The sequence below is a fragment of the Sinohyriopsis cumingii genome, chromosome 6 (genome assembly GCF_028554795.1).
Source record: "Sinohyriopsis cumingii isolate HCF-2022 chromosome 6, ASM2855479v2, whole genome shotgun sequence".
NCBI lineage: Eukaryota > Metazoa > Mollusca > Bivalvia > Unionida > Unionidae > Sinohyriopsis > Sinohyriopsis cumingii.
The window spans coordinates 137,465,536-137,753,893 of NC_142966.1; the positions used below are offsets into that span (position 1 = coordinate 137,465,536).

Genomic DNA, 288,358 nt, shown 5'->3' on the forward strand with positions numbered 1-288,358 from the left:
CTAACGACAAATCAGATATGGAAGAAAAAATAAATTGGATCAGTTTGTAAGACCGAAAGGTGTTATTTATCGAACAGATCTTCTCCACGAAAAAATGAAAAATCTTGCGCTTCAATACACTAATGACACTGACGAACTATTGAGCAACTGTTTTACTGTTCTGTCAGTTGCGGCTCATTTTGCTAGAAAGAAAAATTCGTAGAAACCAACTCGGTCCGATTTTCTTGATGTTATAATACTGAGTTGTGTCGAATACGGACACGGTGGATTGTGGAATACCAAGTATAATTATAAAGATGTTATTTCAGTTGATATGGTTGCATGTTATCCTGGAAGTTTTCTTGGATACGGAGATTGTTCTGTGTACTTTGAGCGATTCGGTCATCCGACGCACGAGATAACACGAGTATCGATAAATGGACCATTACCGGATTTTGACTTAACTGGATTTGCTTGTATCGAGTCATTTGAAATGTCTAAAGATCTCCATGCGATTTGTTATACTTGGTTTGGGAAACATTTTTCAGAAAAAATGTGGGCACCAATAGTACTTTTACGGTATATGCTTGATTGTGCGATGTTAACACTGTTGATTGTAAGTGAAGCAATTATATCATATCGGAAACAAACCGAAGTTTGGTTACCACAACAAAAGAAATATTCAGATGATGAAAACCCCGATATAACCGATTACGAGAATAAAATTACAAAAGATCTCGGTAGAAAAATAATCGGCAAGTTCACCCAAGGAGAAGCATATGATCACAGACGACATTGTACAAGATTGATTATAGATGATGCTGAGTTAGATTTTATAATCGCTGATACAACGAACAGAAATACGTTTAGAAATCGAGAAATAGCTTTCTTGTCAAATGGAACTAAATTAGGTACAATTGTAAGTTATATGGACGGTGAGTCATTGCAGTATACTAATTTAAGATCTTCTGTGCTCGCGTACGTTTCGATAAATTTATTATCGATGATAAATAAAGTTTCTACACTCGCTGTCAGAGTCGCTACAGATTCGTTTTATATCAATAAAAAATATTCAGGATTACTAGAACAACTACATATCGGTACTCGTGCATCATGGGGTTCGTGGAGAATAAAAAAGGAAAATATACTCGATTATTCCGAATCAGCTGATGTTGCGGTTAAAGATATTTATTGTAAAAAAACATCAAAAACTACAATTATCATCTGCACCATCGGTCTACGATCCAATAACTAGAAATAAAACGGTTTATCTAAACGGACCGGGAGATTCTGGTAACACCACTCGAGAGACCGAACTGTTTCAGAACTCAGATATGATCGTGCTAACACCCACACACAGACTCGCGCGAGAGATGAAACAACGAGGAGTACAATCATGTACTTATCATAGCTTCTTCCGATGGAAGGGTGATGCATGGACTTCTTCGAGGATGGGTGAGAAATACATTCCAAGGATCATCATTTGGGATGAAATATGCACTGTGCCGTTAGAAACATTAAAAACATTTCTTGATTGGTTGTTAACAAGAAATAATGCTGTAATAATGTTCGGCGATCATGGTCAACCACCACCGTTTGTTGGACCATCTCCACATGGATGGCTAAAGAACTTTGTCGATTATTGCGAAGAAATAAATGATGATCATAGAGCAATTGATGAAGAATTAAAACAGTTTAAAAAATTAATCAGACTACAGCCGAATAAAATTCAATGTGAAGTAATGCGTGGAATAATTTCAGAAACACCCACGAACAACTTTCTGCAGACGTGGAAACCAAATGATTTGATAGTGGCAAGTAGAAAAATAGTTCGTGATACACTTCAGCGGGAATTGTTTCAGTTACATAAAGAAAAATTTCCAACATTGCCAGCTCCGTTATGTTATCGACCAGCTGATACACGGCGGCAAAATATTGACGTTGATATACCGGGACAGACCGAGAAACAGAATTTAGTATTAAATGATATTATCACAGTTGATATCAACGCTGTTGAAGATGCATTATCGTTGAGCAAATCTCCGTGGACACTAGGATATGCCCTGACGATTCACTCATCTCAGGGATTCACTATTTCTGATACAGTTGTTTGGATTATAGATGATCGTATCGAGTGGTCAAACTTAGCTTATCTCGCAGTGTCTCGAGTCAGAAGAATATCTCAGTTGCGGAGAATTGTCTTGGACGAGTCAGTGACTAGTGATGATATTGACAATGATATAATAAGAAAAAATTAGCTGGTTATAAACAATCTGATAAAAAAATAAACGCGATTTTGATCTCGACGTTGAATTTATTAACGCGCTGAAACAACAACAGAATAATCATTGTACAAGTTGTAATTGTGTGATGTTGTTGAGATATTCGAGTAATAATCCAAGACAATTTACCGTAGAAAATGCCATGTTGACCTGTCTTGAGTGTAATCGACGTAGGGGTGCCAGTTAAGTGATCGCGGTGGTAATTGTGTATACTCAGAAATCACCTGTAATTGTTCACGTGTAAATCCACGTTGAGGAGCAGTTGAATCCAGTCTCTAGATTGCAGGTCTACCTGAGGATCTTGTCACGGTGGATATCTTATGGGTGGTAACACTCCAAATAGGATCAGTCACTCTTTTTTTACCACCTTCGAGTTCACCGGGTTCATATAAATACCTTACAGTGGTATTACCTAATACTGGCTGCGCTGAAAAATCACGTTGTTGTATTGGTATATTTTTTTTTTGTAATTGCATTAATAGATTTCATGTTGGTCGTTCAAGTAATCTCATTATTTAACGCGGCTATCACACTTGGTAATCTTGCAACCCATTCACGAGATCTCTTGTCTTCCTTCGGGTATTGATATCCAAATAACCGCTCAGCAAGTGTTCGATTAAATCGTTCAACAATTGCCTGATCACGATGAATTGCAGTATGTCCTCGTCGTATTCTGATATTATGTTGCTTCATCAGTGATGATACTGGACCAAGAAATTCCTTGCCAGGATCAACCTGTAGCAGATGTGGCCATTGTAAACCACGTTGTGGTCCGGGTCCACGTTGATAAATTCGTTTAAACGCAGAAGCTACTTCAGCAGCTGTCTTTGTCAATAATGGTTCTGCTTCTTTATATCTACTTGCAACATCAACGACAGTTAGCGCGTATTTACACGTTTTTCTGTGTACAGTATCATGTGGTAAAAACAGAATATCAGCTTGATGAACTTCATTAGGGACGCTGACATCAAAATACGCGTACTGAATTTGTTTCGGTGGTGGTAGATACATTTGATATATTGCCCGTTTAGATAACCATTTATTGGCGGTAACGCGTGTAACTTTTGCTGCCTCGGCGAGTTTACTAATCGCTGCGTTACTTTTCCAGTATCCTCTTGGGGAATAATAAATCGTTTCCATTTATAATTAATTACCAGAACCTAGCGCTAATTTACCTTTCATTGCGGATCTTATTAACCAATTAGCTAATGATTCTCTTATATTTTTATTTTTTATTGAATTTAACGCATGAATTAATTTCACATCTGCAATATGTCTGTCTTGTAGATTTTTGCTTTTATATGATACATCATGAACATGACACGCTTTATCAATAGCGTTTATTGGTTCCTCGCCTGGTTTTGGTTGATCCTGATTGTCAAGTCTGATATCAAGTCGAGTACCAGGACCACAATAATTATATCCTGGTAGATGTTTATCTCCTTGGTTTTTAGCCCACGGAGTTTCAGGGAAATTTAACATTAATGTAGCAATATCACCACCATCTTTTATAGGTAAAAAAGAAAACTTTTTTCTGTTACATACTGCACATCTTCCACCATATGCTATTCTCGCATTTTTTGTTGTAACCGTGGATAGATCATTAGTTGGGGTTTTAGTTCTACTGCGTAAACGATATAGATTCATGTATTTATATAATATGGATATAATTGATTTCTCGGCGACTCGAAAACAAGAGCCAGTTAAACACCATCCTGCGTTGCCAAATTCGATCAGAATGATAATAATAGGACCATCTGGATTGGGTAAGATGCAATTTTTACTTAATCTGATAATGAGATGGTTGAAATGGGATAAATTATATATAGTAGCACCATCAGTTGATGATCAACGATGTTATGATGTGCTTAAAGATTTTAATGAATACACGCGATTACTGGATGACGATGTCATTAAATTTATAACCGATATTGATGAAGCACCATCTGTTGATGGTCTAGATGGATTTATTAATAATTTAGTTGTATACGATGATGTGATGCTAGACAAACAATCAAATCCAGCTAGAATATTTTCTTGAGGAAGACATAAAAACACTGATGTGATATATGTTACTCAGCGATACGTACAGATTCCGAAAGTGATCAGGGATAACTGTAATGTTTTAGTTGTGTTTAATGGCGTAGACACACATACGTTGCGCAATATTCATCAAACTTGATGTAGCGGAGATATGGATATAATTAAATTTAGAAATTTCTTTTCACGAGCGCAAGCTACTCCGCATGGATTTATAACAATAAGTTTATATGATCCTAGATCCCGATATCGTGTAGGTCTTGATAAGATATTTGGATAAATTAATAGCAGCGGGGGGGGGGGGGGGCGCGACCTCAAGTTGGTTCGTGTTTTTGTAATATACTCGCCATCGACAAGTTTTCAGTTGGAGAAATAACGTGGACTAACCCCAAGAGGGACTCCTCGAGGAGAACTTTTTGAGAGTCCTCTGTAGTTAGTTGTTTTGATTTTTAAGGTTATTAATCCTTTTTTTAAGAAGGCTTATTTCGGTTTTTGGACGCTTCTACAAAAAGGTAGGTTCGCCCCCCCCCCCCCCCCCCCCCGCTGCTCAACACCTATAATATAAAAAACATATATAATGATATGATTACAAAAAAAAAAACACCGTGAAATTATAACACAATAACGTAGACGAAGACAGGCAACAAGCATATATACCAAGCCGGTATTGCGATTGCGGCCATCTTGACATCCAAATACACATACAATAGGAGACAAAATTGAATGAAAAAGAATGACATTTAGGGTAAAAATGATTTGAAATTTGAAAAATAGATGCTCTGCCCGAAAGATTTTTTTTATACAGTAGTAGAAACTGAATCTCTTTTTTGGAGCAGTTTCCGAATCTCCTGGAATATGGAGATTCGATAGGTGGCAACCTGATTATTCTTGGAGATTTCAACTTTCACTTTGACTGTACCGGAAATCAAACACATAAAAACCCATAGATTCCATTAATGTTTTCAACCTCAAACAGTCAGTTAACCAACCCACCCATAAACATGGTCACATAGACCTGATGATAACATTCTACGGTCCTCCCTGTTATCCCATGAACTTGCATCAGACAACCTCTGCATTATATGCGGAAAGGTTACAATACTCACCCTCTTTGATTTGTCTGCAGCATCTGACACAATAGACCATGATATATTACGTCACCGTCTCCAGCATGTATTTGGCATTCATGATACAGCCTTACTGTGGTTCAAGTCCTACTTGATCAACAGGACACGAATTGTGTCCGCAAATGGAATACACACGTGGACCTGTTCTTTTCATTCTATACACTCAGCCACTCCCAAGTGTCATAGATCATCATCCAGTGTCTCACCAATTGTACGCTGATGACACCCAAATCTACAAATCTAGCCACCCAACTGAAGTTGATGCTACCATCCAAAGTGTAGAGAGATGCATTTTTGATGTGAAATCATGGATGGCATGTAACAAGCTGCAGATGAATGATGATAAAACTGAGGCCACTCTGATCACAACACAAAGACTTTCTCATTCACATCCTTTACCTCAAACAATAAATATCAGCAACACGAACATTAAATTCACACAATCAGCACTAAACCTTAGTGTTACTCTGGACAGTACTCTCACATTACACCAACATGTTATGAACATATGCAAGGCTGCATATCTTGAGCTGAGACGCATCAACTCCATTCATAAATATCTTTCAGTTGATGCCACTAAAACACTTGTGTGTTCATTAGTACTTTCAAGACTGGACTACTGTAACTCAATTCTGTCTGGTTCATCTCAATATCTACTCCAGAAACTTCAAAAAGTTCAAAACACAGTTGCTCGGATCATACTTAGAGTACCACGATCAAAGCACACCTCCCCGATGCTCTGTATCCTACACTGGCTTTCCATTCGATCCAAAATCAAACACAAAATTTGTTCTCTGTGCTACGTTTCACTGACGGACACCAGTCCAACATACCTATCCGACCTCACCCATGTGCACACACCAGCAAGATACTTACCTTCCTCTTCTGACAATCGTATACTCATTATTCCCACTATGAAAACAAAGTCATATGGACAGCGTTCTTTTGCATACCAGGGCCCAGCAACATGGAATGAATTGCCCACTGAACTTAGACACAAAGACACAGTGATCCCATTCAAGGGTGCTCTTAAAACTCACTTGTTTCGACTGCAAGAACAAACTTAAAGACCTAATAATGTTTTCTACCTTACATTTTTTCAGCATGTTTTTTATGTTTTCTAATTTTATGGTGTTTGTTTTTATAATTATATCATTTTATGTTTTCTTTATGTTATAGGTGTTGTCTAATGTTTTAAAGCGCTTAGAGCTTCTTAAGATTAGGCTCTATACAAAGTCCTCATTATTATAATTATTATTATCTTCTCTGATTATAACTTGATCTATATAAAAAGTAACCGTGTTTAAAATTATAACAAGTCTGGGAAAGAAAATATTTAAATTGAATGGATTCCGTTAGTGGAAATGGCTGATTGCTGAGTGGAGTTGACATGCATCGTAATTTATTTATAACTGTTATTACGATCATATGGTCTTAAAATAAGTAATAGAAAGAGCAAAAGGCAACAAGCTTTGTAAAATTGAACAAATATTTTTACCTAGAGTTCAAAGTGAAAATGTAAAAAGAACATACGGTATTATAAATTAAATCCAGATAATCCAGGAATTACTAGCACAAGTCCTCATGAATCAAATTCGGAATAAGCAGCTTTAGTCGTATTCCAAATAATTTCCAGCGCTGAAGCTGTTGATGTGTCTGTAATGGCCAATAGTCTCTACTGTACTTATATATCAATGACCTGAATTGTAATGAGGTGTCAACAGTCTTTTGTTGAATTACAGTAACATAATCTAAGGTGTACTTGTCTGAATTCACTGTAATTTCCAGTATACGTCTCCTTCCAAAAAAAGAAATATTATTGAGCGTTTTGTATTTCCAGAGATTAATAATTTGAATTAAATAATTTTAGCCCGAATCAAACACTGTACACAACAAATAATTCTGCCTCAAGATCATCTAGCAGGAATAAATAACTTTCCCAGTAAACAAGATTATAAAGACCTCTACTTGACCTAGGTCATAATTTAGCATTTTCTATTTTTTTTTAAAAAAAACTATTACTTAATGGAAAATTTCATTCTAGAAGATTCTGTTACTAAAATTTTAATAAAGAACATGGTGAACAACATAATGTCCTTGACTCAGACCAACATAATTATTTTAATATTTAGCCCACACTCATCGAGAAAATATTAGCTACGTATTATTTGTTCACAGAAGAAGAAAAAAAACAATGATTTTCGTCACGTAGACAATGAACTTGATTTTGGACAAGGTCACTACAAAATACAATTTGACATACCCCACAATATCTAATAAATTTAAAAACAAAACAACCAAACAAATGCAAATTAAATATACATAACGTTGTCCCACTGTTTATAACGGTGAAATAAGTAGCAAATAGGTAGGAAGTTTCTAAAGCAGAGACCCTAAAAAAACATTCAAACAAATATAAAAGTCAAATGTATGGTCACCCCTGTAGGACATAGTCTCAGAATATACTTAAGGTTAACGTAAACGTAAGATATCCTGATGATTAAAATTTGTGATCGTGTATACGACAAGTATTCCTTTGGACGCTTTTAGGGTCTCTGATCTAGAAATAATCCTGTATATTTACTACTGATCAAATATTTATAAAGTTTAATCAGATTTGTTTATAAAAGTTTTTAAAAATTAAGCAAATGCTCTGCTTCCTTTAAATTTTGTAGCAACTTCTTCACCTATCGTTAAATTCTCTACGGTAGCTATCAAAAATAACTCATCATTATGACAATAAAGACAAAACTTTATTGTTCCACTTACTCGTCAACGACTCTCAAATATATCTTTCGTCGTGATTCTATTAAGCCGATATCTATTGCCAACTGAAAACACTTTTGACCGATCAAGATCAATGGTAATTTTATTATATTTTGGTTAAGTGATCGGATCATGGAAGTTATTCTATTTTCTTGATCATTCATACCGCATTTGATCAAGATAATCAAATTATTCAGAGTTACATGATCTGATAAGTGAAAGTTTTATGTTGTCAAATTTACTGAAACATTATCCGGAAATTTCGTTGTTAATTTCAATTGCCAATTGTTTGCCATCAATTTTTAGATTTTTAATCTTGCTGCTATTGTCATTTGCCACTGTTAAATGTTCGAATATTATTTCCTATTTTTAGACAAAATTTATTTAGACAAACCTAGTTGGAATCAAGGATTATATCAAATATATCCAAATTCGATTGTGCGGCTCTTTTAGCGCTGCGATAATGACCAAAAGCAAGTGTATCTACTCCGTTTTCGCAATACGGTTTGTCATGAAAGATACTCATCCCGCGTTTAACAATAACGTCAGTTTCTTTTTTCTTTTTTTTTTGGAGGGTTCTCTCTCCTTTTGATCGTCACAGACCATTTAGGGAGGCCCTCCTGCCCTACCTGTTTGTATTGGTATTCTGTATGTTTAGCTATCATGTTATTGCTTTTTTGAAATGTAAAATTTCATTAATTTTTTTTAATTTTATTTATTTTTTTATTATATTTTTTTAAAATTATATTTATTTATTTTTTTTATTTTTTTCAATATCTTTTATTCTTCTATTTTTTCAATATATTCATCTGTGCTGAACCAAATTTCTTCTTCTATCCTTTTTTCCTCCTCCTCTTATTGTCGTCTTCTCCTTTCTTGTCTTTTTGCTTTCGTCATTTCCCTAAGTGCTTTCCTTACTTCTGGGCTTGTTTCCCGTTTCTCTTCTTTAGTCGAATTGGTTTTTTTTGGGTGCTTCTTCCTGCCCTTGTTTTCTATTCTCTGTTTGTAGCGATTCTGAATTTTCGTTTGGACTGATGTTTTCTTGCTGCGGTGTCTTGTTGATTTGGGTTATTTCTAATAGCCTGGGTGCTTGTGTTTTCTGGATCTGTTGTAATTTGAATACTGTAATCCCCTGTAATGAGTCATTTTCTTGCTGTAGTGGTTTGGTCCCATGAAGCAGTTGTGATTGTATTGGTAACACTTCTTTTTCTTGTAAGCTTCGTTTTGTTTGTTGTTGTTGTAGGTTGTTTTCTAGTTGTTGCTGTGGTTTTATCTTCTTTTGTTGTTGTTGTTGCCCGGTTTCAATATCTTGTTGGATTAACATGTTATTTTGTTGTTGACTTTTCTCTTTACTTCGTGCTTGTGTCTGTATTTGTAGTTGTTGTTGTTGTTGTTTACATCCCTGTAGTCCATTTTCTACTGGAAGCTGGGCTTGATTCTGTTGTTGTTGTTGATGATTTTTATTCTCCTGTTTAGTATTGGTAGTTTCATGCTGGTCTATATTTCCTAGTTGTTGCTGTGATTTTATTGTCTTTTGTTGTTGTTCTTGTCTAGTTTCAATCACCCGTTGTTGTTGCCCTGATTGTATCTGTATTTGTTGTTGTTGCTGTTGCCTTTTATGTCTTTGTTGTTCATTTCCTACTGAAGACTGGGTTCGCGTCTGTTGTTGTTGTTGTAGTTGAATATTTTGACCTTGCTTTTTGTCCGTAATTTCTTTCTGTAGTGAAATTTCTCTTCCTTGTTGTTGTTGTGGTTGTATTTGTTCAATTCTTTGTTTTTGTGCTGCTTGTTTCGGTATTTCCTGTTCTTGTATTTGTTGTCCCTGTACTTGTAGCTGTTGTTGTTGTTGTTGCTGTAGTCCATCTTGTGATATTGGTTGTTTTTGTTGCTGCATATTTCCTATTACCATTTGCCTGCTGGATATGTTTGTTGTTGTTGTCATTGTTGGTCTATCTTTTCCGAATTCTGAGGACATTTGAATGGTGTGTGACCTGTTTTCCCACATCTATTGCATGTTCTGTCATATATGCATCCTTTATACCAAGACTTGGCTAAGAACCCGAATATGTAAAAGGCTCTCTTCACTTTCTTCATATTGCTTCTTTCTATTTCTAGTATCCGTGTTCCGTCTAATATTGATGTTGTTTCTATCGTTCTATTCCGTGCTGAGCTAACTGGAATATCAAAATTTTCATCAAAACGCTTCACTATTTCTTCTATTGGAATTTCAAGCGGGATGTCTGTTACATGTAATTCTCCTGTTCGTTTTTTTTTTATCTTCCTTAGCGGTGGTTCTGGTTCCTTTATTGTCACCTTTTCTTTCCCAATACACATCTCTCCATATGGTAAAATCGGTTTCTTCCCTTTCGGTCTTACTATGTAGCCTTTGTATCCATTAGGGTTTATGGAGTATACTCTGTTTATACATTCTGGGTTGGCTATTTTCATGGCTGTCATTACCGTAGTAAGGTTAGGTATATTTTCCCTTTGTATGTGCCTCATATCTATTTCTTGTGTTCCTTCTCGATATGTACATTGTAGGTAGCTTCTTTCATGCGTCTCTACCCTTTTCAGCTTGAAGAATTTCTAAAGGTAATTGACTTCTCTTCTAGTCGCCATATTGCCTCGTGTTGCACGTGCTCCGGTTTCGGTTTCTTGTATTTCCATGTTGAATCCCTGTATTTGTAGATTTGTTAATTGATATAAGTTGATTCTTACCCTTTATAAGATTTGGAGTCCGTAATGGACAGTAAAGATATTCCTGTTGGGGGTCCCAGGACCTCTAAACCGTTTGCTTTGTCCTTGCCATTTTCAGACGATAAAACAACAGACTGTACTTCTCAAGAAGGAGTGTAAGAATCATGTATATATGTACGTACCTTCCTACCGACCTACCTACTCGGCTAGAACACAGCAGATAATGCCTGTACGAGCTTTAAACGTCAGTTTCAAGCTTATTGAATCGGGTCACAATTAATACTTCCAGTTCAGTACCAACGAATGTAGTTTTAGTCTATTTGTATAAAATTTTTCCTCTCTCATTTTGGTGGTGATAGAAGATTTTTTATGCATTTTTAGTAGGGATTTAAAGGTAACTGTTTATTCTTGATAATATGAGCTCAGGATGTTGTTGTTTGTATGTATTTCGGCGACAGTACACAGTGAGTAATAAGACCTTGGTGATGATCCGGAAGTGAAATCTGTTCTGTTTACATGCTGCTATGTTGACAGTCCAGCATCTCAAAAAAGAGCATGTCAACCTTTGACGAGAACTTCACCGTGAAGTCATATTTTAAGGTACTTTATATTAACGTACGATTTGTATTGATTGTCACACAGTGGAAAGGTAAGTACTGAGAAACAAATGTAGAGAACATATATTAAAATTAATTGTGTTCTATGCCCTTATGATGATTTGTTCTGATCGCCATCGTTCTAACAAAACTAACACCGCCATCTAACGCGTACCTGTAATCGGTAAAATTTATTTTAAAAAAATACAAATCCTTTCGAGATACCTTTAGCTTTTCTTGTTACTTTGTTATTGTCTAATCGTACCGCATACAGTTTTGATCGCAATCCAATAAACTCAGCAATAATAGCAACATTCATTTCGTCTTTGAATTTGCTAATTACTTTTTTATTTGTGTTATCGTGAAACCCACTATCGCGCGGATAATCCGACGGATCAAATAATTGTTTATTATAATTAAAAAAATTCCTGATAAATGTCATCGGTAAAAAAAATAATTCATAAACTAATGAATCAGTATCGGCAAACAATAATTTACTTCTTGGCCACTACTTCTTAACAAAATTTTAGCAAAAATCGTACATTAACCATTTGGAAAAATCAAGTAAGGCAGCCCCAACGTAAATAGGCGTATTGAACTTCAAATTTGTTTTTGTTTGCTGTACCGCAACAAGGTTTTCATTAAATATTTTCATACTGACAAAATCATCATCTAAAATAACTTTGTTTCTGCGGTTGATATCATTAACAATTTCAATACTAACCCGTTTTCTAATATTCTCCATTGTCTTGCAAATACAGAATTGTTCATTAACTTAAAGAAATTGTTATCAAATTCCGTTGTTGCCGCTGCTCTGCAGTGTTAGATTCAACAAAGCCTTTCATCCAAGGCGACTAATTAAATTTAACGTTGGGTGAACCTTCCTTAAAATCATTAAATTGTTATAATGCAAAACATAATTTCGTTTGTACAACAAACTTAGTACGAGCTTACTTACCATTGAATTTTGTCTGTCTCCATCAATACTTTGTTGTTCCGGCAATAACAAACTATAATCGATAATTATAGACTTCGCACAAAACGGATAATCATTTTGAAGATCGTGTAGCGAAGCTGGATAATCAAGATAAACTTCAACAAAATAACTAGCATCATTAGTTATCGTTCTTTCCGGTTTCCACAAGAAATTGTTATGGCGAAATCCATTTGAAACCACCATATGGCATTGGCTCAAACATTGCGTATCCATATAAATTGTTATTATTAAGGTAAATAATAAACCTTGACTTAAATCTTCATTAGAATCAACCATATATTTGTTGTTTGCATGAGAATACCTTTTGTTATCACCGATATTCGGCTGCATATCCCTCGCTCATTAAAATTAAACATGTCGACGTCGGTCATTAATTCTAATTTTATTCCGCTAAACTTAAGCAAAGCGTCCCATGATAAAGCAGGTTGAAGAATAATACCAGCAGGGATCTAATTAATAACTGTTATAACCGACTCGACGAAAACTTTAAAAAACATCTGCAAGTAACAAAACATCGGTTTTTAAGTACAAATCATGATATTCACCAAAAGTTTTACCGCCAAATTTATTCCAAATATCTTGCACGTATTAATATTCGTCATCAAATATATTTTAATTTTTTAGTTGCGAATAAAACTTACCTTTGTCGGGTACAGAAGTTTCATCAAATTTTTACCAATCATCAAGATATTCATATGGATTCCTTTCTTTGTTAGGAACGTTGCTTTAACACCGAAACAGTTTTGTAGATTATTAAATTCACCACAATCGCGAACAAGCTCGCATAATGATGCTGCCATAAACTGCATGCTGTCAATAAATCTAAGTTTACCTAATGTGAGCGACATATTTTTCAATGTTATTCGGAATAGACTTAATTACGCTGTCGAGTTTCAAACGCTCCTTAATTTCTGGATCACCAAAAGCTTCTACGATAATGTGACTGTAATATCCTCGGAAATTACGTAAAATCACAGCAACAAACTTTGGGGCATGAAAATCCAAATTACATTTGTCATGTGCTGGACCATGATACTGTCCTGTCAAATGACAATAGTCATGCACTTGATCATCATCTAATGTTTGTTAACATTTTCATTAAAACAGTTTTTCTTAACATATTAAAAATATCATTTTCACTGATCAAATTTTTTTAATAACCAAACAAAATAATACACAAGTTATTCGCAATTAAAAACAATTGATGATAACACGCTATCACTGACCAGCGGCACAACTGCCGATAACTTAGACATGTCTGGGAAGAAAATAATAAATTTGGAAACCGTATATTCACCACCAAATTTGAATCTGACTCAAGCTGCAAGTTACTTACAGTTGAAATACGTCAACGATAATAAGCTTGACAAAACAGGCAGAATAATTACCGGCAATATTAACATGTCATGGAAAAATATTATTAGGCTGGAAACAAATTTTAATCTGCCAGATTTAAACACAAGTCCTTAGCAGCAATTTATAATCATGTTATTTCTGTCTCTGATTCTATGGTAAAGAAAACTGGAGACAAAATGACCAGCAATCTTGTGATGAGCAACAATGCAAAAGTAACTAGTCTATCAAGAAATTTACCACCAGAAAATGACACTGATGCCATTATTCACATTTGAGAGGCGCATTAACACTGCATTTACATTTGTCTGCTGGAAGATGACCGGCTCGATTGATATGGGTTGTAAGGTTGTTTACAATACCCAACTTGACAATATGCTTTTGACCAATGATGATTGGTCAACTAATACAAAATATGTCAAAAATAATTTTTTTTAAAAGTGGTGATAAAATGTCTGGCGCCTTGGACATGGGTGGCAACAACGTAGCGTCACATTATATTCTGGTTGTTGATGAAGATTTAACAAATAAAAATTATGCTGATAATTCTATTTCTACATCGGAATGAACAGCAGATACATATTATCTGAATCTGAGAAACTCTGGTGGAACAATGACAGGTCAAATTAATATGGGCGATAACAAAATAACAACAATGTATGCCTCAGCTGCACCAGCTGTTTTAACAAATAAAACTTACATCGACAGTCTTATTAGTGTGTGATAAATAAAAAATAGTGTCAGGTTTATTCTGCATTTTGCTGATGCAATAGAGTTGGTTTTGTTGCAAGCGCATCAACACAATATCCAGAAAATAATCCAAATCATGCTTTTCTTCTTCATTCTGTCATTGTTAACAGGCAAGAATGGACAACCAATGGAGAAACAACAAATTTCTGGATTAAGATTAAATATCCTGTCGCGATTTGTATTTGGCAATTTTATATGCGTGGTCAATTAAATTCTGGCATTGGCCGTATTTACAGCTGGTGGTTGGAAGGTTCTGTTGACAAATTTAATCAGGCAGTCTAAAATAGAGTGACAGAACATGCAATTATAACTGCTGCAAAAGAATTTTATGATAATACATTTAATCTGCTGATAGTTGGCCCAAATGATTAAGTTTTTAAAGGTTACATCAACAATGCAAAAAAATTAGAATTTGACTTAATAAACAATCTTTATGACCCAAACTGTTGCGGGACCTCGAGTGGCCGAGTGGTTTAAAGTGCTCGCCGTTACAGATCATTGCCATCTCACCTCTGTCTGCGTCGGTTCGAGACTTGGATTCAGCCAATGTGAGTATGTGAGAAAGCTTGCCAGTAGCTTATCATGGGTCAGTGATTCTTTCTGGGGATTTTCCCAGGTTCTTCCTCCACCATTAATACTGGCCACCATGCATAGCCTATCGTGTGCTGAAAAATGGCATTAAACCCTACAACAACAACAACCAAACTGGTTGAAATAAAAAGATAATTTTGTTCGTGTTATGTATATGCACGGCCCACAGTTAAGGGAAGCAATAGAAAATTTTGATTTAATACCAATTTGTACATATTGTCATCCCGATGATTGTAAGGAAGAACAAGATTGGGTTGAAAGTTTGCTAAAAGAAAAAATACTCGAGTTTAACAAGGAAAATGTTGATTATATTGTCAAATCCGATTTAATAGAAATGAAAACGCATGGTGGAACAAAACAGGAAGAAACCAGGATAGAAAATTTTCACAATTGGCTCAAATTGTTGAAATAAAGAAAAGAAAAAAAGAAAGATCTATAATATAATTTCTTAAAACAAGAAATTTGGGATGTACTATCAGGATAAACAAACACTACTTAAAATTGTCAGAGATGCATTAGCTGATGCTGCTCTTTTACTAAAGACGTACATAAACTCGGCTTGTCTATTATTATCTGCACACTTGTATACTTTTGACCCAGTTCTGTTAACAAATTGTTAAAAAAAATAAAAACTTTTAAAATAGGAAATTGACTATTTTGACAAAACCAAGCAAGAATTGTTTTTTAACAAGGTCGAACTTTTAAATCTACCCAATGTTCAAGATGTGCCCTATGATATTAGTGAAGCTGAGGATGTTGAACTACCTTTGCTACAAGAATCTCGTCAATTATCCTTGCTAAAGTATGGAATACAACTTAATAAATTATACACAATATACAAAAAAAAAATATTGGAAAAGCTTGAATCATATGATTTTAATGATATCAAAGACAAATGAGCATTTAAGTGAGTGGTAGTAACAAAATGTATAATTGCGTATGCGATTATCAGGCAATATCTTGTTCTGAACAATTTTAATATGCATGATATTTCACTTGTTCTTGGTGTTATCGATGAAAACGAAGATGTCTGCAACAGTTTAGTAAACAAAACACAGTTGTACATGATTAGTGGTTCTATATGTGATAGATTTAATTCATACTGTTGGTTAATAAAAAATGAGGTACTGACAGATTAGAAATATAAAAATACAGCTTCGCCTGTGTATGAAAAATACAGAAATTTTCTTGTTGACCCTGGTAATATTAGAGTTAGTCAATTTCTTGCCATATTTGTTGGCAATACAACTTTTACTGTTGTGTAAATTTTATTGTGACAATAAAAGATATAATGACAAAATCAATGACACAGTCGTCAATGACAACAAAAAAGCCAATAATCAATTTCAATCATGTTTCTAGGGATATTCCAAAATTTCAGCTTGATGCACTAATGCAGTACTACAAGTCTTATCATAAAAAATTTTGGTGCACAAAAACTATTACAAGTATTACAGTAGGATACTTCACTTAATTTCTTATTTACCATTGATACTGACAGGCTCCGGTATAATTTCTAGTGGAGGAACATTAAATCTGTTTTTTTAATAATTATTTCAGGATTTGGTGTAAGTTTAGCAACTGTGTGTGAAAAATTGAGTCTCGATTTACAGCACACAAAAAAATGCTGAAGAGCAAGCATAACATACAGAAAATTACTTGTTCAAATACGAACTTGCAAGGAGTCAAATATGACATGGACGATTTAATAGGTGAATTTTTTATAATTGACAATATACTAGCAGATATTTTGCCAATGAGAATTGGTAAATATGAAATTTTTTATCAGAAAATATATCATGTAGAATGTATTAGTGATTCTCATGAAGATCCTGACATGATTATGTAACATAATTTGCATCAATTTTATCTGATGGTAAAGATAACAGTCAAGATCCATTAAGTAATATAATCATTGTTTCTTTTTATCAAGTAGAATTTTGATAGCATGATCAAAGACATCTGTATCAGGCATCCAATCTTCTAGTTTTTCATTATTTATATTTATAGCTGTCCTAAGTAAAACCCAAAATGATTCATCAAAGGTTTGGATAAAATCATGATGTAAGGCTTATATCAAGCTTACAAGTAGCTGTTTTCATTGACTCAAATTCAACAATTTCCTTCTTAGTTAAATTTAATCCTATCATTTTGATTCAATGATCGTAAGCTGGTGCTCCCATATATGTTTGCTGAAATTCCATTCCCTGTAGTAAATTCTATTCTCTAATATAAAATTTTGCCTAAACGTTTAAAATAATCTGATTAAACTTTATAAATATTTGATCAGTAGTAAATAGACAGGATGGTTTCTAGATCAGAGACCCTAAAAGTGTCAAAACAAGTACATGTCGCATACACGGTCACAAATTTTAGTCATCAGGGTATCTTAAGTTTACATTAACTTTAAGTATATCCTAAGACTATGTCCTACAGGGGTGACCAAAAATTTGACTTTTGTATTTGTTTGGATGTTTATTAGGGTCTCTGGTGTAGAAACCTCCTACCTATTTACCACTAAATCCAGCCATGAAGCTTGTTATTACATTCTTGATTGAAGCTTGTTATTACATTCTTGATTCTTGATTGAAGCTTGTTATTACATTTTTGATTGAAGCTTATTACATTCTTGATTGAAGCTTGTTATTACATTCTTGATTCTACTTAAATTTTGAGCTCTTGTACTGATGTATCTTTTCCAGGAAGCCAAGACCCCAATCCAAGCTAAATGATTCTTTCCTCCGATAAGTAACTGGAGGCCCAGATTTGAAGTCTTTTAGTGAAAACAATAATGTTCATTTCACCAGCCATCTAGAATAAGCAATACAATTTTCTACACGGCTATTGTTGTGGCCATACTGGAAGTCAGATCAACACCATTTTCATTTATAACCAATTCATTATGCTTATTCATTATAACAATCTGTACTCTTTATGTATACCGGTAGGTGCCATCTGCGTGAAATGTTGTTATTCATTAAAACAATCTATTCTGTCTATAGAAGCACTATCTGTGGTCAAACATGATAATTTATTCTCTTTGTATATATGTGTTAATGCCTGAGTGTCTAGTGTGGGTGTTTGTTATATCAAGTAATTCTTAATAGCAGGATTCCATATAGCAAGGCCTTACTGAGACAAAAGTAGACAACTGTAGAGTTATCAATGTCAGCTGAGAGCTTTAACCCTTATTACATTCAAACTGAGACAAATATATGTCGTATGTGAGGTGAACAAAATAAAACTATATAGGCAATCAAGATACATATGTAACTATATTCAACCTTCCTTCATAACAAGAGGCAAAAGTGGACCTCAGTTTACTCATCTAGCTAACTGCTTAATGCAAGTTCAGTTGATTGAACAAATAGGGGTCAGAAGGCTGTTTTCTATCAAAATTTCTTCCAATGCCAAATGTTAAAAGGTTTATCTATTATTGTGTATTTTTTTCCATTTTTGATGGTACATCAGCTTCACTGGCCCAATACTTCAATGACCTAGATCTGCCATTCCATAATGTGCTGGCAAATGTTGGTCTGTGCAGTTTGTAGGAGTAATCAGAGGAACAAACAATACAGACTCTGATCTACAGGCACATAATGAGGATCTATGTTGGTTTGTAGTTGAAACCAACTTAAAACAAGTATGTATGGTATATACAATAGATTTTCAAACATAATTACTTATTTAAACAACAACAGATTGCACTGGCAAATATCAAAGTCAAATCTTAAAAGTTAAAAGAATTACTGGTATTACACTTAGAAATCTTTTAAACTGATCGGGTACTATGTGTGAATTTATCACTAAACAAAAGTGTTAGCCCAGTTGAATGAAAGACAAAACATAATTAATATCAAAGATTCTTTTCTTGGTCACAATATATACAATAAATTTCTAATGTGTTCATTTTCAATTATATTTGTCACACAAATATTCCTTTATCAAATACAGTGTGATGTGTGTAGCAAACTTTGATAAACAAAGAAAAGCTGTAATAATGATATCATTCATTAACCCAATTCATTTTTTATTGCATTCTGTCTTGGTACAAGTAACCAATACAATAAATATATTATAAAGAATATACATCCACTGTTATGTCAGAACTGATTACAAGCTCATATCAAGAAAAGAAAAGAAAAAGTGAATAATTTATTTACCTTAATATAGCTAGACCCTGATATTGTGAACTCGCATCTTAGGAAATGTTTTCATTGTATGTAATCACTGTTGTTGACCAAAAGCTGACAAAATCTACATAAAAATAATTTAAAGCTATGATATATTCCAGATGTTTCATCAAATAATAGCAAAAAATTTAATTTATGAAAGACTTGTAAAAAAAGCTATGTACAAAATGCTAGCTGTCTCAGGCAATCTTCTTTTTTTCATTATAATGTTTTATTTCATAATCTTCAATATTCTGGACCAAATCCAGCTTTGGAGATTTATTCTTTTTCAGAGAAGTTCAGAGATACACAATCTGAGAAACAACAATTTGATTAAATTTCTCAGGACTTTGTACAATGCAAGCTATACAGTCAAACTTTTCAAACCCTATTTATGACTGCAAAATAGCTTAACTAATTCTCTGCAAAACAATCACCTGCAACATTCAAGTTATTAAAGTGAGAAGTGTGTGTGTGTGATTTGGATTTTTAACGTAGCTTTTAACAATTTTTCAGTCATATCGCTACGATGTCTGCATTGTGACAATTTATAGTGATGTCTTGCACTGGGGCATCATGCTGCAGACATGTAACATGATGTCCCACCCAGTCACATTATCCTGACACCAGGCTGACCAGTCCTAACACTAACCTCTTAATGCTGAGCACCAAGCGAGGCAGCTGTTAGTACCATTTGTGTAAGTCTTTGGTAAGACTCCGCCGGGAATCGAACTTTTACCTCCCGCATCCAAGGCGGATGCTCTAACCACTAGGCCACTGGAGCAGTATTAAAGTGAGACAATAATTTACATTAGATTTACTACCTTTTCTGAGTACCGTTCCTCAGCAACAAGGCATTCCTGTTGTATACAAAACATTATCCTTTAGGATTTTAAGGACCAAATAGCAAAGAAGGAATATTCCAGTAGATTAAATGAGCATAAATTAAAAGGAAGAGTTAGAAACATAAAAATGACAGGCTTCCCATCTTTTGTACTTAATAATGTGACTAACAGATGTAAACATTCCTCACACCACTCCCTCTCTGGCCAAGATAGATTCCTTTCCCAACCTTCCTCTGGCCAAGATAGATTACTCTCCTGACCTCCCTCTTTGGCCAAGATATATTCCTCCCCCTACATCCCTCTGGCTAAGACAGCTTTCTCTGCCCAACTTCCTCCCCCACCACACCCCCATGGATAAGATAGATTCCTCTCCCTATCCCCCTTTGGTAAAGATAAATTCCTCCTACCACCCCTGTTTGGCCAAGATACATTCCTCTCCAGCACCCCCCCCCCCTTGGCCTAGATACACTGTCCCCCACCAACCAATATACATTCCTATACCCATCCCCTTAGGCCAAGATAGATTCCCCCCATACACACACTATAGCCAAGACAGATTTCACTCCCCATACCATTAGACTATGAAAGGTTCCTCTCTCCATGCCCAACACCAAGAAAGAGGAAGAAAGTACTGAGGTAAATCATAAATGGCATACATTTGTACACTAAGGTAGCATTTACATGATATCTACTGGATTTTAATTGATCTTTATGTTTCTGTGCATGCCTAGCTTTTAAATAATAACAAATGTCTGTGTTCCTTATTAAAGGCTTCAAATTTTATTATGCTGTATAAACATGATAAAAGACAAAATCATCTGCAATACAGTACATTATATAAATATTTCACACCACTGATTTAAAAAAATAATTAAACTGACACATTATTACCTGCCCCAAAAAACTGCGTTACACTACCAAAGATTTTAATGAGTGCGCAGTTTGGAGGTAAACATTATGATGTACCATACCATATATACTTGCTTATAAGATGAGTCTAACTACAAAATTCACAGACCCAGATCATCCATCACATAATGTGCCAGCAGATCTGATTCTGTGCAGTTTGTCAGAAGTAACAGTACAACAACAATTTGCAATTTGACTCGACTTAAAATCAATTATATACAGTATATACTTGCTGACAAGTCAGTCCAACTGCAGCAACAGAGACCCTGGTCTGCTGCTGCATAACATGCTAGCAGATCAGGGTCTATTTTTTTTATTCAACTTATTACTTCTAACAAACTGCATGGATCCAAAACTGCCTGCATATTATGTAATGGCAGAACTGGAAACTAGGCAATTGGACCAGACGTGTAAGCAATTATACACTGAATATTAAGCATTGCTGAATTGTCTATTGCATTAAACAGAAAGCGTCAATCTTTTTTTGTGATATAATCCACACTATGAATATACATGCAAAATTGTTATGCATTTATCTTTTTTACACTTGACTGTTGTATGATTCCATATTCCCTCGTGTCACTTAAATCAGCTGGAAATGTCTTGTAAAACAAGGAAAGCTCTGTTGGCATTTCCATCTACAAAACACCTGGCATAAGTAAAGCATGCTCACTTCTTGTCTTGACATAAGTTGTTGTTGTTGTTGTTGTGGGGTTTAACGCCATTTTTCAGCACAATAGGCTATACATGGCGGCCAGTATTAAAGGTGGAGGAAGAACCTGGAAAACCCCGGAAAGAACCACCGACCCACGAGAAGCTACTGACAAGCTTTCTCACATGCCCACATTGGCTGAATCTTAGACTCGAACCGCCGCAGACAGAGGTGAGATGGCAGTGATCCGTAACGAAGAGCGCTTTAGACCACTCGGCCACTCGGGGCCCCTTGACATAAGTAAAGCATGTTCACTTCTTGTCTTTACAAGAGTAAAGCATGTTCACTTCTTGTCTTGACATAAATAAAGCATGCTCACTTCTTGTCTTTAATTAAGTAAAGCATGCTCACTTCTTGTCTTGACATAAATAAAGCATGTTAACTTCTTGTCTTGGCATAAGTAAAGCATGTTAACTTCTTGTCTTGGCATAAGAAAAGCATGCTCACCTCTTGTCTTGACATAAATAAAGCATGTTCACTTCTTGTCTTGACATAAATAAAGCATGTTAACTTCTTGTCTTGACATAAGTAAAGCATGTTAACTTCTTAACTTGGCATAAGTAAAGCATGTTCACTACCTGTCTTGACATAAGTAAAGCATGTTAACTTCTTGTCTTGGCATAAGTAAAGCATGTTCACTACTTGTCTTGACATAAGTAAAGCATGTTAACTTCTTGTCTTGGCATAAATAAAGCATGCTCACTTATTTTCTTGACATAAGTAAAGAAGTAAAGAATGTTAACTTCTTGTCTTGACATCAGTCAAGCATGTTCATTTCTTGCCTTGGCATACATAAAGCATGTTAACTTCTGGTCTTGACATAAGTAAACTATGTTAAATTCTTGTCTCTATTCACATGAAGTATGTCACAAAATTAGATGTTAAAAGAAATATTAATGTCAATGCGCTGTATAGATCCCTGGGGCAGTCATATTTTCATAAGAATTCCATCCTATTTTGCACAATGTAATAAAAAATGAAATGTTCACTTGGAAAAAAGGCTAAGCTGAATAAGTGGAATAACCTCAAGTGTTGTAAGATCAGCAAGTACTGCCTGAAAAAGATAATAAAAAAAAGTCTGTGAACAAGAAAGATTAACATACTGTACATACTCACATAACATGCCATATATATTCACATATGATATACTGTATGTACTCACATATAACATATTCACATATGACATACCATATATACTCGTATATGACATACCATTGTTATTCACATGACAAACCATATATACAAACATATGACATAACATATACATTCACATATGACATGTCATATATACTCACATATGACATACCATATATATTCACATGACATACTGTATATACTCACATGCCATACCATATATTCACATATGACATACCATATATACTCACATATGACATACCATATCCACATATATTCACACGGCATACAGTATTTACTCACATGACATACCATATATACTCATATATAACATACTGTATATACTCACATATGACAACATATCCACATATATTCACATGGCATACAGTATTTACTCACATATAAGATACCATATATACTCACATACAACATACCATATATACTCACATATAAGTAAAATCCAATTACAAACTGCAGAGACCCAGGTTGCCCATCACATTATCTACCAGCAGATCTAGGTCTGTGTAGTTTATTAGTTGCAATAAGTAGATTGAACAATGCAGATCCCAATGTGTTGTCACATAATATGATGGCAGATCAGGGTCTATGTTGTTTGTATTTGGGCTAGACTGATATGCTGCAAGCATGGCAAATCAGGGTCTATGTTGTTTGCATTTGGGCTAGACTGATGTGCTGCAAGCATGTATAGTATGAATAGTTTAATAGACTTTTCTTCAATACTAAATTTACCTTCTTTATAGTCTCAGCTCTTTGACAGAGTCAGAGATCACAGGTTTGAATTCTGCCATTACAAGTTCCTGGACTTGCTACTATTGTATATCCCTGGGCCATGTACTTTACTTCCACCACCTTAACACTAAATAGTCTTGTGTGCACTGACATAGTGTTAAACACAATTGACCAATACGGGTCACATTAGTTTTCTCTGTAACCCTCTACAGCTTGTAGCCCAATCAACATCAGACTAAGACGTCGTTCTTTAGAATTTTTATGCCAACCTTCTGCTTATCCATGTAAACACTATTGTATCCATTTCCATTCCATGTGCTATGTATATCTTTATTGTCTGCTTAATGTTTGTCCATGAATGTAGATTTTACTTTGAGTTTATGTTCATTTGTGGATAAAATGTTTACACAGATAAATTTTGTCTATCATTTTAAATTGTAATTATATTGATATTGATTTTTGAGTTCAGAATATTCTAGAAACAATTTGATGGGATTTTGCAATTAGAAATGACTTGGAAATTCCATAACATTCTATTTCATTCATATAAATCGAGCCTTTATAAATAAGTATTGATTCCTGTTTCATCCTTGTTTTATGATCAGTCTCTGGAATTAATTTGTAGCTGTATTCAGTTAATTTGAGAAGAATCATTTAAATCATTTATTTTAATTACTGAAGTGCTTGTGAGAGGAATTATTTAAATATTCATTGAAATTACTTAAGTGCTCATGAGATGAACTATTTAAATATTCATTGGAATTACTAAAGTGCTCATGAGAGGAATTATTTAAATATTCATTAGAATTACTAAAGTGCTCGTGAGAGGAATTATTTAAATATTCATTGGAATTACTAAAGTGCTCGTGAGAGGAACTATTTAAATATTCATTGGAATTACTAAAGTGCTCAAGAAAGGAACTATTGAAATATTCATTGGAATTACTAAAGTGATCAGGAGAGGAATTATTTAAATATTCATTGGAATTACTAAAGTGCTCGTGACAGGAACTATTTAAATATTCATTGGAATTACTAAAGTGCTCATGAGAGGAATTATTTAAATATTCATCGGAATTAGTAAAGTGCTAATGAGAGGAATTATTTAAATATTCATTGGAATTAGTAAAGTGCTAATGAATGGAATTATTTAAATATTCATTGGAATTACTAAAGTGCTCATGAGAGAAATTATTTAAATATTCATCGGAATTACTAAAGTGCTAATGAGAGGAATTATTTAAATATTCATCGGATTTACTAAAGTGCTAAGGAGAGGAATTATTTAAATATTCATTGGAAATACTCATATGCTCATTCATTATTGGATTTATGCAAACTACTAAATTGTACTATTGAGGACTCATTCAAAGACACTAAAGATTACATCACTGTGGCATATCAGGACAATCAAAACTATTGGAATTTATTTGGAACATTCTATACTTTTGGCCTTCGATAGGACACTGGACAGTTAGGATTATTCAGGATTTAATTAACAATACAGTAAAAAGTTTCACTTTGCAAATTAGACAAATAAATTGCTCTCAATTTTACTTAAATTGTTGGTTTCGCTTTTCTCTGTTACTTTTTTTTAAGACCTAGAATCGTAATACATGTGAACAGTTTGGTTAATGTTAACCTTGCAATATCTGAGTCCAGGTCACTTGGATGCTTGTTGATTACAGTGAGCTCTGAAGTGCTTTTATTTTTAGGCTAATTATCAGTTTGTGCTTGAAGAATAGAGCTGTTTCATAACAGTCTGTCAGTTTCTGACATTTCTTGAAGCAACTGATTAGTAAAATCAGTCATTCCAATGGTATTCACCTCTTTTATAAAACAGTCTCATCTAGTATCCAAGCATGCATTTGGATGATGCTAGTCAAGATTGCCATGATGTGTTTTGGGTTCCAAATTCATGGCATGGAATTACTGTTAGCCATGCCATTCACTTGAGGTGGAAATGGATATGATTGTGTTTGAATGGATATACTGAAGGTTGCTTTAAAAATTCAAAATATTTGAAAGAATTTACTCCTTTTTATTCAATTTAAGAAAAATACTGTGCTTTAATTTAGTTCAATGCAGATAGTGTTACCTGCCAGAGAGCATCCAAGAGAAAATTATAATATACAACAATGTCAAATGTCAAAAAGTGTTCTTCATGTTGCACTGTATCAATGTTACCAGTCTCAAAATTAAGCATGGTCAACATTACAGCTGTATACAAGTGGTAATAAAGCTGACTACACTTTCCGCCAGGGTAATTCCAAAAGTGATCACCAACATGCCATTCTGAAGTAACCCCAATTTATCTGGCATAATAGATGGACATTATGTTCTCACTGGTAAGTTAAATCAAACTGCACAGACCCAGATCTGCCATAGTATAATGCACCAGCAGATGTGGGTCTATGCAGTCTATTAGGATTACTTAGCAGAACAAACAGCACAGACCCTATGCTGTTGCCAATGGTGTACATGAGTATAAATGGCAAGTACTTTTTAGTATCTTACAAGAAAGCCTGCCCTTTCAATACATGCTTCTTTTATCAGAATGTTGGCTCCAGATTTTGCATGGCATGTGCTTGACAAATTGTATGTGACATTCTAGATGTATTAGGCTACTGTTTTTGCTGTAACACTTCAATTTAAATTAAATTCTAATTTTTATTTTATTTTATTTTAGAAACAAGTCTTACTGATGGCACTAGCTTTAAATCTTTTTGGCCTTTCTTGGTGTACAATATTGTGGCCTTTCTTAGTGTGTACAATATTGTGGCCTTTCTTAGAGTACAATATAATGGCCTTTCTTAGTGTACAATATTGTGGCCTTTCTTAGTGTACAATATAATGGCCTTTCTTAGTGTACAATATTGTGGCCTTTCTTAGTGTACAATATTGTGGTCTTTCTTAGAGTGTACAATATTGTGGCCTTTCTTAGAGTGTACAATTATTGAGGCCTTTCTTAGAGTGTACAATATTGCGGCCTTTCTTAGTGTACAATATTGTGACCTTTCTTGGTGTAAAATATAATGGCATTTCTTGGTGTGCAATATTGTGGCCTTTCTTACTGTACAATATTGTGGCCTTTCTTAGTGTACAATATTGTGGCCTTTCTTAGAGTGTACAATATTACGGCCTTTCTTATTGTACAATTATTGAGGCCTTTCTTAGAGTGTACAATATTGCGGCCTTTCTTAGTGTACAATATTGGGGCCTTTCTTAGAGTGTACAATATTGTGGCCTTTCTTGGTGTGCAATATTGTGGCCTTTCTTAGTGTACAATATTGTGGCCTTTCTTAGTGTACAATTATTGAGGCCTTTCTTAGAGTGTACAATATTGCGGCCTTTCTTAGTGTACAATATTGGGGCCTTTCTTAGAGTGTACAATATTGTGGCCTTTCGTGGTGTGCAATATTGTGGCCTTTCTTAGTGTACAATATTGTGGCCTTTCTTAATGTACAATATTGTGGCCTTTCTTAGTGTACAATTATTGAGGCCTTTCTTAGAGTGTACAATATTGCAGCCTTTCTTAGTATACAATATTGGGGCCTTTGTTAGTGTACAATATTGGGGCCTTTCTTAGTGTACAATACTGTGATCTTTCTTAGAGTGTACAATATTGTGGTCTTTCTTAGAGTGTACAATATTGTGGCTTTTCTTGGTGTGCAATATTGTGGCCTTCTTAGTGTACAATATTGTGGCCTTTCTTGGCGTGCAATACTGTGGCCTTTCTTAGTGTACAATATTGTGGCCTTTCTTAGAGTGTACTATATTGTGGCCTTTCTTAGTGTACAATATTGTGGTCTTTCTTAGAGTGTACAATATTGTGGTCTTTCTTGGTGTGCAATATTGTGGCCTTTCTTAGTGTACAATATTGTGGCCTTTCTTGGTGTGCAATATTGTGGCCTTTCTTAGTGTACAATATTGTGGCCTTTCTTAGAGTGTACTATATTGTGGCCTTTCTTGGTGTAAAATATTGTGGCCTTTCTTAGTGTACAATATTGTGGCCTTTCTTAGAGTGTACAATATTGTGGCCTTTCTTAGTGTACAATATTGTGGCCTTTCTTAGAGTGTACAATATTGTGGCCTTTCTTAGTGTACAATATTGTGGTCTTTCTTAGAGTGTACACTATTGTGACCTTTCTTAGTGTACAATATTATGGCCTTTCTTAGTGTACAATATTGTGGCCTTTCTTAGAGTGTACAATATGGTGGCCTTTCTTAGTGTACAATATTATGGCCTTTCTTTGAGTGTATTGGAGCTTTTGAAATTTTTAATAAACCCCAGTACTCATACTGAAATATTTGAGATTGTTAAAAAACCTTAGTTCTCATACTGGAATATTTGAAATTGTTAATAAACCCTAGTACACATATTGGAATATTTGAAATTGTTAATAAACCCTAGTACTCATATTGGAATATTTGAAATTGTTAATAAACCCTAGTACTCATATTGGAATATTTGAAATTGTTAATAAACCCTAGTTCTGGTAAATTGGAGCACTTTAAATTGTTAATATACCCTAGTTTTGGTATTGGTGCATTTCAAAGAATATTGTGACCTCGTAGTCTGCAAAAAGGCAAACAATTAGACTCGTTGAGCATCAACAAAATAAAATTGATTTTGAAATGTGCTTTTTATGTCTTTAATATTTAAAAAAATATTTTAAAAAATCACATTAAGATGAATATGTTTGATTAAAATTTTCTCAAAATGTCAAAGCGTGGATTTTAATTCACATGCTTTTTAATTGACTGGATACAGAAGACATAAAAACAGTGTAATAAAGCTACTTGACATTTTAATGAACCAAGCATAAAACTAATTCAGTTTGTTTTCGCCGACTCCTATTCAGTTTAACACAATAAACTTTTACTGTCAAGGTGTCCATTAATAGTGTTAATATTAACAATAATAACACGTGATAAAAATTGGTTTATCAATGAACTGTCTGCAAAAACACAATAAGATCTTTCTTGGAAAGGATAGGCAATTAAGTTAAGAGATATAAAATCCAGAATAATGTGAAACTAAACTGATCTTCAATACAGTGTACTATACCTTCTTGTATATAACATGTAACCATTGTGATCAACGTGGAAGACTTGCTGGCACATTATACACTTTTGTTTAAAGTATGATTTCAAAATGAACAGACTAAGCCATTATCCGTCTGCACATTCTGTGCGAGAAGAACTAAAGTAGTGTCATAGTGGGGATTTGAGAATTTTATTACTGATTTGGGTTTGAGCCTTCCATCAACCCTCTGACTCTGACCCCATGACCTAACACGTTTTGAATAGCATGATTTCCAAGTCCAAACCTGATGAACCCTACACACACATACACACAACAAAAACATGTATAAGTGTTTTACCCCAAAACTGGGCCAACAGTAAACTGTGAGGGATCTGAGGCCCTATACATGCACTCAAGTCCACTTTACTAGCCCTCCCCTCAAGAGTCTTAATGTTGTTCTTATAAACTCTGTTTGTAGCATTTATTTAGAACAGTCAAACAAGCATGATAGTAGCATGTCTTTGCTCAATGAGATACCAATCTGAGTGGAGATTTGCTCATTTTGTGTCAGAATATTATGTTAAATACCGGTAGTGACACTGAGTAAAGAAAACACTGTTTAACATTCACCTGTTGTTGTTGAGCAACATGGATGGTTCCAAAGGTCTGGCACAATTATATGTGGATAAAAAGTCTTTCGTTAATGGCTTTAAGTACAGCAAGCATATGACAAATAAATTGACATGTCATGCTGCATGTATTTTTCACCCAACAAGTGCTTGATGACCATGAATTTTACTAAGGGGGAATCAGTGTAAAGCCTCAGTGTATGATTATGCCTGAATGCAGCAAATATGTTTTGGAATTCACTACAGTGCAATGGAAGATGAAAGTTTTTAAAGTGACTTATGCGGACTTTGAATGTTCCTGTGAAAAGTTCCACTTTTCCAACCAAATATTCCAGTGACCACAGGTCATTATCTGAGGTTGAATCAAATACAACACAAGTTGCCAAACAAGTTTCATGCAACTTTTTGCTTAACTATAGTCAAATGTGACAATGCAACTGAGCTGCTATTGTTATACAATGGCTGGGGATCAGTTGAAGAATTTACCAAATTGTCTGAGGTTACAGTGGAATGGATTTGTGAACAGCTTTCCTTAAATGCCAAGAAGATTATGATCGGTGATGACATTTACAAGTTTTCCACTGGATCTGCAATGAAGCTCCACTGATGAAAAAGTGTGTGATCACTGCCACATCACTGGCATGTACAGATGATCTACACACAGTGCATACGTGGTAATGAGTGTCATTCCAAAAACATGAAAAAATACATGATATTTCTGCTGCCATTTCTCAATTCCAGCCTGTACAAGCTTGTGGCATTACAATCACTTGTTGAAATGGCAGCACTGATGACAAAACATTTGGTTTGCTCTCTTGCAATGGAATCTACCCATATGAGTACAAGTGCAAATGGAAAAAGTTTTTTTTAACTTACTGATTGAGGTCCCATGAAGGCATTGCTGCTGGCCACTACATGCATGTAAACAATGTCTGGTACACACTTGGTTGTCAAAACCTTGCTGACTACCACAATCTGTACCACCGATTGTTTTTGTACCTGCACATCCATGGCTTTTCCCAACAAAACCAGCATGACACAAGTTGCAATGTGATTCAATGCGATTCAATGACAGCATCAAAAGCACTGCTGCAGATCAGATCCCAAATCTTGGATCACAGGTGTTTCAATTCATTTGAGATCGACTATGTTGATTAGTGACTCAGCAGCTCCAGTTGCCCTCCCATCCACAACAGCAATGCTTGTGCCAGTCTTTAAACAATTTGCTCAACACCATTATCACAAGCCAATACTGATTAATTATTGCAAATCTCGCAATGGGAATCAGATTCTGGTTAGTACAAGGTATTAGATGAAACCTGAATGGATCAATGATGGCTAAATTGGAAGATGCAACCAATCCCATATTTGACAGTGACACTCCTGTGTTGGTACCTAAGATTTTCAGTTTTATTCATACTTGGCAAAGAACCTAATTAATCAGGACTAGCAGAATTACAAGTGCAGGAATATGTCTTTTTATTTTCTCTTGTATGATGCAAATGAACATGCAGATTGTATCCAGTATTTTTCACATCAACTTATCATGGCTGCTTTCATGGACCTGTAACCCACTGGCATGCCTGCCCGACTCTGCACAAACAACATCACTATACGAATTTCAAACATGAATTTGAACTTTGGATTTGCACGGCCTTGTGGTCAACTTCACATGGCCTCATTTCACTTTTCTCAGTCACACATTCAGAATTTGCAGAGATATTTGCAAGGCTATTTAACCAGAAAGGACAACCACAATGATACAATTTGGCATGGCACTGGTGTTGATGAGAGCAAGCTGTGTCATCAAAAAGAGATTGTGGATACCTGTGATAACCTCCTCGTTGATCACATAATCATGTCCATTGTTGTTTATGGGGTCTGTGGTCACATCAACGCTGTTGCTGTTTGCACTCACCACAGACTTAATACAAAGCAACATTTAACAGTTTTCAGGGCAAATAAGTACCCAACATGTGTTTATGGTGTTGCAAGAAATGGGCCAGGTGACCAGTTGACAGGAGACATGATGTTTAGAAGTGACTAACATTTCTCTGAGGTTAAATGATCAGGAACCCTCCAAGGAAATTTCGCTTTGATTTTGCTAACAATTATGTCACATGTGCATATCACACACTATGGTCATACATGCCCCGGCAAGAAAATGTTGACGTGGATCTGCAGATTTTCCCAAAAGACTTTGCAACTTTGTATCTGATTTATTACTTTTATTGATACAAACTGACCAAGTGAAGCAGTCTGGTCAACATGTGCTTCAAACCACAAATTATTGATCATGCTTGTTACAGATGTATTGATGTACTTTTGGACAAGACTGTTGCTGGAAGGCACAGATGGCCAAATGCGAGTCTTTGACATGGCTGTGGAAAGCTTGTAATTAAACAGCACAATTAAAAAAAATGTCATATCATAAAGTTAAATTTGGTCTAAGTAAAACTCAGTTTGTGAAAGTAAAAAGCACAATAAGAAATGAATGTGTGGTCACATCAAAACTTTCTCCAACAAACCTGACCAGAAATCTCCCCATGTGGTTATCCCAAACATAACTTATCAGCTCAATGCAGCCAAACAAAAAAAAGTCTCTGGAACATTAAAGGTGCTGAAGTCAGAGTTGATGCAAATGCAAATGAGCAGTGGAATATTTCCATTACTCATGACCATTCCAGTGCTGTTGGCAGCTGTGTTCCTGTGGTTGCAAAAGTAGCTACATTAAGCATCAGTAGCAATTGTAACCACATCTAGGATGGCTAAAAAAAGGCAGTGGGAGTAGTAGCAGTCAGAACCACACCTAGGATGGCTACAAAAAAGGCATTGGGAGTATTAGCAGTTGGAACCACATCTAGGATGGCTACTAAAAAGGCAGTGGGAGTATTAGCAGTTGGAACCACATCTAGGATGGCTAAAAAAATGCAGTGGGAGTAGTAGCAGTCAGAACCACACCTAGGATGGCTACAAAAAAGGCATTGGGAGTATTAGCAGTTGGAACCACATCTAGGATGGCTACTAAAAAGGCAGGGAGTAGTAGCAGTTGGAACCACATCTAGGATGGCTACAAAAAAGGCATTGGGAGTAGTAGCAGTTGGAACCACATCTAGGATGGCTACTTAAAAGGCACTGGGAGTTATAGCAGTCAGAACCACATCTAGAATACCTTTTGAAAAATGCAGTTGGAGGCTGCATTGCATCAGAAAAAAGAAAAAGGCCTCTGGCTACCTAGGACATTTTGGCAAGGAAAGGGTTTTCAGCTACCTTGGACCACTCAAAGTTGAAAAGGTCTTCAACTGTGTCATAACTGTTGACACATTAACCAATTTTAATTTGCCCACAGTAAAAAAATAAATCAAGTGCTTCTACGATGTCTTCATGATGAACTTACATCAACGTTTCCCCACATGCAAGAAAATATATTTTGAACTTGGATTCATCATGTGGACCTGGAATTCACTGGGTCATATACAAGGTAATGTGTCAACATCTTTTGTATTTTTGACTTTCAGGGGCTTGTACCACCATGTGAAGTTGTTGATTATTGACATGGTGGTTTTGCCTGGTGAACAAAGCTGCAAAACTTGGATTAGCAGCCTGATATGTGGACATTTTGCCAATGAAACACTGCATGCACTCAAACATTCACCTACACTACAAGAGCTAGATGATTTTGTGTTGTTCAAGAAAAAGTCACTCAGAAACCAAGTCTGAATGATACCAAATGCCTGCTGACTTTTATGGATGCTCAATAGCAGCAAACCAGTGCAGCACCAATAAGGATCTGATATGGTTTGCCACCAAAGTGGATCAGGTCATCCTCAGTGTTGACCCTGGCAAGCTTCAAAATCATAAAGGGTTTGAAGCGCTGAAACCAGATCTGAAACCCCCACTATGTCACTACTGCCAGGTTTACTGTTTGCCCTTTGGAATTATTGATTAATTAAAGAAAAATGAAACGACCAATACATGACATCGTACTATCATCTGGCATCAAATGTCCCTGTTACATGACAATATACTGTCATCTAACATAAAATTTCATCTGATACATGACAACATGTCACCTGATACATGACAACATGTCACTTGATATATGAGAGTATGTCACCTGATACATGACAATATACTGTAATCTGGTATACAATGTCCCTGATGCATGAGAATATACAGTCATCTAACATAAAATTTCACCTGATACATGACAACATGTCACCTGAAACATCAAATGGTGTATCAAAGTATCTATACATTAGTGTTGTAATGTAATAAAACAATTTGTCTCCTGAAGAGTCAGTCTTTTATCTTAAACCTGAAAGAATTATGTCAACATGTGTATCAGATGGGTTCCACTGCAAACAACACTAACCCTTATCTAACAACACTTACCCTTATCTAACAACACTAACCCTTATCTAACAACACTAACCCTTATCTAACAACACTAACCCTTATCTAACAACACCAACCCTTATCTAACAAAACTAACCCTTATCTAACAACACTAACCCTTATCTAACAACACTAACCCTTATCTAACAAAACTAACCCTTATCTAACAACACTAACCCTTATCTAACAACACTAACCCTTATCTGTGATGGCTCATAAGGAAAAATATTTTGTTCAAATAATTAGGCTAAAAATAAATATACATGGTTCTGGTAACAGTGTCAACAAAAAATGTGTCAGGAAGATTGGTACAAATTTTTTGTTCTTGTTTATTATTCATCTTGTTCTTTATCCATCTTGTTTTTTTTATTCATCTTATTTTATTATCCATCTTGTGTTAGTTCACATCAAAGCTTCCAATCTGTAGTTACCACAGACATAAATAAAAAGCTACATGGTTTGAATGTCATGAAAATTATATAGGTCAGGTTAGCAGAACCAATTATGATTTTTTTTGGCCTGGCCTTAGTTACAATGAACAGCATAGACCTAGTTTTGCCAGCAATTTGCAGCTGGATCCAGCTTGTGTGTGTGCGTGTGTGCATGTGTGTGTGTGTGTGTGTGTGTGTGTGTGTGTGTGTGTATGGATGCATGCATACATTAATGTATGTACTATATGGTTTAATGACAATACTGGCTATATAATGCTGATTAAAATGTACATTCTAAAAATGTAAAGATAAAGAACTGCCCAAACAAGCCTTCAGGAAGATAAACCCTTTCAAATAAAATCCTAAACATGTAGTATGTCAAGATAAAATAAAAAAAAGTAAAAGATGTTAAATCTAAAAAAGGAATTTAAACTAAAACATATGTAAAAAGTATAAATTCTAAAATAAAAGGTCAACATTTTTTATAACAAACTGCATTCCTTCAAAAATTCTTAGATTTTCTCTGGGGGTACATCATCATGAAGATGTTCACATCAAAACATTTTTCCATTTCATATCATTGTGGAAGTCAATACACTAAACAAAACTGTCTTACACTATCAGTGGACAATGCTATGGTATGCACTCTGGCCGACATATATGTCCTACACAATGATAGACTCAATATTACCTCATGTGTACAATTTATTCTATACTAGGGATGAGATTCTCTAAGGATTGGTAGATGTTTTGAAACTTTGAGAACATAAATTTATGGCATTAGTAACAGAACTAGTAGAATCACAATAACGTTGGTCATATGGTACCTTTTTATTATTAGTTTCCAGTGTCATATACTTTGAAACACTGGGTTTCATCTTTTGAATTGCATGTTAAAACAGCTAGAAAGGAACTGAGGTTTTCAAATCTACCTAGTATACTTGAAAATTTGAATTTTAAAGCCAATTATTTCCTATTTAGTCTTCTTTGATGGAAATGTAATTAAAATGATGTTTTTAAAATTAAAATACTTTTAAGATTCAAAGTAATTATATCTAAATTTCCACATTTTAAAAACATATTCTAGTATCAACAGAATATACTTTAGTCTCCAACTCTGTAATCTGAGTGATTGATGGTGTATCATATTAATGGATGACTGAAATTGACAGATCTCAACTTTAATTGACAACCTGATCTAAAATGAAATCGTTGATGAAAAGCAAATAATAAGCAAGTGATAAAAAAGTAAATTAATCAACATGATGCAACTTAAAAACTGTCAATTCAAAATCTGCTAGATAAAGGTTTAAATTTTCATATAATTTTTTAAAATGAAAATGTGAAATTCTCCTTCCATAAAAAAATAACTGTTTACTGTTTCCTTTTGCATCAACGAATTTGGCTGAATAATGGATATTGCACTACTGCCTGTACAGTTTTGCCAGAAAGCAGGAAGTAAATTATTAGGTGAAAGCAAAATTAATGAAACATTGGCCAAGAAATGGACAAAAATTAACAATATACCAGCATCAGTATCAAATGAATTTGATTGACATACATATGCACAAACTATCAATTTCCAAAAAAATGATAAAAAGAAATTAATTTGCTTTTATTTAAGTGCTTATCCTATCTTAGGGCCAAGCCAATCTTACATTTCAGTCATTTGCTATACATTAATTCCAAGGGCACAAAAACAATGGAATGTATTAATGAATTATGTTTAGTTTGGTGTTGTATGAAATGAAAATAGGTTATTTAGTACCTAGGTAATTGACTTACATGCTATGCCCAAGCACACTCTAAACCGGACCCAGACTGGTTTGATGGGAGGATTTGAACCTGCACCAATTCTGTTACAATCTGACATACTAGCCACTATGCCACTGCAGCTCTTAATGAATTAAATGTTGAATATACTAACACAAGATTTTGTGATGTCTGGATAAAAACGAAATAAGATACTACATTTAATTGCTTATAAGTTTGGTCCATCTGGAAACAAAATAAACCATGATTTGCTATGGCATAAATATCAGGGTCTATGATGTTTGTTCTAATGATTACTCATAACAAAATGCATAGACCCAGATCTGCTGGTGCATTATGCAATAACAGATCAAGGTCCATGTTGTTTGTAGTTGGATCTGACTTATAAGCAAGTATAGATGGTACAAATATTTTCATCGTTTTTCCTTAAAATTGTTTGGATGAAATGTAGAATTGTAAACTAATTATAGATAATTATACGATGATCTGCGGTCTGCTTAGTCAGGACTAATGTAAAAATGTCTACATCTAATGTAAAAATGTCAGGACTGACAACATTTAATGTACAAATGTCAGGACTAAATTAATGTTGTTGTTGTTGTTGGGTTAAACGCCAATTTTCAGCACATGATAGGCTATACATGGTGGCCAGTATTAATGGTGGAGAAAGAACCCAGGAAAACCCCGGGAAGAACCACTAACCCACGAGAAGCTACTGGCAAGCTTTCTCACATACCCACATTGACAGAATCCGAGACTCGAACCCACACAGACACAGGTGAGATGGCAATGATCCATAACGGAGAGTGCTTTAGACCACTCAGCCACTTGGGGTCCCCAGTACTAATGTACAAATATCAGTATTTAATGTACAAATGTCAGGACTGAAAGCATTTAATGTACAAATGTCAGTATTTAATGTACAAATGTCAGGATTGACAGCATTTAATGTACAAATGTCAGGATGTGATGTTTTACCCCAACCCCTTGTATTATACATGTATTTATAAGTCTGTAAGTGGAGCCAGGTAAGCTTTGTTTTTCCAAGTACCTAAGTTGGCTAATCCTCTTACGTAACCCAGTCTTTGTTTGAGCTCTTGAGTGGAAATCTGGCGGGAATCTTTGTACATGGGAACACGTGACGTAGACAACTTCAAAGAGCCAGAAGCCGACAATGGTAGGCTGGACAGTACATGGGGACACACAGACTGACATTTTTATGATTGACAGTTCGATCAAATGACCAGAGTCCGTCGCCATCCAATCGGGATGCGTTGTAGGTGGGACTTGATTCGAGAAACTGGCATAAGACTTGTACAAGCCTGAAATTCGTCAGTTGGTGTTTCAGAGTCGCAGTGACACACACTCCGTTAGCCATTCGTAAAAATTGGCGGAATTTAGGAAATTCATGAAATAGCTTCGATCAGGTAAGTTTGATGTTACGTTGATTCTGCTTGATACGACTGCTGTTAATTGAAGAGAATTTGTCGTATGTATACATTTTACTTGTATTGAAGTATGAATAGTTAATTATGACCTTAATATTTTGCATTTTTTTCATGACTTTAGCTAGTACTTTTGTTTACGATTGATTACGATGTTGATTCGTTGCATCATTATTCATAATGTTACTATGTACACCTTATTGGTGAGGCGAAAATGTTCTCTTCTTTCGCTAGTAATATGTGTGCATATTATTTCATGGATTATTACGTTTACGCCCTTTTGAAAGGACGATTTGTATTTGTGAAGAATTGTATTGCTCGCTAGCCGCTATAAGAATTAATATTGTAATTCTTTGCGTAGTTATATTTTGGTAGACAGGAAATTTGTTTACGTAATGATAGATTTTGCCATTGAGTAACGGATTGCCGTTTATCACCATTTGAATGTGAATATTGTGGATTTGGTACGCTTGTGTAGGAAATATATATAAATATATAAATATATAGATAGTCATATTACTAATCGTAGTAATATTTTAGTACAATCATATTTGAAATATTTTGTATGTATATACTGATAGGGCTCAGTATGTAGATATTTGAATCCTTTGTGTGATTGTGTTATGGCGCCATTTTTGTAAGTGGCGGAAGTGTATGGGAATTTCGATGTGTGCGCATGCGCGACCCAAATGTCCCGCCTTAAACTGATGGTTCAGTTCAGTGACGTAGTGTGAGGGAAGATTTTTATAACCCTATGCTAATGCATTATACCTTTCAACAGGAAGCTTTCGGGGGACGAAAGAATTTCAGAGAATTTCGGGGGACGAGAGAAGTTCAGAGAATTTCGGGTGACGGTGAGAGATACCGAGTGAATTTCGGGTGACCTCAAGGGATACCGTCAAGGGTTCCGGATACTAGAAGAGGAACTGGAAGTCAAGATAACGGCAAGGAACAAGGATTATAGAAGAGGAAGCGGAAGTGGAGATCACGAAAGGAGAGAAAGACAAGGGAACGAAGAGATTTAGATGAGTAGCACTCAAGAAGGGAAAATCTCCTCACACTGTGAACTCAAATGATGATCAAAGGGATCATTGGGGGAAAGAGAAACATTGATTACTTTAAATTCTTTTAAATTTCATTTATCAAATTGTTATTGTTTAGATTTCATCTTTGTATTTCTTTTAATTTAACTGTCGGCATTGCTGACTGGGGGCTCGTAGCCATAAATATATTTAGTCAATAAATAATATAGTGTCCAGAATTAACTTTCTGAATAAGGACCAGGGGAACTTCTCATAATTCGTTAAAGTCTATAAGAAGAACCCCACCCCTAGACAACCACTACACCCCCACACAGTATTTAATGTACAAATGTCAGGCCTGACAGCATTTAATGTAGAAATGTCAGTATTTAATGTACAAATGTCAGGACTAATGTGCAAATGTCAGCATTTAGTGACCAAATGTCAAGACTGATGTACAAAAATCAGCATTTAATGAAAAATGTCAGCACTGATGTACAAATGTCAGCATTTAACCAAGACTATCAGCACTAATGTACAAATGTCAGCATTTAATGATGACTGTCAGCACTAATGTACAAATGTCAGCATTTAATGTATTAATATCAGGAGTGATGCTTGTGTGTGTGCGATTTGGATTTTTAAGCTAGCTGTAACAATTTTCCAGTCATATCGCTATGATATCTGCAGTGTGGCAGTTTATACTAATGTCTAGCACTGGGGCATCATGCCACAGACATGTAGCATGATGTACCACCCAATCACATTATTCTGACACCAGGCCAAACAGTTGTAACACTAGCCTCTTAATGCTGAGCACCAAGTGAGGGAGCTGCTAATACCATTTTATAAGTCTTTGGTATCACTCGGCTGGGGTTTGAACCCACAACCTCACACATCTCAGCACAATGCTCTAACCACTTAGACCACCAGAGCAGTGATCAGGAGTGATGTAAAATATCAGTATCTAATATTGTTAAACATAAAAAAAGACATTTACACTGTTATAGAAAACAGATGTATTTCAAAATGTAGGTTTAAAATGGCAAGGGAAAATCCCACTGTTTTGATAATGAAATCAGAATGATGATCATCAAACATTCTGTGATTGTTCATTGAATAGGTTTTTAAACAGTGAACTGGATGAACTCATTCTTACTCTTTTTAAATACATTTTGTTTCACTAGTAGCGGCCTCTTTTGTCAAAATTGTAATTTTCAACTAACTGAAAAATTTGAAATGATCGCATTTTTTGCCAGATTGGGAATCACCTCAAATAAGTTCATTTCATTATTAATAAAATGGATTTTCCACATAAACATACTGGCTACTAGAATTCATAATGTCCTCTTAAAATGAACAAGGGATATAACTGTTAAATTAAATGTACATAACATTTCTGGCAACTGCATTTCATAATGTCTTTTTTAAGTGAACAAGGGCTACAACTCTGCTAAATCAAATATACAAAACAGTTCCAGCTTCTGAACTCACAATATCCTCTTTAAATGTATTTTCCACATAAATATACTGGCTACTGGAATTCATACTGTCCTTTTCAAATGAACAAGGGCTATAACTCCATTAAATTAAATGGATTTTCCACATAAACATACTGGCTACTGGAATTCATACTGTCCTCTTCAAATGAACAAGGGCTATAACTCCATTAAATTAAATGGATTTTCCACATAAACATACTGGCTACTGGAATTCATACTGTCCTCTTCAAATGAACAAGGGCTATAACTCCATTAAATTAAATGGATTTTCCACATAAACATACTGGCTACTGGAATTCATACTGTCCTCTTCAAATGAACAAGGGCTATAACTCCATTAAATTAAATGGATTTTCCACATAAACCTACTGGCTACTGAAGCTTATATATATTATTCTCTCTAAATGAACAATTTTTTCCAAGTCTCTGTTAAGTCCATATCAAACATTATTATTATGATAACATAAGCATAAAGTCTGATGAACTTCCAGTAATAGACAAATGGAAACAATCAAAATATCACAATATTCACTGATAATGTAAGGAATACACAAAAAAAGGTAAATATACAACCTCTTTGAGAATATTTTCCTACCTTAATTCGTACTGATTGGTTTACAATATGGTTGATCCAATATTACAACCCTACATTTTTTTTGCTGTTGAAACTTGTAAACAGTTATATCAATCAAATTTCCCTAAAAATAATGTGTGCATCTTAATCTGTTAATTAAGACTCAATTTTTAAGTTAAGTCAAAATTAGCCTGACCATCTTAATTTGTAAGACTCAATTTTCATGTTAAGTCAAGATTATCCTATCTTAATTTGTAAGACTCAATTAAGTCAAATTAGCCTGACCATATTAATTTGTAAGACTCAATTAAGTCAAGATTACCCTAACCATCTTAATTTGTAAGACTCAATTAAGTCAAATTAGCCTGACCATCTTAATTTGAAAGACTCAATTAAATCAAGATTACCCTAACCATCTTAATTTGTAAGACTTAATTAAGTCAAATTAGCCTGACCATCTTAATTTGTAAGACTCAATTAAGTCAAGATTACCCTAACCATCTTAATTTGTACGACTCAATTAAGTCAAATTAGCCTGACTATCTTAATTTGTATTTTCATGTTCTAAGTCCTGAATTGTAATGGTAAGGTAAGTAGAGTGGAATCTGATCAGCTTGAACCTGTTTGGATCAAACAACTGCAATTATTATAAGTTCCTTTTGTGTCCTCGCAGAATAAGGTTTATTTTATATAAAAATAAACTCTGGATGGCTCAAACAGTTCTCCTTCAAACTCAAACACAATACAGTCCCCAAATGCAATATTCACAAGGATATACTCTTCCCACCATGAATCATCCAGTCAACTAAACCACAGAGTCTACTAGCCATACAGCCTTGAATCATTCAGTCAACTAACCACAAAGTCTACCAGCCATACAGTATTGAATCGTCCAGTCAACTAACCACAAAGTCTACTAACCGTAAAGCCCTGAATCATCCAGTCAACCAACCCAAAAGTCTACTAGTCATACAGCCTTCAATCATCCAGTCAACTAACCACAAAAGTCATACAACCATAGAGCCTTGAATCACCCAGTCAACCAATCACAAAAGTCAAACAGTAATACAGCCCTGAATCAACCAGTCAACTAATCAAAGAAGTCATACAGCCATACAGCTTTGAATCAACCAGTCAACTAAAAACGAAAGTCATAAAACCTACATACAGTCTTGAATCATTCAGTCAACTAACCACAAAAGTCTTATAGCCATGAATGACATGTCACTCCCATTCATTACACACCCTGAGGTGATGTTTTGAAAACAAAGTTTAATAAAAGAGGTGAACCCACTTATAAGGTCACAAAGAAATCCCGACCTTGTTCTCTCAAACAACAGATTTCCTGAACTGATTTAAGGTCTCCCAGAGCTTTGACCCATCAAGATTTCACTATATATACATTTATGAAGTTAAATAAATTATCTACATTTCATAGTCATACTGGTGATTAAAGGCAGACATATTAGTGATTAAAGGCAGTCATATTGGTGATTCAAGGCAGTCATACTGGTGATTCAAGGCAGTCATGCTGATGATTAAAGGCAGTAGAGGCCAACCGAAATTCAGTTTTGGTTTAGGTTTCGGCACCAAAAGTTGGCAAATGGCCTCTTTCGGCATAGTTTCTGTTTCGGCCGAAGCCAAAAAGTTAGCTTTCGGTTTGCTTTCGGTTTCAGCCGAAACTGATACTGACTTTCGGTCATCAGCCAAAGATCTATTTTAATTTTCAGAATGCAACACTAGTGCTGCATCTATTACTCTGCTTGTCAGCCGGTCAGATGGCGCTAGGCAATTCTAGGCACTGTTCCATTTCAGTCTACTCGCGTGTTGAATACAGAGATTTCAAAGTCTGACAATATTGATAATTTCAGTTAGTTAAACTGCAGCGAACTAATCTGTGTGAAGTAGAAAATTGAAGTTAATAATAAACAGATTAGTTAATCACCGCAAAGAATGTCGAAAAATGCAGTGTGGGATTACTTCACAAAAATCGATTCTGATGCAAGCAAGGCGCAGTGCAAAGAATGCAACAAACTGTTATCACTTGGCAGCCATAAACCAAGACTTCAGACAGTTTCAGGCTTGAAAGGTCATCTGGCCAGCTGCCACAAGGAGCTCCATGGTACGTATCTCAAGAGGTCCATGAATGATGGAGCAGAGCGTGCCTCGAAAAAGATGATGATGGAAGAGAAAGCAACTAAACATGCATTACCGAATTTCATGCAGACTTCCTTGACATCAATGGTCGAGAGCAGAATGGTCTGACCTGATGACCACTTCAGTTGTTGAAGTGTAACAATGCATCATGACCCAGGCCTATTTAATAAATCTTGTGTTCTGCAACTTCGGTTTATTGTTCGGTTTTTGTTTTGGCAGAAGGTGTAGTTAAACTTTCGGTTTAAGGGTTCGGTTTTGGCCAAAAGTCAATTTATAACTTTCGGTCTGGTTTCGTTTTTGGCCGAAACCAGAAATTTAGTTTTGGTTGGCCTCTAAAAGGCAGTCATACTGGTGATTCAAGGCAGTCATACTGCTGATTCAAGGCAGTCATATTGGTGATTCAAGACAGTCATACCAGTGATTCAAGACAGTCATATTGGTGATCAAAGGCAGTCATACTGATGATTAAAGGCAGTCACAGTGGTGATTAAAGGAAGCCATACTGGTTGTTGTTGTTGTTATTGTTTTTAGGATTTAACGCCATTTTTCAGCACATGATAGGCTATCCATGGTGGCCAGTATTAATGGTGGAGGAAGAACCCGGGAAAACCCTGGAAAGAACCACCGACCCACGAGAAGCTATTGGCAAACTTTCTCACATACCCACATTGGCCGAATCCGAGACTCAAACCTACGCAGACAGAGGTGAGATGGCAGTGATCCATAATGGAGAGCGCTTTATACCACTCGGCCACTCGGGGCCCCTAAGTCATACTGGTGATTGAAGGCAGTCATACTGGTGATTCAAGGCAGTCATATTGGTGATTCAATGCAGTCATACTGGTGATTCAAGGCAGTCATACTGATGATTAAAGGCAGTCATACCAGTGATTCAAGACAGTCATATTGGTGATCAAAGGCAGTCATACTGGTGATTCAAGGCAGTCATACTGGTGATTAAAGGCAGTCATAGTGGTGAGTACTGGCAAAATAAAATAAAATGTAAAGAGATATGAATCAAATTAGGTATACTACTTTAAAATGATGAGAACTTGGGCTCAATAGTCAGCACTCAGCTTCATCAAATAAAGTTACAGCTCATAAATGTCAGACCCACTGACCTTTGTTTCCACACAATAAATCTCTTGGTTATCATACCCTCTGACCTTTGTTTCCACACAATAAATCTCTTGGTTATCATACCCTCTGACCTTTGTTTCCACACAATACATCTCTTGATTATCAGACCCTCTGACCTTTGTTTCCACAAAATACATCTCTTTATTATCAGACCCACTGACCTTTGTTTCCTCACAATAAATCTCTTGGTTATCAGACCCTCTGACCTTTGTTTCCACACAATACATCTCTTGATTATCAGACCCTCTGACCTTTGTTTCCACAAAATACATCTCTTGATTATCAGACCCACTGACCTTTGTTTCCACACAATAAATCCCTTGGTTATCAGACCCTCTGACATTTGTTTCCACACAATAAATCTTGTGATTATCAGACCCATTAATTTTTGTTTCCACACAATACATTGCTTGATTATTATTGGACTTCAGCCAAATTTGGTATGCAACTTGACTTACATGAGGCCCTGCCAGAGATAAATTGTCAATGTTCTGCATCATTTAACAGAGACATAGCCCTTGATTCTCTGGCCATCACACAGAACTTTCCACACAATAATTCCCTTAATTATTACTGGATTATAACCAAATTGTGTAGGCATCTTTAATATTGCTTGTTCTCTTCTAATGGCTAGCCCTGTAGTAGAAGTGAACAATAATGCAGGACTAAAGAGTAACTTATAATAATTTGAAGTGAGAGCGATGGAAAGACAGGAAGTGAGAGGGATGGAACAACAGGGGAAGTGAGAGGGATGGAAAGACAAGGGTAGTGAGAGAGATGGAAACACTGTGGAACCTTAGATAAAATTAAAGAGTACTATCTAATCCATATTCATTTTCATTACTCAAAAACCAAAAGAAAACCCAAAACTTATGATTGATGGGTTAAAATTAAAATTGATAACTGATGCAGAAACTGAAACTGTTGATGAAGATCAAATAACAGGGCAAGTGATAAAAGACATATTCATCATCATGATATGCCAATCCAGATGCTAAACATGGTGATCAATTTTTGAATTTACTTGTCAGTTTTCTTTGCAATACCTGAAATTTCCTGATTAACTGATATTTGAAACTTTAACTTTAGAAGCCTATTTCAAGGGCAAAGCAGATTTTATGCAAATAATTTTGTGATGTGGATGATTTATGAGTAAATGTCTACATCTTCTACCCATAATAAAAGTGTTACAGGTCATGTAGGCATTCAGAACTATGTCAGCAATGAGTGTCATTTTTTATAAACTGATTACACATATCTTTAAATGGCAATTATTCATTTTATTTGGATTCTCATGCATCCATATTCATTTTGAAGGTCATTATTTATATGTCCCCCCCCCACATACATACAGCAAATTCAATATTAAATTTTGTGGACATTTTAGGATGAAGTCAACCCAAAGGTGTGATCCAGTACCAACTGGACTGAATGTCATGTGCTGTTATGTCACCATGAAAGCAGTACATGCTGAAAACAAAGCCACACTACCTTGTTACTTGCTATCATGATAGACCCAACATCCTCTTTTTGTGACCCAGTTTAGGACCTGGCTACCAACGTTAAAGTCCATAATAATCAATAATTTTCATCTGGAAGATTTTTTATGACATCTCAAGTGCAGAGCATTCAATAATCAGGATTGAATAGACTTAAAAGCCTTTAGTATTAATTTTTTAACAACAATCAATATTTAACTGGAATAAATGCACCTACATGACCATAATGACATACACTTTAAACACTGTATATACTGGCTTTTGTGTCAAATCCAAATGCAAACTACACAGACCCTGATCTTCTATCCCCTAATGCACTGGAAGATCTATGTCCATGTTGTTTGATAGGAGTAATCAGTAGAACAACAAAGACCCTGATTTGCCAATGCATTATGTGATAGCCAATCAGGGTCTATGTTGTTTGAAGTTGGACCTTTTTTGGGCATAAGTTTGGAAAAATTATCCAGTGCAACCAAAATTGTACAAAAAATGAATGGATACAAAAATAAGGGTTTACAAATGTTAGTCTTACCCAGGTTAGAAAGATTTAAATTAATTTAATATTTCTATTTTCAATTTTTGTATCAAACTATACAAACTGCCCAACAAATAAACACACATATAAATTTTGGCTTTGTACTGCATCAAATAGCAGGTCTAATCAAAATCTCCTGAAGGCTCTCACTTACACCCACAATTAACACCAAAAACTGAGTTGATGCACAATAATTAATCTAAAACTGAAAACCTGAATCAACATCCTGTAAATAATCCAATTTGCTATGTGTGGATTAAAACTGACATGAAATATCCATATCTTCACTCTTTAATTAGAAAATTGTTCCATTTATCAATGTAACTGACAAATCATGATAGATGATAACTGAAGCATCTCTACCATGACTGTATTGATGTGATGATGTACATAAACAACCTTAAAAGAGCATATTAATATATCATTTGTAAAAACTGACAAGAACATGTAAACATTAAATTTAAAATGTGTTCATAAACACTTATGCCCTCCTCACACCCCAACATGAACATATGCAAATACACACACATGCATTTGCACAAACATGCACACATATGCAAACACACAAACACACACACATTGGAATAGATAGGTGTTAAACTCACCAAGTATTTCTGCAGTCTCTTTCAAAATACCTTTAATATGCATTTGTTTGTACAATATTTCTCCCAAAGGTTCTGCCTTGTAAATATTTTAAATGTGGCAATTGTGTTTATCAACAGAGAAAATTCTCACATACAAAGTTTAACAACATTTATGAACTAATAATGAGAGCACAGAATTAGAAAATAACCATACAGTATAATTCAACCATCATTGCCCACGTATACCATACACCTGACTGAGCAACACAAACCCAGAAGTTCATCACATGATGAACCATCAGGATCTGTGTTCTTCTTTGAATTTCAAGCAAACAGCTAGAAACTGTTAGCATGTTCACTTTTCAACTCCACAGTAATTAGTTTCAAATCAGGCCATAGCATGTGATTGCCCACCTAAGGTCAATGGTCCCAGCCAGTTTCTAAGGTTTCCTCCATCATATAAGACCACATTACAACAACATCTGAGTTACTGAGAGCTCATTTGAAAAGTTGGAAAAAATCCAAGATCATAAATAAAGTGGTTTCCTTGACTCCAGACTGTACTTAAAAATATTCTGACCAATCAAAACACAGCATTTGTGCATTCTATGATACTAAATCTGGAGTAACATTTCTCATTTAAAATCTTGAGTTCTTAAGCAGTAAATGTCACTCCAAACTTCTAAATCTTACTCAAAATGGACAAATGCAGCATTTTGATTTATCAAAATATTAGATTTCAAGTCAAGTACAATTTAATGACAGGGGTCAGGTCTACTGACATAGGGTCCAGATACTGTCATACAGGACTGGGTCTACTGACATATATGGGTCAGTCAACTAACAAAATAGGCCAGGACTACTGACAAATAGGGGCTAGGTCTACTGACATAAAGGGACTGGACACACTGACATATTGGGGCCAGGTCTACTGACATAAACGGGCCAGGTCTACTGACTTATAGGGCTGGGTCCAATGACATATGGGGGCCATGTCTACTGACATAGGGGTCAGATCTACCAACATATAGGGACTAGGTCTACTGACAAATAGAGGTCAGGTCTACTGACATATAGGGGCTAGGTCTACTGACAAACAGGGGCAAGGTCTACTGACATATATGGGCTGGGTCTACTGACACATAGGGCCAGGTCTACTGATATATACTGGCCAGGTTTACTGACAAACAGGGACTGGGCCTACTGACATATTGGGGTTACATCTACTGGCATATAGGGCTAGGTCTACTGACATATAGGGGTCAGGTCTAGTGCCATATAGGGACTGGGCCTACTGACATATAGAGGTTAGGTCTCCTGACATAAAGGGGTTGGGTCTACTGAATCTAGGGGCTGGATCTACTGATTTACGGGTCAAATATACTGACATATTTGGGCTAGGTCTCCTGACATATAGGGGCTGGTTCTACTGATATATAGGGGCTGGGTCTACTGAATCTATGGGCTGGGTCTACTGACATAGGGGTCACATATACGGACAAATAGGACTTGGTCTACAGACATATATGGGCCTGGTCTACTGACATATAGGGGCAAGGTCTGCTGACATAAAGAGGCTGGGTCTACTGACATAGGGGTGGGTCTACTGACATATACTGGCCAGGTTTACTGACATTTAGGGACTAGGTCTACTGACCTACAGGGGCTGGGCCTACTGACATATTGGGGCTGGATCTGCTGACATATAGGGGCCAGGTCTAGTGTCATATAGGGGCTGGGTCTACTGACATATAGGGGCTAGGTCTACTGACATATATGGGCTGGGTATACTGAAATACAGGGGCCAGGTCTACTGATTTATAATGCTGGTTACTGAAATATGGGGGCCAGGTCTACTGACATAGGGGCTAGATCTAATTACATATAGGGACTAGGTCTACTGTCATACTGAGGCCAGGTCTACTGACACTTAGGGGTTAGGTTTACTGCCATACAGTAACTGGGTCTACTGACATATAGGGCTGGGTCTACTGACATATATGGCCAGGTCTACTGACATATATGGCCAGGTCTACTGACATATATGGGCCAGGTCTAGTGACATACATGGGCTGGGCCTACTCATATATAGGGGCTAGGTCTACTGACAAATAGGGGCTAGGTCTACTGACATATAGGGGCTGGGTCTAGTGACATATAGGGCAGGGTCTACTGACATATAGGGCTAGGTCTACTGACAAGGGCTTGGTCTACCTATATTATTCTGACACAAAGATAGGTTTTAGCTTTTTAGCTAAAAACATTTCAGCTGGGAAGACTTGATTTGCAATGCAGTAGTAGTTCTCCTAAAGAATTAAAATTAGGGTAACGTATTTGAAGAAACCAAAGTCAATGCCATCATTTATTCAAGAATAGTGACAATAAGAGTTTTGTGATGGTCACCATGTTTGCCATATTGAAAATCAAATCAGCCTCATTTTCATTCAGGACCAGCAATATATTGCTATAATGTTCAAGTGATACTCCATGTCAATACAACCATCCATTCCAAAGCCTACATAAACAGATTTTCAATACATCCATCAAGGTAGTCATTTTGGAGTGGCATCATTTTAATACTAAACCATCTGCATGCTACAGAAGTTTTGTTACATTACTGAAAATGGCATTTTAATACAACCAACCATTTTTCTAGAAAAGCAGTCATATCAAAATGTTCATGATGGCTGCTGTTGGTCATGTTGGGTGGTAATATTGGCACCATTTTCATTAAGGGTCATGTGTTTATCACAAGAAGAGTGCAAATCCCATTTCAACATGACTATCTGTTCTGGTGGAGAGGAGTTAATAAAATTTTAAAGATAGCACAGTTGCAGCCATTTTGAGCAGTCTGATCAACACCATTTACATTTTGGACAAACTATATACTGGAAATTTGGGAACCCAATGTCAATATAATCATCATTTCAGTACAGAAGCAAAAACAGAATTTGAAGATGGCCTTTGATGTGGCCATCGGATGAGGTCAGACTGGCATTGTTTTCAGCTAGGTCCAGGAACATAATTATAGTAAGAAGTGTTTTAGTAAAACCATCATGGAAGCAGCCATAAACAAATTCATCATATCCAGAATAGCAACTATGTTGAAATACAATTAATTAAATACATCCAGTTCACTTAATAATCTGAATGTACCTGTTGTCTTACTTAGGCAGAGCTCTACAGTTTTTTATTTTGCATAGGGTTAGTTTCCTCACTGGTTATACTGGCTATTTAAAAATAAACTTGGTCATTTTCACTTCCTGAACTTCAGAGGTAAATTGTAAAAACAAAGAGCCAAGAACTTTTTTTACATTTTATATATGTAGTAGTTCATCCATTGCACTTTCAGAAGCTGGTATTGTCTAGTTGGGCAAAATTCATTTTCCCTATTTTAGTAAGTGCTAAAGATAGTGTACTTTAGACTAATTCAGGCTGATTTTTTTTAGCATAAGAGTGCAGTCATTTTAGTTAGCAGTGTGCTTAGATCATGTACAATTTCCATAAGTATAATATCCAAAGAAATGTCAGCCACATTACTTCAAAGTAGCATAGACTTATGTCAACATTCTCTCCACTGTGCATGTTTCAAATGAAAACAATTTCACCTTACATACATCACTCTCTCAAAAGTACATAATAACTGGTGAGCACCCCCTTAACTACACATGAATTACTGGTTTAAAGTAGGACAATCCTGCTAGAACTTAAAAGAAACTACCTGTTTAATGTGGGAAACATAAATTATAATTCAAGCCATAAAAGAAACAAATACAGGTAAAACCCATTATAATGGAATTCATTATAATGTGATTTCACTTATAATGCAATGGCAGCTTGGCTCCCATTTTTTAATGTAAGGTGACCTCTCTTTTTAACATCCTAAATACATGCTCTCAGAATGGCTGATTATTCAAATCCCTAGCAGATTTTTAATCCAAGCAATGTGTTTAATGTTGCCTTAACTTCACCTTGCACCATTTCCGCCATAATGGCATGTATACAATTCAAACTGAAGCATAATTGATATCTGATGAAACCCGGCAAACAAAACAAATGATATATGATCAAAAGGTTAATTAAACTGATGACATTGAAATTTCAATGCACATTTTCTATGGGGAAGTAGTATAAAGCACACCAATGACACAGTTCAGCATAGCTAATTTTCCATTGACACATGGAATTCCAATGTTTAACACACCAATGACACAGTCCAGCATAGCTAATTTTCCATTGACACATGGAATTCCAATGTTTAACACACCAATGACACAGTCCAGCATAGCTAATTTTCCATTGGCACATGGAATTCCAATGTTTAACACACCAATGACACAGTCCAGCATAGCTAATCTTCCACTGGCACATGGAATTCCAATGTTTAACACACCAATGACACAGTCCAGCATAGCTAATCTTCCATTGGCACATGGAATTCCAATGTTTAACACACCAGCATATTACAGTTTACTACATCAAAACAGTCCATTATATAAGATGTCATAAAACACTTTACATACCTCTGCTGCATTATATGACTGGACCTTCATTAGGTTTGTCTTTCGAAAGGTGAAGATTGCAACTGCTAGAACTGAAAAAGAGATATTATTTCTCTGCATGATGAAGTTTACAACAAAATATATGCTCTGAAGCAATGAAACCCAAACGTCATGTCCCTTCTAACACAATCAGATTCAAAATCTACTGCAAGTTAGAAAAAACTTTCTGATTTTACTCAAAAAGACAAATTAAAAAGCTAGCAAATAATATTTAATATTTTCTAATAAATTTCATATTTCCTGGCATTTAAACTGTCCCAATATTTTAAGTTCCTGATAATCTAACATATGGTGGTAAGTAAGTGTACATTATCTGTTCACATATATCATAATAAAGCTTGGTAAAAAAAATTTATACGACATCATTACTTCAATATCAAATACTGATACAATTTTAAAATGATAATTACATTTTTTATATAGTCTATTTCATTTCTTTTCATAATATACTTCTTTTTACCCAAAGGATGGTCTCCTAATGAACTGTCTAACAGACAAAAGTCTTGCCAAGATGTGCTATATGTCAGGACAAAGACTGCCAATTTCCAAGCGACCATTAATTACCCGAAGTGAATATCATGTGGATTCCATATAGATTGTGAAAATTAATCTTTATTTACCCTGATTCAGTAATGGTAAATCAACTGATTTGCATTTCTAGGATAAAATATTAAACCTTCATAATTCCAATTAGTGTGGATAAATGGTTATCCATCCAGGTCTAAAGGTAAATCCTGGGTTTTTCACTTTCCATACCAAACACTTTACCCTAACCATCATACATAAACCATCAAAAGTATTTTAAATAAATTGTAAGAACATATCCTCCATTAACTGTTAAATAAATGATTTTGATGTTTATTTGTTCCCTTAAAATATTCAACAATATCCTTCCATATATTACCATCTACACTCACTTATAAGTTGACTCCAACTGCAAACAAAAAAGATCCTGATCTGCTGTATCATAATGCATCTGCAGATCAGGGTCTATGTTGTTTGTTCACTGATTACTGATAATAAAAAGCACAGACCCAGATCTGCTGGCACATTATGTGATAACAAATCTGGGTCTGTGCAGTCTGCAGTTGCACTTGTCTTAAAAGGGAGTACATAAGGTATATCTAATAATTCTGCCTAATCTATTTTCCTACCTGACAGGACCTCGAGTGAGTTGGAGGCTAGAATTCTGTCCCATAGCAACAGCACCTGGTCAGCTGACAGATAGCCTGAGAATGCTCGGACAAGCCACTTGAAGGCAATCTTCAGCCTATGGACAATAACAAGCAGAAAATTTTTCACCAAATTTAGCATTATACTGCATCATAATTTAATGATATGCTACATAACAATTTAGTATTATATTACATTACAATCTAGTATAATATTACATTAGAATTTAGTATAATATTACATTAGAACTTAGTATAATATTACATTACAAGTTAGTGTAATATTATGTTTCAATTTAGTATTATATTACAATTTAGTATAATATTACATTAGAATTAAGTATTATTTCATTGCATTACAATTTAGTATAATACTGCATTACAATGTCATTATATTGCATTACAGTTAGTATTACAAGTTAGTATAGTATTACATTACAATTTAGTATTATATTATGTTACAATTTAGTATAATATTGCATTACAATGTATATTGCATTACAATTAGTATTAGTATTTTATAATTTAGTATTATATTTCATTACAATCTGGTATGATATTACATAACAACAATTTTAGTATTATATTCCATTACAATTTAGCATTATATTACATGTTGAATTTAGTAAATATGATGACTATATCTGATGATAATTAAACTATGATAATACTGATAATTATAGTTTGAAATTTAAGTCTATCAAGAAAATGCTAATCATGTCATGAGCATGTGACATTTTATCCCAAAATAAAACCTGTATAAGACTCCACGACAAAATTATCATAATAATTTCTTTCACAAACATATGTTCTGACACTTGCAGAAGTAAATACTTACGGCTGACATCCAACAGACTTAAGGTAGAAGAAAAGTTCTGCTTCATGTGTTTGTAGAAGTGTCTCAAACAAAAGACTGAGTCCTACAATTCCCTGTCAAGAAAATTCAAGAAATTTTTGTTTACTTTTTCAGAAGCTAGGGATTAAGCGATCATCAAAAGCATGCCCTGATTCTTTGCAATGTCCACCACCTACTGTCAGAGATTCTCTGTTGCAAAGAATCAGGGCATACTTTTTCTTGGGATAACATCACAGTACTTGGTAGAGAAAATAATAAAATATTGGAAGCTATTTAAATCATGTAGGGGAAGCCAGTGTTGAACAATGATTCTGGATAGGAACTTCTACCCACATATATAAGGATTCTGTCATATGATCAATATTTAGTTGATCATGTGACTTCAGGCCAGAAGTCATTCCTCTGATAAAGACCTTGTCAAAAGGTTGAAAGCTAAGGAGTCAAAAACTATTTTGTTACGGAAAGGTATCATTGTTTAGTCTCATTAACTGCCAATGGCTGTAGCAGGTAACAATATTCATTCTAAAAACCTACATGTATATTCTGAGAATCCCTTACAGTTACATTTGGGATCTGGTTCAATTCTCAGTGGCTGGTGGTGCGGTAAGGATGTATTTAAATCATGTAAAGAAGTGAATCTGGGTGACATTGGAGGATGAAAAGTACAGTTATTAGTGATGGATTCATTGCAAGGGGCCCTGCTTAATACAATTGCTTGGCATGGTATTAAACAGAGAAACCTGTATTGAAACAAATTTAGAGGAATAGGCATTGGGACCATTAAATCCAGAAATCACTGATACAGTAATGCTACAAAAACCAAAGTCAGAAAGGGGCATAACTATTGTACAAGTTTGGAATATTGGAAATCAAACTCACTCAGTGTCTGAGGAATATAAAGCCACATTCCAAACTTAGTTGAAATCCAATAATATTTGGCAAGGTTATGCTACATAACCCAAAGTCAGAAAGGGGCATAACTTTTGGCAAAGTTATATGGTACATAATGCAGTCAGAAAGGGGCACATTGTTTGGCAAAGTTATGGTACATAACCCAAAGTCAGAAGGGGTCAAAACTCTTGGCAAAGTTATCCTACATAACCCAAAGTCAGAATGATAACAATCAGTAAATAGAAGTCTGCAAATAATTTCAATGAATGGTGGAAATTACTCATGTAAGGTCTCATCAATAGAAACTTACATCTGGATTTGGATGAAATCTACAAACCTTGGTAAAGTTAAACTGTGCAAACCAAAGTCAGGAGGTTGGGTAATCAGGGGGCATAACTCATGTGCTAACCTATGATGGGGTCACAATAGTTTCTGTTTTTATAAAAATGAAATCTGACAATCCTTGGTAAAGTTATAACACTGAAACCAAAGTCAGTGTGGTTGGGCAATCAAGGGCCATAACTCCTGCAAAAGATGACACTAAATGCAAAAATCAATCTCATTCAATATAAAGCTGCATAAAAAATTTAACTGATATCTGACAATCCTTGATAAAATTAAGACACAAAAATCAAAATTAGGAGGATGGGCAATCTGGAGTCATAACATCTATAAATGTAGATAATGGCTAGATATCAAACTTTTCCAAGGTCTTGTCAGTATTAAGCTGTTTAACAAATTTGCTTCAAATACAATAATTCCCAGCAAAGTCAGAAACCTGACTGTTGGTAGATAGACAAGGATGGAAGGACAACATGAATACTACAGGCCCTACCAGTTTCATTGAGCAAGCCCTAACTAAACCTTCAACCTAAAGACTACCTGTAACAAAAATGTTAATTAAATTTACCTGTGGATGTGAGGAAATACTGTGCAGCCTAAAGAAGTAGCGCACATACATTTCTCGGAAGACATAATACAATTTGATGGGATCCTGATACAGGAAACACAGAGGAACCACTAAAACAAAAATTAAATATATGTTCAAGAGAATTTGATGGCAGGATTAATATTAATACATACCTATATCTTTGATAGAAGCATAATCCATTGATATACAGCTTTATAGAAACATAATCCATGGATATACATCTTTATAGAATCATGATCCATGGATATACAGCTTATTAGAAACATGATCCATGGATATACAGCTTTATAGAATCATGATCCATGGATATATAGCTTTATAGAATCATGATCCATGAATGTACAGCTTAATAGAAACATGATTCATTGATATACAGCTTTACAGAAACATGATCCATGGATATACAGCATTATAGAAACATGATCCATGGATATACAGCTTTATAGAATCATGATCCATGGATATAAAGCTTAATAGAAACATGATTCATTGATATACAGCTTAATAGAAACATAATTCATTGATACACAGCTTTACAGAAACATGATCCATGAATATACAGCTTTATGGAAACATGGTCCAGGGATTTTGGCTATATATTCTCATCAATCATAACATTTTGTTGCCATACGATTTAGAATAGAATATATACTGCTGTCTACTAATTATTGTGATTGTCTGCACATGTCCACATCCATCTAAAAATTTTCACATAAGCATCCACCACAAGAAGACTGTCAGTGGATGTGTGTAGAAGATGGGTATCAATTAACTACTATAACAGAAAATCTCACAAACTCACCTTCACAAAAATAAAACACCTAAATCATACCCAGGGCTTAAAACACCTGTGAAAATTTAGCATTTCTGCCTTTAAAGTCACGCTCTACAAGATCTAAATCCTTATACTGAAATGGATGTAATGTAATTTTTAACCTTGATATGAAATTCCAATCAAGGAAACCAAATACAAACAGTAGACTCACTATTAAGCAATACAGTATTGTCTCCCTTGCATCATGCAACATGCCCATTGTGTGCAATGAACATGTGATTGAAACATCCTGTTGAATACTGAATCACAATAACTGATACATTAACTTCATTTCCAGTAATAAAATGCAGTTTAATTTTGCTTATAATATATTGCTGAACTTAGTGGTGTGTCCTTGGTTAAGGCACTTTACTCCAATTGCCTTGGCACTAAATAACAATTTACTCCAATTGCCTTGGCACTAAATAACAATTTACTCCAATTGCCTTGGCACTAAATAACAATTTACTAAAATTGCCTTGGCACTAAATAACAATTTACTAAAATTGCCTTGGCACTAAATAACAATTTACTAAAATTGCCTTGGCACTAAATAACCTACTTGCATTGCCGTGCCATCAAGAATCCAACCAAACCAAAACCAAACTAAGTGAAGGAAAGAAACTAAGCAAAAACTCAACAAATAGTGTCTATATCAAGTTATTCTCCAGGCGATAAAGACAACTCTTTCCATAAATACATATTGAGTGATAAAGACAACACTTCCATAATACATATTGAGTGATAAAGACCACTACTTCAATAATACATATTGAGTGATAAAAACAACACCTTCCTTAATACATACAAAGTGATAAAGACAACACATTCCTTAATACACACAAGGTGATGAAGAAAACTCATTCCATAATACATGCAAAGTGATAAAGACAACTCATTCCATAATACATATTGTGTAATTAAAGCAATACATTCCATAATACATATTGAGTGATGAAGACAACTCATTCCATAATACATATTGTGTGATGAAAATAACACATTCCATAATACATATTGAGTGAAGAAGACAACTCATTCCATAATACATATAAACTGATAAAGACAAGTCATTCCATAATACATAGTGAGTGAGGAAGACAACTCATTCCATAATACATATTGAGTGATGATGACAACACATTCCATATTACATGCAAACTGATAAAGACAAGTCATTCCATAATACATATTGAGTGATGAAGACAACTCATTCCATAATACATATTGAGTGATGAGAGTGTGTGTGTATGTGATTTGGATTTTTAACATAGCTTTAAAACAATTTCAGTATATCATGTCTGCAGTGTGACAGTTTATAGTGATGTCTAGCACTGGGGCATCATGCCACAGACATGTAGCATGATGTCCCACCTAGCAGTCACATTATCCTGACACCAGGCCAACCAGTCACAACACTAACCTCTTAATGCTGAGTGCCAAGCAAGGCAGCTGTTAGTACCATTTTTGTAAGTCTTTGGTATGACTTGGCTGGGGATTGAACCCATGACCTCCCGCATCCTAGACGGATGCTCTAACCACTACCCACCGGAGCAGTCCATTGAGTGCTGAAGACAACTCATTCCATAATACACACTGAGTGATGAAGACAATTCATTCCAAAACACATACCGAGTGCTGAAGACAACTCATTCCATAATACATATTGTGTGATGAAGACAACTCATTCCAAAACACATACTGAGTGCTGAAAACAACACATTCCTTAATACATATTGAGTGATGAAGACAACTCATTCCAAAACACATAATGAGTGATGAAGACAACACATTCCATAATAGATACAAAGTGATGAAGACAACACATTCCATAATACATGCTGAGTGATGAAGACAACACATTCCATAATACATGCAAAGTAATAAAGACAATGATGAAGAAAACACATTCCATAATACATATTGAGTGATAAAGACAACTCATTCCATAATACATACTGAGTGATGAAGACAACTCATTCCATAATATATGCAAAGTGATGAAGACAACACATTCCATAATACATATTGAGTGATAAAGACAACTCATTCCATAATACATATTGAGTGATGAAGACAACTCATTCCATAATATATACAAAGTGATGAAGACAACTCATTCCATAATATATGCAAAGTGATGAAGACAACACATTCCATACTACATATTGAGTGATAAAGACAACTCATTCCATAATACATATTGAGTGATAAAGACAACTCATTCCATAATACATATTGAGTGATGAAGACAACACATTCCATAATACATATTGAGTGATAAAGACAACTCATTCCATAATACATGCAAAGTGATGAAGACAACACATTCCATAATACATGCAAAGGGATAAACACAACACATTCCATAATACATATTGAGTGATGAAAACAACTCATTCCATAATACATACAAAATGATAAAGAAAAACTCATTCCATATATATGGTGATTTATGGTTTATCTTTTAGAATATCACAATAACAGACAGCCAGAGTGTTGCTTTAACAATATGCATGCAATTTTGAAGGTCTTCAAATGTTACTGGTAATATGTTTAAAGTTACTCAATTACTGTAAGAGAAATCACATCAAAATCTGATTACCATATAACTAAATGTACCCGTGTAATATTCTATCCTCATATGCTTTGATTCTGACAGATGCTAAATATTACATTCTGTATATTAACATTTTGAGCTTAAAATTCCTCTCTGCTTACCATACATGGCAAATCCATGGAATGGAATAACACCATTTGGTGGATAGATCACAGAGAATTCTTCCACACCCAGTTTTCCACGAATGTAAGATTTTGGTGGTGAGGCACTATTTTGAGCAAAATGTTCCAGAACCATTGTATCACGTGAAAATGGAAGTAGAATCTGAAAGACAAACCAATCAAAGATAGTTAAATTCAATTTTCAAGTCTCAAAAAATACCCTTCAAATCTGATTGGACCAGCATGGATAATGTCATGCACCACTGTTTGGGTCCCTTTTCACAGTACATTTTTCTGATGTACACGAGTTTTGGCATATAACAAGATTAGACCATAAATATATAATGTATTATTGGTTCAATGTTGGTTACATACCTATCATGCTATCTTAAGATATACCAACAAATGAATATGCTTATCATGAATAATTACATCAAAATTTCAGAATCTAAAGCAGGCAGTCCAGAACGGTTAACAGTCCAGAACGGTTAACAGATTTGTCAGAAGTAGTACATTGCATTTTTCATATGAGCTCATATATACCTGTAAACAATGAGTAATAATCAGGGATGGATCAGAATAAATGGTGGATTAATTCCTTGAAATCCAGAACCTTGAATAACTTTGACATATTTTAAAAACATAATGAGTGCTATTAGTTGTCGTCATGAATTATCTCCCTTTCTCTCCCTCTCTGCCTTCATTTCTTATAGTCTACAGTCTAACTGACTAGTTTCTTGTTATCTACATTCTGTTTGTTTTTTAAGTTTAGAAGCTATATGACATCTACCTATCTATCACACAGGTGCTTAAGTTTGTCCTCCATAAATATGCCTATGCTTAAAACCCCTTTTCAAAAGCTTATCCTGAGAAATTTAATTTTCTGGGATTTCATCAAGATATTTCAGAATGTGGAATTCTCACAAAACTTTTGTAATAATTCTCTGAACTCCTGAATCAATGTCATCTCTATATTTTACTGCACTCTCTGCAGGTTTAATAATTTTAAAGAACACATTTGTCTTGTGCACTTTTTTAATGAAAGTAGTACCCTAATGAACGTTTGATAAAGGTCATGGCATACCATACATACTTGCTTAGGAGATGAGCCCAATATAGATATAAAAGACCCTAATCTGCTAGTGGTTAATGTGCCAGCAGATCACGGTGTATTTTTATTTGTTGTTCTGATCAGTCCTAACAAACTGAATAAATCTAGATCTGCTGGCACATTCTTTGACATCACATCCAGTATGTTATGTGATGGCAGTTTGCAGCTGGACTTGATTTATAAGTGAGTATATACAGTAATATACAAGAATCTGTATCACATAATGGTTGCCTTTACTTGTGGAATGACATATTGTAAAATCCATTTGCCACACTAAGGCATAATATTTAGCAACATGACAGAGTAACATAATTGAGTAATGCAGTAAACATAATTGAGTAATGCAATAACATCATTGAGTAATACAGTAACATCATTGAGTAATGCAGTAACATCACTGAGTAAGCCAGTAATATCACTGAGTAATGCAGTAACATCACTGAGTAAGCCAGTAACAGCACTGAGTAATGCAGTAACATCATTGAGTAAGGCACATCATGGAGTCATGCAATAACATCACTGAGTTATGCAGTAACATCATTGAGTAAGGCAGTAACATCATTGAGTAAGGCAGTAACATCATTGAGCAATGCAGTAACATCTTTGAGTAAGGCTGTAACATCTTTGAGTAAGGCAGTAACATCATTGAGCAATGCAGTAACATCATTAAGGAAGGCAGTAACATCATTGAGTAAGGCAGTAACATCACTGAGTAAGGTAGTAACATCACTGACTAATGCAGTAACATCACTGAGTAATGCATTCAAAAACATACAATGAATTGATCTTAAAAGCCCGGTTCATTTTACAAGAAATTTCTGACACTCATTAAATACAACAATTTGTCTTTTGCAGCAGCTATCATGATATAATGATATCCAGGTATTTTAAGTCCAAGTATCATAATTTAATGATATCCAGGTATTTAAGCCCAAGTATCAGAATTTAATGATATCCAGGTATTTAAGCCCACATATAAAAATTTATGGATATCCAAGTATTTAAGTCAAAGTGTCACAATTTAAGGATATCCAGGTAATAAAACAGATGAATGAGAACCAACTTTTTAAAAGTGGATGGGTTTCCAAAGTCCAGTTTGCTGGATTTTCCATGCCATAGCATGTACTGTGAGCCAATCTATTCCTTTCCAGTAAACTTTCAATATTTCCAGACACTGGTGAGCATGAATGAGGATGCTGGAAACATTTGTTGTCATGGATCCATATCCATTGTCATCCCTGTTTAGGCAATGTCTAAATCCAGATTAAATGACCATGAAAATTAAAATATTTCATAGTAAATGAATATGAACTATTCCACAAACAATGAAGTAAACTGTATTCATCTGACTGTGAGGCACAGGATAGGTGGACTGGAAGAACCATTGAAGCACAAAACATAAACAAGTACGTATGTCACACAATAACTAATAGTATATGACCCCCATCCGAGAAAATAAAGAAACCCCACATTTCTATATTTAAGTATAGGCCTATGACATCATACGGTGACTACGAAAAATGAGCTGGATTGAGAATTATCAGAGTATAAATATATAGCAGTGTGTATCAAGTAAACAGTGTCAAAACCATCTGACTTTTACTAAAACCCTTTCTGTACATGATAGGCACACAGCAAATCTCAAAAAAAAGGTATTACACCGATAAAAAGGTTCAAAATGTTTAAGTACTTAGATTGTTCCATCTGTATAAACTGTTACTTGTTACACATGCTGAGAATTTGAAAATAAAAGGATAGTAGTTAACTGACAGCTGTTAATAAGACATAGTAAGTGAACACGAGACACTGTAATTAAATTTAAACAATATCATAAAACTGAAAAAATTGGTGTCAAATTAAGAAAAATCAGTATATTTAATCAAAGATGTTTCCATCCTAATATTGCTCTGTAAGTTACTTGTTCTGACAAACCTACCTGATACAAGTAACCTACAAACCTGCCTGATATAGGTAATGTACACACCTACCTGGTACAGGTAATAATCAAATCTACCTGATACAGGCGATCTACGAACCTGGCTGATACAGGTAATCTTCAAACATACCTGATACAAGTAATCTACAAACCTACCTGATACAAGTAATCTACAAACCTACCTGATACAGGTAATCTTCAAACCTACCTGATACAGGTAATCTTCAAACACAAAATACTGGTCATCATTGGTGGCAGTCAGCTTCACATCCTAGAAAAGATGTCACAAATTTGTAACTGCCTTATTTTGCTATTCAAGATGTCACAAAGTTGTAACTACCATTGCAATTCAAGAATCTACTTTCATAGCTATTATGGCATTCATAACCCCCACCCCTATGTAACCAGTCACTTTTGTCTTTTACCTTTTGACAATAAAATGACTGAAGTTCTAAAGATCTTAAATGGCCCCTAAGGAAACCTGCATATAACAACTACTTGAAGGACAAACTGCATGCTCTCTTTAAAGACGGGTGGTCTTTAAATACAGGTAAGAGTCATGCAGATAGTTCAAAAGATGGAGTATAGAATTGAGAGAAAAATATACAACTGCTAGATGAATACATAAGTAGGTAGGTAGGCTAAAGTGAGAGTGATTTGTCTTTAAAACAGCTAAACTAAACAACAACAAACATTTATGACTGCAAGTCACCATACACAATACATTATGGACCAATGAAGTGAAAAATAACAGTTGTTGGTCATGTTGGACAAGTGGTTGCTATATACAGCTAAAATATATTTGAAAATTGGAGTGGACAAAAACTGGTTGCTCTGATTAACAGGTGGTTGCTATGTGGGTAAGGTATGTAAAGTCCATGATGTAAACCTCCTAAACATCCATTAAGTTAAACCAAACAATGATAATGACTAACTCATATACAGATGGAAGGGAACAATAACTGATAAATGAAATGGCATGATTTTTTCAACATGAAATCTTCTTTTGTAACAGACATAATTACAGGTGAAACAAAATGACATAAAAGTGACAAAACTGCAGCTAAACAAAATGCTAACTTTTTTCTCTATAGGTTATAATTTTTACATTTCTTAATGGTATACTGCAACAGTTGGTAGCATATCTTTGTTTTAAGGTCACCAAGTTGGGTTTAAAACCATATCACACTTATATTCATATAAACAGTAATCTAATGAGAATGAATTAAGATTTATATATTACCCATATGTCTATGTATTGCTTAATATTTTATTCTAATGATATTCAACCATAATGTGTACAAAAAGGAAATTCAAAATATCTCCGTAAATGCACCTAAAATTGAAGTGAACAGTGTAATATAGCATAACTCTTACACATGTAGTAAGTTTCAAAGTTGCATCAAAAAAGTTTTTGACAGCATAAAATGTATCCAATTCGCAATAACCTGCTAAAAATTCATTTCTAAAACAAGATTTAAAAATTTCTAAACATTGTAAAACTCTCATAGTTTCAACAGAAAAGCTCAAATTTCTGTCTACATGAGGCAATTTTAGTCAGCACAGAAGTGGTGTCTACTTAAACAGAGATTTGAAATCATTTTTAACTAATAAAATGAAGCATACTTACAAGCCAGACACACACAGACATGCATCTACATGCTTATAAGTCAGGTCTACTGCAAATGGCAACTGACCCAGATCTGTTGCTGCATAATACACAGACAGATCAAGGTCTCATAAGGCAGTCTGTTAGGAGTAACCAGTAGAAAAAATACAACATAAACCCTGATCTGCAAGTGCATTATGCAATGGCAGATCAGAATCAATATTGTTTGCAGTTGTACTCAAAATTTAAGTGAGGAAATATTGATTTTTACAAGAATTTGGACAATTTAAAAAAAAACCAATAAATTAATCTTTCAATTGCATACAAGAAAAACTTCAGGCTACATGTAAACCCAATTCCATCTGCTGATATTTGCTGCCTATTATCCAGCTCAACACATTTAGTGGCTTACTGTATGCCAATAAATACCATATCCCAAAAATAAAATTAATAGTGATCAGAAACCATATCTTCACATATATATTATTCACTTTATAACATTATAGTCATGAATAATGACACCGATATCAAGCAAATGTATTATGCCCAAGGCTTGCCAAAGTTCTTCAAAGTTGCCTTACAACATTTTACAAGTTATGATTTGCTGTTACTGATGCATGTAAACAGAATTTATACTATGTGTAAAGTTTTAATTCAATTAGTGATATTTTTAAAAATAATGTCAACCTTTTGCTTGTCAAAGCTTATCTAATATTGAGATTATTCAACTACAGTGCTGACAAGATGATTTATACCAACATTTGTTTCCTATTTTTATTGAAAACCATGATTCCAGTTTGGAAACAAATTCTGTAAACCTTCAGTTTTAGTATTTCCGATACAATGACCACTGTAGGATATCATATCCATAATTAGAATTAGGTCCAATGATTAGGAGGTTTGACAATTTTCCATGGATTATGGTACATAAAAGCAGACAGTTCAGATTGTAATATCCAAATGTAGGAACTGTCCAATCAGATGGAAAGATGAAGAACATGTCATAATGAGCATGGTGCAAACAGAACACCCACTCCACTCCAAAAAAGATGTGAATTGTCTTCACTGTTTTTCTTTATGACTAAGAGAACCCTCATGTAATCTGAGAAAGGCTTTCACAAATTTTTCATTCGTGAATACATTCAACAGCTGGTTGATGTCATTAAGTTAAGTGTGTTTATTACTCAAACAATCACTGATGTTATCAAGATATGTTGTGTTTATTACTCAAACAATCACTGATGTTATCAAGATATGTTGTGTTTATTGCTCAAAATATAGCTAACGTACATATTTATCATGTAAAAATCCCAGTAAACCACTCCCTCAATAATTCGCAAACCTGTTTATAACATCGGGTCAGGCATGGATCCCATTTTTGTAAAACTAGAAATTACCCACAAAAACTGACCCCTATTTGTTTAACTTGAAGAAAATCATGATCACAATCGATAACTGAAATTTTGATATATCACTCGTTTTATCATCTAAAATGGTAGATAGGACCTGGAAATTTTAATCATCATTAAGAAATTGTCAACTTATAAAAAGAAGTCATAAATTATTTTTGCATTTTCTTTCCAAATGACATTCTTAGTATAGCATGAATAATGATATTCAAATGAAATTTCAATTAATGAAAATATCACTTACACCTACTAAAGACGGTATTTTAATAAATAAAAACCACTTAAATAAGTTTTTTTTAACAAGTGAAATGTCTATTTTAATTCTACCATTTAGTTAGGTTTAATTGTAATGATCGTAAATGCAATGTACCCTCTTGTATTAAACGTAAAATGCGGCAATCTACAGCTGTGTCTGTGAGCGTTTCTCTGAAAACCATCTTAAGTACTGACCGGTTCTGATACCTGACTTGCTGGAGTATTTGCTGTATTGTTGCCCTGAATTTAAAGTAGAGTTCCTCTGTATTATAACATCAATTGTGTCTTTTGGATCAAGTGGATGTGGAATAAGAGGAAAGTTAAAAGGCATGCAAATCCCAATGTGTAAGTTCTAGCAGCCCAAGTTGTATGCTGGGTGAACTCATTTAAACTGATCAGTCAAACACTGTTATAAATTTTATTGTGTACTTAATATAATTAGACTACAATTGAGTCATAAATGCAATCAAAGATAGCAGGCAACCAAGCGAAATGAATACTTCATGAAATGAAGAGTTTTGTTTCACAGATGTGGATCATTGTGGAGAAGTGAGTTTTAGAAAAATCCTGAATTGGTACTTAGAGATATCCTCAAGGATGAGAAGAAGTTTCAAAATTACTTGCAATGAAATTAAGGCATCAATATTTTACTAACTGAAAAATATTAAAATTGAGTTTTTACATAGATGATTGTTCCGTGAAATAAATGTTGCAAGCTTTTGAAGAAAAAAAAATCTTGTTTCATGGTATGTCAACAAATTGTCTGCTTCCCTGCTTTCTTGTCTTCTACCTTCTAACTTTGCTATAACAAAATAAGCAGGGAACCACACTAATCAACAACAAAACAATCCAGTGACATAATATACAAATGTTTTCGCAAACACATGAAGGTTGTTGAAACCAGCAGGAATAATGTCACTGATCTTTGAGATGTTGGGCATCTTGAAAATAAATGTAAATAACACAGAATAACAAAGAACTTAATTATGAAAAGTGCCCTGTTGACAATTATTTTCAAAGCAATTATAAAATGAGTATTCAGCCAATAAATTGCCCAGTGTCTTGCACCCCACTCACACAACTTTGTCCAGTTGGGATGGCATAACTTTTAATTTTTCAGAGGTCCCTCTGTAATTCACACACTTGCTTATAGTGTGGTCAATTTGCATAATTTATCAAGAGAGAGTCATACTAAATTATTTAACTCCAATTTTAATTAATGCCCTGTTTCACAAGTGTCATCAAAAATGAGCACACATGTAATATCCTCCATGACAGCCATAATAGTTAAATCCGTACCTTATAAAGTAAACTGTCCACCAAAAGATCATGCTGCGAAACGTTAAATTTAAGCTGTTCATAGTACATCACATCCTGAAAAAAAAATGCACAGTTATAGCGACTAAGAAGTCTGTAGGCCTCATAGCCATATTCTTCAAACTTATAATTGGAATTTATCAGGCAATGGGTCAGAGGGAAACAAGGAAATATACAATGGGTCAGAGGGAAACAAGAAAATATACAATGGGTCAGAGGGAAACAAGAAAATATACAATGGATCAGAGGGAAACAAGAAAATATACAATGGATCAGAGGGAAACAAGAAAATATACAATGGATCAGAGGGAAACAAGAAAATATACAATGGATCAGAGGGAAACAAGAAAATATACAATGGATCAGAGGGAAACAAGAAAATATACAATGGATCAGAGGGAAACAAGAAAATATACAATGGGTCAGAGGGAAACAAGAAAATATACAATGGGTCAGAGGGAAACAAGAAAATATACAATGGGTCAGAGGGAAACAAGAAAATATACAATGGGTCAGAGGGAAACAAGGAAATATACAATGGGTCAGAGGGAAACAAGGAAATATACAATGGGTCAGAGGGAAACAAGGAAATATACAATGGGTCAGAGGGAAACAAGAAAATATACAATGGGTCAGAGGGAAACAAGAAAACATATAGCAATACTGATGTGGCAATACCATAATTTTAGTCTTGAACAAAGTAATCAGCCATTATTAATGACAATGCACTGAAATATTAAACTTATTGCATTTACTATCATATAGGTATAGTCCAACAGAAAGCAACCAGTGACAACAGATTAAGGTCATCTGTTGTTTCTAAATGATTGGTCCTGACTGACTGTACAGTGCCAGATCTTCCAGTGCATAATGCAATGGCAGATCTGGCTATATGCAGTTTGCGGCTGATCCTGATTTATAAGCAAATATATATGGCATATATATATCATCAGAAACTCTGAAATACACATCTACTGAATACATGTAATATGGCATATGATATATGTATCATCAGAAACTCTGAAACACATATGTACTGAATACATGCAATATGGCATATGATATATATATCATCAGAAACTCTGAAACACACATGTACTGAATGCATGCAATATGGCATATGATTAATTTGAATCTTCTTGTGAAAACAAAGACTGAAAAGAAAATACTTCTTCCAGAAAAAATATAGGGATATTAGAGCAAATTAACTTTTGGAGATTTCATAGGGAACAAATATAGGTCTTAACAAAAAAATAGGAATTAAAAATTATAGGGATTAACCAAAATAGGGGAATAAGCAAACATAGGTATTAAAAGAAATAGAGAAATTAACAAACATAGGTGGATTTTATATAGATCTGCATAAAATATAGTGTTGGCTTGGAGACCCGAGTTTAATTATTACCTTTAAAAGCACAGAGAAAACTCAGTGATCCATACCGTAATCATCCAAAATGAACTGAATCATAAAAAAAACATGTCCCCTAAACAAACATGTAAACATTTAATAATATGATCATTAAAACTTGCTATCATCCAAAATATTCTCATGTCTCCCACCACTACCATGAAAAAGAATGGACAATCAACTTTCCACAGCAGTGAGAACATAATAGTGGGACTACTAATATAATGATATGTAACCCTGAAAGAAATATTTCAACAATTTTAAACATTAAAAATGTTTTACTTGCAGTTCTTCTGTGAATATCTGTGACTTCCACACATGCACGGCATATGTCATTACCTTTGTCTTCATGACATGTTCCACAGCAGTGATGTTAATTTTACAACTTTCCTTACATGAGATTCTATACATTTGCAAGTAGTCTTGTGTTATTTTATATCATTGGTATGAAAATCCCTGATTTGCCATTCTCTTTGTTTTTGGAATAATGCAATATAAAATTAATTGAAATCAAATAGCATCTCCAAATCTGATCAAAGATTCATTGCCATAAATAATCTTCAAAAGTCAACATGTCTGTTTATACTATAAACACTTCAAAAGGTATGGAGTCCCTATGGTGCACTATATACTATGCATAGGTATGGAGTCCCTATGGTAAGCTACATACTAAGTATAGGTATGGAATACCCATGGTGAGCTACATACTAAGTATAGGTATGGAATACCCATGGTGAGCTACATACTAAGTATAGGTATGGAATACCCATGGTGAGCTACATACTAGGTATACGTATGGAATACCCATGGTGAGCTACATACTAAGTATAGGTATGGAATATTCATGGTGAGCTACGTACTAAGTATAGGGATGGAATACCCATGGTGAGCTAGTACTAAGTATAGGTATGGAATACCCATGGTGAGCTAGTACTAAGTATAGGTATGGAATACCCATGGTGAGCTATGTACTAAGTATAGGTATGGAATACTCATGGTGAGCTACATACTAAGTATAGGTATGGAATACCCATGGTGAGCTACATACTAAATATAGGTATGGAATACCCATGGTGAGCTACGTACTAAGTATAGGTATGGAATACCCATGGTGAGCTACGTACTAAGTACAGGTATGAAATAACCATGGTGAGCTACATACTAAGTATAGGTATGGAATACCGGTGGTAAGCTACATACTAAGTATAGGTATGGAATACCCATGGTGAGCTACATACTAAGTATAGGCATGGAATACCCATGGTAAGCTACATACTAAGCATAGGGATGGAATACCCATGCTGAGCTAGTACTAAGTATAGGTATGGAATACCCATGGTGAGCTAGTACTAAGTATAGGTATGGAATACCCATGGTGAGCTATGTACTAAGTATAGGTATGGAATACCCATGGTGAGCTACATACTAAGTATAGGTATGGAATACCCATGGTGAGCTACATACTAAATATAGGTATGGAATACCCATGGTGAGCTACGTACTAAGTACAGGTATGAAATAACCATGGTGAGCTACATACTAAGTATAGGTATGGAATACTAGTGGTAAGCTACATACTAAGTATAGGTATGGAATACCCATGGTGAGCTACATACTAAGTATAGGTATGGAATACCCATGGTAAGCTACATACTAAGCATAGGGATGGAATACCCATTGTGAGCTAGTAATAAGTATAGGTATGGAATACCCATGGTGAGCTAGTACTAAGTATAGGTATGGAATACCCATGGTGAGCTATGTACTAAGTATAGGTATGGAATACCCATGGTGAGCTACATACTAAGTATAGGTATGGAATACCCATGGTGAGCTACATACTAAATATAGGTATGGAATACCCATGGTGAGCTACGTACTAAGTATAGGTATGGAATACCCATGGTGAGCTACGTACTAAGTACAGGTATGAAATAACCATGGTGAGCTACATACTAAGTATAGGTATGGAATACCGGTGGTAAGCTACATACTAAGTATAGGTATGGAATACCCATGGTGAGCTACATACTAAGTATAGGTATGGAATACCCATGGTAAGCTACATACTAAGTATAGGGATGGAATACCCATGGTGAGCTAGTACTAAGTATAGGTATGGAATACCCATGGTGAGCTAGTACTAAGTATAGGTATGGAATACCCATGGTGAGCTATGTACTAAGTATAGGTATGGAATACCCATGGTGAGCTACATACTAAGTACAGGTATGGAATACCCATGGTGAGCTACATACTAAATATAGGTATCGAATACCCATGGTGAGCTACGTACTAAGTATAGGTATGGAATACCCATGGTGAGCTACGTACTAAGTACAGGTATGAAATAACCATGGTGAGCTACATACTAAGTATAGGTATGGAATACCGGTGGTAAGCTACATACTAAGTATAGGTATGGAATAACCATGGTGAGCTACATACTAAATATAGGTATGGATGTTGTTGTTGTTGTTGTGGGGTTTAACGCCATTTTTCAGCACACGTTAGGCTATGCATGGCAGCCAGTTATAATTGTGGAGGAAGAAACCGGGAAACCCCAGGAAGAACCACTGACCCACGAGAAGCTACTGGCAAGCTTTCTCACATACCCACGTTGGCCGAATTCTAGACTCAAATGCATGCAGACAGAGGTGAGATGGCAGTGATCCGTAACAGAGAACACTTTAGACCACTCGGCCACAAATATAGGTATGGAATACCCATGGTGAGCTACATAGTAAGTATAGGTATGGAATACCCATGGTGAGCTACATACTAAGTATAGGTATGGAATATCCATGGTGAGCTACATACTAAGTATAGGTTATGGAATACCCATGGTGAGCTACATACTAAGTATAGGTTATGGAATATCCATGGTGAGCTACATAATAAGTTGTTGTTGTTGTTGTTCTAGGGTTTAATGCCATTTCTCAGCACAAGATAGGCTATACATGGTGGCCAGTATAACTGGTGGAGGAAGAACCCTGGAAAACCCAGGGAAGAACCACCGACCCACGAGAAGCTACTGGCAGGCTTTCCCATGTACCTACGCTAGCCGAGTACATACTAAGTATAGTTATGGAATACCCATGGTGAGCTACATACTAAGTATAGGTATGGAATATCCATGGTGAGCTACATACTAAGTATACGTATGGAATACCCATGGTGAGCTACATACTAAGTATAGGGATGGAATACCCATGGTGAGCTAGTACTAAGTATAGGTATGGAATACCCATGGTGAGCTAGTACTAAGTATAGGTATGGAATACCCATGGTGAGCTACGTACTAAGTACAGGTATGAAATAACCATGGTGAGCTACATACTAAGTATAGGTATGGAATACCGGTGGTAAGCTACATACTAAGTATAGGTATGGAATACCCATGGTGAGCTACATACTAAGTATAGGCATGGAATACCCATGGTAAGCTACATACTAAGCATAGGGATGGAATACCCATGGTGAGCTAGTACTAAGTATAGGTATGGAATACCCATGGTGAGCTAGTACTAAGTATAGGTATGGAATACCCATGGTGAGCTATGTACTAAGTATAGGTATGGAATACCCATGGTGAGCTACATACTAAGTATAGGTATGGAATACCCATGGTGAGCTACATACTAAATATAGGTATGGAATACCCATGGTGAGCTACGTACTAAGTATAGGTATGGAATACCCATGGTGAGCTACGTACTAAGTACAGGTATGAAATAACCATGGTGAGCTACATACTAAGTATAGGTATGGAATACCGGTGGTAAGCTACATACTAAGTATAGGTATGGAATACCCATGGTGAGCTACATACTAAGTATAGGTATGGAATACCCATGGTAAGCTACATACTAAGTATAGGGATGGAATACCCATGGTGAGCTAGTACTAAGTATAGGTATGGAATACCCATGGTGAGCTCGTACTAAGTATAGGTATGGAATACCCATGGTGAGCTATGTACTAAGTATAGGTATGGAATACCCATGGTGAGCTACATACTAAGTACAGGTATGGAATACCCATGGTGAGCTACATACTAAATATAGGTATCGAATACCCATGGTGAGCTACGTACTAAGTATAGGTATGGAATACCCATGGTGAGCTACATACTAAGTACAGGTATGAAATAACCATGGTGAGCTACATACTAAGTATAGGTATGGAATACCGGTGGTAAGCTACATACTAAGTATAGGTATGGAATAACCATGGTGAGCTACATACTAAATATAGGTATGGATGTTGTTGTTGTTGTTGTGGGGTTTAACGCCATTTTTCAGCACACGTTAGGCTATGCATGGCAGCCAGTTATAATTGTGGAGGAAGAAACCGGGAAACCCCAGGAAGAACCACTGACCCACGAGAAGCTACTGGCAAGCTTTCTCACATACCCACATTGGCCGAATTCTAGACTCAAATGCATGCAGACAGAGGTGAGATGGCAGTCATCCGTAACAGAGAGCACTTTAGACCACTCGGCCACAAATATAGGTATGGAATACCCATGGTGAGCTACATAGTAAGTATAGGTATGGAATACCCATGGTGAGCTACATACTAAGTATAGGTATGGAATATCCATGGTGAGCTACATACTAAGTATAGGTATGGAATATCCATGGTGAGCTACATACTAAGTTGTTGTTGTTGTTGTTCTAGGGTTTAATGTCATTTCTCAGCACAAGATAGGCTATACATGGTGGCCAGTATAACTGGTGGAGGAAGAACCCTGGAAAACCCAGGGAAGAACCACCGACCCACGAGAAGCTACTGGCAGGCTTTCCCATGTACCTACGCTAGCCGAGTACATACTAAGTATAGTTATGGAATACCCATGGTGAGCTACATACTAAGTATAGGTATGGAATATCCATGGTGAGCTACATACTAAGTATAGGTATGGAATACCCATGGTGAGCTACGTACTAAGTATAGGGATGGAATACCCATGGTGAGCTAGTACTAAGTATAGGTATGGAATACCCATGGTGAGCTAGTACTAAGTATAGGTATGGAATACCCATGGTGAGCTACGTACTAAGTACAGGTATGAAATAACCATGGTGAGCTACATACTAAGTATAGGTATGGAATACCGGTGGTAAGCTACATACTAAGTATAGGTATGGAATACCCATGGTGAGCTACATACTAAGTATAGGCATGGAATACCCATGGTAAGCTACATACTAAGTATAGGGATGGAATACCCATGGTGAGCTAGTACTAAGTATAGGTATGGAATACCCATGGTGAGCTAGTACTAAGTATAGGTATGGAATACCCATGGTGAGCTATGTACTAAGTATAGGTATGGAATACCCATGGTGAGCTACATACTAAGTATAGGTATGGAATACCCATGGTGAGCTACATACTAAATATAGGTATGGAATACCCATGGTGAGCTACATACTAAGTATAGGTATGGAATACCCATGGTGAGCTACGTACTAAGTACAGGTATGAAATAACCATGGTGAGCTACATACTAAGTATAGGTATGGAATACCGGTGGTAAGCTACATACTAAGTATAGGTATGGAATACCAATGGTGAGCTACATACTAAGTATAGGTATGGAATACCCATGGTAAGCTACATACTAAGTATAGGGATGGAATACCCATGGTGAGCTAGTACTAAGTATAGGTATGGAATACCCATGGTGAGCTAGTACTAAGTATAGGTATGGAATACCCATGGTGAGCTATGTACTAAGTATAGGTATGGAATACCCATGGTGAGCTACATACTAAGTACAGGTATGGAATACCCATGGTGAGCTACATACTAAATATAGGTATGGAATACCCATGGTGAGCTACGTACTAAGTATAGGTATGGAATACCCATGGTGAGCTACGTACTAAGTACAGGTATGAAATAACCATGGTGAGCTACATACTAAGTATAGGTATGGAATACCGGTGGTAAGCTACATACTAAGTATAGGTATGGAATACCCATGGTGAGCTACATACTAAGTATAGGCATGGAATACCCATGGTAAGCTACATACTAAGTATAGGGATGGAATACCCATGGTGAGCTAGTACTAAGTATAGGTATGGAATACCCATGGTGAGCTAGTACTAAGTATAGGTATGGAATACCCATGGTGAGCTATGTACTAAGTATAGGCATGGAATACCCATGGTGAGCTACATACTAAGTATAGGTATGGAATACCCATGGTGAGCTACATACTAAATATAGGTATGGAATACCCATGGTGAGCTACGTACTAAGTATAGGTATGGAATACCCATGGTGAGCTACGTACTAAGTACAGGTATGAAATAACCATGGTGAGCTACATACTAAGTATAGGTATGGAATACCGGTGGTAAGCTACATACTAAGTATAGGTATGGAATACCCATGGTGAGCTACATACTAAGTATAGGTATGGAATACCCATGGTAAGCTACATACTAAGTATAGGGATGGAATACCCATGGTGAGCTAGTACTAAGTATAGGTATGGAATACCCATGGTGAGCTAGTACTAAGTATAGGTATGGAATACCCATGGTGAGCTATGTACTAAGTATAGGTATGGAATACCCATGGTGAGCTACATACTAAGTATAGGTATGGAATACCCATGGTGAGCTACATACTAAATATAGGTATGGAATACCCATGGTGAGCTACGTACTAAGTATAGGTATGGAATACCCATGGTGAGCTACGTACTAAGTACAGGTATGAAATAACCATGGTGAGCTACATACTAAGTATAGGTATGGAATACCGGTGGTAAGCTACATACTAAGTATAGGTATGGAATACCCATGGTGAGCTACATACTAAGTATAGGTATGGAATACCCATGGTAAGCTACATACTAAGTATAGGGATGGAATACCCATGGTGAGCTAGTACTAAGTATAGGTATGGAATACCCATGGTGAGCTAGTACTAAGTATAGGTATGGAATACCCATGGTGAGCTATGTACTAAGTATAGGTATGGAATACCCATGGTGAGCTACATACTAAGTACAGGTATGGAATACCCATGGTGAGCTACATACTAAATATAGGTATGGAATACCCATGGTGAGCTACGTACTAAGTATAGGTATGGAATACCCATGGTGAGCTACGTACTAAGTACAGGTATGAAATAACCATGGTGAGCTACATACTAAGTATAGGTATGGAATACCGGTGGTAAGCTACATACTAAGTATAGGTATGGAATAACCATGGTGAGCTACATACTAAATATAGGTATGGATGTTGTTGTTGTTGTTGTGGGGTTTAACGCCATTTTTCAGCACACGTTAGGCTATGCATGGCAGCCAGTTATAATTGTGGAGGAAGAAACCGGGAAACCCCAGGAAGAACCACTGACCCACGAGAAGCTACTGGCAAGCTTTCTCACATACCCACGTTGGCCGAATTCTAGACTCAAATGCATGCAGACAGAGGTGAGATGGCAGTGATCCGTAACAGAGAACACTTTAGACCACTCGGCCACAAATATAGGTATGGAATACCCATGGTGAGCTACATAGTAAGTATAGGTATGGAATACCCATGGTGAGCTACATACTAAGTATAGGTATGGAATATCCATGGTGAGCTACATACTAAGTATAGGTTATGGAATACCCATGGTGAGCTACATACTAAGTATAGGTTATGGAATATCCATGGTGAGCTACATAATAAGTTGTTGTTGTTGTTGTTCTAGGGTTTAATGCCATTTCTCAGCACAAGATAGGCTATACATGGTGGCCAGTATAACTGGTGGAGGAAGAACCCTGGAAAACCCAGGGAAGAACCACCGACCCACGAGAAGCTACTGGCAGGCTTTCCCATGTACCTACGCTAGCCGAGTACATACTAAGTATAGTTATGGAATACCCATGGTGAGCTACATACTAAGTATAGGTATGGAATATCCATGGTGAGCTACATACTAAGTATACGTATGGAATACCCATGGTGAGCTACATACTAAGTATAGGGATGGAATACCCATGGTGAGCTAGTACTAAGTATAGGTATGGAATACCCATGGTGAGCTAGTACTAAGTATAGGTATGGAATACCCATGGTGAGCTACGTACTAAGTACAGGTATGAAATAACCATGGTGAGCTACATACTAAGTATAGGTATGGAATACCGGTGGTAAGCTACATACTAAGTATAGGTATGGAATACCCATGGTGAGCTACATACTAAGTATAGGCATGGAATACCCATGGTAAGCTACATACTAAGCATAGGGATGGAATACCCATGGTGAGCTAGTACTAAGTATAGGTATGGAATACCCATGGTGAGCTAGTACTAAGTATAGGTATGGAATACCCATGGTGAGCTATGTACTAAGTATAGGTATGGAATACCCATGGTGAGCTACATACTAAGTATAGGTATGGAATACCCATGGTGAGCTACATACTAAATATAGGTATGGAATACCCATGGTGAGCTACGTACTAAGTATAGGTATGGAATACCCATGGTGAGCTACGTACTAAGTACAGGTATGAAATAACCATGGTGAGCTACATACTAAGTATAGGTATGGAATACCAGTGGTAAGCTACATACTAAGTATAGGTATGGAATACCCATGGTGAGCTACATACTAAGTATAGGTATGGAATACCCATGGTAAGCTACATACTAAGTATAGGGATGGAATACCCATGGTGAGCTAGTACTAAGTATAGGTATGGAATACCCATGGTGAGCTAGTACTAAGTATAGGTATGGAATACCCATGGTGAGCTATGTACTAAGTATAGGTATGGAATACCCATGGTGAGCTACATACTAAGTACAGGTATGGAATACCCATGGTGAGCTACATACTAAATATAGGTATGGAATACCCATGGTGAGCTACGTACTAAGTATAGGTATGGAATACCCATGGTGAGCTACATACTAAGTACAGGTATGAAATAACCATGGTGAGCTACATACTAAGTATAGGTATGGAATACCGGTGGTAAGCTACATACTAAGTATAGGTATGGAATAACCATGGTGAGCTACATACTAAATATAGGTATGGATGTTGTTGTTGTTGTTGTGGGGTTTAACGCCATTTTTCAGCACACGTTAGGCTATGCATGGCAGCCAGTTATAATTGTGGAGGAAGAAACCGGGAAACCCCAGGAAGAACCACTGACCCACGAGAAGCTACTGGCAAGCTTTCTCACATACCCACATTGGCCGAATTCTAGACTCAAATGCATGCAGACAGAGGTGAGATGGCAGTGATCCGTAACAGAGAGCACTTTAGACCACTCGGCCACAAATATAGGTATGGAATACCCATGGTGAGCTACATAGTAAGTATAGGTATGGAATACCCATGGTGAGCTACATACTAAGTATAGGTATGGAATATCCATGGTGAGCTACATACTAAGTATAGGTATGGAATACCCATGGTGAGCTACATACTAAGTATAGGTTATGGAATACCCATGGTGAGCTACATACTAAGTATAGGTTATGGAATATCCATGGTGAGCTACATACTAAGTTGTTGTTGTTGTTGTTCTAGGGTTTAATGCCATTTCTCAGCACAAGATAGGCTATACATGGTGGCCAGTATAACTGGTGGAGGAAGAACCCTGGAAAACCCAGGGAAGAACCACCGACCCACGAGAAGCTACTGGCAGGCTTTCCCATGTACCTACGCTAGCCGAGTACATACTAAGTATAGTTATGGAATACCCATGGTGAGCTACATACTAAGTATAGGTATGGAATATCCATGGTGAGCTACATACTAAGTATAGGTATGGAATACCCATGGTGAGCTACGTACTAAGTATAGGGATGGAATACCCATGGTGAGCTAGTACTAAGTATAGGTATGGAATACCCATGGTGAGCTAGTACTAAGTATAGGTATGGAATACCCATGGTGAGCTACGTACTAAGTACAGGTATGAAATAACCATGGTGAGCTACATACTAAGTATAGGTATGGAATACCGGTGGTAAGCTACATACTAAGTATAGGTATGGAATACCCATGGTGAGCTACATACTAAGTATAGGCATGGAATACCCATGGCAAGCTACATACTAAGTATAGGGATGGAATACCCATGGTGAGCTAGTACTAAGTATAGGTATGGAATACCCATGGTGAGCTAGTACTAAGTATAGGTATGGAATACCCATGGTGAGCTATGTACTAAGTATAGGTATGGAATACCCATGGTGAGCTACATACTAAGTACAGGTATGGAATACCCATGGTGAGCTACATACTAAATATAGGTATGGAATACCCATGGTGAGCTACGTACTAAGTATAGGTATGGAATACCCATGGTGAGCTACGTACTAAGTACAGGTATGAAATAACCATGGTGAGCTACATACTAAGTATAGGTATGGAATACCGGTGGTAAGCTACATACTAAGTATAGGTATGGAATACCCATGGTGAGCTACATACTAAGTATAGGTATGGAATACCCATGGTAAGCTACATACTAAGTATAGGGATGGAATACCCATGGTGAGCTAGTACTAAGTATAGGTATGGAATACCCATGGTGAGCTAGTACTAAGTATAGGTATGGAATACCCATGGTGAGCTATGTACTAAGTATAGGTATGGAATACCCATGGTGAGCTACATACTAAGTACAGGTATGGAATACCCATGGTGAGCTACATACTAAATATAGGTATGGAATACCCATGGTGAGCTACGTACTAAGTATAGGTATGGAATACCCATGGTGAGCTACGTACTAAGTACAGGTATGAAATAACCATGGTGAGCTACATACTAAGTATAGGTATGGAATACCGGTGGTAAGCTACATACTAAGTATAGGTATGGAATACCCATGGTGAGCTACATACTAAGTATAGGCATGGAATACCCATGGTAAGCTACATACTAAGTATAGGGATGGAATACCCATGGTGAGCTAGTACTAAGTATAGGTATGGAATACCCATGGTGAGCTAGTACTAAGTATAGGTATGGAATACCCATGGTGAGCTATGTACTAAGTATAGGTATGGAATACCCATGGTGAGCTACATACTAAGTATAGGTATGGAATACCCATGGTGAGCTACATACTAAATATAGGTATGGAATACCCATGGTGAGCTACGTACTAAGTATAGGTATGGAATACCCATGGTGAGCTACGTACTAAGTACAGGTATGAAATAACCATGGTGAGCTACATACTAAGTATAGGTATGGAATACCGGTGGTAAGCTACATACTAAGTATAGGTATGGAATACCCATGGTGAGCTACATACTAAGTATAGGTATGGAATACCCATGGTAAGCTACATACTAAGTATAGGGATGGAATACCCATGGTGAGCTAGTACTAAGTATAGGTATGGAATACCCATGGTGAGCTAGTACTAAGTATAGGTATGGAATACCCATGGTGAGCTATGTACTAAGTATAGGTATGGAATACCCATGGTGAGCTACATACTAAGTACAGGTATGGAATACCCATGGTGAGCTACATACTAAATATAGGTATGGAATACCCATGGTGAGCTACGTACTAAGTATAGGTATGGAATACCCATGGTGAGCTACGTACTAAGTACAGGTATGAAATAACCATGGTGAGCTACATACTAAGTATAGGTATGGAATACCGGTGGTAAGCTACATACTAAGTATAGGTATGGAATACCCATGGTGAGCTACATACTAAGTATAGGTATGGAATACCCATGGTAAGCTACATACTAAGTATAGGGATGGAATACCCATGGTGAGCTAGTACTAAGTATAGGTATGGAATACCCATGGTGAGCTAGTACTAAGTATAGGTATGGAATACCCATGGTGAGCTATGTACTAAGTATAGGTATGGAATACCCATGGTGAGCTACATACTAAGTACAGGTATGGAATACCCATGGTGAGCTACATACTAAATATAGGTATGGAATACCCATGGTGAGCTACGTACTAAGTATAGGTATGGAATACCCATGGTGAGCTACGTACTAAGTACAGGTATGAAATAACCATGGTGAGCTACATACTAAGTATAGGTATGGAATACCGGTGGTAAGCTACATACTAAGTATAGGTATGGAATACCCATGGTGAGCTACATACTAAGTATAGGCATGGAATACCCATGGTAAGCTACATACTAAGTATAGGGATGGAATACCCATGGTGAGCTAGTACTAAGTATAGGTATGGAATACCCATGGTGAGCTAGTACTAAGTATAGGTATGGAATACCCATGGTGAGCTATGTACTAAGTATAGGTATGGAATACCCATGGTGAGCTACATACTAAGTATAGGTATGGAATACCCATGGTGAGCTACATACTAAATATAGGTATGGAATACCCATGGTGAGCTACGTACTAAGTATAGGTATGGAATACCCATGGTGAGCTACGTACTAAGTACAGGTATGAAATAACCATGGTGAGCTACATACTAAGTATAGGTATGGAATACCGGTGGTAAGCTACATACTAAGTATAGGTATGGAATACCCATGGTGAGCTACATACTAAGTATAGGCATGGAATACCCATGGTAAGCTACATACTAAGTATAGGGATGGAATACCCATGGTGAGCTAGTACTAAGTATAGGTATGGAATACCCATGGTGAGCTAGTACTAAGTATAGGTATGGAATACCCATGGTGAGCTATGTACTAAGTATAGGTATGGAATACCCATGGTGAGCTACATACTAAGTATAGGTATGGAATACCCATGGTGAGCTACATACTAAATATAGGTATGGAATACCCATGGTGAGCTACGTACTAAGTATAGGTATGGAATACCCATGGTGAGCTACGTACTAAGTACAGGTATGAAATAACCATGGTGAGCTACATACTAAGTATAGGTATGGAATGCCGGTGGTAAGCTACATACTAAGTATAGGTATGGAATACCCATGGTGAGCTACATACTAAGTATAGGTATGGAATACCCATGGTAAGCTACATACTAAGTATAGGGATGGAATACCCATGGTGAGCTAGTACTAAGTATAGGTATGGAATACCCATGGTGAGCTAGTACTAAGTATAGGTATGGAATACCCATGGTGAGCTATGTACTAAGTATAGGTATGGAATACCCATGGTGAGCTACATACTAAGTACAGGTATGGAATACCCATGGTGAGCTACATACTAAATATAGGTATCGAATACCCATGGTGAGCTACGTACTAAGTATAGGTATGGAATACCCATGGTGAGCTACGTACTAAGTACAGGTATGAAATAACCATGGTGAGCTACATACTAAGTATAGGTATGGAATACCGGTGGTAAGCTACATACTAAGTATAGGTATGGAATAACCATGGTGAGCTACATACTAAATATAGGTATGGATGTTGTTGTTGTTGTTGTGGGGTTTAACGCCATTTTTCAGCACACGTTAGGCTATGCATGGCAGCCAGTTATAATTGTGGAGGAAGAAACCGGGAAACCCCAGGAAGAACCACTGACCCACGAGAAGCTACTGGCAAGCTTTCTCACATACCCATGTTGGCCGAATTCTAGACTCAAATGCATGCAGACAGAGGTGAGATGGCAGTGATCCGTAACAGAGAGCACTTTAGACCACTCGGCCACAAATATAGGTATGGAATACCCATGGTGAGCTACATAGTAAGTATAGGTATGGAATACCCATGGTGAGCTACATACTAAGTATAGGTATGGAATATCCATGGTGAGCTACATACTAAGTATAGGTATGGAATACCCATGGTGAGCTACATACTAAGTATAGGTTATGGAATACCCATGGTGAGCTACATACTAAGTATAGGTTATGGAATATCCATGGTGAGCTACATACTAAGTTGTTGTTGTTGTTGTTCTAGGGTTTAATGCCATTTCTCAGCACAAGATAGGCTATACATGGTGGCCAGTATAACTGGTGGAGGAAGAACCCTTGAAAACCCAGGGATGAACCACCGACCCACGAGAAGCTACTGGCAGGCTTTCCCATGTACCTACGCTAGCCGAGTACATACTAAGTATAGTTATGGAATACCCATGGTGAGCTACATACTAAGTATAGGTATGGAATATCCATGGTGAACTACATACTAAGTATAGGTATGGAATACCCATGGTGAGCTACATACTAAATATAGGTATGGAATACCCATGGTGAGCTACATACTAAGTATAAGTATGTAATACCCATGGTGAGCTACATACTAAGTATAGGTATGGAATACCCATGGTGAGCTACATACTAAGTATAGGTATGGAATACCCATGGTGAGCTACATACTAAGTATAGGTATGAAATACACATGGTGAGCTTCATATGAGGCACAGATATGAGGTCCACATTGTGATCTATTTACAGTGCATTGTTATGATGTCCCCATTGTTTGATACATACTGTGCATATGTATGGGGTTCCAATGGTGATCTTCATACCAGACATAGATATGGGGTTGCAATGGTGATCTTCATACCTGGCATAGGCATGGGGTTCCAATGGTGATCTTCATACCAGGCATAGGAATGGGGTTCCAATGGTGATCTTCATACCAGGCATAGGCATGGGGTTCCAATGGTGATCTTCACACCAGGCATAGGCATGGAGGACCAATGGTGATCTTCATACCAGGCATAGGCATGGGGGTCCAATGGTGATCTTCATACCAGGCATAGGCATGGGGGTTCCAATGGTGATCTTCATGCCAGGCATAGGCATGGGGGGTCCAATGGTGATCTTCATACCAGACACATGCCTGGGGTTCCAATGGTGATCTTCACACCAAACACATGCCTGGGGTTCCAATGGTGATCTTCACACCAGGCATATGCATGGGGTTCCCATGATGACCTACATCAAAGACTGGTATGAGGTTTGTATACTGAGATACATGCCATGAACATGTATGAGGTCCAAATGTTGAGGTACATATTATTCATAGGTATGGGGCCCCTATGGTGATCAACATACTATGTATAAGTACTAGGTCCCCAAAGTGGGCTACATGTTTTACAATATGATGTTCCCATGGTGAATCACATACCAGGCATAGATATAAGGTCCTGAAAGTGATTTACATACCATGAATAGGTATGTGGTCCCCATGGTGAGATATATACTATACTATGGTATTAGGTCCTCATGGTGACCTACATAGTTACCAAGAATAGGTAAGAGGTCCCCATTATGAGGTACATACTATGCATAGGTAGCAGATCCAATGCTTATGCCAGACTTAAGCAAGAAAGTGGAAAATGTCATGCACATCTTTCATTCCACCATAAAAAATAAGTGTAAATGTCAATTTTAGACTTCCACTTATATCAAGTATTAACTTGTCATCATTTGGGGCAAAATGGCCATTGTCAAAATGAATCTAACAAAAGAAGATTCAACTAGGACTTTATCAAAATGGATCAATACATAGAGGATATAGTCTTTTCCTAAGTTAATACCAAATATATTTCATCATGTGATACCAAAAACATTATATCGTAAGGAGCGGTAAATCCACGAGTTAAAATATCATCTTTTTGATACCACAGGATGAAATATATCTGGTTTTAACATAAGAAAAGCAAATTTCCTTTTTATTATGTACCAAACTTGCACAGATTCAAAATTTAGAAGATTACACTCACTCTTTGGCACAACACTGTGATGAACTTGACAACAACCTCACCCCACCCATTTTGTAAATTCCCCTCACTTTCATACACTGATCATATAAATATGAATGACTCAAGACAGAGGTAAGATTGGTTTGACCTAATCTGACACAGTAAATTACTCTTTTGATATTTTGTAAACTATTTGACCCTATCTGTTTATCACTGTTGTCAAGGAAGTAGGGAAAAATAACTGCAGAGAGACATGAGTGGCATCTAGTCAAATTTCTTCAGCAAAAATAAATTTCCATGTCTGACATTTTAATGCCGTTTCTATTTATTTGTGATAGCTCAAAATTAAATGTTGCAAGGCATGATGGGAAATTTTTATATATTTTGCACATGTGAAAAAATAGGAATAAAAAAAAATATGAAAAATATTTTGCCAATAAGTTTCTGTATTTCATGTTGTAGAATATATTAAAAGAAACATTTAGGCAGGCCCTTGTTAAAATGGATCAAGTCAAGAAAGATCAAAAAAGACTATTATAATATGTCATCAACTTTTCATCAAATCAATATCAAATGAAAATGAACTGTCCACAAACTGACCAGGTCATCTGTATTTATGCCCAGTATCTGTGTCCAGATTTCAGCTCGCAGACTGAAAGGACAGCCCTTCTTTGCATATTCCTGTGACAGTGGACCATGGTTGGCAGCTATCACTGAAAGAGTGAAAAATTAGTGTTGATTGAAAGGAGCATGAATACTGATGTACAGTCATACAGGTATACCAAAATGTAAATATAAGCACTTCTGAGAGATATCAAGGTACTATATATACTCACTTATAGGTCAGACCTAAACTCCAAACTGCATAGACCCAGATTTGCCAGCAGATCTGGGTCTATGCAATTTGTTAAGACTAATCAGTAGAACAATAGCATAGACCCTGATCTGCCATTGCAAACTGTGCTGGTAGATCAGGTTTAATGTTGTTTGTAGTTGGACCTGACTTGTGTGTGAGTATATATGGTAATTATATGACTGACTGAGATTGCATTATCATTGTCTAATTATTATAAAATATGAAGAAGAACCCAGCAGTAACACCATTCATTATTTTTCTTGGATAATAGTAATGATGCCATAATTAGTAATTAAGAAACTTTTTTCAAGTACTCTGAATTCGTTTAATGTTTATGAATTTTAAGACTCAAGTAACAATCTAAGTTCTATGGAAACAATAGAAGCTTTCCAAAATCCATGAATTTAAGGAGTCAAGAGACTATGATAGTTTTGTAAAAACAGTAAAACCCTTCCAAAATCCATGAATTTAAAGACTATTGGAACAGTCATTGTTCTATGGAAACAATAGAAACCTTCCAAAATCCATGAATTTAAAGACTATAGGAACAGTCATTGTTCTATGGAAACAATAGAAACCTTCCAAAATCTATGAACTTAAGTACTAATGCCAATGTCGTTGTTTGCAAAACCAAGAAAATTGATTCCCACAGTATATGACACAAGTTGATACAGTAGATGATACAAGCTGATACCCACAGTATATGATACAATGGTGTCCACATTATAAGATATAGGTTGTCACCAACAGTATAAAATACAAGTTGATACCCACAGTATATGATACAAGTTGATATCAGTATATGATACAAGTTGATACCAACAGTTTATGATACAAGTTGATACTCATAGTATATAATACAAGTTGATAACCACTGTATATGATGCAAGCTGATACCAACAGTATATCATACAAGTTAATACCTACAATATATGATACAAGTTGATACAGTATATGATTCAAGTTGATACCCACAGTTGATGATGCAAGTTGATACTAACACAATATGGTACAAGTTGATACCCACAGTAGATGATACAATGATACCCAGTGTATATGATACAAGTTGATACTCACAGTATATGATACAAGTTGACACCCATAGATTATGATGCAAGTTTCAAATTTGGCCTTGATTTTGCCAAGACTTCTAAAAATTATGTATTAAATTGATCAAAGTCAAGTCAAAACTTTAATTTAATCAGACTGACAAATACCAGACTTAAGTTAAGATTAAAGTTTTATTAATTAACTCCTCCAAATGGAATCAAACAGTGGCATATCTACTGGTGAAGCACTAAATTCAGGAAAAAATTTCGATATTTCATCTAAATGGCAGTAGGAACTGCCTTATAGTGTTTTGAATGTGAAATGTGACTAATGGTTTGTAATGTTTCTGCTGCACCTTGCTGGGCCTGAATTAGACATTGTTTTTACTACACCTCAAAAAAAACAGTATTTATAGGTTACTGCATTTGTATGGGAAAATATGAACAAGTTTTTTGGATGGAATACTGCATGATTTTGAGAATGTAGTATATCCATCTGACAAAATGAGTTCATATTTTCCCATATAAATGCAGTAACCTTTTTATTATATGCTCATTTCCTTATTCTACCTAAGGCTTAATTATATAAACAAAACACACTACAAGAAATAATGTAAATGAATGTATGCCGTATTCCAAACTAAACATACAAGCGCAGATTTATCATTACACAACAACATTATTAATGCACACATAACTACGCCCAGAGAAATTTGAACTTCGTCGCGTGCTCGACATAACTTCTGAAAGAAAATGGCGTGTCTAGGTAAAATTGAAATTTGGAGTCATATTGTGAATGAATGTGCATTGCAACAACTTTTCCATTGATCGAGAATGAATAGATTTTGGTATTTTGTTTCGATTCAACAAAAGTTTGTGATTTTGGACTGGATTCATCTGTGCAAATTGTACATGAAATACATCAGATTGAAGCGGTGCGGGAGAAGCGTGTTTACATCTGCAAATGTGTTTGTTCTGTCATTGACTATTTAAAATCACAATGTGGGAAAAATATGCAGTGTTTCAATTGCAATTATCAAAGAGACGCTATTGAATTTAATGTTTATTTCATTTTGAGTACAATAAGGAAGATGTAATTGCACTTGGAATATAGTCGAAATTGCAGTACAGTTTCGAAATGTGTAATCAAGCTTGAGAACTCACGACATGGCTCATGTAATTCAGATTTGCAGAACTAAGAAAGTACATTTTGAGGAAATTCTGGATGTAAAACTGTAAGTATTTTTTTTTGCCATTCTTATTACCAGCTAAAGGAAACAGTTTATGCCTTTATAGCTTGCATGTTATTTGTAGGTACCAAGCAATTTTTTTAAATCTGGTGTCTATCGCAAAATCTGAAACAATGTATCAAAAAGTTAATGTGGAATGTAGCGAAACAGTTGGTATGTTGTAGTCCATGAAACATCTGCTTTAGTTCATTCAGAAACAAATTTAATCAACCAAAACATATTGTGCCTACTATGTGAATGTACATGATTTGTTTACAAAGTAGTTCCTAATACACTAATGGGCACACATGTCCTGTGCGTGGGTGCAATATGAAGGTGTGCAATATCATAAAATATTGAACGATTCTGATAATGTGAAGTTAACGGAGAAAAAAATGAGCATATAATAATTATAGGTTACTGCATTTGTATGGGAAAATATGAACAAGTTTTTTGAATGGAATACTGCACGACCTTGAGAGTGCAGTATATCCATCCAACAAAATGAGTTCATATTTTCCCATACAAATGCAGTAACCTTTTTATTATATGCTCATTTTTTTAATTCTACATAAGGCTTAATTATATAAACAAAATACACTACAATAAACAACGTAAATGAATGTATGCCGCATTCAAAACTAAATACACAAGCGCATATTCATCATTACACAACAACAACATTATTACAGCACACATAACTCCACCCAGATAAATTTGAACTTAGTCACGTGCTCGACTTTTGAAAGAAAATGGCATGTCTAGTTAAAATTGAAATTTGGAGTCATATTGCGAATGAATGTGCATTGCAACAATTTTTCCATTTAATCTGGAATGAATAGATTTTGGTATTTTTGTCAATTCTATGAAATTTCGTGATTATCGACTGGATTTGTATGTGACAACTCCACATGAAATACATCAGATTGAAGAAGCTAGGGAGAAGCGTGTTTACATCTGCAAATGTGTTTCTGTTTCTGTCACTGAATGTCTGAAATCATTATGTGGGAAAAATATGAAGTCTTTGAACCGCAATTATCAAAAAGACGCTATGGAATTTAATGCTTTTTCATTTTGTGTGCAGTAAGGATGATGTAATTGCACTTGTCATCGAAATTACAGTACAATTTCAAAATGTGTAATCAAGATTGAGAATCTTTGACATGGCTCATGTAATTTGGATTTGCAGAACTAAGAAAGTACATTTTGAGGAAATCCAGGATGTAAAACTGTAAGTATATTTTTTGCCATTCTTATCACCAGCTAAAGAAGACAGTATATGACTTGTCACTTGTATGTTATTTGTAAGGACATTTTCTTGCATCTGTTGTATACTGTAGCTAGCCTAAATCCGAAACAGTGTATCAACACAGAATGTGCCAAAGCAGCTGGTATGTGGCAGTCCATGAAACATCTGTTTTAGTTCATTAAGAAACAAATTTAAACAACCACAACATAAAGCGCCTCTTATGCGAGTGTACATGATTTGTTTACATATCAAAAGTGCTGGAGTCTGTGTCCAGTGTTTGTTTACAATAGAAAGTAGTACCTTTATGCATGTGAATGCTATATGTGTATTGGCGCATGGGTTCAGTATCGGGTAATACTGCACAATTCTGACAATGTAAAATTAATGGGGGAAAAAATGAACATGTAACAGTGATTTATGTCTCCATTAACTTTACATTGTCAGAATCGTGCAATATTTTACAATATTGCACACGTTCATATTGCACTCATGAGCATGACATGTGTGCCCAGTAGTAACATAAGGTATAAGGAGCTACTTTGTAAACAAATCATGTACACTCATGTAGTGGATGCTTTATGTTTTGGTTCATTAAATTTGTTTCTGAATGAACTAAAGCAGCTGTTTCGTAGACTGCTATATACCAGCTTCTTTGCAATATTCCGTGTTAATTTTTTTGACACAATGTTTCAGATATAGGCTAACGATAGATGCCAGACAGGTAATAAAATTGCTGTGGTCCTAACAAATAGCATGTAAGTGACAAGGCATGAAAGTGTCTTCTTTAGCTGGTAATAAGAACGGCCAAAAATATACTTAGTTTACATCCTGAATATCTTCAAAATGTACTTAGTTCTACAAAACCGAATTACATGAGCTATGTGTCATGGGTTCCAAAGCCTGATTAGGGCCTACACATTTTAAAATTGCACAGTAATTTCAACTACATTCCAAGTGCAATAACATCCTCCTTACTGAACTCAAAATGAAATGAACATTATATTCTACAGCATCTTCTTGATAACTACAATTGAAAGAGTTCATATTTTTCCCACATTACGATTCCAAATATACAATGACAGAACAGAAACACACATGCAGATAAGTCAACATGCTACTACCTTGCTGCACAAATCATAAGTTACTTCATGTAGAATTTACACAGATAAATCTAGTCCATAATTGCGAAATTTAGCAGAATCGACAAAAATTCCAAATCTATTCATTCCAGACCAAAATGGAAAAGTTGTTGCAATGTGCATTCATTCACAGTATGTCTCTAAATTTCAATTTTAAGCAGACCAAAATGACAAAATGACAATTTGTTTCAAAAGTGATGTTGACCATGTGACTAAGTTCAAATTTAGCTGGGCGGAGTTGTGTGTGCATTAATATTGTTGAATGAATCTGTACCTGTGCATTTTGTTTAAAAAAACAGCATAAATTCAGTTACTTTGTTTCTTGTAGTGTATTTTTGTTTATATAAAAAAGCCTTAGGTAGAATAAGAAAATGAACATATACTAAAAAGTTTACTGCACTTGTATGGAAAAATATGAACTCGTTTTGTTGGATGAATATACTGCACTCCCAAGGTCTTGCAATATATCTATTTGATAAAATCCATTCGTATTTTCCCATGCAAATGCAGTAACCTATAGTTGGTGCATATAATGTCACATATCCAGGAACAAATCACCATGTCTCCCTCACATGATTGTGTCTATTATGCAATCATGCCTCATGCAATTGTGTCTCACTCACATGATTTTGTCTACCATGCTATCATGCCTCAGGCAATTGTGTCTCACTCATATGATTGTGTCTACCATACAATCATGCCTCAGGCAATTGTGTCTCATATGATTGTGTTTCCCTGCCTTGCATAATTTGTTATAATAAACAATCTATTTCCTTGTTTTGCAGAGACATGAACATTTGTTCACCTGCAACAAGTCCTATTCACCTTTATTGGAACCTGACTTGTCTTGGGTGGATAAATCTTCACATCTCCATCTAACAACTGCAATAAATGGTCCTATTCACTGCAACATTAATCATTTAAGAGCTGCTTTCCTGTTTCTTTTCTAAGTAAACTAAGCAATGAAATATTATCAAGGTTTCAAATTATCTCCACTCCACAAAATAATGCCCATCTGCAATGCTGTCTTTACAAATCTGTCAGTAATTTCCATGCAAAAGTAATGCAACCAAGTAATTTGTTTTTATGTGCATGAAGCTGACAACATAAATGAACAACTCATCATAACTAAAATGTTCTAAATACCATGTCATAAATAGGATTACATTTCTGGCCACCATCTAATGGTCACATTTGTGTAATACTAAATATTGGTCAGACATGTGTAACACTAAATATTGGTCACACACATGTAACACAACATATTGGTTGCACTTTTGTAACACTAAATATTGGGCACACTTGTGTAACATGAAATATTAGTTGCACTTGCATAACACTAAATACTAAATACTGGGCAACCTTGTGTAACACTAAATATTGGTCACACACGTGTAACACAAAATATTGGTTGCACTTTTGTAACACTAAATATTGGGACATTTGTGTAACACAAAATACTAGTTGCACTTGCATAACACTAAATACTAAATATTGGGCACACTTGTGTGACACTAAATATTGGGCACATTTGTGTAACATCATGTAAAAACTACTGAAGTTACCAGTAAGCTAAGATGTCATACAGTAAGACATGGCACAAAATATTAAAAAGTGTACCATCTAAAAATTACATAGTAAATGAAAGAATTCTCTGTTTTCTCTGAAGAAGACAAGTCTGAAATTCTTTTCACCACACAAATGTATGGATTTTGCATTGTTCCATGACTGTGCTGGGTTATGAAGCATGGTGATATATTACAAAGTAGAAAAATAAAATTCATGACATGGCAACATATAAAATTCATGACATGGCATTATGCAAACGTGCAACATATAAAATTCATGACATGGCATTATGCAAAAGTGCAACATATAAAATTCATGACATGGCATTATGCAAAAGTGCAACATATAAAATTCATGGCATGGTATTATGCTAGGATTTTGCCCTCTTAGGTTCATACGACACTAAATATCATCTAAGACTGACATGTTCCAGTCTTTACAGTTTACATTCAGCTTTATTAAACTGTCTTTTGAAATCCACAAATTTTATTAATCTATTCTATTTTTTTTAAAGTTATGAATCCAATAAAATACATCATATACTAACTTATAAGTTGTGTCCAACTGAAACCATCATGGACCCTGATCTGCCATCGCAAATTGAGCTGATAGATTGGGGGTCTTTGCTGTTTGTTCTACAGAATACTCCTAACAAACTGCATAGACCCAGATCTGCAAGTGCATCATTAATCAAGACTTGTGAAACTCAATTCTCTCATTTTGAACTGCCAATATTCAACAAATGATCTGAACCTTATTTTCATTTCACCTATCTACCAGCGGCACCAATGAATCTAATTTTTTTAGTGATTTCCCAAAATATGAAACAGCATGGCTGCAGCAAGTGTTCCCGTATTATGTGAAAATAATTCTTTGCAGTGACAAAAAAAACTTGTCCAACTATTTTGACAAATTCTTCTTTGTTTTAACACGTCTTTTGTTCCAAAATATTTAAAGGCAAGCAGAAGGCCTTAATTAAAAGCTTTTACACTTCGTTTTTCCAGATTGTTTGATTCTTTCATAAAGTTGGCTTGGGATTAGTTGCTGACTGTATCATGAGAAGAACGAACAGAGGAGGCAAATGAAAGGAAGGCGGAAAAGTACCAGGAACTGGTATAGAGCTGTACAGTGAAAGAGTGGAAGGCCTGACTCTTCTGGTGAAAGTAGGATGCAGGGGTTTCCTGGAGAGTCGACCTAAAGGATGCTCAGTGCACTAGGAATAAGAGGAAGAGCATGGATACATCAGTACAGACACTAAGCAAGGTTGCAAAAAAGTGTCTCCAGTTGTATCTAGCTGATACATTTAGAAAAGAACTGGCAACCAACAGAGACAGGCAGTGTCTGATCAACACTGTTGACCCACCATCTGTATTGAGATAAGGGGTAAAACACTTGGGGAAGAACTAGGAAATCAACTGATGACATCTGTGTAATTGCAATCCGACTGACTAGATCAACACTGAAAATGGATCTACATTTAGACGAAGATAAGTAAAATAAATTTTCCATATTTGACAACTATTGATACATTTTCATACAGAGGCATAGTAAAATCAATATAATAAATAATCTAGAAATTTAATCAACAATAAAACACACAAACAGAATAAAGAATGGAAGGTTGGGCTTGGGTATTTGCACCTTCATGCCTGCAACATGTAATCATCCCTTCCTGAAAGCAATTAGCAGACAAAAATTGTTTCAAATATCATCAATAAGACACTTGAGAGATTTTTTTCTTCATCTGGTATACAACTAAATATCAGCAAAATGCATAGAAAGTGTAAATATAACTACTGACAGCAATATGCATACAAGTACAAAGGCAAAATATCACTACTGACAGCAATATGCATACAAGTACAAAGGCAAAATGTCCCTAATGACAGCAATTGCATGCAAGGACAAAAGATAATTATCCTTATTCACAGCTATATACATAAAAAGGCAATGGAAAAAACATCCCTATTGACAGCAAAAAGGATGAATATCACTACTGACAGAAAAATGCATACAGGGAAAAAGGATAACTATCACTACTGACATAAATATGCATACAAGGACAATGGATACATTATACTACTGACAGAAATATGCATACAGGGAAACAGGATAATTATTGCTACTGACAGAAATATGCATACAGGGACAATGGATACATATTACTACTGACAGGAATATGCATACAGCGACAATGGATATATATTACTAATGACAGAAATATGCATACAGGGTCAATGGATACATATTACTACTGACAGGAATATGCATACAGCGACAATGGATATATATTACTAATGACAGAAATATGCATACAGGGTCAATGGATACATATTACTACTGACAGAAATATGCATACAGCGACAATGGATTCATATTATTGTTGACAACTAGATTTGGGGAAGCATGACATGAAGTATATCTTGTTCACCTTTTCTTCCAAGTTTCATCCTATCATTGTCAAACAGTTCTGTTGGGATGTCTGAGTGATCATCTATTCCTGTCTGACACTGATTGATGGACATCTCACTAAACAACAACCTCTGTGGAAAGAGAAATTTATATCATATTTTTTATTCCAAACTGATCTGCGATCACTTAATGTGCCAGCAGACAAGATGATTGTTCTACTGAATACTTTTAACTGCCTAAACCCAGATCTGCTGGTGCATAATGCGATAGCAGATCTGTGCCTGTGCAATCTGTAGTTGGAACTGACTTTTACACAAGTATATATGATAATCTGTACTTTACTGAAATCCCAAAGATTTAACAGTTTTGGTGAAAGTTAACTATCTATCTATCTATCTATCTATCTATCTATCTATCTATCTATCTATCTATCTATCTATCTATCTATCTATCTATCTATCTATCTATCTATCTATCTATCTATCTATCTATCTATCTATCTATCTATCTATCTATCTATCTATCTATATATATATATATATATATATATATATATATATATATATAAGACAAACTAACCTTTTGGATCTATTAAAGGTATAATCAATCCAACTGTTATTTCATGCATTAATTAAAAATGGAATCAAGTGGAATAACTGACTGTTAAATGTTTTCTGTTATGTGCATTTTTAGTTCACTGACAACTGTATTTAGATCTGTGTTAAATTCAGTGTAATAGGCACAAATGAGAGATACTATATATACTTGCTTATAAGTCCAGTCCAACTGCTAACAACACAGACCCTGATCTGCAATCATACAATGTGCCAGCAGATCAGGGTCTATGTTTTTTATTTTACTGATTTCTCCTAACAAACTGCATAGACCCAGATCTAAGACTATGCAGTTTGCAGTTGGACTTGACTTATAAACGAGTACATACATTACGTTGTAACTAAATAATGCAACTAACGACTTGGGAAATATTTTAAGGGTCTTTAAAGAAAAATCCCAGTCGCTAATTGTAATTTTCCTGTAAGCTCTATATTTAAGTTGCATGCAAATAGTTCTCTGTAAAAAGCAGTGAAATAAGAGTAAGTCAAACTAGTATACAATAACTGGAAAAGAGATGATCTGAGAAAGTATTAAGTTGATAAACCAAATGTAAACCTAGGTACATGTGTTTTGTACAGAACTCTTTTCCATCATATAAAGTCAATATTTCTCTTTTGCTAAAATAACAATTGTGATAATAACAGTTATTAAAATATACAAATTTCAAAATTATTTTCTTTGTGCTGATTTTGTACTTCAAGAAACATGCATATAAAATACAATTATGATAATAATTATTATAACAATTAAAAATCTACAACTGGAATGTTTTCCCAAACCCTGGTATAGATAGATAATGACTAGGTGATACAAATAAAATAACTGTTATTTCATTGGCAATCCAGAGAAACGTCAGAGCAAAATATTGTAATCAACTGTCATTTGCGGTTGAGTACTGAGTTATCTCCCTTTGCTTACATACACACAATGTACTGTTTTCTGCTATGAAGCAGAAATGTAAAAGTAGCATAATATCCAACTGATGAAGTTTACACTCAAACTGGTATGAAACATTCAATGAAAATTATATTTATTGAAGAAATCGGCAGTGAAGGCAAATTTGGTTCATTTTGCCAATGGTATTCACAGTCAATTCTCATTACAATCACCAACTTGGTTTCAAGCCATTTCATCATTATATCCTGTTTTTTATATCAATTCAGCATTTTTGGGCATGAGTTATCTTTCTTGCTAGGGTGTACACAACATTGGTCAGTCTTATTACTCTGTATTGCATGTATTATTTGAGAAAGATTTTATTACTAAAATAGAACTTAACACATAAAAGTCCACAACTGAGATCACCACAACATTCTATGATTTTTTTCCCTTCCATTCTGACAGACTGAAATGAATTTTTTCTTTTATATTTAATTTACACAGCAGTATGCCACAAGAAATGTATTTTTGCCTTTAATGTAATTTGTATAAATATGTAAGTTTTTATTTTTTACAAATGATTTCACATATTTTTTATTATTATTATTATTATTATTATTATTATTATTATTATTATTATTATTATTATTTGTATTTGTACAAAGTGTGGCATTACATACCTTTCTCACAAGCATTGTGTATTGGAAATAAAAGTTCTCAAAGACTCAATGATAACATAAAAGGTAATATATATATATATATGGTTCAGATATCAATAAAATGGCACTGATCATTTTCTAATCTCTGTCTCTGTCTGTTTGTCTCTCTCTCTCTCTCTTTCTTTCTTTCTCTCTTTCTCTCAGCAACATTAAGTATCTTTTCTTTGTTGAACTTAATTCAAATACAAGATTACAGCTAATGCAAACTGAAAAATAGAAAAATAAGGATTATGGCAGTGGTATAATACTGACAGGAAAGCACTATGATGATGATATAATACTGACAGGAAAGCACTGTGACAATGGTATAATACTGACAGGAAAGCACTATGATGATGATATAATACTGACAGGAAACATTATGGCAATGATATAATACTGACAGGAAAGCACTGTGACAATGGTATAATACTGAAAGGAAAGCACTGTGACAATGGTATAATACTGACAGGAAAGCACTATGATGACAATATAATACTCACAGGAAACATTATGGCAATGATATAATACTGACAGGAAAGCACTGTGGCAATGGTATAATACTGACAGGAAAGCACTGTGACAGTGGTATAATATTAACAGGAAAGCACTATGATGACGATATAATACTCACAGGAAACATTATGGCAATGATATAATACTGACAGGAAAGCACTGTGACAATGGTATAATACTGACAGGAAAGCACTGTGATAATGGTATAATACTGACAGGAAAGCACTGTGACAATGGTATAATACTGACAGGAAAGCACTGTGACGATGGCATAATACTGACAGGAAACATTATGGCAAGGATATAATACTGGCAGGAAACATTATAATGTAGCAATGATCTAATACTTACACAAAATCATAATGTAAATATGGTATTTAGAAGAATTTTGATACAAAGTAAATTAATCTTGTATTGTTTTCAGGCTTTTGAAATGAGCTGATGAATTAGAAAATGAATAAGAACAAAGATGGAATGTGAAAATTACATGGAAATACTGAAAGGGGGAATTTGCAAACAGGAGCAATGATACTGTTTTATGTGATCTGTGAAATAAAATGGAACTCTCCTTGTCATCCAGACTTCCTGCTGTACTCAAAATCTGACTCAACTTATGATCCTGATATCTGACTGGTCAATCCTTGGAGATCAGCCAATCAGATGACAGAATTTTGCTTTAAGTCTAAGTCTGAGAATGTTTTGATATCCTCCAGGCAAGAATCCTTTCCAAAACTCTAATTCCCATACCAGTCCATCAGCTCTCAAATTAGCTTAACAGTATTCCTCTGTTCATTACACAAATTGCTGAGTAAGTTGCAAGTGTTATTCTGTTTACCACAATATTCATTTTTTCCCATTCCATTCATTACCAATAAATTTTTCTCTTGTACGAAATAATGTAGTGCGCCTAACTGTCTATAGCTAAATAAGTCCATGACAGGTACTTTATGATGTTATGATGTAGAAATGACATAATAACATGCATATGGAAATGCATAAACAACAAAAGAAGTGTGATTTTCTTTAAAATATGCCCAACCATTCTGTATTTTTCTATAAATACAATTAAAAATATACCCAACGATTCTATACTTTTCTATGAATACAATTAAAAATATGCCCCCATTCAGGATTTTTCCAATAATATATTTCAAACTTGTGACCACCCATTCAGTATTATTCTATGAATACAATTAAAAAAATGCCCACCCATCAGTATTTGTCCATGCATACAATTAAAACTCTGACCACCCATTCTGTATTTTTCTATGAAAACAATTAACATTATGCCCACCCATTCTGTATTTTTCCATGAATACAATTAAAACTATGCCCACCCATTCAGTATTTTTCCATGAATACAATTAAAACTATGCCCACCCATTCAGTATTTTTCCATGAATACAATTAAAATTATGCCCACCCATTCTGTATTTTTCCATGAATACAATTAGATAATTGTACTGATTGCCCCTATCCCATAAGAGGCTAATTATGTATTATTTCTTACCAGCTTGTTGACATCTTTCACTTTCAAGGGAACTTGAATGATGCCCCACATGTTGTAGAACCTGAATTGCAACCAAACAAAAATTTTTTTAAAAAATGCACATATCCAAAGTTAGATAAATATCTGATCAAAAAACCTGAAACTGGCAAATTTTCAGGAATTATCTTATTAAGATATTCTATGTTGTACATTTAGGCATGAGTTATTTTGGTTTGAAGAATAAGGTGTCTACTGGCCTATTGACCATAAGACACAAGAGGCCCAAGCTGGCCAGATATTGCTCACTTGTGTGGTTAACAGCTTGTGAATGAAAATTCACACATATATTGAAACTGTAAAGAAACATTTGGATGACACATTTGCTACACTGTCTATTCATATTGGTATCAGCTGTCTTATTTCCAAAACCATGTACTATATACATGTATAAGATCACTTTATCTGCATGAAATGGACAAGTCTCCTAGATGTCGCCCCAACCTGGGGACTAGGCCATAATTCATAACTTAGAGAATATTTAAAGCCTACCCCCCCCCCCCCCCCCCCCGGGTTTAAAACTTACTCAGCATTGCAAGCCAGGTCAATATGTGCAGTACACATGGATTCCAAGGTCTACCTTACTCCTTGGATCCTACCCCTGGAGTCATAACTTGAAAACCAATGAGATCCCTACCCAAGGGTGCTGTGGTGGCTCAGTGGTTAAGGTGTTGGACTCATGACCAGAAGGTTTTGAGTTCAATTCCCACCATCTGATTAGTCCAGAGCATCACTAATATGTATGGCTCTCACTCTTAATCAAACTCATCTGAGATCTTGATGAAACAAGCTACAAGTCTGATTTAAAGCTTTTCAGAAATATGGTCACTACAGCATTCACAAACATAGCCATAGCAATACAATCTCCTCGTTAATATGTGTCAATGTTGCTCAGAATGGAACTTATCTAAGGTCTTGATGATATAAGCTTACATACCAGAAATAAGCTTACATACCAGATATAAGCTTACATACCAGATATAAACTTATATACTAGATATGAGCTTACAAACCAGATATAAGCTTACATACCAGATATAAGCTTACATACAAGATATAAGCTTATATACTAGATATAAGTTTACATACTAGATATAAGCTTACATATCATATAAAAACTGGTAAGAAATGAAGCCTCTTGACTGTTATGACATAATTAAGTTTTGATAGACGAGTCATGATGGACATGGAGAGATATAATAAATTCACTTGGTGTATGGCCCCTATATTGTTTATTCAATTTCTTACTCCTAAAAAACTGCATAGACCCAGATCTGCCATTGCTGCAAAGCAGATCTGGGTCTATACAGTTTGCAGTTGGACTCTGCATATAAGTGAGTGTGTATGGTATGTTCCAAGAACATCATAACATTCAAGGAGATTTAGCAGCTGCTTCCCTGTCACAAAACATTTTGTGTACAAGACACATGTGCCTAAAAGGGATAATTATTTGTTAGACTAATGAAAAGAAGTAGGTGAGTTTGTTAGGGCATATGCAAATATTGTCTCCTTACAGTTAAAAGTATGCATTACACAGAACAGCTCATCACAAAATTTGGAACATTAATGGACACAAGGTACACATGGAATAACTGTATAATAATGTTAAATGAATCAGAGTTGCTGACTGGGATTATAGTACACTAAAATGAATCAGAGTTGCTGACTGGGATTATAGTACACTAAAATGAATCAGAGTTGCTGACTGGGATTATAGTACACTAAAATTAATCAAAGTTGCTGACTGGGATTCCAAACAAGAATACTCAATCTGACCTTTTCATTGTGACCTATTTTGGATACTCCATATTCGGAATTATTAGTTGTGGAGCAACAATGGATAAATAGGGACACTGTGGTTCATTGCATAAATATTGTCTGTAGCCAGGAATAGTGAGGTCCAATGCATAAATAGTGTCCGTAGTCAGGGATATTGCAGTCCATTAAATAAAAATCATCTATACCAAAGGAAACTGTGGTCCAATGCATATTGTCTACATCCTGGGATACTGCAGTCCATTCTGTAAATATTGTTGACAGCCAAGGATACTGAGGTCCACTGCATAAATATTGTCTATAGACAAGGATGCTGAGGCCCATTGCATAAATACTGTCTATAGACAAGGATGCTGAGGCCCATTGCATAAATATTGTCTATAGACAAGGATGCTGAGGCCCATTGCATAAATATTGTCTATAGTCAAGGATGCTGAGGTCCACTGCATAAATATTGTCTAGAGTCAAGGATACTGTAGTCCAGTGAACTTTTTTTTTTTAAAGTATCCATGATATCAGTTAATGAATTTGACTAATTATCATGATGCCATTTAATTTATTCATCATTTATGAACTAGTGCGCAGCATAGACAGATTTATCATTAATTTAGATTTTATGTCTAGGCATTGTTAAGTTTCATACCACATATGCCGAGAACACATAATGCAATAGATTTCTCATGAAAGAAATTGAAGATCTGTTCTGTCCTATTTTTTTTCTTCAAAGTCTCACAAAATGATATAAAATCTGTCTGAATTTATATCTGCAAATACTACATCTAAATAGGATTTATTTTTTGCAATCAGAGTCCAGGACCATTAAATTAGAAAAATCTCTTCACCACTAAAACAGCTTGCTTATATAGTATCTGAGAACCTGCTCTGTTGTTTTTTTTCCCAGATCTTGATGCAGGTTTCTATATATATGTATAGTGAAGCCAAAAAGTTTGGAGCAGGCCAGAAATGAATGTATCTTGGGTGTGCTGCCAATATTTGACCACTAATAAGTACAAAAATCATGGTGGCACATTGCACATAATGATTTTAGACATAAAATATGTGATACAGCTTTAGAAATTCTGCTTTGAAGCAGAAATAAAACCAAATATGCTTTAGACCAATTGATAAATTATGTTTTCCCCTGGAGATGGATTTATATTTATATTGCTGTGTAGCAAACATATTTGTGTATATATGGAAACCATATGCAGGGAATGTAGAACAGGATCTGTCAGTGCATAATAAGCTGGCCTGGAATTAATAACATGATCTGTCAGTCCATAATAAGCTGGCCTGGAAATAACAAGATCTGTCAGTGCATAATAAGCTGGCCTGGAAATAATAACAAGATCTGTCAGTGCATAATAAGCTGTCCTGGAAATAATAACAAGCTATATCAGTACATAATAAGCTGTCATGGAAATAATAAGATCTGTCAGTGCATAATAAGCTGTCATGGAAATAATAACAAGATCTGTCGGTGCATAATAAGCTGGCCTGGAATTAATAACAAGATCTGTCAGTGCATAATAAGCTGGCCTGGAAATAATAACATGATCTGTCAGTGCATAATAAGCTGGCCTGGAAATAACAAGATCTGTCAGTGCATAATAAGCTATCATGGAAATAATAACAAGATCTGTCAGTGCATAATAAGCTGGCCTGGAAATAACAAGCTCTATCAGTGCATAATAAGCTGGCCTGGAGCTTGAGATTTTGTTTTGACCAATCACAAATGTTACTCTGAAGGGATGTTTCTGATTGGCTGGTATTGGAAACTCTATCTCATACGCTAGCACCTGGTTTTATAATCTACAGGCTAGGTCCAATATTGTTCATTCTACTTACAACATCAAACAAACAGCACTGACCCATGATCTACTGATGCATTATGCACTGGCAGAACATGGTCTATGCTGCTTGCAGATGGATCACATTTTAATATAAAGATATATTATAGAGTAATGCATTAAACCTGATAAAGGGATATTACAGATTAAGGCATTAAACCTGATAAAGGGATACTATAGTGTAAGGCATTAAACCTGATAAAAAGATATATAGAGTAAGGCATCACACCTGATAAAAAGATGTTATAGAGTAAGACATTAAACCTAATAAATGGAAAGAAGGCATTTATATGCAGAAAATTTAATTATAATCACTGATGAGCTGCATTTTCAAAGCATTGCATTGTTTGTTAAATAAAATCAGAAATAGCTGCAGAAAAAGTAAAAGCCTGGTTTCATCTGTAAGTGACCAATAAATGGGTAGCATTACATATACCTGCATATAAGCTGGGTCCAACTGCAAACAATGAACACTGCATAATGCACCAACAGATTAGGGTATATATCATTTAATTTACTGATTATTTCTAACAAACTGCACAGACCCAGATCTGCTGTCATAAATGTGCTGGCAGACCTGGATCTATGTCATTTGCAGTAAGAAATGACTTACAAATGAGCATGAATGGTACGCTGCTCAAACAAACAAAAAATTTGCACATGTCCTAATAAGTACATATCCTTCCTTTTATCCAAACTCATGTAAAATGCCATTGTGTAAGCTGTATGACTCAAAGGAGGAAAACAACTTAAGCCTGAGTAAAACATAAATATTTTCACAGAATTTACTGCCATAAATTGATGGTAAAAATAGATCATACACATGCTTTATTCAGAATAATCATAATGGTAGAAAGAGAATACACTTCCAAAGATGACAGCTTTAAACATAGTGAAAGGGAGCTAACTCTTATAATATATAAATGCACATGAATGTGACATTATTTAGGATATTGATATTATGATAAGATTAACATCACAAAATTAATTTACCCGAAAAATAATTTCTAAAACATACAGTGCAGATAATACACAAAGTACATAATAGGTTTTGTTGTTAATTAAATTTAAAGCTTAAAATATTTGTTTTCTTTCTTTATTTTCCTGAATAAATTGTGCAAGAATACAATATACCTGACCTAGTGTGATGGAAATTTAGCTGAAAATAAACACTGTCAGCATTCACAATTGCATGAATGCCAATCAAGAATGGAAATTAATAAATTTGTCATCAATCACTGTGTCTACAGTTCTGTAACTTTTTCATTAAAATACATTATGTAAAAAAATAAATCTGTATTTAAAAAATTATAAGCTTGATTCTTTTTTTAATTTTAATTTTACAAGAGTTTAAAGGTCAAATATTGATAAATTCTTATTCTTGAACAAGACAATGTATATTAAGAATCCATTTTTCTGGTTCAATTTACTCCCATCGAATTCCCAGTCTTAGATTTCCCAAAAATTACTGACTGCATTGTCTCCCTTTGTTGAGTATATTTATAGATGGTATAAATTTAAAGTTTCACTGTCAAAAATTTCATAAGATACCCGTTCATTTCATATTCTGATGCAAATCCCTAATGCTGTAATCTCTATTTAGTCAAGATGTACATTACCAGATGCTTTACCTTCTCACACATATCAGGGGTAGGTAATGTCCACTTTAAGTTTATTTAAAGTAGTGCTTCTAAACACAACTGTTCATGAACTATGTATCAGATTTTTAAAATAATAACGAAATTGTGATTTTTCAGATATGGAGGATTAAAATAAATAAATGTAACAAAACTCTCCATATTGCATCTTTGACTGGCAATTTGTTTTTCTTGAGAATCAATACAACACATCTTTCCTGCCTTATCCATGAAGAGATGAGTTTGTTTTAATTTTAGACCTTATGAGAAAAAAAGCAATACATTATTACAATTCATGGAAGACTGCCTGAATCCTTTACATTTCTTTGATATCAAGATTGAAATGGTTAAACACTATCATTCGAAACATATAGGAGACTCTATAAAATTTATTTTTAAAAAAATATAAGTACGTATGATATTCATTTGGCATCAAGGTATCTTTTTAATTTATCTACCAAAAGCAATAATGAAGAAAAAGAAATAATATAAATTAAGGTAAATTTAAATAATTATTAGTTTTACATGCTAAAATAAAGTGTGTGTGTGGTTGTGTGTACAGGGTTCAAAATTAATGGTAGTCTATTTGCCTGAGGCTGGTAAATTCCCAGCTGGACTTAGTAGTTTTCATAATTTCAACAGTTTGATGGCTTTTAAAGTTTCAGTTGTCACCAGTCAGCTAGTCAGGAAAGACTATTGAAAATTCAGCATGACCAGTTAATTTTTCAGTCTAATAGTCCTTCTAGCTACAAAGAAATGTCTTTGGATTTAATGGCATGTCCACGCAATAATGTCTTTGGATTTAATGGCATGTCCATGCAATAAAGTCTTTGGGTTTAATGGCATGTCCACACAATAATGTCTTTGGGTTTAATGGCATGTCCACGCAATAATGTCTTTGGGTTTAATGGCATGTCCATGCAATAAAGTCGTTGGGTTTAATAGCATGTCCACACAATAATGTATACATAGTACTTTTGTTAAAGTTCCAAAAACTGTTAATACACTGTGCATATATAATGAAAATTGCACACAAAAATACTCAGGAAGATAAAACCTTTTTAGTCAGATGCAGTCACGTAAAAGAAGTACAAGAAATTACCTACAAAACTAATTTTAGATAGTGTATCCACAAATTCAAAGCCACAAGATTTAAATCACCAATTTTCACAAGACTAAAACAACATTAAATTTTGCAAGGACACTGTCTACTGTATTCACAGTAATGACTATTTTGAACTATAGCATTTAATCAATCCACCTTTAAGCTTTACGTCTTGAAATGAGCTTGAATTCATTTTTAAAAAATTTAAACTAAAGCACTATTATAACAGAATGAACCTAGCTTACTAGTCTTACCCTGGAGTCTCTCCATTATTGTAGTTAGGGTTCTGCAGACTCATTATCACCTCCAGAAAGTCCTTGGGAGCATACACAGGGCGGATCTGGCTCAGATCTAAAAAGGGATGAAAGAAAACAAAATACACAGAATTTAGTAAGATATTAATCAATTGTTTACTCTACATTCTATAAGTGTAATATTAAACTTTTCAAGTAGATCATTATTTATAACAGATGAATTCAAGCCTAAAGCAATTCAACATAATGCTGCTGACATTGTTCCCAATTAATCAACTGCTATAATGTATCATCCAATTAATCACTCCTATACTGTTTCATCCAATTAATCCAATGCTGTATCATCCAATTAATTACTACCATACTGTACCATTCAATTACTGACTGCTATATTGAATCATCCGATTTAAGGCTGCTATACTGCATCATCCAATTACCCACTGATATAGTGTATCATCCAACATTATACTGTATCATCCAATTAATCAACTGCTAGACTGTATCATCCAATTAATACAATGGTTAACTCTATCATACAATTAATCACTACTATAAAGTCTCATTCAATTAATCGAATGTTACAATGTATCATCCAATTAATCACTCCTATACTGTATCATGCAATTAAACACTGCTATACAGTATCATCCAACTAAATGATGCTATACTCCATCATCCAATTGATCACTGCTATACTATATTACCCAATTAATCTAATGTTATAATGCATCACCCAATTAATCACTGTCATAATGTATCATCAAATTAATCACTGACATAATGTATCATCCAATTAACCACTGCTGCACTGTATCATCTAATTAATCACCACTATACTGTATCATCCAAATTTATGACTGCTATAATGTATTATCCAATTAATCCACTACTATAATGCATCATCCAATTAATCACTGCTATACTGTATCATCCAATCATATTTTTAGCTATACTGTATGATCCATAATCACTGTTATACTGTATGATCCATTTAATCACTGCTATACTGTATCATCCAATTAATCTAATGTTATAATGTATCATCCAATTAACCACTGCTGTACTGTATCATCTAATTAATCACCACTATACTGTATCATCCAAATTTATGACTGCTATAATGTATTATCCAATTAATCCACTACTATAATGCATCATCCAATTAATCACTGCTATACTGTATCATCCAATCATATTTTTAGCTATACTGTATGATCCATAATCACTGTTATACTGTATGATCCATTTAATCACTGCTATACTGTATCATCCAATTAATCTAATGTTATAATGTATCATCCAATTAACCGCTGCTGTACTGTATCATCTAATTAATCACCACTATACTGTATCATCCAAATGTATGACTGCTATAATGTATTATCCAATTAATTCACTACTATAATGCATCATCCAATTAATCACTGCTATACTGTATCATCCAAATATATTTTCTGCTATAATGTATCATCCATAATCACTGTTATACTGTAACATCCATTTAATCACAGCTATACTGTATCATCCATTTAATCACTGCTATGTTATCCAATTAATCTTTGCTATGCTGTATCATCCAATTAATTACAGATATAATGTATCACCCAATTATTCTTTGCTATACTGTATCATCCATTTAGTCACACTGCTATACTGTATCTTCCATTTAATCACTGTTATACTGTATCATCCAATTAATCACTACTATACTGTATCATCCATTTAATCACTGCTATATTACATCATCCAGCTAATCACTACTATACTGTATATCTCTACCATACTGATCATCCAATTAATCATTACCATACTGTATCATCCAAATTTATGACTGCTAAACTCCATCATCCAATTCATTACTGCTAAACTGTATCATCCAATTTCTCACTGCTATAATGTATCTTCCAAGCTTATTAGATTAATAAAGAAAAAAGGATCAGCTATTTTGTAAGTCATGAAAGAAACTGTCTCAAATTTTAAAGTACAAGAGTGAATGAACAAGTCCACTGTAACTTTGCATTAATTGAGAACCTAAAAGCTAAACTGACTCATTGACATGTCAGCAAATCTCCTGACATGGGGATTTTTTGTATCAACAACATATTTCCTTGAAATGGGGATTTTTTGGTTTGAATAACTTAGTACCCTGACATGATGATTTTTCATGTGAATAACACAGTACCCTGAAATGGGGATTTTTGTGTGAATAATTTAGTACTCTGATATTGAGATGTTTGTGTGTTAATAACTTATTACCCTGACATGGGGATTTTTGTGTGTGAGTAAATTAGTACCTTGATATGGGGATTTTTGAGTGAATACATGTACCTTAGTACCCTGAAATGGGGATTTTTCATGTGAATAACACAGTACCGTGAAATGGGGATTTTTCGTGTGAATAACTTAGGACCCTGATATTGACATTTTTGTGTGTGAATAACTTAATATCCTGACATTGATTTCTTGTGAATAATTTAACCTTGACATTGGTGATTTTTTTGTGAATAATTTAACCATGACATTGGGATTTTTGGTGTGAAGAACTTAGTATGTACCTTGATATGGAGATTTTTTGTGAGTGGATAACTTAGCATCTACTTCTTGATCATTTTAAATGAAAAGAATACTGGGAATTCTCTTAAATATTCAATTGTATGTAATCAGTACCTCATAAAATTCTGTATGGCTGTCAGTACAGTAATATCAATGTCCTTAAAATCATTTAAACATTTTACACCAAGTCCCATAAACAAACAACATTTGCTTGAAAAAGCTAAGATGGCGTGATTAAGTGCCAAATGGGGCAACTAACTGCAAATTGTAGATTTAAGTGCCAATGGGAGAGCTAAATCTACCAAAATGATGACCTGGATTGATTGGATGACTGCAGTCCTCTTAGCCTTTCTGGCATATCTGTCACTGAGAAACACAATTTTTGAAAGGATTTATATTTCATTGATTTTCTCTCAAACCATCATTTATAATGCTATTTATATTCCAGTTTATACCTAAATATGCTACATGCTTTTTATAATTTGATCATTCAATAACTTACAAATTCTAAAAGATGAGTGAGCCTTCCTTCACAATTCCTGTAAACTTATGAAATATACTCACTCGTAAGTCAAGTCCTACTGCAAACAACATAGTCCCCAATCTGCTATCGCATTATGTGATGGCAGATTTGGGTCTATGTTACTTGTTCTATTAATTACTCCTAACAAATTTTATAGACCCAGATCTGCTGGTGCATTACAGATCTAGGTTACAGATCTAGGTCTGTGCAGTTTGCAGATGAACTCCACTTAGCAAATACATATTGAGCTAACTTTTTATGTAATTGCTCAAGAACATTACTGATATATAATGTTATAACATTTCTCCTTGTATTATTAAACTGTAGAATGTTGGGGTGGGTTTATCATTGGATAACAATTACTAAGGTAAAAACTAGCACAATTTTGTAAAAGTTGGTATGGAAGCTTATCAAGCATTGGTTGATCAAGGGAGAAATGTATTATATTTGTGCAAAAAGATCCAAATGTGCTGATATGCTCCATAATGCATTTTGTTAAATCCTTCTGTTTGGTATAAGAATAGAATGCAAAATTCTTAAATTACCAAAAAAATAATTTTGTGTTCTTAAAGTTTTCCTTATATTTTTTCATAATCTTCATTTTGGAACAGATTTTGTCGCAAAAGCAAATAATCCAAATGGGGAAAAGTATGTTTGTATTAGCATAAAAATGTTTACTTAAGATTTTAAAAAAATTAGATTTAGTGTATAATTGTTTACCAATACTCAGTTGGTATTATTAATGTACAGAACCTCAATCTCCAAAGGTATTTTTTTAAACTTTAAAACTGGTTTCCATCCTTAACAACTTATGTCTCTAAATAAGTGCGAATAATCAGACAGAAGACATAATGTTACAAGAGATGGTTTTATTTTTATTTATTGTAATTCTTACCATTATCAAAATAATATACAAATAATAAATTGGTCAAAATACCGGCAAGTTAAATACCAAGGGTCTCTAAAAGGCTGATTGAAAAAGTACGATTAAAGTTAAATTTCTTATATATCACATATAAAATAATACTTATTTAAATAAGAAATAATATACAGTATGCTGATTTCGTTATTAAATATATCACAAAATTTTTATTCATGCAAATTTCCACAAATTATTATAACAAAAGAAGCACCTCAGAATATTACTAATGACAGATCCATAAAAACTTTATAATGATGTACAACGTTCTAAACAGTGTTCCTGATGCAATTATCAGCTTCAAGAAATGTGGCTAACACATGGTCAGTAGCATGATTGATGCTTATTATGGAAGGAAGTTGATTTGCCCCTTCAGAATAGCTGATAAGGATTTTTTTACATGGACCTACAGGTTGGAAAAAAGAATTAGTGAAATGCAGTTTTTTTCTATTGTTGTATATTTATTTCATTTCAATAATGAGAATAATAAATTTTTGACATGCTTCTGTCTGTGTGATTCGATGTTGATCAGTGTATACAAATATTTCACTTGTGACATCAATAATATATACATTCTTTCTAGAACTGAGTTTATGACACTGTGTCAAATATGGGAAGTGTTTAATTAGGGTGTAAGACAAAAAATATATAAATTGTAAGACAATAAATATATAAATTGTATGAAGTCCACTTATTTATATATATTACTGATGCTTACCACCACGTGTACATTTTAGCACTGAATTTTTCATGCAAGGTGCCGATTGTATGTTTCGTAATTTGAAGATATTTATCTATTCCTGATATTCATTTAATGCTTTGTATCCTTGTAACATGAAGTACATGTATTAATTTTAAACTAAGAGTTTTTTGTTGGCAAAATAAGGTTTCTTTTTTTAACTTTCTGATACCTTCCCCCCCTCCCAGTGACTGGTTCAAACAGGATAATAATAAAAGAAAACAACCTTTAAAGAAAGTTCAAATGGAAAAAAAAGAAATACAGTCTAAAATACCAACTTCTATTGCCTTCCAATCTTGAGGAAAAACAACTGATTCAGGAAAAGTATAACTGTCCTAATTAAAACTGTATCATTCAATATATACTTTTCTCACCATTATGCAAATTGCTAATAACGAATAGAAAACTTAATTTATAGAGATTTATTAACTATTATGTTGCAACAATGCAAACAAAACAAAATAAACACAATGACAACAAAGTATTAAATACAGAGTAATGTCAAAGCATGCCAAAATAAAGATACTTTAAGTCAGAACAAACAATAAAGATTTTGAATAAAGATCCTTCAAAATAATATCTATGGTTTTAACAGTTCATTGGGTGTTAAGGAATAATGAAATCCCCATTCCACATGCCACCAATAATAAAACTGAAGAGGGCCTCAGGTGGCGCTCTACAGTTTCGTATTTTGCATAGGGTTATATTTTTAAAGAAAAAGAATTTCCCTGGCTTTCCTCACTGGTTATACTGGCTATTTAAAAAAGACCTTGTCTATCTTTGCTATGTTTCAAAGAACCTTTAATTCCTTTTATTTTGGTGTATGATTGATGGGTGTAATATGAATTATAGAGTATACAGCTTGGCCTTACTCCAGATGTACACCTTTCAAAAAAGTGCTAGCTCCACTTGGTCATTTTCAATTCCTGAACTTCAGAGGTAAATTGTATAAAAAAAGAGCTGATAACTTTATTTTACATTTTATATATTTGGTAATTCATTCACTGCACTTTCAAAAGCTGGTATTGTCTAGTCTGGCAAAATTCATTTTCCCTATTTTAATAGCTGCTATGGATAGTGTACATTAGACTATTTCAGGCTGATTTTTTTAGCACACGGAAGTAGTCATTTTAGTTAGCAGTGTGCTTAGATCATGTACAATTTCCAAAAGTACAATATCCAAAGAAATGTCAGCCATGTTACATTAAAGTAGCATAGAAGCAAGCCAACATTCTCTCCACTGTGCATGTTTTAAATGCAAACAACTTCACCTTGCATATGTCACTCTCTCAAAAGAATATAATAACTGGTGAGCGCCCCCTCAGGTGTCTAAGTGGTCTAAGGTGCTTGCCTTTTCAGATCACTCACATCTCACATGTGTGTGGGTTCAAGTCTCAGCTCAACCTGTGTGGGTATGTGAGAAAGGCTGCTAGTAGCTTCCTATGAGTCTGTGGTTCTTCCCAGGCTCTTCCTCCACTACTTATATGTCAGCCATGCCTAGCATATCATGTGCTAAAAATGGCATTAAAAAAAATAAAAATAAACACCAAACAAACAGAAGAGATAGGAAAAGACTACAAGATAAAGGTCCTTAGGGATCTACAATTACAATCAATAAAACTGAATGCAACTAAGATCTAAATTACTGGTTAACTGAATGGCCTATAAACATATGCCAAATAAATAATTGGTTAACAAATGGTCTATAAACATATGCCAAACAAATAACTGATTAAGTGAATGGCTTATAAAAATATGCCAAATAAATAACTGGTTAACTGAATGGCCTATAAACATATGTCAAACAAATAACTGGTTAACTGAATAGCATATAAACACATGACACCTAAATAACTGATACATTAATTGGCTCATAAACACATGGCACTATAGTCTTTAAGACTGCTGCCATGTCATATTTCCCCCATGCATGTTTAACATGTACCATATAAACTCACTTATAAATGAGATCCAACAGCAAAAGTGCACAGACCAAAACTTGCCATCTCAAAATGCGCAGGCAGATCTGGGTTGATACAGAGTGTTAGGAGTAATCAAAAAAACAAAGAATGTAATCCTGATCTGTAAGTGTGTTATGCAATGGCACACCACTGTCTATGCTGCTAAGACGTTGAAGTCAACCTATACTTGGGAAAATTTAGCTTTATAAACTTCATGCATGCATAACAGACTACTTCCAGTCCTCAACAGCTGCTCTTTTAATTTGCAGCAACACATAAAATTATTCATAGCTGAGGCAACAGGAGTAATCTGCCTTGCCAAGGGACACAACCACAGTAACCGATACAGGCTGATTCAATGGTAGGATAGTAAATCCTTTCAATGATGCAGTAAAACACTGGAAATTAAACTTATCTAAGGGCCTTATCAATATAAAGCTATATGCCAATCTTTGGTGAAATCCGACAGTCTTCCTAAAGTCAAGCTGTAACACTAAAAGTCTGAAGAATGGGCAGTCAGAGGGCATAACTCAAGTAAATGATTCTGCAAATCAAACTCTTTCAAGCAACAAGTACATATGATCAGGAAAACAAAAGTAATTTTACATAAAATCACTTTCCGACATTTTAAAAGCTAATAAGTTCAAGTGAGAATACAATGTAAATGAGCACACTCTCAATTAAACCTTAATACATTAAACAGTTTTTTTAAAAGTACCTCTTTCAACTGGTATTCCAAATTTGCTAAGCCTACATATGAATGCAGATGGGGTTAATTTTACCTTGCAATATCTCTTTTATTTTAAATACTTCTCCTGCAAAATATCTGGATGTAAATATCCAACAATTTAAAGAAACCCAAAAAAGAAAAATGTCCAAAACTTTACATTTGAAACTTGTTACCATTCTCATCCATTGCTGCTGCTGTTGTACAATTCTCTTTATCTCCTTAAAAATATAAATTTGAGTCATGTCCATAAATAACCTACTAAATACATGAGGTTTGTTTCTTGATGCAAAGCAGAACACAAATGATGTATTTAGATAATGTTAGATTAACAGCTAAGTTTGTATCACATATAAAATGATTCAAGATTTCAAAATTGTTACAATTTTCTTCTTCATGTCTAATGCAAGATGATTCTGCTACTTTAAAACTAAAATATATTTTTGCCTACCACCGACATTCAAAGTTTGTTTCATGCATTTAACTATAATCATACCATATATGGTGTTTCTTATTTTGACTGTCACTCCTTAACAATCGGCATAATTCATACCGACTTTAGTAGTTTTGAATACGTGTCTTTAAAGGAAGAAACTAACACCATATTGCTCATTATAAATAGAAAACTTAATGTATAGAGATTTATTAACTATTATGTTGCAACAATGCAAACAAAACAAAATAAACACAATGACAACAAAGTATCCAATACAGAGTAATGTCAAAGCATGCCATAATAAAGATACTAAAGATCAGAACAAACAATAAAGATTTTGAACCAAGATCCTTCAAAATAATATATATTTATGGGTTTGAATAGTTCATTGGGTGTAAAGGAATAATGAAATCCCCATACCATATACTACCAATAATAAAACTGAAGGGGGTCCATGGGTGGCAGGATGGTCTAAGGTGCTTACCTTTTCAGATCACTCACATCTCACATGTGTGTGGGTTCAAGTCTTGGCTCAGCATGGGTATGTGAGAAACCTTGCCAGTAGTTGCTCTGGGAAGGTGGCTCTTTCTGGGGTTTTCCCAGGTTTATCTTCCACATATATACTGTCAACCATGCATTGAATATCATATGCTGAGAAGTACCATTAAAACCACAAAAGCGAAACACAATCATACAAAAGAAACAAGACAAGATAAAATGTTAAAGATCCTTAGAGATCTACAATTACAACAACAGTAGAGACATACTAGAAATCCGTTAACTCAAAGAACTGTTTATTTGGAGAAATCATTTTATGATACGGGACAGATACATTTTGTGCCAAGTGTCTTGAATAAAAAGTTTGTAAAATTAAATGTGACAAAGACCTAAATTACTGATTAACTGAATGGCCTATAAACATACGACACCTAAATAACTGCTAAATTAAATGGCCTATAAACATACGACACCTAAATAACTGCTAAATTAAATGGCCTATAAACATACGATGCCTAAATAACTGCTAAATTAAATGGCCTATAAACATACGACACCTAAATAACTGCTAAATTAAATGACCTATAAACATACGACACCTAAATAACTGCTAAATTAAATGACCTATAAACATACGACACCTAAATAACTGCTAAATTAAATGACCTATAAACATACGGCACCTAAATAACTGCTAAATTAAATGACCTATAAACACATTCCAACTACATAACTGATAAACTGGATGGTCTACAACTATCACACCTAAATAACAAATAAACTGAATAGCTTGTAATCACATTCTACCTAAACAACAGATAAATTAACTGGTCTAAAAACACATCCCACCAAAATAAGAGATAAATGGCTTACAAAAACATCCTACCTAAACAATAGATAAATTGAATGGCTTATAAACACATCCCACCTAAATAACTGATAAACTAATTGGATTTAAAAACACCAGCCATATAAATAATAGATAAATTAAAAGGTCTCTAACAACATGGCACCTAAATAATAGATGAATTAAATGGCCTGTTAAAACATGCCACTTATGGTCTTTTAGAATACCTATGTCTATTTTGCGAAGAAGTTGGAGTCAACTTATACCTGGGAAGAGTCAGCCTTATAAACTAAAAAAATGTAATAATGACTTTTTCCAGTTTTCATTCAACCAAACAAAATATAACACACAGCTTTGACTGCTTCCAGTATAAGTATTTACTAAACAAAAGACATTAGATTGGGATATTTATGTATGGAAAAATGTTGATGCCGATCTCTCACTCCAATTTCAGGCAATGTAATCATAAAGCCATGTAGTTTGGTTTGGTTGGTCTTTTAATTTACAGCAACACATAAAATTATTTAGGGTTGAGGCAGCAGAAGTAATCTGCCTTGCTAAGGGACACAACTATGGTAACCAATCCAAACTGATCCAATGGTAGGATAATAAATCCTTTAAATGATGCTGTAGAACACTGGAAATTAAACTGATTTAAGGCCTTATCAATATAAAGCTACATGCCAATCTTTGGTGAAATCCAAAAGACTTCCTATAGTCAGGCTGTAAAAACCAAAGGTTTGGAGGAAGGGCAGTCAGAGGAAATAACTCCGATAAATGCTGTGGAAGGCTACAAATAAAACTCACTGAAGCTCTCATCATTGAAAAAAGCTACAAGCAAAGTCTGACTGCAATCTAGCTATACCTGGAAAAGTGATGAATGGTGATAGGCAATTAAAGGGCATAACACATGTAAATGATGTTGTGGAATGGTAGAATTAAAACTCATTCACATTCTCATCAATAATCAAGCTTCATGACAAATCTGGTTGAAATAAAAAAAATGACAAAGTGTCACTACAGAAACAAGGTGAGGAGGATGGGCAACCAGGGCTCAAAACTCCTATAAATGATGTCATGTAATGCTGGAAATAAAACTCATTCTCAGTCTCAGTATAAAACTGAATCCAAACTTCATCCAAATCCACACAACCTGGTAAAATTATACCATGGAAACCAATGTTAGGAGGATATGCAATCAGGAGCCATAACTCTTCTAATTTATTAAAAAGAAAATCAAAATCTTTTGCAGTCTCACCAATATAAACCCACATCTTGATTAAAATCCAAAACAGACCAATAAAGTGATGCTGTGAAAACAGATCCTAATAATTTCAGTGTTTAAAATAACACCAGTTGCCCACAGACATTACAAAAGATCTGTTCTAACTGGGAGTTTTATCACTTTCAGATCTTAGAAATATAACAATTTGCCATACATTATTGCTTTCCTGAGAGGAAAAGGTATGCCAGTAATATATAAATATATATAATCTTTATCAACATATCTCTACTAAATGCTCAATATTAATTTACATTCTATAGAAATAACAACTGCAACAAGCACATGTGATCATAAAAACAAAAGTAATTTTGCACGATGAAAACTTTCTGACATTTTAAAAGCTAATTAGTTTTAGTGAGAAAACCAAATGAATCTTTTGTCCTGGGCATAGCCAATTTTCTGCAGTTTTACCTTTCTACATTAAACACAGTTTTTAAACAAAAATTAAAAATGACTGTCTACCAGCATCCTAATTTTGCAAAGCTGACATATAGATGTGCTTGAATTACCTTCCAATATCTCTCTTATTTTAAATACCTCTCATACATACTAAATGTATGTGTATAGCCAACAACCTAAAAAAAAATAATAGAAAAATTTGCAAAACTTCAAATTTAAAACTTGTTACCATTCTCAGCTGTTGCTTTACTATTCTCTTTTTCTCCTTGAAAATATAAAACATAAATAACCTACTGAATACAGGAAGTTTTTCTCTTGATATAAAGCAGAACACAAAAGGAAAGAAAAACCAGATTAACCTAATATTTATAAACCCGAGTTTCGCTTTAATAAGAAACACTGAAAGAGTATGAATTAATAAATGCAGTTCAATTAATGTGGAATTTCTTTAGCAATCTGCCACATTTTCCCAAGTTTTTCATGGGAACAATTTACACTGAATTACCAAGCACTGACTATATAATTTTTTAGGTAGTCCTTGAGAGTCTTCTGGTAAAATAAACAGGCAAATGCACATTTGGATGCAAGTAGTCAGTTGTTCATGCAATTTATTACTTTATACAGTATTCACTAATGAAAGTAATCAGAGTACCCTGATTTTGTTTTTTTTTAATTTCATCTCTGAGTGCCAGGTATCTTTAAACTGAATGGCCTTAACAATTTATATCATAGCATGTACTTTAAAAAAAACATGATATCAAATTAAACAAATTTCATTACATAATAAAGTACATATGTAATTGTAAATGATTATTCAAATTACAGTAGGCTACATTTATAGTCAACATAAAATTGGGGAATACATTTGGAGGGGTTTGTAGATGAGTAGAAGTGGAAGTAAAATTCAATTACACCCACCCCCTTCATGTAAAAGTATTATAAATTTAGTCTTCAAAATAGAGAATTGATGCGGCAATTTTAAGCAAAATCTAAAATCACTTTTTAATCTTAAATCCCTCACCTTAAAAAACCTTCCGGATCTACATATGATTACTATTTAATTGAACTTCACTGTGTACTAGAAATTTGTTAACAGTAAATTCCCATGTACTCTAACTAAACACAGATGATTTGTAATAAAATGCTTATAAGTATAATACTTCAGCATGGTGTTTACGCTCATAAATAAAATGTTAGGGTGACATGCTGATGTAAGCCGCCAAGTCAGTCTCCAAGATATTCTCCTATATGTATCAGCTTGCAGCTGCATTAAATATCTCATATTTTCTTCCTCAATATGAGTTGATTTTTTTATTATATAACTATCTTGCTTTTTTTGGTTGCTGCTGAAATTTTTTTACTCTACATTTAACAGACATGAAGAACTACAATATAGCTATGACATCTTGAATTTTTCTGAGGATATGTTTTATCTTTAAGGTCTTAAAAAAAATTGCTTTTCTTCAATCCTAGCTTTTGCCTGCTGACACCGGAAGTTTTACCCAATAATAAAAAATGAATTCTGGATTTTCTTCTTAACAGCCTGATTAATTCAGGAAGACCTGAGGTTTCACTATTACTGAGAAATTCCTCCAATTGCATTATCTAAAATAAAATTCTGTGTACATTCTTTTTTTTTAAAAATTAACATTTTTCATTGTTCTACAATCTCTACCTCTGAAACTACACTTGGCAGCATCAGACATATCACAAGATATGTGATGGAAAACCTGATCTGAGAGTGAGGGTGTAATTTTTAAGAATTGTCATGAAACCAGGCCCGTAATAGTTTTATATAATATAGTGTACGGTAAATTCAGTAATTTACATAGAGACAATTTTTGTGGTTTTTAGGAGATTGTATCTTTGTTGGTCCTTAAATTCAAAGATTTGGATACAGGTGTCCTGCCAGATTTTGTCAAGAATACAAACATTTCATTTTCAAAATTACTCTTCAAAATATTTTCATTATTTAATGAAAAAAGTTAGTTTAATCAGAACAAACTACCACATAATGCTTTAATTGGAGTGTATGTTATCCCCTGTGGTAACAGTTCTTGTCATCTGTGGTTAAGGTGCTGGAATATATTTGTCTCAGTGACTGGTTTTTATTTCGCTCAGTGCATTTCCTTTTAATGTTTTATACATAATTATCTTATGAAGTGATAAATATATCATGATACAATAAATTAATCGGTTGATCTCAAAATTCACATTGTTCATGAAATAAATACATTTGCTACACATAATTTATTGCTAATCCTTAATTGCAGTTATTATCAAGCCATCTAAATCATGTACATGCAGTATAATAAACGTCCTTTATTACTTACTCTTACCTGACTTTTTTTGTGCAAGTGCAAATTCAGCATGTGCCTTCCGCTATATAAACAAGATTAATTCACCACAATTCATAAGTATTTGTAAATATTTTAAAAGCACTAAAGGTTAAGGAAGCTCATAAGAAATGTAAATTTCAATATCTGTGATTTTTTAGAAATGGCAAAACGCATGCACACTTCAAGCTTTGTTACTCTAAAACCAAAAATGAGAGACTATGTGCAAATTTCAGTAGTCTATATCTGAGGGGATACCATCTGACAAGTGTGCATGAAAAAGAAAGGTTTATGTACATGTGATGATAAAAGATAAACTGCTCTTTAATTCACCTGAATTCTCATGTACACCATGAAAACTCAGCAAATTATCTCCCCTAATGTACAGAAAGTACATGATATATACGAAGTATAAGGAAGAAGAACTGTCATTATGTAGTCAGCTACTAAGTATATATTCAAAGCTCGTGGTAAAAAGACAATACTGAAGCTGTGTAATTAATTGGATTGGTGTTATATTATTTAAATTACAATACTGAAGCATGTAATTAAATAAATTAAGCATTCATGTTATTTAAAATAATAGAAACATGCTTGTCTTACTATACTTGGTGTCTACATTTAAAAATACAATAAAGTATAGACATCACTACATCCTGCTTACATGAAATAAAATTGCTGAAGAAAAAAAAACAAGCTTAGTGCAAATGGCACAAGGGACATGTGTATTATGATCTTTTCTGTACTAATGACCTTCACCTTTTTGAGATCGGGACTTAACTACAGTATGCGTGTGGATTTGGGTAAAATTTCATAATCTCTATAGGCAGAAAAAATAACAGCATGACAAAGAAACTGGACACTGACAATTTATATTTTATTGTCACCATTGCTATGAAGCTGGCAGTATGACTGTAAACTTAGAACAATGAAATCATGGTCTAAAACATACTAAAGTTTCATTAAAATATACATAGAAAGAGTTCACTGACTTAGATTTTCCCTTACCATGACTTTGACCTTGAAGTAGGGAGTGTAGCTATGCTATTTGACACTGTCTGGTCATGATATATACATAAATATTTGTTAAAGTTTCATTAATATATCATCAGTGGATCAAAAGTTATAATCTGGACAAGGATACAAGTCAGAGTTAAATTTTCCATTGTTATGACTTTCATCAAATCAGGAGACATGGCCATAGTATGTGACACCCAGTCTAGACAAGAATACATGTTGGAGTTAAGACTTTCCTTTACTATGATTTTAACCACAGCATGAGACATGGCTATGGTATGTGACACCCAGTCTAGAAAGGAATACAAGTCAGAGTTAATACTTTCCTTTGCTATAATTTAACCCCAACAGGAGATGATGATGGCTATGGTATGTGACAACCTGTCTAGACAAGGATACAAGTCAGAGTTACACTTTCCCTTGCTATAATTTTAACCACAACATGGGGTATGGTTATGATATGTGACACACTGTCTACTCACGATACATAGTTGATTTAGAGAGCAAGGATATGGTATGTGACACACTGTCTACAAATGACACATAGTTGATTTAATGAGCATGGATATGGTATGTGACACACTGCCTACACATGATATATAATTGATCTAGAGAGCATGGATATAGTATGTTACACTGTCTACACATGATATATAATTGATTTAGAGGGCATGGATATGGTATGTTACACTGTCTACATGATACTGTTATGTACATTGTATTTAATTTATATTTTATTTAATTTAATTGTTTGTTTGTTTGTTAGTTTTAAATTTTTTTTACATCATTACATGCTATTGTAATGTAACTTTATTTACTGGATTTGACATTTTCCACAAATTTAGTTCAGTTCTATTTGACCCGACTATTTTTCAGAAACAACTAATAATAGAAACTTTGTATCTAATGCTGACCTAGTCCTGACCTTGATTCAGAATAAGTAAGAGTTGAAGTAAACAACTTTTTTTAATTTTCTTTTTATTCTTTCTCTGAACAAGATTCAAAAAGTGAAGTCGAGGCCATACTTGGAGTATGTGACAAATAACATGTATCAGTTATGTTTTCACTGAGGATTGACTCACATCTGGGCATCTGTTTTGCATCATAGCTAGATTTATTATTGATGTTTCAAGAAAGAATATTCATTACTTGCCTTAACACTGGAGACATACAGGTGATTAAGGTTGTGACCAGTTTTTGGGACTAATTATTTAGTTTTCTTCAAATTGTTTGGATTCAAGGAGATTATTTTTCCCTGGAAATACTCATGCTCTAAATTAATTCTTGGATGAGGACAGTTATCAAAATTTACACAGAATTCAAACACTGGAATACTATTTTCTGTGACTCAACAAAGAACTGTTGACACATCAGTATGATGCTGACCACAGCATACGTCATGGCCTTCCATTTTGGATTTCAGGAACTGAACTCAGTTTCATTAGGACTTTTTATTACATGGACTTCTATATTTTAATTCTTGGATTACTTTTGGATTTGATTCATAATACCATAAGTTCTTTTTCTCATTTTTAGCTCCTTTTTCTATGGAAATAAATTATTTGTTAAATTTTACAAAGCTTGTTATCTTCACTCTTTTCTTGTTACTGTTTGAAAGAGCCTAAACATGTAACAAAGAAAATTGGGTTGCTTGTCCTTGGGATATATGAATTTTGGATAAAATATTTCAGGAAAGTTTTGTTTTTTTAAATTTGTATCCATCTACTTTTTGAAAATGTTTAAATCCCAAGTATTATTTCACATTTTGAAATTTTTTGTGAAATCAACAGGCTTTTCTTTACAATGTCATCAAAAGTGGAAATCTTTATCTCAGATCCTACACAGGAACAGTTAGACCTTTTAAAAAAATGAATTGATTCAACTTGCCAGAAAATATGATCTTTCTCAGGCAAAAGCTTCCTTAACAAAGCAAGAAATAACAAATATTTTGGTCCAGTATTTGTGTTTTGGTTTCGATCAAGAAGTCTGTATCTGACTCTGACATAAAAGTAAAGGAATTACAATTAAAATACAAGATGGAATTAGAGTTAAGAAATCTTGAACTTCAGAAAGAAGAAAAACAAATGTCATTGCAGTTACAGAAAGATGAAGAAGAAAAACAAATGTTATTGGAGATAGAGGAGAGAGAGAAACAGAAACAAATGCAGTTAAAAGTGGAGAAAGAGGAGAGAGAAAGACAAATGCAGTTACAAAAACAACAAAAGCAGTTACAGAAAGAGGTGAAACAAATGCAATTAGATAAGGAAGAAAGAGAGACAGACAGACAGACAGATACAAATGCAAAGAGAAAAGGAAGAGAAGGAATATAAGTTTAAAATAAAAGAAACAGAGCTGGCAAGAGAAAAGCACATTCCCACTTTGGATACAAATTCAAGTTTTGATGTTACTAAGAATATTAGGTTAGTGCCCCTTTTCAGAGAAAAAGAAGTAGATGATTATTTACCTCGTTTTTAAAAAATAGCAGAAAATTTGAAATGGCCAATTGAGCATTGGACTCTGTAATTACAATATGTACTTACTGGTAAAACTAGTGATATTTACTATTCACTGTCTCTACAGCAAAGTGGTGACTCTGATCAGGTTAAGGAATGCATCTTAAAGGGTTATAAGTTAGTCCCTGAGGCTTATCAGCAAAAATTCAGAAGCTATAAAATAGAAGCTGGACAAATTCAATGTCAAATTTGCAAGAGATAAAGAGCAGTTTTTTGATAGATGGTGCTTAGCCAAGAAAGTTGATCAAGATTATGAAAATTTCAAACAACTTGAATTACTTGAAGAGTTTAAGAACTGTATCATGGTTAAGGTAGATAATAAACTGTATACATAACATATAATTAGTTACAGTTTCAAAAAACTTTCTTCAGTGGTTCCAAAGTTTCACTATGAACAAGGATACAAGACATAGAATTGTATTTATCCTTGCAAAGACCTTAATCTTGAGACATAGAACATTGCTCTAACACTAAATAACTTATTTGTGCTGCTGTGACATAAAACAGCAACCAAATCAAACCAACTACACCTCTGGGGGCCCTGAGTGGCCGAGTGGTCTAGGATTCGGTGAATGTGGGTATGTGAGAAAGCTTGCCAGTAGCTTCTCGTGGGTCGGTGGTTCTTCCTGGGGTTTTCCCAGATTCTTCCTCCACCATTAATACTGGCCGCCATACATAGCCTATCATGTGCTGAAAAATGGCGTTAAACCCAACAACAACAACAACAACAACCAACTACACCTTCAACAAGGATACCATGACCTTGACCTTGAGGCAAGGTAATGGTATGTAACACACTGTGTAGTCATGATATATACTAGAGCAAAGTTTTATTAAAATGTCTCCAACCATTTAAAAGTTATGAAGCAGACAAGAAAATGCCAAGGACAGACTGACAGTGCCATAACATAATATGCATTACTTAAGAAGGGCTTATAAAAATTGTGAGTTGATTTATACATTACAGGATAAATAAAATATTATGAAGGTATAAATAGAATTAAGGTTATACAGATCCCAAAAATATATAACAACTGTAGAAGTTTAAAAGGGATATTAAAAATTATAATCACAGATAAAATCCTATAAAGCACAATTGTTTTGGATAAATCTGAATCCAAGATGAAAATCAAATCAGTAACGCTCATGTCTTTATCTCAGTTAAAATTTATGATAACAACACGTTGCAGGAATTAAGAATGATATTCAGAAATTTGAGAATAAACTTATAATCCGATGCACTAAAATGAGAAACAAAAATGTGAACAAGTCAAAAAATGTTGGAGGATGATCCAGGAAAATGAGAAATATTTTATTGAAGATGACTTGTCAAATCAATCATCCAGGAAAATGAGAAATATTCACTTCGTGTCAACTTGTCAAATCGATCATCCAGGAAAATGAGAAATATTCACTTTGAGTCAACTTGTCAAATCAATCATCCAGGAAAATGAGAAATATTCACTTCAAAATGACTTGTCAAATCAATCATCCAGGAAAATGAGAAATATTCACTTCAAAATGACTTGTCAAATCAAACATCCAGGAAAATGAGAAATATTCACTTCAAGATGACTTGTTAAATCAAACATCCCAGAAAATGAGAAATATTCTCTTCAAGATTACTTGTCAAGACAGTTATCTAAGATAAGGACAGCTTGTTATATCTGTCCAGCCAATACTCAATATGTAAATGAATCTTCATTGAAAGGAATTTTGAAAGTATGTATGCAATGTAACAACCAGGAAATAATACTATCACAGATAAGGCATATTCAGATGCACATATGAGTAACTTAGGGAGCCTCTCCTAATTACACCAGACACACACAAAAACAGACACTTTCACTACAGTGAATCAGTGGTAATTTAAAAGTCCCAGTGACATGCTAAGAAGAAAATAATAATTTATGTTTTTTAATGGCCTGTTTCTTGCACGTGAAAATAAAATGCTTTTCAGACATCACCCTATAAATACAAATACACATATTCTGATATTGTTATATATGCCTATGCAATGAATAGTATGGGACATTATCACTGCTTTGGAAATTGGTGGCTGACTAAGAAAACCCCAATCCATTTCACTGTTTTCATACTAATGAGTTATTTCTAATACCGGTATTAGTAAATGTTCATTCTTTTAAGTGCTACCAACATTTATTATTACATGAGTTGTAAGAATGTCAAATCATCTATTTTGGAAGTGTTTATCTACATTTCAATGTAACTTCCTTTTCACACTTTTAACTCACCTGGACCATCAACACTCAATTCTGTCCACCTGGAAAGTAGATCTTTCTGTTCTTTCTCTGGCCTCTGCAATGAATAAGTCACACTTGTAGTAAATGATGATTAGAATATGAACTAAATATATTTTCTATTTTAGAAAATCCATTAAATCAATGTTCTACAGCAGAACCTATAAAAAAATTACAGCTATGGGATGGAACCACTTTCCTTTTTAAAAAAACACCAGCTGCTGATGGTGTTAAAACATAAATGAGGAACCAGACTGAAAATGAAACAAGAGTTCCACAGACTGCAGTGTCCTACCCATGATGCTTTCTGCTTACACAGCTCTAGTACCGTCCTACCAGATCTTTTGCACTGCTTAATGAAATCTCTGCCATATGACACTGCTCCAGTGGTTAGAGCATCTACCTCAGATGTGGGAGGTCATGGGTTCAAACCCTGGCCAAGTCATACCAAAGACTCATAAAATTGGTACTAACAACTGCATTGCTAGGAACTCAGCATTAGGATTTTAGTGTTAGGACTGGTCGACCTGGTGTCAGGATGATGTGACTGGGTGGGACATCATGCTACATGTATGCGGCATGATGCCCCAGTACTTGAAATTACTATAAACTGCCACGCTGCTGATATTGTAGTGATATAACTGAATTTTTTTAAAATCTACATTCAAAATCCAAAACATACACACTCTCTGCTATATGAGGACCTCATTTAAGTTTTTTTCACAGTGGCACAATAGGCTTTCTTAAAGCTGGATAATTGATTATATTTGCTGATAAATAAAACATTGGCTGATTGAGACACGATCCTGCATAGGTCTCTATAAAGTAGTGTTAACACATATTCTTTAAAAGCTTTCAATACAATCTTAGTTAAGGTTAAGAAAAATAATGAGATAGAAAGAAATATCATTGTAATGTTGATGTCCACAAAGTTTAGCAGTCTGTCTGTAACAGAAATCATTGACACATTTTACCAGCCCCTTGCAGGTCTGAGATTTCATGGAGTCACATGTGAGTCTTGCTAAAGGAGACAAAAGCAAGGGAAAACTGGGTGTTAACTTTAGACACAAAGTAACATTACTCCAAATTTTCAGCTGAATTCAGCAAATGCTGCAAAACATATATGAGTTTCAAAAATAATTCATCACCTTTGTAGTGTGCATGCCAGACAGTAGATATCACATACAACAGCAATATACAGGAACTGATGTTACAGTAGAAGACTTTCAAGGACACACACAGCACCTGAATGTTATTGAAAATAACAATTCAATTGTTACCTCACCAACAAGAATTTGTGGGTATCCACTACATGTCTTATTATTCCCTTCATTTAATTCTTTTTTAACTTTTGGAAACTGAGACCATCTGAGAAACTCCAACATCCCAAATTTAGTGTGTAAATACAACTTATCATTTATTGGCCAAAAACTTTACAGTGATTTTTATAAATACTGTAGATCTTTTCACACTTATCAAATGGTAGGAAATCCCAATCAGAAGATACGTAAGGCTCATCTGCAACCTATTCCTGCATTTGATGAACCATTTAGCAGAATAATGGTAGATTTTGCTGGTCCCTCACCTAAGACTATAATGTGTGAGTGCATGTGTGTTTAGATATGTTTGAATTAACACATGACAATTCAACACCCTAAGTCCAGAAGAAAAAACATGGTCTTCGACTTTGAACCTGATGTCAAGGATAAAACAATACTGATCTCATCTCTGATATTATTAAGAAGTGCAAATAAGATAAGTTTGGTTAAAATCCATAACTAAAACTTTGTTTAAGTGCTTGATTCACAAGTCAATATAGTTTTAAAAAACAACAAGTTATGACCACTGAGCAGGAAATCACTGACTGCATTTTAAGATATATCCACAAACCAAATTTGATATAAAAAAGATCATTCATGGTTTTATGTGTTTTCATAATTTCAAGCCATTACACAACTACTGACCTTAAAATCTGAGTTATAGTGTTAACTATCAACATATTTACTTCAGACAGTAAGTAAAACTAGAGCTGTATAAATATTGAATATCACCCAAACCCTTTAGCTCAACATTGCAACCAAGTAAATATTTGATATTTGGTGATTTGTGGCAGGGTAAGTAGTAAATATTTAATATTTGGTGATTTGTGGCAGGGTAAGTAGTAAATATTTGATATTTGGTGATTTGTGGCAGGGTAAGTAGTAAATATTTGATATTTGGTGATTTGTGGCAGGGTAAGTAGTAAATATTTGATATTTGGTGATTTGTGGCAGGGTAAGTAGTAAATATTTGATATTTGGTGATTTGCGGCAGGGTAAGTAGTAAATATTTAATATTTGGTGATTTGCGGCAGGGTAAGTAGTAAATATTTGATATTTGGTGATTTGCGGCAGGGTAAGTAGTAAATCTCTGATATTTGGTGATTTGCGGCAGGGTAAGTAGTAAATCTTTGATATTTGGTGATTTGCGGCAGGGTAAGTAGTAAATATTTTTTTGATATTTGGTGATTTGCGGCAGGGTAAGTAGTAAATATTTGATATTTGGTGATTTGTGGCAGGGTAAATAGTAAATATTTGATATTTGGTGATTTGTGGCAGGGTAAGTAGCAAATATTTGATATTTGGTGATTTGCGGCAGGGTAAGTAGTAAATATTTAATATTTGGTGATTTGTGGCAGGGTAAGTAGTAAATATTTGATATTTGGTGATTTGTGGCAGGGTAAGTAGAAAATATTTGATATTTGGTGATTTGTGGCAGGGTAAGTAGTAAATATTTAATATTTAGTGATTTGTGGCAGGGTAAGTAGTAAATATTTGATATTTGGTGATTTGTGGCAGGGTAAGTAGTAAATATTTGATATTTGGTGATTTGTGGCAGGGTAAGTAGTAAATATTTGATATTTGGTGATTTGTGGCAGGGTAAGTAGTAAATATTTAATATTTGGTGATTTGTGGCAGGGTCCTGACTCTTATGCATATAAAACTGAAGTCCTTTTCATCATGTCATTACTGCATGTAGTCGCAAATTTTCATTACCATCAAGTACTCATCAAGTGAAAGTAGATATACATATGTGAATACAGAGTACTGATATAAGCTTTCTCTTGAACCATTAAGATTGAGACAAATGGTTTTTTTTTACCTCTGGCTTCTACCTCTACTTGCAGTGTTCAAATCCTAGATCAACCTACCCTCCTTGCTGTTGGAACATTCAGAGTTCAAACCCTAGATCAACTTTACCTTCATTGCTAATAGAATATTTAGTGTTCAAACCTTAGATCAAATGATCTTTATTGCTAATGGAACATTCAGTGTTCAAACCCTAGATCAAATTTACCTTCCTTGCTAATGGGACATTCAGTGGTCAAACCACAGATCAAATTTACCTTCCTTGCTAATGGAATGTTCATTGTTTAAACCCTAGATCAAATCACCTTTCTTGCTAATAGAATATTCAGTGCTCAAACCCCCAGATCAAATTACCTTCCTTGCTAATACAACATTCAGTGTTCTAACCCTAGATTAAATTACCTTCCCTCCCTTGCTAATGGAACATTCAGTGTTCAAACCCTAGATCAACTTACCTTCCTTACTAATGGAACGTTCAGTGTTCAAACTCTACATCAAATTACCTTCCTTGCTAATGGAACATTCAGTGTTCAAACCCTTGATTAAATTACCTTCCCTCCCTTGCTAATGGAACATTCAGTGTTCAAACACTACATTAAATTACCTTCCCTGCTAATGAAACATTCATTGTTCAAACCCAAGATAAACATACCTTCCTTGCTAATAAATTATTCAGTGTTCAATCCCTAGATCAACTTACCTTCCTTGCTAATGGAACATTCAGTGTTCAAACCCTAGATCAACTTACCTTCCTTACTAATGGAACATTCAGTGTTCAAACACTACATTAAATTACCTTCCCTGCTAATGAAACATTCAGTGTTCAAACCCAAGATAAACATACCTTCCTTGCTAATAAATTATTCAGTGTTCAATCCCTAGATCAACTTACCTTCCTTGCTAATGGAATATTCAGTTCAGTACACATGCTATTCAAGCTCTTTAATATTCTCTTCTCCCATGCTTGCTGAAAAGAATGTAATGAAACTTTTCAATTTAGATAATATAATATGTATTTATTAATAGACAGTATAACAGCATATCAGCACAATATAGAGTGCTGATTCACTCAAAGACTGTCAACCAATGGATCTCAATGACTGGACTTTTGGTCATGGTATGCAATCTGGAATTAAAGTTCTTGAACTAAAGTTGCTGTGCTCATGATTTTCTTAGCAGACTTATATGACCATGACCTCTGACATCTAATTACCAGAATCAAATGGTCTAAGATTGAGATCTCAAGTTATTGTGCAGACACTATTTTGCTTCTGTTAGTCAATGACCATGACCTTCCAACCCCACCCAATCAACACATTTCTTTCCAAACCAACATACAAATTCATACACAAACTTTTGTGATGGTTTATGGCTGTGACCTGAAATTTGTGTGCAGATTTTTAAAAATCTTCTTTAAAGCAATCTGACCTTGACCTTTCAGTCTCAAATCAATAGATGTTTTCCTTACCTTAAGTTCAAGCTATCAACAAAGTTGTTCAAGGTATGTGATGCAGAACTAATGTTATTCAGCAGAAACCATTTTCCTTCCTTAAGTCACAATGACTTAGACCTTTGACCTTTTGATCCAAAAATGTGTGGGCTTCTTTCATAACTAAGGTGCAAGGTATTCACAAAGTTTAGTACTGGTACATGGCACAAAACTAATGATATTGTTCTTTTTTTAGTCACAGTGATCTTGATCTTTGAATGGTTGACCTAAATTGTTAAGCTTTAACTAAGCTTACCCCGGTCGTAAGCAATCCACAAAGGGTGATACAGGTCTATTATCTAGAACTAATGTTATTTTGTGGAATACCTTTTCTTTTTTCAGTCAATGATCTTAACACTTGACCTTTTGGCATCAAAATTGATAGGGATATTTTTCTTATATTCAAGAAAATGTAGCCATGGATGAGATGTAGAACTGTTAATGATACTGTGTGTAAACCCTTTCTTCTTTCAGTCACAGTGACCCGATCTTTGTCACCAAATTAGATTGAATTCTTTCTTACCCCAAGCTATTCCCCAAATTTGGTCCTGGTTTGTGATGTAGAACTAATGTTATTGTGCAGAAACCATTTGTTTTCTTTCTGTCACAGTAACCCTAATCCTTGCACTTATGACCCCAATATATTGATAGGCTTCTTCCTTAACACAAGCACAAGCCATCCACAAAGTCTGGTGAAAGTAAGTGACATAGAACTGAAGTCATCATGGAGAAGATTAAAGCTAATGCATGTACAGACAGTAATAGGATAAAATGTTTGACCAACAAGGCAGACAGATACAAAAATAGAACCAAATCTTCAGGAAGATAAAACATTCCAAATTAACATAAAGTAAGATGAAAAATCTGTATCAAACATAGCATCAATTTTCTGAAGCTATCAATATTGATGAAATGGAAAGTAATTTATCACTTAAACACTAATGGATTAGCTATACTTAAAAAACCAGTCCCAAAAACAATCATCAATAAAAAATATAACATTGTGTAATTGGAAAACTATGCATTGAACTAGGCAATATCAACACTAATGCCAACATAGATAACTGTGTTCTGCAATTGCCAAACAGAGATAACTGTGTTCTGCTATTGCCAAACAGAGATGACTGTGTCTTGATATTGCCAACAGAGATGAATGTGTCTTCATATTGCCAAACAGAGATTAATGTGTCCTGATTTTGCCAACTTAGATGACTGTCTTGATTTTGCCAAACAGAGATGACTGTATCTAAAGATAAACTAATACTGTTATCTCTTTCTGAAATAAAAAGATGACATATATGTAGTACAGTTTCCTGTTACTTTCCATACATGCAAGTACTAGCTAAAAGTGTATGTGTCACATGGTAAGGAGGGAGATTCCTGGACGAGTATTACCATACATGCATGTACTAGCTAAAAGGGTATGTGTCACATGGTATGGAAGGTGATTCATGAACAAGTACCTCTCATCTATGCATGTACTAGATAAAAGTGTGTGTCTCTTGGTATGGAGGGTGATTCCTGGATGAGTACTTCCCATACATGCATGTACTAACTTAAAGTGTCACATGGTATGTAGGGAGATTCCTGGACAAGTACTTCCCATACATGCATGTACTAGCTAAAAGTGTGTGTCACATGGTATGTAGGGAGATTCCTGGACAAGTACTTCCCATACATGCATGTACTAGCTAAAAGTGTATGTGCCACATGGTATGGAGGGTGATTCGTGAACAAGTACCTCCCATCCATGCACATACTATTTAAAAGTGTGGGTGTGGCATGGCATGGATGGTGATTCCTGGGATGAGTACTTCCCCTCCATGCATGTACTAGCTAAAGGTGTATGTGTCACATAGTATGGATGTTGATTCCTGGACAAGTTCTCAGTTCACCCAATTAGTGTAGGTACTGCTTTAAAAGATCAATACCTGTGCCTTCCTAAGATAGAGCAAAGGTTCCTTCAGATGATCACTGGGAGCAGCATTAGGAGTCAACCTGGAATGGGTCTGTAGGTAGGTGTAGATTGCATTTTTTAATTTCCTGTCCCATCCTGCACACCAACAAAAACAAATGATCAATAGACCAATTAAATTCATCTCGAGTATCATTTTATGTTTTTAATCCTGCCTAGAGACTTGAATAGACTTCTAGCTACCTTCCTCCACGTAATTACTGCAAGATTCATTCATAAACATAGCCTAATCTATGTGTATGGCAATGATTTAGTAGATTATCACCCTATATCAGAGAAAAAGTCACTACTAATGAAAAGTCAATTTATTATCTGTAAACATCTGTTTAAAACACTATATACACCAAACACTATAAATATAATGAATACTATATATACTGAACACTCTATATATATATATATATATATATATATATATATATATATATTGAACACTATATACACTGAGCACTATATATATATATATATATACACACACACACTGAACACTATATACACTGACTCTCTTTTATGATATTGTTCACAGAAACTATTAAGTGTATAACAAAAGCAACTTCGACATTAATACATATAAAGGTATAATCTGTAGCCATCAAAACCAAACATTTTCATAATACTAGATAAAACAAAAAGGAAAAAACTGCAACAACAATGAAAAATCTGTAGACAACATGAACAATACAAACATACGGTGCAGAAGATTCACCATCATTTTAGTTTGCATAACTAAAGATATAAACATTGGTAGACCACTTGTAAATTATTCAATATATACATGGAGCAACATATTAAAACAAAAATGCTTCACTTGAATGGCATTTTTTTATATTAGCTCTCAATAACATGTCTGAGTTAAGAAAAATGAAGATGTTTACATACCCAAATGTAAACCAAAACTCTCAAAGAATATGTTTGGGATTCCAGCACTTAACGTTATCATAGTTTTCAGTGTCTGTAAGAAATTTAGTTATGAACAAACTCTAATAGAGTGACAAATGTAGAAGATTTTTTTTTATATAAAAAAATCTTACCTGATGAATTTAGACCATTCTGGACTCCTTTTTTCAGTTCTGATAACCTGATAGATGGTTTTGAGACTTCATGCTGGAAATAGATACCATTTTCATCATCTGACAAATTTATCAGCAATTTAAAGACTGTTGTTGATCTTTATAATTAACAGCTGTTCATATCTACATGATACTGATGATACTCTGTTTATATCTACATGCTATTGATGATACTCTGTTTATATCTACAAGTTATTGATGATACTCTGTTAATATCTACTTGCTATCGATGATACTCTGTTCATATCTACATGCTATTGATGACACTCTGTTCATATCTACATGCTATCAATGATACTCTGTTAATATATACATGCTATTAATGATACTTTGTTCATATCTACATGCTATCAATGATACTCTGTTAATATATACATGCTATCAATGATACTTTGTTAATATATACATTCTATCGATGATACTCTGTTCATATCTACATGCTATTGATGATACTCTGTTCATATCTACATGCTATCAATGATACTCTGTTAATATATACATGCTATCGATGATACTCTGTTCATATCTACATGCTACTGATGATACTCTGTTAATATCTACTTGCTATCGATGATACTCTGTTCATATCTACATGCTATTGATGACACTCTGTTCATATCTACATGCTATCAATGATACTCTGTTAATATATACATGCTATCAATGATACTTTGTTCATATCTACATGCTATCAATGATACTCTGTTAATATATACATGCTATCGATGATACTTTGTTCATATCTACATGCTATTGATGATACTCTGTTCATATATACATGCTACTGATGATACTCTATTCATATATATGTGCTACTGATGATACTCTATTCATATCTACATGCTATTTATGATACTCTATTCATATCTATGTGCTACTGATGATACTCTGTTCATATCTACATGCTATTGATGATACTCTGTTAATATCTACATCATACTGATGATACTTTGTTCATATCTACATGCTACTGATGATACTCTATTCATATCTACATGCTATTGATGATACTCTATTCATATCTATGTGCTACTGATGATACACTATTCATATCTACATGTTTATTGATACTCTATTCATATCTACATGTTATTGATGATACTCATTTCATATCTACATGCTATTGATGATACTCTGTTCATATCTGCATGCTATCAATGATACTTTGTTCATATCTACATGCTATTGATGATACTCTATTCATATATACATGCTACTGATGATACTCTATTCATATCTACATGCTATTTATGATACTCTATTCATATCTATGTGCTACTGATGATACTCTGTTCATATCTACATGCTATTGACGATACTCTGTTAATATCCACATACTACTGATGATACTTTGTTCATATCTACATGCTACTGATGATACTCTATTCATATATACATGCTATTGATGATACTCTATTCATATTTATGTGTTATTGATGATACACTATTCATAACTACATGTTTATTGATACTCTATTTATATATACGTGTTATTGATGATACTCATTTCATATCTACATGCTATTGATGATACTCTGTTCATATCTGCATGCTACTGATGATACTCTATTCATATATACATGCTATTGATGATACTCTAGTCATATCTACATGCTATTGATGATACTCTAGTCATATCTACATGCTATTGATGATACTCTATTCATATCTAAGTGTTATTGATGATACTCTAATCCTATCTAAATGCTATTGATGATACTCCATTCATATCTACATGCTACTGATGATACTCTAATCCTATATATATGCTATTGATGATACTCTATTCATATCTACATGCTACTGACAATACTCAATTCATATATACATGCTATTGATGATACTCTAGTCATATCTACATGCTATTGACGATACTCTATTCATATATACATGCTATTGATGATACTCTAGTCATATCTACATGCTACTGATGATACTCTAGTCATATCTACATGCTATTGATGATACTCTATTCATATATACATGCTATTGATGATACTCTATTCATATCTACATGCTACTGATGATACTCTATTCATATATACATGCTATTGATGATACTCGAGTCATATCTACATGCTATTGATGATACTCTATTCATATCTACATGCTACTGATGATACTCTATTCATATCTAAGTGTTATTGATGATACTCTAATCCTATCTATATGCTATTGATGATACTCCATTCATATCTACATGCTACTGATGATACTCTAATCCTATCTATATGCTATTGATCATACTCTAATCCTATCTATATGCTACTGATCATACTGTAATCCTATATATATGCTATTGATTATACTCTATTCATATCTACATGCTACTGATGATACTCTATTCATATCCTACATGTTATTGATTATACTCTATTCATATCTATATGCTATTGTTGATACACTATTCATATCTAAGTGTTATTGATGATACTCTAATCCTATCTATATGCTATTGATGATACTCTATTCATATCTACATGCTACTGATGATACTCTATTAATATATACATGTTATTGATTATACTCTATTCATGTCTACATGCTATTGATGATACACTATTCATATAATAATAATAATAATAATAATATTAGTAATAACAATAATGAGGACTTTGTATAGCGCCTAATCTTTCGAAGCTCTAAGCGCTTTACAACATTAGACAACACCTATAAGATAAGAAACATAATCATATTATTACAAAAACAAACAACATGAAATTAGAAAAACATTAAAAAATAAAAAACATGCTGAGAATATTTCAGGTAGGAAACATTATTAGGTCTTTAAGTTTGTTCTTGCAGTCGAAATAAGTGAGTTTTGAGAGCCCTCTTGAATGTGATCACTGTGTCTTTGTGTCTAAGTTCAGTGGGCAATTCATTCCACGTTGCTGGGCCCTGGTATGCAAAAGAATGCTGTCCATATGACTTTGTTTTCATAGTGGGAATAATGAGTATATGATTGTCAGAAGAGGAACTTAAGTATCTTGCTGGTGTGAACACATGGGTGAGGTCAGATAGGTATGTTGGACTGGAGTCCAACAGTGAAATGTAGCACAGAGAACAAATTTTGTGTTTGATTCTGGATCGAATGGATAGCCAGTGTAGGGTACAGAGCAGCGGGAAGGTGTGCTCTGATCGTGGTACTCTAAGTATGATTCAAGCAGCTGTGTTTGAACTTTTTGAAGTTTCTGGAGTAGATATTGAGATGAACCAGACAGAACTGAGTTACAATAGTCCAGTCTTGAAAGTACTAATGAACACACAAGTGTTTTAGTGGCATCAACTAAAAGATATTTGCGAATTGAGCTGATGTGTCTCAGCTCAAGATATGCAGCCTTGCATATGTTCATGACATGTTGGTGCAATGTGAGAGTACTGTCCAGAGTAACACCTAGGTTTCATACTGATTGTGTGAATTTAATGTTGATGTTGCTGATATTTACTGTTTGAGGTAAAGGATGTGAATGAGAAAGTCTTTGTGTTGTGATCAGAATGGCCTCAGTTTTATCATCATTCATCTGCAACTTGTTACATATCATCCATGACTTCACATCAGAAATGCACCTCTCTACACCTTGGATGGTAGCATCAACTTCAGCTGGGTGGCTAGATTTGTATATTTAGGTGTCATCAGCGTACAATTGGTGAGACACTGGATGATGATCTATGACACTTGAGAGTGACTGAGTGTACAGAATGAAGAGAGCAGGTCCAAGAACAGACCCCTCTGGAACACCACAACATAGATCAACTGGGCTGGAGTGTATTCCATTTGCAGATACAATTTGTGTCCTGTTGACCAAGTAGGACTTGAACCACAGTAAGGCTGTATCATGAATGCCAAATACACACTGGAGACAGTGAAGTAATATATCATAGTCTATTGTGTCAAATGCTGCAGACAAATCAAGGAGGGTGAGGACTGTAACGTTACCACTATCCAACGCAGAGAGAATGTCATTAACTATTTTTAGAAGAGTTGTTTCAGTACTGTGGCAAGGCAATATGCAGATTGTACATTGCTAAAAAGACTATGAGAATTTAGATGAGATACAAGCTGGGATATATATGTGTTATTGATGATACTCTATACATATATACATGCTAATGATGATACTCTATATTACCATTATAATTGTTTAAAGGTTAACCTCTGTTCTTTCAACTTACTAAATAAAACTGTATATAAAAAGCGCATCAAGTGCAATCAGCCTAGACACAGATCAGCCATTACCTAATGGGAGAGAAATCAGGTTTATACTGTTACAAGCAGTGTAGACAGTGGGATTTCTCTCCTGAAGTAGACAGTGCCTCTGTCATAATGTATACAATGGCCTCTGTCATATAGTAGACAATGGCCTCTCTGTCATAAAGTAGATGGCCTCTCTGTTGTAAAGTAGACAATGGCCTCTCTGTCGTAAAGTAGACAATGACCTCTGTGTCATAAAGTAGACAATGGCCTCTCTGTTGTAAAGTAAACAATGGCCTCTCTGTCATAAATTAGACAATGGCCTCTCTGTCATAAGGTAGACAATGGCATCTCTGTCGTGAAGTAGACAATGACCTCTCTATCATAAAGTAGACAATGACCTATCTGTTGTAAAGTAGACAATGACCTCTCCATCATAAAGTAGACAATGACCTCTCTGTCCTGAAGTAGACAATGGCCTCTGTTGTAAAGCAGACAATGGCCTCTGTGTCGTAAAGTAGACAGTGGCCTCTGTCATAAAGTAGACAATGACCTCTCTGTTGTAAAGTAGACAACGGCCTATCTGTCATAAAGTAGACAATGACCTCTCTGTCCTAAAGTAGACAATGGCATCTCTGTCCTAAAGTAAAGTGGCCTCTCTGTTGTAAAGTAGACAATGACCTCTTTCTCCTAAAGTAGACAATGGCATCTCTGTCCTAAAGTAAAGTGGCCTCTCTGTCGTAAAGTAGACAATGACCTCTTTCTCCTAAAGTAGACAATGGCCTCTGTTGTAAAGTAGATAGTGGCCTATGTCATAAAGTAGACAATGACCTCTCTTTTGTAAAGTAGACAATGGCCTCTCTGTCGTAAAGTAGATAATGGCCTCTCTGTCCTAAAGTAGACAATGGCCTCTATGTTGTAAAGTAGACAATGGCCTCACTGTCATAAAGTATATAGTGGCCTCTCTTTAGTCAAGTAGACAATGGCCTCTCTGTCATCAAGTAGACAATGGCCTCTCTGTCGCGAAGCATACAGTGATCTCTGTGTTGCAAAGTAGACAATGGCCTCTCTGTCATAAAGACAATGGCCTCTCTGTCATAAAGACAATGGCCTCTCTGCCATGAAGTATATAGTAGCCTCTTTATCATAAAACATTACTCAAAATCTCCAGTAATAAGCGTTTCTCCAGATTCAGAAATCTTACTTGAAATGCAAGAATGCAGTCTTTTGATTGGTTAGAATATTTTTCAGACTGATTTGGAGTCAAACAGTGTCATGATAGAGAGGCAATCTATCTATCAATGCATCATACAACAGCAGATCAAGGCCTATGTTTTTCACATTTAGGTGTAGTATCACACAATAGCAAATCAAGGCCTATACTGTTCACATTTAGGTGTGGCATCTTACAATAGCCAATCAAGGTCTTATAATGTTCACATTTAGGTGTGGCATCATACGAAAGCATATCAAGGCCAATGCTGTTCACATTTGAGTGTGACATCATACAATAGCAAATCAAGGCCTATGCTGTTCACATTTGGGTGTGGCATTATAAAATAGCAAATCAAGGCTTATAATGTTCACATTTGGATGTGGTACCATACAATACCATAACAAGGCCTATACTGCTTACATTTTGGTGTGGCATTATGCAATAGCAAATCAAGATGTAAGGCCTATGCTGTTCACATTTGAGTGTGGCATCATACAATAGCAAATCAAGCCCTATGCCATTCACATTTGGGTGTGGTATCATACAATAGCATATCAAGGCCTATAATATTCACATTTGGGTGTGGTATCATAAAATACCATATCAAGGCCTATACTGTTTACACTTTGGTGTGGCATTATACAATAGCAAATCAAGATGTAAGGCCTATGCTGTTCACATCTGGGTGTGGCATCATACAATAGTGAATCAAGGCCTATATCATACAATAGCAAATCAAGGCCTATGATGTTCACATTTGGGTGTGGTATCATACAATAGCATATCAAAGCCTATACTGTTCACATTTGGGTGTGGCATCATACAATAGCATATCAAGGCCTATACTGTTTACATTTAGGGGGTGTTATGCGTAAGTAAATAAGGTAATATAATTTCACTCAATCAACAATTTAAAGAACCAATGTTTCAATTCACATTAGTGTTTGTCATGCTATAAGAATTAGCCTGGTCATTGCCAATAATATAAAATATGGTGGTCCTAGGTCACTTTAAAAAAATCTTTAAATTAACTTTCCTTAAGAGAGATATACAACCTATTCTCTAATTTGTATATATGCATGATACAGTCTGCATATGTCAGAATGACATGGGAATATGCTTATAATGCATGAGTGCACTCAATGACATTGTAGATGACATCATTATACTTATGATGTCATGAACTTTTGCAATATTTCTTGTGTTCTCAAAAACAATCTGGATCATCTACAAAAATTAATTCTTGTGAACAACAAATTCTTTGTTGTAAATTAAAACATTTTATGATCTTTCTAATGTTGTAAAATCTTTCACAAAATGCTCTATTTTTTAAGCAATAATCAATACCACTGATATACCATGCTATTTTTCTAACATTATTTCCCTGTGAGAAATAAGAGAAAACTAATCCATCATGTGTGTCAGTATGTGAAAGATAAATTCCACTTTCGGGACCATTGCTGCTGTCTACAAATTGTGACCTTCATGTGAGATTTGTGTATCCTGCAGCAATCCACATGATAGATTTTAGTATTTCCTTCCAATTCATTGAAGCAAAAAGCAAACATAGGGCAAATTAGCAATGTCTAGTACTGCAATATGAATGATGAAAATAATACAACTAACATCTAAAATTTCCCTACTTCCTGAGCTCAGTAGTTTAGTTTTAACATAATATATATACATGTCATTAATTTTAGTCTCACCTGGTTCCTTTATGCTGCATTTGTGTTTTGGTCTTGTAATAAAGATATGTTCAATTCATTTTTATATCCTTGCTTTTATCACTTTGTTATGCAATCTGTAATTATCTTGTGACAAGTAAAATCACTAAAAACTAATAAAACTGAGACAGAAAAAAAGGGAAATATGTTGTCATGTATCATAAAAGATTCCAAAACATCAAATTTTGCTGGTCAAGTCTGACTGACAAGCTGAAATGGCCAGTTGCTAACTCAACATGTCAGACATATGTCATATGGTGCTCATAATTATTCCATATAATTATTCAGTAATTACTCCATATAATTATTCAGTAATTAGAATAATTCGGCAATTATATCTTCCTAATTATTTAAAAACCTTATGACACAATCTACAGGTATTAAAGTCTATCCTCAAATCTTTAGAATTTTTAAAATGATTGCCTCTAGCTCTTTCTGCTTGTGATGTTAATCCTAACATCATCAGCCTTCAAATCATCAGTGCATTCAGGGCCTTAAAACAACATACAATATTGTCAGTCGATACCCTAATTAGAATCAATGGAAAAAATTAGATGCGACAAAACCATTATAATCACCCATAAAATACTATTATGATGGCTCAATGCCAGCTTCAACTAAATATGTCTGCTAAGCTGGTGCCATGTATATTCAAAACCTACAATATGCTAAATAATAAAAAAAAATTACACAATTTTTTACACCAAAAAAAGCTAAAACATTTAAAGGACAACATTCTATACAGACTTTTTTTAAGAAAGAATCTGTTTTAAGAGAAATATGAAAAGGAAAAATTGTGATTTGGAGGGATAATAAAAGACAGAAGCAACACATCAAATGGAGAATGGGAAATTATACATTTTCTTGTATATCAGTTAATACAAAAGATTTTCTTGCTTTTTACGATAAACATCTTTTAATGTTAAAATATCTACAATTTTCCAATGGCCATATTAAACTGCTAAAAATAATTTCTGGCAATAGCTGAAAACTTTTAAAACCCCGATATATGATATCAGTGCTGCACCCCAAGTTTCCTGTAATTTTTGTCTTTGGTTCTCATTACACCCCTGTGTGCACTTTTGTCAGAGTAAGTTTGAAACATCAACCTATTATTTTTACATATTGCATGCCTGTGCTTGCTTTAGAAATGACTAAAGTCACTAAGGGCCATAAATATTTTAAGATAGCAGTTCATTTCCATTTTTTAAATCATTTTTGGCAATCAAAACATTTAACATTTATAACAGCCTGCTAATTTATAATACAGATTCAATGATGGCTACTAGTGTATTATATTTCAATGTTTGAAATAATGGCAAATGGAACTGAATTTAATTTGGAAAGAAAATAATTCAGAAAGCATGGAATTATTACAGTAAATACTGACATATCAAAGATTTAAAAATAAATTTGTCCAACTCGAGGGACCAGATCAAATTAGGCTCAGACAAGCTCAAATTTCCAATGTATTTTTTGCATATGGGCAAGCAAACAAACTGAAAGAGAGATAAGGAGAAACTGAAAGAGAGATAAGGAGAATGGGGTTAAGTTCCATTTGTAACGCTTTATGTTCTGCAAGTTTTATACATTGTGATCTTGCCACAGTACACATATCAGCTATTTTCGTGCTTACATGTACCACATTATTTGCTTGCATAACTGGCCACATCATATGTCATTTCCATCTTGTAGTTAATATCAATGTCAGTTTCAAATTTTCTCACTCAGATGTGATAATATGAATATTTACTATCTAAAGCAAGTCTGGACAAATGAGGAATCAATATTTATGTTTTAGCTTATCAAGATTGAAGCAAAGAGATAAAAACACATGAAATGAATAACTGACAATCTCAACATTAAATGTCATAATTTCAGCAAGTCTGTCATATGCAAATTCAGGCACTTATAAATGCAAATATAAAACGTTTTTGTACATCATTTGCTTGTTTAGATTACCAACAAATTTCCATACAAATTTTATTACATCTGAATCACAAAAAACAGCATCAGCAGAGTAAACTCAGTAAGCGGGAGACTGCCCATTGAACAATGTCTGGAGCCTATTTCTGTCATTTTCTATGTATTTCATATCTTTAGTTTCATTTACCTGTGCTGCATGCTGCAGGTCTGTGTAGATCTGGGAAGACTTCAGAAACTGAATCAAATTCTGAACGTACCACTGGGAAACGAGTAACTCGCCCATGATTATCGTACTAAGTAAACTGACTTTTCCACATCAGAATACTGCTGGCATGTAAACTTAAATCGGTGTTTTTGCGCAATAATCAATCAATCACACCGTGAAATAATACTCCAACCTGAACCATTAGCATCAGAGTAACCTAAATTCGAGGCAAGTGTACCATAGCAACAGGTCCCGCGTACAGTTAACAGTAATCTTACACTTCATGTGGTGCGAAAAACAGCAAAGAAAATTTACATTTTATGCGTCTTATATTATAATGTTTTGAGGATGAACAAATATTCTTTTAAATCTAGTCTAATGTTGAAAACGCTGTTTCCAGAAGAGCTAGACCGGAAGTGCGCTAATTGGGTCATGAAATTAAACGGCTATACCATGTAAAGAAACGGACAATGATGCCATCGGAAGAATATAACAGAAACTGAAACCCAGAAAATCTAACAGCATTTCTATAAATAATAAAAATGTAAATATATATTTATAAAGTATCCATTTCCACGTGCTTTGGAAAGTTCTCTGTTTAGATCGATTAGGTAAAATAATAACGAAACATGATTTAAAGACCTTGAAGTATAAACTAATCAGGCTGATCAAAAGACAATCCCTCGTTGTCGAACATGAAAATGATACTGAGATATCCTGTCTGTATTAGAGGACTACTTGTGAAACGAATACCAAACAAGTCCCATGTTTTTACTTTGTGGAAAATGGGGTCCTCATTGCTGGTGATGAGGGGTGAGTGAGCTATCTAGTTGTCGTTGCAAATTCATATCGAGAGGACGTTCTTATTCAAGCCAATGAACTCCCTTCATGGGTTAGTTACGATTAAATACAACTTATCACTTATTGGCCAAAAACTTTAAAGCGATTTTTATAAATACTGTAAATCTTTTCACATGGTAGGAAAATCCCAAGCAGAAGATACCTAGGGATATTAGCAACCTATTCCTGCATTTGACGAACCATTTAGCAGAATAATGGTAGATTTTGTCGGTCTCTTACCTAAGACTATAATGTGTGTGTGTGTGCGTGTGTGTGTGCGTGTGCGTGCGTGCGTGCGTACGTGCGTGCGTGTGTGTGTGTGTGTGTCCACAAGATTTCCACAGGAGACTCAATTGAGAAATGGTAAAACTAAAACTATTGTAAAGGCTTTGGTATATTTTTTCCGTTCCGAAATATGTCCAGTCTAATCAATGGTCAAATTTTATGTCTGGAACTTTCAATTAAGTTATGCATTTATTAGGCATCCAACAGTTTAAATCTTCTGCCAATCACTCAGAAAGTCAAGGCGATTTCGAAAGATTTCATCAAACCTTGAAGAATCAAATTCGATCATGTTGCTTGATACAGGAAGGACTGGGTTGAGGGGGATCATTTGATGTTGCTTGCTGCTATGGAATCAGTTCAAGACTCATTGGGTTTTAGTCCTTTTGAACTGGTTTTAGAGACACTGTCTGTGGACCGTTTTGAGTTATGAAAAGAAAGAGAAAAAAACCTCTTTCAAATGAAGATTCAAATATTAATATTCTTGATATGTCTCAGATTTCAAATATAAGTTCTCAAAGGTGTGTGAAGTTGCAAGAAATAATCTACTTTCGGCTCAGTCACAAATGAAATTAAGGTATGAGAGAAATACTCCGGAAAGGAGTTTTCAGCCAGGTGACAATGTTCTGGCTCTCTTGCCCATACCTCAAAATCCTCTTTGGGCTAAATTTTATGTTGGCGGAAACAGAAACAACATTGTCATATAAATATAACAAAGAAATAATTTGATAGATAGAGCCCCGTTAATTATTCAATCAATTTTGTTGTACCTGACACACACAGAGAATATATAAACGATGAAATGGAATCTGATTGTAGTGACTCTGGTTTGAATATCAAACAATCTTGACCAGAAATCTTCATATCTGCAACACGACGAACGAAGTGAACTAAAACAGCTATTATACGAATATGATCACTTATTTTCCAGATGTTCCAACAGGAACAAACTAAATCTACCATGACGTAGATATCGTAGTTTCAACACCTGTGAAACAATACCTTTATATGATGAATCCTCTCAGACAGGAATATTTGAAGAAAGAAATCCAATATTTGTTGGAGAATGTTTTTACAGAACCAAGTAAAAGTAATTGGAGTTCACCATGTATTCTTGTGATTAAACCAGAAAATACATTCCTCGTGTATAATGACTATAGAAAAGTCAAGTGTCATCATAATGGGTTCATTTGTCACGAATAGACAAAAATATAAATGCAAAGTATGTCACATGTCAAAAATTTTGGTCTTTTAAAAGGACTCTGGGAAATTCCCCTATAGGAAAGAGCAAAGAAAATGTCAGCATTTACTACTCCAGATGCGCTTTATCAGTAAATAGCGACGCCCTCAGAAATAAAAAGTATCTGGCAACATTCCAGTGTTTAATGAACCTATTAACATCTGTAATGAACCTATTAACATCTGTAATGAACCTTTTAACATCTGTAATGGACCTATTAACATCTGTAATGGACCTATTAGCATCTGGTCCTGATATCTGTAACCCATACATCCATTATTTCGACATCTTCAATCATCTACGACACCTGAGGAGATGACTTGGAAACATTTCGGAAATTCCTCGATCGACTCAGTGATACGCTGACGGTTAAATTAGGTAAAAGTGAGCTTGTGTCGAATTTATATGACATACTGTGGGACAAGGTCCAAGTAAACCTGTAAAAGTAAAGGTGAAGACTGTCTCCGAACATATCATATTAGTCACGAGAGGTAACAGGAGATCTCGTACCATAACAGTTTCAGCCCAGAACAGAATCGGTCCATTACAGATTCAACCCATACAAATTTAATATAGAAATTTCCCCATAACATACTCGGCCCATTACGGAATCGACCTACAACAAAATCTGCCTTACCCTTGACTTGCATGGCTTCGTAAAATAATGACGGTTTCTGACACAATTTTGTTTTGTTTGTGATCTTGTATGGCTTAGTAAAACAATGTCATTTTCGGACCCAACTATTTATTGTTTGTGATCTTGTATGGCTTTGTACCGTTACTGAACAAGAAATGTTTCAACAAAACATAAAAGTGTGCCTCGCCTTTGATCTTACATGACCTCGTAGCATTTGTTGCTATTGAACAATAAATAGATAACAATGCCCGTTTCGGACCGAAGTTTGTATTTTTGGTGATCTTGTACCGGTTTTTCGCACTTGTTGTTATTGAACAAGAAATATTTAATCCAAACTTGTTATTTACTAACTAGCTAATCAGCAATGAGTAGGTAAACTTTGTGGGTTTTATTAATCGTGAAGTGAAAGCAATACAGAGTTTGTAATACAGGTATGTTACAATCATTTTATATACCCATATTTCGTTCACAATGACAGTTACAATATCTTTTGCTCAATGATATTCTTATTTTTCGTTAAGAAAACTGTAGAAAAAAAAAACTATTTGAAAGCTTATTTCAAGTTCAGCATTTGGTCAAATCGAATTCGTACCTTTTGTTTTTATCAACTGAATGATAACTAGTATCAGTGAAATCTGTACGTCTAAATACTATACGTCAGTACAATTTATATAATCCATTCATTAAATTTTTCATTGTTTATGTTCGGTACTTAACATTTTTTAACGTTTTATCGGTTTTGATAAGATCATCACCTGGTGAAAGATTAATAAATCGAACCAAATCAACACAGTAATACATACAATTTTCCTTTTTACAAATCGAAAGAGTAATATAAGTCACACTTTTCCTTCTTAATGTTAAAAGTATAACGTCTTTGCTACAAATTCTCCTGGTTATTCAGTGCATTGAAGAATTTAATTAACATCTTCTCTTTATTTCATCATAATGCTTTGTGTCCTTCACTGTTTATTCTTACTGCGCTAAGGAATCCTAGGGTTCCCAAATTTCATTTGCATTATATTTTATGGAGTTCTCAACAAAAAAAAATGTACCGTCAAATGATAAAACATTTAATTACGTTTTGTATTGAGAGAAGGAATAAGACAGATCAAAGATACAAAATTAAATACTAAACATAAATACACAGTAATGTGAAATGTTTGCTTTGTCAATGTGCTCATCTTTTACAAGAACAATAATTTCAATTTATGGCGATTAAAATAACGAACTTACAAGGATAGGAAGTTTTAAACTTAGAATGATGGACAATATTTTCTGTTGATACAAAATTGAAGGTATATAGTTGGGAACCGCAACTGTTATCAGATTCACGCGTGTCAACACATGTTTACAATTACAAATAGTAGAGCAGACATGTGATGTGCTATCATAAAACTCAATTAATATTTAACAGAGCGTTGACAATGGTGGTTTAAAAATGTTTATAATGTGGTATACATTTAATTAGTCTGGGATTATGACTTTTCCACTATATTTCTATTGCAGGATAAATGACCATTGAAAGAAACGTACAAAGAATTTAAGAAATTTTTTAAACAAATGGCCGTTTAACGAAAAGAACATTATATCCACATTACTATTAAATAAATCGTGGACAGTAAGGCTGACCAAACATATAAAGGTCCGTACATAATGGTCCGAGTTCGTTATTTGGACCGAGTACGTTATGTGCCGCTTTGGATAGGCCGAGTGTGTTATGGGCCGAGTTCGTTAATGGGCCGGTTTGGAGTATTGATTCAAGGAGATAAAAATGGCCTGGATCATCCAGTTTACTATTATTCTAAAGAAATAAACAAGCACCATAAAATTTATTTCACAATTGAGAAGGAATGATTAGCTTTGATAATGCTTTGCAACATTTTGAAGTGTATATTATTAGTTGGCTCCTTATCCGATTTTTGAAATCAGTGATCACAACCCCCTTACTTTCGTTACCAAACTGAAAATAAAACACGAGATATTGTAAACGTAGAATTTAATATTGCAGGAATATAATACTGACATCAGGCACATCAAGGGAAAAAAGGTTACCTTATGGCAGATGCACACTGAAGTGTATCGAAGTATTTATTGTGCTTCATTTATATTTGTACCATTCATAAGACAACATATTATGTAATTTTATTTGTATGTACATTTGTCTCAAATGTAAAATTTGCTTTATTATATAAATATTTCTTTAAAAGGGTGATGATATGTACATTTCATTTGTGTAGTTTATTGGCTTTTCTCGATGATTATATGTTCTGTATATCTATATTGTGTGAATGACCTTGGTCAGTAATTGAATTAAGGGTCTACATAGCTAGTGACATTTATTTAGTAAACAACATGATACATAGCTAATATTTCTCTATTCTTATAGACTGGAATGTGTGATGTGATTTTGATTTTTAACGTAGCTTTAACAGTTTTTCAGTCATATCGCTACGATGTCTGCAATGTGGCAGTTTATAGTGATGTTTAGCACTGGGTCATCATGCCGTACACATGTAGCATAATGTCCCACCCAGTCACATTATCCTGACACCAGGCCGACCAGCCCTAACACTAACCTCTTAATGCTGAACGCCAAGCGAGACCGCTGTTAGTACCATTTTTGTAAGTCGCTGGTACGACTCGGCCGGGAATCGAACCCACGACCTACAGCATCCGAGGCGGACGCTCTAACCACTAGGCCACCGGAGCGGTTTTCTTATAGATTGAATAGTAAAAATCATTACTGGAGGTAAACATGTTTATTTGAATTTGAAAGTAGGACTCTGGTATTTATTTTGGTTCCTTTTCTGAACTCCAGTGTATATTAGGTGAGTTCTTTCTTCGGTTGTTGATTTCTTTAATCACTTACTTTCAATAAAAATATGAAAAATAAAAATCAGATTATTGAGGTGATATTTTATGCTGCTATAAAAATCATTAACATTACATACCTCAAAGGAAAATATAAAGGGACAGTAGAAACGTCAAAAAGGAAAAGATAAATTGATTGCAGATGCACCCTCGGGTGTAAATAATTACTCTATTGAATTATTTTGTGTATATGTTGTGTAATTAAGGTGAGTGACATTTATATGACATCTTCCTATGTAATTTTAATGATTATAACATCATATGCTTATCGGACAAATATGTAAAGAAAGCTTGATTGGATACACCTTTCGTTTTATTTATATGGGGAAATTAATTTAAATTTAACATATTGTGCGCTTAATTCCCTGATTGTAAGTTGCACTTGACATGTTTGCATTGTTAACTTTTGTCTATGACTGTAAGTTACACTCGATATGTTAGCATTACTAACTTTTGCCCATGATTGTAAGTTGTAAACAAGAATGTTTACATAGCATTTCAGTTCTGAACAATCTAGCCCAGTTTTGTTTACCATTAGACTTATATTTTCCAATGGAATGATTCACATCTACATCAGGTGGAAATGTGTATCAATAGTGATTCGATAACCAAATAATTCATTCATGTTCTACACCAGTCTGTGGTAATCCATAGTTAGAGTTTGCCGTTGTGTTGTTGACATCAGGTATACTTCGAGAGGAATGATTTATTTTAAATATTCATTATAGTTACTAAAGTGCGCATTGAACATTCCTTTGAATTTTTGTGAACTCATTCAAAGCTGTTCCGGATTGCATCACTGTGTTATATCAGGACATTGAAGACGAATGGAATACATTCGGAACATTCTATATTTTTGGATTTGTGAATGGATCATTTGGAACCCATTTCACGAAAACTGTGTGTATATCTTGAATTTTCAATTTGTATTGTAGAAAAATAAGCAACTTTTTGATTTTATTTAAATTGTTGGTTTCATTGTTTCACTTCTTTCTTTTACATATATTAAGACCTAGATTCGTAACAACAGTTTAAGAAAATATGCAGACATTCACATGGCCGGATCAAGACTGTTTGGAGCAAAAAGGGGGCTCCTTCATGTCTAGCATTCTCAGCGCATGATTTTAATCATCGAACTGTAAAGAAAACGTCCAATGGGAAAAGTTCCCATTGTTTCCCGTTGAACTTTTAGGGTGGAGGTTGGGGTTTGTCGCGTGTTGGCTCCGCCACCCACTTCCCCGTCTGGTCATGATGCATGCCTATGTTGAACATGGGAATGGGCAAACTCGTCTTGTGCTGGATATTAGACTGGATCGTGTACAAGTGAACCTAACAATTTAAAAAACTATCCTAAAGAGGCAACTAAATTGATGCCATGATGTGTTATTATTTACGATTTTGACGCTCTACCTGGTCATGTGTATCCAAATTAAGTGAAGACTTAGAACATGAACTTCAATTGTTCATGATAAACATACACCTGGCACTGCTTTTAAAAAGAAAAGAAGAGAAAAAAAAACGAATAATGAAAGGCTTGTTGGAAACGACACCACAAAATTTAGGTGCTATTTACGGAATTAACATCAAGTTTTCCAGAATAAACGTTTCACACAGTATGTGATTTTCAGCATTATGCCATGGAATAAAAAAATCGACCCATACATAATTTTTTCACACCAGTTCAATGCCGTTTAAACAAAATTAAAAGCAAAACAACCGTTCGTAATTACTTGCTTATAGAAGAGAACGAACATTTCAGCATCTGGATTGAAACTCAAAGAATATGATGCTCTGAATATAAAATAAAAACTGTCAAAAAAAACCTTATACGTCTTAAGTACAATGACACTTCGTTCTAGGCATTGTATAATATTATTCAAAAGCAACAAAATAAATAATAAAAATGGTGCAGAAGGAGTACTCGCAAGTTCAATAAAAGCTGAGACACAAATCTACTTGAATGAAAGAACAAGGTTTGGTGACAATATTAAAGCACACTGGATCTGTTTAGATCTACTCATCTAGAAGTATATATTTATCCCTTTACTCATCCAGTAAATAATATCAGACTTTAAAAACTATGGCTACATAGACTTGATCACCCTTCTAACGATCTAGTGAAAGACCAATAAATATTCATTGCACATGTGATGGGTATTAGTGTGCCTGTCTTCTACAAATATGTGCAAGTCATTCACTTATATTTTCAAAATCACGATAAAAGACATTTTTGATTGTTCTTGATAGATTTTAATTTTACAAGTGAACTACATTCTTTTGTGTTCTAATATTTTTTCTTGTATATAAAAAACTCAAGCTTATTTTACAAATGTGTTTCTGCTCGTGGTAACGACTTTTCTGTCACACCAATGTTGAACACATTATTTAAATATAATTGTATATTCTTAGTCAATAATGTCTAATATAGTTTCTTTCTGCAACACATTTTCTTTTCTCCTAAAATTTAATACGATTGACGAATATATTAAATTAATTTTCAGTTTTCTTAATATGCTGTATTCTTATTGGATATTTATAAAAACAATAAAACAGTATGCATCTAAATTGTATATTTGTAAGGTCCATTTAGATGATTACTTTGTGTGTAACACATATTCCAGAACATGGAATAAACATCTGCCATCTTTATATTTCACAGATACAATCTCTTTTGTTCTTCAAATATTCTGGCAAATCCATGTATGAGTTTCGTGTAAATTCAAATATCAGTCTTGTTCTTTCATTTATTTCCTTTCCAAATGGATATGCAACATGTCAAGGAACTTGTAGCAATTTTAGCCTTATTAATGCTATATAATATTTAATATTTTCAGAGGAGTTAGTAAAATTACCAATTAATATACCCAACTTGCTCTGCCACCTGAGATAGATTTAATTGCAAGGTCTAAATTTACTTTAACAGAATTTAATTGCCGCATTTTTTATATACTACTGGCCTTTTTAAAATATTGCTCAATGTCATTGAAAACTTTAAGGAAATCTTGACCTTGACTGTTACAAATATAAGGTCAGTACTCATTTAAATTTCTATTAAAAGAATTTTTTCCAAATCTTCTAAGTGATAATTCTATTGAAATTCTATTTATTCATATGCCTGTTATTATTTTCTAGCTTGAAAACTGCTTCAAAAGTGTCATATCTGGTATCAAAATGTTAATTTTTATTTATTTAACTAGACTTCTGTTAATATTTATTTAGAGTTATTTAACTATGATTATTTAAATATATCTTTAATTACTTTGCATGTATACATGTTTCACTGTTTAACACCATCCTTTACTATGCAGGTATACATAATCATTTAATGTGTACAATCATTAATGATCCTACACTTCAAGATACATCTTGACATCATACAGTTCAGACTTATTTATATATTTCGGTTGTACCTCATGTTAATGATTGCAATTTAATGAAGCATTTCCTGTTTGGTACATCTTAATGATTTAAACATAATGAAGCAATTCCTGTTTGGCACATCTTAAGGTTGCGCTCTACAGTTTCATATTTTGCATAGGGTTAGATTTTGAAAGCAAATAATTTCCCTAGTTTTCCTCACTGGTTATACTGGTATATAAAAAAACTTGTATATCTTAGGTATTGTTAAAAGAGCTCAAATGCCCATTATCTTTGTGTATAATTTTTTTTTTCATAGTTTGGGTTATAGAGTATGCAACTTGGTGATATTCAGATGTGTACATATAAAAAAAACTAGCTCTTCTTGGTCATTTTCACTTATGGAACTCAGAAGTAAATTGTGGAAATAGATCCAATAATTTTTATTACATTTCATATATTTGGTAATTCATTGATTGCACTTCCAGAAGCTAGGTATTATCCAAAATTGATGTTCCCTATTTTAACAACTGCTAAAGATACTGTACTTGGGATTTTTCGAGCACATGGGAGCATTCATTTTGGTTGACTGTGTGCTTAGATCATTTACAATTTAGACAAGTACGTTATCCATAAACATTTCAGCCATAGTACACAAAAGTAACAGAGGTATGCCAACATTCTGTCCATTGTGTATGTTGCAAATGCAAATTTCACCTTAAGTTACACGTATTACTCTCTCAGAAGTTCATAATATCTGTGGAGCATCCATATATTGATTCAGATGTAATGAAGCATTACCTGGTTTGTGCAACTAACCATTCAGACTTAATTACTTATTTCTGCATTTACCTGTAAAATCCTAGTGGCTAATCAGCTGTACTCCAATCTAACTAATCCAGTAATGTTTTATTTTGAACTTTAGTATTGTTGTATCCCTACAGGCAATGGTAACACTCAGAACAGAAACCTAGTCTATACATTTTTTATTCTGATTGTCAAAACATTTCCAAGTGTTGTTAATAATAATTTTCAAATTTTTACTTTTAATATTATCATATCACTTTTCGAGATAATGATATCCCCCAAAATGTGTTCTCTCTGTGTACTACTTCTCATCTTAGAAGTCCTCTTCCCTCTGTATACTACTACTTGTCTCGGAAGTCCTCTTCTTTCTGTATACTAGTACCTGTCTTAGAAGTCCTCTTCTCTGTATACTACTTCTTGTCTTAGAAGTCCTCTTCTCTCTGTATACTACTACTTGTCTCAGAAGTCCTCTTCTGTCTGTATACAACTACTTGGCCTAGAAGTCCTCTTCTCTCTGTATACTACTTCTTGTCTTAGAAGTCCTCTTCTCTCTGTATACTACTACTTGTCTCAGAAGTCCTCTTCTGTCTGTATACAACTACTTGGCCTAGAAGTCCTCTTCTCTCTGTATACTACTTCTTGTCTTAGAAGTCCTCTTCTCCTCTTCTCTCTGTATGCTACTATTTGCTTTAGAAGTCCATTTTCCCTCTGAATACTACTATTTATTTTTGATGTCCTAAATTTGCTTACATTATTTCAAAGATGCTTATGAATACTAAATCCTATTTTCTACTTAAATCTTATTATAATTTTCTTCCAACAAGAAAAGTAAGGATCATAACGACATAAATCGAGACTGTTTTTGTGTCAAGACGGTGTTTTCCAAGATCCATATTTTAACCTATCATAACTGCAAATATTACAATTTGCCATTTGTGCAGATAACTATTTTTGTACAGCTTATCCTAATCATCATGTTTTTTAAAATACCTTCAGAGAATAATTGTTCATTTCTTGTTGCATCATCATCAACTTTTCAATGGACTCTGCAGATGTCAGAACATAATCAATTTAAAAAAAACATTCACTAATTTAAAACCACAACTGCACTAATAACTAATTTAAGATGTATTTTCTTAATTTAGTTTTGCAACCTAAATGTTTTCTTTTGTTTGGTTGGTTTTAATGGGATTGCTGGCTACATCATGATGAGGAAATCTGAGCTTTCTCTAGGACACACCAAGGCAGCTGACCTCGGATGGTCTGGTTGTCACTAAAGCACACAAAAACAAATATGTGTGTTTCTGGTCAGCCGACCATCCCTATTTTTTGTTGTCTACCCTTTCACCACTCCAGGGTGTAAAAAAATCCCAAAAATTAAAAAAAAATCCTGAAATCAATTTGTGCACCTAGTTTAGCCCAGTACTCAAAGCATTTAGTACATTATATATATTAATCATTCTCTGTCTGCGTAGGTTCGAGTCCAATGCTCGGCTAGCATGGGTACATGGGAAAGCCTGCCAGTAGCTTCTTGTGGGTCGGGGGTTCTTCCCTGGGTTTTGTAGGGTTCTTCCTCCACTAGTTATAATGGCCACCATGTATAGCCTATCTTGTGCTGAAAAATGGCGTTAAACCCTAGAACAACATGTATTATTCATTATCAGATATGTAATGTTAAAGAAGAAAGAAATATTTTAAAAAATCCCAACCAACCTACACTAATTTTAAACCAAGTGCAATAGGAAACATATATTTACTCTTTTTAGCCTAATAGCAAGAAGTTACTTTTCAGGTAGACAAATTCCATTTATTTTTCTTAGTTTTTCCGAGTCTCTTCAAAATTTCATTTCTTGTTAAAAGAATAAGCGCAATGATCATTGTAGCATTCTTTAGTTATGCATGTAGACCAGAGACTGAGTAAAACTTTTTTGTAAGAAAATGAGAAAATTATTTACATTACTTTGCAAAATTCAAATAAAAAATTAGCAAAAAAGCTGAAACAGATGCTATTCCAAATGACTCCAATTTACTTTCAGTCAAAACCTGCAGGCACATGCATATAGATAATGTTTTGACTAAAGTGAATTAGTTGCAGGTATATGAACATGCACACAGATAGTCTTTTCACTAGAGTGAATTAATTGCAGATACATGTACATGCATACAGATAGTGTTTTCACCAAAGTGAATTAATTGCAGATACATGTACATGTGCACAGATAGTCTTTTCACTAAAGTGAATTAATTGCAGGTACATGTACATGCACACAGTCTTTTCACCAAAGTGAATTAATTGCAGATACATGTACATGCACACAGATAGTCTTTTCACCAAAGTGAATTAATTGCAGATGCATGTACATGCACACAGATAGTCTTTTCACCAAAGTGAATTAATTGCAGATACATGTACATGCATACAGATAGTCTTTTCACCAAAGTGAATTAATTGCAGATACATATACATGCACACAGATAGTCATTTCACTAAAGTGAATTAATTGCAGATACATGTACATGCACACAGATAGTCTTTGAACTAAAGTGAATTAATTGCAGATACATGTACATGCACACAGATAGTCTTTTCACCAAAGTGAATTAATTGCAGGTAGACGTACATGCACACAGATAGTCCTTTCACCAAAGTGAATTAATTGCAGATACATGTACATGCACACAGATAGTCTTTTCACTAAAGTGAATTAATTGCAGATACATGTACATGCACACAGATAGTCTTTTCACCAAAGTGAATTAATTGCAGATACATGTACATGCACACAGATAGTCTTTTCGCTAAGGTGAATTAATTGCAGATACATGTACATGCACACAGATAGTCTTTTCGCTAAAGTGAATTAATTGCAGATACATGTACATGCACACAGATAGTCTTTTCGCCAAAGTGAATTAATTGCAGGTACATGTACATGCACACAGATAGTCTTTTCACCAAAGTGAATTAATTGCAGGTACATGTACATGCACACAGATAGTCTTTTCACCAAAGTGAATTAATTGCAGATACATGTACATGCACACAGATAGTCTTTTCACCAAAGTGAATTAATTGCAGGTACATGTACATGCACACAGATAGTCTTTTCACCAAAGTGAATTAATTGCACATACATGTACATGCACACAGATAGTCTTTTCACCAAAGTGAATTAATTGCAGGTACATGTACATGCACACAGATAGTCTTTTCACCAAAGTGAATTAATTGCAGGTACATGTACATGCACACAGATAGTCTTTTCCCTAAAGTGAATTAATTGCAGGTACATGTACATGCACACAGATAGTCTTTTCGCTAAAGTGAATTAATTGCAGGTACATGTACATGCACACAGATAGACTTTTCGCTAAAGTGAATTAATTGCAGGTACATGTACATGCACACAGATAGTCTTTTCGCTAAAGTGAATTAATTGCAGATACATGTACATGCACACAGATAGTCTTTTCGCTAAAGTGAATTAATTGCAGATACATGTACATGCACACAGATAGTCTTTTCACTAAAGTGAATTAATTGCAGGTAGACATACATGCACACAGATAGTCTTTTCACTAAGGTGAATTAATTGCAGGTAGACGTACATGCACACAGATAATCTTTTCACTAAAGTGAATTAATTGCAGATACAGGTACATGCACACAGATAGTCTTTTCACTAAAGTGAATTAATTGCAGATACATGTACATGCACACAGATAGTCTTTTCACCAAAGTGAATTAATTGCAGGTACATGTATATGCTCACAGATAGTCTTTTCACCAAAGTGAATTAATTGCAGGTACATGTACATGCATACAGATAGTGTTTTCATCAAAGTGAATTAATTGCAGGCACATGTACATGCACACAGATAGTCTTTTCACCAAAGTGAATTAATTGCAGGTACATGTACATGCATACAGATAGTCTTTTCACCAAATTGAATTAATTGCAGGTACATGTACATGCATACAGATAGTCTTTTCATCAAAGTGAATTAATTGCAGGTACATGTACATGCACACAGATAGTCTTTTCACTAAAGTGAATTAATTGCAGGTACATGTACATGCATACAGATAGTGTTTTCACCAAAGTGAATTAATTGCAGGTACATGTACATGCATACAGATAGTGTTTTCATCAAAGTGAATTAATTGCAGGTAGACATACATGCACATAGATAGTCTTTTCACTAAAGTGAATTAATTGCAGGTACATGTACATGCATACAGATAGTGTTTTCACTAAAGTGAATTAATTGCAGGTACATGTACATGCACACAGATAGTCTTTTCACTAAAGTGAATTAATTGCAGGTACATGTACATGCACATAGATAGTCTTTTCACCAAAGTGAATTAATTGCAGGTACATGTACATGCATACAGATACTGTTTTCACCAAAGTGAATTAATCGCAGATACATATACATGCACACAGATAGTCTTTTCACCAAAGTGAATTAATTGCAGGTACATGTACATGCACACAGATAGTCTTTTCACCAAAGTGAATTAATTGCAGATACATGTACATGCATACAAATAGTGTTTTCACCAAAGTGAATTAATTGCAGATACATGTACATGCACACAGATAGTCTTTTTACCAAAGTGAATTAATTGCAGATACATGTACATGCATACAAATAGTGTTTTCACCAAAGTGAATTAATTGTAGATACATGTACATGCACACAGATAGTCTTTTCACCAAAGTGAATTAATTGCAGATACATGTACATGCATACAAATAGTGTTTTCACCAAAGTGAATTAATTGCAGATACATGTACATGCACACAGATACTGTTTTCACTAAAGTGAATTAATTGCAGGTACATGTACATGCATACAGATAGTGTTTTCACCAAAGTGAATTAATTGCAGATACATGTACATGCATATAGATAATGTTTTGACTAAGGTGAATTAATGGCAGGTACATGTACATGCATACAGATAGTGTTTTCACCAAAGTGAATTAATTGCAGATACATGTACATGCATATAGATAATGTTTTGACTAAGGTGAATTAATGGCAGGTACATGTACATGCATACAGATAGTGTTTTCACCAAAGTGAATTAATTGCAGATACATGTACATGCATATAGATAATGTTTTGACTATGGTGAATTAATGGCAGGTACATGTACATGCATATAGATAATGTTTTGACTAAGGTGAATTAATGGCAGGTACATGTACATGCATATAGATAATGTTTTGACTAAGGTGAATTAATGGCAGGTACATGTACATGCATATAGATAATGTTTTGACTAAGGTGAATTAATGGCAGGTACATGTACATGCATACAGATAGTGTTTTCACCAAAGTGAATTAATTGCAGATACATGTACATGCATATAGATAATGTTTTGACTATGGTGAATTAATGGCAGGTACATGTACATGCATATAGATAATGTTTTGACTAAGGTGAATTAATGGCAGGTACATGTACATGCACACAGATAGTCATTTCACCAAAGTGAATTAATTGCAGATACATGTACATGCACACAGATAGTCTTTTCACCAAAGTGAATTAATTGCAGATACATGTACATGCATACAAATAGTGTTTTCACCAAAGTGAATTAATTGCAGATACATGTACATGCACACAGTCTTTTCACTAAAGTGAATTAATTGCAGATACATGTACATGCATACAGATAGTCTTTTCACCAAAGTGAATTAGTTGCAGATACATGTACATGCATACAGATAGTCTTTTCACTAAGGTGAATTAATTGCAGATACATGTACATGCATACAGATAGTCTTTTTACCAAAGTGAATTAATTGCAGATACATGTACATGCACAGAGTCTTTTCACCAAAGTGAATTAATTGCAGATACATGTACATGCGCACAGATAGTCTTTTCACCAAAGTGAATTAATTGCAGATACATGTACATGCACACAAATAGTGTTTTCACCAAAATGAATTAATTGCAGATACATGTACATGCACACAGATAGTCTTTTCACCAAAGTGAATTAATTGCAGATACATGTACATGCACACAGATAGTCATTTCACCAAAGTGAATGAATTGCAGATACATGTACATGCACACAGATAGTCTTTTCACCAAAGTGAATTAATTGCAGATACATGTACATGCATACAAATAGTGTTTTCACCAAAGTGAATTAATTGCAGATACATGTACATGCACACAGTCTTTTCACTAAAGTGAATTAATTGCAGATACATGTACATGCACACAGATAGTCTTTTCACCAAAGTGAATTAATTGCAGGTACATGTACATGCACACAGATAGTCTTTTCACTAAGGTGAATTAATTGCAGGTACATGTACATGCACACAGATAGTCTTTTCACTAAGGTGAATTAATTGCAGATACATGTACATGCATACAGATAGTCTTTTCACCAAAGTGAATTAATTGCAGATACATGTACATGCACACAGTCTTTTCACTAAAGTGAATTAATTGCAGGTACATGTACATGCACACAGATAGTCTTTTCACCAAAGTGAATTAATTGCAGATACATGTACATGCATACAAATAGTGTTTTCACCAAAGTGAATTAATTGCAGATACATGTACATGCACACAGTCTTTTCACTAAAGTGAATTAATTGCAGATACATGTACATGCACACAGATAGTCTTTTCACCAAAGTGAATTAATTGCAGGTACATGTACATGCATACAGATAGTCTTTTCACTAAGGTGAATTAATTGCAGGTACATGTACATGCACACAGATAGTCTTTTCACTAAGGTGAATTAATTGCAGATACATGTACATGCATACAGATAGTCTTTTCACCAAAGTGAATTAATTGCAGATACATGTACATGCACACAGTCTTTTCACTAAAGTGAATTAATTGCAGGTACATGTACATGCACACAGATAGTCTTTTCACCAAAGTGAATTAATTGCAGATACATTTACATGCACACAGATAGTCTTTTCACCAAAGTGAATTAATTGCAGATACATGTACATGCATACAAATAGTGTTTTCACCAAAGTGAATTAATTGCAGATACATGTACATGCACACAGATACTGTTTTCACCGAAGTGAATTAATTGCAGGTACATGTACATGCATACAGATAGTGTTTTCACCAAAGTGAATTAATTGCAGGTACATGTACATGCATACAGATAGTGTTTTCACCAAAGTGAATTAATTGCAGATACATGTACATGCATATAGATAATGTTTTGACTAAGGTGAATTAATGGCAGGTACATGTACATGCATACAGATAGTGTTTTCACCAAAGTGAATTAATTGCAGATACATGTACATGCATATAGATAATGTTTTGACTAAGGTGAATTAATGGCAGGTACATGTACATGCATATAGATAATGTTTTGACTATGGTGAATTAATGGCAGGTACATGTACATGCATATAGATAATGTTTTGACTAAGGTGAATTAATGGCAGGTACATGTACATGCATACAGATAGTGTTTTCACCAAAGTGAATTAATTGCAGATACATGCACATGCACACAGATAGTCTTTTCACTAAAGTGAATTAATTGCAGATACATGTACATACATACAGATAGTCTTTTCACTAAAGTGAATTAGTTGCAGATACATGTACATGCATACAGATAGTCTTTTCACTAAAGTGAATTAGTTGCAGATACATGTACATACATACAGATAGTCATTTCACTAAAGTGAATTAGTTGCAGATACATGTACATGCATACAGATAGTCTTTTCACCAAAGTGAATTAATTGCAGATACATGTACATACATACAGATAGTCTTTTCACTAAAGTGAATTAGTTGCAGATACATGTACATGCATACAGATAGTCTTTTCACTAAAGTGAATTAGTTGCAGATACATGTACATACATACAGATAGTCTTTTCACTAAAGTGAATTAGTTGCAGATACATGTACATGCACACAGATAGTCTTTTCACTAAAGTGAATTAATTGCAGATACATGTACATACATACAGATAGTCTTTTCACTAAAGTGAATTAGTTGCAGATACATGTACATGCATACAGATAGTCTTTTCACCAAAGTGAATTAATTGCAGATACATGTACATGCACACAGTCTTTTCACCAAAGTGAATTAATTGCAGGTACATGTACATGCACACAGATAGTCTTTTCACTAAGGTGAATTAATTGCAGATACATGTACATGCATACAGATAGTCTTTTCACCAAAGTGAATTAATTGCAGATACATGTACATGCACACAGATAGTCTTTTCACCAAAGTGAATTAATTGCAGATACATGTACATGCATACAAATAGTGTTTTCACTAAGGTGAATTAATTGCAGATACATGTACATGCATACAAATAGTGTTTTCACCAAAGTGAATTAATTGCAGATACATATACATGCACACAGATAGTCTTTTCACCAAAGTGAATTAATTGCAGATACATGTACATGCACACAGATAGTCTTTTCACTAAAGTGAATTAATTGCAGGTACATGTAAATGCATACAGATAGTGTTTTCATCAAAGTGAATTAATTGCAGATACATGTACATGCACACAGATAGTCTTTTCACTAAAGTGAATTAATTGCAGATACATGTACATGCATACAGATACTGTTTTCACCAAAGTGAATTAATTGCAGATACATGTACATGCACACAGATAGTCTTTGAACTAAAGTGAATTAATTGCAGGTAATGCTTAAAGTGATTTCTCAATATAGTGAAGTAATTGATTAAAATTTTTACATTATGATATTTTGCTGTTTAAGTTGTTTTTTTAATTAACATAAGTTTAATGTGGTTTCATAGATGATATAGATTTATGTTGAAAACTTCAGAGATTAATATCTCAATATTTCACATCATTAACCTGACCTGTAGACTGTTTCTTCAACTACCAGCTCTATTAAATGGATCATCGAGTTTTGAATCATAAATCTGTCTCTATAATCATATTTTTATTCAGATATCTATGTTGTTGTTGTTGAAGTAGGGTTTAACGCCATTTTTCAGCACAAGATAGGTATACATGGCAGCCAGTATAAATGGTGGAGGAAGAACCCAGGAAAATCCCAGAAAGATACACTGACCCACAAAAAGCTACCCACAAGCTTTCTCAAATGAGTGATTTGGATTTTTAATGTCACTTTAACAATTTTTCGGTCATATCACTACGATGTCTACAGTATGGCAGTTTATAGTGATGTCTAGCAAAGGGGCATTGTGCGGCAGACATGCATCAGGATGTCCTGCCCAGTCACATTATCCTGACACCAGTCCGACCAGTCCTAACACTAACCTCTTAATACTGATAACCAAGCGAGGCAGCTGTTAGTACCATTTTTATGTCTTTGGTATAGCTCTGCTGAGGATTGAACCCACAAACTCCCACATCCATGGCAGACGCTCTAAGCACTAGGCCACCAGAGCAGTCTGCTTTCTCACATACCCACATTATTCAGATATCAATAATAGATTCTACTGATATACACTGAATTGTAAACACCTCACAATTTTTGTCATTCAAAATCAACACTAATTGCATGTAGTCGTCCCACTTAAATGCATGTCGCTTAATTGCATTGATCGACTAAGTGCATAGTGAAAGTATGGTTCAGTTTTACGTTCTAAATATACATGAATTCCGCTTAAATGAATCTCCGTTTATATGCATAGCTTGGGTCTGGTCCTGAGGCTATGCATATAAGCGGAGTTGACTGTACTTAAATTCGCATTAAATGTATTTGCCTCTTTCTTTAAAATCTATTCTTTCAAACATTTTCTATTGTACATTTGTTTTTGTAAGCAGCTCTAATATTCTCCCATGTTGCCATAGTTACATTACAAACACTGCATTGGTGTTTATCTGTATTTATGTTTTTCTCATTCAATTCAATTAGTCTATAAGCTGGTTCTACATGTATATGCTGCATTTATACTTTGTAATTTTATGCTATGTCATCTTCAAGATTATAAATTATCCAGAACTTGAAATACCTGATGCAATGTCTGTTTAAGAGGAAAGTCAGTCTGTCAGTACACACAAACATATATGCATACATAAATATGTACGTGCATAAATGCATAAATTCATACATACATATATACAATTTAAGCATATATATCAAAACATCAGTAGAACTTGTGATTTTTATTATTATCATTGTTGTTAAACAAATTTTTGATCATGCATGTAAACTGCTAACAATTCATCTCAACATATTTAAAATGGTCATGTACTAAAACTTAATAACTTGAAGATTTACCAGGAGGAATGGTGATCAATTTGTTCATGTTAATATCTCTACCTGAACCTGCACCACACCCATACCCAATGATCTAGAAGAACTGACATCTCTTTTTCTGAACATGGTGCAAGTACAATGATTTGTTAACAGGCATGGTTTCTGATGATCATATTTTGTGCTACATTTCACAGCAATCCACTAAAACCAGCAAGAGTATTTGTACTGACAAAACTATGTCATACACAGCAACCAGATTCAAGCCAAAAAGGGCAATAACTCTTATGAAACACAAGGTAGTACAATGATTTGTCAATAGGTGAATCTTTAGATGATGAGCATAATATTCAGTAAGTTTGAAAGCAAAACAGTGGAAGTCAAATCATGCTAATGAGCTTGCCCTATGACTGAGTGAGGCTACCAGAAAAAAGGGGCAATAACTCTAACAAAAAATGCACAAGCAAAGTGATTTGTTCATATGTGCATCTTAGTTGATGACATAATATTTACCAACTTTCAATGCAACCTATAAAAAGCTTTGGGATAACTTGCACTAACAAGTTGGTGTCACAACTCGTTAAGCTACGTGATATAAAACGGCAACAACTTCAACAAAAATTTGTAGACAAAAGTGACCCATTGATATGAACAACTTCTGCTGATGATGATAATATTTAGCAATGGATGATTGGTTATGATAATTAACTTAATGTTTCAACCAAATCCTAGCACTAGTGATAAATGTTACTGACTTTAGAATTTTATGCAAAACAAATTTTGGCTTCAATATTATAAAAGTGCTTTTCTGATCATGATGACAATTCATCTAAATGATAATACTTTGAAACACTACAAGAATATGACTCATTATAACAGGACTCCCTATAACATGACTCATTATAACATGATTCATTATAACATAACTCATTATAACATGAATTTATATATAACACAGTCAACAGATAAACAAGGTGACAAGCAATGGAACATTTTGCATCATACTTGTATTATAAATAAAAATGAAATGAGTATAAACAAAACAAATAGGGACAAAATTATACCAGAGTTTTAGGATGTTCATATCGTACTAATACTTAAGTTCTAATCCACCATATCTGGCCTGAAGCACAACTCTTGAGGTTCATGTTTTATTTCAAATCACAAATGACATTACTTTTGAAAGGTTGGTTTTGACTGGCTAATTGAAGAAACTGAATCTCAAACTGAAGCTTGCAGCTTTATGATCTACTACTCAAGGACCATTGATCCACTTCATTCCATATGAACCCTTGGAGTGTATCTACTACTATATCTGATTGGATGCAGCTAATGAAATAAATCCAATCAGATTCTATTTTACATTTTCATACTATCTGATTTGATGCAGCTAATGAAACTAATCCAATCAGATATTTTCCTACATTTACTTACTATGAAGAGAGAAATCACAGCTGCCTCTGTTCACAATGACACAAAATTCCCATAAGTTTTTCCAATTTAATTGTTTAACACAAGTATTAACTTTGATGCCATGCAAGTGAACATCCTGGAATGAGCCTTAATGAGTAACAAACAGGTCATGTATGAGCTCTCTTACTAGTCAATAGATTTGTAATGAGCTCTTTGATTGGTCAATAGATTTTGCATGACATACACAGTAACCCTTTCATCTGCAAGAAGGCAGTTGTTTAACTGATGTTTTCACTTAGTATATGTCAAGAGTCCATGTAAAAAGAATTTGATCAACGACCCTTTGCTAGTGAAGATGCAAGGGCCTGGACAATAAAATGTTTAAGACCAAGGCTGAGAATTACCTCAAAACTTAAAACATCAAATAGCTCAATATGACAATCGACCTATCAACTCCTCAGTATAGGAATCTATTGACAACAAAAGATTTTGTTCTGAAACTTGTACAGCATACACACACAAAACTGATAAGTCACTACTGAACACTTAATGTTTTGGAAAACTTGGGCATAATAAGAAAACTGATGGCAAGATTAATTTATGCACAATATATTGGCATAATTGTCCAGTTGTCAGATTTTGGTCAGTGAGAACTCAAACAAATGTTTGCTGGCTTGCAGTTCAAATGTAGAGCAGTCTGCTGGGATCACCAATAAACATTATCTGATTGACAGTTGTCACTAGGTTAACAGTAATCAATTTTCAGCTCAAAAACTGACCATTTTGGTCTGATAAAGACCTGCACATTTTGAAAGATAGTTTACATTGAAATTATGAATTCTTATCATTGTCTTTCAAAAGAAATGTTGTCTTTTAATCATAAACTTGTACGAATTCAATTCTGAAGATACTGGGATTCAGCCTGTGTCGTTACAAACTCCCTTTCTTTAAGGCACCTTCTTGTAACAGAGTTCCTACTATAACCCCAATATGGATATGGATCCAATTTCATTAAATGGTAGTAAAATTATATTTATGATGAACTTTGCAATAAGTCAGTTTCACTATACAACTGTACACTCTATCACTCCCACAGACAGCATTAAGAGTGCTCCATCACTCCTACAGACAGCATTAAGGGAGTGCTCTATCACTCCCACAGACATCATTACAGCTGTACGCTCTATTACTCTCACAGACAGCATTAAGGGAGTGCTCTATCACTCCCACAGACAACATTAAGGGAGTGCTCTATCACTCCCACAGACAGAATTAAGGGAATACTGTATCACTCCCACAGACAGCATTAAGGGAATACTGTATCACTCCCACAGACATCATTAAGGGAATACTGCATCAGTCCCATGGATAGCATTCAGGGAATACTGCATAAGAAAGAAATGAGAGGGTATCCAAATATGGATGAAGAAGAGACCTGTTTTCCTCCAGATATCTTTGCATTTTACTAGTGTTGAACATTGTTTTCAGCGATTTTTTACCTGCAAAAAGGAAATAAAATGTATAATCATTATGATCATTTATCATCAACATATTACTGAACCCTCTACAAACTTGTATGGGGCATCAGTTGTATGCAAGAGCCAGGTTCCATCAATACATTTGTGTTACCATATCAAATGTATGTAAGAGCCAGTTTCCATCAATACATTTTTTTAAACCATATAAACTACTAGGTAAATAGTGCACACACGCACATGCACACACACTTTGACATGAACAGTACATTTAAAATTAAACTATATTCCTCCAGTCAATCAATATAAATAGGCATAATCAAGCTATACATGTATTGTCAAAATTAATTTACAGGTATAACAACCACAAGTTCAAGGTGTATGCAAGTAATTTCTAAGGAATTTAGTTGATCCTTTATTTTCATCAAATTTTATCAATGTATGACTTCGTAGGTAATTGAATCATCTTGTCGTTCAGTGAATGATGGTTTCACATGAAGAAATGGTGCCGGGTGTGATCATATCACATCACTGGATGGTGACTGAGTCATTGCCATGGTTACTGAATGCTACTGTCTGTTTCAAAAATGATATGTACAAGGACATCTAATATCTTTTATTGATGATGATGTTCATGAGGAGAAATAACTTCAACAGAACTAAAAAGAAAACCTTTTACTTCACAATTTAATCATTCAGCATTAAAAATTGAAACTAGATAGAGTAATTTCAAAGAATGGCAATGAGCTATAATTACTGCTTGAAACAAACTATATTCTGCCTACAATGGGCAAAAGGATTTCAGTCAGCCTGCATACATTTTCATTGCACAATTCATTGCTTATAAAGAGAAAATTGATGTGTGCTGTAGATGTCTCATTTGCCATTGGAAGGAAAGTGGTCATACCTGTATCACTTGATAAATTCAGCTCATACAAAATCAAAATGCTTATTAAAAATCACAGCAAAATATTTAAAATTAAAACAGATGTTGTATACAAAGACAGTCTGTACAAATATTCTGTGACACATTGATGCCTGGGTTTTAATAAAAACAATGCAATAAAACCAACTGGCTGGAAAACTCCAATTAGTGTGTGGGTAGTTTAAATGGTCAGAGTAGCAATACAAGATCCTGGCTTAAATACCCACCCAGTCTGAGTCACACGCCTTTGTGTGTCCTTAGCTCTCATTTCCTTTGCATGATGTAGCCAATCATGAGTTAAAAATGCAGTTAAAACCAATAAAATCCAAACCAATTAGTGAAGAATTAATAAATCAATATTTATCTTTAATTATAGAATAGAAGGTAAAATAGGTTCTGCCACTTTGTTAGTTGTAGTTCCTGTTCCTAAAAAATCAAACTATAATTGTACTCATAATAAAAGTCACTTGAAGGGACCTGTGCTCAATTTTCTGAAAAGAATTCAAGGTAAGACCATTAGTAAGGACTGTCAAGTATTGAAACCATCTGATATTTTTGAGCAGGACAATTTCCAAATTATCCAATATGGCATCCATATTGGATGTAAGATCACTGAAACCAAATGAGACACTATTTGAAGACTTTTAGTGAAAACTTTGTACTGATATATCCTTTTTCAAGATGGCTGCCAAGGTGGCCATACTGGATGATTTATACATAATAGGAAGTCATCTGGTGGAAACTTAAAGATGATACGACTTTCAACCCAGGAAGAGCAGCTATAAGATTTTCGATGTTTATGATATTATTAGATTGGCACAATTTTTATTTAAGACAAACTGGATACATACAATGAAATACCTTCCAGTGAAAATCTTTTGTTGATATGAATTTCTGTTCAGGAGGAGTATTAAATACAAGATTTTCAAAATGTCTGCCATAGTGGCCATGCTTAACATAATTTTAGACAACTAGACATAATACGTCTTACAGTGAATGTGGATATGACCATCCATTCTGAAGGAGTTGCAATACCCAAATTTTCAAGATGGTCACTGTGGTAGCTGTATTTGACATCCAAGTGGAACCATTTCCATATAGGACCAATTATAATCTTCTGATGAAAACCTCATGTTCATATGACTTTCTGTTCAGAAGAAAGTAGTAATAACAAGACTTAATATTAAGATGACTGCTGTAGCGGCTATATTGTATGTCAGATCAGCACCAATTTCATTTAGGACAAACTAGAAGGACCAACATAAAACGTCTTTTAGTTAAAACCCCATGTTGATATGACCTGCCATTCAGGAGAAGAAGCAGCAAGATTTTCAAGATATCTGATATGGTGACTATATTGCAGTATCATGTTTGTCTTGGACAACCTGGACCCTGAGATGAATGAATAAAGTTTCACAGCAATCCTCCAATTAGTTTAAGAGGTGCAGCAGTCAATCATGCTAATGGATGGATGGACACTGGATGACATATCACAGAAGACAGACAACAGACAATACCATAAGCTCTTATTTGAGTGAATTGACATTATTTACAGAGACTAGTACGAGTGTCTGGCTCAGCTGAAATGTTGGTAAGTTGACGTATTTCTTTTTGAAGACTTTCTTGTGTCCCGCAGAGGGATAAATAATGTCTTGTGTCTCTGGACAATTTGTCCCAAGTTTGTGTGTGTGTGTGATTTGGATTGTTAATGTAGCTTTAACAATTTTTTGGTCATATCGCTACGATATCTGCAATTTGACAGTTTCTAATGATGTCTAGCACTGGGGCATCATGCCAAAGACATATAGCATCATGTCCCACTCAGTCACATTATCCTGAAATCTGGCCTACTAGTGCTAAAACTAACCTCTAAACATTGAGTGTCAAGCAAGGCAGCTGCTAGAATCATTTTTATAAGCCTTTGGGATGACTTGGCTGCAGATGGAACCCATGATTCCCACATCTGATGTGGATGCTCTAACCACTTAAGCCACCAGAGCAGTCCCCAAGTTTGGGGTAACCTGGCAATAGGACGTTATGAAAGGGATACAGTTATTGTTAGTTTTAGCATTGTATCTGAGAAAACTTTTTCAGTTCAGGGTCTTAGCTTCTTCTATATTCAGATCTATAGTTTTATTCTTGAGCACTATGAGCACTACGAGCACCCAAAGACTTTTACTGAGTGTCTTCTTGTTAGAGCAGATGTGTTTTATGCAAACATAAATGCAAAATGGAAGTTTTTCCTTAATTATCTAGGCTAACAGCTGGCTGGTATGAGATGGTATTATTTTGAGCTGGTTGTGAAAATTACTGAAATATATATGATTCACTACTAGCCGATTCTGTTGACACTGGCTGATCACTCTGTCAACACAAGCCGATCACTGTCAACACTGACCGATCACTCTGTCAACACTGGCTGTGCTGGTGCATGATAAAGCCAGCATCAAGCCAGGTACAAAAGATAATGACTGAGTGAGTAATTTTAACTGATTATCTTAATTAAAGATGCTAAAAGAGTAAAAACAGGTGTCAATTGAGTAATAGGGCATTAAATTGGCTGACAGAATTGGTATTTAACATATTAATTTCATAAGGATAGCAAGAAACTAAGCGTAGTGGGACAAGCGCATGGCATGGCAAAGGTCCTAAAGCACAGCAGGCTGAAACTATAGCACAGTGGGACCATTAAAAGACCACTGTGAGGTCAATGGTTAAAATTACATCAAGTGGCAAAGAAAACTATCTATTAGTAACACCTAAAAGATCTATTTATATATTCATGCACCCTTCTAAAAAGACTGAAAATTTATTGTACACTATGTACAAATGGTTTCTCTTCATTCTGGCCAATCACGCAGTGTAACCAATCTTCAAAATAAGCAGTTCAATTTGAAACATTTTTCGAAAATGTGAGGGGTGGGTTTGTTATCAGACAATGATAGCTTTGGAGTGTTTGTTATCATCACATAATTATGAGCTCCAATGAGTCATGTAATCCAAAGAGTCATGTGATTCAAAGAGTCATGTGATGTGATGTATATCATAATAAGTAAGTGTTAATTGTATTTAATGCTATAGAAATAAATTTACATTCCTTAGAAATTGAGCTACTTGCCTTTCACAGTAAGCATCCCTGGGTTACCACATCACCACATTTAGTCAGTATCACCAGACATAAAAAAAAAATTACAAAGAAGAAGCAAGTATGGCTGACTACTTACCTTGGCATTATGCTAAAACACAAAAGCACAGCACCTAATTACTGCCAATTTAGAAACAACTCCAACACCTAATCATTCAAAGTAAGTTCATGAATTTTACATTTTACATTAGTACTAAGGATTCATCTGAAAAATGACAATCCAGGACCATAGTTTTTAAAAAATAATTTAATGTCAGAGATTGTACATAGCAGAATAATAAAGTTTAATCAATTTCCAGAGTAGAAGATGAATGATGGCTAAGACAAGACAATGCATACAAACAAGCTCATATCATCTTAAAAAGAAAAAAAATACAGTATTTTCTTTGTACATTTAAGGGTAAACAGTTAAATGGAAACGAAAAATCCTATCACATTCTCTACTTATATCTTTTATAACACTAAATGTTCCCAACAGTTATTTCTTTGCTAGAAGTGAAAAACACAAAACTCAGATTGGATCATGGTTTCAAGTTCTGAAGTTGATTTTGAAAATGGCATGATCAAACATATATTTATTCATTTTTGTTTGTGTTCTTCCTACAACTTTGTAATTAAAACAATTGAAGAAATCATTTGGTTATGACTGCCTGAATGGATTGCTTACACTGCTGTTAATGTTGACACACTATCTAATAACTGTGAGGTCAGTGTAGTTATTATAAGGTAATGAGAACCACAAGCTTCAGAGTGGGTCAAAACGGTCACTTTTTTTTACGTCTCATGTCACTTTTAGTACATAAAGGAAAATGTTAAGATGCCTTAACTTTGTAACATGCAAGACAAAAGAGTACTTCACAACATGTAAGACAAAGGAGTAATCCATACATGCAAGAAAAGAGTATTCCACAATGTGAAAGAAAACAAGAGTAATTCATAATATGCAAGACAGGAGTACTACACAATGAGCAATACAAAAGGAGTAATCCATAACATCAAGATAAAAGAGTACTCCACAATGGAGTAATCCGAAATATGCAAGACAAGAGTACTCCACCATGTGCAAGACAACAGGAGTAGTCCATAACATGCAAGACAAAAAGTACTCCACAAAATTTAAGAATAAGTAGGAATAACACAACATACAAGACAAAGAAATGACCTCCAAGTACTGTAGATGTAATAAATGTCACTTCATTGGAAAAATCCAAAACTTTCAACATTTAATAAACAACATTTAACATTTGTATTTCAAGCTTTTGACATCTATTTCAATCAAGGCAAGAAATTGACCCATTTTGTCAGATTTCAATGAAAGACACGGAAGATGCTTTCTCTATGAGACCTCAAGCTTGCATGATTAAATAAATTTACTGGTTAATTTATAGACAGGTTAAAATTGATTCTTAGCAAAAGTTAAGTAACTGAATGCTTATGTTTTACTGCCATAAAAATTACTTTATGCTGCAAATGTAATCAGAGTTTGCTTGATCTGCACCACTAGAGCTTGAAATGATAAAAGTAACGGATAACAGTGCTCATTCAATTTTGGACTAATAAAGTACTCTGGATTATTGTGAAGTCATTCAAACACATTCTGGATTGTATCACTGTGTTATAGCAGAGCATTCCAGACTATTGAAATTTATTTGGTACATTCTATACATTTTGGTCTTGTGACTGTACATGTAGGATTATTCAGGATTTAACTCACAATGCTGTAATTGTCTCTTGAATTTCTACTTTGCAGTGTAGAAAAATAAATTGCTTGTTGAATTTACTTATGTTGCTGGTTTCACATTCTTTTTGTTATGTATTTTATAACCAAGTTTTGAAACACTAGACATTGCAATGGGCCAATAACTGAAGTATGTGATTGCTTTTCATTTAATGCCACATTTAGATTAATAAACAAATAACAACAAAATCAACTTACATTAAAATTTGGAAAACAAATCTCTGAATGTAACTATTAGTAGGAAGATTATGTTAAGTCCCAATAAAGTTTGGATAAAGTCCCAATAAAGTTTGGATAAAGTCCCAATAAAATTTGGATAAAGTCCCAATAAAGTTTGGATAAAGTCCCAATAAAATTTGGAGTCCTGTAATGGCATAACATTCATACTCACTTATAAATCATCTCCAACTTCTAAAATGTAGACCCTGAAATCCTGTTGCACAATGCAACAGATCATCAGGGTTGATGTTCTATGATCTACTGATTACTACTAACAAACTGCATATATCCAGGTTTTCCAGTGCATTATGGGTCTGTGCAGCTGGACTTGACTTATAACCAAGCATGAGTCAATTTTTGCCCTGCAATGACATGCTGTTAACTTGATTCCTCTGTCTCTTTCACAGATTATATGATGGTCACTGCAGATGATTGCATTAACATTTAAAAATCTGTCTAATGCACATCACAAAAGTGCACTATTACATTTTTAAGAAAAAGTGCAATATTCAGGTTCATTTCAGCAAAATATATGACAAGCTGAAGGATTACTGAGACTGGTACTAAAACTGAGTAACAAAGACAGTGTTTATCAAAACCATTTAGGAATTACAGGACTGCAGTCTACATGTGAAATCTACTTAGCTCTGAAATTAAACAGCTTTACAACATGCAAACACTACACACCTCCAAAAGTGAAGATTCAAGAAATGGAAGTGCTCCAATGAGCATGGGTAATTTTATGTTTTGCATAGAAACACACCTCTATGAAGAGTTTACATAGTTCAAATTACAAGTCATAAATTAGAGTGACCTTAGCCAGTCATCCCAACAAAACAAAGTAAAGGGGACAAGTGTTTGGAACTATTTTCTTAGATACATAACTTAAATGTCTACCAAGCTGGCTGGCGTAGGAATGATATCCAAAACTGGATAATAAACTGCCAGATGGCTGATGAATATACTCATTGCCGATGGAGCTGAGTGGGTCAATCTACTTTAAAAATTAAATTGGAGAACTAAGCAAACTGAGATCAGTTATCACATGTGATGCATTTTTAATTCCACATGAAATTGCACGGTAGAATGGAGTTCTTTCAAAGTTAGGTTTGAAGATACAATATTTTGTACAAAAAATTTAAAAAAATTGATTTAATAATAATTAATGATTTAATAAACATTTATGATTTACTACATTCATATTATTGCAGAAATTACTAAAATGATGATAGATACACATAAATTAAATTACAGTATACAAAATGAAAACAAAATAGAGGAATCAAGTATACACTGTTTAGTTTAACTATGTTTGTATACTTAAAATACATACATGTTGCTAGATACATCACAATGGAGAGAGATACAAGATTGCAGTTTAAAAATCTGCAAGACTATTTTTGTCTGCTTATGTACATTGTTAGAATCTGAATACAAGCTATGAAAGTTAAAACACTGTTTAGATAACTATTTTGGCACATAAATTATGTTACTATGGGAATAAAACATGCTCAAGACAGATTTGTTGTGTTAAATAAATGAGAGTAAACCTTTAAAATATATCCTGAACTTATTATCAAGGAATATCTGATTTTCTATTAAAATAAATTACAGAATGGGAAATAATTGATATCCAGCATTAACATGTCATAAAATGACGGCAAAAACTGACGTGCTCCATATGTGCTCACTTATAGGTCAAGTCCAGCTGCAATAAACATAGACCTTGATATGCAAGTGCATAATGCACTAGCAGATTAGGGTTGATGTTGTTTGTTTTACCGATTAGTCCTAAAAAACTGCAGAAACCCAGACTTGCTGGCTTATTAGTTGACAGCAGATCTGGATTCATGCTGTTTGCAACTTGAATTATAAGTAAATGTATACCTCTAAGGGCTGTATGGTCATTCTTCCAGTATCCATTGCAGACTTTACTGATCAGTCTTTCAGTGTCCATTTCTGATAAACTGTCAGACTTACATCTTCAGTGTTTTAAAATTTTACTCAACCAATTTGTCTGTATATTAAGCTTTTAGTTATAAATTAATTAAAAATTTAATTCAAAAACATGGAAAAAGCTTGAAAAGTGAAGAAATAAATAACGACAAAACAATCAGTTTAAGCATGTAAGATAGTTCTGTATACATGTCTCTTGCTACAATACAGTACATTACAGAAAAAAGATGCCACAGCTTTACAGGATCTCAAAAAAGACTGCTTTGGAAATCTTTGTATTATCATCTACATACTTAAATCTTTCAAATTTGATATTTACTGCTGTTTGTTGACATTTACTGCTCATTGTTATCTACTGCTCATTGTTGATATTTACTGCTCATTGTTATCTACTGCTCATTGTTGATATTTACTGCTCATTGTTGATATTTACTGCTCATTGTTGATATTTACTGATCATTGTTATCTACTGCTCATTGTTGATATTTACTGCTCATTGTTGATATTTACTGATCATTGTTATCTACTGCTCATTGTTGATATTTGCTGCTCATTGTTATCTATTGCTCATTGTTGATATCTACTTTTCATTGTTGATATCTAAAGCTCACTGTTGATATCTACTGCTCATTGTTACTTTCTGAAGCACACATATGATGAACACCTACATTCTAGATTACCTGCACATTAAGCTGGGAATCCCCAGTTGTTATGAATAGACTGGACTCAATTTTGAGCTTAACGATTGGTGATCACAATCATAGTTGCGAAAGCTATTTTGGGTTTCTTTATTGTTTACTTTTATTGAACAGTTTTTCACTGAAAATGTCTTAATATGAATATATTCCCACCAAAATATATCTGACAGTCTGGATTTCTGTCTGAAAATACAGTTGTGGTCATTTGCATTTCAGGAGAAATTTGGTTGTCCTTTTCTCATAAATGGGTCACATAGCAGTCATTTAATATATTAGATACAGGCTATAGCATTATTTAAACCTCCAGAAAGCCCATTTTACTTATTTCCAACATGTGGCACTGTGAAAAGACCAAACAAATGGCAGTTGTTTATGATTCAGGCACTTGGGTAGCACTTGTATGGAAATATGAAACCAGTATATGAATTACACTCAAGGAAACCAGTCTATGAATTTCACTCAAGGGAACCAGTGTATGAATTTCACTCAAGAGAACCAGTCTATGAATTTCACTCAAGGAAACCAGTCTATGAATTTCACTCAAGAGACCACAAGTAATATGTTTCATATGGGTAAGTGTCATTACAATAGAGGTAAATATTATATGAACATTAACAAAACATCCAATACACCAGATCCTTTATTAACAGGAAACAGGTTTAACTGTAACCAAACAGTGATTGTCACTTTAGAGTGGTACTTAGCACATTGCTAATTTTCACTGCACTTTAAACATTACTTGTTGGTGATACAAGAAACATTACTCTTTGGGAATACAAGAAACATTACTCATTCATAATATAAGAAACATTACTCGTTTGTAATACAAGAAACATTACTTGTTAGTAATACAAGAACAAGGTAGAAATCAATCAGACTTGTACACACAAAGAGTTTAGCACTACAAATACAAACAAACAAATTGATGGAAATGTATCTTATTGATGCACATATATGTATATTATAATCAAATCTTTACAAATTCTGTTAGATAATACATTTTATACACACATTATCATATCTACTCATGTGTAAGTTGGTTCATACTGCAAACATCATAGACCTAGATTTGCTGGTGCATTATGCAATGAAAGATCAGGCTCTTGTTTTACTTATTAGCCCTAACAAAATGCACAAACCTCAGTCGTATGGTGCGTTATGCAATATAATTCTGGGTCTATGTAGTTTGCAGTTGGATTCAACATATAAGCAAGTATATATGGTAATGTAACACTGAATTTTTTTGTTACATTATTATAAGATATATGTATATAATAAGTTTTCTAATAACATGACTGTACAAAAGCGCATTATTACACATCTGAAAATGTTGGTATAAAATATTTTAAGTTTAATATGAAAATTTAACCTTTGAATATTATTGTCTTGTACATATCTCTAAATATGGACAGAACACAATTTAATGAAACTGATTAAATGGAATGAAAATAATAGTTAAACAAGTTTTGTATAACTTATCTGTAATTTGTACAAGTATTCTATGGAATGTTTGTTACTTAGTGGGGAATGTTTGGTGGAGAATTAAGCATTACATATTATATGCAATGTATAATTCACTGAAAATTTACCTAGTGAGTGTCTTAATTATTTAAGCAAATGAGATGTAAAGAAACTAGATTGGGGATTAGATCAAAAACAATTAATAGCTCCTATTAAAGGATGTTGGGTCACATGGGGCTGACTCACAATTGCTGGTTTCTGATAACTCCTTTGTTTAACCAAAATACTATGGGAAAAATTGATTCAGCTGAGTGTACTTTCTAAACACTTAACAATTGGGCTAGTGCTATTATGGGCTAATTTATGTAACCAGTTTACCAACTGAGTGAATGTTATAATGGGCTAATTTATATAACCACTTTACCAATTGGGTGAATGCTATTATGGGATAATTTATGTAACCAGTTTACCAACTGAGTGAATGTTATAATAGGCTAATTTATGTAACTGCTTTACCAATTGAGTGAGTGCTATTATGGGCTAATTTATGTAACCAGTTTGGCAACTGGGTTAGTGCTATTATAAGCTAATTTATGTAACCACTTTAGCAACTGAGTGGATGTTATTATGGGCTAATTTATGTAACCACTTTACCAACTGGGCTAGTATTATTATGGGCTAATTTATGTAACCACATTACCAAATGAGTGAGTGTTATTATGGGATAATTCATGTAACCACTTCAATAACTGAGTGAGTGTTATTATGGGTTAATTTATGTAACCACTTTACCAATTGAGTGAGTGCTATTACGGCCCAATTTATGTAAACACTGTTCCAGTTGAGTGAGTGCTATTATGGGCTAATTTATGTAAACCCATTATCAGTTGAGTGAGTGCTATTATGGGCTAATTTATGTAAACACATTACTAAACGAGTAATTGCTATTATGGGTCAACTTATGTAAACACTGTACCAATTGAGTGAGTGCTATTATGGACTAATTTATGTAAACACTGTACCAGTTGAGTGAGTGTTATTATGGGCTAATTTATGTAAACATTGTACCAAATGAGTGAGTGTTATTATGGGCTAATTTAGTTAACCACTTTACCAACTGAGTGCTATTATGGGCCAATTTATGTAACCACTTTACCAACTGAGTGAGTGCTATTATGGGCTAATTTATGTAAACCCATTACCAGTTGAGTGAGTGCTATTATGGCTAATTTATGTAAACACATTACCAAATGAGTAATTGCTATTATGGGTCAACTTATGTAAACACTGTACCAATTGAGTAAGTGCTATTATGGGCTAATTTATGTAAACACTGTACCAGTTGAGTGAGTGTTATTATGGGCTAATTTATGTAAACACTGTACCAATTGAGTGAGTGTTATTATGGGCTAATTTATTCAACCACTTTACCAATTGAGTGCTATTATGGGCCAATTTATGTAACCACTTTACCAATTGAGTGAGTGCTATTATGGCCCAATTTATATAAACACTGTACCAATTGAGTGAGTGCTATTATGGGCCAATTTATGTAACCACTTTACCAACTGAGTGAGTACTATTATGGGCTAATTTATGTAAACACTGTACCAATTGAGTGAGTGCTATTATGGGCCAATTTATGTAACCACTTTACCAACTGAGTGAGTGCTATTATGGGCTAATTTATATAAACACTGTACCAATTGAGAAAGTGCTATTATGGGCCAATTTATGTAACCACTTTACCAATTGAGAGAGTGATATTATGGGCCAATTTATGTAACCACTTTACCAACTGAGAGAGTGCTATTATGGGCCAATTTATGTAACCTCTGTACCAACTGAGTGAGTGTTATTATGGGCATTACTTATATTCCATAAAAAGAATGCCCTGTAAAGAATTATGCAAATGTAGGTACCAGAAAAATGAACAATAATAAAATAAAAGTCCTTTTCCATTTGAACAAAGTTATAGAATGCATCAAATATTTGTGATGAAAAAGTGGAAAGACTGGTTTCAAGACTTTGCAACTAAAACTGACAATTGCCAAGGACAGTTGCAAGTTGTGGAAAGCACTCTTTTTAATCCTGATTTCCCAACAGCATCATAATATTTATTATTTGAAAAGAAAAAAAGATTTTATATGTATTACAATTTATATTTCTATAAAAATCACAAGTGTATGAAAGAAAAGGGTGAGAAATTGTTACATTTCAAGTTCTTTTGCCAAAGATTGATAAATTTCTCCAGTATAATGTACTCTCTAATTAGGCATTACCACTTCATGGCATTAAACTCTACTGGCTGCCATTAAATTCTTATAATGAGGCAGTACTTTCTTCTAAGGCAGCACTGTTACAAGGCATACCACCCTATTGATTTCCATGGACAGTGTTATAATGAGGTAATAATTACAGTCAAGTACAATGCCCTAAATTGCATTTGCGAACACTGTGTAAACAAAAATTTGTCAAGGATCAAAGACGTGTCCAGTATACAAAGGTTTGAGTAGTATTAGAACTGCATCATTGGTTCTAAAATATCTGGTGAGTCAGCAGAGAAGCCTAAGTTACTGAGGGTCAAGTTTAGGGAAAATTAAATGTGCTTTATAATTTTCATCTTACTAGTAATAAGCAAGAAACAGTCTCTGTCAATGAATATTAAATATAAGGAACCAGCCTCTGTCAACGTATATTAAATAGATGGAACCAGTCTGTCAATGAATATTAAATATATGAAACCAGTCCCTATCAATGAATATTAAATATATGGAACCAGTCTGTCAATGAATATTAAATATATGGAAACAGTTTGTCAATGAATATTGAAAATATGGAACAAGTTCCTGTCAATGAATATAAAATATACTGAAAATGGAATTTTTCACCACAAATGTGCAGTATGATGCTGATTCAGATATTTTTCACATTCTTAGCTGAATGTTTGAATGTATTCTGAATATTTTGTATCCTGCAGTAATCTTGGGAGTCATATTTAATATTAAAATAATTACTGATGCACACTTTTAGAGATTCTAAAGTGTTGCTTTAAAATTCTCATGATTTTGGGGAATAAAAAATACACATTCTAGGTGTTGTCAAAGGATTGTCAAATGCCACCCTTACTTCACAATTATTATCATACATAGTTACAATTTGACACTTTTATCCAATGTCATATTAAAATCTGAAATGGCCTATAAACAAACACGATGGTACAAGTTATGAAGATGTCAATGAGGCAACTGGTGCAATCTGAAAATATTTTTTATTTGTTTGAACTTGTTAAAGAAAACATCCAGTTTTACAATCTGTGTGGTCTGATGCAGTGATAGTAACATTATTTTCAACTAAAATGTTTTAAGGTACACTTGCCTTAACGATTCCAGTTTAGTTTCCAAAACTATCATTACAAACCCCAAGTAGGTTCATGTCTTCTTGCTGGATCCTGCTGGATCCCTCTACCATGAGCTCAAAAGGAATACTCAGACAGACACTGATGTTCAGTAAATAATAATACTGATTTTTCTGCCTTTTTTTGCTGACCACAGCCAAGTATCTAAATTTAAGCTTCATTATTTAAAATGCTAATTATTACCAACTCCTTTAATAAGCCTTCATTTGTTTCATGTTTCAAGCAATGCTATCATGTAAAAACAAAAGCTTGATTATGCATGCTTTGCTCAAACTACATGGGTAGATTATAGTGTTTGATGTACTTCCTATACAGTTCATCCAGTTCCATGTTGAAATCCCCAAATTTTATGAAAATCTCGATCTAGAACAAATCACATGTTTTTCATAGTGTTGTGTAAGTCTGTAATTTAAAGGTAACTCAGTAAGTATGAAATGGTAAGGCTTTGCCAGTCTGCTCTGGAAATGAAATTATAGATATTGGATGGAAAGATGAATAGTATAACAGAAGAAAACCTAAAGAAAATATCTAAACTGAAGAATTGTGAATAGTAAAAAGCACATCTAGACCAATAGTTCAATGTGTACCAATGTCGACCACTAGTTCAATATGTGTACCAATGTGGACCACTAGTTCAATATGTGTACCAATGTGGACCACTAGTTCATTATATGTAACAATGTGGACCACTAGTTCAACATGTATACCAATGTGGACAACTAGTTCAATATGTGTACCAATGTGAACCACTAGTTCAATACGTGGACCAATGTGGATGACTAGTTCAATATGTATACCAATGTGGACCACTAGTTCATTATGTGTACCAATGTGGACCACTAGTTCAATATGTGTACCAATGTGGACCACTAGTTCAATATGTGTAACAATGTGGACAACTAGTTCAATATGTGTACCAATGTCAACCACTAGTTCAATATGTGTACCAATGTGGACCACTAGTTCAATATGTGTACCAATGTGGACCACTAGTTCAATATGTATACCAATGTGGACCACTAGTTCAATATGTGTACCAATGTGGACCACTAGTTCAATATGTGTACCAATGTGGACCACTAGTTCAATATGTGTAACAATGTGGACAACTAGTTCAATATGTGTACCAATGTCGACCACTAGTTCAATATGTGTACCAATGTGGACCACTAGTTCAATATGTGTACCAATGTGGACCACTAGTTCAATATGTATACCAATGTGGACAACTAGTTCAATATGTGTACCAATGTGAACCACTAGTTCAATACATGGACCAATGTGGACCTCTAGTTCAATATGTGTACCAATGTGAACCACTAGTTCAATACGTGGACCAATGTGGACCTCTAGTTCAATATGTGTACCAATGTGAACCACTAGTTCAATACGTGGACCAATGTGGACCTCTAGTTCAATATGTGTACCAATGTGGACCACTAGTTCAATATGTGTACCAATGTGAACCACTAGTTCAATATGTGGACCAATGTGGACCTCTAGTTCAATATGTATACCAATGTGGACCACTAGTTCAATATGTGTACCAATGTGGACCACTAGTTCAATATGTGTACCAATGTGGACCACTAGTTCAATATGTATACCAATGTGGACCACTAGTTCAATATGTGTACCAATGTGGACCACTAGTTCAATATGTGTACCAATGTGGACCACTAGTTTAATGTGTACCAATGTAGACCACCAGTTCAATAAGCGTACTAATATAGAAGATTAGTTCAATGTGTACCACACTCCAAAGAAATGCCTTGAATTGTTTGAGAGTTAGGCTCCAGAAACTTGAGTGCAATTATGGATAGATGAATGGATAGAAAAATGAATAAAAACATTAAAATATTGAAAATGAAGATCTGTGAATGCCATAAGGCACACCGGGATGACAAGTCCAATATGTGCTACAAGTACACAGCACACCGGGATGACAAGTCCAATATATGCTAAAAGTACATGGTATACCAGGATGACAAGTCCAATATGTGCTACAAGTATCTGAGATACCCTGAACAGAGAGTTATATTCCAAAAATCTAAGTGTCAGTAATGGAAGGATGAATGGATGGGTAGAAAAATGGACAAAGACAAGTAACAAACACTGAAGCTGAAGAACTGTGAATAGCTAGAACCAGGTACCGTATATACTCATATATAAGTCAACCTTTTTTTTACTGAAAATAATAATCGAGTACATATGGTACACAATAAAGAATTAAAGTTACATTTTTCTGTAATCTGGTCTGTTCACTGAAAATGATAAACAATATGTAGAGCTGTTATCGATTGTAATATAGACCCAGACAGATATACAAGCAACAAATGGGCTGAGTCAACAGTTTGGCTGCTGGTCACAGCTTTCTGTGGTAAGTGTCCTAGCTGCCATGACTGATCGTCAGTCACTGCTTCTAGACTCCATTTTCAAAAATGTGCACTTTTTTCTGCATTGTTGTCTCCTTTATAATGTCCTCCAATTTCACTGAAATATAGTGTGTTGAACCTGAATCTCAAATTCCTTTTGAGTGTTCTGATTTGTCTGTTAAACAGTTTTTGAGCTTGCATACATGCAGACCATCAACATCTGTCTATAATAGAGTTTCTGAGCTTACATACATAAATGAACTCTTGATTTTTCTAATGCACACTGTCTGAGCTTGCATGACAATAAAATAACACTAAATTTCAACCCTATAATCTTGTAATCTTATGAAATTGATGGATAGTTTCCTACTTCTAGTAGTCCTGAAAGCTTCTTGTGGATCTCCTTGAAAGAGGGTCTTGGATCTGGATCCTAAAAATAAGACAATTATGACATTTGATACTTTTTCTGGTATATTAAAATATAGGGCATTTAATTTTCATGGTACTTCAAAGAGTTTATTTTTGTTCACAATTAAATTCATGATTCTGAGATGGGTCAATCTGTCTGGAAATAAAAAAATGTTCATTGCACATTAAAAAATTTCTGTATCAACCCCAAAATCCATGAAAATTGGTTTCCACAAATAAGTGAATTAAATAAAAATCGTCTAATCAGTTTACAGCTGGACCCAAATGTATATACAGTAAATGCATGATCTTCACTAGTACTACTTCATTTTTGTCATGGAAAACAAAAGAGAATTAAACTATTGTACAATGAAATATCCTACCCTTGATGTAAATCCTTATTGCAAAGGCCAACAGAAAGGCAGCAACTACATCTAAACATCTCTAAATACATTTAATAAATGTTTAAACAGTTCATAATTTATCAAATTTGCTTCTGGTTAATATTTGTACGAAAGAATTACTGTATTATATTAACAATTAAAGACCATGCGATTGTTGGTATGTCTGGCAAGGTAAGTTCGACATTTATATGGTATTGACTAACGTACCCGGATTTTTTCACCTTAAAATCATGTTCATACAGAGCTGCATGCAAAAATTCACACTGATAAAACTTATTAACGTATATACTCACTTGTAAGTAAAGTACAAATTCACACAAAGGCAGCAACTACATCTAAACGTCTCTAAATACATTTAATAAATTTTTAAATAGTTCACTTGTAAGTAAAGTACAAATGCACAGAGCAAGATCTGCCACTGCATAATGTGCTGGCAGATCTGGGTCTATGTAGTTAGTTAGGAATGATCAGTATAACAAAGAAAATAGCCCCTAATCTGCTGGCATATTATGCAAAGGCAGAGCAAAGTCTTTGTTTTTGGAAGTTGGTCCTGACTAGTACATATGTATACACAGTAAATTTTCACTCTAAATATAATTTAGAGCACACAAGCTCATCTCAACAATGGTGAAAAATGGTAATACATAAGTGCATTTAAAATAATCAAGAGCAGAATTCTGTAAAGGGATTTTCTATTGCACACATTACCATGATCAAGTGGCATTTGTAAGTTCTCTTAAAGCTGACCTTTATCTCATTAACCCCTGGAGGTTTTTGTCCTTTTTGCCTAAAATGTGAGTAGGAAACACATTTTGGGGGCTATTTCTGAATACATCCTAATACATTGACTTTAAAGAGATGCCTATTTGTGTTAGAAACATCATTTTTCATTGGCTATTTCACTTGTGTAGGAGCAGAAGGGTAAAAAATGGAGGATTTTTTTTTGCTTAATCATTTTCATATCGAGACCACTCTTTATTCCAAATGCCCATCTTATCCAACTTTTTGCAAAGGTTCACCTGTCTGTGTGCAGTTTAGACCAATATGTCTTAGATTTGAGGCCAAAAAGTCTAAAATCCGGACACAAAATTGGATTCCAACCATGGGCGAATTTTGGGTGGAAAAAAAAAATCGGGTCAAAAAAATTAGGTTTATCCCTCTGTATTTTGTAATGTAACTAGAACTTCCATATTATTTAGTATCATTGTAGAGCTACATCTGTCTACCTTTCCACGATAACACCCATTTTAGTGTATCATACATGACCTTGACGCTACAGAGCTCAGCAGTAGGCTACTACCTCCTGACGCATTAATGCAGCGCCAGGGGTTAATGAGTTAACCTACACATATTATTTAGTAACTTTTGAAAAAATTTGATTCTACAGAGAATAATTAAAGTATATTTAGATATACCTTATGCCAGCATTCAATCATAAGCGAATAGATTTTTTCTGGAGAAGCAGTGGGTTTTTCTAGTCTTTTATTGTGATGACAAACATAGTCAACAACATCAGCATTTCTCATGTTGTCATATGGCATTGTCCCACCTGAGAATATCTCCCACATCAGAACACCTGTAAATAAATGATTAGCAGTCAGGGCAGTCTTCAACGTTATGATATTATTGTGTACATAGTCTACACGCTGATGTCTGACCCAGGATTAGGTGATAAACTTTGTCCTGATGTATGATACATGTGATATCCTACACTTCAAAATCTTGACGATTTTGATCTCTTTTCATCATAAATTAACATTCTGCCATTTTGGATAGTGCGTGGACCATGATGTTTGACTGGCTTACAATAAAACAGCAACTGGCTGTTTTTCTGTTCTTTTCTGTCAATGCTTAATACTTGCATGTCACTGTAATGGCCAGTATCTTCTCGTGGGTCGGTGGTTCTTCCTGGGTTCTTCCTCCACCATTAATACTGGCCACCATGCAAAGCCTATCGTGTGCTGAAAAATGGCGTTAAACCCCACAACAACATCACTGTAATGGTTAGTTTGTCTCTCTCAGTGTAGAGTTTCTCGTGCAGCCAATGTTGAGGTTTTGTCTGCCTATATCTTTTTTTTACCTCTCTTGACTTTTGTGAACACTTCCTGACCTCTAGCTATGCTAAACTACCTGGCTTATGAGGTGCCAACCTCAACTGTTCTAATGTTAAAGGATTTTATGTGTGTCTGTCCCCCCATCTGTATTGAAGGGAATTATTTTGTCTATATTTATACAGATTCAATACCCACACAAAATGCTGTGTGAAAGTCCAGTATTATATTTATTTTGACTAGCAAGACACCCCATAAACATCTCTTGGTGTTAGAGATAGAATTTACCTAGACAATACATTCTAATTATCAATGAGGACATCAAGCCCTTACCTGGTGTAGATTACCTCTGAAACACTTTGCTTTGTAAATGAATCTTTGATTATTGGATGGTCACAAAAAGGTATCAATGTTAAGATTTAAGATGAGAAATAAAACAAAGAAATGAGTTTATTTTCCAAAGTAAATAAATGACAAATTTGTTACAATAACTACGATTGTAAGTTTCAGAATACCATAACAGCTGAACAAGTTTTCAGTCTATTGAGTGCATTTCCAGTTGAGTCGCAGAATACAAACGACACTGATATTAGTTATTTTAAACATCAGTAATCAAAGAACAGGGCTATTTAGGGTTGTAAGCATTGGTTACTATATTTACTGTATACATTGGGACACAATTTGTTAGGACAGTTTTTTGCACACTGCATGTTCTGAGACATATTTTTTTCAGAGTTGTAAGTTGTGGGACACCTATTAAATTATTAACAAATAACATCAGAAAATGCACTCCAACTTAAATTCTATTTAAAAATTATAAAGCTGTGTACTTGAAAAGAAACTCTTTAATCCACTGCAGCATCACCTCATCAACCCAACCCTTCTCCAGCACACATACAATCCATACTTTCGGTACATGAATACCTTTTAGCTCCCTCAGACTATGAAAAATTATCGTTGAGGCCAACACATCTGCTGCGGAAACTGCAAGGACTAAAGTAAGATTTTATCTGCAACAGTCTCACCCTTTTAACCCTCTTCTTACTGACAGTCTGTCCATGAATGAGATCTAAGTACAATGGAGTTTAATCCATGTTAATGATGATATTGTTGGCAAAATCATCTTCTTCTCTTCTGGCCTTCAAATTCATTAAATGATTTTCTCCTCATAATCTTCTGGGAGATGCTGGGTCATCGATGTCCATGCACGAAACACTAGATTGTGTCACTTTAAAAACTTTTCCTTTGTTTCAATTTATTTTTGAAATTTCCATGAATACTGGTAAAGAGGAACTAAATTTGGTACCCTTATGTAGGACGACTTTATATAAATAACAAAAATCGGCATACTTAGAAGAATCCAAAGCTGCCTTCCTGGGTCACCTTGCTTTGTACTAAAATAACCTTTTCATATCAATGCCGGTAAATTAAAACAATGATTTTATTGCTGACTACTGGGTATGTTTATTCACCACCAGGGCTTTTATTTGTTTGTTTACATCTATAATTGTAATTAATACAAATGACATTAATGTTTGCAGGGTAAATAGCATACACAGCATTAACTTGCTTTAATAATACTCTTTTGTAATTCATGCAAGCAAAAAGTCATTTGCACCATGGGTAATCGCATAATTATTTGTGAGGGGGAGGCAAACATGTAGTGGGTAGTGGTCAGCTATTAAGATTTACAATTGTAGGCCAAAACATGTTTCGAGGTGAAATCTGGGGGTGGGTCCCTATGTGCAGGTTCCTATGATTTGTACTCACAGTGAATTTATTTTCTACTAATGATTTTTATTTGCGAGATATTGTCATATTGTTAACCTGGACAAAATACATGCTTGGTTATTTTGCATCTTACACCGCAACATGTATGAATGGCAGATTCCTTCAAGTAATCGGTTGATATTTCTCTCTCTCTCATTTGTGATTTTGCTGGATCCGGTTTTCAGGATTCAAACCTTTGAGGACAACCAAACACAATTCATTTCTCTATATTCAGTGACCAATGTGATGTGTTAGCTGACAAAAACAATACATGCTGTGGATGCATATGCTACATATATATAGTTTGTGGATATATTGTTTTCTTTAATAAATTGCTGATGAAGAACAAAGAAGTGAATATCAGTACAAGGTTAGTTTATTTCATTTTATTATCAAATAAGCTTTTATTTATCTATTTTATTTTAGCATGCAGTGTGAGTGGGTGTGCTAATTTAACACAATTTATTTTGTTTCCAAGGTTTTGAGACATTTGATCTAGGTGTAAACAATTTCATCATAAGTTCTGGGACTGGAAAAAAGTTATTTATTTTATTGTGCACCTGTTATTTCCAAGTAAAGCAATTAACAAAGAAAAGATGCAAACTGTACACAAAAACTAAAGTTCATAAGCTGTTGATTAAAAATCGTAGAAATAAAAGTCAATATGCTGTTATAGAAATCAAACTGTGAAAATATAAAAACAGCATGGCTGGAGACAAAGGTGGAGTATTATGCAAAATTATGTAAGAAAAAAATTAAGTTCCTTGAAGCAAAGATACTACAATAAAATGATACTTACATACAGATAAAAAAAGGGAAGATTATTGACGTAATATTGAGCCAAATTTTAAGAGTGAAATAAAAATCTGGTATACAGGGAGGCATCTAGTGGTGACAAAGGGAAGTAAATATGACAATAACTTGGAAGACAAACTTTATATATATATATATATATATATATATATATATATATATATATATATATATATATACACAATTTTTTTATTATAGAGATATGATGTATATGGATGAGATAGACCAATACAGGATGAATGGATACAGGAAATAGCAGAAGTTAATTCCTAACATTTATGGCAATGTATTCAACAGAGAAATAATCTTACCATAAGCCCATACATCTGACTTGGTGCTGAATCGGGTATAGCTAAGAACTTCAGGTGGGGCCCACTTCACTGGAAATTTGGCACCTTGGGAGCTAATGTATTCATTGTCCAGTACATATCTGAATTATAAGTCATACATATAAGATGTTTTATGATTTTTTTATATATAACAACAATTAATTAAACTAAATCACAAGCTGCTTACTACCATGTAATACCAACAATAAGCAACTTGGATTATATACACATACAAGTCAACTTCAACTGACAGTGTAATAAATAAAAGATGTCATGGCAACAATTACACAGTAAATGCTACATGATAATATAACACTGACCGACCATAATAAATTATTTTGGTAGACACACTAAAATAAGTATTCTGATTTCATAAACTTTTAGATGTTTTCATGCACATAAACTATGTTCAAACCCTATATATCAGTTAACAATATATTACACTTCAAAGCTGCGATAAATTATTCACAAAGGCATAAATACACCACGTATGTTTCCACTGCTTATTTCAAGTCTTAATCAATATTTATTTTTTCTTTTTATTGACGTGGGATGAAGCCTGACAAAATATTTTTGGATCTGAGCCGTGAAGAGAAAGACGCCCATGAGGACGAGACTTAGGAATACATCAGGTTCCCAAGCCAGGAACTTCCCCATGGGATGAACATAACTTGGAGGACTACTGGAGAGCAGACAGCAGCTTTACAAATTCAGCAATGGGAAACTGAAGCTAGAAGCTCATTGCAAGTTGAGCATATTTGTCCTGTCATTACAACATCGTAATGCTGATAGAGAGAGGGCATTATCCACTTTCACAAAAATACAAAGTGATTCAGTGGGAAATCTGGACCTGAAAACCAAGAAAAGCCTCCTAAATGTGAGGCTTAATATTCACAGTGACTGAGAACAAAACAGGTCTGCAGTCTTGTGATTATACTGTGCTGCCACCTAAGTACTGTGATATGTATCTTATTCTGACCAAGCAACAGTTACCAAGCAACTGTTACCAAGCAACTGTGACCACACAACAATTCACAGTTCTTTGGTGCAAAATTCATCATGTTTACTTGAAACAACATGTGCTTAAGACACTTCTACTTTAGTGACTAAATATATGGAACCAGTCTGTCAATGAATGACATCGTACATAAAAACAAACCAAGCCTTAATCAAAGGAGGTAATGCAGCTGGTAACATTGGATAACTCTTCGTTAATTTTAGCATCACATTCTACAAATTCAATTGGAGCAAACTTTACTAAAGAAACTAATTTTTCATCGATACACAAATGTTTTTTTGAACGAAAGAAACATATATTTTGAAGATTTTCACCAGAACTGACCTTTATATTTTTAAAACCCATGTGTTAACATTAGAGATGCAAATTTAAAGCTGAAAATAAGTTTTGCCTTGAGTGTGTGTGTGTGTGATTTGGATTTTTAACATAGCTTTAACAATTTTTCAGTCATATCACAATGATGTCTACAGTATGACAGTTTATAGTGATGTCTAGGACTGGGGCATCATGCCGCAGACATGTAGCATGCTGTCCCACCCAGTCACAGTATCTGGACACCAGGGCGACCAGCCCTAACACTAACCTCTTAATGCTGAGCACCAAGTGAGGCAGCTGTGAGTACCATTTTCATAAGTCTCTGGTATGACTCGGCCAGGTTTCAAACCCATGACCTTTCCGCTTTTTGCCTTGAAAACTGAGAAATTCACTGATGCATAATTTTGCAAAACAAACTTTGCTAATCCAAAATCTTCCATAATATAACACAACAAACCTTGCTAATCCAAAATCTTCCATAATCTAACACAACAAACCTTGCTAATCCAAAATCTGCCACCTTGATCACTTGATTCTCCCCAACCAGACAGTTGCGGGCTGCCAGATCCCGGTGTATAAACCCTCTCTGCTCCAGGTAGACCATGGCAGAGCAAACCTGTAAGCACATGTCTGTCAGGGTAGCAACCTTGGATAAAATCCTGGCTCTGTGTCTTTTGAGGTATGTCAGTAGTGATCCTGAAAAAGAAAAACTCTAAACCTTTAGTGCCAAGAGCCTTTTGGAACACCAAATCTCTAAGTCTAAGCATTTTGACAACTTATGATTGATATCAAAATTATGTTATATTCATACAATTTCTGAATTTCATTAGCTGTATCACTTCTGTTCACACACACACAGATACACACGTGTAAGCAGATGAACATAGATGTGTGTGTAATTGTTTGTTACTGGTTCAACTAGAAATATTCTAACTATATAGAGAGCACCACTGCTGCAATGATGGACTGTTGTATGTACAGGAAACAAGCTGGCCTAGTGCATTGTGAGTGCAAATTTCACTCCACTTCACAGCTGAAAGGTGACTTTTGAGGTAAAAATTTAAATGATCAAAAATCAGAGCTCTGCATGCTTAATGAAATGGCAAATAAGAATAAAAAAACATAACAGGAGTCCCACAAAGGGACTGACACTCCTATGGCTTCAATGAATTTCTTCATTTCTGATATTCTTGAGTGATAACATGAATTTTAAATTGGCTGCCATGGCAACCATATTAGATGTATTCAGCATCAATTTCATTTAAGATCATCTTGAGATTATTGCAAGTTTTTTGGTGAAAATCAACATGTCCATCCATTTAGAAGAAGTAACTCTAATGAGATTTTCATGAATATAAGACTGGCAACATTTTCATTTACGAAGTCTAGGTAAAAACCCTACATCAATATGGCCATCTGAGAATTAGCAATAAACATTACTTTCAAGATGGCTACTTTGGTGGCTATACTGGCATCATTTTGATTTCAGACCAACTAGACATTATAAGAACTGATTTGTAAAAATCCCATGCTTGAAAAGATAATCTATCCTGGAGGAGTAGCAATTTCAAGATGGCCATATTGGAGGTGCCACAGGTGCCTTTTTTCATTTAGGACCAGTTAAACAGTATAATAAGGCTTCTAGTGAAAATCCAATGTCAAATGACTTTCCAATCAGGAGTAGCGGCAAAGAGAATTTTATGACGACTTCTGTGGTGGCAGTACTGAATGTCAGATCAGCATCATTTCATTTAGGACAGTAAACAAGACATCGTTAGAAACCTTTCGGTGAAACCCCATGTCTATATGACCATCTATTCAAAAAATGGCCACTATGGTCAGTTATCACCAAACAGATGTTATAAGAAGTCTTTTAGAGATGTTTTGCTTCGGAGGACAGGATTTTCAAGATATTTGCTGTGATGTCCATATTGATGTCAGACAAACACCATTTTAATTTAGGACCAACCAAACATCATATTTCTTTTAGTGAGAACTCCATCCACTCTTGAGGAGTATCATAACAAGAATTGTGGTAGCCATGGTGTATGTCAGAGTGGCATGTTTAGGACCCAATCAATCTGATTAAAATCAGGAACAATTTATAATAAGTAATCTGACAAACAGCAATAAATCATGGACAACTAATAATAACTAATCTGACAAACAACAATAAATCATTAACAATTTATAATAAGCAATCTGACAAACAACAGTAAATCACGGACAACTTACAAGAAGTAATCTGACAAACAACAATAAATCATTAACAATTTATAATAAGTAATCTGACAAACAACAATAAATCATTAACAACTTATAATAAGTAATCTAACAAACAACAAAAAAGGTTCATGTCCTGGTAACGTTTGGAATTCCTGGTTTATTCTATTTTTAGTAACCCATCAGATAAAGCATGTTATACTAGAAATTATTGTTATTGCTAAAACTGTGACAATTCAAATGATATCTGTAATTGTTGTAAATGTTGGAGTTGTAATCTGATTGGTAAATTAAAAGCTAGACAGAACATGACCTTTTACTGGTGTCCGTTATTAAGCAAGAGAATTTGACTGTAATCATACTTGGACCAACCTGACCTGGGATGAATGTTTATGTAAAGTTTCTTGGTAATCATTTAAGTAGTTCTGTATGAGTAGCAATAACACACTTGGCTAATGGAAAGATGGACAATGACCAACATGCCATCACATAAGCTTTTCTGACCCATGATCTATACAGCTAAATATATGAAGCAGAGAAAGAGATTATTCTGCATCTAAGTGAAACCAAGGATCAGAATGAAATCAATGATTGTACAGTTTATCCATAGAAAGATTTTATTAGTCTCCATCATCAAATGTAAATATGAATTATCATACCTAATATAGGTCCAGACTAAGTGATCTATGCCTATAAAAGGCTGGCTTCTGTTACAGGCAAAAAAGACATACAGCAGGATTGTAAAAAAGTGCCATGCAAATATAACAAAACTTAAAACACAATTCAATCAAGTTACTGAAGAAAGAAATATGGGTAAACAGTAGTCTACATTCTTGACGAGGAACACCCTACACGTGCTCAACAAGATACATCTCTCACCAAGATTCATGAGTAAAGGGTATCTATACTGGGTGCCAAAAAACATGGTCATGAGCTAAATGCAAAAATATAACCTAAACCAGTAAAAGGTGACTAAGAAAAAAACTTGAGTGAAACATGATATACGGGTCACAGTGACCCACTTATGTGATTGGAGTGGTACTCATCAGGCTCCCTTTACCCTCTCCATTGAGGCTATAAGACCCACTCCAAACTGATGATTGGACCTAAAAAGGAAAGAATGGGTGGTATATCCCTATGTACATGCTTTAATGGTTATCTATTTACTTGCCTTTATATGTATGGATGCATCTATGTATATGTTTTTATATGTGTGGATGTATCTATTTTATATGTGGATGTATCTACGTATGTGGTTTTATGTGTGGATGTATCTATGTACATGCTTTTAAATGTGTGGATTTATCTATGTACATGCTTTTATATGTGTGGATGTATCTATGTATATGCTTTATATGCGTGGATGTATCTATGTATATGCTTCTATGTGTGTGGATGTATCTATGTTTATGCTTTATATGCATGGATGTATCTACATAAATGTTTTTATGTGTGGCTGTATTTATGTACATGCTTTTATGTGTGCAGATTTATCTATTTTATATGTGGATGTATCTTTGTACATGCTTTTACACATGTGGATGTATCTCTGTGTATGTACATGCTTTTATATATGTGGATGTATCTATGTATATGTTTTATATGTGTGTATTTATCTATGTTCATGCTTTATATGCATGGATGTATCTACATACATGCTTCTACATGTGTGGATGTATCTATGTATATGCTTTTATATCTGTGGATGTATCTATGTATATGGTTTTATATATGTGGATGTATCTATGTATATGGTTTTATATCTGTGGATGTATCTATGTATATGGTTTTATATCTGTGGATGTATCTATGTATATGGTTTTATATCTGTGGATGTATCTATGTATATGGTTTTATATCTGTGGATGTATCTATGTATATGGTCTTATATCTGTGGATGTATTTATGTATATGCTTTTATATGTGTAGATGTATCTATGTATATGGTTTTATATCTGTGGATGTATCTATGTATATGGTTTTATATCTGTGGATGTATCTATGTATATGGTTTTATATCTGTGGATGTATCTATGTATATGGTTTTATATCTGTGGATGTATTTATGTATATGCTTTTATATGTGTGGATGTATCTATGTATATGGTTTTATATCTGTGGATGTATCTATGTATATGGTTTTATATCTGTGGATGTATCTATGTATATGGTTTTATATCTGTGGATGTATCTATGTATATGGTTTTATATGTGTGGATGTATCTAAGTATATGGTTTTATATCTGTGGATGTATCTATGTATATGGTTTTATATCTGTAGATGTATTTATGTATATGCTTTTATATGTGTGGATGTATCTAAGTATATGGTTTTATATCTGTGGATGTATCTATGTATATGGTTTTATATCTGTGGATGTATCTATGTATATGGTTTTATATGTGTGGATGTATCTAAGTATATGGTTTTATATCTGTGGATGTATCTATGTATATGGTTTTATATCTGTAGATGTATTTATGTATATGCTTTTATAAGTGTGGATGTATCTATGTATATGGTTTTATATCTGTAGATGTATTTATGTATATGCTTTTATATGTGTGGATGTATCAATGTATATGGTTTTATATCTGTGGATGTATCTATGTATATGGTTTTATATCTGTGGATGTATCTATGTATATGGTTTTATATCTGTGGATGTATCTATGTATATGGTTTTATATCTGTGGATGTATCTATGTATATGGTTTTATATCTGTGGATGTATCTATGTATATGGTTTTATATGTGTGGATATATCTATGTATATGGTTTTATATCTGTGGATGTATCTATGTATATGGTTTTATATCTGTGGATGTATCTATGTATATGGTTTTATATCTGTGGATGTATCTATGTATATGGTTTTATATCTGTGGATGTATTTATGTATATGCTTTTATATCTGTGGATGTATTTATGTATATGGTTTTATATCTGTGGATGTATCTATGTATATGGTTTTATATCTGTGGATGTATTTATGTATATGCTTTTATATGTGTGGATGTATCTATGTACATGCTTTTATATCTGTGGATGTGTCTATGCGTGTGTGATTTGCAATTTTAACATAACTTTAACAATTTTTCAGCCTATGTACATGCTTTTATATATGTTGTTGTTGTTGTAGGGTTTAACGCCATTTTTCAGCACACAATAGGCTATGCAAGGCAGCCAGTATTAATGGTGGAGGAAGAACCCGGGAAAACCCCGGAAAGAACCACCGACCACGAGAAGCTACTGGCAAGCTTTCTCACATACCCATATTAGCCGAATTCAAGACTCGAACCCACGCAGACAGGGGTGAGATGGCAGTGATCCATAACAGAGAGCGCTTTACACCACTCGGGGCCCCTTTTATATATGTGGATGTATCTATATATATGCTTTTATATGTGTGGATGTATCTATGTATATGGTTTTTTATCTGTGGATGTATCTATGTATAGGGGCCCCGAGTGGCTGAGTGGTCTAAAGCGCTCACCGTTACGGATCACTGCCATCTCACCTCTGTCTGCGTCGGTTCAAGTCTCGGATTCGGCTAATGTGGTTATGTGAGAAAGCTTGCCAGTAGCTTCTCATGGGTCGGTGGTTCTTTCCGGGGGTTTTGCGGGTTCTTCCTCGACCATTAATACTGGCCGCCATGTATAGCCTATCTTGTGCTGAAAAATGGCGTTAAGCCCTACAACAACAAAAAAAGTATCTATGTATATGCTTTTATATAAGTGGATGTATCTATGTACATGTTTTTATATCCATGCATGTATTTATGTATATGCTTCTATATGTGTGGATGTATCTATGTACATGCTTTTATATGTGTGGATGTATCTGTGTACATGCTTTTATATGTGTGGATGTATCTATGTATATGGGTTTATATCTGTGGATGTATTTATGTATATGCTTTTATATCTATGTATGTATTTATGTATATGCTTCTATATGTGTGGATGTATCTATGTATAGGGGGCCCGGAGTGGCCGAGTGGTCTAAAGCGCTCTCCGTTACAGATCACTGCCATCTCACCTCTGTCTGCGTGGGTTTGAGTCTCGGATTCAGCCTATGTGGGTATGTGAGAAAGCTTGCCAGTAGCTTCTCGTGGGTCGGTGGTTCTTTCTGGGGTTTTCCCGAGTTCTTCCTCCACCATTAATACTGGCCACCATGTATAGCCTATTGTGTGCTGAAAAATGGCGTTAAACCCTAAAACAACAACAACAACAAGTATCTATGTATATGGTTTTATATCTGTGGATGTATTTATGTATATGCTTTTATATATGTGGATGTATCTATGTACATGCTTTTATATCTATGTATGTATTTATGTATATGCTTCTATATGTGTGGATGTATCTATGTATATGCTTTTATATGTGTAGACATATTTATATGCATTCTTTTATATGTGTGGATGTATCTGTGTACATGCTTTTATATGTGTGGATGCCAATTCCTGGGATAGTATAATAGCTCACTTACTATGTGGAGGTGAGCTAATAAAAATGTATTGGAACTACTTTTGCATCTTAATTTTAATAAGGAGTTCAAACAAGAAAAAAAAAGAAAAAAAACAAGAAAAAAACAAACAAAGACAAAGCAACTTCAGCTTTTCTCTGATGTAGGTAACAACAGTGAACTCACCATAAGGCATGAACTCTGATGTAGGTAACAACAGTGAACTTACCATAAGGCATGAACTCTGATGTAGGTAGCAACAGTGAACTTACCATAAGGCATGAACTCTGATGTAGGTAACAACAGTGAACTTACCATAAGGAATGAACTCTGATGTAGGTAACAACAGTGAACTTACCATAAGGCATGAACTCTGATGTAGGTAACAACAGTGAACTTACCATAAGGAATGAACTCTGATGTAGGTAACAACAGTGAACTTACCATAAGGCATGAACTCTGTGACAATTATAAGGGGTTTTGTTTTTGTTACCACTCCATATAACTGGACTAAGTTGTCATGGCTCAATTGTCTGAAAAGAGAAAGCTGTCAGATGAACTTCTGTATCACAGACTGTAAAATTTGAAATGGACTGGGGTGGTAGGTAATTTCCTTAATTTAAAATGCAACTTAACTCTTTACATGACAGAGTGATCTCCCACTAATACACAGATTGGTGTCAAATTCTATTACTAAAGCAGTAGTTCTGAAGGAGAGTGATGTCAGAGGAATGTGTCAATTTTATATATCTTTAAGTGATTGAGTATTTAGAAATGTATGATTTATTTGGCTAGTGTTAAAACCAAACTTATCTAATAATAAATCTCTCTTCGGATACCATCCATTATGAATCTTGAATGCTTCCAAGTTTGCAAACATAATGTCACAAGCAAATACTGCATCTGACACCGATATACGACAATTAAATCTCCAAAAAACTCCTGCACCTACCTACATTGACTATATTCATATGTTAATATGTAAGCAGGAATCAGTGACCATATTCATGCTGTTTTAAAATATTCTTAAATATTTATGAGTCTGTCTGTATACTTAGTATTTCCCTAAAACTTAATAAACACTTATTGGTATTTTCCCAAACACATAATTAAATATTATAGGTATTTCCTCAAAGCCATAATTAACACTTACTGGTATTTCCCCAACCCACAACTACCACTTATTGGTATTTATCCAAACACATAATTAACACTTATTGGTATCTCCCCAACCCATAATTAGTAATTATCGGTATTTCCCCAAACCCACAATTAACACTCATTAGTACTTCTTTCAAAACCTTTTACAGTCTTGGTATAGTCATTTTACAATGACAGTTATTGACTTTTTATTATTTCAGGGAATGAATATGCTGTTATGTTTATTAGATCTGCCTCCACCAACCATTCTAATTACTTACTGCACATGGATTCACATTTTATAAACATAAAGACACACACAAAGTAAAGATGATCTTTTATCTATGAAAAAAAAAATGTTTTTGGATATTCCAGTTTGAGAATTACATATTGGTGATGTCAAAATTAAAACCATTTCAACAACATATGTGTTTGCTCAAAGGCAAGTTTTGCTTTTGTTGTTGTTGTTGTTGTAGGGTTTAATGCCATTTTTCAGCACACGATAGGCTATACATAGCGGCCAGTATTAATGGTGGAGGAAGAACCCGGGAAAACCCCAGAAAGAACCCGACCCACGAGAAGCTACTGGCAGCAAGTTTTGCCTTAGAAGAAGTGATAATATAAACACCATAGTAACCAAATGTGCATGGTGTAAAAAAAAAACATACATGAAGATAATGACACTACCAACTATGCTATTGTTATAATTATACTTAAAAAAGTCTAAGAATCAATGCTGTAACTTTTATCATCATCAACATTAAGAACCATGAGTTAATTCTAACTATCCATATCATCATAATAAAAATAATAAAAAATATTATTATTATTTCAGAATGCATATAAATAATATAATATCTAATTAAAACAGGAATTCTTGTGATAAGCACATCATCAAGTGTAAAATTTATGATTACATTGTTTGAATCATTTTAGTTACAACACTCAAAGCAGTTTATTATGCATGGTTACCATTATGATAAATATGTCTTGTAAAGTATATTGATATAATATCAATTTTACACAATACACTATAGTTCCCACATCAGTTTTACATAATATACTGTACAATGCATAGTTACCATATTAGTTTTACATAATACACTGTACGATGCATAGTTACCATATTAGTTTTACATAATACACTGCACAATGCAGTTACCATATTAGTTTTACATAATACACTGTACAATGCATAGTTACCATATCAGTTTTACATAATACACTGTACAATGCATAGTTACCATATCAGTTTTACATAATACACTGTACAATGCATAGTTACCATATCAGTTTTACATAATACACTGTACAATGCATAGTTACCACATCAGTTTTACATAATACACTGTACTCTACACAGCAGTATCAACCAACTCAAATAAAATCAGCAAAAATGTCTAGATTGCTAGATGATAAAATTATTGTGATTAATTCTATCATTCACATATTGAAACAAAATATAACATGGACTTATATGTTCTAATGGAATTTCATAAAAAGCCCCGTCTCTGAAATCAATACCTTAATCAATCAGGTGCCTCATTAATGTTCAGTGAGTTGAATGACTGGGTGAAGTAAAACCCACTATGTTTCACATTTACTGTGGATTTGGATGCAGATAGGCACAATGGTTTTCAAATACCTATTTACAACAGTTATAAAGTAATACAAAGCAATTTAAAAACCTTAATAGACACCCTTTATAACACTCATCTATGTGTAACAAGTGATTTACTTGCCAAATATCATCCAATTATGTGTCTCAATTGCAGTTTTAGTTGATACAAAAAGTGTGAGTGGACAGACAGGAACAAACAGAATGAAAACAGAGTGACAGTAAACTAAAAAGTAGCATTACGTCATAGTCCTGGCTTCTTCAATAAAACTTTCTTCGGACATAGTGTTTTCCTTGGTCATTTTTACTGCAACGACTCGACTCTTCCATGTCCCCTTATGTACAGTCTATAACAAAAGTACAGAGAAAAATCAATGTTTATTAAGTGAATGAGAATTCTGTGGAATACTAAAGTTTCAACTCTCTCTGATGCACAAATTTAAAAGGAAAACATACTAATCAAAGGGTGATGTTGTTGTTGTTGTTGTTGTGGGGTTTAACGCCATTTTTCAGCACACAATAGGCTATGTATTGCGGCCAGTATTAATGGTGGAGGAAGAACCCGGGAAAACCCCGTGAAGAACCACCGACCACGAGAAGCTACTGGCAAGCTTTCTCACATAACCACATTGGCCGAATCCTAGACTCGAACCCACGCAGACAGGGGTGAGATGGCAGTGATCCATAATGGAGAGTGCTTTAGACCACTCGGCCACTCAGGGCCCCCAATCAAAGGGTGAAGAAATTGCCATTTGAAACTGACTTTTTTATCATTTATCGGGAAATATTAGATGTCTTGGGGAAGGCCATTTGAAACTATCTTTTTAATAATAGATATCAGATGTCTTGGGGAATGCAAAGACTTTAGTACAAAGCCACTTCCAGAAAGTGATGCCTATATCCTGCTATCCAGTTGTGATGATAAACAAGCTACCATTGCCCAAATTATTTCAGGTTGATAAACATTCATTTCAACATTTTCTTGCGTTCACTGACAAATATTGGCAATGGACTGGACCAAAGTTATCACAGCTTACCAATGGTTAGCTCCCTTGCAATAATGAAAATGGTGCTCACTAGTAAAAATGAATCTCTTTACCAACATGAGCACATTTGGATATAAAATAGAGACTGCTATAAATGATTGACGATACAAAAATGGGAGTTAACTGTAAAAGATTGATGACATGACAAAGGAAGTTAGCTGTAAAGGATTGATGACACAACAAAGGGAGTTAACTGCAAAGGATTGATGACATGACAATGGGAGTTCTTCAGGGGTAGGGTGGCAATAAAGCTTCATCTGGGGTAGGGTTGAAATAAAGTTTCATTAGTTTTGTTCAAGATTCACAATATGTAATACACTAATAGCTGAAAATAGAAATATAGTGGCAGAGTGTTAGGCTCACAATCCAAGGCTTTTGGGTTTGATACTAGCCATGGCCAGCCTAGACTGCCACAATATACATTTGGGAAAGGCAGTTATCTCTGCATGATATAGACAAATAAAGTGCTAAAAGTGCTTTAGAAAAACAACTGTCCAACCAAATCACATCACTCAAGCACAGTGACCTAGTTTGAGCATGGATGCCTCATTCTTCTTGTTGCAGATCCACAACAATTTTCATGTGCTTGAGACAAAGATAATGAGAGTACAATGAATGGATAGCTGAAAATACAAAAGATCATTTCAGCATCAAAAGTAGGTACCATTGACCTATACCAGAGTTACTCTCCTTTCAGATGCATCCTTATACCAATTCTCACAGTCAGTGATACTGTGGGTATAACAAACAAATGAATGAACCCACAAGCAAACAGGATAAACACTATATTCATTTGCAACTTTATAGTTGCACATTTACTGTGAGAGAATAGCCATAATGAGGGTTTATTTGCATCATTTTCATTTATAACTAACTAGATGTCAGAATAACTCTTCTGATGAAAACCCCATGTCAAAATGACTTTTCATTTAAGAGTTGAAATAACAAGATTTTCAAGAAGAGCACCATCATGTTCATACTGAATGTCAAATATGCCTCAGTTTAATTTAGTTTAGTGGAGTTCATGCCATTTTTTCAGCACATGAGAGGCCATACATGACAGTAAGTATATCTGGTGGAAGAAGAAACACTGACCAACATGAAGCTACTGGCAAGCTTTCTCATATACTTACACTGGTCGAGTTAAAACTCAAACTCATGCAGACAGATGTGAGATGTTGGAGTTATCTGTCCTTAGACTGCTTGGCCATCTGGCACCCTTTTAATTTAGAACTAAAAATACATTATATGAGGTCTTCCAATGAAAACCCCATCTTGATATAACGCTCTGCTTTAAAGCAGTGACAATAAGATTTTCAAGATGGCTCCCATGGTGGCCATACTGGATATCCAATACATACCATTTCCAGTTAGGTCCAGATAGACATGGCCATCCTGGATATCAGATACATACAATTTCCAGTTAGACATGGCCATACTGGATATCTGATACATACCATTTCCAGTTAGGACCAGACAGACATGGCCATCCTGGATATCCAATACATACCATTTCCAGTTAGGACCAGATAGACATAGCCATCCTGGATATAACATACATACTATTTCCAGTGAGGACCAGATAGACATGGCCAAACTTGATGTGGTCTATGTTCTAAATGGCTTGATACTTGCAAAGTCTACCTGTATTTATATTCTAAATGGCTAGATACTTGCATCAAAGTTTACCCATATTTATGTTCTAAATGGCTTGATACTTACATCATCTACCTGTATTTATGTTCTAAATGGCTTGATATTTACATCTACCTGTATCTATGCTCTAAATGAAATGATACATCGAAGTTTACCTGTATTTATGTTCTAAATGGCTTGATACTTACATCAAAGTCTACCTGTATTTATGTTCTAAATGGCTTGATACTTACATCTACCTGTATCTATGTTCTAAATGGCTTGATACTTACATCAAAGTCTACCTGTATTTATGTTCAAAATGGCTTGATACTTACACCAAAGCAGCCAGCTCCAAGCATTTCAAAAATTTCTAATTCATCACGATTAATCTCCCATTTACCTGAAAAATTGTAAAGACAAAAGGCTAGACTAGGTGGTATAATCACAAACTTAAAAAGTTTGAAAAAAAGTGTTTAGACTGGCAAAGTTTTGTGCTTATTTATCCAATTCCTTATCTGATATAACAATGAAGCAGTCATTTCTACTGGTTTCTGACAACGTGGGAGATTTCCAGTTCTCTCATTCTTGGAAGTGAGAGGGGGAAATTTCAATTTTTTTTTAAGGCACAAATCATTGTTTCCACATAAGAACAGTATAAACTAAGCACTTACCACTTGCATTTCAACTAACATGTGCAATGAATAAAGATAAAACCTACCACTGTTTATCCCTATTATCAGCACAATGGCAGCGTTCATGCATTATTACAATGACATTACAGAATACGAACTAAAATTCCATGTAACAATAGCACCGGTCTTTGAATAATGAAAACTAGATTTCTGCCATTTACAACCTCTTAAAATGCTTTTCAAACGTATATAATCAATGATATCATCTTATTGCTAAAAAGCAAAATCTAAGTTAAATAAGCATTTGAGTTTGGTGATTTATATAGAATCCAAGCACCTACATGATCTGATTGAGACAATTAACATTAACGAAGGCTACAGATTTTGTACAGATCACAGAAATTTTTGTGTAGCAGTCATTTACTTGTACAGAATGGAGGTGGGATTCATTCAGTTTAGTAGGAATTTGCATTATCATGCATCCTGGAGAAAACATTGAAGGTATAACCAACTGTACTATGACCAAGTAAATTACCATTGGACAACTCAACATTTAATGGATATGTGGGATAATTAGAACACAACCAATTTGATAGGTAAGGAAAATCCTAGGTACATCTTAAAATTTCAGTAAACCTTAGGGGATACTAAAATGAGATGGAACAATGAGATTTACAAAAATGTGTACATTTTACAAAATTAAAAAATGTACAAAAAAGTTATAATTATAAAATTAACAGAACTGGCTAAATCTGTAAAAATGTAAACAAGGATTGGAGTTTGAGTTCTCCATAGCCCCATTTTTGTTTTAAAAAATCCAAAACAATGGAAAAAAATTTCAGCAGTAAATTGCAAAAACGTATATTTCTGCAAGACTTTTAAATTTTTTTAGCTTAAGGTCCAGTTATACTGGGATTCGTGCTTGTATCTGCACCATAATCAACCCAAAAATCTCTGTAAAATCTAACCAAAGTGATAACAAAACACATGGTCACAGTGTAGTTTCTAAAGTCAATTGCTCAAATTAGAACCAGACAGGCATGTGTAGATATGATCGCCAAAAAATGATTGTGCAGGATAAGGAAATCCTACCCAAGGGTCAGATTTTGTCAGCAGGAAAGGTGTTTCTGTCGATAAATTATGAACCAAATGGTGGGATTTTATTGTTATTTATAAACAAATATATCTTTTTTAATCCTTCAAGTACTGAATTATGCTGTTTAGATTAAAATGTATAATTTATCAAGTCAGAAGTATGCAATCATTGTTATGGATATCCTCAGTGTCGCAGGTAAATATGCAATCATTGTTATGGATATCCTCAGTGTTGCAGGTAAGTATGCAATCATTGTTATGGATATCCTCAGTGTCACAGGTTAATATGCAGTCAATATTATGGATCTTCTCTGTGTTACAGGTAAGTATGTAGTCAATGTTATGGATCTTCTCTGTGTCACAGGAAAGTATGCAGTCAATGTTATGGATCTTTACTGTGTCACAGTAAAGTATAAAATCAATGTCTTGGATGTTCTCTGTGTCACAGGTAAGTATGCAGTCTATGTTATGGATCTTCTCTGTGTCACAGGTAAGAATGGAGTCAATGTTATGGATCTTCTCTGTGTCAAAGGTAAGTATGCAGTCAATGTTATGGATATTCTCTGTCAATAGCAAATATCCAATGTTAAGGATCCTCTGTGTCACAGGTAAGTATGGAGTCAATGTTATAGATCTTCTCTGTGTCACAGGTCACACCAATGTTTGTATGTGTGTGTGATTTGGATTTTTAATGTAACTTTAAGAATTTTTCAGTCATATCTCTACAATGTCTGCAGTGTGGCAGTTTATAGTGTTGTCTAGCACTGGGGCATAATGCTGCAGACATGTAGCATCATGTCCCACCCAGTAACATTATCCAGACACCAGGCCGACCAGTCCTAACACTAACCTCTTAATGCTGAACGCCAAGCGAGGCAACTGTAGGTACCATATTTACAAATCTTTGGTATCACTCGGCCAGGATTTGAACCCATTACCTCCCGCATCTGAGGCAGATGCTCTAACCACCTGGCCACCGGAGCAGTCCCAATATTTGTAAATATTTGGAATTGACAAGTGTTGATCTGCAAATCAGGTGACTATACAAATTTGAGCAAAGCTTCTATTAATGAACTAGACTGCCAGCTTCTCAAAGCCATATAATTCATATATGAATGCTAAAATAATGAAATAACATGCACACCTAGACAAGTAAACTCACAATCATTTAAAGATGCTATGCTCTCAAGACTCAGGTCTAATTCGACTGCTCTGTGATAGTACACCCACCACAATAATGTTCACAGTATCAATCCATGCAAAAAATGTGTTAGTAAAAATTATTTGCTTCATAAAAACAGTAACTAATTAAACAAACAACATCATTTAAAGTAAGTGATGAAGGAGAAAAGTGTGTACAAGTTATTTTGTTCCAAATTATTAAAGAATTCTGGAACATCTTTTTATAAATGTTGTAGTAATGTGGCTTATTTGACTGCATATGTTATTCATGCAAATTGACAATTTCTCCATCAGATACATAATAAAAGAAAATCTCTGTTCTTTGAGCAGACATAAAGAAATGTATTTCAAGTGGAAACATTTCATATTGTCAACTGGACAAAGATATGTTTTCATTTCACTCATGGAATGTTTCATACTGTCATTGAGGAAAAGTAATGTTTCCACTTCACTCATGGAAATGTTTCATATTGTCACTCAGGCAAAGTCATGTTTCCATTTCACTCATGAAAATGTTTCATACTGTCATTCAGGAAAAGTCATGATTCCACTCCAATAATAGAAATGTTTGATATGTCACTCAGACAAAGCCATGTTTCCATTTCATTCATGGAAATGTTTCATAGTGTCCTTCAAAGTCATTTTTCCACTTCATTCATGGAAACTTTCATATTGTCAATCAGGCAAAATCATGTTTTCAATTCACTTGCGGAAATGTTTCAGACTGTCAATCAAGTCATGTTTCCACTTCACTTGTAAAACAGAACCTTACATCTACTCAAAAATAAAAATGTCCACTATTTACCAATTTGAGTTTCATTTTTTGGGAGCATGAAGCAAATTCATAATAAGAAACAAGCTGGATGATCCACATTCAACTATTCATCATGCTGTATTGTATAGGAAAACAAAATAAGGTACCCATGTCTAGTTTACCCTCATCTACATCTGAGATTTAAATAACCAGATGGGGAAAACTTACTGCTTCCAAAGCCAGCAGTGACAGGAGCATTCTTGTTCCTTATTGGTGGATTCCTGAGTCGAGTTGCGATGCCTCCTGAGTTGTGCTTGTGGTAGTACACCAGTTCTGGGATGGTAGCAAATTGATGCTTCTCAGCTAGATAGAACTTGTCATCAGATGACTTCTTGATGTGATAATGCCGCACCATACCTCCCCTGGTATTGTTGAAAAAATAACGTGTTAACTATCCCGATTTTGAATTCAAATTTTCCCTACACTGCCTAACTAACTAGTAGGGTATATCTTAAATTAAATTTTAGTGGCTATTTTACAGACAAAATGCATGTCTGTTTTCTTGTTTTGAAGTGCTACCTTAATAAAAGTGTGCAACTTAATAGGTCAATGGCTATGGAAATTTTTAGTGCATACTGGCCATTTTACAGTCAGGATACCTGCTAAGTTTAAGCAAGGTGTTATGATTCTCATCATGAAAAATTACACTTAAAAGTTATAGGATATGGACATTTTTGAGAGACATATGGTATGGTATGGTATGGTATGGTATGGTACGGTATGGTATGTATGTATATATGTTATGTATATATGTATGTATGTATGTATCTAATGTATGTATGTGTGTATGTATGTATGTATGTGTTTGTATGCATTTTTAGCTACTATTCCATCCATAGCATAATCAAAAGTATACAAAATGTAATGGTGTTGACAACTACACCAGGTCTAATTAATCAAGACTCAAGTTTACAAAACTCATTTTTAAAGCCCAAGATTTTGTATGACAGCGAGGTTGCTATGCCAACAAGGTGGCAACTATCCTGTCATAGATGTCAACATACATTCAGGTTATCAGGGATCGTCCTGGGCTTCGCCAATGTTGCAAATTGCGATTTTTTTTCCTTATTGGCGACAAAAATATCCCATCTGGCGATTTTTTTGGCGACATACTTTTTGGTTATTTAATTTGTACATACAATCATGGATCTAGACTGGATAAATTAAAATGGAGAGCGAAAGGAAGCCACAAACATGACTAAGCAATGCACTGGAATCAATCTGTTACACAAACGATCCTTTGTTCTTATTGACAACCCCATCTTTACAGTGCATTGTTACATCATAATCTGCTTATGCTGACATCTGGGCTGAGTACTGTATGCTGCGATACAGTCAATCATGCTACCGCACTATACCTACAACTGACCGACTTCTGAAGACGTGAATAGAACAGATACAATTAATTGTATGGCTAATCCTTCTGTTTTTTTATACATATACCAATACAATAGTTTTGCTGAACCTTCATAGAAAACTGATAACCTCTGAAGTACCGACTACTGTGTATAAATACAAAGCAAATGGAAAAAATCTCAATCACAATTATATCTGTCGCCAGTGCAGCATTTTACTCATTGATCTTTTCCTTTTGCCATCAGTCCCGTGTTATGGCTGCAGAGACTTAAACTCCGCAACAAGAAATAGCAAAAAATTAATAATAATTATTTATTTCTCAAAATACAGGAGTGAAAGAATCCCTAAATTGGGTGTGAATTTATGCTTATCGAGTCTCAGATACGGCCAATGTGGGTATGTGAGAAAGCTTGCCAGTAGCTTCTCAAGGGTTGGTGGTTCTTTCCTGGGTTTTCCCGGGTTCTTCGTCCACCATTAATACCGGCCGCTATGTATAGCCTATTGTGTGCTGAAAAATGGCATTAAAACCTACAATAACAAAAAGAACAAGTTCAATACCACATGTACTTATAGCTCAATACTACTGTACTGACACCTCAATACTACTGTATTGATACCTCAATACTACTATACTGATACCTCAATAATACTGTATTGATACCTCAATACTACTGTACTCATATACCTCAATACTACTGTACTCATATACCTCAGTACTACTGTACTGATACCTCAATAATACTGTATTGATACCTCAATACTACTGTACTCGTATACCTCAATACTACTGTACTGATACCTCAATAATACTGTATTGATACCTCAATACTACTGTACTCGTATACCTCAATACTACTGTACTGATACCTCAATACTACACCTTGGCATATTAACCCTAACTACACCTTGGCATATTGAGCAGATATTTCTGTGATAAGGAACAAAATTAAGTTGTACAAATCTGAACACTGTTCCTATGTGATCGAGACAAGGGGAGAACACAACTTGAGTGAACTCATAAATAAGCAATTTTCCACTGCCAGTCCATGTTCTACAAATACATTTCACTCAAATAAACATGCAACGGCTTCTCTCTGGTACGTAGGAATACTTTCGATGTTAAACTTACAATGCATCATTTTGAAGTCAACTGCCTCCACTAGTCTTAGCTGATAGACAATGCACTGCTGTTACACGCCATTGGTGAGTTGGCATTACATACTAAGGGGAGGCAACTCATGAAATCCAATATATGTTGCTAGGACAAAGCACTAAAATATAGGGTTATCATACTGGAATCTTGGCTTGTGAAGATGACATATATTAAGCTCATACACTTATGTTACTACAACAGTCCACTGAGATGTTACTGATGTCAACATGAATTCACCTCATATACTAATGTTACTACAACAGTCCACTGAGATGTTACTGATGTCAACATGAATTCATCTCATACAATTATGTTACAACAACAGACCACTGACATGTTACTGATGTCAACATAGATTCATCTCATACAAATATGTTAATACAACAGACCACTGAGACTTACTGATGTCAACATGAATTCATATCATATACTAATGTTACTATAACAGTCCACTGAGATTTACTAATGTCAACATGAATTCATCTCATACACTTGTTACTACAACAGTCCATTGAGAGTTACTGATGTCAACATTAATTCATTTCACACAATTATGTTACAACAACAGACCTCTGAGATTTACTGATATCAACATAAATTCATCTCATACAAATATGTTAATACAACAGTCCACTGAGACTTACTGATGTCAACATGAATTCATATCATATACTAATGTTACTATAACAGTCTACTGAGATTTACTAATGTCAACATGAATTCATCTCATACACTTATGTTACTACAACAGTCCACTGAGATTTACTGATGTCAACATGAATTCATTTCATACAATTATGTTACAACAACAGACCACTGAGATTTACTGATGTCAACATAAATTCATCTCATACAAATATGTTAATACAACAGTCCACTGAGATTTACTGATGTCAACATGAATTCATATCATATACTAATGTTACTATAACAGTCCACTGAGAGTTACTAATGTCAACATGAATTCGTCTCATACACTTATGTTTCTAAAACAGTCCACTGAGATTTACTGATGTCAACATGAATTCATTTCATATAATTATGTTACAACAACAGACCACTGAGATTTACTGATGTCAACATAAATTCATCTCATACAAATATGTTAATACAACAGTCCACTGAGATTTACTGATGTCAACATGAATTCATATCATATACTAATGTTACTATAACAGTCCACTGAGAGTTACTAATGTCAACATGAATTCGTCTCATACACTTATGTTTCTAAAACAGTCCACTGAGATTTACTGATGTCAACATGAATTCATTTCATATAATTATGTTACAACAACAGACCACTGAGATTTACTGATGTCAACATAAATTCATCTCATACAAATATGTTAATACAACAGTCCACTGAGATTTACTGATGTCAACATGAATTCATATCATATACTAATGTTACTATAACAGTCCACTGAGAGTTACTAATGTCAACATGAATTCGTCTCATACACTTATGTTTCTACAACAGTCCACTGAGATTTACTGATGTCAACATGAATTCATTTCATATAATTATGTTACAACAACAGACCACTGAGATTTACTGATGTCAACATAAATTCATCTCATACAAATATGTTAATACAACAGTCCACTGAGATTTACTGATGTCAACATGAATTCATATCATATACTAATGTTACTATAACAGTCCACTGAGATTTACTGATGTGAACATGAATTGATCTCATACACTTATGTTAATACAACAGTTCACTGAGACTTACTGATGTTAACATGAATTCATCTCATACACTTATGTTAATACAACAGTTCACTGACTTACTGTTGTCAACATGAATTCACCTCATACACTTGTTACTACAACAGTCCACTGAGAGTTACTGATGTCAACATGAATTCATTTCATACAATTATGTTACTACAATAGTCCACTGAGATTTACTGTTGTCAACACGCATTCAACTCATACAATTATGTTACTACAACAGTCCACTGAGATTTACTGTTGTCAACATGAATTCATCTCATAAACAGTCCACTGAGATTTACTGATGTCAACATAAATTCATCTCATACAAATATGTTACTACTACAGTCCTCTGAGATTTACTGATGTCAACATGAATTCATCTCATACAATTATGTTACTGAACAGTCCACTGAGATGTGCTGAACACGCATTCAACTCATACACTTATGTTACTACAACAGTCCACTGAGATTTACTGATGTCAACATATATTCAGCTCATAAACTTGTGTTACTACAACAGTCCAAGGAAACTAACTGATGTCAACATCTATTCATCTCATACAAATATGTTAATACAACAGTCCTCTGAGATTTACTGATGACAACATGAATTCATCTCATACACTTATGTTAATACAACAGTTCATTGAGATTTACGGATGTTCACATGCAATCAACTCATACCACTGTACTATTTCAACAATCTCTGGGATCTGAGCCTGAATGCTGGGAACAAATGGTCTAAAGTTTCACTATATTTGACCAGGCTTGGTACACTGTTACAGTCAATGATGTTAAGTTAGGATCATTGAACTCAATCAACTACAATGACTAACAAACACTGCACTGCATATAACAAACCTATAGCCCCTTCCCCTCCACCACCCACTTCCCTGACAGTCACCCAATACAAATTATGAACAATCTGACACACACATGACAGTTTTCTGCTATGACTGCATATATAAAGTTTGGATTAGATCTATCTGAAATGTCATTCTAAATGCAGTTATATATTTGACCCCTGATCCCTCTACCAGAGATACCCTTCCCACAGATCAACACCAGAGATTCCCCTCTCACAGATGTTCAGCACCAGAGACACACCTACCACAGATGCTCAAGATAGGCTCCAAAAGACAAAAGGTATCACAATATTTATTCCCCAAGTATTTTAAACAAAAGTCCAAAGGGACAGATGCTCAACACAGAGGCTCCAAAAGACAAAAGGTATCTCAATATCAGTATTCCCCAAGTGTTTTAAACAAGAGTCCATAGTGACAGATGCTCAACACAGAGGCTCCAACAGACAGAAGGTATCTCAATATCAATATTCAACAAGTGTTTTAAACAAGAGTCCATAGGGACAGATGCTCAACACAGAGGCTCCAACAGACAGAAAGTATCTCAATATCAGTATTCAACAAGTGTTTCAAACAAGAGTCCATAGGGACAGATGCTCAACACAGAGGCTCCAACAGACAGAAGGTATCACAATATTACCCAAGTTTTTAAACAAGAGTCCAAAGGGGCAGATGCTCTGCTGTCTGCAAAAAGAATATCCAAGAATACAAGACGATATATTCTTGCCTGAAGACATCTCTGATATTCTCCAGTTATAAGATTTTCTAACTGGCTACCATCAAACCATTCTGGATGTAAGATTACCAGTATTTGCATTTAGGACAACTTGATGTCATTAAAAGACTTTTCGTGAAAACCATGATAATATGACCATCCATTCCTGAGAATTGGTGACAATATTTTAGTATGTTCACTGTGGCAGCCATATATGAGCTCTGATCAGTACCAAAATTCATTCAGGACCTACTAGCTACTCTATGCTGATATGACGGCAAGTCAATGGAACACCTTTCTTTTCCCAGTTATAAATATATGTGGCCTTAGATATTTTATTCACATTTCTTTTTCTTCTCCACTCTCTCTCTCTCCAAAATATGAACAAATCATAAATAATATCTGCCTACAGTAGTGATAACACGATTTTCTGCTGATATGACTTTCCATTTAGGAGTAGCAGTTACAAGATTTTTAAGATGGCTGCCAAAGTGGTCATACTGATTTGTCAGACTGACCATTTTCATTCTGTACTAACTGGACATCATAATAAGTCTCCTGACGAAAACCCAGTATTGATATGATTTTGTTTATTAGGAACAGCAATAATATTTTCAAGATGAACACAGCACAACTTTTTTAAAACTAGGCAGTTTTCTGGTCAAAAACCCATGCAGATAAAACTTACCATTCTGAATGAGTAGCAACAAAAAGATTTTCAAGATTGCTTCTGTAGTGACCATGTTGTTGTTGTTGTTGTAGGGTTTAACACCATTTTTCAGCACACGATAGGCTATACATGGCGGCCAGTATTAGCGGTGGAGGAAGAACCTGGAAAACCCCCAGAAAGAACCACTGACCCACAAGAATGCTACTGGCAAGCTTTCTCACATACCCACATTGGCTGAATCCGAGACTCGAACCCACGCAGACAGAGGTGAGATGGCAGTGATCCGTAACAGAGAGCGCTTTAGACCACTCGGGACCCACTGTAGTGACCATACTGGATGTCCTGCTTTCATCATACTCATCTATAACCAACTAGACATCATGATAAGTGTTTTTGTGACACTGATATTTTCACTCTTTCAACAACAGGATTTTCAAGATGGCCGCTCCTTGTGGCCATACTGGATGTCTACTGAACACTGTTTCTTCATTTTGGACCAACTAGAGCTTCGGATGAATGCATGTGTAAGTTTGATGGCAATCCTCCTAGTAGTTTAGAAGGAAAAGCTATAACAAACTTGTACTAATGAACGGACAGACAAAATGAACAACAGGCCATCCCATAACTCTCCTCCTCATCTACAACTGGTAGACCTAAACATCATGCACATAACAAACTTCATAGATTCATCACAAACTCAACTTTCATCCAAAAATATAATTAGCGCTGATAATATCATCTTCAATGAGCAAAAAATGAAAGTCCACCACAGAGACTGAAGGATAAACTTCAGATCAGCTAGTTATCATAAATGACAATAATTATTATTGATATGATCAATTTCACAGTAATTATAATACTACTTTTGTAGGCAGAACAAAGTAAATATTTTATCTCCACCAAAATTATTCTTTATTACAAATGCATGTACACCTCTCCCTCGATAACTATAGCACAACAGGGTCCACAAACATAGACCACACTATAAGGGAGGCACGAGATACCGAAGGACCTCCAAAAATTGAAGAAAAAAATCACTTTGACACCGAGAAAACTTGGGGGGGGGGCGCGGCGTTAGGGAACTGCGCTGTTTAATGACTAAATCCTCATTTTACAATCACTTCGATAATAATTTTTAATAATGCGCTTTTTCTAATGAAGTTTTTCGTTATAATGTTTAAATAACATTTTTTTCTCTCAAAATATCCAACATATGAAAGATCGTTCCAACTGGTCTGAACAACCATCACATGTATGAGAAAAATCTGTATTACATCACTGCTTTTTGTTTTCTTGACGAGTCTGGTTCCCGTATTGGTATTTAATAGTATCTTGTCAAATCGGTAGTCCACAATTTGCAATTTGCAAACTAGACTAACTGTTATACACCACCAAAGAAGATTCCTTTTTTCTCTCAAAAACACGTGACATTTATTTCATGACATGTCTATGTCGAAACTGAATTTTTTATTGTTCAATTAGTACAATGTTAATGTCGTGATTTCCTTGGAAGTAATAATGAAATTTCTTATCATCCCTGAGGATATCTCTAAATGCCAGATCAAGAATTCTCTGAAACTCGCTTGCCCACAATGGTCCATATCTGTGAAATCAAGCTCTTTATTTTACAAAGTATTCATTTCACTCGGCTGCCTTGTTTTCTTTGATCACAGTTATGACAGAGTCAGTTAATTTAAGGTAGTTTCTGTTACATACACAATAACATTTATTACAGTGTTCGACTGATCAAATGAAGTGAGTTCACCCAACATATGACCGAGGCCGCTAGATTTTAAGTTTTTGTGCCTTTTAACTTTTCTTTTATTCCACCTTCTTTTTTTTAGTCAAAAGACATAATTAATGTGATAATATAAAGGAGGCCAGCTTTTAATTCAGTACAACAATACAACAAATACTTTCGCAGGTCAGTTATCAAAACACGGTCGGCACTTAATTAGGTTCTAAGAGAAATGCTTGCGGACATAGTTGTTATGGTAGATTGACGCATTTTACGTTTAATTACAAGAGGACACATTGCACTTATGACGATTACACGTAAAAGGAACTAAAAGATGGAACTAGAACACAAATTTCAATTGATAAAAAATATTATTTAATTTGTATTTATTTATTAAAGTACTGCCTCCACTTGGCGTAAGTGACATTTTCATTGATAGAAATTTCCTTACATATCATTAATTGCGGTGTACTAGGAATGTCGTTTGGAAAGAAAATGTAAAAAATTGTATGAGTTATTTTTAAATTTGATATTTCATAGTGTTGATTAAAATTTCCAGGTCCTATCTATTGTTTTCAATGATAAAACGAGCGTTACATCAAAGTTTCCGTTACCAATTTTGATCGCGATTTTCTTCAAGTTCAACAATAGGGACAACTTTTTTGGGTATTTTGGGGTTTAAAAATGGGATCCACACCTGACACCATGTTATAAGCGGGTTCGCGAGTTATCAGGGTGCAAGTTATTGAGGGAGTGGTGTACTTCACTAAAATCTTTACCCTATGTTTTCAGATGGCAAAATATAATTTTCTTTTTGAATGTCCTAAAACTCATGGAAAATGAAATTAATTTCAAAGAAAACAATCTGAAAACTTAGGATTCGGTTAGGTAGGGGCCAGATCAATCTATGTTTTTTTCCTCAAAGTGTTTGCAGTGCAGAAGAGAATTGACATCTTAATATCCCTCCAAGCCAATAAAAAATGTGTCAAAAATGACGGATAATGCAATTTATTTGTGGTCAATATGTGTTAAAAATTACAGATAATGCAATATATTTAAGGTAATTTTGTGTCAAAATGACAGATAATGCTGTAATTTCTGTCAAAAATGACAGATATTGCAGTATATTTATGGTAAATGTGTGTCACAAATGACAGACAATGCAACATATTGATGGTAAATGTGTCAAAACTGACAGACAATGCAATATATCTGAAGATAAAATGTGCATAAAAAATAACGGACAATGCAGTACATTTATGGGTAAAGCTTCCAAATAATTTCAACTCTCTGACTACAATCACTTACCCTTCACCACAGAATATGGATATAGTGTACATGCCCGGTGTGCTAGAGTCCCTCACCATGAAGCAGCCATCTTTCCCATCAGCTTTTAAAGTTGCCTCACTCCTCTCTCTAGTTACACCCTTATAGTACCACCTAGAACCATCATCAGTTATAAGTCATATTTAATTTACCTGTATTTATTAATAAGCAGATATCCCATTTACTCACTTATAAGTAAGGTCCAAATGCCAACAACACAGGCTCTTGATCTGCCAGCATGTCGTGTACAAACAGATCAGGGTCTATGTTGTTTACTATACTGAATACGCCTAAAAAACTGCACAGACCAATATCTGCCAATCACATCATGCAACAACAGATCTGGAACTCTGAAGTACGTAGCTCGACTGGACTTCTAAGTGAGTAAATATGATAGTTTGTTAAAGAAATAACTGTACAAAATTGAAATATGTACATTGCATGCTTATTTTCTATCAATGGTGAAACTATATATAGATTAAAAAAGTGAACAGTATGCACCCTTTTGTTTAAATTTAGCATAATCCAAGTGTGTGTGTGATTTGGATTTTTATAGTAGCTATAATAACAATTTTTCAGTCATATTGCCACAATGCCTGCAGTGTGACAGTTTATAGTGATGTCTAGCACCAGGGCATCATGCCGCAGACATGTAGCATCATGTCCCACCCATTCACATTATCCTGACACCAGGTCAACCAATCCTAACACTAGCCTATTAATGCCAAGTGCCAAGTGAGGTAGCTGCAAGTAACATTTTTATAAGTCTCTGGTATGACTGCTGGAGTTCAAACCAGCGACCTGCTGCATCCAAGGCAGAAAAACTAACCATTACACCACCGGAATGGTCCATAATGTGAGAAACAAATTATCACCAGTCATCAAAAATGAGAAAAATATTTCAAAGAACGCTGTCTAGTCATAACACATATTTAGATGAAATTTCATCAAAATCTATTCTTTTAAGCTTTCAAAGTTTTGGGGTAGACTAATAAAGTTTTACAGCTCAATGGGCTTCAACATAATATGATAACAGTCTAAAATACAAAAACAATGTATCAGATTTTGATTTTAAGCTGATGTGTCATATATTCACACACACGAGGTCACACTTTTCTATGCATACATTCTAGACTGCATACACTAAAAATGTTTTGTCCTGTGTCACATAATAACTAAGTAGATCAATGAGTATGGCCATATGATATTTCTTACTGCAAAATTTAAAAATTTGCATCACTCTGCAGTAATGCTGCAAGTTTTTAAAGTTCTCATATACAGAGGCATGTAAAAAGTAACACAGGGATATGGTATACAATGACTCTCTAAGACATTGGGAAACCTGGGTCCATATTAAACCATGTAACCCCATCTCAGACATTTTCTACCCCACTGAGATGAACGATTTTGCCAACTGGATACCTATAATCAGTTTTAAATCAAGTGGATTAAGTTTTTGTGGTTGTTGAGTATTTTCATCATTCCAGAATTAGTCTTTTAAGATGGCTTTGATTAAACAAACTTTTCCTTTGATGAGACTGGTTTGCACATGAATGCATTCCCTCTTTGCTGGGTCCAGTCAGTTTTCTCAAAGCTTGCATCAGTAATGATGAATGCATTCCCTCTTTGCTGGGTCCAGTTTTTTTTCTCAAAGCTTGCATCAGTAATGATGAATGCATTCCCTCTTTGCTGGGTCCAGTTTTTTTTCTCAAAGCTTGCATTAGTGATGATGAATGCATTCCCTCTTTACTGGGTCCAGTCAATTTTCTCAAAGCATGAATTAGTAATGGTGAACGCATTCCCTCTCTGCTGGATCCAGTCAGTTTTCTCAAAGCTTACATTAGTAATGATGAATGCATTTCCTCTTTGCTGTGTCCAGTCAGTTTTCTCAAAGATTGCATCAGTAATGATGAATGTATTACCTCTTTGCTGGGTCCAGTCAAGTTTATCATAATACATTACATTAGTAATGGAAAATGCAAGTGTCAACCATTGATAAAAGTGAGGTGATGAATGTAAGGTGACTTCTAACCTGCTGAACCAAACCCTTACATTTCAGAATAAGATGTTTCACTGACCTAGAGAACTTGGAGATGGACCCATACATTTTTTAAAAACAAAGTGTCAATTGGTGGAAACATTTTTGGTGGACACTGACAAAATCATCCTTAAAACCATCCCTAAATACATTTACCATGTTGTTCTGTCAAAATACAAGCATATGAAAGATAGTGGAGTTACTCAAGCCCTTCATACTCATTCTAATGTTTGTTTTGCCGACTTTAATAATACTTTAATACTACTATAATGGTGCTTAATGTACCTTAATGGTGCTTTATTGGCACTTTAATGGTGTTTAATGTACTTTAATGGTACATTAATGGTGCTTAATGTACATTAATGGTGCTGTAATGTACTTTAATGGTGCTTTAATGTACTTTAATGGTACTTTAATGGTGCTTTAATGGTACTTTTAATACATTACTGGCTATATCAGGCTAAGGAAATAAGACCTAATCACCTTTCCATAGTACACACTATTTTAGCTTAATTGGGCTGACCTGGATTGGTACTGAAATAGCAATCCTTGAATTATAAGTCTAATGCGCTAACAACTGAGATACCTTGGCTCCCTGTACTGAAACTGAATTTCTTCAACTAAGTTAGCAAAATAAAGACTGGTAACCAGACTAAAACAGGGTAAAAATCAACATTAACAGACCCAGCAGGTCAAAATGATCAGGACTGAGTGAATATTTTTAAACAAAACAATAAAACAAGGACTGGAGAAAACACATTTTGTTTTGGCATTGGTAATTCTAAACGTTTCCCATTTCATTAAGAATAAGAAAAATAGAAACATAAAAAAAAAAAATGCAATGCTAAATTCCAATGCAACTTGCCATGTTCTTACATCCCAATCATTATTTTTACATCACATGGATGCAAAGTGTTACCTTTTAAAATCCAAATTCATATATTTTATGTCCACAATGTAAGATAAGATTTTGTGTTGACACAATCTCATATATATATATATATATATATATATATATATACACAAGATTGTGTCAATACAAAATATATATATAAAAATTATATACACACATATACATACATATATATATAAATGCAATAAACTGACAATGAACAGTGCAAACCTAGTATCTAACTAGCCTCAGCACATTTGACTCTTTAATGAGTCTTTTTCATAGGCAAATACAAAACATAAACAAGACAAACAAATAATTTGTTTGTCTCGTCTATGTTTTGTATTTGTCTTTGAAAAAACTCATTAAAGAGTCAAAAGTGCTGAGGCTAGTTAGATACTAGTTTTGCACTGTTTGTTGTCAGTGTATTGCATTTATCTTAATCAATCTCTGACACACATGATCCCTTGCTGGATCCAGTACACTTGAAAGGATTGTTATTTGCATTCACCATATGATTTGTAATCTTTATATATATATATATATATATATATATAAACCATACTTGTAATTACATGCAAATTTCACCAAAGTAATACTGTGATCCAGAAAATAAATCACAATACTTACTCATAACTTTCAAGGTCAAATTTCTTTTTCACATAATTGGATGGAACATAACCTTTATCCCTGAAAGATAAAGGTTCATATCATGTAATACAACATTTTAATTAGCACCATTTCACATTAATTGGTAGAAAAGGGTGAAAGGAATAGAGGAGAAGGAGGGCTGGAAATACATGTCAAACCCATAATGGAAGAATTGCTTTATAACATGTGACCTTGACTCAAATGTCAAAAGGCTGAGCAAGCATGTAGAATGAATTGTCTTGGCTTTATTATTATTCATCCTAGGTGTGAACAAGATTCATCATGAACCACATGAAATACAAACAAATGATACTAGAACCAGTTGGGTGCATCACAAAGTACATTTTGCTTGGCAAAAATTAAATGACCAACCAGACCATGGGATGAATCTACACATAAAATGTAATGGCAATCCTTCAAGTAGTTTACAAGGAGCACCAATAGCAATACTTGTGCTAACAGATGGATGCATGGATGACAGACAACAATGAAAGACCATCTCATCAACAGAGCTAAAAACCAGTATCATGTTATCCAGTAAATAAAAACCACATGTTTGACTGTAAACTGGGCAGTACTGTGTTGTCCAGTCAATAAAAGCCATATGTTTCACTGTAAATAGGGCAGCACTGTGTTGTTCAGTCAAACAAAACCATACATATTTGACTATAAAATGGGCAGCACTGTGTTGTCCAGTCAAAAAAACACATATTTCACTGTAAACTGGGCAGCACTGTGTTGTCCAGCCAATAAAACAGAAACATCCATATTGCAATCCTCACCAAAAAATTGTCATGGTCACTGAAAAATATGTATGTAAGAGTTACAGCATGTGTGTCTTAAAAACAAGATTTTCAATGATATAGAGGAAAAAAAGCAGAGAATTTTTTTACCAACACTATACATGTCTTTGCATACTGACTGCATCTATATAAATCACAAACAGTCCTGCTCTGAACTGATGTAAAACTGTCCTTGTTTAAAAATCAAATCTGAATTTCCACAGCAGTTTTCTATTTTCAAACCCACATAAATATATCAACACATGCATGCATGCTCACAAACACACGCCAGAGGTCAAACAAATTTGTAACTGTTGTCAGACATTGTTCGATTAAGAGCAGATGTAGTCAATCTTGCAAAGTTTAATCTCTACCTCTCCTCCATCTTCTCCAGTCCCATCAACTTACTTTGGAAAGTTAACTCCAATATATTGCCACATTTGGTCTTTTATTCAGTTTTCAAGTTATTATATGGCTACAGAATTACCAATATGCAAGAGGCCAGATGACATTGTAATTTTAAGTAGACTACTGGCCCATTATAACAGCTGGAAACTCGCTCAACAAAACCATTTAAATTGAAGGGGTCAAAGAGTTCTCTTGTCTTTTCAAAGTTGATTTCAACTATTTGCTTGAATCCCTCTTTACCCATGAAACTGAATGATATACTCCCAGGTCTGGTCAGGGCAGGATAGTTCTCTTACAGAGGTCACTTTATATTGTAGACAAAAGCCCTGAGGCAAATCAACCAATGTTGCAATGTACATTGAACACTTATGATGATGTCAAATGCAAGATAGTTTCAGTAAATCAATTATTTTATGAAAATTGATTATGGAGTTCTAAGCAGACACTTCTATTTTCCGATATGAAAATTATAGTGTTGGTCGAAACATAAGGCTTTTTTAACAGGTCTGGTATATATAACAAATTCTTGAGTACTATATAACATACATGGATTTATACATACACACATACATACATATATACATAAACTGATACTGAATTTTATTTTGTGAAAATTATGCACAAGATTTTACCACAGAAGACTATAGCATCAAAACTAAGGACAATTTAACGTTTTAAATTTTACTTGTTTCCACTGCTTCATCTGCATGATCTATTTTATATGTTCTTCACTCTCAAAATTCCTAATAATATCAACTTGATAAAGACATTCACGAAATTCTCAATGTGTCAAATTAGTAAATACATTCTGAGAATTTCCTAATGTATCTACTTGTTAAGTATATTTTGTAATATTTCTAATGTGTCAATGTGATAGATATGTTCAAGAAAATCCTAATTTGTCAATTTGGTATGTATATTTTGAAAAATTCAGAATGTGTCAATGTGGTAAGCATATTCTGAGAAATTACCAATGTGTCTATTTGGTAAATATATTCTGAGAAATTTTAAAAAAGTTTTCTGTGTTTCTTCAGCATGGTAATTAGATTGCCAAATTACACCTAAACATACTATGTTTATTTTGCTGACTTCTTTGAAAAAGCAATCTTAAACTCATGTACGATCCATCTTCTCATTCCCAGTCAATTAAACCGATACAGAATACACTTCGACAGGCAATCATAGTAGTTTATAATAGTCTATTGACCTAGTAAATTAACAGAAGCTGGTCACTGCTGTGCGCAGTATGGTGATCTTGCCAATTTTGTCTCAACTTTTTTTACATCTATAAGTGTTGGGATACTGAATATTCTATAATTATTAAATGCACACGAATCTTCGGACATGAAAAATATAATTATTTTTTTCATGTTCCAAGACTTACAGCAAATATGGTAGATGTAATTAATCTAGACATAAAAAAATACAAACAATCATCATTGCCAGTCAGTTTTAGCAATCACAAAATTCTCTTACAGTCTTTGTACAAAATCATTAATTAAAAAGAAACATTTCCTCTATGAAACGGTAAGACTGAAAGAGCTGGACTATTCTGTATGGTCAGATGCAGTATTTTTACTACTGAAGGAAACAGCTTGAGAAATTGAAATTCCTCTGGAGTTACTCCTGATGTGTTAATTTATAAATGTTTGTAAACACTTGAAAAAATGCTTTAATTAACAACTGTACATGATAAAACTCATGACTATTAAAAAAAGGCATGAAGCATGAAAAGATTTTATTTAAAACACAAACATGGAAGAAATGCATTAACAGTATATGACGTAAAAATGAATGATATATGATAAACAATAATACTCTAGCTAGAATGAAGGTTAACTGAAGGTTAAAGGCAAACTTAATACTAATGAAATGGATTTTCTTACATAGGGGAAGGAAAGAGGATCACTTGTAGGAAGGAGCCCTATTTGTAACAAAGGTATTGATACAAAGACTTCAATTCAATAATGAAATTTGTCATTCAATCTTTTTGCAAGTTTATTCTATTTTAAATAAAAATAAAAATGAGCAGAACAGAAACCAACAAAGATTTAAGATGTTTTAGTGATGTGGAGAGAGGCAGAGGGGTGGGCTCCTGATCAGCTAAAAGACTATAAAAAAAAACCTTGAGAGTATAGAGAAGGACACTAAGGCAGGGTGGAACGCCATTATTTCCATGAAGCCAGATCAATTACGAATGGTAAACACTGTGATTATAAATGGTGAGTCTGAGCTAACATTCAAATGCAGGGTTGCATCTAGGATTTGATAAATGTGGGTACTTGCCCCCACTGAACCTGAAAAAAAAAAGGGGGGGAGGCAACATAGCCATAAGGCGGGCCTTCCAGTACGGTGTTAAAAAAACCTCAATGTATTCAAAAAGAGCAATAGCAAGTATAATAAGTGCATTAAATGCATTTCATATCTTCTATATATTATAGTATAACATTTAAAACTGAAATCAAAGTCTTATGTTTACTAATAGCATTCTATCTACACACTAACCATTAAAGAATCAAACCATAGACTGCAAATAGTGTTACTCCTCTGGCCAATCTTAAACAAAAGTGACATGTACTTCTTGCATGTCACATGCTCAAATCTGATTGGTCAAAAATCCATACTAAGAAAGATCAGAAGAGCACATATTTTCCTTTCATGGATGACAAAAAATAATTTTGAAGGAAATGTGCAAAGCTCAAAATTAATTAGGGAAAGTATATATACAGTTTTTATTACTGTTAACTCTTAACTGAAACATATATACATCTGCATCCAGACAGACTGTAATTGTGACTGCATTATTCTGCAAATATGATCACTATTTCCTAAATAGCCTCCTGTCCTTCCTCATCCTCCACTCTACCAATGCCTTGCTACGGTTGAAGTCTCTCAGAGGAGGTCCTTCAGTTGAAATCATGAGTCTGTTAAGAACCTTTCTTCTAGACAGCTTCTTCCTGCAGTTTTCGTACAATTTTGATTACTGAATCCTCTCTCACAGTCAGTGGTTTGGTAAGGCATAACCATGGCCACTAATGCTAATTGAAGAAGATTTGGAAATGTGTCTGCATGATATTGATGTACAATCTGCTAGAGTCCGCACGTTTTGCCTCTAGGGTACATTTCTCTTTTAATGATTGTCTTAGCAAGAGACCACTCTGTCAGAACATGTTTTGGGTCACACAAAGGTGGACTGATAGCTTCTTTTGATTTCTTCTCCTGACCAAAATAATCACAGAGAATTTCATAACCATACATTTCTTGTTCTTCAGAAGATAGGAATGTCAAGTTACGTAGACCAAGAATCTCAAATGCTGTTGCCATCTGTGTGCTGCTCTTTGGAAATCTTGCAGCCATCTCCACCTGCAAATTTGTAACAAACTTGTGGCAAAGGTTAGACACATCACCTGAAACTTTTTTCAATGTGCTCCTGTGTAACTTGAGTTCAACACCATTGTAAGTGATTCTAGTTTTGTCTCCATCCTCAGATGATTTAAATTTTTCAGACATGCAGGTCTGGTGATAGGATTTTTCTGTGTCTGCTTTCTGTAAGTTAGAATTCAAAATATCAAGTGCTGGTGAGAGAGCTGCTATATCCAAGTCAGATTTCTGTAAAAGCATATTTAGCTGTGCTAAGCGAGGTACGATATCCATCATAATATTCAGGCATGCCACAAATCTGTAGTCTATGAGTTTATTCAACAAGTCTTGACACTTGTCTTGTTATTCTTTTTGAAATAATTCACGAGAGCCCCCAGCTGTGACAAATTGCAAATAGTGCATCATAAAATGCCAGCCATCTTATTTCATGCACCTCTCTGACTTTCAGTTGAGGACTGTCCAGAATTTTCTGGATTTTCTTCAATTCATCTGTTCTGTTGGCAGATTTATACAGGTCTTTTGCTGTGCCTTCAAAGGTTTCCTTGAGGTACGGAATGTTTTTCGATGCCTGAGAGGTACACAAATTCAATCTATGAGCCATACAATGAATGCTGATCAAGTGAGGGGTTTTCTCTTGGATCCATGTTGCTACATCACTTTTGCTACCTGTCATCACTGATGCCCCATCACTGCCAAAACCATCAATTTTTTCAAGAGGAATCTATTTTTTTCCCAAGAACTGGACAACTTCTTTGAAAAGAACTTCAGCAGTGTGCGATTGGCCTTCCACTGACACATTACCAAGAAAATGAGTTGTAGAAACAAACATGGTTGGTTCAATGTTTCTGGCATAAATTACCAGCTTCTTGGTATTTGAAATGTCTTTACTCTCATCAATTAAGATGCTAATGAATGGACTACATTGTACTTTCTGCACTGACTCAGATTCTATCACTGTTGCTATGCAATCCTGGAAAAAAAATAAAGCTTGATGATAAATCAAAGTATAAAAGTATTTTATTATTATCATTATTATTATTATTTTAGTATTATTAAAGTATTTGTGAAATGTAAAACAAATGTATTTTTTTTAAAACCCAAAGTAAAATGACCAAAATCAGATGCAAATTGTGCAAGAACCTTAACCTAAGACCATGGAGTGTCAAAGGATGTTGCCTTGTGATAATTCGGTCATTTTAAGAAATCCCATCAAGGTGTTTAAATGCTAAAATAATATGGCACTACAGTCTCTCTCTCTCTGTTAATTAAAGTCATTCAATTATAGTAATGAAGGAAGTGATTATGCCTGTCTGTGTACACGATGATATTAAAAACAAAAAACAGTGATATTATACACATCATTGATGGGTCCCTACATGTGCACAGTTGTGATATAAGCAGACCAGGGTCAACGTCATTTGCTGCAACGATCATCAGAGCAAATAATAATAACTTATTTATTAAAGCATTATATATGTTTCCACCGGTGGAATTTGTCTGACTACTGTAAGGTATCGTGATGTTGACAGCAACTCCTTACCTGTTCAGCAAATTATTCAAACAACAGTGACTGTATCATTTCAAACACATGAAAACTCGTTACAGTGATACTTTAATGTGGCCTGTCTAGACAGCAAAGAATTTCAGGACAACAAAAAACACAAAAAACATGTACCAATAATCCAGATTAAATATAAAAGATAAATGTTATCCACCATTAAAAACAGACAGGAAGTTATGACAATGAGCTAACGAATGCAATTTCATTGGCCGATCATGAGGCTAGGTGCTATTTTTAGTAACACAGTGATCCCCCAAGATATGCACTGAACAGAACCTAACTGATCATGTTTTGGTTGCTTGTTAGTATACACCATTTTTCAATCTAAATTTCAATAGAAAAAAATGAAAATAAAACAAAAAAACTTACCTGAAATTCCTCTACAGAAGCCATTGACAAATATGTTGCATTTCCTCCTACTCGCATGTTGCCAACACCCAGAAAGTCCACAAAATCCAACAGTGAGCCATATTTTAGAGAAGCAATATTCTCCTTCGCCAAGTAATAGGCAACTGACATAGCATGAATAACTGATTCAGATTTCTTGCTGATAGCTGCCATGCATGTAGTTTTAAGATTTACACTTACTTTCAAATCCTGAATCACCTGTTTGTGAGCACAGGTCCTCGACGCAAGATTGATGTTGAGAAGAATTAAAAAAAACAATATTCTGAAGGAAAAAATCATAGAGTGACAAAAATACCTTAGATTAGCCCCATGACCCGTTCTAATATAGGACTGACCTGTTCTGACTATATGGCTTGTTTTACTCCTGAGATATTTTTCTACTCATCAAGCCATCATTGACCTTTCTGTGTTGTACCAAACTGAAGTTACGGGCTCCGAAACGAGCAACTTTTGAGCCATATATTATGGTTGTGTGCCTTTAAAGACGGAAATAGCAGAAGGAAATTAAGGGTCATGGGTGGAACGAAGTATTTGGAAGTTACGTACCTTCTCCCTTATAGTTTACGATAGAGAGGGTCCTATGTCATAGGGGTAATCTAAGTTATTTTTGTCACTCTGTATGAATTTTTCCTTCAGTTAATTTTTTTTTCTTTCTCAACATCAAGCTCGCGTTGAGCACCTGTGGTATGTGAACTGTAATTCAACATGTTTCTCAAGGGCTGATGTCCTGAAATTAGCATTTTCAAGTGTGAAAGAATTTTGTTTGCCAGTTTTTACAAACCATCTGCAAAGCATCTAAATTTTTTTATTCATTTCCAGCCATAGTCGATATTTTTTCCAGTCTGAATTGAAAGATTTGTTTTCTTTCTTGGGTTCAGATGGACCCTTAGTCTCATCGCTGCCATCTTTAAACACATCATCACTAGCATCATCTGATACAGGATTAGCATGAGGAAGTATTTGCTCGCTGTCGTTGTGCCTATTGACAGAAACTTCTGCACCCTGACTGTTATTAGAAGTGTTACTGCTAAAATAATAAAAGAGAGTGTCCGAGTTTTACTCATTTTGCCATTTATCATGTTGTCCCACCAAGCCAGCTTCTGTATCAAACGTGCGCTTCTGACCTTTCCTATTAACCAATCAGAATTGAGCACATGATACATAAAAATATGTGACGTATTTACAACTATGCAAGTACAACATATTCGCCAAGCAAAAAAATAAATAATAAAATAAGGCATTCTTCACACAAAAATGCACACAATTCTTATTTTTGTCGCAATTTTGCCTGCATAGGAATGCAAATCTTGCGGAAAATCTTACATTTTGGGGGGATTTGCACAATTGTGCATCCTAGATGCAACCCTGCAAATGTTAAAGAAACTTACATTAATTTCCTACTTACCCTTTTCTATTTTTTGCTAACCACCAGTGTTCTCTAGTATCATCTAAAATTTCATACTCATCTCCCTGAAAATGAAAGCTCTATTTAACTACTAGTTTATGAAAATCAATGGCACATTCTTGCCAGCAGACGTTTAAATCCGGTTTATATTTATTTCACAATACAAAACAAAATATGATGATATGTTCTTTATTTTGTTTCTTTGAAAGTATACACTATTCTGAAGCATACATATAGGTCTTTTTCTAGAATGCAATCAAATGATGTGAAAATCCATTGCAAATTTTGAAGTTCTTTAATTAAATTTGAGTTCTATTATTAAGCATATCCAACTGGCATGGATAGCAAATTTATAAGCAAAGTATGTCTCTCTGATAAAAATTCATGTTAGGACTATAAACCTGCTACCTCCAGAATCCAGTGCTACTAAAAATAAGAAAATTTGTCTTTTCTATCATGCAGACTAAGGGCAATAAGTCTTGCCCCATTACCTCCCTTTGCCACCAGCAGATGTTGTTAGCTTTTAAACTGAGCGATATACCAGTGAGTATGCTCGTATTGGCAGGGTGATTGGGAGGGTTTTTACATAATGTGATAGGTAAGTATTATAGAAGAACAATAATTTACTTAAAAATTTGCACTCTTTTAAATATGTTCCTCGAATACATTAGCATATGAAGAATAGTAAAAGGAATCCTGAGCATTCTATTTATACCTCTGGTATCATTCTCAGGAACAAAGATTGGATTCCATATGTGAACATTAACCCACTCTCCTACTTAAAGCAACACAGCATATGGTCACATGAACCGTGACTACACTATCACATTAAGATGATTATTGAAATCCAGTGAAGCTAAGGGGCTGTGTTGGTTTAACTAGGTCTGGTGGTCACTTCAGCTGCAGCCATGGGACCTGCCAGATTCAGAGTTTTCTCTGTGAAGCTAAATCACTAAGATAAAAGTTCTAGAAGGTCAATGTCTGGATAAAATCTTTTATTCAAATGCAAGGCTCGCAGAGGTTCATGAGCTGAAATTCTATTGACATGATTCTGAGATGTCAGAAAACAACAAGCATATAACCCACTTAAGCCATGAAGATCTGGTCTGGCAGGTGATGACCTGCTTTATCTCCTTCACTGGGATAAGAGAAACAAAAACATTTTCACATGCCATGAATTGTCTCAATTTATTTCCCTAAAATACAAAGTAAAAATAATGTACAGTACAGTGAATGAAATCCATTTCTGGTACATTACGTTTAATCCATTTCTTGTACAGGAAAAATGACTGCAGTAATATCTGGATACTGGCTTGTCTATGTTTGATTCAGATCCAGGTTTCATATTATATTAAGTGAAGCTGGTCAGTTATTGTTGCCCTTCCTACTTTGTTCACCAAAGAATCTGAATATTCCACTTTATTCTTCTTTACTATTAAAACTTTTTAAGATGTTTATTTTCCTTTTCGTCCAGACCACTCGCTTGTTAGATGACATTTACTAAAAACAAATATAAAAAAATATAAAAATATTGATCATGCAGATGTTCTGCATCACAAAATATGTGCAGTTTAAAGTGTCTGAAGTACTCTGGTAAAGTTAGTCTGTTTCCCTGACCAAATCCACTTAATATAAAATGAAACCAGGATCTGAATCAAGCATAGACAAGCCAGTATCCAGATATTACTGCAATCGTTTTTCCATAATTTGCGCTTTTACTTTGTAAGTCTGTATTTTAAGGGTAATTTCTGTAACACTTACGGAAAAGGGTTGGCAGATTCAATAACAACTATTGCATGTGGCAGACAAATTGATTCAAACATGAATGAAGAGAAGCAGGCCCAATATTTTAAAATGGATCTGAGAAGAAAATGTGTACATTGGATACTTTGAAGGGTGAATGTGGGCTGAAGACAAACCCAGCTGTTATGGATTTCCATATTAATTGGTACACATACGACACAGACTTGCAAAAAATAAATGTATGTCAGTTATGCATTTAAAGATAAAAAGAACTGTAAATTCAATGCAGAATACTACATCATATCAAATGCAAAAAAATGAATAGCGTATCATATATGGATCATATCCACCATAGCATGGTGCTGGCTTCTTATGTTTGCAACAGTAACATCATCAAATCTTAAGTTCCAGCTTAAAATTGAATACAGGCACAAATGCCAGACCAGTTATCACTTAACAATTAAAAACTATTCTTCACAGTGATAAAGGTAGCAAATATTTTTTCAAAAAATACTTTTTGAACTTGAATGTTTCACCAACTTGTATTAAAAAAAAGATGTCAACAAAATTTCAACTTCACTACTGATTATTGGCAACTTTGACCTTGTGAGACCTATGAGTACACAGAGCATATAACCCATTTCAGCCATGAAGCAAGGGCTTGAGGGGTGATATCCTGTTTCCCTGCCCTTAGAGATAGACAGAAAAATACATTTTTCATCTTTTAGTAGGACTGGATTGGCAAAGTAGTCAGCTGTAATGTGTTTAGGGAATGTATTTGAAGGTGAATTGAGCACACAAGTAATCCGGATGTTCTGCAAGGAAATAAGTACACAAATAACCCAGATGAACAGGTTCAGGTAACGTATACAAAATAACCCGAATGAACCCTGAACACAGATTTTCTACAAGGAAATGAGTACACAAATAAAACAGATGAACCATGAATACAGATTTTTTACAAGGAAATGAGTACACAAATAACCCAGATTAACAGGATCAGGTAATGTATACATAATAACCCAAATAAACCATGAACACAGATTTTCTACAAGTAAATGAGTACACAAATAACCCAAATGAACCATAAACACAGATTTTCTACAAGGAAATGAGTACACATACAACCCAGATGAACCATGAACACAGATTTTCTACAAGGAAATGAGTACATAAATAACCCAGATGAACCATGAACACTGATTTTCTACAAGGAAATGAGTACACAAATAACCCAGATGAACCATGAACACTGATTATCTACAAGGAAATGAGTACAAAAATAACCCAAATGAACCATGAACACAGATTTTCTACAAGGAAATGAGTACACAAATAACCCAGATGAACAGGTTCAGGTAATGTATACATAATAACCCAAATGAACCATGAACACAGCTTTTCTACAAGGAAATGAGTACAGAAATAACCCTGATGAACAGGTTCAGGTAATGTATACATAATAACCCAAATGAACCATGAACACAGCTTTTCTACAAGGAAATGAGTACACAAATAACCCTGATGAACAGGTTCAGGTAATGTATACATAATAACCCAAATGAACCATGAACACAGATTTTCTACAAGTAAATGAGTACACAAATAACCCAAATGAACAAGGTTCAGGGTAATGTATACATAATAATCCAAATGAAACATGAACACAGATTTTCTACAATGAAATGAGTACACAAATAACCTAGATCATCCATGAACACTGATTTTCTACAAGGAAATGAGTAGACAAATAACCCAGATGAACCATGAACACTGATTTTATACAAGGAAATGAGTACAACAATAACCCAAATGAACCAAGAACACAGATTTTCTACAAGGAAATGAGTACACAAATAACCCAGATGAACCATGAACACAGATTTTCTACAAGTAAATGAGTACAAATACAACCCAAATGAACCATGAACACAGATTTTCTACAAGTAAATGAATAAACATATAACCCAAATGAACCATGAACACAAATTTTCTACAAGAAAATGAGTACACAAATAGCCCAGATGATCCATGAACACTGATTTTCTAGTCTACAAGGAAATGAGTACACAAATAACCCAGATGAGCCATGAACACTGATTTTCTACAAGGAAATGAGTACAACAATAACCCAAATGAACCATGAACACAGATTTTCTACAAGGAAAATGAGTACACAAATAACCCAGATGAACCATGAACGCAGATTTTCTACAAGTAAATGAGTACACATATAACCCAAATGAACCATGAACACAGATTTTCTACAAGTAAATGAGTACACATATAACCAAAATGAACCATGAACACTGATTTTCTACAAGTAAATGAGTACAGAAATAACCCAGATGAACAGGTTCAGGTAATGTATACATAATAACCCAAATGAACCATGAACACCGATTTTCTACAAGTAAATGAGTACACAAATAACCCAAATGAACTATAAACACAGATTTTCTACAAGGAAATGAGTACACATACAACCCAGATGAACCATGAACACTGATTTCTACAAGTAAATGAGTACACAAAAAACCCAGACGAACAGGTTCAGGTAATGTATACATAATAACCCAAATGAACCATGAACACAGATTTTCTACAAGTAAATGAGTACACAAATAACCCAAATGAACCATAAACACATATTTTTTTACAAGGAAATGAGTACACATACAACCCAGATGAACCATGAACACAGATTTTCTACAAGGAAATGAGTACACAAATAACCCAGATGAACAGGTTCAGGTAATGTATACATAATAACCCAAATGAACCATGAACACAGATTTTCTACAAGGAAATTAGTACACAAATAATCCAGATGAACCATGAACACAGATTTTCTACAAGGAAATTAGTACACATATAACCCAGATGAACAAAGTTCAGGGTAATGTATACATAATAACCCAAATGAACCATGAACACAGATTTTCTACAAGGAAATGAGTACACAAATAATCCAGAAGAACCATGAACACAGATTTTCTACAAGGAAATGAGTACACAAATAACCCAAATGAACAAGGTTCAGGGTAATGTATAAATAATAATCCAAATGAACCATGAACACAGATTTTCTACAAGGAAATGAGTACAAAAACCCCAAATGAACCATGAACACAGATTTTCTACAAGGAAATGAGTACACAAATAACCCAGATGAACCATGATTTTCTACAAGTAAATGAATAAACATATAACCCAAAATGAGCCATGAACACAGATTTTCTACAAGTAAATGAGTACACATATAACCCAAATGAACCATGAACACTGATTTCTACAAGTAAATGAGTACACAAAAAACCCAGATGAACAGGTTCAGGTAATGTACACATAATAACCCAAATGAACCATGAACACTGATTTTCTACAAGTAAATGAGTACACAAAAAACCCAGATGAACAGGTTCAGGTAATGTACACATAATAACCCAAATGAACCATGAACACTGATTTCTACAAGTAAATGAGTACACAAAAAACCCAGATGAACAGGTTCAGGTAATGTACACATAATAACCCAAATGAACCATGAACACTGATTTTCTACAAGGAAATGAGTACACAAATAACCCAAATGAACCATAAACACAGATTTTCTACAAGGAAATGAGTACACATACAACCCAGATGAACGATGAATACAGATTTTCTACAAGGAAATGAGTACACAAATAACCCAGATGAACAGGTTCAGGTAATGTATAAATAATAACGCAAATCAACCATGAACACAGATTTTCTACAAGTAAATGAGTAGACAAATAACCCAAATGAACAAGGTTCAGGGTAATGTATACATAATAACCCAAATGAACCATGAACACAGATTTTCTACAAGGAAATGAGTACACAAATAATCCAGATGAACCATGAACACAGATTTTCTTCAAGGAAATGAGTACACAAATAGCACAGATGATCATGCTTAGAGCCATCACAGATAAAACAATAATATAGGTCATGGGCCTTTTCAAATGAGGGGAAAGAAAAATCAAATTATTACTGTTATTAATTCCAAGTCTCCTTCCTCTGCAGGTCTGTAGTCATATGCTGCAACATAGAATTTTCTTTCTTTCTGTATTCCATTGCTCCGTCCATCTGGCGGTCTTGGTGAAGGTACACGAGGTGGTGATTTAATTCTGACCTGGCTGCCTGTAGAATCTGCTGGTGGTACTATCAAAATAAAATGCAACCATTCAGCAAAACTGACTACATGTAAATACAAATCAAAATTTAACTAGTAATGTATCAAGGCAAAATTTGCAGTTGAAAATCAGTTACATTTTTTGTACAACAATGTTACTGGCATCAAACACTATGTTACATCAATGAAACTGTGTTTACAGAGTCTCATAACAATGAAATTTGGTTCATACAGTGTTATAACAATGATATTGGGATCATACAAAGTGTCAAAAAGATGATATTGGAATCTCTAAAACCTTGACCTATATCTTTAAAACATAAAGCCCCTTACCAAATTTGGTTTAAATCCTTGAATTTCTTCAAATGTTAATGAGCAGATGTGGAATTTATGAATGATGGGTTTGATTGTTGTTGTGGGGTTTAACGCCATTTTTCAGCACACGATAGGCTATGTATGGCGGCCAGTATTAATTGTGGAGGAAGAACCCAGGAAAACCCCGGGAAGAACCACCGACCCACGAGAAGCTACTGGCAAGCTTTCTCACATACCCACATTAGTCGAATCCTAGACTCAAACCCACGCAGACAGAGGTGAGATGGCAGTGATCCGTAATGGAGAGCACTTTAGTCCACTCGGCCACTCGAGGCCCTGAAAGATGGGTTTGACATAATGTGATGGGACAGATATGGACAACACCATAAGCCTCCTCCACAGAAATGGTTGACTGGTTGCTTGGTTCATTTTGCTCATCACTTTCAATGCCTTATAACATAGACCATGCTGATGAAATGGGAGCCATGTGTCTTTCCCAAGGATACACTAAGGAAGCTGACCTGGCTGGTCCAGACAGTATTTAAAGTGCAACTCTTGGATTACAACCTTCTGTGGCTCCATCCACTGATATGGTAGGAGTATAAAAAGTATTATAGTCATGCGCATGGAAATGGATTAAACTGCCATTCTAGTCTCATTAATATGACACAAACCATCCCCAGTGAATATGACATAAACCATCCCCACTGAATATGACACAAACCATCCCCACTGAATGTGACATAAACCATCCCCATTGACAATGACACAAACCACCCCCAATGAATATCACATAAACCATCCCCATTGACAATGACACAAACCATCCCCAATGAATATGGCTTAAACCATCCCCACTGAATATGACACAACCATCCCCACTGAATATGACATAAACCATTCCCAATGAAAATGACACAAACCATTCCCACTGAATATGACATAAACCATCCCCACTGACAATGACACAAACCATCCCCACTGAATATGACATAAACCATCCCCACTGACCATGACACAAATCATCCCCAATGAATATGACATAAACCATCCCAATTGACAATGACACAAACCATCCCCAATGAATATGACATAAACCATCCCTATTGAATATGACAAAAACCATCCCCATTGAATATGACATAAATCATCCATACTGACAATGACACAAACCATCCCCAATGAATATGACATAAACCATCCCTAATGAATATGACACAAACCATCCCCATTGAATATGACATAAACCATTCCCAATGACAATGACACAAACCATTCCCACTTAATATGACACAAACCATCCCCATTTAATATGACATAAACCATCCCCACTGACAATGACACAAACCATCCCCAATGAATATGACATAAACCATCCCTATCGAATATGACATAAACCATCCTCATTGAATGACAAAAACCATCTATTGAATATGACAAAAACCATCCCCATTGAATATGACATAAACCATCCCTAACGAATATGACATAAACCATCCCCATTGAATATGACATAAACCATCCCCTCTGACAATGACACAAACCATCCCCAATGAATATGACATGAACCATCCCCATTGAATATGACACACACCATCCCAATTGAATATGACATAAACCATCCCCACTGACAATGATACAAACCATCCCCACTGAATATGACATAAACCATCCCTATTGAATATGACATGAACCATCCCCATTGAATATGCCACAAACCATCCCCATTGAATATAACATAAACCATCCCCAGTGAATATGACATAAACCATCCCCATTGAATATGACATAAAAAATCCACACTGACAATGACACAAACTTTCCCCACTGAATATGACACAAACCATCCCCACTGAAAATGACATAAGCCACCACAATGAAAATGACATAAACCATCCCCAATGAATATGACAGAAACCATCCCCACTGAATATGACACAAACCATCCCCATTTAATATGACATAAACCATCCCCATTGACAATGATACAAACCATCCCCAATGAATATGACATAAACCATCCCTATCAAATATGACATAAACCATCCCCATTGAATGACAAAAACCATCCCTACTGAATATGACAAAAACCATCCCCATTGAATATGACATAAGCCATCCCTAATGAATACAACATAAACCATCCCCACTGAATATGAGATAAACCATCCCCACTGACAATGACACAAACCATCCCCAATGAATATGACATGAACCATCCCCATTGAATATAACACACGCCATCCCCATTGAATATGACATGAACCATCCCCACTGACAATGATACAAACCATCCCCACTGAATATGACATAAACCATCCCTACTGAATATGACATAAACCATCCCCATTGAATATGCCACAAACCATCCCCATTGAATATAACATAAACCATCCCCAGTGAATATGACATAAACCATCCCCATTGAATATGACAAAAAATCCACACTGACAATGACACAAACTTTCCCCACTGAATATGACACAAACCACCACAATGACAATGACACAAACCATCCCAGTGAATATGACAGAAAGCATGCCCACTGAAAATGACATAAACCATCCCCAACGAATATCACAGAAACCATGCCCACTGAAAATGACACAAACCATCCCCATTGAAAATGACATAAACCACCACAATAGCAATGACACAAACCATCCCCAATGAATATGACAGAAAGCATGCCCAATGAAAATGACATAAACCATCCCCAATGAATATCACAGAAACCATGCCCACTGAAAATGACATAAACCATCCCTACTGAAAAGGACATAAACCACCCCCATTTAATATGACATAAACCATCCCCACTGACAATGACACAAACCATCCCCAACGAATATGACAAAAACCATCCCCATTGAATATGACATAAACCATCCCCACTGACAATGGCATAAACCATCCCCACTGAATATGACATAAACCATCCCTAATGAATATGACATGAACCATCCCCACTGAATATGACATAAACCATCCCTACTGACAATGACACAAACAATCCCCAATGAATATGACATGAACCATTCCCACTGAATGACACACACCATCCCCACTGACAATGACACAAACCATCCCCATTGAATGTGACATAAACCATCCCTACTGAATATGACATAAACCATCCCCACTGAATATGCCACAAACCATCCCCATTGAATATAACATAACCCATCTCCAGTGAATATGACATAACCCATCCCCACTGACAATGACACAAACCATCCCCATTGAATGTGACATAAACCATCCCTACTGAATATGACACAAACCATCCCCACTGAATATGCCACAAACCATCCCCACTGAATATACCATAAACCATCCCCACTGAATATGACATAAAAGATCCACACTGACAATGACACAAACTTTTCCCACTGAATATGACAGAAACAATCCCCACTGAAAATGACATAAACCACCACAATGACAATGACACAAACCATCCCCACTGAATATGACAGAAAGCATGCCCACTGAAAATGACATAAACTATCCCCAATGAATATCACAGAAACCATGCCCACTGAAAATGACATAAGGTATAACGGTACCAATTGCGCAAGTCCAAGTGGGCGGAGCTTAAGGTGTATGGAACATTGTATTCAGAATTAAAGAACAACACTAGCTGTGATTGGTGCATTATGTAAGAGTTGTACTTTCTGTTTGGCTTAAAAAAAAGTTGAGCCTCTTGGCAACATGTGAGTTTGTGTTAATTTCTATCTAGATCATATTTTGTATTTTTTATGATTTTTTTAAAATATGGTACACATGGCTGAAAATGTGCTTGTTGTGACTAGATAACTCTTACCCCTGTCTAGTTCCAGTAGAGTTATCTCTCTTAAATGCAATGGAGTACCTGGTTATGTCATTGTCAAATTGACAATCTAGCATTGTTCTATATGACAGTGTGTGACATGCATGCCCAAGTAGGACAGAAAGTATATTTATTTCACAAAACATTAGCATTGAGGTCTATGGAAAAACAATTGGTACCGTGATACCATAAACCACCCCCATTGAATATGACATAAACCATCCCCACTGACAATGACACAAACCATTCTCACTGAATATGACATAAACCTTCCCCACTGAATGTAACACAAACCATGCCCCCTGAAAATGACACAAACCATCCCCACTGAATATGACATAAACCATCCCACTGAATATAACATAAACCATCCCCACTGAATATGACATAAACCATCCCCATTGAATATGACATAAACCATTCCCTTTGAATATAACATAAACCATCCGAACTGAATATGACATAAACCATCCCCATTGAATATGACATAAACCATCCCCCACTGAGTATGACATAAACCATCCCCATTGAATATGACATAAACCATCCCCGCTGAGTACGACATAAACCATCCCCATTGAATATGACATAAACCATCCCCATTGAAAATGACATAAACCATCCCCACCAACAATGACAGAAACCATCCCCGCTGAATATGACAGAAACCATCCCAACTGAACATGACATAAACCATCCTCAATGAATATGACATTAACCATCCCCAATGAATATGACATAAACCATACCCACTGAATATGGCATTAACCAACCCCATTGAATATGACATTAACCAACCCCACTGAATATGACTTAAACCATCCTCAATGAATATGACATTAACCAACCCCACTGAATATAACATAAACCATCCCAACTGAATATGACATAACCCATCCCCATTGAATATGCAGGATTCATACGGAATTCTGAATGATAAATTCAAAGACTTTTCCCAAACTTTCAAAGACCACAAACATAGATTTCCAAGACCTATTTTCACTAACATTTTGTATACAAGTCATGTTATATGAGAAAACAATGAAATGTAAAATACTACAATATTGTTTAATGATGAAATTCAAACAATAATTAATCGAAAGAAAGAAACCAGGAAAATTCGACTACATCCGAATCTAACAACCTTGGATAATTTTATTTGTGATTATGGAAAGAAATTAAAATGTTTGGGTTTATTTCAATTATCAAAGACTTTTAAAGACCTCAAAGTAATCTGCTGGATTTTCCCAAACTTTCAAGGCTTTGAAAATGCTACCTCATTTTTCCCAAACTGTCAAAGACCTTCAAAGACTGTAAGAACCTTGAGTATGACATAAACCATCCCCACTGAGTATGACATAAGCCATCCCCACTGAGTATGACATAAACCATCCCCACTGAGTATGACATAAACCATATTCATGGGTGATCATCAAAAAATCAGCTATTTAAGAGCGTAGCAGAATAGGGCTGACAAAAAATGCTGCAATAAATTATATTTTCGACATTCTGTAACCTCTTTTACCTGTCTGACAACAAAAATTATTACTGAACTCTTATTACTGACAAACTTTTACAGGCAAAACCAGTGAAAAAGTGAAACTATGCCCTTGAGGAGGCTTTGCTGATGTGTCATGGTCATCTAGGCATCAGCCACTAGATCTAACGTATTCAAAGCTTGTCTCTGCAAAGCTAAAAATAAAAGTCAAGAAGGTAGACAGTTCATGCAAGCCAAAGCTTCTGTTGCATTTAGATCAAAATGTTATGTTTGCAAGTGTAGCTCGCAGAGATCACTCAAACATCATGAGATGAATCTTCATGAAGAGACTGATCTTTTGAGACATAACCCCTCTTCAACCACAAAAATTGGGCCTGATGATCTTTTGAGACATAACCCACTTCAACCACAAAAATTGGGCCTGATGATCTTTTGAGACATAACCCACTTCAACCACAAAAATTGGGCCTGATGATCTTTTGAGACATAACCCACTTCAACCACAAAAATTGAGCCTGATGATCTTTTGAGACATAACCCACTTCAACCACAAATATAGGGCCTGATGATCTTTTGAGACATAACCCACTTCAGCCACAAATATAGGGCCTGATGATCTTTTGATCTTTTGTTCCACAAATCATCTCTTACATTGTCACTTCTCTCAATGCATCTACCAATAAAGCGAGAGAGAGAGAGCCTATGGCAACTCTCTGATTGCCTACTGATAGCAGACTATTCCTGGCTACAAAGCCTGGCTGTACCATCTGATTTGAACTGATTGGTCCATTGCAAGGGCATGTAAACTTGCACACCATACATGCCAAAGCTAAAGCTAGCAAGGAACATGTATTGTACAATAACTGTTTCAGTAAGATTCTGGCTAAAGGCTCAACTTTATCTGAATTGAGTCAAGTCCAAACCCATGTCAGATATAATGGAGTGGTAGCCTTTTATGGTAACCTTTTCTCCTTGTAGAGCCACAGAAAGAAAGGCAGTCGGTTGAGGAATTGAGGCACTCGAAGGGATGGTGTTGTTGACATGGACCAGTCCCTGAGTACATACTGCTTTTCCATAACAGTCTTTAAAGTGGATGGTCCTCTAGCTTGTAATATTCTCTTCAAGATCCAAAGTTTAAATTCTTTCTTTTGCAAGGCTCTCATGACAAGAACCATGTATGAAGAAGAAGATGGTCTGGACTGGGATGGATGCAAGGCTTCCCATGACAAGAACTATGCATGAAGGACAAGTTGGTCTGGACTGGGATGGATGTCAGGCTCCCATGACAAGAACCATGCATGTAGGACAAGCTGGTCTGGACCAAGATGGATGTCAGGCTCCCATGACAAGAACCATGCATGAAGGACAAGTTGGTCTGGACCAGGATGGAATACCTGTAATTATAGTTCTTTGAGAAGATTCAACTTGGCCTTAATTTTTCCAGGTAGAATTTCATCAAATCATTTCAAGAAAGTTGATCTAAGGACGCATTTCCTCTGGGCCCCACTTGTAGACAGTATAAAAGCCCTGCTACAGGTGGTCTCCCCAAGTGAAAATGTACTGGCATCCATACATAGTGTAGCATCCTGTTGGGGCTTTTCCAGGGGATATTCTATTTATAAGCCCATCTTGTTTACACCACTACAAGAAGGATACTGGCCTTTTCATCAAGTGGACTGGACAAGGGGCACCATTGAGCCAGCTAGGTCATCTGTAATGGGTGAAGAAGGAGTTGTACTCTCTTGATGTAATTCACTTCCTGTTGGAAATTAACTCATAAAGTTTGACAATCCATATCATGCAAACCTGGAAGATGTCATCTAAATACGCTGCTGTCATAAGTCGACCAAAACAGAGCGATAACACAATTAATATTTTTTGTGAATGCCCAAAGGCTAATATCTGGACATAATAGAAGAGCTAAAAACGTGTTAATATTCCCTTGATATTTAAATCAAGAATTCTGTGATGATGGGTGGACAGGGATATGAAAACTGTCTGTCTGTCATATCAAGACCAATGTCAACTTCATCCCTTTTGATGAGGAGTTGGATTGACCATGCTGTCTCCCACTTGAATTTCAGCATAACTATTGGTTGAAATGGGTTAGGTAGATGATTGGCCTGCATTTACTATTGGCATTCTGCACAAGAAACAAGAAAAAATCTGGAATAAAGACCCAAGATTGCGGTTTTTGAACAATCTCCACTGCCCACATATCAGTTAACAACCAGATTCATGGCTGCATATTTTCATCCTTCTCAAAGTCAGTAGCAGTAAGAATAAAAGAGGTAGGAGAGTTGGATGAATGAAATCTGAAGCCCCTACAAAATCATTTGGATCACCCACTCATTCTGCAGAAATAGAGCAATCCAATGATAGTTGATAAGAAGTCTGGCACCCACCAGAAGGCTGTCTGCAGGTGGTCACAGCGTTTCCCTTTACCCACATTTGTGCTTCAGAGACCCCAGATTTTTTATTTCACCCCCAGTTTTGATATCAAATTTTTTTTTTACTCAGTCTGACCCCATTTTTGACAAGAAGGGAAATTTTGACCCCCAATCTTGCACCCCTAGGCGATACACTGGTGGTCAGCATGGTGAATCACGGGCATTTCCTAAGCTGCCTATCTCCTCTCTTCCTCGCTTTTGCCTCCAAACAGCAACAGCAACCTCCAAACAGCATTAGCAACCCACAAGTTGCAATCCTGAATGCCAGGATATGATGCTGTTTAAGTAATGTCGAACATAGACATGCATGACATAATACCAAGTTAGCAGAGGCAGTCAAGTCATTCATCATGGAATAATGTGTTGCTGTTTATGACTTTCACAATTCAAGCTGTTGACTTCAAGGCATGATAGTTACCTGATTTTTTTGGCCAGTTGGAAAATTGCTGACAGTACTAAGTCCAATACTAATGGCTTAATGGCATGGCTACACTGTTATGTACCAGTTTCAATGTATGTAAAAAAATAACAACAATTTTGGTCCAGTTTACAGAAAGCAGAAGCAGTCATAGCCAGAAGATCAGTTTGAAAGGTGTCTGAGTGAGTCTTGTGCCACGAGAAGAAGTTACAAGGAACCTACTACAGGTGGTATGCAGTGTGGAAGAAGATGGAAGGAGGGACTCTTCTCCTCGTTTAATTCTGCTAAAGCCTTCACCTAGGGCCTGTGTTACAGTTGGGGTGGAAGGTATACTGATGCTGGCAATACCTGTTAAATTTAAAACTTTAAAACTTAACTCAGTTCTCTCCATAGATGGATCTGAATAAAATAGATCCTCAGGCTTAGCCTCACTGTGTGGGTCATCTTTGTCCAGCCACACCTTCATGTCAGTGTACAACATTCCCGGAGGCATGGAAGAGGCATTTCCTTTGTCTCGCCCCAAAAGTTGTCCTATGAACATATGTCTAGCCGAATTCCCAAAATGAATCTGTAATACCAGAAAAGATGGCTGGCTCATCAGTATAATAATCTGTATGGGTGTCGACAGTGCAGACGATCGTATGGGCAGCTCTGGTCCCAGCCATGCCGCATGTGTGGTGAAATGAAAGAATCTATCAGCAAGATCCCTGTAAGTTTCAAATCAGCACAATTTTCATTTAGGACAACTAAACATCACAAGATGTCTTCAGTACATACATCATTCTGATGTGACTTTCTATTCAGGATGAGAAGCTATAACAAGATTTTCAAGATGGCTGATGTGGCAGCCATATTGGATGTCTGAGGAGGAACCATTTTTATTTCTGACCAACTAGACCTTGGGATGACAATCCTCCAAGTAAAGGCAATAACAAACTTAGTTAAGGGTGGATGTCAAAGGTCTGATGAAAGACAATAGTTATTCTGGTCTATGGCCAATAAAGATAAAAATGATGTAATCAACGAGACAAACGATTTTATGCTCAAAATAAGATCTAACATGGTCAGAGACGTAGTGCAAATACCAATTGTACTAACTTATAAGTTGACGCAAATTGCAATTAACAAAGATCCTGATCCACTATAGCTTAATACACCTGCAGATCAGGGTTTGTGTTGTTTGTTCTACTGACTACTCCTAACAAAGCTCTGTCAGCACATTATGCGAGTCAAATGTGGGTCTGTGCAGTCTACAGTTGCTCTCAACCTTAAAGGGAGTATATACTGTATTACTGACAATAAGGATAGACAATTTGGACTGTGCTGTCTAATTTATCATATGATGGATCAGACAACTGAGATCCAAAATACACATCTACGATGCAAAACAAATGGAGTATAATCTCCCTGTGATGAGGAAAACTGGAAAATATATGAAAACAGACTTCAAGGCCTCTTTTAACAACATGCTGATTAAACACAAGAAGCAATAACTGATGAATGAAGGGATTCGGAAACAAGCCTTCTATCAAAGGGGGACAACTCTCATCTGACATCTGTATTGGTAAGTATTTTTATTAATAAACAAACCAAAAAGATGTGGTTAATATAGTTTTCAGCTTGTGAGAGCTGGATGTATAATTAAGTGGAAGGTCTCCCAATGTATTATTATTGGGTAATGTACTTGAAGAAAAAATTCTACAGCACAGGGTGCGAAAAGGAAAGATAATAAATTTAACAATGTCTAAGAAACTTTTGAAATACCTGCACAAATCTATAGAACACACAAGACAAAATTACCTCTTTCTTTTTCTGTTGCTAATGCACATCCAGGAGCATTTCTATCAATTTGATCACAACAGTTGTATCTATTCAAAGTCTTGGTCCAAACTCCAGGATGGTACATTTGTAGAAACGGAACATCTTTGGCCTTTGCAGCTGAAACGCATTTGTGTGACCTGTACTATCATTGCACATACAAAACAGCAACAGCTTTATAATAATAAAAAAACCCTCTTCTACCTTACAGAAAAGAACGGAAAGTAGCACATTTACTATATGCATAAGGCTAATTTACTTAAAATTTCTCATTCTATTTTGCATAATTACACTTCACTAATCATTCAAAATATCTCCGAAAGACCCTACAATTAAATCATTGTAAAGTGTACTAAATGCAGGACCAATAAGGATGCTAATATCAGAACTCAGTGGTAAGCAATCATTCTCCTGGCTGACAATCTGTCTTTACCCATATCTGGCAGATCAGAATCATATGTCCAATATAACAAAACCCTGATGTTTTGCGCCAGTGTTGGTCAAATAATGTTCAGCATTCTTGTAGATTAAGTTGCATAAGTATCTGTCTATTTTCAGTGGTGGATTGACATCATTTGTACAAATCTGAAAGCCTTCTATGCCTGGACGTTTTCTGTCAAATTTTGTATTACTATTTTAATGGTGGCCATATCTGCCAACTGATGTGCACCAACTGTATAAATCTTAAGTCTATAAGTCAGGAAGCTTCCTATCATGTTTTCTACTTTTAGTATTGCAGTTATACCTGATGGTGGACTGGAATTATTTGCACTGACTTGAAAGGTCATCATGACAGCAAACTTTCTGTCAAGTTTGATCAAATTGTATTCAATGGATTCTGAGAAGTCATCTAAAGGTTTTATGCTTTTAGTAACAGCAGTTATAGCAAATCCTCTCATTGCAAATTTTATCCTATCTGTAGCTCAATAAATTTTCAGATCAGAGTAATTAAATGTAGCTAAAAGTACCTAATTCATTTTTAACACTTCACATGACATGAATTAGGCACTTTTACCTATATTTAATGATGCTAACACTTCACATGACATGAATAAGGCACTTTTACCTACATTTAATGATGCTAACACTTCACATGACATGAATTAGGCACTTGTACCTACATTTAATGACGCTAACCGGAACATTTACTGAGTTACATATAGGATGAAATTCACTATGCTGCATGTAGTTCTAGGATAATACCATTCTCTCTCAAAAATGTATTGTATGGTGTGTTACCATAGCTGGAGAGACCTGAAGTTGCTTCATGGGTGAATTTCTTTTTGTTATATATCTGTTGCTGCTGCTGCTTGATTTTATAATAACTTTGTCAGGCACAGCAGAAGACAACAAAGGTTTCTAATCCTAGCATGTATACACCATGACTAAGACGACCTGACTCAGACAAATAGATGGCTATAAGAAAAGGTTAGCAAAACAGCTAGAGTTCTCTGTTGCATGAGTCAGAATATATCATTCACTACAAGTAAAGAAGGGCAATAACTCAAGCAGCTCAAAAAAAAACTGAGTAAAAAGAAATACAGGAGTACTGTGATACTCAGACAATGGCCATAATTTCATAATAATCCATCAAATCTGAATAATACTAATAACCTTAACAAGTTTCACAATGGTCCATCAAAACTAGGGGACACATTCAGCTGCAACCCCAAAAAGGGCAATAACTGAAACATAAATTGCCCGATAGTAATCTGCCAAGTATGCATCTTCAGGTGGTGACCACAACATAATCAAAGCTAAGTTTGATGTAAATCCACCAAAAACTGCAGGACTAGTTACACTAATGAGATTTCGTGCCAGACAGACAAATGGACAGACAATAGGGTTCCTATATAACCCTACTTCTACAGTGGCAGGGGTATTATAACCAGACAAGTAATGACAGGATATCAACTCCTGATGAAGATTTTAAAAATAATTACATTAAGCAGAGAATCTTACATAAGTGCTGATTTCAAATGAAATCAACGAAACAAGCTGAATAATGAATTCTGGGTAAAAGTTTCAAATTATTCAATTAGTTTCATATTATTTCAAATGTAAGATTCTGTTCATTACATGATGAAAAATACTGATGTGAATTTACCAAACCACAGAGTGTACTGAAATGACTCCGAAATGCATTTGGGATACCTTGGTAATAATGCCTTTATTTAATGATGTAATGATGTCATCTGCAACATTATTTGCAAAAATATCTTACAAATATGAAAATTATGATATAAGTATATTAATGTACATACATATGTTTGCAACATATCAGTCACATGATAAACATAAATATTAAACCAACCTTTTTTAATTTCTTCGATCCATTGTTTACGTTGATCATCATTAAGGGCTACGACATACAAAGTGTAGAAGTTACTCTTATCAGCATATACAACCTGTGAAACAGAAATAAAATGCATAAAGGCTTGCTTACAAGTTGGGTCCAAACAACACCCTTATCTACTTATACAGGCTCACAAACAAATCAGGTCCAAACAACAACCTAATCTACCATATAGGCTCACAAACAAATCAGGTCCAAACAACACCCTGATCTACTATATAGGCTCACAAACAAATCAGGTCCAAACAACATCCTTATCTACTATACAGGCTCACAAAAAATCAGGTCCAAACAACAACCTTATCTACCATACAGGCTCACAAAAATCAGGTCCAAACAACACCCTGATCTACCATATAGGCTCACATACAAATCAGGTCCAAACAACATCCTTATCTACCATATAGGCTCACATACAAATCAGGTCCAAACAACATCCTTATCTACCATATAGGCTCACATACAAATCAGGTCCAAACAACAACCTTATCTACCATATAGGCTCACATACAAATCAGGTCCAAACAACATCCTTATCTACCATATAGGCTCAGTTACAAATTAGGTCCAAAAAACACATACCTGATCTACCACATAGGCTCAGTTACAAATTAGGTCCAAACAACACATACTTGATCTACCATATAGGCTCAGTTACAAATTAGGTCCAAACAACACATACCTGATCTACCATTGCATAATGCACTGTCACATCAAGGTCTATATTGCTTGTTCTACTGATTCTTCCTATGTGATAGCAGATCTAGGTCTTTCAGCATGGCTTTCCTTAACAGTCAGTAGCTAGGTGGTTTACTTGGCTTTTAATTTAAACCCAGCTACCTTTAAAAAAAAACGTATCCCCATTGTGGGAGGTTCCTTGCAAGCGGGAGGCATTGTGAGTGATATTGATCAATCACGTTGGAACTGTAAGAAGATGGGTCCACCAAGAAATGTATTGCTGTTTTTGCCTGCCAACTGCCAAAGAGGCAGGACTTTGTATGACAGGTGAGCTAATAAAGCTCTAGAGAGCAGTTTAATTGGTTTCCTGTTCAGACAGGTGAAACGTGCACATGGGCAAGGATCCAGTACCATTGGCCAGATGAAATCCAAACAAACATAAGAACAGACAGGTCTTTGATTCGTGCAACATCCTCTCTTCTATGAAAGCACAGTGCTAGTGATCGTGAAACAATAAGTTTTGGCATTCCACCTCATCATTAATGTCCATCATAAGTCAACCCCATCAAATATGTATCATATAAAACAGGGATGAAAAAGCCATTCTGTTTGTGTGAGTTCCCTTTTGCAGAAAAACCAATCTGCCAATATATCAGAAAGCCTAGGAGATGTTGACCTTTGACCTGGCTTTAGGTGGCATAAAGATGCATGTTTAAAAAATTAATGCCCCAAAATGGAGCTCCTATGCCAGAAGTGTATAAGATATATAGAATCTATGTTGGGGTTTGGACCAAGACAAGGAAATCCCAGTCAAGGGGTTATATTATTTGTCTCACCACGAGGCTTGCATGAGTGGAGAGACATATAATGTAACCCCGCAACTGGGATTTCCTTGTCTTGGTCCAAACCCCAACGTAGATTATTTTTCTCACCCAATATTTTCCTTTAGATTAAAAGAATTCTTCATTAGTGTTCACGTCCAATGTTTACATGCGGCACATGAATATAAATATGTCAATGCAGGCTGTGTTGTGACAGATGCATCTGATATACACAGCTTATATGCATGAGCAAAGAAAAATAACAACACAAAACGCTGAATAATAATGAGGTATTATCACATTTAATATATGGATGTTATATGAAATTGACAATAAATAATTAATATTTATTACAAGAAACTGTTTTATTTTCATCAGTTCCAATTTTGAAAAGTTATATTGTAAATAATAAAATGATATGGGCTACTCAGCTCTACTCTAGTTATACTTAGTAGAAGCTGTAATGAAGAGTAACTTCTTGCTTTAGATTATTCATGGGTAATTAGAGATCTGTGTCACTATCATTAATAACTAGTCTTTTCTTTGGAGGAGGTGAAACTGTTTGTGACATACTTGTGTTGTCCTTAATAATGATTGTAAAATTACCCCCGTGTATGTTGTTGTTGTAGGATTTAACGCCATTTTTCAGCACATGATGGGATATACATGGTGGCCAGTATTAATGGTGGAGGAAGAACCCGGGAAATCCCTGGAAAGAACCACTGACCCTCGAGAAGCTACTGGCAAGCTTTCTCACATACCCACATTGGCCAAATCCGAGACTCGAACCTACGCAGACAGAGGTGAGATGGCAGTGATCCGTAATGGAGAGTGCTTTAGACCACTCGGCCACTCGTGTATAATAGACCCTCCAAAAATGGACCATAGCGGATAACCATGTGCTAAACTTTCAAGTTCACAGATTCTTTGAACATTTATGTTTCTGTCCTGGAAATATGGCTGCAGTGAAATTTGCTTATGGATGAATGTGCTGACAGATAAATGATTCCTTCTGGCTGGTAAGTGCATTATTTGTCATTAAATATTGTAGTTATATTTTTGATTCAACCAGGTCACAATGGAGATGCTTAACAAAATTAGAATAAAGCATGTTTTATATAACACTTTTCTGGCTGTTACTAAGTTTTCTGTAGTTGCTAAGAGAGTTGGGAAGTGTATAGGTCTATAGTCTATGTGTATGGATCAGTGTTTTCTGTTATTGTTCATTTCACACAGCATCAAGAATTTTATCCTATCTGTAGCACAGTCATTTTTCAGGTCAGCATCATTAAATGTAGCTAACAGTATATAATTTGTGTCACATGAAGTATTTAAAACTAGTAAGGTAGCTTTAGCTACATTTAATAACTCTGACCTGAAAATGTACTGAGCTAGGCCTGCATATAGGATAAATTGACCATGCTGTATGGAACGAACTAGCATAATACCAAAAAGATTGACATTGTACACATTTGTGTCTTTGTCTCTCTCGAAATGTTTTTGTTTATGGTGTGTTCTCAAAGATGGATTTACCTTAAGTTACTATGTTACTGTTATATATTTGTGGCTGTTGTTGTTGTTGTTTGATATTAGTACAACTACGTCAGGCACAGCAGAAGATAACAAGGGTTTCTTTTTTTAAAAAAGTAGTTCTGAGCACGTGAACAACTTGACTGAGAAGACTGGTCTGAGATAAGAAAAGTAAGCTTAGCGAAACCGCTGGATTTCTCTGTCACATGAGTGGGAAATGATGTAGTATGAAAGACTGGGAGTTGTCCACAAGAAGTGTTTATTCATACAGAGCTTGGCAGGACTATGCAAGTCGTGGAACTGGACAAATTAGTTTTTCGCTGATGCCATATAATCTAACTGTGGTCATGGCCCTTTACCATCAGAGTTACAAGTCCAGTCGTGGAGGAACACAGCCATCTTGGCTGACATGATGCTGTCCATTTCATGAGGCTGCGACAGGATGTTTGATAAATGCATCTGTTCCATAATTCTGATATGAGAGACTGTAACTGACACTTGTTGCTGCTCTCCATCTTGCTGCCCTTGCACACAATCAGGCATATTCATCTGCCAAGTTATGATTGAATTCCGTCCATCAATCAGATGTATTCATCCACCAAGTTATGATTGAATTCCATCCATAATATGCAAATGCAACATGTAGTCATGTGGTGACAACTAGAGAAACGACAAATGTTGAGTGGTTGTCTGACTGGTCTCGCCCATGATACAAATCTGCAAGACCAAACAGAGAAGACCCTCTATACACATATTGTAGTGAGTGTCCTTCTTTACAAGTATGTGAGTATCCCTGCAGAGTTACTACCTCTAAGGAGTGCACATGACCCATACTGGTTCAGATCAGCATAGATATGAATATTTAGAAAGTGGTAAAATCACTAAAGCATCACTTATAGTACTTACATGTATGAAAGGGACGACAAGATTCAATTCTACTTACAGCTTACCCATTGGAAGGCCAATGGATTGCCTATACAAAAAGAACTCAAGTGTTCCCTGTAGTAATATGCACAGGGTGGACATAACTGAGTAAGCAATGTATAGAGAACTTACCTGATGTTGTCCAACCAGAGCGGAAGCTATACAGTAATATACACATGTTTTTACATTACACACAAAAGCTATATACAAAAAAGGAACTTACAAAGTTAGGTGCAACAATATCCAGTTTGAGACAATTTAGGTAAAATCAATAAAGTGTTATGAATTAGTGCCAGTAGATGACCGAATGAGAGCAATGATGCATCAATATATATGTTTCAATTCAAAATTCATAATGCTACCTGTACAGGAAGTTTCAGTGCACCTGTCTTTGAACATGGGGTGGGTGCAAAGCTATATCATATGATGTTATGATGTTTATCTGGAAAATAGTGGTAGCTAATAATCAAATGTGCCCAGGTATAAGTTACAATACTAACTGTAGGAAGGCTCAAAGATGGTCTTTGTAAAAGTAAAATCATTGAAGCTTGGTGCCTGGATGCTCAGAATGCCTTGGTATAGAAAACTCACCTGTATGTACCCGTTCGAGTTGAATTACACATATATTAATAAATTTCTATAGGCAATAGAGACTTGCATGCAAATAAATAATAAATACAGCCTAAACGTGTTGGCATAGGAAGAGAAAAAAATTGGAAATATAGTGGATTGAAAAAAAATATTCTGCAACTTGTAATGGCACATCTTCCAAGTAGATTCTGCCTCTTGTGAGATCTCTTGTGATGCAAGTGTTTGTCTTGGCATGAGCGGAAGTAGGAACTAAGATATTCTTGTGATTTGGTGCCAATCCCAGTACCAAAAGGGAGATCATGCTGCCTGATCTCCACCTAGGTGGGCAGACAACTTTTAGCTTTTTTAGCAAAAAGCTTTTAACCTGATAAGGCTGGATTTGCAAGTTAGTATTAATTCGCCTAAGGTGTTATGTTCTGGTCACATATTTAAAGAAGAAACCAAGGTTGGCTTCCATAGATCAGACTACTTTGCATCTACAAAATCAGCATACTTAAAAACTTCCAAAGTCAACTTCAAGTGTTGGTTTGCTTTGTAAATACAATGACCTATGTATTTGATAGACCAATTGTATTTTATGATTGTAGCCATTGCTGTCTGCAGGGTATAAAAGCATACACAGTTCTGTGTTAAAGAATACTTTTTATAACCTGCACTAGCAAAATTATCATCATCTGCACCAACTGTGATTTATTTTTTTGCTAAATATTGTTATGTTGTTAACCTGGATATAATACACTCTTGGTTATTTTGCACTATACACCATGTCATTCATGAAATACTGGGGCCTTGAAGCAGTAGTTATTTTCCTTATCTGTGATTTTGTCAGATCCAATTTTTAGTTTGACAACAGGTTGAAATCCTTGTGGAGAACCAAATCAATCTGTTATTACATCATCACATCAATGAACAACATATCAATGTTTTAGCTCAGCCTAAGTGATACACACTAAGGGTGTGTATGCAGCATCATATCATACAATTTCGGATAGTGGCTACATTTTATTTATTTATTTTATTTAAATCACTTATGAACATAATAAACTAAAAATAAATAAAAAACAAAGTTAGTTTCTTTTCAGCATGTTATCATAAAATAATAATTCTATCTATCGGCCTGGTGTCAGGATAATGTGACTGGGTGGGACATCATGCTACATGTCTGCAGCATGATGCCCCAGTGCCAGACATCACTATAAACTGTCACAGTGCAGACATCGTAGCAATATGACTGAAAAATTGTTAAAGTTATGTTAAAAAATACAAATCACATCACACTATCTACCTACTTATAACATGCAGGCGAGGAGTCTCAAATTCAACACAATTTATTTCAATGTCTATAAGATCTGGAACGTATGATCTAAGTAGTTTCATTTTATGCTATGGGACAGTAAAATAAATTATTTATTTTATCTTGTCCCAAGATATACGGAGAATATAGTATTCAAGCATTTATTGCTAAATGACATCAACTTAATGTTTGAGTACATTTAACACATTAAAAAAAATGTCTATGGAACGTGTGAGTGTGTGATTTGGATTTTTGACATAGCTTTAACAATTTTTCTGTCATATCGCTACAGTGTTTGCAGTGTGGCAGTAAATAGTGATGTCATGCACTGGGGCATCATACTGCAGACTTATAGCATCATGTCTCACCCACATTATCCTAACACCAGGCCGACCAGTCCTAACACTAACCTCTTAATGCTGAGCGCCAAGTGAGGCAGCTCCTAGTACCATTTTTTTTAAGCCTTTGGTATGATACATCTGGGGTTCAAACCAGTGACCTGCCACATCTGAGGCAGACACTCTACCCATTTAGGCCACCGGAGGGGTCGCGTCTATGGAAAACCCTGTGGAACAATCAATTCCTCAATATACACAAAGACAAACTGAACATTAAATTTTCATGTCCTTGCTAGATCCTTAATTAATAAGTTTAGCTGCTTATGTTTACCATAACGCAATACCTGAAATGCATACTGCTTGTCATCTAGCATTCCTTCCTCTACTGCCTCCACAGCACGGACATTTAATATAGGAACACAGCCTTTCTCCCTTGTTCTCCTCTGCAGAGGTAAATTATATGCAATTAGTGAGTTATGTCATATAACATAATAATAAACTGTATCAAGATGTTATGATAGATTGATAAGATATGTCAAGATGTTATGAAAGATTGATAAATTGTGTCAAGATATTTTGACAGACTGATAAACCCTGTCAAGAAGTTATGACAGATTGATAAACTGTTAAAGTATCATCAACTATTAAGTTAGGTTACATTATTTTCAACATATTTTAAAAAAGCGACTGTTCTTGTGACACTGTCGGTCTATCCTTTTGTCCATGTAACAAATAAGACTATAATAAAAAAACTTTCTGATTTTAAATCATTGATATTCAATTATACCTCCACTAAATCAATGATATTCAATTATAACTCCATTAAATCATTGATATTCAATTATACCTCCACTAAATCAATGATATTCAAATATATCTCCAGTAAATCAATGATATTCAATTATATCTCAACTAAATCAATGATATTCAATTATACCTCCAGTAAATCAATGATATTAAATTATATCTCCACTAAATCAATGATATTCAATTATATGTCCACTAAATCAATGATATTCAATTATACCTCCATTAAATCATTGATATTCAATTATACCTCCACTAAATCAATGATATTCAAATATATCTCCAGTAAATCAATGATATACAATTATACCTCCAATATTCAGTTATATCTCCATTAAATCAATGATATTCAATTATATCTCCACTAAATCAAAGATATTCAATTATACCTCCATTAAATCAATGATATTCAATTGTACCTCCAGTAAATCAATGATATTTAATTATACCTCCACTAAATCAAAGATATTCAATTATACCTCCATTAAATCAATGATATTCAATTATACCTCCACTATATCAATGATATTCAGTTATACCTTCAGTAAATCAATGATATTCAATTATATCTCCATTAAATCAATGATATTCAGTTATATCTCCATTAAATCAATGATATTCAATTATACCTCCACTAAATCAACGATATTCAGTTATACCTCCATTAAATCATTGATATTCAATTATACCTCCACTAAATCAATGATATTCAGTTATACCTCCACTAAATCATTGATATTCAGTTATACCTCCACTAAATCAATGATAAACAATTATACAGCAAATCCTTTTGCCTAACCCATGAAAACTCGTACCCCATAATAACTGGCACCCATCTAATTACAGGAAATTCCCAGTTATAACATTTCAAAACTATAAAAGCTTGTAACATTTTACAATGGTGACATTTATAGAAATCAGTGCTCTTCCTTATTATACCATGTCTCATTATAATGTGATTCTGTATATAACACAGTACCTCTATCATACATGCCAACCCCTGGCAAGGAAAAAGTGTAATCCAAGTGGACAAAAAGAATAATCTGAGCAGAAAGAGAGTAATCCACATATAACACGTGTTCTTGCACATGCATATTTTCTGCAATTTTGAATCAGGAAACACCCGTCTGAACAAAGGACCAGTGCAGTCTTCTACTGCTAGAGGTTGTCCATGTTTTATTAAGCACTTGGTAGATAATGCATCTGCATTTATAAAATTCATGCCCACAATTTAATTCTGCTGTATAAAAAGAAGTTACCTCAGTACTGGAGTTAGTAAATGACCTAATTCAAGGTTTCTTGTTTTACCACCACGACCAATATTAAAATCTTTTCCAAGCAGCCAATCAAGGTGCATGAAGATCACTAGAATGGAACGCTGTATTGTGTAATTCATGTATTCATCTCTGAATCAGTTTTTCGTCTTTTCCTAATCCATCTGTGAAATTATCTGAAAAATATTTGTGCTCCAACACACATCGACTAAAATAAATCTGACTTGACTTTTAGCGCCAAACACCTACAGACTGGTTCTGTTCTGAATTAGAACAATGAATCTGCGAGCAAAGAATAAAAGTTAGAAAACCAGGCTGTTCTCTCCTAAGCCATTCAGCTGCTATAAATAGAAACCAAGTCAAAAGTTGAAAGTAGAAACCAGCATGTTTCTTGAAGTAGGGCAACTGCTATAAATAGAACATAATACTGTGGGGAATGTGCATGCAAGTCTTTGGACAAGAGTACTCATGTCGTAGTTACATAGAAGCCATCTTTTCAAGAATATGGTCTGTGGGATTAATGGGATGTTAATAAAAATGAGAAAACAAATTATTAATTTTTTGGATGGGGATATATTGAAAATGCATAATCTGAATATATTTACGCATAATGCATAATTTGGTGAAAAAAAGCACAATGATTATGCCATAAGCATAATGGTTGGCATGTATGCTCTATGGATCCTGTAACCAAAATCACACTAATGTATAACAATATGGGTTGAAAAAACAACAATAGGAAGCCTAATGTTATAGGTCTATTTCATTTTCTAAGTACTATTATTTAACTGATTAATCTTAGATCTTACCTCTAATGATCCTCCATAATACTTGAGGTTTTCGGAATCCAGCACAAACCATCTACTTTTGTAGTTCTCAATTTTCATTGCTCCCCTGCTAATAGCTCGCTTCATCATGTAGTCCACTTTTATTTCTTTGGGTTTTGCCATGTTGGATAATTTATCTTTCAGCTTATAACAAAAATATAAATTTCTGATGAGTGAAGATTTCTATTGTCTCTATACGGACCAGGAAGGGTACACAGGATGGAAGTCCTTTAGCCTGGCACAAACAGTTCTGAAATTAAAGCAAAACAAAAATGTTTTCATCATTAATACCAAAACCAGACATGAGGTGGCATACCTTTTAAAGAGTGAGTACCAGTAATTCAGGCTTTCCTAATCAGGTGTTATCAATATTCATATGTACAAATAGAGTACTTATGGAGTACTTTTGATTCTGCAACCAACATGAGTACTATATACCCATGTAGATAACTAAAAGTCAAGCGCAGAAACCATTTTTCTTCATGTGAGTGATTCTGACCTATGACCTTTTGTCCCTCAAATTCAATAAGATTCTTTCTTACCCCAGGTGTAAGCCAGTCATAATGTTTGGTCTAGTTACCATGAGTGAACCATTTATCTTCTATCAGTCACGATTATCTTGACCCCAAAAGAGTTTACCCTACCCATCCACAAGGCATCATAACTGTAAACTGTGGCAAATTCAAGTTATTTTGTGGAAACCATTTTTCTTCCTTCAGTCAGTTACCTTCATCTTTGACCTTCAAGTGCAATCCATCCACAAGGTTCTCTAACTCTGTGTGTGTGATTTTTATTTTTGATGTAGTTTTAACAATTTTTCAGTCATATCACTACAATGTCTGCAGTTTGGCAATTTACAGTGATGTTTGGCACTGAGACATCATACCGCAGACATATAGCATGATGTCCAACCCAGTCACTGACCAGTCCGAACGCTAAATAACCTCATGATGCTGAATGCCTAGCAAGGCAACTGTTAATACCATTTTTATAAATCTTTGGTATGACTCGGTCAGGGTTTGAACCCACAACCTACCGCATCCGAGGCAGACACTCAAACCACTAGGCCACCAGAGCAGTGTGCTGTAACTGTAGCAAGCTCAAGTTATTGTGCGGAAACCATTTTCGTTTTTTAGTCAGTTATCTTAACCTTTGACCCTGAAACTGATATGGTTCTTCCCTATACAAGTCCAAGCCATCCATAAAGGTTTGGTAACTGCAGATGTTGGACAGCTCTCACAATTATGTGGAAATAAAAATAGCAACAGAAAAAAAATCTTAACATAATACACTCTGTCTTATGGTACATGTATAAAAACATTTCATGTTCCACAGTATACCAGATTCCTTTCCTTCCAAGCTGGAATTACTTTATAAATTCAGATTAAAATATAGCAAGATTTAATTCATATATAGTTTGTATAATAAATATTTAGGAATACCTGTCTCAAATGATCAGTGTTAAATTTCCTAGCCATGATTTCATGTTGATTGTTTTATGCTACTGCTATTAAAACCACAACACAGAGTCATGATATGTTCACTGTGGTGCAAGTCTGTTACACCTTTTTGTTAATCGAGTTAATCTCATTGTGTTGTTTTACTTCTAGAATTAAACTATTAAAGGTATAACTTTGCTTCAATATATGTATTTACTGTTTCAGCTGTATGTAATAAAAAAGATTTTAAAAACAAAGACAATGAATTAAAAACTATGCTGACAGGAGACCAAACCTGTGAATTTTTTAACAAACTGTAGATTTGTGTTGGAATTAGCAATTTTGCAGATTTTAAATTATTTGAAAAGTTTCTTTTAACTTTATTGAACTGTGTATTAATTTTTACATATTAAAAAAGTTCCGAATTTTACATTCACTGATCTTTTTGCACATGTGAATACTCTTATGCTAACATTTACATTGAAAAAGAAATTACAAATTATGTATTTTACTATAAAAAATATGCACGTCTACCTGGACGACAAAATAAAAAAGTCTTGAAACAATCATGCTCTCATTTTGAAAACCCAGGGAATATACACTGTAGTTGTTTACTTTTCCCGTTTCTGATTTGAGTCTGATGACTTAGTGCTGTATCATGTGACAAATCAACTGATTATGGTATTGAAATCATAGACTGTCATGAGGTCTTATTCAAATAGTAATCAATAGATACCAAAATACATTGCTTTATTCCTAAAATAAAGCAATAAGGAGGGCAAACAGACCACTTGGATGAAATATAATTTGCTTAAAACAAAACATCATACGAGAAAAAAAAATAAGATCATGGGTTATTTTTCGTATGTACTTTGTTTACTTATATGAGGTCGCGCCCTTCCTGCTGCTAATAATTTATACAAATATTTTATCAAGTCCGATTCGATATCTTGTTCTGGGATCATGTAAATTTATTGTTATAAATCCATGCGGAGTAGCTTGCGCTCATGAAAAAAAGTTTCCAAATTTATTTATATCCATGTCACCGCCACACCAAGTTTGATGAATATTTCGCAACGTACGTGTATCAACTCCATTAAACACAACTAAAATATTACTGTTGTCTCTGATCACCTTTGGTATTTGTGTGTATTGATGAGTAACATAAATCACATCAGTGTTTTTATGTCTTCCGCATGAAAAAATCCTAGCAGGATTTGATTGTTTATCCAGCATTACATCATCGTATACAACCAAATTATTAATAAATCCATCAGTGGAATCTACGGACAGTGCTTCATCAATATCGGTTATGAACTCGATAACACTGTTATCTTTGTCCAATAATCTTGTGTTTTCATTAAAATCTTTAAGCACATCATAACATCGTTGATCATCTACAGACGGGGCTACCAAATACAACTTATCCCATTTTAGCCATCTCATTATAAGATTAAGTAACAACTGTGTCTTTCCACTTCCAGATGGTCCTATTATTATCATCCTAATCGAGTTCGGTAACGCAGGATGGTGTTTGACAGGTTCTCGTTTTCGAGTCGCTGAGAAATCAATTATATCCATATTATATAAACATATGAATCTATATTGTTTATGCTGTAGAACTAAAACCCCAACTAATGATCCATCCACGGTTACAACAAAAAATGCAAGAATAGCATATGGTGGGAAATGTGCAGTATGTAACAGAAAAAGTTTTCTTTTTTACCTAAAAAAAGATGGTGGTGATATTGCTAAATTAATGTCAAAGTTCCCAGGAACTCCGTGGGCTAAATACTCTGGAAAAAAACATCTACCAGGATATAATTATTGTGGTCCTGGTACTCGACTCGATATCAGGCTTGATAATCAGGAACAACCAAAACCAGGTGAGGAACCAATAAACGCTATTGATAAAGCGTGTCATGTTCATGATGTAGCTTATAAAAGCAAAAACCTACAAGACAGACATATTGCAGATGTGAAGTTGACTCAATCATTAAATTCCGTAAAAAATAAAAATATCAGAGAATCATTAGCTAATTGGTTAGTAAGATCCGCGATGAAAGGTAAATTAGCATTATGTGCTGGTAATATATAAAATGGAATCGATTTATTATTCCCCAATTGGATACTGGAGGGGTAAAGCAGCAATTAGTAAACTCACTAATGCAGCAGCGGTTAAACATTCTACTGCTAAAGCATGGTTATCTAAACAGGCAATATGGCAAATTTATCTACCGCCACCTAAGCAAATTCAATTTGCACATTTTGATGTTAGTGTTCCTAATGAAGTTCAAAAAAAAAAAAAAAAGAGCGACTGATCCTATCTGGAGTATTGCGACCTAAAAAAGCTGTGATAAGTACATGATTGTACTCCTCGTTGTTTCATTTCTCCCGCGAGTCTGTGTATAAGTGTTAGCACGATCATATCTGAATTCTGAAATAGTTCGATCGCTCGAGTGGTTTTACCAGAACCTCCAGGTCCGTTTACATAAACCGTTTTACTTCTAGTTATTGGATCGTATACCGATGGTGCAGACGATAGCTTTAATATTGGATATTTTTTACAATAAATATCTTTAATCGCAACATCAGCTGATTCGGAATAATTAAGTGTATTTTCTTTTTTTATCTCCACGAACCCCACGATGCACAAGTATCTATATTTAATTTTTCTAAGAGTCCTGAATATTTTTTATTGATATAAAACGAATCCGTAGCGACTCTGACAGCAAATCATAAATTTTATTTATCATCGATAATAGATTTATTGAAACGTACGCTAACATTGATGATCTTAAATGAGTATATTGAGGTGACTCACCATCCACATAGCTCACAATTGTACCTAGTTTATTTCCATTTGGTAAGAAAGCTATTTCTCGATTTATAAACGTGTTTTTATTCGTTGTATCAGCGATTATAAAATCTAACTCAGCATCATCCATGATCAATCTTGTACAATATCGTTTATGATCATATGATCCTCCTTGGGTGAATTTGCCAATTATTTTTCTGCCAAGATCTTTTGCGATTTTATTCTCATAATCAGTTTTGTTGCGGTTTTCATCATCGGAATATTCCTTTTGTTGTGGTAACCAAACTTCGGTTTGTTTCCGATATGATATCACTTACAATCAACGATATAAATATCGCACAATCAAGCATATATCGTAATAGTACTATTGGTGCCCACATTTTTTCTGAAAAATGCTTACCGAACCAAACATAACAAATCGTATGAAGATCTTTAGGTAACTCGAATGACTCGACACAAGCAAATCCAGTCAGGTCAAAATCCGGTAAGGGTCCATTTATCGATACTCGCGTCATTTCGTGTGTCGGATGACCGAATCTCTTAAAATATACAGAACAATCTCCGTATCCGTATTTAGTATTCCACAATCCGCCGTGTCCGTATTCGACACAACTGGATATTATATCACTGAGAAAATTCAATCTAGTTGGTTTCCATGAATTTTTCTTTCTAGCAAAATGAGCCGCAACTGACGGAACAGTAAAACAGTTGCTCAATAGTTCGTCAGTATCATCAGTATATTGCAGCGCAAGATTTTTCATTTTCTCGTGGAGAAGATCTGTTCGATAAATAACGCCATTCGGTCTTACAAATTGATCAAATTTACTTTTTTTTCTTCCATATCTGATTCGTCGTTTTCAGAACTATGAAACAACGATAGTGACACAAGATCGTTTTTACTTATTTCGTTAATAAAATCAAACATATCTCCGCGGTAAAATTTAACAGTTCGATTTCGTGGAAACACTGTTACTGCGCTAGTCCACGCGTGTGCGTTATGATCAATACTTTTAATCGAAGCTCCTTTTGATTTATATTTTGATACATACAAAATCTCTCCTGTTATCGTCGCTACGGTTATTGGGAATTGTAATTTTTTTCCTAACATCTTTGATAGACGCTCCGGTATCTTTAACCATTTCCTCTTCCTGTTTTAGGTTTATGTATAAGTTTTTTTTTTCTTCACGTCGGCGACTTCAGTATCAAGTTTTCCAATACCTTCAAGTATTTCTTCATCGACAGGTGGAGGCTGAGCTGCAGTTATATTAGTTGGAAGATCTTTTTTAAAAAAATTTGTTTGTTTGGTTCTTCTTGCTATTTTTTCAGTTTGTTCTGCGGTTTGTTTTAATACTGATGAATACCCTTCTTCTTCTCCTCCTCATCCTTAATATCTCCCCATATGGCTCTTTCAGTAGTTGCTGAAACTTTCTCAGTAGCTGCAGTGACGAGTTTAAATAACTTTTTAGTGTCTTCTTCGCACTCAACTTGTACTTCCTGCTGCGCTTGTAGGTCTTTTCTAAATGAGTCTCTAAAAGGAAGAAATTTCTTAATTTCTTCTAATCGTTCTCGAGCTATTCTTGCAGTATAAGATTCTGGATGTAACATTTAATTATAACATTAATTTTTTTAATTAACAGCAGCAGGGAGGGCGCGACCTCATATATGTAAACAAAGTACATACGAAAAATAACCCATGACCTTGTTTATTTTTCTCGTATGATGTTTTGTTTTATGCAAATTATATTTCAACCAGGTGGTCTGTTCGCCCTTCCTGCTGCTAATAACTAGTTGACTAAAATCCCTGCAAGAAATCAATATCTCAGCAACAACCACTGAGTGTTCTTGGTATGATGTAAACCAGTATACATGTATATCTGTTTTAAGTCATTCATTAATTGTAAACTGCAATTTATTTTAACCTAAAATGCATCTGGTTTACATATGTTCAGTTTATCTCAGTGCTCAAAAACTATCAATGCCCAATGCCCAGGATATCTCTAATTTCAGATAAGACCCCCTCCTGTATTCTAACTGAGGAGCCTGATGGGCTTGTCGAGAAAAAAAATCTAATTTACCTGAGAAAGCTTCAACTGTGTTGATGAAATGCAGAAATTTATTTTAAAGATGTTGACATGCCACAAAACAGCATGTCAATATAAAAACAAGATGTTTATTCCCAAAACCCCTGGCCCAGTCATGTTTCCATAAATACAATTTTCAGTAATCATCGAAACTTAGGAAAAGAAATAAACACTTCAGTTTATGCCCCTTACATGTAGCAGTCATCGTTGGAGCTGATGTAAACTATCAGTTGGGCAGTTTAAATAAAGGAAAATAAAAAGGGAAAGAGGTCAGGTATAAACCACCATTGCATGATTTACTAATCTGCCCACAATAGCTAGTGTGGTGCATTTCATGACTGCAGTGGGTGAGCCCATTATGCTAATTTGCGTAAGTAAAAAAGATTACAAAATGGAACAACCAACTGTAGGTAAATCAAACATGCGCTAGATGCATGTATGCAAAACAAAAGCTGTTACATAGTATTGTCCTAAATAGGAAAGCTTAAGCCATCTGTATTCAAGATTATAGACAGGTTTGTCAATATTTCTTTTAAGTCAGATTCTCTCTCTCTCTCTCTCTCTCTCTCTCTCTCTCTCTCTATATATATATATATATATATATATATAATGAAAACATGATTATTTCAATTAAAATGTGATTACATTTTAAAGGCAATTTAGGAGGCAAAGCAAACAAAAATACATTTCAGAATTCTTAGTTGACCGAATTTTACTTCCTGAAACACTCCAGCAAAAACAAAAGGGGACATTTAATTTTTGGCACATTATGGCAAACAACATACTGATATAGGTCATTTTTTTGTGTCTACCATGTCTGTCAAAATAGGAGACCACCTATATGTAACAAAATAGTTAATTAACCTATGCTTTTCAGTATCATTTAAGCCATGAAATAGACTGATTGTTAGACAGCAGCAACAGAGGCGAACAGACCACTTGGTTGAAATATAATTTGCTTAAAACAAAACATCATACGAAGAAGAAAAAAAATAAGGTCACAAACATCATAAGGGTTATTTTGTTTTTTTCTTTCTTTGTATGATGTTTTGTTTATATATATGAGGTTGCGCCCTCCCTGCTGCTATTAATTAAAAAAATTATTGTTATAATAAAATGGTACATCCGGAATCTCATACTGCAAGAATAGCTCGAGAACGATTAGAAGTAATTAAGAAATTTCTTCCTGTTAGAGATTCATTTAGAAAAAAACTTACGAGCGCAGCAGAAAGCACAAGTTGAGTACGAAGAAGACACTAAAAAACTATTTAAACCCGTTACTGCAGCTACTGAGAAAGTTACAAATGTCATCAAAGAAGATCTTCCGGTATCAAAACAAACTGCAGAACAAACTGAAAAAAATAGCAAGACGAACTAAACAAACAAAAAAGATTTTACGAGATCTTCCAACTGATATAGCTGCGACTCAACCTCCACCCGTCCATGAAGAAATACTTGAGGGTATTGGTAAAATTCATACTGAAATCGCCGACGTGAAAAAAGAACTTGCACCTAAACTTAAAACAGGAAGAGGAAATGTTGAATTGATTGCAAAATTTAGAGAGGAGTTTATCGAAGATATTAGAAATACTAAAGAAGCTGATTTACCCGAAACAATATTATTTGGTATATATAATAAACCTAACAAATTAAAACCCGGCCATGAAAAAACAAACGATGAAAATTTTAAATGGGTATATCGTATATATTACAACATAAAACAAGAAAAACATAATGATTATAGATATGATGCACTTGTTAAAGAAATAAAAAGACTTGATAGAGAGAGACTGGAACAAATAGAACAACAGCGGGAACCTTAACATCAACTTCCTCCACCGCAGCAAAAACCTTCACCCCTGCAGCGATTATATACCCGACAACGTACTACATTAAGGGAACCAATTGAGGAGTTTAAAAAAGAAAGGGAACGGATGTTGGCAGGAAAGGATGATGATGATCCTCCGAGTACTGTAGGAAGTGGTTTCCTGATTACATCAGGAGGAAATAATTTTGTTTGTCCTGATAATATCATCAATGAAGTGTCACAGTTATAAGTTCTCATAGGGGGAAAACGTGCCGGAAATAACTCACCAGAAATAATTAATGAAGCAGCTGATATTTGCCAACGATTATTCCAAGGTGGTATTATGGATATCGGTGTTTACCGAGAACTTATCGATGAACTTGTTGATGATTACAGTGACTAGTTGTTACCATGATTAGATAAATGGCAATTAAAATAAGATGACTGTACACAATAATCATCGTAAATCTGTACCTGTCAGAGTAGTGAACTCACGATTACAAGCCTACGAGGTATTTTACGGAGATGGACTTGGTGATGTTGTACGGGGATTATTTACAAGGATGGCCCCAAAAGCAGCGCCTATTGCAAAACAATTATCGATGAAGGCTATTGATATTGTTCGTGAAAAAAACTCCTGCTGCAATCGTCAATGTTGCTGGTAAGGCGTTCTCGGCAATCAAAGATAGACTAGCACGATTAATAAGACGAAAATCACAACCAGTAAAACTACCAAGTACTGAAATTATGCCCGCAGACGTCCGTAAAATAATAAATCAAGCTGCAAATCAGAGACTAGCAGCACTAGCAGTACAAGGACCCGGTGAACCAAGCAATAATATTTCAAGTTTAATACCAGGAAGCGGAATTTCCCGAACACGATGATTCTCGTGTTAGACGAAAATAATTACAATAAAATGTTCAAGCGCGTATCCGACGAAGTATTTGATATGGAAGCACCTGTCCGTAAGAATGAATCGGTACGTGATTATCAATTTTATTCCTATGATGCAAGACAACCAGATCAACGTGGAAGAATTGAACTACAAGTTCATGACACAAGTAGATATTTTCTACCCGCTGAGGCTTTTATTGAGGTAGAAGGTACAATTGTAAGAACAAACGATGCTAATTACGCAGATGCAGTACAAGTTGGTTTTGTCAACAATGGTATTATGGCATTATTTGATTGCGCCACATATATGATTGATGGGAAAAATATTGAATCAATTCAGAAAGATGTCGACGTTGCTACAACAATAATAGCGTTGGCAAGATATTCTCATGATTATACAAGATCAGCAGGTCCCACAATGATGTTTGTAAAAGATAAAACTGGTCACCCCGATGATAGTCCGTATAATATAAGACAACCAAGAAATTTTGCAGGAAACGCTGACGCTGATGTCGCCCCAGTAGTTCATGGTTCTAATCCAAATTTCAACTTGGGATCTGCAGCGCGTAAAAATATGTTGCTAGGAGATAATAGAAGTTTTTCATGTACAATTCCACTATCGCATATTTTTGGATTTTGTAGGAATGTTAGAAAAATTATATCTGGAGCTAGACACACGGTTGTTTTTGTAAGAAAGGGTGATGATAACGATGCTCTGTGAAGACCTGCTGGTGATGCTGGTAAAGAAGTATTTTAAAAAAAATTCCTTGTGGATGCCGGTGATGACTCCAACGATCGCAGAAGAACAAAAATTACTTTCTTTCATGGACACAGGTGGTAAATCTTTGTTGTCATGGTTGACAACAAGCACGGATAGTATACAAAGTGATACTAACGGTCAGTTTGCATGGCATATAGCATCATAAGAAGGTGTTTCTGCACCGCGGCATATTTTTATTGCGTTTCAGAACTATGATCGTTTAAATAATCAAGAACGTACTCATATGATATTTGATAAACTAGGTATCACAGATATTTCTTTGCGAATAAACGGACAGCAAGAACCAACAGAAAATATACAAATTAATTATGAACAAAATAGCATAGAACGTGTATATCATCGTTTGATGTCATTCATGGGACGTGATCAAAATGTGGATACTGGTTTGCAAATATCACATTATGATTTCAGAACTTTGTATCCGATTTATTACTTTTCGCTGGAGCATCTTGATTTATCCAAACAATCAGCTGTTGATATACATCTCAAAACATCATTAAGTACAGGTGGTGGTGTTGATTACAGAGTAATCGCGGTTATACTTAGTGACAAAACAATGTTACTTGAAGGTGGTAGTGGTCGAATGAGAGCCGCTGATGCACCAGTAGAAAATCTATAATCATTATTTGGAGCGTGGAAAGTATTTACCATAAAATGTCATACAGTCATGTTAACGTAACTCTGACTCCCGGTCAGGTGAAAAAATTACAATCAAATTCAACAAAAAACTGCAGAACAAAAATAACGTTAAAACAAGATCAGATTTCTAGTGGTGGTCCAAATAAAATGTCACTAACCAAAAATCAGATTAAACACTTCAATAAAGCACTAAAATCAAAAACTTGAGTTCAACTTGTTCTTTCTCCGAGTGCCATTAAAGATATGGTTAAAACAGGCGGCATTTTCCCACTTCTTGCAGCAATACCAGCGTTAATAGCTGCTGACGCTCCAGCCGTGCTGTTGGAACCGCTGCTGGAATGGCTCTAAAGAAAGCAACAGGAAAAGGATATAAAAAAGGGAGCTGGTCTAAGATTACCGGGATCTCGTTGGGGAAGAGGTCTGAGGCTTCAATGATCACTTCCTTAGACGTTCCTGCATCAAATTTTGATTTACTTGATGCTGCTAAACAACTAAAAATAAAAAACTTTAGGTGTTTTTATGCGAGATCAATTATCGAAAAAACCGAACGAACTCGAAACAGGTATTATTAATCTCGACTCGAATTCAGGACCCGGTACTCATTGGGTATCATACGCGGTTGATCCACGTGGAATCGTTTATTTTGATTCATACGGGTTAGCTCCACCGCGTGAGTTTATCAAGTATGTCTCACCATTTCACACGTTAGTTTGTTATTCAACGCTACCCACACAAACAATGACGGATCCACCAACATGTGGCCGTGAAGTAATTAATGTACTTAACGCTATATCAAAATCATCCAAAACGCCACATAAAGTCGTGCATGATGATACAAGCAACCTATTCGTTTTAAACAGATCTTGAATTATAATGGTTGATATTTACGGAAGAAGATCTTCTACCGGTGTAAAAAAAAAAAAGATGATATTGATCTGTCGAAGTACGCGACTAAAGATGAACTCTCTGATATTATGAACCTGGCTGGAGTTGACCCACATGAGGTTGTCATTTTTCAGGATCGACATGGTAAGCTAAAAACTAGCAATATCAGGTGGAATGATGTAGTTCGACAAGTACTCGGTGCGGTCACAGATAATATCCCTGTGTTTACTGACAGCGGAAAAAGCAGGGATTCAAGTATATCTTTTGCAACTATCAGAAATGAAATTACAAGAAGCGTTGCTAATCGCGTGAAAAATACCGATGACACAATGACAGGTGAACTCAGCATGAACGGGAATAAGACAGTAGTTTTGAGAGATCCAACATCCGACGAAGACGCAGCAACAAAAAAATATGTTGACGTTAACTACGACATCGTAGATGGTAAACTATCCATGTTGCGGGCTGAGTAACACGTTCACGTAAATGCGTTTGGAAATCTCCGTAGAAATTTTTGAAAAATTAATCAAACCGCAGATGAATTTTTTGGTAATCCGTTGACCGTTGACGCAAAACTATCTGATATCAAAACTAACATCGACACGATCAATGAAACACTCAAAAATATCGTAGCGGGGATTCCTGAGATTGTCAAAAAAGTTAGTTTAATTAAAATTCCAGCGGGAGTAACTCCAGGGCATATTACCAACATCGTATACACGGTATCATCTGGATTCGAAACATGGTCACAGAAAAATAATATTTTAAAATATACCGCAACAGTCACTAGCGTGTACAGGCTGTCTGTGTTCAGTGCTGCAAAATTTGAGATATTTACAAAGTATCCATGGCGACATTCCACCGATAGGTTCTCTGGAGTTGGGTCTGTTGTATTAAATAAAGGAACCGAAGAAGAATTTATGCTGAAAGCAACTGATGATAAATTAACCGCAGCATCTTACTGGTGGTGTTTGGAATTTTTAGCTGAAACACTTCAATAATTTACTGCATAAAATAATGAGTACCCCAATCGACGTTAAACAATTCAGGTACAATCAAGCACGTGAATGGCAAGTAAAATTAAAAGATATTGTCGAACAATATACAGCAAAAAGAAAAATATCAACGACGAATAGTTATCGTCGACGTGATTGTTTATTCAGTATCCACTGTTGTTGCTGGAAAAGGTGTGATTTTATCAACAATGACAATGATGGCACCAGTAGCTGTGGCAATCTATATTTCAGCTACAAGAACAATTGCTGGTGTTTTCAATATTATTGCAAAAAAAAAAAAAAAAAAATATGTACTTGCACGAATGAAAAATTATCCGATTACATGATAAAATTACAAACGGCGACAACTGCATATTCCAAATTATCTTCGTTGTTATCAGCAAGTCTCAGTGATGGAATTATATCTGATTTCGGGTTTTCAGAGATGATTAAAATATACAGCTACGCTGGTATTAAAGTTACGAGTATTAATAATGACATCAGTAGAGCTACTTCAGCAGATCGTGACAAACACAACTCCAACAAAAACAACGATGATCACAGTAAGCTCGACTAATCCTGAATTTAACATCAATTTTCCAACTGCAATTCCAATAAAAGAAATTGCATTAGCACAATTACGAGTATATCATAGTTGGTCAAATATCAGATCGAAATCATTTAATGGTACACCAGCAAATAATTCGCTTGTGTTTGCTAATAAGAATAAACCCGATGGAACTCCCGATTGGCAGGTTGTTGGGATACCAACTGGTAGTTATGAGATTGAACATATCAATGAAGAATTTGCATGTAGAATAAAAAATATCACTGGGAAAGAATCAAAAATAGCAATAACAGTCCATGAACCAACGCTGTCTTCTGCAATCGAAATAAACTCTCCTGATCATGCCGTAGATATTTATCAGAGTTCAATCAGCACTGTTTTAGATGGCCTGACATTGCTCCGGAGACACCACCACCGTTACCAGAACCGAAAAAGTCTGATTATGTCACAGATAAGCAATCATATCATGATGTTAATCCACCATACAAACAACATTTACTTGAGATAAAAAATGCAACATTGGATGTCAAATTTTTATTTTTCAACAAGAATATTATTCAGTGGAATTTTGCTACTGAGACAGTTCCAGGAGGAGGAAGAAGAAAAATGGATATTTACTTAAATCAAATAATTTAATTTTTTAAAGAATTTAATCAAGAACATCAAACACATCTACATCAACTACGGGAGTGTTTCCAAAAACATCTTTTTGATACAACTTTATGCAGCAAAATCATCAAACACATTGAAATACTAAATCAGCTCGCGTCCGACATGGAATACATTAACCAGCGATTAATTCAGGTAATAATTAATCATATTGATGATGATCAATTTAGGTCTAAACAATGATTTCTAACTGAATACTCATTAACAGAAGCTACACTGGTAAATTTTAAATTTCCTAGGTATAACGCACCTGAATTAAGAAAATCAGTAAATGATGCAATCAATGAAAACTTTCCTGAAATATTCACACAGTGGAGAAAAATAGCTCCACAGAATGATAATATCCTCAGACATAATAACGATCCATACGGAGGTGGTAGACATATTTCACCAGGAATGGTCAATATAACTTCAATGATCGCGGTTAATCTAGTTTGTGATGTGATCGATGGCAGCTATCAAATAGATCTTGGAAAGTCGAATCAGGCTCAACAAGGATATATCTTATACACGTTCACTCCACAAGTTCCCCCTCAGGATTTGATTATGCAAGAACCAACTAATCCTGTTTATCTGCGGTGTCATAATAATATCTTAACACGAATAAATTTGAAACTCACTCACCACCTCGGACACTTAACTAACCTGCGTGGGGAAGAATTAATTGTGAATCCATATGTGAAATCGTAAGATTTTTATCGTAATGATTTCTGATCAGAAATATTTTATTATTATTCTGAACTATTTTATTTTATCAGAAATATTTTATATCAGAAATATTTTATTATTATTATGAAACATTTTATTATTATTCTGAAATATTTTATTTTATCAAAAATATTTTTTTATCCTGAAATATTTTATTTATTCTGAAATTGATGGGGTGGTTGGTACTTAAAATCGTGTAAATTGATCAGATTGTTAATTCTGATATGTAGTTAGGTACTCAAAATTAAGCAAATCGATCAGTTTGTTAATTCTGATATGTAGTTAGGTACTCAAAATTACGCAAATCGATCAGTTTTGCAAAAAATGCTACCAAAAAGTATCTTAATATTATCACGATTTTAAGTACCAACCACCCCATCAATTTCAGAATAAATAAAAGATTTCAAGAGGGTGTGTTTGGTGAATGACGACACAGACAGCACAACATATAATCCCATATAAACTAGCAAGTTTAGAGGGTACACTAAATATATACAAACTTAATTAATATATAACTTATTTCTAAGGACAGTACAAACATATAAAGCTTAATTAAGGACGGCACAACACGTAGTATTTATAATATTTACATATTTATAACATTGTATTTACATATTTACAGTAGGACGGCACAACACGTAGTATTTACATATTTACAATAAGGACGACACAACACGTAGTATTTACATATTTACAATGAGGACAGCACAACATATACGGGGGCCTTCTCTACACTCAACAGATTTTGACACCCCACCCCCCAGTAATCAGCCCGTGGTAATGGTGGCGCTATACAGTTTCGCATTTTGCATAGGGTTAGGAATTTAAAGAAAAAGAATGTCCCCGGCTTTCCTCACTGGTTATACTGGCTATTTAAAAAAGACCTTGTATATCTTAGGTATAATGCAAAGAACCTTTAATTCCCTTTATTTTGGTGTATGATTGATGGGTGTACTATGGGTTATAGAGTATAGAGCTTGGCCTTACTTCAAATGTGCACCTTTCAAAAAAGTGCTAGCTCTACTTGGTCATTTTCACTTCCTGAACTTCAGAGGTCAATTGTATAAAAAAGAGCCGATAACTTTTTTTACATTTTATATATTTGGTAATTCATTCATTGCACTTTCAGAAGCTGGTATTGTCTAGTCTGGCAAAATTCATTTTCCCTATTTTAATAGCTGCTATGTATAGTGTACTTTAGACTAATTCAGACTGATTTTTTAACACAAGGGAGCGGTCATTTTAGTTAGCAGTGTGCTTAAATCATGTAAAATTTCCAAAAGTACAATATCCAAAAGAAATATCATCCACATTACATTAATGTAGCATAGAGGTATGCAAACATTCTCTCCACTGTGCATGTTTTAAATGCGAACTACTTCACCTTACATACGTCACTCTCTCAAAAGTACATATTATCTGGTGAGCGCCACCAATACAAAACATGTATCCACCATTTTGTGATGAGGTGGGAGGGTGTTTTTTTTGTTGAGTTTCGAGGCTTTAAGCGAAGCCCCCAATTAATTATAAAAATCGCAAATAAGCGTAACCACCGACGGTTGTCAGTCATGGGACTCGATCGCCAGACCTCGAGTTTCACAGTTCGACGCTCTAGCAATGAGCTACTGAAGCATCTGACAGATATACGTTTCAGAAATTATTATATAGTTAACTATAGTTACGATTTCTGAATAGATTGTAAGTCATATATATTTCTGCATTAAAACAGCAGTTTCTGAATAGATCGTAAAATATCTGCATTAAAACAGCGGTTTCTGAATAGATTGTAAAATATTTCTGCATTAAAACAGCGGTTTCTGAATAGATTGTAAAATATTTCTGTATTAAAACAGCGTGTTCTGAACAGATCATAAAATATCTACACTAAAACAGCGTGTTTAGATCTAAAAATAACTTGCTATAGTGTACGATGTAACCACGTTTATTTTTCTATTTTGTAAGTTAGAAACCATAAATATCCTTCTACTTGTTATATTATTGATATTAATTACGACGTAGACGGTTAATTAATTAATTACGACCATAAACATCACAATCTACGGAGAAATATATGTTTACAGAATTATCTCCCTTCGCTCAAGTCGAAAAAATCAGTAGTCAATGGGTAAAATACGGATCCAAAATTAAATAAATAGTCAATAAATACAATTCGAGGTAATTACTTGCTAAAGATGATAGTTTATCTCATTAACAATAATAGAAAACAATTTTTTGTTTATATTTCTTTGAATACGCTGACTTACATATATTTTTCTGCAACTTTTCGTACTGATGGCATGCAGATATCAAAGTATTTACTTGCCGAATTCATTGACTGAAATATTATTTCTTCGTTAGTTTTTGTATTTATGGATACAACTGCTTTGGTACTTTTGTCATTATAGCCAGTGTTTCCAAATCTACAATTATCACTTTGTGTGATAGCTCTTAGATTGGATAAATTATTATTTAATTTATTTCCGTCAATATGATCTATCACAAAACCGTCTTTGATCAACCCCTTGTGACACTCATATATGAATCGATGACAGAAATACTTTTTCTTCCCAACACCAAACATGAGATAACCGGTATTAATAACAAAACCAACTGGTCTCTTCAATCAACAGTGCCTAATTATACCATCACGATTTAGTTCGTAGTTTGTTATTCTAGGATGCTTTACAAATTCTTGGTTCATTTATATAATAATAATTTGTTTAAATCATAATTTGTCTGAAAACTTAGATAATCCTCCATGGATTTTATAGCAATGTTACTGTTATTTTTTTTATCATAGTATCTCTTAAGTTCGCAATATTTTTTTCCACCACAACTCGCGCACAATTGTCTTTTTCCTTTTACTCCGACACCACATTGCAGACATGGTATTGGTCCTAAGCTTCCACTACGAATGCTCTGCAAGTGTTGTCCACAAAATTCTTACAGGATTTATTACAAGGAGTCAATGAACCTACCATGAGCCATTTGCATCGAGACATTGTATACATAATATTTTAATTTAAATACTTGTTTGGAATATAATATGAACGAATTTGATAGATTATCCAGAATCAAGCCCTGGTAAGCAGATAAATTTAATCTTGTCAGAATATCTCCTAACCTACCGACGCAAGATCTGGTTGATCCAAAAAATAAAAGTTTGATTAATAAAATTCACGATGCCAAGAAAGAATTTCACACTGATGGTGTACCTCATGTCTGGCCAACGTACAAGACTATACGCAACAAAGATGAATTAAAACGAGCGGCAACTATCATTAACTATCGAAAATATTTTTTCAGAATAAAATTTGTCGTGCTAACAAAAACAGATGATTGGATTATCCATGACAAATATGATCCTGTTCATGCTAATAAAAAAACTGTTGTACTAAGTAAAGATTCCAAACCAGGTCTATTGACTGGCATTGACAAACCGTATTATGAGCGAGCGTATCCTGTAACAGCAGTTATTTATGGAATTTATCCGATAAATGAAAAAGCCAGCGTTGATAATCTGACACCGATGAAATTTTCAAAAATAAACTATAGCTGAACGAGTAACAGAACATTTTACCGTTTTGACTCGTGGAAACAGTTTAACAGATAAAAGGCGTAAAATAATAAACGAGTGGGGAGAAATGGTTAAAGATACCAGGGTGTCGATCCCAAAAACTGTAGCGACAATAACAGGAGAGATTTTGTATGAATTGAAATATAACTCAAAAGGAGCTTCGATTAAAATTATTGATCATAACGCACACACGTGGACTAACGCAGTAAGAGTGTTTCCACAAAATCGAACTGTTAAATACTATCACGGAGATATGTTTGATTTTATTAATGAAATAAGTAAAAACGATCCTGTGTCAGTATGGTTATTTCAGAGTTCTGAAAACAATGAATCAGATATGGAAGAAAAAAGTAAATTTGATCAGTTTGTATGACCTAATGGCGTTATTTATCGAACAGATCTTCTCCACGAGAAAATGAAAAATCTTGCGCTGTAATATACTGATGATACTGACGAACTATTGAGCAACTGTTTTACTGTTCCGTCAGTTGCGGCTCATTTTGCTAGAAAGAAAAATTCATGGAAACCAACTAGACTGGATTTTCTCAATGATATAATATCGAGTTGTGTCGAATACGGACACTATGGACTATGGAATACTAAATATGATCATAAAGATGTTATTTTGGTTGATATGGTTGCATGTTATCCGGGAAGTTTTCTCTGATACGGAGATTGTTCTGTATATTTTAAGAGATTCGGTCATCTGACACATGAAATGACAAGAGTATCGATAAATGGACCATTACTTGCTTTTGATTTAACTGGATTTGCTTGTATCGAGTCATTCGAGTTTGATGAAGATCTCCATACGATTTGTTATGTTTGGTTTGGTGGGCATTTTTCAGAAAAGCGCTGGGTACCAATAGTATTGTTAAGATATATGCTTGATTGTGCGATATTAATATCGTTGATTGTAAGTGAAGCAATTATATCATATCGGAAACAAACTGAAGTTTAGTTACCACAATAAAAAGAATATTCCGATGATGAAAACCTCGATAAAACTGATTATGAGAATAAAATTATGAAGGATCTTGGTAGAAAAATAATTGGCAAATTCACCCAAGGAGGATCATATGATCATAAACGATATTGTGCAAGACTGATCATGGACGATGCTGAGTTAGATTTTATAATCGCTGATACAGCGAAAAGAAATACATTTATATGTCGAGAAATTGCTTTCTTGTCAAATGGAACCAAACTAGGTACAATTGTTAGCTATATGGACGGTGAGTCACCGCAGTTTACTCATGCAAGATCTTCAATGATAGCGTACGTTTCGATAAATCTATTATTGATGATAAATAAGGTTTCTGAGTTTGCTGTCAGAGTCGCTACGGATTTGTTTTATATCAATAAAAAATATTTAGGATTGTTGGAAAAATTAAATATAGACACTTGTGAATTGTGGGGTTCATAGAGAATAAAAAAAGAAAATATACTTAATTATTCTGAATCCGCTGATTTTGCGATTAAAGATATTTATTGTAAAAAATATCAAACATTAAAGCTATCATCTGCACCATTGTATACGATCCAATAACCAGAAATAAAACAGTTTATCTAAACGAACCTGGTGGTTCTGGTAAAACCACTCGAGCGATCGAACTATTTCAGAATTCAGATAAGATCGTGCTAACACCTACACACAGACTTGTGAGAGAGATGAAACAACGAGGAGTACAATCATGTACTTATCACAGCTTTTTAGGTACAAAGGTGATCCATGGACTTCGTCGAGGATGGGAGAAAAATATATTCCAAGGATTATCATTTGGGATGAAATATGTACAGTATCATCAGAAACATCAAAAACATTTCTTAATTGGTTATTAACAACAAATACTGCTGTGATAATGTGCGGTGATCACGGTCAACCACCACCCGTAGTTGGACCATCTCCACAAGATTGGCTGAAAAATTTTGTTGATTACTATCAAGAAATAAATAATGATCATAGAGCACTTGATGCAGAATTAAGTGAATTAAAAAAATTAATCAGACTACAACCAAATAAAATTCTGTGTGAAGTAATGCGTAAAATAATTTCAGAAACTTCAATAAACGACTTTCTACAAACGTGGAGACCAAATAATTTGATAGTTGCAAGTAGAAAGATAGTTCGTGATACACTTCAACGGGAGTTTTTTCAGTTACAACGAGAAAAGTTTCCAATGCTGCCAGTTCCGTTATGTTATCGACCAGCAGATACACGACAGTAAAATATTGACATTGATATACCAGCAGAGGAAACAGAATTTAGTATTAAATGATATTGTCGCAGTTGATGTCAATGTTGTTGAAGATGCTCTAAAAACAAATAAATCTCCGTGGACGCTTGGATATGCGATGAAGATTCACTCATCTCAAGGATTAACTATTACTGATACAGTTGTTTGAATCGTTGATGATTGTATCAAATGGTCAAATTTAGTTTATCTCGCAGTGTCTCAAGTTAGAAAAATATCTCAGCTGCGGAGAATCGTCATGGACTCGTCAGTAATCAATGATGATATTGACAACGATATAATAAGAAAAAAATTGGCTGATTATAAACAAAGTGAGAGAAAAAAAACGCGACTTTCATCTTGACGTTGAATTTATTGACGCGGTGAAACAACAGCAGAATAATCATTGTACAAGTTGTAATTGTATAATGTTATGGCGGCATCTGAAAAATGATCCAAGACAATTTACCATAGATAGAAAAAATAATCATATTGGGCCTACACGCAAAAATACTATGCTGACCTGTCTTGAGTGTAATCGATGTAAAGGTGCTAGTTAAGTGATTTGGGCAGTAATTGTGTGTCCTCAGGAATTATTTGTAATTGTTCATGTACAAATCCATGTTGAGGAGCAGTTGAATCTAGTCTGTAGATTGCAGGTCTACCAGTGGATCTTGTTAAACTAAATATCTTGTGCGTCGTAATACTCCAAATAGGATCAGTCGCTCTTTTTTTCCACCTTCAAGTTTCACCAGATTCATATAAATATCTTATAGTGGTATTAACTAATACTGGATGCACTGAAAAATCATGTCGTTGTGTAGGTATATGTTTTTTTTGTAATTGCATTAATGGGTTTCATGTTGGTTGTTTGAGTAATCTCATTATTTAATGCGGTTATCACACTTGGTAATCCTGCAACCCATTCATGAGATCTCTTGTCTTGAATAAATTCCTTCGCGTACTGATATCCAAATAACCGCTCAGCAAGTGTTCGATTAAATCGCTCAACAATTGCCTGATCATGATGAATTGCAGTATGACCACGTCATATTTTGACATTATGCTGCTTCATCAGCGATGATACTGGACCAAGAAATTCCTTGCCAGGATCAACTTGTAACAGCTGTGGCCATAGTAGACCACCTGACTGATAAATTCATTCAAACACATCGGCTATTTCAGATGATGTTTTAGTTGATAATGGTTCTGCATCTTTATATCTACTTGCAACATCAACAACTGTTAGCGTGTATTTATATGTTATTTGACGTCTTTGGATTTTAATGGTATCATGTGGTAGAAATAATATATCAGCTTGATGAACTTCATTAGGAACACTAACATCAAAATGTGCAAATCGAATTTGCTTAGGTGGTGGTAGATAAATTTGCCATATTGCCTGTTTGGATAACCACGCTTTAGCAGTAGAATACTTGACTTTTGCTGCATCAGCAAGTTTACTAATTGCTGTTTTACCCCTCCAGTATCCTCTTGGAGAATAATAAATCGATTCCATTTATACATTACCAACACCTAGCGCTAATTTACCTTTCATTGCAGATCTTACTAACCAGTTAGCTAATGATTCTCTTATATTTTTATTTTTTATGGAATTTAATGAATGAGTCAACTTCACATCCGCAATATGCCTGTGCTGCAGATCTTTACTTTTATATGCTACATCATGAACATGACATGCTTTATCAATATCATTTACAGGAAATTCACCTGGTTTTGGTTGATCCTGATTATCAAGCCTGATATCAAGTCGAGTACCAGGACTGCAATAATTATATCCTAGTAGATGTTTTTCTCCTGGGTATTTAGCCGAGGGAGTGCCTGGGAACTCTGACATTAATTTAGCAATACCAGCACCATCTTTTTTAGGTAAAAAAGAAACTTTTTTCTGTTACATACTGCACATTTTCCACCATATGCTATTCTCGCATTTTTTGTTGTAACCATGGATAGATCATTAGTTGGGGCTTTAGTTCTACAACGTAAACAATATAGATTCATGTATTTATATAATATGGATATAATTGATTTCTCAGCGACTCGAAAACGAGAACCTGTGAAGCACCATCCTGCATTACCGAATTCCATCAGAATGATAATAATAGGGTCATCTGGAAGTGGTAAGACGCAACTGTTGCTTAATGTTATAATGAGATGGCAAAAATGGGATAAGTTTTATTTGGTAGCACCATCAGTTGATGATCAACAATGTTATGATGTACTTAAAGATTTGAATGACAATGCAAGATTACTGGACAAAGATAACAATGTTATCGAGTTTATAACCGATACTGACGAAGCACCGTCAGTAGATTCCATAGACGGATATATTAATAATTTAGTTGTATACGATGATGTGATGCTGGACAAACAATCAAATCCAGCTATAATTTTTTCTCGAGGTAGACATAAAAATACTGATGTGATCTATGTTACTGAACCATATGTACAAATACCAAAAGTGATCAGAGACAGCTGTAATACTTTAGATGTGTTTAATGGAGTTGATACATATACATTGCAAAATATTCATCAAACTTGGTGTGGCGGTGACATGGATATAAACAAATTTAGAAACTTTTTTCACGAGCGCAAGCTACTCCGCATGGATTTATAACAATAAACTTACATGATTCTAAAACAAGATATCGAATCAGACTTGATAAAAGTTTTGGATAAATTCATGGAGCAGCAGCAGAGGCGCGACCTCATCTATATAAACAAAACATCATATGAAGAAGAAAAAAAAACAACAAAATAACCCCTAAGATGTTTGTGACCTTATTTTTTTTCTTTGTATGATGTTTTGTTTTAAGCAAATTATATTTCAACCAAGTGGTCTGTTTGCCTCTGCTGCTGCTTAGACAATAATAAGCACACACTTGTTTTTGGCAAAGATGATCTGTGTTACTATCCATAATGGATTAAGGCATTTAACTGTAGTCTGGGCTTGTGGAATTTGTGTTAGGGCTTGTGATTTATTTTCTTACAAGCATTGGATCTGTGTCTAAACATTTTTTTCTTTGATCACTGACTTGCATGTGAACAGCATAGAACTAGTTGTTGGCAGGTAGGAAACAAAGACATACCAATTCTTCCTAAGTAAAGTAGAAATTGTTATTTAAGATATACATGTATCATTTTGAAAATATCCTATCCCTGAATTAATTATCAATTAAAAAAAATGTATGTGTATGTATTTTAAGGTTGGATGATGACAGGTCCTTAAATTTAGGATCTAAATGTACTCTATTAGATTTATCATGTATTAAAAAGGTTCTTAAAAGATTTTAGAAGAGCATTTTGTACAACTAGTTTTTCAACACTATATCAGTTTTAACAATTAGAGAATAAAAAATGATACCTCTTTATTTCAAGGCCTGGCGAACACAGTGGAATGAACAATGTCTTCGATATTTTTATCATTTGCAGGGGTGGAGGAATCCACTGTTAGTTTGCTAGGCAATAAAATTTATGCCAATTGTCCGGAATTGTACACAAAAAATGAAGCAAAATTTAAGTTGTACTTCTGCACTATTTTTAGACAATCTCAGTTTTGGGCGAGTAGACCATTTTATGATTCTTCCAGCCCTGAATACAAGTAACAGAGCACTATGACACGAAAAAGTAACAATGATCAATATGCATCTCTACATAATACTGTACTCTATTCCACGTTAATTTTCCACTTGCCCGATTCATAGTCCCCACAACTCCATGGTTGACAGAAGACTACTCTGTATAGACAGAACCTACTGATAGGGCATATCAAACACATAACCTTTGACCCCTACGTAGGAGTAAACGATACAGAGAAGGAAGTTTGTGTTTCATAGTGAATAATTGTCCCCTATGTCAACCATTATACAATATACTCCAGAATCCAGATATTTTTCTGAACTCCAGAATAAACAAGTAGTAATACTTTAACGCAGACGGTTGCACACAGATAACATAATAATGAGTTCCGACTTCGCTTAAGTTTAAAGATATGCAGCTGAAGGCCATGGATTTTGATCCAGGAAGTATGGTATGTCCGATTTTAATCGCTATGTAGGCAGTTTGTCAATGATAGCAATATGAAATGAGTTAATATATATGTGATCAGTAATGAAATGTTTCGTATTATTATTCCGACTTCATTAATCTTACCGATTCATCACAATATTCTTCACTTTCACTTTAGAAGTACATCTCGACCCACTTGATGAGGAGGTAGCTCAATGCGATATTTGGAGTCGGCTCGGTCTTCTCTGTCAAGCCAGAAAACAAAAGAGCGCAAAAGGCCGATGATTTCTCTAGACGGATTCCCTATTCAAGCATATATGTCTCATATTAATTTGCAGCCACGCGGTGCAAATCGCTAATATGCACCGGAATTAAACACAAGTGCTTAACGATAAATTTAATTCTTCTTCTTCTTCTTCTTCTTCAGTATTTTGTTCAACTTGTTAACAAAAAAAATTCAGTAAAATCTGACAATGGAATGTGTTTTACATTTCCCAGTTCTTCATTTTTAATTTAGGAAGGAATGATCGAATCTAAGCCTGGAGCAAATTTAAATGATAGATCTGGATCCAGATAGTTTGTACTATTTCATTATAAATAACTGCATCTAATAATAATTTCTATCAGAATGTTCTCTTATTAATATATCATTTTCAAATTTTTTTAAAACTTGATTTTTTGTAAAGGAAATATTTTGAAACCAAATTCAAGTATTCAAAACCATTAATTAAATCCCCTTCTTCCAAGTTCATCCAAAATTACTTGAAATTTTATGCTCTCTTACCCCCTCCTTGCAAATAAAGAGACATCAGGGGTTGATGACCTTTGGATAGTAAGTATGTAGATCTTATTTTTGTTATAAAATAACAGAATCTATTATTTTAACAACTGCATCCAGTAGAGTTACTTTGACAAAATTTAATCCAAAAGTCCTGGATCATGTCTATTTTTAAAGGCTGACCTTTTCAAGAAAAAAGCAAGATGACTGAATATTGTACAAATACAGAGGTTTTGTTCAAGTTCTGAATTTAAATTACATCATGAAGAAAACACAATTTGTATGAGAAATTAATCAAACTCATGGTTTAATATATTTGCATTACTGTTTGGCAGGGTTTAAAGTCTGCCATACTGGCCTAATTTATGAAAAGTTTCAAAATGCTTTTATTAATTCAAATAATAATGTTATATTAAATCTGTTATAAACATTGAAAGATATTTTGGTTTTAAATAGTCTAAAGGTGGTTTGTTCTGATTGAAAACCAACTGTATACATTCTCTTACTATGCATACAAAAACAGTAACAGCTATCAAAATTATGTATGTGTCTTCCATTGCTTTTTTCTTATTATATTTACCATAGTCCCACCCAGTCACATTATCCTGATTCCAGGCCAAACAGTCCTAACCCTAACCTCTAATGATGAGCACCAAGTGAGGCAGTATTTGTACTATCTTTAATATTTGTACTCTGCTGGTGTTTGAATGCATGACCTTCCACATCTGAGGTGGACACTCTTAACCTTAGGCCACCGCATGGTAATGGGGTCATTATATGCATATTGAAATTTAATATGAAATGAAGTCAGACTGTTTTTCTTGCATCAGTAATTAGTAGTTAAATATTTTAAAGCAGTTCATTCACCTTTGTGCAAAATTAAAATATTTTATTTTACATTTATTTATTGAGAAATGATGAAATTACTAACACTGACACTCATGAAATCAGGGCTCATGCAATATTGTGTCAATACATATTGGTATAAATATGCTAATAAATCTTTTAAATTTATTTAGAATTAAGCTTTAATATGTGCATTGTCTATTTATTAGTGGTAAATAAATATATAGTTATAAACTAAAATGGGTTCATGTCAAATTTATGACCGAATTCAATACAATAGTGCATTGTATTCTGATAAACTTATTTTTAAAATACATTAATAAATTTAAACACATGTATTAAAATAAAGAACATGATAATGTTACCAAAATGGTGGTGTTCTCTGTTGAAAGATGAAATATATTTTATGAATCTTTCTTTGAAAGAGTATATATATATATATATATATATATATATATATATATATATATATATATATATATATATATATATATATATACTGGTGCATGTTAATGCTTTTATTACATTTTGTTTTCTACATATGCCAGTCTGGGTATGTCATTGCTTCTATTAGATTCATGTAGAATTTATCATCATACTGTGTATTGTATTATCTCCTCACAGTACTAAATAAAACATATATTAAAACATGAAAAGTAGGGCCCTATGAAATTCATTCTAAGCAATGTCACAAATCAATATCATACCTCTGTAATCTCTTAATTTTATTAAGATGAAATATACTTTAATAATCTGTTATGTTAATTTTTTTCTCTGAATTCATAATGTATCATTGAAAGTTTTGCAAATTACTAACACTAAAAGATCAATGCAGTTAATTTGTTTTTGTCATTGATCTCCATATGCAATTGATTTATGGTTTGTTTTGGTGATATTTGGTCTAATTATGTTAACGCCTTGTTTCAGATACATTTATGTAGAATATTTCTTCATGCTAAATAAACATTTATATAAAATCAATGAGCATTGAAAGTGATTTTAACTAACTGATTTTATAATGTACTATTTTTATTTATTTATTTATTTTATTTATTATTTATTATTTATTTTATGTATTATTTATTATATTTAAAGTATATACCATACAAGAGCAAATATGAAATAATATCATATTATTATTTAAAATAATTTTATTGATATATATTTATGCATAGAACTTCCATGGGACCACAGTCATCTCTAGCACATATTCAACTGTTGATCTTCTGAGTTTACCCTTGGAGACCATCATAACTTTACCCTTGGATACCATCATAACCTAAATTATCACCATTTGTTTACTACTTTGATCTTTGGATCCTTTATTAATTTAACCACATCCATTTATAGTGGGGTCATCTGACCATGAATAGATCAAGGCCAATATAATTTAAACACATTTGATGTCTTGTGTCAATTTACTGAATTTAATACCATCCTACAACACATAAAATAAAGCTGACTTGAAATAAATTTGTGATCATTGGTTACATGGAAGTGCTAAGATATGTATTACTATAATAATTATTATTCAGAATTCAATATATAATGGATTTAATATATGCTTTAAATTAAATATTTTGAAATGTTTAAAAGGTTAAAATGAAAGTAAGTTTGTTTACTGGTTGCAGATTTTAATTAATTGATAATAGAAATTTAACTATCATTTTACTCATCAATAAAATTGTTTAAATAATGTGAAGAAATCATGATTTGCATTAGAAATCTATCAAGTTTTTGGGTTAGTTTAAAAACATTATTGTTTGATAGTGTTTATTCTTGCCCGATTGATGAAAAGTTAACTTATTTATTTTTTTATTGAAATATTGTAAAGTTATTTGGGTTTTAAAAAATCTAAAGGTGAAAGCTCATATCTTTTTTGTTCTGATTTTGGCTAGAAATTTGCTAATACAGTAGCTATCTGATGTAAATTTAAAAGCTGAAAATCAACCAATTACATTGTCTTACTATGCTTGTAACAAAAATTACTAAAGTAAATCATGTATGTGTGCCTCATTCCTTTTCTTTTAATATTTCACATGGTCCGAATCAGCCAGACATATGGGCCGATTTATCCCGTAATTTGGGCCGAATCAGTCATGGTCCGAATCTGCAACATTCGTTGCAATGAGTATGAGTCAGAATAAATTACGGAACTGCAGTGTGTTCTGTGTTGTTTTTTGTTTGTTTTGTTTTTATAAATTACTTTGCAATTTTAACGGGAACCAGTCAACCACTGATCATAAAAAGAGGTTTCCTATTCATTGAGTTTTCGATATTAGGTTTTTAAGCATTATCAATATAGTAATAGAACAAACGTTAGGTAAAGAAAAAATGTACTTTTCAACACATTTTTACAGAATATGCAATTCATTTCTCAAATCATGATCATGAATGGACCGATAATTTTGTCGGTTCTATGAGCAATTAGTTTTCGAGGTATTTTTGTTTGACCTAGGTAGTCCTGCTGTGCTACATTTAGACCCTGATATGGGGTCGAGTTGTTACTGTCCTTGTACTTATTTCCCAGTAGCTCTGTTCCGTTTCGAACTGAGGTCACTTTTCAGAAATGTCGCGCATAAATGGTGCGTACGACAGTAACTGATGATGGAAAGTAACGCATCATTTGCTCGTTGCTTTTCGTACCAGTTATTAAATTGACGACTTTAATTATGTTGCAGTCATTTACTGTAGTCAGTTAGCAAAATTCGAGTAGCGGCTTTTTTTTTAGTAACAAGTGAATATAGAGTTTCCTCTGACCCTTCCCGCCCCACCTTAGATATATTTATGTTGGGGTGTGGGGTCAAGAGTTATTTGCCTCTTGAAAAGCTGGAAATCCGTTCAGTGGCATCGTAGTCTAGCTGGTCTAGTAAACTTAAATGACCTTACATTTAGCCATACCTGCTGGAAATCGATAGGAAGATGATTTATTTTCCCCAAAAGTGCAAGTATAATATTCATTATTTCTTTAATTTGCTGACAACTGAGAAGAAACTATAGCATTTATGAAATTTGACCTGGTACTCACTATTTCCATTGCCAAGCACATGGTTACATAAATCTTGCAGGGTGTTACGAAACACCCAAATCCACTCAAATCCACCCAAATCCACACCAAATCCATACCCTAGTGCAATCTTTCGACTTTAATCTCAAAATATCAATCCGTGTTGTTGAAAGGTTGAGCGTGACCTTAGAATAGATATTTTGTTGAACATGTGGCTCTGATTTTGTATAGAAATAGAAATGTGAAGAATTAAAGCATATAATTAAAACTATACAACAGTATATAATATGTGTATGTATCTTATTAAGTACGTCTTCATGCCTGCCTATACAAACGTCTTCCATACTGGCAAATAAGTCATATCAATCTTAAACAACCACCGAATTTGACAAATATGATACCAATTTATAGGTTTCTCGTCAGTCTAAATAGACCTAACCCAATAGAACTGTGTAAAACTGCACAAGAAAAAAATAATTTGATTTGTGGAAAAAGATTTGTTTTAAATTTTTTTTTTAAAAATGGGGGAGGGGAGGTACCGTTGCAATTTAGAGATGAGACAACAGACAAAATGCGATTTGGTGTGGATTTGGGTGTTTCGTAACACCGAATCTTGCAACCTCTGTGACCACTAGGAAGATGAATCAACTTTCATTTACTTCTTTGCAGGTATGGCTCATTGTGTGGTGTCAGTGAATTCCAGCTTTTCTATAGCCTAGTTCAGTAAGTGCATCTTGAAATTACATCCTTTGACATGCTCTCCATTACTGATGATAAGAAAAGTATAAACTGCCACTTATGGGGAGCAATTTCCAACAATGGCTAGGATACTTATTGAATAGATTGCACTTTCTTTTATTATGCTCTATGGATAGACGGACACACACAGGAACACATGGCCTTGGCATACATCACTATTTAAAGGGGTGGGGGGTTCAATATAAGTTGCATGCTTTCTCAGCCGCAACCATGGGTAATAATTATCAATCTCCTGAGCACAAAACTCCAAATGAAGCCTAAAATGTTCAGATTGTATAAATTTTATATAAATGGTGGTATGAACTTTATGTCAGATTATTGTGGAAATAATCATGGAAAATTAGAAAAGATATGCACATAACTTTGATTTAATTTGTACATAAAATGTAGTATTATGAATATCCCTCTTTAAATTTACTCAAAAAAAGATGTATTGAAGTAGTACTGTTCATGCAACTTGACAGTAACTACATCTCACAACAGGTCCTTGTTCTTAATGGTTTTTAATACAATGCACACATAAATTTATTCTAGAAATCACAATTTAAGGGAACATTAATTGAACAGCATAAAAAATCTGAAAATACTACATGTATTTCAATTCTTTTCTTTTAAAAGTATCCAACTAACACAGACATTGATTGTTTTGACAATACTGAATTATGTATCACCTAATGGTTTTAAGTCTTTCCCATGTTTAATATGTCTAGTACAAATTTCAGGGACAATGGCATGGAGGTAAAATTCATTCAGCATGCAGACTATACTTTCCCAAATTTCAATGTAAAAAAATACATGCTACTGAACATTCTTCTAAGGTCCACACATAAAAGTCACACCATTTATATTGTCAAATTGCAAGTTGTCCCTGCACCTGATAATAATATGAATGACTTCAACCCATGTGTGGAAATTTGGGATTGATTATAAATGCAGACTCTTTTCCAGATATCACTGGGTACTTTGAGAGTGAGTCTTTCACATAAAACCTATGTGCAGCTGCTTCATGAATGTTGCCCCGTTTCACACTATCATGTGTGTGTGTGTATGATTTGGATTATTTTCAGTCATATCGCTATGGTGTCTGCATTGTGGCAGTTTATAGTGATGTCTAGCACTGGGGCATCATGCTGCAGACATGTAGCATGATGTCCCACCCAGTCACATTGTCCTGAGACCAGGCCAACCAGTCCTAATACTAACCTCTTAATGCTGAGCACCAAGTGAGGCAGCTGCTAGTACCATTTTTGTAAGTCTTTGGTATGACTCAGCCTGGGATCGAACCCACGACCTCCCGCATCCGAGGCAGACACTCTTAACCACTAGGCCACCAGAGCGGTAATCCATACATATAAAAGCATGTACATAGATACATCCACACATATGTAATTTGTGTATCCCATGACTAACTTTAAGATGGAGTTGGGTTGAGTGTTGGGTAGCTTTTTACAAATCATCATAAACTTTGACAAAGTTAATCGACCACTTCTATGAACATTCCATTCTGTGTACTTGGACTGTTTTCTCGTTCTCAGTTCAATAGCTTTGCAGTCATCTGCACTTACAGAAAATTGTTCAAGGTAACTTTGAAATGCAACTGTTGGTTCATGACTTTTTAAGCTAATACCATCATGGTACATGAACTCTGGTTCTGGTAACCCGATTTGTACTTGTGGTAAATACTTAGTGGTTTATAGATCATGCGCAATTTCATCTATATAGTTGTCACCGAGATGGCAAAAACCAGTATGAGTCTGGTATTTCCCCAACAGGTTCAGATATATTTTATTTCAGTCTTAATATATATTAGTTTTCTTCGATGTACTCATATAAATTTGAACCACATATTTCTTCACAAGCTTGCTATGTTATTGTTGTTGTTGTTATGTGTAATTTGTATTTTCAAGATTTAGTTATTCATTACCAAAAAGGAAGGATAAGTGCTTTGGCAAATTTATAAATGATATTTGTTTCTCTATTTCTCCCGCATATTTAAAATTGATGGCCCCTCAAATTTATGAAAACTTTCCATTATTTGAAACAAAACTAGGATAAACATTTATGTAAGCAAACAAACTACACATACAATTCTACTAAAATACACTTTAAATCTGGTTCAAAGATTCATGTTATTAAGCATGAAGTCTTTTTGAACGTGATCCAATTTGAAACCAAAAATATTGTTTCATTGTAATTGACTCATAAATCGTAAAGTAAGAGCAAATGACACATTTATCAATTTATTTCCTGCTGAAAGATGATTTCAAAAGCATCAGAGGTTTTAAATCAGTCAACACTTTATGATTCAAGTAAAGAATGGTATTTTTCAGAGCGTTTATGTTACGTACTTGTAACATTTAAATTTGATGGATCAGCTTTTCCTTTGTTTAAATATATTGTTACAATGTTCCCCATAAGTAACTAATGTACACTCATTGCAAGAATGATACTCTGCAGTTATTCTTTAAGGGAGGAAAATAATGTTATCGAACTGGGCTATAGGCAGTGCACTTTGATCCCATCCCCAAACATAAATGTCAGAATATCTCAAATAATTTGAGAAGGGTCAGAGGAAACCAGTATAGACACTGTTGCACCGCTTCAGGTCTCTAATATGGCAGTTTGCACCCCCTTCCAATTTTAAAACTAAAAAGCGTGAAAAATACCAAAAATGCATGAAATTTTGTTATTTTTGTCATTAATATTTTACCCAGTGGTCACCAGGGGGCCCCTATCACTGTCATCTTTATGTTTTAAACCAACAGAAGTCGATTTTTAGTTAAGGGATGAGATCTTTGGACTTAAGTAAACATACATAGAAGGGAAACACTGCATTATCTGCATCCAAGTTTTGCAATTTCTCATTCTCTAATCCCCCAAAATTGGAAAAGATAGAAAGGGAAAAATATGCCCATAAATTTGAAAATATGCATATGTATGTAATTATTTAAAAAAAATAAGTCATAAAAATAGACTTGCCCATGCAAATATATATACTGTGATAATATTTTGCATTTAGTTTGATAACCATGTTATGGACTCACTAGAAACATTCAGGTTAGAAATTATAAATGAATTAATGAAATGGCAAAGTTATATGCATTTTTTTTTATCCTTCAGGCCATTCATTTTTAAAATAAGAAGAGGGGTACAAACTGTCCCAGGGGGTGGGGTCAGGTTTGGCATATACTTCAGTTGCAGAAGTGGCTCAAACCCTGGCCAAGTCATACACACACTTCTAAAAATGGTACTAGCAGCTTGCTTGGCGCTCAGCATTAAGTGATTTGTGTTAGGACTGGTTGACCTGGTGTCAGGATAATGTAACTGTGTGGGACATATTGGCACATGTCTGCGGCATGATGCCCCAGTGCATGACATAATTATAAACTGCCATACATCAGATATCATAGCGATATGGCTCAAATTGTTAAAGCTATGTTAAAAATCCAAACACACCCAGAGTTATGTTACAATATGCTTACTCTTTGTTTTTCCTGATCAAAGTAAATCCAGGCACAAGTAAATGTTTTATTTTCAAAATCTATTACCAGTCATTTCAGTTGGTTGGTGAGCAAGGAATGCCAAAATAATTTTGAACTAGGGATTACTTTTTTTTTAATGAAAGGAGACTGTTTAATGACATGGGACAAATTTGATTTGACATTTAGTTCTTTAAATAAACTTTCCTATATCAAGGGTATCATAATTATCAGGTTTAATGTCTTACACTGCATGAATAGGACCATTACTGATTTATAGTTTTCATACAGCTTGTACCCCAATTTACACCTGAATAAATTAAAGTACAGTGTTGTTAAAATTTGGATGAAAATGATCCACTTCTTTCAGTTATGTTGAATTTTTAAATAGATGTTTAATCAAGCCACAGCGGGTCTGGGAGGAAAAAACACCCTTTAATATCTGCATATTAATATTTATTGCCTAATATTAACTTTTACTTACCATCAGCTTCTTAAAAGTCTGTAATGTTATTTTTTTGGCAGTTAATGAGTCTTTCTTTACATATGGAGTATCTTGAGTATATACATATGTATGTGTGTGTGTCTGTGTGTGTGTGTATACATGTATATGTATGAATGTACATATTTTCCCATAATTAAAGATTAACTGTTTCCCCTTCAGTCATTTTGCCCCGAAATATCTTCTATTTCAATTGGGCAGTGTGAAAATACCACAGCTGATGAGTTTTCAAGAGAGAGAGAGTACTATGTAAAATGAGATGTGTGCTTTGTACATGTAATTCCAACATGTATTTCTGATAAATTTTCACCAGACCTTGTATTTAGTTGATTATTTATTTTTAGACGCGTGCCCAGTGAAGACGATAAAGATGAGTGAGACTCAACAAGTCAGTGCCTTCCCTCTCCCTCCAATGCAGTATATCAACCATTACACTGATGAGAATGTCAAGCGAGGCAAAATTCCACAGCCACCACCACTTATTCAGGTCTGACTTGGCTAAAATAATGACAAATTGATTGTAAAGTAATGGACATCTTCAATACAACAGTACATCATGTAGTCTCATTAACACATTAACCCCTGGAGGTTTTTGTCATTTTCGCCTGAAATTGGAGTAGGAAACACTTTTTGAAAGCTGTGTCTGAATACATTCTAATACATCAACTTCCAGGTGATCTTCCAATAACATAATGCCTAGTTGTGTTAGAAATATCATTTTTTGTTGGCTATTTGGGTTGTGCTTGAGCAGAAGGGTAAAAGTTGGAGGTTTTTTTTGTTATTGTTTTTTTTTTCACTTAACGGAACCATTATTTTTTAATCTAGACCTCTCTTTATTCCAAATGCCCATCTTATCCTACTTTTTGCAAAGGTTCATCTGTCGGTTTGCAGTTCATACTGGTCTGCCTTAGATCCAAGACCAAAAAGTCTAAAATCTGGACACAAAATCGGATTCCAGCCATGGGCCAATTTTGGGTGGACAAAAATCGGGTCCAAACAATGAGGTTTTTCCCTCTGTATTTTGTAGTGCAACTAGAAATTCCAGATTATTTGGTGTCATTGTAGAGCTACATCTGTCTACCTTTCTATAATACCACCCACTTCAGTGTATCGTACATGATCTTGACACTGGAGCTCGGCAGTAGGCTACTACCTCCTGCCACGTAAACTCATCACCAGGGGTTAATGTGTTAATAGACAATGACAGGGTTTACTTTTCCTGATAATGGAACCCCCTGCAGATCCAGGGTTGTAGAATTGGCGCGACGTGTCCTCACTACGTGTCGTAAGATGCGACTAAGTAGAGGCAACCTGTTTGTCGTGGGTTGCGTCCTGTGTCAGGGAAGGAAAGGATCCTGGTAGTTGAGCAGAGGCTTTCCATGTAATACACAACTTTGGCCTCTACTTATTCTAGACGGATGGTCAGGATGGGCATTGTCTCAACAAATCGGCTGGTCATACCAAGCCCAAGGAAGTCTTCATTTACTCACTCACCTTCTTTATCTTTCTCCTTGTATCTCCCTTAATACCACTGTTGCCCCTACAGTTTATCCCTTTAGGTTTCCCCTTCCCAAATTTTAGAAGACTGCCTAGAAGGCAGTGGCTTGATGGACCAATCAGGAGGTAATTTTACTGACCATAGAAGGCAGTGGCTTCACGGGTCAATCAGGTAATTATAGCTTATCGTTTAACTTTCAACTGTTTGGTTTTTATATCGCTGGTCGATATAAATGATTTAAAATGATCATACATATAACCATTTGTATGGAGCTAAATAGCCTAACAGTGCTGGTGTGCTGTAAAAATAACAATCAATCTGATAATGGATTACTGTGATGATGACTAAATTCTGTGTACCCCTGTTAATGGTTAATGAGTTGTGCACAGCAGCTCAGTGGCTAGCATGTGAGACTAATACAAGTCAGTATTGGGTTGCAATACCAGACTAGACCAGGTGCCTTGTGGTGTCCTTTGGCAAGATACTTTTGGTCTCAACAAACTAACTAGAACCACCAAGCATAAGAGCGGACTTGGCCCAACTGTCATACTGTTTTGGCAATTTCATTAAAGACTTTTTACAACATGAAGTTAATTAATTTGGACTGCACCTTTTATTTAGTTGCGTTTTAATAAACAAGCTGATAGCACGATTTTATGGTCAAAGATTCTGGCTTAGGCTTGTATCTCTAAAGACTTGTGCAGTTAACAACACAAACAAGTAGGTTATGACTGGATTTTTATCAAACCAGGTTTTGGGGTGATCTGAAGATTTCTTGAACAAATTTGAGTTCTGTGGTCTGGTGAACTATAATAGCTTGTGAATGCTACAATTCAAATAAATTAAATATTGTAGATTTTAATTAAAGTTATCAAGTGGGGATATCTCAACAGTTCGAGATGAGTTATGTCATGTTTTATCTTTATCAGATTACGGGTCAAAGATTATGGCCAAGATTTTTGTACTGCATCTTTTAAACATGTGAAAACAATACATTTATTTTATAAACCAAGTCCAACTCCAAACAGCACAACCCTGATCTGTCATCCCATAATGAGGTGTCAGATGTGGGTCTATACAGTAATCAGTAGAACAAACAGCACAACCCTGATCTGTCATCTCATAATGAGCTAGCAGATGTGGGTCTATATAGTAATCAGTAGAACAAACAACACAGACCCTGATATATCATCCCATTATGAGCTGACAGATGTGGGTCTGTACAGTAATCAGTAGAACAAACAGCACAACCATGATCTGTCATCACATAATGAGGTGGCAGATGTGGGTCTATACAGTAATCAGTAGAACAAACAGCACAGTCCCTTATCTGTCACCCCATAATGAGCTGGCAGATGTGGGTCTATACAATAATCAGTAGAACAAACAGCACAACCCTGATCTTCCAGCACATTAAGTGATGGCATATCAGGGTCAATGTTGTTTGCATTGCAATTATGTATATAAGTGTAATTCTAGGATTGATTTTATGAGAAGAGCCACTCAGTGGTGAGAAGAGCCACTTAGTGCTGGTATTATATCTGTGATCATTAGTTTATTACAGGATAAATAAATTATTTATTGTTAATACCAGATACAGCCAAGGTGTCAGAGGAAGGCTCGGTGGTTAGAATCCTGCACTCAGGAACAAACGGGTGCAGGATTTGAAATTTTAATCCTACTGAGTCGGCTGGGTCAGCTGTCACCATGGTGTGTCCTTGTGCAAGGCACTTGACTCCAATTACTGTGACATTAAAAAACATATTTGTATTGCTGTTCCTTAAAGCATCAAACCAAACCAAATCAAGGTGTCAGATTTGAGTATTTTGTAGGTGCTGAGCTGAATGTCAAGTTGGTGAATAAATATGCAGCCAGAAAATGTTACTTTATTCATGTCCTTGGTCTTTTTTCCAGGACAACTACACCATGTTTGGGGTTCCTTTCAATGCTGATGATGCAATTATACGACCATTAGAGAGTCAGGGTCTGAGACGATTATATCCACAGAATTATGATCACAAAAGAGAGCTGAAAAAGCTGAACCATTCCATTTTAGTCAACTTCCTCGACTTGATAGACATCCTCATTAAGACGCCAGACTCCTCCAAAAGAACCGAAAAATTGGAGGACATGAATCTGCTGTTCATTCACATGCATCATTTGGTTAATGAGTTCAGACCCCATCAGGCACGAGAGACACTAAGGGTCATGTTGGAAATTCAGAAGAAACAAAGACATGAAATTGTTGAAAAATTTCAGAAACATTTGGAAACTGTCATAGAACTGATTCAAAAAAGTCTGGCAGCAATTCCAGATGATTTGAGTTTTGATTCAAAAGCACTTGTGCAGACAGAATTGCTTAAAGTCATAGCTGAGGTTGAAGACACAGAAATGGACATTGAGCCATGTGACCAGTTGGACAGAATGATGTGTGACATCGTAGACAGCATGAGTTAATAATTTTGAACCTCAATATAATTTCATACCCATCTTATTGGTGCCTTACCTTTTTATTACTGTAATGTATTGTCTTTTGTACATTACAGATCCATTTTTATACACCTGCTATAAGGTGAATCATATAATGCTATAATGTCCATCCATCTATTTTGCTTTCTACAAAGTAACTTGACTTTATAGATCATAGATTTTGACCATTCTTTTGAATGGCATGTACCTGGGGTAAGGAAGAAGCTTCTTATGACATTTAGGGTGGACAGGTTGTCGGTCAGTGGCACCATAATTGAAAGAAAATTCTTTTGTGTCATACACTAGTTCTTGATCGCAGAATTATACCAAGCTTTGTTCATGTCCTACATTTTGAATTGAAATATCCTGAAAAATATTAGAGGTCAGAGTGACTGAAAACAGGGACATGTGCAAAAATAAGTTCTATATCAAGTGTCTCAAACAAATTCTCTGCATGGCTTGCACTTAATAAGGAAGTTGCATATCAGTTTTAAAGTCCAAAAGTCGAGGTTATTGTGTTTTCAAGAACTAGTTTGCACACATTTACGTTAAGACCATGCATCTTATTATTAGATGCCTTGTACAATGCATTAAAAATCCATTGATTTGGGGTCAAAGTTATTAAAGGTCAAGGTCATAATGATTCAGATGAAGGAAGTGG

General features: G+C 34.6%; 3 protein-coding genes across 9 annotated transcripts; 1 reads left to right on the forward strand and 2 right to left on the reverse strand.

Annotated features, from left to right (window-relative positions):
* Positions 1-16,034: 16,034 nt before the first annotated feature.
* Positions 16,035-139,803, reverse strand: LOC149798079 (TBC1 domain family member 19-like). The gene is made up of 17 exons (XM_089963160.1): positions 139,367-139,803; positions 130,083-130,155; positions 129,008-129,129; positions 126,480-126,554; positions 122,454-122,517; positions 103,446-103,542; positions 96,788-96,848; positions 92,589-92,700; positions 83,667-83,779; positions 65,985-66,059; positions 61,621-61,683; positions 58,366-58,528; positions 54,810-54,919; positions 52,991-53,082; positions 52,135-52,250; positions 50,942-51,012; positions 16,035-22,870 (listed from the first exon to the last, which is right to left on the reverse strand). The coding sequence occupies exons 1-17, from the start codon at positions 139,460-139,462 to the stop codon at positions 22,802-22,804; spliced, it is 1,572 nt and encodes a 523-aa protein (XP_089819286.1). The 5' UTR covers positions 139,463-139,803; the 3' UTR covers positions 16,035-22,801.
* Positions 139,804-159,584: 19,781 nt separating this feature from the next.
* Positions 159,585-274,640, reverse strand: LOC149798080 (tyrosine-protein kinase Tec-like). Of its 2 annotated transcripts, XM_089963164.1 has the most exons (18): positions 274,504-274,640; positions 250,217-250,484; positions 247,671-247,769; positions 241,109-241,202; positions 238,777-238,914; positions 228,323-228,492; positions 222,559-222,623; positions 214,593-214,652; positions 211,015-211,146; positions 201,649-201,842; positions 198,093-198,157; positions 195,317-195,420; positions 192,760-192,848; positions 186,119-186,317; positions 184,271-184,389; positions 180,741-180,901; positions 178,884-178,943; positions 159,585-162,602 (listed from the first exon to the last, which is right to left on the reverse strand). In XM_089963164.1, the coding sequence occupies exons 2-18, from the start codon at positions 250,355-250,357 to the stop codon at positions 162,588-162,590; spliced, it is 1,905 nt and encodes a 634-aa protein (XP_089819290.1). In that variant the 5' UTR covers positions 250,358-250,484; positions 274,504-274,640; the 3' UTR covers positions 159,585-162,587. The 2 variants fall into 2 exon arrangements, with proteins under 2 accessions (XP_089819290.1, XP_089819289.1); XM_089963163.1 differs by lacking the exon at positions 159,585-162,602 and having other exon boundaries at positions 166,878-178,943.
* On the forward strand, positions 274,608-287,722 carry LOC149798081 (mediator of RNA polymerase II transcription subunit 7-like). 6 transcript variants are annotated; one of them, XM_089963166.1, is made up of 4 exons: positions 278,188-278,306; positions 279,660-279,713; positions 284,075-284,217; positions 287,143-287,722. In XM_089963166.1, the coding sequence occupies exons 3-4, from the start codon at positions 284,101-284,103 to the stop codon at positions 287,683-287,685; spliced, it is 660 nt and encodes a 219-aa protein (XP_089819292.1). In that variant the 5' UTR covers positions 278,188-278,306; positions 279,660-279,713; positions 284,075-284,100; the 3' UTR covers positions 287,686-287,722. The 6 variants fall into 6 exon arrangements, with proteins under 6 accessions (XP_089819295.1, XP_089819294.1, XP_089819291.1 ...); XM_089963167.1 differs by having other exon boundaries at positions 278,196-278,235; XM_089963169.1 differs by lacking the exons at positions 278,188-278,306; positions 279,660-279,713 and adding an exon at positions 274,608-274,740.
* Positions 287,723-288,358: the final 636 nt, after the last annotated feature.

Bases quoted from the DNA above. Each gene is read 5' to 3' on its own strand.
- LOC149798080 (XM_089963163.1), bottom strand. From the start codon at position 250,357: ATGGCAAAACCCAAAGAAATAAAAGTGGACTACATGATGAAGCGAGCT. The intron at 222,624-228,322 runs GTAATAATTTGA...TTTCATTTTCAG, and splicing joins GAGACTTGGAATTAATAACA to GGAGATGAGTATGAAATTTT. The intron at 186,318-192,759 runs GTAAGTTCACTG...TTTCTTTTTCAG, and splicing joins CACAGAGTTCATGCCTTATG to GATCACTACTGACATACCTC.
- LOC149798079 (XM_089963160.1), bottom strand. From the start codon at position 139,462: ATGGGCGAGTTACTCGTTTCCCAGTGGTACGTTCAGAATTTGATTCAG. The intron at 126,555-129,007 runs GTATTGATCTTT...CATTCTTTTCAG, and splicing joins TCTATCTTAGGAAGGCACAG to CAAGCATGGGAGAAGAGAAT. The intron at 54,920-58,365 runs GTAAGCAGAGAG...TTTTTGTTTTAG, and splicing joins CCATGGATTTGCCATGTATG to TGGTTCCTCTGTGTTTCCTG.
- LOC149798081 (XM_089963169.1), top strand. From the start codon at position 284,101: ATGAGTGAGACTCAACAAGTCAGTGCCTTCCCTCTCCCTCCAATGCAG. The intron at 284,218-287,142 runs GTCTGACTTGGC...TCTTTTTTCCAG, and splicing joins AGCCACCACCACTTATTCAG to GACAACTACACCATGTTTGG.